The sequence below is a fragment of the Callithrix jacchus genome, chromosome 14, assembly GCF_049354715.1.
Source record: "Callithrix jacchus isolate 240 chromosome 14, calJac240_pri, whole genome shotgun sequence".
Taxonomy (NCBI): Eukaryota; Metazoa; Chordata; class Mammalia; order Primates; family Cebidae; genus Callithrix; species Callithrix jacchus.
In genome coordinates, this window is record NC_133515.1 from 37,764,809 (window position 1) to 38,013,454 (window position 248,646).

The window sequence follows — 248,646 nt, forward strand, 5'->3', positions numbered from 1 at the left end:
GGCTGGGGCCACCCACCTCCCACCTCCTTGTGTCCCTCACTCCCCTTTTTCATTTCATGCTGAGCCTCCACTACTCTGGGCTGCCCTCGGGAGGGGGTGGCAGCCGTAGTTTCCCACGGGCACCTCTGCCCATGAGCCACTGCTCTCACACCACCTCCTGCTGCTGTTCTCCAGGCGCTGCTGACCCCTGTGAGGCAGAGAAAAGGGATTCAGGTGGCTCATACCCCACACTGGCACCCTTCACAGGGTCCTTATTGGGGGCCAGCACTGTGGGAGTGAGGATGATGACAAGCCTGGGCTGTTCAGAAACACGTGTCCCAGGTCACCGCTCCATGTCACCACCTTGGGAGAGGTCTCCAGCTCATTGTGACCATGAGGAGTAACTGAATGCCTTCTGCAGTAATTTCAGACCCCGCTGCAAAGGAGAACTCCATGCTTAACCTGCCCTTGTCCAGGCTGGAGGCCAACCTGCTCACCTTCCTTTTCTTTCTGGACCCCCTGAAAAGGTAGCCCAGCTCTCTCATGGCTGCCCAGCAAAAACCCAGGCCACAGGGTGCCCCTCTGCTCACATCAGACCCCCAGCACCGAGGACCTTTTCCCCCAACCCATCTATAGTTCCTCACTGCCTCTGGGGACCAGCGCAGTGGGGACTCTGCTACCCCCACCCCAGCCTCTCCTCTTTGCCCTGCTCCCCCCTCTACACTGTGGCTTCATAAAGAGCTCAGAACTTTGGCCATGGCCAGCAGTTCACTTGAACCCCCCAACTGCCTCACTCCCTGACCATGGAGGAGACCTCCCCACCAGCCCAGAGCTAAGCCCTCATCCTGGGCTGCTGAGACCCAAAAGTACCAGGGCTGGAATCAGCTTGCAGCATAGCCAGGGTCGAGGTCGCTCCCTCCCAGAGGACTCCAGCATGGCCCAGCCCCTCTGCCTCTTTCCTGGTGGCGGCATAGAAACAGCACCCTCTGCTTCGGTCCTTGACAGGGTGGTAAGAAAAAGGCAGTTGATAAAAGTCCCTGCACAACCTTGCCATGGTCTTTGGCCCCACACTGCTCCAGCCTCAGAGAAGGAAAGCAAGCTTTCTGCCAATCCCAGTGGCCCATCACCATGACCGACAGCTGGTCCTTGGAGGTCATGACCTATGTGTGGGAAGACAGGCTCCAACCAGCCCATGCCACCCCGACCTGACAGAGGTGGCCTCTGCCTGCCACACCGCCAGTCCTGCCCTGCCCAGCTTCCTACTTGCATTGTCTGTGGTGGCGCCTGACATTCAGAGAGAGAAACTTGCCTAGGTCTGCATGGTTGAGTGTTGGGGATGCCCAGGCCACCTCTTGGTCCTGCTGGTGCACATTACTGTGGGCTTAAAACTGCCCCAAGTGTTTGGGTATGGAGGCTCATGCTTGTAATCCCAGCACTTTGAGAGACTGCGGCAGGATAACTGAACCCAGGTGTTTGAGACCAGTCTGGACAATGCAGCAAACCCCTTCTCTAGAAAAGAGAAAAAGAAAAATTAGTCAGGCATTGTGGCACACACCTGTAGTCCTAGCTACTGGGGAGGCTGACACAGGAGGATGGCTTGAGCCTAGCAGTTAGAGGCTGCAGTGATCCATAATGGAGCCACTGTACTCCAGCCTGGGTGACAGAGCAAGGCCCTGTGCACCTCTAAAATAACCACCCCCCCCAAGTCATGCCTTGTCCACATCCACACCCCCACTTCCCTACTCACTGTAAAGGCTTCGTGGCAGCCGCAGAGGACCCAGCACCTGAGCTGGACTTGGGGGCTAAAGATCACCAGCTGTGAGCACCCTCTGAGCCTCTCTCCACTTTCCCACTCTTTCTGGCAGGTCCAGGTGCTGCTGTACTTCCTGCAGCTGGAGGCCATCCCTGCCCCCGACAGTAAGAGACAGAGCATCCTGTTCTCAACCAAAGTCTTAAGGCCCCTGTCTATCTCCAGAAGGCAGACAGATGTCCCTGAAACCTCTGGATAATTGGACCACTGTAGACTGGGAACCACACCTTCCTGAGGTGTCCTTGGGCCAGCCCCAAGCATCAGGATATCTGCCAAGGGACAGTGAGACAAAGCAGAAGGACAGGTGGCCTGGGGACATCCTGGCCAGGTCTGGGAGCCCCAGACTGGCCCTAAACTGTGGTTTTCCACATGGCCACCCGAAGGCACCCCAAGCCAGTGTATCTCAGAGTCTGGGCCAGGCCCTGGGGGACAGAGTGAAGGGAGTGGTTTTAGGAACTTATATTTCTCCTGGATCTCTTCTTCTGGAGACGGGAATGTGACGGGATCCCCTCACTGTTGTATCTTGAATAAATGCTGCTGCTTCATCCTCTGGGGTCATGGCCCTGTCCCTTGTGTGGGAGGGGCCTCTTCCATTCCCTGACTCGGAAACCACACTCCATTTAGAAAAGAATTGAGAGGGTAAGTCAGCACTGGGTAGTTTTGACTCCATTCACGGCTTTCTTTTTTCTTCTTTCCAGAAGGACTTTTGTGCAGAAATGGATCTTTTCTTGCTGTTTGTCCTTATTGGAAGGCAGCTCCAGGAGACCTGTGCAATTTTGGGGGACTGGACCCCAGGGGAGGGAGTCCCAGGCTGTGCACTTTAGGATTCCTCCTCCAGGGAGAGCAACCTCATCCCGGATCCTGACGGCCCTCCTGGCTCACGCTCTCCTGTTTGGCTTCCACAGGCCGGGACTTCTCTGGCTTCCCTCTGCCCACACTCTCCCTGCCTCAAGTGTCCCCAGCACAGGTGGCTTCATTTTTCTCTCAACTCAAGGCACTTGCTCACCTTCTGTAAAAGTCCCCTCTTAGTGGTAGAAGCTTGCTGATGGCAGGCTTTAAAACTTTGATTCAAATAACCTTTTAATACTTGAATATTTTAAGTTGTATACATAGTTCCTAATTATTTTCCTAACAGATTCAGATACCTAATAAGATCCTAGAATGGCACCATTTTGTCTTCTCTAAGTGTCTGGCTCTGCTCTCTCAGGAGTGGGTTCTGAGGTCTCTGGACTACAGGATATTCAGAAGGTCAGGAAGAAGCCCGGCCTAGGGATGAGGGGCATGGGGACGGCCTCCTTCCTTGAGCAGGCAGAGGCACAGCACCACCTGCCGCCCCTTCTGCCAGCACCTGTGTGGGAGCCCAGGCATCCTTTGTAACCCTGCATGACCACAAGGCTGAAAGAAAACAGAAGCCTGGAGGCCACCACTTATTCTCAATAAATTAACCCATAAACAATTCCCTCACTTTTTCAGAAAAAGGAGGTTGGGGCAAGAAGAGAGGAGAAGGGAGATGAAACCCAAAGCTGAGTTTTCAGAAAATCCTGCAGGAGAAGAGGATGCAGCTGCCCAGAGGAGGGAAGCAGGATCACACTCAGGAAAGTGTGTGGGGTCCTGGATGACACCAACACCCAGTGCAGTTCTGTCCAGCGTCCTCTCCCAAGGTGGGGAAGGTGAGTGTTCCCTGGATGTCCATGGGCAGATCCTGCTGAGCACACAGCATGTTGGGGAGTCTGACACTGGAGCCATGCACCTCACACTCCTCTCTGCTTGTGGACCTGGTGAGGCAGGGAGCAGAAAACAAAGCCACATGATGTGTAGTGTTGATTTAGTTGTGCTTTTTTCTTGCTGGGAGGACACAGCCACTGTTTGCAAGAAGTGTCGCCCTTGTGGGTGGGAGGACAGAACAGGAGCCTCTGCCCTCTGTACCTTTCTGGGCCTGCTGGGCTCCCCTGTCCTGGCTGCCATCTCTGTCTGTCTCTGCAACCCTCCAGCCCTGCAAGGGAACACATGTAGCTTAGAAAAGCCAAATCCAGCCTTTGTCTTGGTCTCCTCTGTTCTCATGATGTGCATCTGCCACCTTGAAACTGGAAAGGGTTGGGAAATAAAGGGTTCTCCGGGACGGGGAATCGGCTCCTCCCCTGCAATGCAGGCAAAGGCCTGGATGCCAGTGTGATCTCCCACTGGTTATGGGAGGCATGGCTGCTAGACTTTCCAACCACAAGTGATGCTTTTCTGCATCAGACTCTGGGTTTGAAGCAGCCTGACTTTCTCTCTCGGCAAGTGGCTGGTGTCTTAGCAGCTGCAACGGAGCTCATCCACCTACACACCACCGTGAGGGAAAGAACTGCCGACACTTTCATTAAAGTTCTCTGAGATGACTTGCGTGCATGTTGATTTTATCATCAGAGCCACTGGGTAGAAGCCCTGAGCCGGTGGGGCTGAAAGCAGCAGGTGCAGGGATGGGCTGGGTGCCCGGGAGACCTCAGTGCTCAATCAGGCAAAGATGGCCATGCACAGGCCACAGAGAAGGCAGGCCTGGCAAGGGGGGAGGGTGTGGGTGAGCACAGGCAGGCGCCAGCTGGACAGCATTAGGACATTGGAGCAGTAGCAGTAACTCCACTGAGTTAGGCAGTCTGGTTGGGGCGGGCAACACTGTTGCTTTCCGGGAGCGAGACGATCGATCGCCTCTTAGGAGAGGCTGTTCTGCCCCTGCAGGTGGGTCCTGGACAGATCCTGCCAGGATGACGTGGCTGGTGCTCCATTGCTGTGCTGGTCCCTGGGACAGGGAGGACTCCTGCCACACACAGCCCAGGCCCAGGTTCTTACCTGCAGCCTCCGCTCTGGCATGAGCCCCTCAGCCTTAGGGCATTTCTGCTTGGTCTGGAGTTTGGTGTGGCTGCTGAGTCCAGCCTTTCCTTGTGTCTGTGTCCAAGCCAAGGCCAGGCCACTGTCATGGCCCAGGGAGCAGGACCATTCACTTCTGCCCCAAATCTGAGATCATTCCACCTCAAAGAGACTTCCTCATTTAATCCCTTTATTTGATAGCTGGGGAGACCAAGGTGCACAGAGCACCCCCAGCTCATTTGCGGTCTCAGAGCTGATCCATGAGCAGAGGCTGAGATCCTGGGATCTTGTCCCCCTGCCTCCCAGCAAGCTCCCTTCCTTTCTGCTGGATGAGATGGGACCGGACCTCGACCAGCAGCCCTGCCTGGGCATGACTGCTCATGCAAGCACTCAGGCCGAGATGTCCTGGCATCGTGTATTTTATTATTATTCTGAGACCGTCTCACTCTGTTACCCAGGCTGGAGTGCAGTGGCATGATCTTGGCTCAGTGCAACCTCTGCCTCCCGGGTTAAAGTGATTCTCCTGTCTCAGCCTTTCAAGTAACTGGGACTACAGGCTCACACCACCACGCCTGGCTAATTTTTGTATTCTTAGGCGAGGCGGGCTTTCCGCATGTTGACCAGGGTAGTGTTGAACTCTTCACCTCAGGTGATCTGCCTTCCTTGGCATCCCAAAGTGGTGGAATTACAGGTGTGAACTACCCCATAATTTAAATGTAGCACTTTGGGAGGCCGAGGCAGGCGGATAATGAAGTCAGGTTTGAGACCAGCCTGACCAAAATGGTGAAATTTAGTCTTTACTAAAAATACAAAAATTAGCAGGATGAGGTGGCACTTGCCTTTATACCCAGGTACTGTTTACACTGAGGCAGGAGAATTGCTTGAACCTGGGAGGCAGAGGTGCAGTGAGCCAAGTTTAGGCCACTGCACTTTAGCCAGAATGACTGCTCAACACTCCAGCTCAAATAAATAAGAAATAAATAAATGTAAGCCTGTAATCTATCACTTTGGGAGGCTCCGGTAGGTAGTTCACCTGAAGTCAGGAGTTCGAGATCTGCCTGGCCAATATGGGGAAACCCCGTCTCTACCAAAAATATAAATACTAGCTGGGTGTTGTGGCATGCGCCTGTAGTCTCAGCTTCCTGAGACAGGAGAATTACTTGAACCCAGGAGGCGGAGGTTGCAGTTAGCCAAGATCACACCACTGCACTTCAGCCTAGGTGACAGAGCCAGACTCTGTCTCAAAATAAATAAAATTAAAAAATTTTTAAAAATGTAGTAAGATTGCAGAGTCATGCAGTGGAAGCGTGCTAGTCCTATCCAGGTAGTGAAGGCAGACTTCATACACAAATCTCACAAGAACTTTTATACTCACCCCTGAAACAAAGCCCTGATTGCCTTACATGGACAAATGCATGGGCTGTCCCAAACAGCGCTGGAAAAATCAACAGAAAACAGGGAGTGACATGCTCAGCCCTTGAGGCCAAAATGCCCTTTTCAGAGCAGCTGCCAGAAGACAGTGAGCAGGATTGGGTTGGAGGTCACCTGTGGGTGAAGGGGAGCATGGTGTCAGATCTAGGCAGGGGTGTAGGAGCCTGGGCATTCTCACTGGAGCAGAAGAGAGCTGCTCCATGATGCTCAGCTGACAGGCAGAGCCTTGCAAATCCAAGTTCTCATGGTACAGAGAGGCCAGCCAAGGTGAGGACAAAGACAGGCATGCACAGGAATGGTTTCCTGGAGGAGAGGGCCCAGTTACATCTCTCAAATGGGACCAGATTGGTAGGAAGATCAGCTGCTTTGGGCAACCAAGGTTGCTTCCGGGTGAGCTCCCAAACTAGATGGTGCCAGGGGCCCTGGACCAGGCAGCTGGACTGGACATCTCATGGTCCTGTATTCCAGGAAACAGAATCTCAGCACTTGTCTGGCCAGTTCTCCAAAAGAACCATCCACATGCCATCTTTCCATTTCCCCCCTGTTCACAGACTGGGCAGGGCCTGACCAGAAACACTCCCTTAGGGTTTTCAGTCACTGCCAAAATCGGAGCCCAGCAGTGAGAAGGTGATGTTAACATGTGACTCTGGGCCAGGCGCTGCCTCATGCTGTAAACTCAGTGCTTTTGGGAATCTGAGCTGGGAGGATCACTTGACATCAGCAGTTCAAGACCAACCTGAGGAACATAGATCTCTACAAAAAAAAAAAAAATAAAAATTACCCAGCTCTGGTGACATGCACCCAGAGTCCCAGCTACTCAGGAGGCTGAGATGGCTGGAGCTCAGGAGTTCAAAGCTGTAGCTCTGATGTTGCCGCTGCACTCCAACATGAAAGACAGAGTGAGGCCATGTCTTGAAAAAGGAACGAACTCGCTAGGCATAAAAGAAACATACCTGAAAATGGCCGGGCACGTGGCTCACACCTGTAATCCCAGAACTTTGGGAGGCTGAGGTGAGTGGATCACCTGATGTCAGGAATTCAAGAGCAGCCTGGCCAACATGGTGAAACCCCATCTCTACTAAAAGTACAAAAATTAGCCAGGCATGGTGGCGGGCACCTGTAACCCCAGCTACTCAGGACTCTGAGGCAGGAGAATTGCTGGAACCTGGGAGACGGAGGTTGCAGTGAGCTGAGATCCCGCCATTGCACTGCAGCCTGGGTGAAAAGAGCAAGACTTCATCTAAAAAAGAAAAACACAACCAACATACCTGAAAATAATGAAAGCTGTTTATGACAAAGCCATGCCTAACCTACTACATAATGAGGAAACATTGAAAGCAATTCCTCTGTAAACAGGAACAACACAAGGATGCCCATTCTCACCACTGCTATTCAACATCACACAATCAGGCAAGAGGAAAAAATAAAAGGCATCCACATTAGAAAAGAGGACATCAAATTATCCTTATCTGATGAAGATATGATCTTGGATTTAGAAACATGTAAAGGTTCCACCAGAAAACCCCTAGAGTTGATCAATAAATAAATACAGTTATTGCAGGATACAGAATCAATGTACCAAAATCAGCAGCATTTTCATACACCAATAATGGTCTAGTTGGGAAGGAAATTAAGAAGGCAATCCCATTTACAGTAGCAACAAAATGAAAAAAGATATGCCACAGAATAAATTTGACAAGGAGTTTGAAGATTTCTACAAGAAAAACTACAAAACACTGATGAAAAACTTTAATAAGACAGAAAGAAATGGACAATCATCCCATGCTCATGGATGGAAGAAACTCGTAGCATTAAAATGACCGTACTGCCCAAAGCAGCCTAGAGATTCAATGCAACCCCTGCCAAAATACCAGTGTCATCACTCACAGAATCGGAAAATCATACAATTCATATGGAACCAAAAAAGAGCTCAAAGAGCCAAAGCCTTCCTCAGCAAATAGAAAAAAAACTAGAGGCATCATGTTTCACTACAAATTAGAATGACAAAATTTCGACAAGTGCGTGGTAACTAAAACAGCATGATGCTAGCAGGAAAATAGACACATACATCAATGGGACACATGACAGAGCCCAGAAAGACAGCCACATATTTACAGCCAATTGATCTTTGACACAGCTGACAGAAACACACACTGGGGAAAGGACACCCTCTTCAGTGAATGGTACTGGGAGGGCTGGATAGCCACATGCAGAAGAATGAAACTGGACCTTTTTTCTCTCACCGTATACAAACATCACCTCCAGATAGATCCGAGACTTGAATGCAAGATACGAAACTAGAAAAATATTAGAAGGAAACCTAGAGAAAATGCTTCTGGACCTTGTTTAGTGGAGCCGCCTAACTTTGGCAGGTGTACAGTCTGAGGAGGCAGCATGTGCATCACGGGGAGAGGCAGAAGATGGGTTAGAAAGGGTCCCAGCCTGGCTCGAGGTGGAAGTGGTGGGTACGGAAACCCGTGCGGCTGAGTGTGCTGTGGTGCCCTGGGCTGGCTGTGTTGGAGCAGAAGATGAGGCCAGGGCTGCAGCTGAAGCAGCTGGATGGGAATATGGATGAACCCACTTCAAGGTGCGGGTTCCCTGCTGCTGTCCATGAAGGACCACAGGTTTGGGCTGGGTGGTGGCTGCAGCGGTAACGGGAAGTTTCAATAGTGAGGTGGGACCACTGAACCTCTGTCTGGCCAGGGTGGTGGTGTGAGAGGCAGAAGATGGGTCAGGAAGGCTCCCAGCCAGGTCTGCAGCCCAGGTCAGCTTTCTTTTGGTGTGGGGGCTCGAGGTGGAAGTGGTGGGTAAGGAAGCCCCTGCAGCTGAGTGTGCTGTGGTGCCCTGGGCTGGCTGTGTTGGAGAAGAAGATGAGGCCTGGGCTGAGTCCCGGGAGTGTGCAGAGGTGCCAGGAATGGTGTCTGAGGAGGAGAACAGGGGGCCTGCTGACCTGCGCTTCCTCCCAGACACAGGAGGTCTAGAGGGGGACCCTGCAGCAGATGCTTGGAGGGCTAAGGGGTCCAGGCTGTCTTGGGACTTGTGTCTCTCCTGCTGTGCATCCATGCTGAGTGCTTTAGGGACAGCAGGCAGAGAAGATGTCCCTATTGCCAGTGAAGACAAAGCATGGGAAATCAGTGAGGCTCTGCACTCCCAGAGGGACTTTTCCTCACCCTGCAGTGCGCTGTTAAGGCACATGATTTCGGCCTTTTTCTCCAGGTCCAGGTCTTCAGCAGTGACCCAGAACCCCAGCTGTAAGGGAGTTGGCAGCATCAGAGGCTCCCCTCGCCTGCGTGGCAGCACAGGGAACTTTCGTCTATGAGGCCTAGAGGCCTGAGATGTTGGGGAGCCACTCCTGGGGGCCGGTTTCTCCCCAGGTGCTGAATCTTCTGCCTTTTCACACTGGGCCTGACCCTGAGAGACAGTCTGAGGGCTGACCTCACTCACTGTCTTTGAAGAAGTGAGGGGCAGCCGGCAGTGGGATGAGGCTGGCCCCTTCCTCCTCTTTAGCCACGGGAAGCCTCCCGTGGAGGTCTAGGAGCTGGTGATGGCATTGCGTTTGGGGAAGAAGCTCATCCCAGAGGGCTAGGATTTCTTGTCAGATGGCATTTCTGATCTCTGGGTATGAAGGTCTCTCTGCAGGGGCCCAGGCCTGGGTACGAAGGGCGAGAGGCCTCCAGTGTCCCGCAGGAGTCTAAATGCAGACCATGTATCCCTGGTGCCCTCAGGGCCCTCTTTCTGATCATCGGGCTTCTCTTGGACTCTGGGGTCCTTGTCCTGCTCAGGCATCCCTGCCCTACTCTCCATGAGGGCCCTCGACATGATCTCTGGATGGGAGTGTGGGGTAGAGCTGGGTGTTCTGGGCCACAAAAAGGCGATTACCTGCTCCAGGGCCTCTCTGAGAGTCCTTAAGATCTGTGCAATCACTGAGCTGCCGGATATTCTGGTATAGCAAGCACGCAGCCCTGGCTTGCTGCGGTACCTATGCCTCAAATTGAAGGCAGGATCACTGGACGGAACACAGGGTTTGTAAGATACAGAAATCCTTGGAGTTGTTTCAACACCAGGCTGATTCCAAGTGTCTGGGTACTTGTAGGAAGGCTTGCCACTCTGTCCAGGAGCAGGAGCAACCGAGAGATCCCACAAGCAAAGTGAAGTGAGGGATGCGAGCAGCAGGCTCAAGGCAACTGAGTCCTACTGGTGGGTCCTCGGCCCCGGGAAGGGACCAGGACAGGGATAAAGGGCACAGAGTGCCCAGTTAACCGTTCCTGGGAGCAGTGGGGTATTTTCAGATCCTTGAACTCTTGAGAGCTGGGCTCTGAGCGTCCTCTTGTCTGCTGCTGACGAAGGGAGCATTCTCCTGTTGCCAGGAAATGCATCATTCAAACCTGAGCAAGTGGGGCGCGTGCAAAGACAGGCGCGAGTACCAGATCTGCAATGGAAGAGAGACCTTAAAGGATTCCCGCGATAAGGTATGCGCACCAGGCACCTGCTGACAATGCGGAGTCGGTGGGGGGGGGGCGCAAAATATGCATGCGAGGCACCTGCGAGCAATGGCGGTGGGGGAGGGCGTGGGGTAGAAGGGGCGCCTGATAGGTACTGGAAGTAGAGGCGCGTGCACAAAGGATGCCAGACGTTAATGGTTTGGCCGGCAAGGTTTGCACACAAGGCACTGGATGGCAATGGAAGGGGCAGCGTGCGCAAAGAGTACTGTAGGGAGAGGCATGTGCACTAAGGACCTGGGACCTTAACAGATCGGCGCGGCAAGGTACGGGCACAAGGCAGCTACTGGTAACTGCAGGATTGGGAGCGGGGTAGGGAGCGGCGTGTGCACTAGGTACTGGAGGGAGAGGCGAACACAAAGGGCTCGGAATCTTAACGGATTGGCATGACAAGCCATGCGCACAAGGCCATGATTATCAGTCCATGGTCATTAATATCTCTAAGCTTTTGCTCATGCTCTCCTCTCCCTTCCTGGAAAACCTTCCCCACCTCAAGGGTTACTTCCTCCAAGAAGCATTTCTGGATCTCCCAGCTGCTGGCTCCTGCAGCACTCTGGGCAAACTTCTACCTTATTACCATGGCCACCATGCATCAAAATTATGACCCATTTCACCCACTTATTAATAAGCTTCAAGAAGCCAAAGATTTTCTCTTTCTAACCCTTATCTTACTGCCATCTAGCCCAAAGTTTGGTAATCGCGTGCAGTTCAGAAATGTTTGTCAGATAGAATGATCTATTCAGAAGTTTCTGGAAGTGTTATCCTTTCCACAGAGGGCCTGGTTTATTTAGTCTGTGGTCCTAGAAGGAATTGCCAAAACTGTCCTGAGGTCTCATTCCCAGAGAAAACCCGCAAGAACAACCTTCCCACCCCAACTTTACTCATGGCTGAAGGAAGGAGCAGGACCATATGTTCTCTAGGGTCCCTTAGAGCTCCAGGATCCTTAGGTTCCAGGGAATTCCCCGGCAGAATGGATTGTTGGGAGCAAAAGAGGCCAGTGTGGCCTCTCCTCAGCTGGTCTCTAGATGGACCCTGGCCTCTGGAAGGGCTGGACCAGGGAAAAGAATTTGCCACTTTAGGGTCTCACACCTTCCTCTCCTCCAGCACATTTCTCTCTCCCTTTGCCTCACCTTCGCTTTTTCTCCTTCCTCTCTGCCAGTCTCTCCCCTTCTCTTTCTTTCTTTCTTTCTTTCTTTTTTTTTTTTTTTGACACAGAGTTTCACTCTTGAGACCCAGGCTGGAGTGCAATGGCCTGATCTCAGCTCACCGCAACCTCCGCCTCCTGGGTTCAGGTAATTCTCCTGCCTCAGCCTCCTGAGTAGCTGGGATTACAGGCACGCGCCACCATGCCCAGCTAATTTTTTGTATTTTTAGTTGAGACGGGGTTTCACCATGTTGCCCAGGATGGTCTCAATCTCTTGACCTCGTGATCCACCCGCCTCGGTCTCCCAAAGTGCTGGGATTACAGCCTTGAGCCACCATGCCTGGCCCCCTTCTCTTTTTTTCTTATCTGCTCCTCTTCTCCTATGGGCCGACTGCACCTTCCCAGTATCGCTGCTTCCTTTTCACTCACTCACTCACTCCCTCGCTTTTGCGTCTCCCAGTCAGATTCACCATCCTTCTACAGTCCCCTGCATTTATACTGCTTCCCTCCCACATCCGAACATCTTGCTCGCTTTCTCCCTCTTCTCTATATCTGGCGAGTAAGAGCCTCCTCTGGACTCCAAGACAGGAGAGGCTTCCCCGTGTCTTGGCGCCGACCCGCGGTGGGTGTGTGAAGGCCAGGGTGGCGGTGACTCGGCGCCAGCGGCGGAAGGGAAGTAAGGTCCGGGGGAGAAGGAAGCAAGCCGAATGCTGGTCTGCAAGGATCCGGCTCCCTCACGCTCCCTGCCACCCGCCCAGGCGCAGGCAGGGCACAGGCGGCGGGTGGGCGGCTTGGAGGGGCTGCCAGAGAATCTGGCGCGCCGGGCTCTCTACCTCAAGGAACTCACGGCCGTCATGCAGAACCAGCAGAGCCTCGCCGGGCGCGGTGACTCACGCCTGTAATCCCAACACTTTGGGAGACCTAGGTGGGTGGATCACGAGGTTGAGAGATCGACACCATCCTGGCCAAAACGGTGAAACCCCGTCTCTACTAAAAATAAGAAAATTAGCTGATAGTGGTGGCACGCGCCTGTAGTCTCAGCTACCCGGGAGGCTGAGGCAGAACAATCGCTTGAACCTGGGAAGCAGAGGTTACAGTGAGCTGAGATCGTGCCACTGCACTCCAGCCTGGCAACAGAACGGGACTCTGTCAAAAGGAAAAAGGAAAAGAACCGGAAAGAACCAGAAGAGCCTTGTCTACACCCAGCGCCACAGCATCGACGAGCTGGAGCGGCGGCTGGACGGAGCTGAGCGTGGAGAATCGCTGCTTGTGGGAGCATCAGCAGCTGCTGCAAGCGTAGCCTCCGCCAGGATTCCTTACCTGGTGGTCTTCCGGCTGCCGGCCTCCTAGGCACCGCGGCAGCCAGTGCCGGGGACCAGGAACCTCTTCAGCACTACGGACAGCGCTCATTCGCCCAGTCACAGCCGGCGCCTCAGCCGGCATCGTTTCAGAACCACGGACAGCTCTTGGCGCAACCCCAGCGGGGCCCTGGCGGCATTGCTCACACACCCCAGGCGCTCCATCAGCACCTGGGCACACTTGGGGCCAAGGCCAACAATAAGAAGAAAGGTCCCCCGGATTGCCATGCTGCCCCCGGAGCCCCTCTTCAGCAAGAATCTCCCTCGCCGTCGCCAAAGACGTCCCGAGCAGCAGACCTGAGCGAGCGGGGAGGAGCAGATGGGCACTGCCATGGTGGGAGCAAGGGAAGCAAGCGGGTGCGAGAGGACAGAGAAATCGGGTGCGTAGGAATCTAAAGGATCTGGGTGATTTGGTGTGAAGGGGTGAGAAGATGTTTGGGGGCAGAAGCCTGACAGGGAGATTTGTGGGGAAAGAGGGGAAAATATCAGTGTTTGAGAAGGTTCGGGGAAATATTGGAGCAAAAAGGAGTAACCAGCTCATCGGTAGGGGGAAAGGAGGAAAGAAATTGGACATTAAAGCCATCGGGGATATTGAAACCTGGCAGTATTTAAAGGGGCTAGACTGGGAGGAAGTTGGAGTGAAAATCAAACTGAAGAAAGTAGAACCATTGAAATTTTTTTTAAGGTAGAAAAAATTTGGAAGAGTTTGAGTAGTAAAAGTATTTGAATGGAGAGTGGGATATGAAAAATCAGAAGCTTGGAGGCATGCGAAGAGCTCTAAAAGGGCTGCAGCCAAGAAAGGGTACTGGGTAGAGGGGAATTCAGAAAGTGGGGGACAAAGCTGAAAAGCAGGAGTGATATGGGAAGGCAGGGGGGCTGTCCAGCACAGATATCCTGGTTAAAGTACAAGGACATAGAATATACTAAATGCCTGTAAGCATGGCATGTTTAACAGCTACATAGGATAGGGCTGAACAAAGAGTTTTCAGCACAGTTATGATTTATTCTTTAACAAGAAAGGAAACTTTGAAAAGGAGCTTTTCCTTCCCACACCAACCATATGCAAACTCTAACAAAAGTAAATAAAGCAGTCTGGTTATTAGCCAATAGGGAAAAGTGAAAACTCAAATTTTATGGCCCATCTAAAGTGAGTACCAGTTACTCAGTTTACAGTGTTACCAAAATAAAGGCAAACCAGCATTGCCTGACTACCTGATTCTTTTGGAGAAGCTAGGATCCAGATATTTATGTAAATTTTACCAGTTTTATAAATAATTTTACCAATTTCTACTGGACTCCTACAAGGATTTTCATGTTGGGAGTGCCTTGTACTAAAACACCTCTGAAGACAGCACTGAAGGAAAGAGGCTAGAAATTAGAGTGAATCAGAAAAAACTGTAACAGTGGATAAGAATGCAAACTATAGGGAATAAAATACTTTCAGAGCACATGCTCAGCAAAGGACTAATGTCAAGAATATATATTTTTTAAACTCTCCAAATTTAATAGTTAAAAAGTCAACAATCCAATTAGAAAATGGGCAAAGGCATGAAAAGACATTTTATCAAAAAACAAATACAGAAGATACACAAGCACATGAAAAGATGTTCTATGTTTTTAGCCATTAGGAAAATGCAAATTAAAACCACAGTGAGATACTACTATAGATCTATCAGAATGGCTAAGATAGAAAAGAATGACTCCAGCCAAGATGGTCAACTAGAAGCAGCAGTTATCAGAGGCTCCCATCTAAAAGAACCAAAACAGCACGTGAATCCAGCACCGACAACCAAGTTATGCAGGTTCTGTCACCCGGACCGACTAGACAGATGGCATGACCCACAAAAAGGAAGGAAGAGCAGTCCAGGATGTAAAAAAAATCGCTTGCTGAGAGATCTTTTGTCTCAGTGCTGATTTTTCTTTGTGTCACTGAGCATCTGTTTCCAACAGCTGGTTTGTCCCACAAAATCTTACGTTGAAATTTGATCCCAGTGGTGGAGGTGGAATCTAGTGGGAGGCATTTGTGTCACTGAGGGTGGACCCCTCATGAATAGATTAATCCTCTCTCTGGGGATGGGTGAGATGAATGAGTTCTCATACTGTGGGTTCCCATGAGAGCTGATTCTTAAAAAGAACCTAGAGGTTCCTTCTCTTTCTTATTTCCTCTCTCACCAGGTGACTTCTTTATACATTGGCTCCTTTTTGCCTTCTGCCATGAGTGAAAGTGGCCTGAGGCTTTTGCCAGAAGCAGATGCCCAATCCTAAACTTTTCAGCCATCCAGAATTATGAGCCAAATAAACCTTTCTTCTTTATAAATTACCCAGCCTCAGGTATTCTTTAATAGCAACACAAAATCTACTAAGATATTTTCTTTACCTGCATGGCCCCAATAGGCATTAAGATTTTAATCCCTGGCTGATATAATACAGTTTAAGTTCTCTTGAATGATATAATAGGCTGAATTATGCCCCCCAAAATGCCTAAGTCCTTGTAAAACAAAAATAAAATTCTAAGACCTCCCAACCATCTGAATGGACTGCCTCCTCAGTCAAGCACTTTTAAAATTTAACCTGAAAGACTGGCTTGGGCCATTACAGGAAGTAGGGGTCAGACATGCCTCATTATACCTCTCTGGCATTAACATCAACACAAACCATAAGTCTGATAAGAAGTACTTATATCTATTCTCTCAATCCTTTATCTTAACCTAGACATTTTCTTTCTATTGATCCCAGGTCTTTATAAACTCAACCAGTTGGCAACCAGAAAATTAAAAAAATCTACCTATAACCTAGAAGCTCCCCACAGCCGCAGCTTCCATTTGTCCTGCCTTTCTGAACTGGACCAATGTATTTCTTAAAAGTATTGGATTGAAGTCTTATGTCTTCCTAACATGCATAAAACCAAGCTGCACCCAACCACCTTGGACACATGTTCTCAGGACTTCCTGAGGGCTGTGTCACAGGCCATGGTCATTCATATTTGGCAAAGAATAAATCTCTTCAAATATTTTACAGAATTTCCCTGTTTTTATTAACATCCTGATCCCTAGAACCTGCAAGTGGTATCTTATATAGCAAAAGGGACTTTGCTGGGGTGATTAAGTTAAGGATCTTGAGATGGGGGATTATCCTGGATTATCTGGATGGACTTGATGTAATCACAGGGGTTCTTACGAGACAAGGGAAGAAGGGACAGGATCAGAGAGAGATGTGGACAGAAGCAGAGGCTGAAATTATGCACTTTGTAGACAAATGTAGAGGCTGCAAGTCAAGGAATGCAGATGGCCTCTAGAAACTGGAAAAGGCAAGAAAACAGATCTCCCGTAGAATCTCCAAAAGCAATGCAGCTCTGCTGATACCTTGGTTTTAGCCTGTAATATCTATTTTAGATTTCTGACCTTCTGATCCAGAATTGTAAGATAATAAATCTGTGCTGTTTAAGCCACTCAGCATATAGTGATTTGTTACAACAGCAACAGGAAACTAGCAGACATAGCATTTAAGTTTATTTACTACCCTATTTCAATGAACCCCTTAATGCTAATTTCTTTCCTATTTGCTCCATTCTCTGTATAACCTATAGTCGCTCTACATCAAATTACTCATCATTCCCCAGGACTCCATGCTTTTCACATTGCCATGTTTTTGTGTCATTCTTTTTGCCTAAAATTATATATCTCTGTCTAAAGCATCTAGAAGAGAAAAGGGGAAGACTACTTTAATCTTAGTAACTACTAAAGATATTTCTACCATTTGTAGTGCAGACAAGCTGAAGTTGATGAACGACACCACAGATCATCCCACAAGTTTCCTACCTAAGAAAGTGCAACCTATTATAAGAGTCCCATTAAGATACCCTAATTCAGAAGGATTCAAGCTGGAAAAGAAGGCAGTTTGCTGTGGGTCAGGTGGGGAGTTCTTGACTTAATGTCTTTTTAGCATTGTAGAATAACACTGGGAAGCCAATGTGATGGGAGTTGCAAAGGCAGGTATGGACATGGCAAATGGAAAGGTGACAAATGATGGGACCTCCTAAAGATGCACCTTCTTTGTGCCTTTCTGTGAATCCTAGTTTTAGTATTTAGCATGCCATGCATTTGAAGTTAAAATCTAAAGCTAACTCAAGAAAAGAGTTGAGACTGTAATCAGCCAGCTTCAGCTTTGCTTGCAGCACTGGCAGTCCCAGAAAAGAGAGCAGCCATCTCCCAGTGGGACAGACAGAACTGCTCTAGCTGACAACAGCCACATTTGCACCTATTTAACCAAGGCAGTAAGCACCTCCCACCACAAGCCTATGCAGATGAGCTGCTCCCAGGCTTCTGGGCACTACTCAGTCTGATTCCTGACTGGGCTCACTGCCAAGTCTGCTGAACCACTGTTTTCCAAGATCTACAATGCCACCACTATGACTAATTAATATTGCCAAGGCTCCTGCCACAATTGGCCATGGCCTCTGGGAATGGTAGTGACAATAGATACACAGGCAGGACACAAACCGAGCTTTGGGGGTAGTTCCCAGCATTTTACCAAAACTGCCTCTTTTGCTGCAGGGGGATATTTTCCATTTCCGATCTGAAGTTTTCCATTCAAGATGCTCATCCTCTTTACCCCAGCCAGCCTCCTCTTTCATAGGTAGAAGCATCATCTTAGTTAGACTCTCCCTTCACCCTCTTCTCATAATTCCTCCTTATGCAGCCCTTAAGTATGGCCTACACAGCACAGCAGAGCTTTCCTCTTAAGCCCCCCAAAATGCCTAGGTCTTTCACGGCACCTCTTCCTATGGCACTGCACTGGCAGGACAGTGAGATTTCAGAATCCTGACATTCTTCTGCCACTGCTCATCTGCTTGATTTGCATTCAGGAGGAACCCTCTCTAATAGAGACAACTAGAGAGCATTTTAAGATGGTGGCTTCTAGCATTATTAATCCACCTAGTATGTCTCTGAGGGACTAGGAGGCAATCTTATAACTCCATGCTGGTTTTCCAACAATTTGGAAATGGGCCTTTAGCATGGGCCTTTTATCAGAGACATTAAAATTTTCAATTACTTCTAGGTACATACCTCCAGGATTTCTTCACTGCAATTACTTCTAGTCACATGTTTAACTTGTTGTTTTCAGAGACTGATGAAACCTAATTAATTCTTTTATAACTATATTGTTTAGGGAAAAGGTTAGAGGTGTAGGATGAAGAGAAACAAAGCTAACAGATGCTCAAAAATCAGCCCCAGCTCTAAAGAGATAAGGCAGCTTGGATTTTCTGATACTGTCCTTGAACTTTCCAATCAGGAAACAGGCACTGGGAGAGGGAAACCACATTTTCCTCTGTTTTTCAAAAAAATGTTACCCAACAGGTTTGTGCTATTTCTGATAACAAAGGCTGTGTGGACTGTGTCATCTAATTATATCCCTCTCAGATCTTTGTGATAGATTGAGTTTCATTCCCAGTTGATGAAATTGTTGTCTTTTTCCCCCTTATGTCTTCACAGGCATTTTAGTGGAAAGTTGAAAAATGCTGCATTTGGGCCTACTAGTCAGATTGCTTGCTAAATCAAAATTTCGAGATGTAACTTTCAAAAGTCTGTTTTGTTCTCCTTGTTTTTTCCCCTTAGTTTGTCTATTCAGAAAAGCCCATTTTATGGATTGTAGAACAGGGCTAAGCGGAGGTGGTTATTATGGAAAATGAAGAGCTGCATTCAGTCTTTAAAAAAAATCTGGATTTGAATGGAAAGCTCAGAAACCCTAAGCTTTTACATTTCTATACTTGCTGGAGTCCTGGTGCCAATTTTTCTTTCCTTTGGATGAGAGACAGGTAATTTGTAGTTTATTGTGCCTTTACAATTCAATGCCTGATGCCTCGTTAACAAACAAAACAACAAATTGCATCACTTGTCAGTTAATGACATCTTCTCTCCCATTGTATGGCGTTCTTGAATACTGATAAATTATTTCAAAATCTGAGTAATTTTCTTTTGAAATCTAGCTGTCACTCTATTTTCCTATCCCCCTTTCAGTCTTGATCTTTGAAAGAAAAATTTGCACTTGTTGCGACATTCTCGCCTGCTCCCTGCCCCACAGGCCCCCAACCATTCCCCAACCTCTCCCCAGTCATTCCTTGGCCTACTGAATTCTGGGCCATCATCAGTCCATGACAACTCATCTTGAAAGTCACCACTGAATTGCTAACAGGCAAATTCAATCTCCAAAATTTTTCTTACCTGGTTTCACCTTCCACTTCATATTTTTCATAGGAAAAATGAATGTGAACTAGTTTGAGTTTTCTCAACCTGAAATCACCCTTTCTTACTCCCTTTTCTGTTGAGTGAGGCCTATCTGTTTTTCAAAGCTCCATTCTTGAGACCCTTTCATTTCTTATAGAATATTACTCCATCAATAGCTTCTCTAGTATATTCGGATTTTCTCTATCTACTGACCACTTCCAAATTAACCTAGGAATGTGTTCGAGGATATCTCATAACACACAAACACACACACACACACACACACACACACACACACACACACACACACACTTTGTCCCTTGAGCCGGTATTCTCCTTCAACGCTTAGATTATTTTTTCTTGAATACCCAAATTGGTTGGCAAAACAGTTTCCACTTGCTATCTCCAAATTCTCACCTATCATTTTCTTTTGAAAGCTTCAAACAATTTTTGTGACATAATGGGATGAATATATGTTTGTATGGTTTTCTTTTCTTATCTGATCAATGAATGTCATGAATTATTTAAACAGAATGTTGATCAATCTTTGGAGGACTTTTTTTTAAAACTCAACCTGCTAATGTTTTATTTGACAGTTTGCATGTTACATAGATTTAGCCCTGCTTTCTTCTAGAAGTTTTCTAGGTTTAGCTCTTACATTTAGATTTTTGGTTTTCAATTTATTCTTCAGTTAAACTTAACAATTTATATTTACAATCTAGACAGGGGTTCTGAAAGTACTGCTCCCACACCAGCAGCATCAGTACCTCCACAAACTTGTTAGAAATGCAACTTCTCAGAGTGATGCTTTCACACTATTTCTGAGAATGTAAATTAGTTCAACCGTTGTTGAAGACAGTGTGACAATTCCTCAAAGACCTAGAACCAGAAATACCATTTGATCCAGCAATCCCATTGCTGGGCAGATGCCCAAAGGAATATAAATCATTCTATTATAAAGATACACACATGTGTATGTTCATTGCAGCACTATTCACAATGGCAGACATGGAATTAACCCAAATGCCCAACAAAGATAGACTGGATAAAGAAAATGTAGTTCATATACTCCATGGAATACTATGCATCCATAAAAAGAAATGAGATCAGGTTCTTTGCAGAAACATGGATAGAGCTGGAAGCCATTATCTTTAGCAAACTAATGCAGGAACAGAAAACCAAACACTGCATGTTCTCACTTATAAGTGTGAACTGAACAATGAGAACACATGGACACAAGGAGGGAACAATGCGTACTGAGGCTTTTTGGAGAGAGGCGGGTAGGGAAGGGAGAGCATCAGGATAAAAAGCTAATGCATATGGTGCTTAATACCTAGGTGATGGGTTGATAGGTACAGCAAACCACCATGGCACATGCTTACCTATGAAATAAACCTGCATGTCCTGCATATGTATCCCAGAACTTAAAATCAAATTTAAATTAATTTTTTAAAAAAAGGAATGCAACTTCTCAGGTTGTAATCTCAGATCACTGAGTCAGAAACTGTGGGAGTGAAGCACAGTGATAACAGCAGGAGGCAGCCAAATGCCCAAAGCCAAGCCTGAATAATTGAGAACCTGTCTTCTCATCTGGTACACTTTCCTCTGATTGCTTTACCTATTTTACATATGTCTACTCTTCCATAATTGTTTTTTTACATTGTCATGCCCATCTTTGAGTTGTGCCTTTGTTTTAACATTTTTTACATACTCACAAACCAATCAGCATGCACTCCCTATTCTGAGCCCATAAAAGCCCTGGACCCAGTCACACTGAGAGAGAAACCTCCTGATTTTGGGTGAGGGGCCACCCTCATGTTCCCTCTCTGCTGAAAGCTGTTTCATTGCTCAATAAAATTCTTCTCCACCCTCCTCACTCTTCAATTGCCACTGTGACCTCATTCTTCTTGGATGCAGGACAAGAACTTGGGACCCAGTGAATGTGGGTACACAGAAGGCTGTAATGACTGTGGCCCTCTGCCCTCACCCGTGGAGGGCAACTGTACCACATGACAGGAAGCATTGGTGGGGCTTAGCCAGCCCTGGAGCCATGAGCTGGAGTGGGGCAAGGGGCTGACAGAGCTGTTAACACACCATCGTCCATCATGTTGCAGATATGGGACTAAAAGAGCTAATTGTCATGTTGTTACACCCCCTCTGGGGCTTCAGGGTCGAGGGCACTCCTGCCTGGGAGCCACTGTGTTCCTTATCTGGACACCAGAGTCCACCATAGGAGTGGCTTGTGACATGCCTGGTCCAGCCACAAGCACCACACAGAGCCCACTTTTGTGCCAGTACTTGGAGAGGCCAGCTGGACCCTGCACTCTCTTGCTCACACACCATCTCCCACAAGGGTCTGAGTGTGGAGTTGCAGCAACTGTGGAATTTGTGCCAGAGTACAGGCTGGACTCAGCCAAGCAGGCTGAGTGGATGGGGTATCTCATCCCCTTGGGATGAGAGTGCAGTGAGCCTGGGCCCAAGCAAGGCCCAGGCAGGACTGTCACCAGCTGGAGGTCTCCAACTGAGAAAGTGATTGAGAAAAATCCTACATCATCAGTAATTTGTGTTTTAACAAAACTTCCAGGAGGTTCTGATACACAGTCAAAATTGAGAAACGTTTTACTAGAAATGCATCCTTTTTATTTGCAAACATATTCATCACCTACGAAAATTTCTTCCTGTCCTCTTTATTGTTATTATTGTGCTCAGAACACTTAATACAAAATTTACCATTTTAGCAAAATTTTGCAATATAGTATTGTAAACAAAATTATGCAAAAGTAGTTTTTTGTTTATGTAATAAGAACACAACATAAAATTTACCTTCTTAGCAAAAATATGCAATACTGTATTGTTAACTGTAGACATTATACTTTTTCAAGTAGATGTCTAGGACTTATTCACCTCATACAAGGAATACCTTGTATCCTTGGACTAATACCTCCTAACTTCCCCCTCCTCAGCCCCTGGGGACCACCATTCTGCTCTCTGCTTCTATGAGTTTGACAATTTTAGATTCATCAAATAAGTGATATCATGTAGTATTTGTTCTGGGTCTAGCTAATTTCACTTAGCATAATGTCCTCCAGGATCATCTGTGTTGTTGTAAATAACAGGATTTCCTTCTTTTTTAAGGCTGAATTATATCACTGTCTCAGTCTGTTTGAACTGTTATAACAAAATACCATATAGGCTGTGTGGCTTATAAACAATGGGAATTTAATTCATACAGTTGAGCAAATCTGATGTCTGCTAAGTGTCACCTTTTCATTGTAACCTCAGGAGCAGAAAAGTGATGAATTTCTCTGGGGTCTCTTTTATAGGAACACTAATCCTACTTATAAGGAGTCTGACCTCATGATTTGATGACTTCCAAAACTTCCCACCTTCTAATACCATCTCCTTGGGAGTTAGGATTTCAATATATGAATTTTGGGGCACACAAACATTCAGGCCATAGCATCACAGGATGTATGTGTATATATATATACGTATACATAGATATACACACACACACTACATTTTCTTTATCCATTCATCTGTTATTGGACATTTAGACTGCTTCCATATCTTGGCTATTTTAAATAATATGGGAATAAACATGGAATGGGGATTTTTTTTTTGAAATCCTGACTTCAGCTCCTTTGGATATATACCCAGAAGTGAGATTGCAGGATTATATAGTGATTCTATTTTTAATTTTGTGAGGAACCTCCATAGTGTTTTCCTTAGTAGCTATAACAATTTCCATTTTCATCAACAGTGTACAAAGATTTCCTTTCCTCCACATCCTCACCAACACTTGTTTTGTGTATGTGTATATAATAGCCATTCTAACAGATGTGAGGTGACATCTCATTATGTAAAACTCATATTTAAATATATGTTAAATAGATATCCATATGCAAGTTACCCTTGAACTCATCTGTATACAATTTACCCAATTTACATGTTTGAACTGTACAAGTTCATTTATACATAGATTTTCTTCCACCCATGCTACTCTTGAGCAAGACCAACACCTCTTCTTCCTTCTCCTCAACCTACTCAATGTAAAGTTGATGAGAATGAAGATGTTTATAATGATCCATTTCCCCTTAATGAATAGTAAATACATTCTCTCTTCGTTATAATTTTCTTAATATTTTATTTTCTCTAGCTTACTTTATTGCAAGAATACAATACATAGTACATATAATATACAAAATATGTTCTAATTGACTATGTTATTGGTAAGGCTTACAGTCAACAGTAGGCTATTGGTAGTTAAGTTTTAGGGGAGTTAAAAGTTATATGTGATTTTGAGACTGCATGGGGGGATGGCACTCCTAATCCCAGCCTTGTTCAAGAAGCATCTGTAATTTAATATTAGTTCCAGACAGAATTTTTTAGAAATAGGATGGTAATTTTATTTGTTTAACATGAAAAACATGCACACACTGTCATAGAATCCTAGAGGATTCCCATTAAACAGTAGAAGTAGCATAAGCACTGTGACCACTGTCGTTTAACACTGTTCTGAAAGGTGTAGAAAAAAAACAAGCCATGGAAATAATTAAGCTGGATAACTATTGAAAATGACAAAACAAAGTTATGATTTCCCTGTGCTCTTTGCCTAGAAAACCAAAGAAAATGTACTAATAAAAATTTACTAAGATAATGAGTTTAAAATGGCATATACAACATCAAAGATTTTGCATATGTTTAACAATGCAGAACATAAAATGACAAAGAGTTCACTGACATAAACCATTGAAATATGCAGGATTAAACTGAATTTGAAATATTCAGGACCAACTGAAATAAAGCTCCAAAAGAAAAACAGACAATTTAATAAAAAGATACCATGCTTCTGGATACAGACTACCCAGTCTCATAAACGTTGTCTCCAAATAGGCTTACACATTTGGTAAAATTAGTAATGGGGAAGTGTACAATACTGAGATTCTAAAGTTCTTGTGGCTAAATAGGCAATAATAGTTTATAAATTTTGAAAAATAAAACTGGAACAGGGGCTTATAAAACTAGATATTAACACATATACATTTTCAATAATTGAGAGTGGGGGCTTTGACTTTCAATTCTGATGGAGTAGCTTCCTACAGAGCAATGCTCCTGCCAAGAAAACAAGAAAAGCCAGATAAAATACAAAAAGCATCTGTTTAAGGCATTGGTGAGCTGCCAAGGCAAGGAAAAGATAATGAAGATAATGGAGTGACATCTTTAAGTGCTGAAAGAAAATAACTAGAATTCTACAGTGTTAAGAAAATAACAGTGTGGCGCAGAAGAACTGAATAAAGCAGATATGTTCATACAGAGACCCTTCCCCCCTTTTAAGCTTCCTTCACTAGAATTATGATCCCAAATGCCTCTGGATTAAACTTTATTTAGGACTCATACTTAGGGTGGAGTAAAAGGGGATGGACAGGAGAAGGCTTTAATATTGCTTCTGTGCCATAACCCTAGAAACCAAAATCTCTTTCCCCTGCCCCCAGTTTTTGTTCTTTCTCTTTTTAACCCCAATTGGGATACAGGGAAGACTACAGTCCCCAGGGTTGTGGCCATGTCCTGTGCAGAAACATCTCTGGAGGATCAGGGCAATTCTGCTGGCTTGTAGAGCTACTTCCTTAATTCTTGTCTCTATTTTTGCATATCCCCCTGGGATAAGTAACTTAAGAACTTCCATAGCTCAGTCTTTGGAATCACCTGCTAAGTATTTTTAAATGAATCAGAGGGCATGACTTATCTTTACCCAACTTCTGACATAAGAATTCACTCAGTATTCCACTTTCCATCTTAAATGGGGTTCAGAGACTCTGATTAGCCAAGGCAACAGATTATACAGTATGCATCAAAAGATGCTATATCCCTAATTATATAGTGTCAGGCATATGCAATGCCCCACATGGCTGCTTCTTTCAAAAAATGACCTTTCCATCTCTCCCCAGGCACCCTCCTCACTTCTAACTAAAGATGAATCAAGAGCAAGTTTCTCCCTCCTCTCTTCAGTCCACCTGCATGGGAAGTTACTTATTCTGTACAGTCAGGTTTGAAGACATATCACAGGCCAGGTTTTCTAGGGGTAACCTTTCCAAAGGAATTAATAATTAGCACTGTGGAAATAACTCTTTTTTTTATTCCCTGCCTGCATCCAGAATAACCAACTATTTGCCTCTCTTATCCTGTGTGGCAGTGGCACCAGAGCTGCTGCACTGGTCTGGGCAAATCAGGAGGCAAGCCTGTCCTCTCTTGTCCTCTGGCTTTCTGTCTCACTTATCCTGGTGGGTGAGGGTTGAATTCCAGAGATCAAATGGATGTTCTGCACATCTCTGCTCAGAAGTAAGAGCTGGTTTGGGAGAAATTTAGTGGGAAATAGCACATTTTGGGAGGTTTCTTGAGTGCTTTCAAAGGGTTTTGTCTATACACTATACCTTATATACAAATAAGGTATATAAGCAAACACTAAATTTTTTTTCCAAAGAGATTCACTTGTCTTGGGATTTCAAAAGCTCTCTCTTAATTACTTTCTTTTTAAGAAAACCATATTTAAAGAAGATATTTTTGGCTTGAAAAATGACAACAATGCCTCTTTAAGCTGCTTAGACATATGCATTTACTCTTTGAATCAACAATTTCAATTCTAAGAATCTATCCCAAATAGACTCTTGCAAAAAAAAATATAAAAACATGCATGCACGTGGCTATTCTTTAAGCATTTTTTAGATAGAAAAAGACTGGAAATGACACAAATATCTATCAATGGGTGATTGGTTGACTATTGAGAAGAAATTAAATATGGGGAAGATTGCTATAAAGGAATTAGAAGAGATAAGGAGCAAATGAGTTAGTGGGGAAACCCAGGGGTAGCAACATCAGGCAGCCCTTCCATCTCCAGGGCCAGAAGGACAAAAGAAAAATCTGTTATTAGCAGCTAGGGCTTTCCAGTGAGCCTGAAACCTTATAGCAGACATGGTCAGAGACATGGCCCAAAGCAGAAAAGAATGGAAACCTGCTTCTTTCCTCTGCGCCTCTGTCTCCTACACTCTCTTCTACACTAACTCTACCAACCAGGGAAGGCTGGTTTGCCAAGGTCATATTGAGAAAAGCTGGAAAAGGCAGAGGATACAAATGAGACCCCCAGATTCAGTTTCTACTGACTGCTTTTTTTCTTCCTCCCTTGAATATGAGTCTTATTTCTTCATATATCCCACAACGCTGTTTATTGAAAATTAGACTTTGATAATATAGCAACTCTGGGTCATGGTTTTCTTTCCTGACATTTGCTTTTGTTATTTTGTTTGGTTGTTAAGGAGCTTGCGTGGGCCAAATCTGTAAAACTGGCCCTCCCAATGGCTGCATGTCCCTGTTCCTTTTTTTTTTTTAAGTTATTGTTGTTTTTATGTTGGACTTAAGAGGGATCATTTTCTTTCTGTGTAGCATAGTGGTCAGCCAATGACTGCACAGAGGCCATACTCAAAACATTTAATCCAGTAAGGTTTCTGTTGATGGATTTATGTGTGGTCAGAGTACCACATACAAACTTCAGGCTGTTTTCAATTTTTCTCCAGACTTTTCTTTCCACCGGGCTTTTTTGCATGTCTTCTGTGTGTATGCAGCCTCAGTGTTGGCCAGTAGGATGTAGAGGGCTTGGGCCATCTTGGTTTCTGTCATGGATGTGTATAGCCTTAGCCAGTCTTATGTTTGTCCCAACAAAAACCTCAGATTAGAAGAATCATTGGTCCATTCCACTGCCCTCTGCTGAGACTGTCACTTTTACTGACATTGCTGCATGGGCATGGTACAGCTCTCCACATCAAGTGTGCCCGGTATGACCATGGTAGCAAAACTACTAGTTGTCACAGCCTGTCCCACTCTCATAAAACATCCATGTCAATCAGGCTGGCAGGAGCTTTGGAGTTGTCCCAGTAAAGAATGGCTCAAGCTCCTACTAACTTTCACAGTTCTACAGGTTTTTAAGAACAAATGTTTCTCCAATTGGTTATGCTTTTGGTAGAGCATAGACATATGAGCACAGATATAATTGTTATGTAATTTTTGTTTAGCTTCACAGTTGCTTTTGGAGAGAGGATTTGCTAACCTTCTTACTAAGCCATCCCCTGAAGTTCTGCTTCATTCATCTAATAAATATCTATTTTATATTTTCTTATAAAAGGTATTTTTCTGGGCATTGAGATTCCTTAATAAATAATACAGACCTAGTTCCTGTTCTTATGTTTTTACAAGGGTGATGACAAGTGACCATATAATCATTATTTAATTACAAATGTAGTGACTTCTACAATGGAAAAACACTTAGACTTCTGTTTTTGTTTCATGTCTTACTGAATTAGCCATAACTTCTAGAAAATTATTATCATAATATTGTAATAGCAATAATGTGTGTAATTTTCATGTTTCTGATTTTGATAGACATGCTTCTAATGTGTAACCACTAAGATAAATGTTTTTAGAAATCATGTTGAAGAATTACATATTTATTCCTAGTTTTCTAACATGTTTTCCCCTTAAAAAATTTACGTTGAGATCCTTTTGTGATTCATAAACACGATGACTCGGTTTTGATCCTTAGGTGTGAGATGCGCCTCCCTCAAATCTTGTTATGACATCTGTACATTACTTATCTGACATGAAAAAAAAAAAGAAATAAATCTGTGTTGAAAGTTATCAGATGGTTTTTTCAGCATCTTTTGAGATTTTTATATAAGTTTTCATATTAGATCCATTTGCATCACATTTTATGTATTGAGATATTCTAATAGCAAAGTACTTTGCATGATTAAAATTATCCTGATGGTAGTGATCATTTAAATTTACCTGAATTTCATTGACTTGTATTTTGTTTAGTATTTTATTGAAAGTGATTTGGGACACTATTTTAGTCCTATTATTTTTTAGTCTTTAATCATTTTTAATATTTTTCCATGATCTGCAATTGTTCATTGAAATGTGTGACAATTTAAACAAAAAGAAGGGAAATAAATTTGGTAATTTAGTGTTACATTAGTCACAGGGCAGGAATACTGCCTAGGTGCCAGACTCACAAAACCAAAATTTTTATTAATGCGTCTTGAAGGACTTTTTAAAAGAGTATCTGGTTGACAATCATAAGTCCTCTAGCCTTAAAAAAAAAAAACTAAAAATTTAATCTGACTGGCTTTTATTTAGTAACTTTGAATTTAGTTTAAATCACGATAATGACAACTCCTCAGAATGAGAAAGACGGAGAAGTCCCACTAGGCAGAGAACTGTGATTCCCATGGCATCCATAAATATATCTTTATTAAAGTACTTGTCCCATTGAATTAAAATTGTTTACCTATATGGAGATAATCCCCACTAGCCCATAGCATTTTATGTGATGATTTAATCAGCTCTCTGTCCCTACAACCTGGTGTAGCTCCCAGCACATACAGTTACTTCAAATCTTTAGGAAGAAATGTATGGGGCTATAGAGGACACCTCAAAATCTAAATGCCAGTTCTTACTCTTCCAATGTCCCAATAAAATGCCTAAAGAAGAGATACTATACAGGCATAAACATGCTTTAAAGATAAGGTTGAAGGAGCAAAGCATGCAAATGACAGGGACTTTCACTGATGGATGGACAGTCGTTACAATGTACGCTGTGCTTCTGCAATCATATCTTACCAAGAAGAAAGGCAGTCTGTTTTCCTAGAGATGACATCAGATTCACAGAGATTTATACAAAATGTGTTTTCTTGAGGGTCCACATCTAGCTACATGAGCTCAGGCAAGTCACATAATTTTTCTGGATCTCTGTCTTTCCAGCTGCAAATACAGGGGTAATAAGTCTGAGAGTCTCTTCTGTACCTCATATCTTTTGATTCCATGATGAATGAAAAACAAGCAGTGGTGTTCTGAAAGATTTATTATAAAATATAAAATCAAATTCTACCTTTTTATAATAATAGAAGTGAGTTGGAGATTGCCAAGCCACTGACCATCCCTATGAGCAGGAAATTTCTCCTAAAGGAAACAGAAACACAATATAGTCCCAAAATATCAAGACTTTATATCTGTCAGAAGTAGAAATGATTATTTGCTCTTGGTAATATGGGACAGTTATTCAGGTCAAATAAGTTAAATAGGTTTATCTTCCCAATATTTGAGACCTGGCACTTGCTTTTTTATTTCTTCTCTGAGAGTATTTGATTTGTTTAATGTTTAGCAGAAGGAAAAAGAAAGAGAGAGCATGTGTGTGTGTGTGCATGTTTGTTTGAAAATTGCAGTCACTTTTCTTCTAAAGCCACAGGCTATGATGTCAGGAAGTAAATGATAGAAGTTGTCAGCTCTCCTATCTATAACCTCATGCTTTGCAGTTTCCCTAGGGCTGCATGCACTCTTACAGCTTCTTAAACAGGAAGTAGACCTGGCAAAAAATGTAACTGCATTTTACAGTTCATATACCAGAGACTCAGCCAGAGAAGTTCTAAACAGAAGACTTCATAGAAATTCTGACACTGTTTTTTGCCAAAGAACAGTGTCTTTTTCAGAAATGTTGATTTGGGGATCATGGACATTCTCCTTAGCAAGTGTGTTGGAAGGAGGAAATTGGTGCCTTTGAACAGATAATCCTCCCACACAATAGCACTTGGTAAGGGACAATATGCAGCACAGGTAAGTGCTGTTAGAAGGCTGAATGGGAAAGAGGAAGAAGGCAGAGGAGGAGTAAATAAGAGGTTAAATAGAAAGACCAGAGCAACCCAGAGAGCCTGAGAGCACTGGGTGATGAGAAGACCTGCAGGAAGGGAATGGTGAGATAAGAATGTTACAATGAAAAATCCTGTTGTCCATATCTTTCTCTACTATAGACAGCTGGAGTTTTGTATAAACTGTGTGCTCTCATAAGAATCCAGAGCTGACTGCTCTGAGCAGTTCATGGTACATAACGTAGGACTTTGACAAATGCTGGCAAAGATCTTTAATTTCTTCCAAGGATTGGACTATACAGGAATTTGTTTTTTATTATATAGATCAATCATTAGAAACAGCTTAGATGATATTATTCATGCAGTTAACCTGAAATGAGTATGGTAATAGTTGCAGAAAACAAGCATTACCCTTATAAACTTGGAGATTAAATTAAATCCTTTTTGTTAAACTCATTTATTTAAAAAAATTATCGATTCTCCCAGTAGTAATGTGATTCTGTGAACTGCAATTTATGTTATTTAGGAACTTCAGAGTAAAATTATTCCAAGGCTTCTCTTGGATGAAGGGCTGTGAAATCTCATTTTGGATGTAGAATATTATAATTGCATAAATTACTCAGGGTTTATGATGTGCAGTTTTTAAGAAAAGCAAATAGTTTTTTGCATTTGAAAATTCAAGGAGTATGTGACTTCCTGAAGAGATGCTTCTTTTCAACTTCAAATCAGCTTTATTTCTTGGCTTTTTCATGAACTTCCCTTCCTGTGCTACAAGTATTTCCAAGGGAGATTGTGTCATGTGCTTTTAGATTCTGCCAAGAAAAGGTGTTTCATTACTCACAGTTGCATTTATATCATTTGGTTATAGCCTATGATAGAATATAGCTAAGGAGAGAGGTCAATACTGACTTCTTACTAATACTGTATCCATAATTGTTGTCTATGTAGTTGAACTGGCCTTTTAAAGAGATAAGCAACTAAATTTGCTGTGAAAATTTCTACATCTGTTCACTAATTTCTGGAATTCTGAAATGGGTAATGTCTCTCATAAGTATAAATTGTTTTAGTCTATGTTTCCTCAGTAGGTCAAATCTAACACAACAACTTGCATATAGTTTATTTTAGAAAACAATCACAAAGAATGAAAGTAGAGGGCAGGGAAGAGAGGAAAAATAATCCAAGGGTGTGTTCTTAAGGTTTTTTTTACCACTGTAGACAGCTGAAACATGAGCCACATGGAAACATCTGAGGAGCCAATGATAATTCACCTGAGAGTTATTCACTCAAGGGATGCAAAGGGAGAATACTTATCAAGCAAATTCTGTTTCCCATTGGTGAATGCTTCATGCAATATTAACTGCATCTTACTTCCAGGTTTCCAGAGATTAAAATAGCTGAACAAGTTTCAGCAGGCATCAGGAAGGCAGTGGTAGAGGCAGTGGTGAGAAGTGCTAAGAGGCAGAAATCAAGAGATTCCTGGTGGAGCTGAACAGAAGTGCTCTCAGGCTACATTCGCAGGCATTAGTTGCCATACCAAGGGCTAGAGTAAAAATGGCACCTATAAGCATATGAGGCAGAGCCTAAGAAGTCCAGAGGCAAAGCTTAAAAGACAAACATTTACATCTAATTTAGTATAAGAATGTCTCATTAGAGCATATCTGTGGAGGGTCAGTGATACACAGGATGGTGGGTATCTGAGGGAGGAGAAGGGCTTAGCTATGGCACATTAAGGAAGATCATACTGGAGGTAGGTTGAGGGTTTCAAATGACCATCTTGGCCTACTGTAGATTTTCAACTAAGGCTAAGACTGCCCGAAAAATTCACTGAAGAGTTGGCAGAATTATAGTGAATTCAGGGTCATCTAATTAACTTCCCATCTGTAGCTTAGGCCCTCTGTCAGCAGCCACTGACCTTTGCTTAAAGTTCTCTCACGTCAAAGCACTCACAGTCTTGAGTTAACCCAATCTAGATTGAGACATTCCTAACTACTAGAGATTATGGCAAAAACTTATCTTTCTGAGGTTCCTGCTTGCAAGTTTTGGATAGTTGAGGCCATGCAGAATTATTAAGATCTGAAGAGTTATCCTGGCTTCCTGAATCTTTAATCATTAGGTTAAACATCTCTAATTTGTATAGACACTTATTCCTCAGATGATAGTGTTTATAGGTCTTGCTCCTTTGAAATCTTCTACATTGAGGTGCCCCAAAATAAAGCGTTACACAACACATTGTAAACTGATGAAGACTGAAGGAGTATCATTTCCTCCCTCAGGCTAGACACAGTTCTGGTGATATAGGCTGGAGTAACATAACAAATATAGAGTAATATAGGCAAAGTAATAGGACAGAGCTTTCTCGGAAGCTGCTATGCACTGCTATGTGTAACTGAGTTCACTGATGACCAAAGCCCTTGACTCTTTTTTATATGAACTAAAGCTAAACCATATTTTAACCTGCCTTTGTACTTTTATTAGTTGGTTTGATTTTTTGGAGGGGTGGGGCAAGGGAAGAATCTTACATAAATCTTTATTAAATGTATCTTGTTAGATCAGTCAATTATTTTGACCTGATAAGGCCTTTCATAACCATAATTTGACATTCAACATGTTTGTTATTGTTTGTAGCTTCTTATCACTGTTAAGGAAAAGAAAAAAAGATTTATTAAGACAGGACTTGCTTTACTGTAAGTAGAAATGTCTGTCTGGTAATGGCCATTCAACCAGTTATTAAGCCTACCAAATGTACTAGCATGCAAGCCAGGGAGAATTGGAAAAGTTGTAGGTCTTTATTTTTGAACAGGAAAAGCCGGTTGATATGACTAGATTTTGTGTCCCTGCCCAAATCTCATCTTGAATTATAATCCCCATAACTCCCACAATCCTGCATGTGTTAAGGAAGAGACCAGAAGGAGTTAATTGGATCATGGGGACGGTTTCTCCCATGCTGTTCTTGTGATACTGAGTGAGTTCTCATGAAGTCTGTTGGTTTTATAAGCACTCAGTAGCTCTTCCCGCATTCATTCTTCTTCCTGCTGCCATGTGAAGGTGTCTTGCTTCCCCTTCACCTTCTGCCATGATTGTTTCCTAAGGCCTTCCCAGCCATGGTGAACTGTGAGTCAATTAAATCTTTTTCCTTTATAAATTACCCAGTCTCATGCAGTTCTTTAAAGCAGTGTGAAAACAGACTAATATACCAGTAATCCTCAGAAAATGCATCCCAGCAAGTAAGAGAAGACTCTAGCCCAACTCTGGCATTCATCAGTGTCTAAAGAAGAGTCCAGTTGATGTTGGCAAAGTGAAGACAGCACTTATGTATTTCTGAGAAGCAGCATTGTATAGTGGCAGGTATAGCCATGGTCATTAACTAGAAGTTATTTTGGTGGGAATCATCAGGAAAATCCAAAAGAGCTCACTGCTTAGATAAAGGGCTGTTAGGCACAAAGCAAGAAACATGCCCTCCTTTTCCTACCCCTACCACAAAGGATGGGATGGAAAGTACACTTTTCAAATTGCCACAGGACTCTAAGGAGTATTTTTGTATGACACATGAGTTTTGCCTTTAAGAGTGGACAACAACAAAAAAATTGTTTCCAAACTTCATTTGTCTTTTAGCATCCTTCTGCCAAGCTACTTCACTTTGCTTAGTTTGGGGCAGGGCCAGTGGAGCCAGGACTGAGCAGGAACCAGCACCTAAGTGCATACAACATACGCAGATATGAGCATATATTTTTGTCATTATCCTCACCCAACAGAAATAGCTCCCTAACTCCCTTTGTGAGCTCCCAACCCACATAATAAGTATCACTTTTTGTTCTAATTTACATTCTATTTCCTCACTAGAACCAGAGCTCTACCATGAACCCCAGTTCATTTTCCTGGGGCCATGATACCTTGCCTATTTCTTTTTCAATAATTTACCCTTAGGACACATGATAGACAGAATAATGGCCTCCCAATGATGTTCACATCCTAAGCTCTAGAATCAATTACATTATACAGCAAAGGTGAATTAAGATTGTGAATGGAATTAAGGTTGCTAATAAACTGCCTTCAAGGTAGAGAGATTATCCTGGGTTAATGAGAGAAGCCTTGTGTAATTTTAAGCGTTCTTGAAAGTGGAGGAGATAGGCAGAAGAAATCACAGAGATGTGGTGATGAAAGGACAGTCAGAGTAAGTTGTTATGAGAAGGACTCAATAGACCACTGCTGGCTTTGAAGATGAAGGAAGGGGTCATGGGCCGAGGAATTCAGGTAGCCTCTAAACACAGGAAAAAATAAGAAAACAGATTCTTCACTCGGGATTGCAGAAGGGAATGCATTTTTGTCTGATACCTTAATTCTAGTCCAGGGAAACCAATGTCAGAGATCTAACCTTCAGATAATAAGAAAATAAATTTGTGTGGTGTAAGCAGGTAAATTATTGGTAATTTGATTCAGCAACAATACAGAACTAATACAAAACTGTGTCATGTTTCTTTACCTTTCAAATAATTATCAGGATCTTGATTCAACCTGAAAACATGACTCTTCAAATGATGACCATTCTTTTTTAAAATAAAAAAAAATTAACAAAATTATATGTATTATCCTAGACAACATGATGTTTTAAAATATATACTCATGCTAATTAACATATGCATTACATTACATAACTTATTTTTTGTGTTGAGAACACAATATGTATTCTTAGTGATTTTCAAGAATAAAATACATTGTCATTAACTATAGTCACCAAGTTTTACAATAGATCTCTTAGCTTATTTCTCTCTCATTGAAATTTTCGATCCTTTCACCAACATCTTCCTAAATTGCTCCTCATCCACATCTTAGCAACCACCATTCTACTCTCTGCTTCTATGAGTTTAACTTTTTAGATTCTACATATAAGTGAGATCATATGGTATTTGTCTTTCTGTGCCTGGCTTATTTCATTTAGCATGATGACCTCTAGGTTCATCCATGTTGTTGCAAATGACAGACTTTTCTTCTTGTTTAAGGGTGAAGAGCATTTTATTATGTGCATATACAACATGTTCCTTATCCATTCATCAGTTGATAGACACTTAAGGTGATTACATATCTCGGAAACTGTGAATAGTGCTGCAATGAACATGAGAGTGCAGATATCTCTTCAACACACTGATTTCATATACTTTGAATATATACCCAGTAGTGAGATTAAAGCTAATTATTGATAGGTAAGGATTTACTACTGTCATTTTGCTTCTGTCTGATTGTTTTATAGATCCTTCTTTCTTTCTTCCTTTCTTGCTGTTTTTCTTTTTGATTAGGCGATTTTCTCTAGTTCTGTGCTTTGATTCCTTACTTTTTTATCTGTTGTAAATCTACTATAGGTTTTTGCTTTGCAGTTACCATGAGCCTTATAGTTATAACAGCCTATTGTAAACTGATAACAACTTGATTTTGATTATATTTAAAAACACTCAAACTTTTTATTTCACTTCCCCCCATTTTATGTTTTCAAAGTTACAATTTATACTTTTTTTTTCTTTTGAGATGGAGTTTCACTCTTGTTCCCCAGGCTGGAGTGCAATGGCGTGATCTTGGCTCACTGCAACCTCTGCCTCCCAGGTTCAAGTGATTCTTCTGCCTCACCCTCCAGAGTAGCTGGAATTACAGGCATGCACCACCATGCTTTGTTAATTTTTTGTATTTTTTTCTTTTTAAGTAGAGATGGATTTCTCCATGTTTGTCAGGCTGGTTTTGAACTCCTGACCTCAGGTGATCTGTCCGCCTTGGCCTCCCAAAGTGTTGGAATTACAGGCATGAACCACTGTGCCTGGCTATACTTTTTTATGTTGTACATAGCTTAACAAATTATTGTGGCTGTTCATATTTTAATAGTTTTTTTAACCTTTATACTAAAGAAATAAGTGATTTACACACAATAATTTCAGTATTAGAGTTTCTAAGTTTATGTACTTAATTTTGACAATGAGTTTTATATTTTCATATGTTTTCATGCTATTAATTGGTGCCTCTTTCTTTCAGCTTAGAGGAGTCCCTTTAACATTTCTTATAAGACTTATGGTGATGATGAGCTCTCTCAGCTCTTTTTGTCATTTCGCCTTCATTTCAGAAGGACAGAATTGCCTCGTACAATATTCTCAGTTTGCAGTATTTTTCCTTTAGCATTTTGAGTATGTGAGACTATTATTTCCTTGCCTGTCAAATTTCTGCTGTGGTCTTCTAGCTTTATTAAAGCTCTGCTTACATGTGACATGCTTATATTCCCTTGCACTCTCAGAAGCATGTCTTTGTCTTTCAATTTTCAGTTTGGTTATATGTTTTAGGATAGTACTGTTTGGATTGAATCTAATTTAGGATTTTGACTTTCCTGTACTTGGATATTTTTATTTTCTCCAATTTGGAAAACTTTCTGCTATTTTTTTAAAGTAAGTGTTCTACCCTTTCATCCCTTTCTTCTTCTTAAACTCCTATATCTCAAACATTTGCCCTTTTGATGCTATTCTGCAAATCCTGTAAGATCTCTTCATTCCCTTTTATTCTTTTCTATTTTTTCCTCTGATATTTTCAAATAACCTGTCTTCAGCTTCACAGATTTTATTCCTTCTGCCTTATCGATTCTATTGTTAATTCTCTCTGTTACATTTAAAAATGTTTATTCATTGTGTTTTTTAACTCCATAATTTGTTTTATTTTTTTAAATAATTTTATTCTCTCTGTTAAATTTATTATTTTAGTCATTTATTGTTTTTCTGATTTAATTAAATTGTTTCTCTCTATTTTCTTGAGGTTCACTGAACCTCCTTAACACAATTATTTTAAATTCTTTATCAGGTACTTTGTGCATCTCCATTTTATTGGGGTCAGCTACTGGAAATTATAGTATTCTTTTGGTGATGTTATATCTCATTGATTGTTCATGTTTCTTATTGCCTTATACTGATATCTATACATTTGAAAAAGTAGAGACTTATTCTAATATTTGCAGATGGGTTTTGTCTGGGAAAGCTCTTTATCAGTCAGCTCATACAGAGATTTTGGGCAGGGGCAGGCTCTCTGGTGAGATCTGTGGGGAGGCTTGCTGCTGGAGTCTTTGGGCAGGTTTGGCCCCAGGTGGATCCCTGGCACCTAAGTTCACAGGGGCTTACTAGGTGCTGAGATGGGCCCTGAGCCTAAGTCTGCAGTGGTCAGCCTGGTACTAGGATGGGCCTGATCCCTGTCTTCACTGGGATAGGCCTGGTGCCTGAGTCCACTGGAATGGGCCTAGAGCTGAGTCCCTAGGCACTAACCTGGGACTAGGGAAGATCTGGGACTTGAGCAAATGAAGATGGGTCTTTTTCCTGGGTCTTCAGGTATGGTCTTGAACCCTGTGTTGCTGGAACATGGGGCAATAAGGGCTAAATTGGAGAATGGAGCTGTAGGGACCAGCCTCAACAGGCCTGGAGTCTGTGTCTATAGGTGGCAGCCTTGTGCCTGAGGCCAGAGATATGCCTCTAGTGCTAGAAAAATAAATAAAAATAAATTTGCAACTGAACACGGTACAGTTAAAGTAAACCCAAAGGTAAAGAGAATACCTCAAAAGTAGTCAGAGAAAAAAGGAGAGTTTCCCAAAAGAGCAAGGTTTAGAATAACAACTGACTTTTCAACCACAGCAACAGAGAACATAAAACAAGTGATACTTTCAACTTGTTGAAAAAAAACAACTGCCAATCTAGGAAGCAAAAACATTCTTAAACAGTATTCTTATTCTCAAAAAATTCTTGAAAAATCAAGACAATTAGGAACATTTTCAGGCAAATAAAAATGGGTCCACTATTAGCAGACCCATGCTAAAGAAAATTCTAAAATGTATTCTTAAGACAAGAGGAAATAATCATATGGAAAGATTCAGGAGAAAAATAAAAAGTAATAACATTGGCTATAAGTTCCACAATGGCAGGGCTAGGGTCCATCCTGTTCCCTGCTGACCTTAGCCATTTAAAGTATGAATGAGATAATAAAATAAGCTTGACATAAAGATAAGCTTTCCAGTCATCAGAGCTGCTTGCAGGTGGAATAAGCTGTCCCAAAAAATGTGACATACAAGCAGAAACAAACCAACTGATTTTTTCCAGGCCTTGACTTTAATCTAGGAACTTCTGGATATTTAACAAAACTATCATTGACTGAGCCCCAGTGAGCTAAATATTTTTGCATGCATTATGTCACTAAATGTTAATAACTATACCATGAAGTAGGTTAAAGTATCTTTATTTTATAAATAATGAAATAAAGCTCAAAGAGTGTACAACTAGGGGAAAGAGGTGTACAATTGGGGAAAGAGATGCAATTAGTGTTCTATAAAGTTTGTGTACGAGGAGTCTTAAGCCGATGGTAAGGTCCATAACTATTATGCCCCTTGTATGTCTGAGTATCAAGCGACAGCCCCACAAACTTATGCATGCTATAGGTTGTTATAGACTCTCATCTATGAGTTCTTATAAATTACCATAGCTCTGCGGAACCATCCTATGAATAAAATTCACTGTTACTGTTGTGAGGCCTGTCACCTTCTTCCTAAGATGTGAACCTCATTTATCATAAGAACCCCCTTTGTGAATGCTTTTGTAAAACGTACATCTGTGTCTTATTAAACTATTAGGAACTTCTTGTTAAACATGTTTACTTCTGCTCCCTTCCCAACTCCTATAAAACTGACAACAAAGGAATGAAAAGTATAATTCAATGATTTTTAAAAAAGAAAAAAGTCAATCACAGTAAATTGTAAAGGTCTATAATATTTAGAAGATGAATTGAGGATAGATGAGTCTTAAATTACTAAAGAGATCAGAGAAAACTAAAACTCAAATGCCTCGTATTCGTTGTAGTGTGAGGAGGAGTATTGGCTTTTAGGAATGACACAGGGAAGCCAAAAAAAGAAAACAAGTCTAGAGGAGTTTATTGAAGAAGACTAAAATTATGGGTACAAGTCAGCAGTGGAAATAGAAAAATTTACCAAAAGTCAGTAAAACAAACAGCCACCTCACATCCTCACAGTACACTCACAAGACCATTCCTTTCACACTGGGACAAAGAAAACCCAGAGAAGTTAACTCTTTACAGAAATTGAAATCTCAGATTTCAGCTAAGAGTTGGAGTGCCATGCCAGAAATACAAGACCTAAATAAAGTCAGAATACCAAGTGATGAGGTCCCTTTTGGATCCCAGAAGTCTGAAATTCAAGCCTCTATGTCCACTGCCATCCCCTCTCTTCATGACAGGCAAGATATTGGAAGGTTCCTCCCTAGGAAACTGACTGGTGGAGTAAGACTTAAGCATATTAGTGTTAGATGGTTTTTCAAAGAGTCAACCCAATCTCTACAACTCTTTGCTGAAACTCACACAGCAACAAGCCTCTCTCATGCACAGCAAAAAACCAATCAGCTTTGTAATAACTTTATGCTTAAACTTGAATGTTGAGCCAATGATTGCCAAACTATTGAGAAAAATCCTTAAATCAATTTTTCCTTTCCCCTCTATTTATTAAAAAATGCCATCATGAAAGCAACATTTTTGTTATGAGTCATACCTTGTCTTGTAAAAGCCCATTTATGCCATTGGAGTAAATTTATTGTCACTCTGGTGTAAGATCTTTGTCCTTAGTTCTTAAAAAAAAAAAAGCGTTTCTGTTCCTTTCTGTGAGACCAATCTTCCTTTTCTTGCTCTCTTCTAATTTCCTCAGTGACAGATTTTTCACTTTGACATTTACTGAGCCTTGGAATTGCTTTATGGGGAATGACAGCCCCGATTCCCATTGTGCATTGTTTGTTTTTAGTTTAGTTATTTCATTGGGTGTTGTATTAGGTTTATATTTTTTCCCATTTTATTCTATTGTATCTCTTCACTATGCTGTAGATTTATATAGTGAGAATAACAAATATTTTAAAGCTTAAAAAATTAAACCTCTCACCTGTTTTTACATTTGGCCGTATTTTGTTGAACTTATTGGTGCTGTAGTCATCACAATGTCTTGTCAACTGTGACCTTCCATTAGGTTCAGGAAGACTTAACAATTTCATGTCATTAGTTTACTTGGGGATGTAATACAGTCGCTGAGATAGTGTGGTGCTTTCATAAGTCAGAAGTTTAGGTAATTTTAGAAGTTCAGTAAGGCATATAAATTTTTTACCTGTTCTATGCTTCATGGGAAAAACTTTCAACAAACTTCAGAAGCATTCTCATTTACTTTTTTTATCTGTTTCGCATATATAAAATGTTCATCTATAGAGAGTTCTTTCTTATGTGCATTTAAATGTGGTTATAAATTTTGGTTTTCTTATTAATTCAAAAAACAATATGTGCAGAAGGAGATGAAGCATGGCACAGAGCACTACAAATAGGGAAGATTTTTTTGTGCCCAGAGATAAGGAGCAAAGAGCCATCATACACTGAAAGCATGTTTCCTTGAGAATAATGAACCATATAACTGCTTTCATGTGACTTTCAAAATATAAATCTTCAGGATGAAAGGGCAGGTGATGATGAATTATTGAAACAGAAAATAGTTGAAGGGAAAGGGCAGCAACATAAATGTTATGCACATTTATGCAAATTCAACTTCTAAAGTGTGAAAGGGTTTTCTCTGTACTATAAAAGTGACTGAAATTAATGGGTGAGAAGCAGGGAGATTTTGTATGTCTGCTAAACTCTGCCTATAGAGTCCTTTTGAAAGGATGCCTACAGCACAAAAGACTGAGCCATCTTTCACAGGCTCCATGCTATTGTGGGATTAGGCTGACAGCCCACATAGCAAGAGTCAAAAGGCAGGTGTGTTTTGTGAAGACTTGAGTAGAATAAAAGAAAATAATGCCAGGCCCAGAAGAGAAACTTCACATGGATGGGAGTGGGTAAAAAATACTCAGAAAATATGATTCTAGTGAGCTGTGGGAAACTTTAGTAACCTTGAAAACACTCAGAACCCTACTGTAGTAAGTAAAATGCCTTTAGAATCCTAGGTGAGTCAGAAAGGACCCCAAAAAGCTATATTATATTAATATAGAAAATGTGTATGGTAAAGTTAAGAGCCTCCACAGAAAGGTCAATGAAATATTTTAAGTTCATCTTAAAGTATTTCATTTTGGCCCGGATTTACACTGACATAAAATCTCAGAGACTCATTCCAACTTTTCTGGGGCCAAGATGATTATCTCCTTCTGCAGATCTTTTAATATAGTTAACGTTTCCATTAGCTGAAGTGTGATATGAGCCTTTATAAGAGCCAGAAGCACACAGTAAGAGATACGGCAATTGACAGGGATATTCTAGAACACTTACTTTAAAAAAATTGCAGGCCGGGCGCGGTGCTTCACGCCTGTAATCCCAGCACTTTGGGAGGCCGAGGCGGGTGGATCACGAGGTCAAGAGATCGAGACCATCCTGGTCAACATGGTGAAACCCCGTCTCTACTAAAAATACAAAAAAAATTAGCTGGGCATGGTGGCGCGTGCCTGTAATCCCATCTACTCGGGAGATTAAGGCAGGAGAATTGCCTGAACCCAGGAGGCGGAGGTTGCCGTGAGCTGAGATCGCACCATTGCACTCCAGCCTGGGTAACAAGAGCGAAACTCTTTCTCCGAAAAAAAAAAAAAAAAAAAAAAAATTGAAAATACAAAAGGGAAGTCTACATGCAGGTAAGCATTCCAGTTTTTATTTTGCCTTCAGATGATGCCAGAATCCTTGGAAATAAATGGAAATGGGTGAGTGAAATTCTAATATTTTTCTGCTTGTTTACCCAGAGGGAGATTTTCAGGAAGGAAAAGATAGTTCAGCAGTTAGAGCTTATAAGACATATGTGCTCAAGAGAAAAAGCCATGACCCACATAAGAAAAATAAAGAGTATGTCTTAGACTGGGGAAAAAAGAGAAAGAGCTTACATCTTGAATGAGAGAAAGAGAAAACAAAGAAAAGAGACAGAGAGAAGGAAGTGATTTATAATGGATAGAAGCTTTTTAGCTGTCTAGTACAGTAAAATTTTGCCATCAAATATGACAGCAGGAAGCTCCCAACAAATTGATATTTTATGCCTTAATGATATTTCTACCCAACCTGAGTGGTCACATAGCCTCTCTCTGGCTCGAAATTTATTTAATCTATTCTGGAGTATTTTGCAATTTCTTCAGCCTTCAGTTGCATTGCTTAGTGATAGGCAATCATTTTGCATCGATCTTAATAATAGAACATCATAATCAAGACTCACCTACTTGTGCATACCGTTCTTTCTTAGGCCCTATAAAGCATTTGGTTGTTGCTTTGTAAGAAAATATGGAAATGCCGTTGTCCTTCCAACAATGAATATGTGCATTACTAATATCAAATGTATGCACTGAAATACTATTTTCATACCTTTCTGTGTACTTAATAACATTTCGTTTCAGTGATGAATCAGTGTGTTCAATTTGGGTATACTGCACATATCAATTCAATTTAATGCATAAAGCATCAACAATGAGCATAATTCTTTTGAAGTGGTAACAATATGAACAGCTATGAGCAAGCTCCCACATGCCCTGGCAACAACTATATCAAAATACTGATAACAATGGTATGATTCCATTGATTATAAGACATAGTCTTATTTTAGAGATGTTAGTACACAAATAAAAGTTTTAGAACCATTGCAGTATGGTAATGTGATATATAAGATAGATCGACAAACCCTATTTTATTATAACTTCATGTGTTCACACAGTCATGAGGAATTTGGGAAACTGGAAGAAAAATGGAAATGTCATGTTCTGCAGTTGCCAATCTCTATCAAATGAGAAAACAAAGTCAAACACAGAGTTGACTCTGAGTATGCGGATTTATTTCTGGTTCTCCACTGGGTTAGAAGAATTTTTGCTAGGTGCGGTGGCTCATGCCTGTAATCCCAGCACTTTGGGAAGCCAGGGTGCGTGGATCACCTGAGGTCAGGAGTTCAAGACCAGCCTGGTCCACATGGTGAAACCCCATCTCTACTAGAAATGCAGAGAAATTTGTTGCAATTCTCAGGATAAACCAGTAGATGGAGGAATTCTCCACAGTCAGGAGCACACTCAACAAGCAAGAAGCAACACAATCTAATTTAGACCAAGGGGTAGATGCTGTAGGGTTTAGCTATGGGAGTTTCCATACACATGCTTTACACTACCAAATGGCAGAAGAAGCAGGGCTGAATGCAGAGACACAAATACATGCTTTATATTCAATAAACAAACTTTTAGGCAACATGGAAGAAAAATGGAAATGTCGTGTTCTGCAGTTGCTAATCTTTACCAAATGGGGAAACAGAGTCAAACACACAGCCCAATCCAAGTGTCACAAGAAGTTTAATGCAAGACTACTAATGAAACCAAAAACACTGCCTTAGTTGTCTCTCACATGAACCTCCCAATAGTTGTTCCAGGAAGACATGACCTCATGTAAGTATGAATAATAATGAATTAATATCAGAGCTATGCATAAATACTATGAAATAGTAGTAAACAATGATAGGTGAAGAACACACATGAGAAAAACACCATGTTTCAAATAAAATTATAACCAAAAGCACAAAAATTACTAAGCAAATAATATGTTTCTAAAACAAGAACTCAAGAAGAGATAAAAGAACTTAAGGAAGAAATGGGCAGATAGTCAAATAAGACTAAAAAAATGAGGGCAGAGCTCAGGGGGAAAAGTAGAAGAGAAAAATAAAATGATCATAGAAAGAATGGCCAAATTGGAAGCAGCACAAAGAATGCAATGGAAAGTATAAAATTATAGGTTGAATTGTGTCTCCCCAACATAAACATGTTGAAGTTTTCAGTACCTCAGGATATGACATTATTTGAGCACAGGGTTTTTGGTTCATGCCTATAATCCCGGCACTTTGGGAGGCCGAGGTGGGTGGATCACCTGAGGCCAGCAGTTTGAGACCAGCCTGGCCAACATGATGAAACCCCTGTCTCTACTAAAAACACAAAAAATTAGCTGGATGTGGTGGTGGATGCCTGTAATTCCAGTTACTCCGGAGGCTGAGGCAGGAGAATTGCCTGAACCCAGGAGGCGGAGGTTGAAGTGAGCCAAGATCGTGCCACTGCACTACAGTCTAGGCAACAAGAGCAAAACTCTGTTTCAAAAAATAATTTAAAAAAAAAGATGGGGTCACACTGGAGTAGAGTGGATCTCAGTATGACTATATCCTTAAAATAAGAATGCCATATGAAGGGAACAGACATGCACACAAAGAGGATACCACCCAAACATGAAGGCAAAGGTTGGCGTGATGCATCTACAACCAAGGCACAACAAAGATCTTCAGCAAATCACCAGAAGCTAGAAGAAAGGCACATAACACGTTCTCCCTCAAAATATTCAGAAGGAACCAACCTTGCTTACATGTTAAAATTATACTTCTAGCCTCCAGAACTGTAAGACAATAAATTTCTGTTGTTTTAAGCCACCCAGTTTGTGGTACTTTATTGTGGCAGTCCTAGGAAATGAACACACTCAGAAAGAGACAAGAAAAGCAGGATCAGAAAAAAATCAGCAAAATGAAATATAAATGAACAAAATTTAAAATATTACAGAAGAAATTTTCCTTTCTACAATGTCAAAAATCAGTTGACTCTAAATATGTGGATTTATTTCTGTGTTCTCTATTCTGTCTCATTGGTCTATGTGTCTATTTTTGTGCCAGTACAATGCTGCTTTGGTTACTATAGGTTTGTAGATATTTTGAGGTCAAGTAGTGGCTTTGTTCTTTTTTCCTCCCCGTTCAGGATTGCTTTGGTTATTCGAGATCTTTTGTGGTTTCATACAAATTTTAGATATGTTCTTTGTATTTTGTGAAGAATGTCACTAGTATTTTGATAGAGATTTTTTTTTTTTTGAGACACAAAGGAAACTTTGTGTACTGTTTGTGGAAATAGGGACAGTATTTTTATAATTTTCTTTCCTTTTTTTTCTTTTTGGTTATGTTCTTTCCTGGATTTGATATTAGGGTGTTGTAGGATTCATAGAATGATTTAGGTTAATACTGAGTGTTAACTTGATTTGACTGGGGGTGCAAAGTATTGTTCCTGGGTGTGTCTGTGAGGGTATTGCCAAAAAAGATTAACATTTGAGTCAGTTGACTGGGAAAGACAGACCCACCCTTAATCTGGGTGGGCACAATCTAATTAGCTGCCAACACAGTCAGAATAAAAAGCAGGCAGAAGAACATGAAAAGTCTAGACTGGCTTAGCCTCATCTTTCTCCCATGTTGGATGCTTTGTGCCCTTGAAGACTGGACTTCAAATTCTTCAGGTTTGGGAGCATGGACTGACTTCCCTGCTCCTCAGCTTGCTGACATCCTATTGTGGTACCTTGTGATCATGTGACTTAATATCCTTAATAAACTCTCATATATATCTTATTATTTTTGTCCCTCTGCAGAACACTGGTTTTGGTCCAGGAGTGGTTCTAGAGGAACAGAATATTAAGGATAGAGTTCTTTAGTTGGTTTGGGTGTTTCTGGAGTTGGCTGCTTAATATGATTAGACCCCAAAATGCTAAAGACTAGTTCTAATAGTATGGAGGACCCTAATAGTCCTCAGCAAGAAGTGTTTAGAGAGTTATGCAAAATAAATACATTCGACATTCCTGATTCACAGTTATGACAGGCAAGAAGTTTAATGGATCTATACATAGTTTTGACTATATGTAGAGAACCAACAAAGATAATGAAGTTGGTTGGTTACTCCTCAGTTCACTAGACAAAGTGATGGAAGAAAATGATGAACTCAGGGATTCTAACTCCCAGCTTCAGAAGCAGATACTGAGCCTCAAATCTTCTAAGAATCCCCTGAGCAAGAGTCTTATCTTCTGCAGAGGAAGAGCTGAAATTGTGGGAAATCAGCCACAAGCTCTTATCGAATGAGTGGCTGACATGCAATGAAAATTGCATGCACAGCCTTGCCCAGATGTCTACTGTTAAAGTGAAGGCATTGATTGGAAAAGAATGGGATCCTGTAACTTGGAATGAGGACATGTGAGAGGACCCTCATGAAGCTGAGGATACTGAGCTTGTTAATTCTGATGAACCATTTTTGCCAGAAAAAACAGCTTCCCCATCCCCAACAGTGGCAGCATTCCTTCCCCTACCCACTCTGCCATCAGCCTTTCCATCTTTGTCTGAGGAGATAAACCCTGTTCTGCCTGAGGCAACAGTGATGCCCTCCCCTGAGGCAGTTGCCAGGCAAGATTATGTTGATTCTCCTCAGGGGCCTCCCCTAACATCCTTGTTTGCTTCTAGATCTATAACTAGACTAAAGTCCCAGTGGGCTTCTAGAGGTGAGGTTCAGAGTGTGACCCATGAGGAGGTACACTACGCTAAAAAAGAACTGCTAAAGTTTTCTAATTTATATAAGTGGAAATCTGGAGAACAGGCATGGGAATGGATATTAAGGGTGTAAAATAATGATGGAAGGAATAGAGTTCAATCTGGCTGAATTTATTGACTTGGGCTCACCTAAATATTGATTCTTCATTTAATATTGCAGCTCAGGGAGTTAAAAAATTTGCTAATAGTTTATTTTCTTGGTTAGCCAAAATATGAATTAAAATATGGCCCTCTGTGAGCAAGCCAGAAACCTGATTTCCCTTGGTTTAATGTAGAGGAAGAGATCCAAAGGCTCAGGGAGATTGGGATGCTGGAGTTGATTAGTCAGTCACTTTAGACCTACTCATCCCAGCTGGGCAGGCCCAGAAAATGTACCCTTGACAAATGCTTTGTGAAACAGATTTTTGAGGGCAGCACCTGCATCTTTGAAGAGCCCTCCAATTGCTCTTCTATGTATGTCATATCTAACAGTGGGAACTGCAATTACTCAACTACAAAATTTATATGCAGTGGGAATAATTGGATCCCAAGGTGGCAGGGGCCAAGTGGCAGCACTCAACCATCAAAGGCAAAATGAGCATAGCTACTATCAGGGACAACAGAGCCAAAGAAGCAATCAAAATAGTCTGACTTGTGTAGAGCTCTGGCACTGGATAATTAATCATGGTACTTCTAGAAGTGAAATTGATAAGAAGTCTAGTGCATTTCTACTTATATAAGCAGAAGACGTCCAGGTTGAGTGGACAAAAGGCTAATTTGAATTATAGAAACAGAGAATCACATCCCCTCAATAAATATCCAGACTTGAGCCAGTTTAAAGACCTAGACCTTGAATGAAGGGGGAAGCTGGGTCCCCTTGAGGAAGGACTCCACCACACTATTGACAACTTATCCTATTAGTCTTTCTCCTGTTCTTCCCCAGGGACACCTCTGGCTTTTTACCAAGGTAACTATGCATTGGGGAAAGGGAAGTGATCAGACATTTCAGGGACTGCTGGACACTGGCTCTGAGCTGACATTGATTCCAGGGGGCCCTATATGTCATTGTGGTCCTCCACTATGGTCTATAATCTCTATGGTCACTAATCTCATTAATGGTCTATCAATTTTGCTTATCTTTTTAAAGAACCAGATTTTTGTTTCATTTATCATTTGTGTTTTTTTGTTTTAATTTCATAGTGGCCTTGAATGATCTTTTGTATTTCTGTGGTATTAGTTTTAATATCTCCAGTTGTATTTCTACTTGAACTTATTTGGACCTTCTCTCTTCTTTTCTTGGTTAATCTCACTAATGATCCATCAATTTTGTTTATCTTTGCAAAGAACCAGCTTTTTGTTTCATTTATCATTTGTAGTTTTTAAAATTTCATTTAGTTCTGCTGTAATCTTTATTATTTCTTTCCTTCTGCTGGGCTTGGGTTTACTTCTTGTTTCTGTATTTTTTGAGGTGTGACATTAGGTTGTATATTTCAGACTTTTTGATGTAGGCATTTAAATATGAACTTTTCTTTTGACACCACTTTTGCTGTATCCCAGAGGTTTAGATAAATTGTATCACTATTGTCATTCACTTAAATTTTTTTAAATTTTCATTTTGATTTCATTGTCAACCCCAAAATCATTCAAAAGCTGATATTTAATTTCTGTTACAGTAGGTAGTCAGGCATAAGCAGGGCAAAAGAGGGCTTCCCCCACCCATCAGGAATGTCAGGCAATTATCAGGCGATGATCAGGCAGTTGTCACACTGCCTCTCTAAAATAATAGTTGTTCACAGCAATGCTAGGGAGAGGCCATTCTCCAATACATTAAAAACACCTGAAATTGATCATTAGCAGCTTTAGGAATTGGGTGAGTGGGCTTAAGCACATGCATTAAGAGGCAAAATGGCAGAGTATGATATTCCAGGGGCATTCCACCAAAAAAGTAAAGAAAGCCTCAGGTGAGCATGCATATAACTCCAGTAAACCCACTGTGCATGCTCACCTCCTAAGTAATAGTAGACCATCACGCCTGTGGGCAGCTCACCCTAAGGGAAGAATCAAGAGAAAAGGGGTGCAAAACACTGGATGGTGGTCAGCATATAAAATCCTAGGTTCAAGATCAAACTGGGCACTCGACTTCGAAGATGCCCACTTGGGCCTCTTCCAAATGTACTTTTGTTTCCTTCCTTTTGTTCCTGCTCTTAAGCTTTTTAATAAACTTTCACTCCAGCTCTGAAACTTGCCTTGGTCTGTTTTTCTGCCTTATGCTCCTCAGTCTAATTCTTTCTTCTGAGGAGGCAAGAATTGAGATTGCTGCAGACCCATACGAATTCACCACTAGTAACATATTTTGGTGCCAAGTGTCTTGGATAACTTCCAATACTTTTCTAGCGCTAAGAGATCTCTACACCTCACCTTCTTCAGCTAAAGGCATTCAACCCTGTATGCAGTTTTCTTCTCCTCTTCCTCTCTCCTTTTTACTAATCAGCCTCCAGAACAATTCCTCTTGACCACAAGTGACTCTGCCCACCCCATGGTGGGTTTCTCAGCTCATTCTGATGGGTGGCTCACAGAGGTGGGAAGGAAATTAGGGTCTGCAATGAGTAGATCTGAGGTACCAAAATGATACTCCTGGACAGGAGGCTCACAAGAGTAGTAGGACTAAGGCCTAAAGCTATGCAATGTCTTGGGTTTCCTCTGCTTTTTCAACTAAAATGAGCTGTTTCCCAAAAACCTCTATCTCCCATTCTTCTCTTTTCTCTGTGTGTGTTCTGAAATAGCCTTGCATACTTGCTGGATCATCCATCCCAGCGGCAAGACTTACTCTTTGCTTTCACTTTGCATGCCATGTGACTTCTTAAAAAAATACTCATTATTCTTGTGCCCACTGCTCTCTGCATAAATGCAGCAGTGAAGAGATGGGCTCCCTTATAGATATTCCCTAAAATTTATACTTGTTCTTACTCTAGCACTTCAAATGACCTCCAGCCCTTCCCCTGCCCATTGGCACATGGCTGGGAAAGACACTAATTGGAACTCTGACTTGCCAGCTTCTTATGTCTTAGCATATGCTTTTCATTCCTATTATGCCCCAGGACTGAGTTTTTTGATAGCTTTGAAAGCAGATTATCAGCCTGCATAGGGCCTCACTCTGGTCCTTTAAGGATTACACCTATTTGCTTCTTTTCTTCTTTGTTTCCTTTTCCTTTTTGTAAACACCCCTTTGGAAGGAGGGGAAATTCTTCCTTTTATTTTTTTTGAGTTCTTACCCCACACCCCAAGTCCCCCAGATGTTACTATTTATGTCTAGAGGGCAAATAAATATTGCCTTCTTGAATCCAAGGGCTACTGTTTTCACAAGGAGGTGAAGGCTTTCCATGAGTGTTGATCTTTCTCCCATATCCTCCTGTAGACTCTATTTTTTTAAATCACTTACATGCCCTTATCAGGCATCAAAACTTTCAAGGTCACATTCAAAGGGAGTGAAGAGGGAAGTGCAGCCCCCTTTTGGCAGTTAGCTAAAAAAAAACAAAAACAAAAACAAAAACAAACTGGCTTCTCATCTATTTAAAAGAACATGGGAAATGGGAAACTAAGGAAAGAGATAATCATCTTATTACTAAAATGCACTCACTAAATGAGTGAGAGTCAGTGTAGATCATAGAGATAAGAATCTAGGCTGGCCCAAGGCTGCAGACCCAAGAGACTCTTAGGACAGAAATGAAGGGTGGTCTCAGGTTAATAGATTACTATTGGAACACAGATGAAAGGTTAGGAAGGGTACTCAGTAAGACTGGTTATTTAGGAACCCCAAGGATTGACAAGGAACCCAATCTTCACTCCAGATTTTCTTTGTTCTCTAGTAATTGTGACGAGATGGGACCAAGGGTATACTGCAAAGCCGGTTCATTCCAGAACTCAAGGATGATATGAGATGCCCAATTCAGGATAATAAAGAGAAACAGAGGGGCATATCTTTATTCTTTTTCTTTTTTTCTCCTCTGCTCTTTCTTTGTAGATGAGTAATTACATCTCCATACCACAAGACATGCCTCTCAAATACATTCCCCCAAACTAAAGTTTAATTCCCCCAAACCTTAAAACAAAAAGCTAGGTTTCCTTTGTAATATTGTTTGGTTTAAAAATGAAATGGGACAGAAAATGAAATACCGCATGTTCTCACTCATAGGCAGGTGATGAACAATGAGAACACATGGACACAGGGAGGAGAGCAGTACATACTGGGGTCTATTGGGGGGAATAGGGGAGGGACAGTGGGAGGGGAGTTGGGGAGGGATAGCATGGGGAGAAATGCCAGATGTGGGTGAAGGGGAGGAAGGCAGCAAATCACACTGCCACATGTGTACCTATGCAACTATCTTGCATGTTCTGCACATGTACCCCAAAACCTAAAATGCAATTTAAAAAAAAAATGAAATGGGAGGAAATTACAAAAGCCAGCCTTGGAACCCAGTGTCCTTGTACAGGAGGTCCTCAGATTAGCCCTCTCAGTCTTTTATACCTGAGAACAGAATAAGGAGGACAAGGCTAAGCCTGTTGGTTGGAATTTTGGGGAAAATGGCATCCTCTCCCTCGAAAAGAAAAGATTCACACCTCTTTATTTTGCTTAATAAAGGGACCAATTATCATTCTCCCATCAGTCCCTGGTAATGTCTAAATACCCTACACCTCTTTGGGACAAGACTGTACTTTCCAAGTGAGCAATCTCTTGAAGGAAAATAACTTCTACAGTATGAAGATAAACTCCTTATCTGCTCTGCATTCACAGGACATGCACAGCAACATGTAGTAAAAAACCTTAACTTTTTAACAGAATGAAAATGACTTTGAACTAATTCAAAGGTTATAAAAGTAATGAGGAATTTTTGGTAAAGAAGGTTACAAAGAAAACATTTTCCATTTGAAAACAATCACAAAACAAGGATGTCCTCTCTGAACACTCCTATTCAACATAGTATTGGAAGTTCCAGCCAGAGCAATCAGGCAAAAGAAAGAAATAAAGAGTATTCAAATAGGAAGAGAGGAAGTCAACTTGTCTCTATTTGCAGATGATGTGATTCTATACTTAGAAAACCCCATCATCTCAGCCCAAACACTCCTTAAGCCGATAAGCAACTTCAGCAAAGTCTCAGGATACAAAATTAAAGTGCAAAAATCACCAGCATTCCTATATACCAACAATAGACAAGCAGAGAACCAAATCATGAGTCTCATCAAACTACCATTGACATTCTTCAAAGAATTTTTTAAAACTGCTTTAAATTCCATATGGAACCAAAAGAGAGCTCTTATAGCCAAGAAAATCCTAAGCAAAAATTAACAAAACTGGAGACATCACTCTACCTGATGTCAAACAAGGGTAAAGTAACCAAAATACCATGATACTGGTACCAAAATAGACAGATAGACCAATGGAACAGAACAGAGGCCTCAGAAATAATGCCACACATCTACAACTATCTGATCTTTGACAAACCTGACAAAAATAAGCAATGGGGAAAGGATTCCCTATTTAAAAAATGGTACTGGGAAAACTGGCTAGTTGTATGCAGAAAACTGAGACTGGTCCCCTTCCTTACACCTTAAACAAAAATTAACTCAAGATGGATTAAAGACAATGTAAAATCTAAAACCATGAAAACCCTAGAAGAAAACCTAGGCAATACCATTCAGGACATAGGCACAGGCAAAGATTTCATGATGAAAACACCAAAAGCAATTGCAACAGAAGCTACAATTGACAAATTGGATCTAATTAAAACAAAGAGCTTCTGCGCAACAGAAGAAACTATCAACAGAGTAAACAAGCAACATACAGAATGGGAGAAAATGTTTGCAATCTACCCATCTGACAAGGTGTAATATCCAGAGTCTACAAGAAACTTAAACAAATTTACAAGAGAAAACAACCTTACTAAAAAGTGGGCAAAAGATATGAACACACACTTCTCGAAAGAAGACATTTATGCAGCCAAAGAAAAATATGCAAAAAAGCTCAACAACACTGATCGTTAGAGAAATACAAATCAAAACCACAATGAGACACCATCTCATGGCAGTCAGAATGGCCATTATTAAAAAGTCAAGAAACAACAGATGCTGGTGAGTCTGTGGAGAAATAGGAATGCTTTTAAACTGTTGGTGAGAATGTAAATTAGTTCAACCATTGTGGAAGACAGTGTGGTGATTCCTCAAGAAAATAGAACCAGAAATACCATTTGATCCAGCACTCTCATTATTAAGTATACACCCAAAGGAATATAAATCATTCTACTATACAGAAATATGTGTGTTTATTGCAGCACTATTTACAATAGCAAAGACATGAAACCAACCCAAATGACCATCGATGACAGACCAGATAAAGAAAATGTGGTACATATATACCATAAAATACTATGCAGCCATAAAAAGAAATGAGATCATGTCCTTTGCAGTGACATGGATGAAGCTGAAAGTCATCATCTTCAGCAAACTAGCACAGGAACAGAAAACCAAATACTGCATGTTCTCACTCATAAGTGGGAGTTGAACAATGAGAACACATGGACACAGGGAGGGGAACAACACACACTGTGGCTTGTCAGGGAATGGGATCAATGGGTGGGAGAGGATTAGGACAAATACCTAATGTGTGTGGGGCTTAAAAGCTAGATGATGGTTTAATCGATACAGCAAACCATCATGGCACATGTGTACCTACTTGCACACTCCACACATGTATCCCAGAACTTAAAGTAAATTAAATTTAAAATTAAAAAGAAAAAATCTTGTATAAGAAATTCTTGTCCTAAAGTACAATGACTGGTTGTTTAAAAAGAGGAATGTTTAGGACAAGTCAGAAAGTCTGAGCATGTCATAGATTGTACAAATTTTGAGAAAAGACTCTTGGTGTGAATTTATGAAAGAAATGTTATACAATTTAAAAGCTATTAGGTCTACTAAATACTTTATTAAATGCCACTATGACTCTTAACTGTACAATTTGTCTTTTTTATGGCTAGGTAAGGCCTGGGGACATAGAGTTAGCCATGTCCCATAGCTATGCTGGAAAGTGTCAGACCTTATCTGTGTTTCTGTCCAGTGTCCGGTGCTCCATATCTAGTACATAATTAAAATCATGTATAACCAGGTTTTTCACCAAAAGTTGAAGTTGCTAAGAGTTAACAGTGTAATATGTATTTAAGAACACAGGAAACACAGTTTTACATGTTTTTCCCAATGTGTATTATGTTAGCTGTGGGCTTATGATATATGGCCTTTATTCTGTTGAAGTACATTCTTTCTATTCCTAATTTTTTGAGAATTTTTATCATAAAACGATGTTGGATTTTGTCAAATGCTTTTCTGTATCAGTGGAGCTGATCATATGGCTTTTGTCATTCATTTTGTTAATGTGATATATCATTTTTATTAACTTGCTATATTGAACCATCCTTGCATCCCAGGTATAAATCCCACTTGATCATGGTGTATAATCTCAATGTGCTATTGAATTCAGTTTGCTAGTATTTGAGCTGTGAGAATGGGAGATGGAGCAGTTCTGGTTCAAATACCATAGACTTTCACTGTTATTATTAAATTTTAGTAATTTTTTTGTAATATATATTTCTTCATTTGTCCTATAATGTAGGGCCACTTCCAGAGACTTTAAATGGTTGTTTTAAGACAATAATATTCACCTGTTTTGCTAGTGTGCCAGTTTGCAGAGCTCCTCAGATTACACTACAGAACACAAAGAAGTTTGAACTTAAGGGGGCTCTCAAAAACAGTGGAGATTGTAGTGAACAAAATTGGGAAAACATTGGAGTAAGAAATTGGTATTATATTATCAGATATTGGACAACTTGCAGGCAAGAAAGTCTTAGGATAAAATCAGAAAAAAGAGACCGTTGGGAGAAACTTTTCTGGGCTTAGAACACATCTCAAATATTGACCTCAGAAACCATCCTTTCAAAGGAGCTTGAGTTTTATTGGATTATTCTATAAAGCAATTTATGCCCCCAGGGCATTGATGAAAACAATAGAGCAATCAGCCAGCTAGTTGTAAAGTTATAGCTAGGTATGGTCAGGAAAAAAAGATGGTCAAAGAGAGCCCTGCTAAATCCCATTGTCCCAAGATGACTAGGCTACCCAAGGCTTTGTCTCCCAGAGAGCAAATTCAGCAGTTTAACGCTGAAGAAGGGAAACAGATCTCACTAAATAATCCAGCCAGTTATCAAGCAAATAAGCAAAGAACTTTAACAAGTGCTAGAAAGGAGAAACAAGCACCCAGAGTTGCTACAATATATTAGCTAAAGTGTCAGGTTTCTAAAAAGAAAATTTTAAAGATATGAAAAGAAACAGGAAAGTATGATTCACACATTAGGAAAAAAATAGGCAACAGAAACTGCCTGGGAGAGAGGTAAACATTAGATTTAAGAGACAAATCTTCAAAGTAGCCATCATAAATATGTTCAAAGAACTGAAGAAAACCATAATTAAGGAAGTAAAGAAAGATCTGATGATAATGTTGAATCAAGTAGAGAAAATTAATCGAGATAGAAATTATCGAAAACTATCAAATGGAAATTCTCTACTTAAAACATGCAATAACTAAAGTTAAAATTCACTGTTAGGAACATTGGCAACTCATTGTATAATATTTGCTAGAATTTTGCTGAGGATTGGGGGAGGGGGTCCATATAAATAGCAGGTATTGGTCTGTAGATTTCTCCTGAAGCCAAAGGAATGGCTTCAATGTCTGTTATTTATATGGACCCCCTAATCCTCAGCAAAATTCTAGTAAAACAAATGCAGTAAATATATATAAAGAATTATTTAACATAACGAGGTAGAATTTATCCAGGTATGCAAGCTTAGTTTAACATCTGAAAATCAATTAATATAATACGTCATTAAGGGACAAATAGAGTACAAACAAAAACTACAATTTCAATAGATGCAGAAAAAACATTTGATAAAATTTAACACTCTCTAGTGGTAAAAACACTCAGGAATGAGAGGAAACTTCTTCATCTTGATAAAGAGTATCTCAAAAAACCTACGAGTAAATCATGTTTAAGCATTGAAGAATAAATTTTTTCTTTCTAAAAATAAGAAAATCTATAGATGCAGAAATTAGATTAGTTAGCAGTAGATTTCTTAGGGCTATGGGGCATAGAAAGATAGAAAGGTGTCCTAAAGGGTACATGTTTTCTTTTTGAGCTGATAACAAATGTTCTAAAATTGTGGCAATGGTTGTACCTATCTGTGAATATACTAAAAACTCTTGAATTGTTTACTTAAAATGGTGAATTACATTGTATGAGAATTACAGCTCAACAAAATTGTTACCAAAAAAAGGAGGAAAAAACCAGACCTATCTTTTACAGCAATATATGTAAATAGAAACTCTCCACTAAAGAAAAAGAGCTGTCAAAGCCACAAAGCAAAATCTTGCTCTGTATAGAGAAATGTTTTATATAATGAACCTATCTAAGCAAAGCTGAAAGTTAAGGGACAGTGACGGTGTACCAGAAAATTGCAAACAAAAAGAAAACATGTCCACAGTGTTGATATTAGACAGTCTTAAATTTAGTCGAAAAGCAATAAATGAAACAATGAGAATCAGCATATGATAATAAAAGGTAAAATCCATGACAAAGATCCAGTAGCTATGAATATCCATGTAAAAATAGGAATATCAAAATTCATACATAAAAAATATTAGATATACGTTAGAAGTTGAAGACTTTAATTTGTCACCATCAGCCCAAAAGAAAGAAATATACATGTAGATATAGAAGATCTGATTGAATTTTATACTTGGACACACAATATTGTTATCTTCAATGGCAATAGAATACCCACAAATAGACAACAAAGAAAACATTTATAATTTCCAAAAAAAATTAAAATTTATTCCTTTTTAATGCAAGATATTTCAATGCTAGATAATAGCAAAATAAGAAGCAAAAGAAAACAACATTATGCTACTTGGAAACTTGAAAAGAGACACATAAGGAATTACTGGGTCAAAGAGTAAATCAAAATTGAAGTGGAGAAATAAATAGGAATTAACAATGAAATACTACATATCAAAACTTATGGGATATAACTAAAGCTGTCCTCAGTAAATTTCACAACTTAAATGTTTATATTACTAATTAAGAGAGTATAAAAACAAATGGCAAGGCATCCAAATCAAGAAATTAGCAAAATAAAGCTAAAATAATTCATAATTATAATGCAGTTACATATTTAATAAGTTTAATGAGGGGGAATAAGCAGGTATATTCAAAAGAAATAAAATGGGGCCAAGAGATGTAGAGAAAATAATTAGGAGATTATTTAATGTAACATTATTTAGATGAACCTGAAATTTCTATAAAGTAAGTAATTTTTGAAAACAAACATAAAAATTGACCCTGAAAAAGTTACAAAATTAAGTAGACAAGTTAGTGCAGAGGACTCAGAGCTGCAAAGGGATTCTTTTCTAGTATACTATTAGATAATAAAATCAAACCAAAAAAGGACACAAAAAATACAAATTACTAATGAATTGTCATGTAAAAATACAAAAGGAGTTCTTGGCAAATGGAATCCCATAGCACTTTAAAGCATGATATGCTGTGGCTCAGCAGCCTCACAAAGAATTCAGGGATAGTTTACCTGTGGCAATATAGGAATCTATTAAATTAATAGATTACAGGATAAAGGCAGAATAATTAGCTTTATAGGTGTTTGTTTTAGTTTAGGCTGCCATAAAAATACTATAAACTGGGTGGCTTTTAAGCAATAGAAATTGACTTTCTCACAGTTCTGGAAGCTAGAAGTCCAAGATCAAGATACTTCCATGGTCAGTTTCTGGGATCTCATGCTGGCTTATAGATGGCCACCTTCTTATTGTGTCCTCACATGGGGGAAAGGAAGCAAGTGACTTCTCTGGTGTTTCTTTTTGTTAAGCCATAGTCCCATAATGAGAATCCCACCCTTATGTCCTCATTTAAACCTTAATACCACCCAAAGACCTCATGAATTTTCAAATACTAACACACTGCAGATTAGTGCTTCAACATATGAATCTTAGAGAGAAATAATTCAGTCCATAGCAATGTTTAAAATGTAGTTCCTAAATTTAGCATATACTTTTTGTTAAATAGGAATAGTTAAATATCTCCTTAAGACAATCAAATAAATGTATCTCAAAACAAAAGTCAGCATCACATTTAATGAGGAAACTAAAATAATTCCAAATGTAGATAAGAATAGAAATAGAATTTTCAATATTACCACTATTCTTTTTTTAAACCAACTTAGAAGAAAGATAACTTACATATAAGAAAATGCTTATATTTTAAGTTCACAGTTTGATAACGTTTGACAAATGTGTATACCTGTGTAAACACAATGCCCCCAAAATTTTGATTACTTCAAAAAGTTTCTTTCTGCTTCTTTTTAGTTGGTCATACATTTTATTTAATTTTATAATTGCTCCCTATTATTTCACATAGTTTTGGAGATTTACCCTAAACAATTAGAAAATAAATAAGTATAAAATTGAGAAAGGAAGGGATAAAATAATTATTTATAGCTAAGATAATTGTAAATCTGGAAATCAACTGAAAACCAACAGAGAATGTTAAGATGGTTTGTAAAAATACAATATACCAAAGTCAGAAGTGACGCAGGAATTTTCTTGGTCACTTTAAGCTGGGACCTCCAGCCAGTGACACGCCCCTGCCCCCCACCCCTTTGCTTGCCCCTAGGCCTGCCACTGGAGGCACCTCACCTTCTCAGTCTGGAGTCAAATCTGGCTTGCATACCAGCTCAGCCCATAGCTGGGCCAGGTGCACCCCAGCCCACCTGTATTACAGCTTGTAAACACCTTCAGTGGTTCCCGAGTTCTTGCCCTGCATCCAAGAAAAATGAGGATATGCTGACAGTTGAAGGGTTAGGATAGGCAGAAAAGAATTTTATTGAGCAATAGAACAGCTCTCAGTGGGGAAGGGATGAGGAAGGCTCAAGGGGATGGTGGTCTCCTAACCCCACATTAGGGTAGTTTTTTATTTTTCAGTGTTACAGGGTCTGGGGCTTTTTATGGACTCAGAATGGGGAGTGCTGACTGGTTTGTGAGTATGCAAAAAAAGGCTTAAAGCAAAGACACCACTCAAAAGTGGGCATCACAGTGTAGGAAACCTATTAGGAAAGGGTAGGTATATGTAAAATAGGTGAAGGGTGGAGACCAATCAGAGGAAAGTACACTAAAAACAGGAAGACAGGTTCTCAATCTGGTCCAAGGATTTACCTTGTAGCTTGGCTTTCACCCTTCAAACTGTCTTCAGCTTGGCGATGGAGCTTCACCAGCGACCTGCTGGTTTCTGCCTAAGCATTTGACTGACTTCTGTCATTGTCAGTAGCCTTCCTATATTCAAATAACAACTAACTGAGAAACCTTGCAACATACATTTCTTAACCTTTTAGAGGATCTATAAAATGAGTGATTTTAAGTTTCCCTAATTCTACTTCAGATTTTAATTTTCTGTTCTGTACTATTTGCTTTTCAGCTTCCAAAATGTTGCATCTTGTCCATTCTTCCTATCCTTGTGGATTTATGCCCTTCTAAAATTGTTTACTCTAAGTTCATTTATGACATAGGATGAAATGTAAGGTGTATGTGTTCAATTTACTATCCTTACTTAGAAGTTTCCTAGGAAAGATTTCTAAGAGGATCTGACTTTACTTATTTATCAGTTATCATTTGAACAAAATTAAGTACCCCCCTACATTAGGGGCTAAAACAATAACCATTTATTTAGCTCATGAATCTGTAAGTCAGCAGTTTAGGCTAGACTCAGGTGAGTGGTTTTCTGGTTTTGATTGTGCTCACTTACATGTTTATTCTAGGATCACCTACATAGATCTGCTTCTGGGATTTGGCTGGCTGTTGGCTGAGGCATGCTTATACATGTAGCAGTGGCAGAGTTCCAGAAGAGTTCATGGAACACACAGATCTTCCAAGGCTTAGATTGGCAATGGACACATCACCACTTCCACTGCAGTCTGTTGGCCAAAGCAAGTCATAAGTCACATTAGATTCAAAAGGTGGGGAAATAGACTCCACCTCTAATAAGAGGATCTGCAACATTAAAATCCTATTATAAGGGGTGTGGATTCAGGGAAGGATAAGTAATTGGAAACAATTTTGCAATTAGTCTACCATAGCAGGCATGCAATATCAGCCTCTTTCAATTTCCCTCCTCTGCCCAATTAGAATGAGGATGTGCCTGAAGATGTAGCAGTTATATTATGACCATAAAGACAAAGCCTGACGATAAAGAGGAAAGAAGAATACTACATAAGTCTGGAACTCTTTTCCTTTAGACTTTTTGTTGTATGAGATCAACAAATCCCTATTTAAGTCATTATAGTAGATTTTACTGTTGTTTGCCATTAAATGAAATTAACAAATATTTCTTCAGTCCATGGGGCAAAATATATTTTCTTATTGTCCTCATGCTTCTCTGACCTGACTTTAAGAGCTCTAATATGTATACCTTTTAAATGTGTTTTTCACAGGGGTTTTGTCCTCAGACCACAGATATTCGTATACTCACAAGGATTTTGTCCTCAGCCCACAGGTGTGTGTGTGGTGTGTGTGTATTATATATATATATTTATATGAATATATATATAATCACCAGGATCACCTGGAATGGTTGCAGTGCACAGCCTGCATGGACACATGTGGCAGCCATATTCCCTACATGCTTCCCTTTGTTATTTAATCTACTGCGATGAGTTTTTACCAAATAATTTACTATTCTTACATCAACAGGCAAGTCTAGTTATCTATCCTGCATTCAGATACCTCTCCCAAGATGTAAATTTTGGACTTTTACACCGGGATGTACCATATATATGCAGTCTCAACGTATTTGAAAAGATCTCGTCTTTTCCTCTAAATGGAGCCCTCCTCTGTTTCCCTAGTGGGCTATGGGTGTTAATAATATCAACTGAATTAGAATACACCATTCTTCAATAGCTACCTCCAATAGCCTACTGAAGAAACTTAGAATTTCTCTGACTCTCTCACCTTCAAATACCTAGTCTTGGTAATTGTACCACCAAAGGTCTCCTAAATTTGTCTTGCCAGTTCTGTCTAGATGAACATTACTCTGTTTAGACCCTTATCATTTCTCATGTGAACTACCAAAAGAACTTGCTAATAGCACTTGCTGCTTCCATTTATATCTCAGTCAAACCCATTCTCCACACAGCTGCCAGTGTGATCTATTTAAAATGCAAATTACGCCATGTCATCCCCCTGCTGAAAAGCATTTAATGGCATTCCATTATCTATGCGATAAAGTTCAAGCTCCTTAATATGACACATAAGATCCTACATTATCTGTCTCCTGCAGACTCTTCCAGCTTAAACTTTATTGACACTCTGGTTTGAAATTAAGGTTCTATCCACACCCAAATATTTGCCATTATTCTCATCTAGCAACCTTTCCTGCCCTATATCTTCTGTTTCCTTTGTAATGACTTTTTAAGACACAGCTCAGAATTACCTTCTCTAGAACATTTCCCTAAGCCTTTCTTTATCAGTCAGCATTTTTGCAATCAACAAAAATAAAATGTGGCTTATGTAAGAAGAAAATTTATTTGATTAATGTTTGGTTTCTTATGGAGTTTCCAGTATTCTGAGAAAATCAGATTCAGGTCTATACAGTCAGAACCAATAGGTAAAAAACACAAAACTGGTCCATTAGGGCAACACTCCTGCATTGTAAGGGACCAGAGCTTGGAGATACCACAGTTTTTCACTATGTTTTACATCATTTACTGTTTCCCCCGGTGGTATAACCCAGTTACTGGATTTGCCTTGAAGTCCAGGACCTATAGATGTGTTTATAACTTCTCTAGGTTTGTAACAATCCCTACCTTAATCCATATGCTATGAATCAGAATGTTAAGCTAACCATTACTAACATACTCATAAAAATGTGAAGTAATAAGGCAAAAGGAAAGGAAAAATTATTTTATTTTTGAGTTTTAAAATCAGCTAATGTGTAACTTACTTGTAATCAAATGAACACATTGTAAGGGAACAGTTCAATGAGGTTTGACTAATATGTACCTCAAACAGGAAACCATAGAACATATCTATTATCCCAGAAAGTTCCCGAAGACTTTTTTATTTACAGTCAGCTCCCATGCCCTCACTCAGGCAATCATTGATCTGATATTTATCTGATTAATCTTGCCTATTCTAGAACTTGCCATAAATGGTATCAGAATGGCATCAGTTAATGTGTATTCTTTTTGTGCTTGACATCTTTGAGAGTCATTCTTGTTGTCTGTTTCACTAGCTCATATCTATTGCTGATTAGCATTCATACCTGTTGCTGATTAGCATAGCATAACTGCCTAATTTGTTTATCTACTCACTATTGAATATTTAGATCTTTTTTTTTCACTATATGAGGGATTATTTATTATCTAATTATCTTTATTTATTTTTTTTTTAATTGCATTTTAGGTTTGGGGGTACATGTGCAGAGCATGCAATACAGTTGCATAGGTACACACATGGCAGTGTGTTTTGTTTGCTTTCTCCCCTTCACCCACATTTGGCATTCCTCCCCAGGCTATCCCTCCTCACCTCCCCCTCCCACTGGCCCTCCCCTTTTCCCCCCAATAGACCCCAGTGTTTAGTACTCCCTTCTCTGTGTCCACATGTTCTCATTTTTCATCACCCACCTATGAGTGAGAATATGCGGTGCTTCATTTTCTGTTCTTGTGTCAGTTTGCTGAGAATGATGTTCTCCAGATTCATCCATGTCCCTATAAACGACACGAACTCATCATTTCTGATTGCTGCATAATATTCCATGGTGTATATGTGCCACATTTTCCCAATCCAGTCTATCATCGATGGGCATTTGGGTTGATTCCAGGTCTTTGCTATTGTAAACAGTGCTGCAATGAACATTCGTGTGCATGTGTCCTTGTAGTAGAACAATTTATAGTCCTTTGGGTATATACCCAGTAATGGGATTGCTGGGTCAAATGGGATTTCCATTTCTAAGGCCTTGAGGAATCGCCACACCGTCTTCCACAATGGTTGGACTAATTTACACTCCCACCAACAGTGTAAAAGTGTTCCTTTTTCTCCACATCCTCTCCAGCATCTGTTGTCTCCAGATTTTTTAATGATCGCCATTCTAACTGGCATGAGATGGTATCTCAATGTGGTTTTGATTTGCATCTCTCTGATGACCAGTGATGATGAGCATTTTTTCATATGATTGTTGGCCTCATATATGTCTTCTTTCGTAAAGTGTCTGTTCATATCCTTTGACCACTTTTGCATGGGCTTGTTTGTTTTTTTCCTGTAAATCTGTTTGAGTTCTTTGTAAATTCTGGATATCAGCCCTTTGTCAGATGGGTAAACTGCAAAAATTTTTTCCCATTCTGTTGGTTGCTGATTCACACTAGAGACTGTTTCTTTTGCTGTGCAGAAGCTGTGGAGTTTCATTAGGTCCCATTTGTCTATTTTGGCTTTTGTTGCCAATGCTTTTGGTGTTTTGTTCATGAAGTCCTTGCCTACTCCTATGTCCTGGATGGTTTTGCCTAGATTTCCTTCTAGGGTTTTTATGGTGCCGGGTCTTATGTTTAAGTCTTTAATCCATCTTTACTATTATGAATAAAACTTCTTTTTAATTACCTAAGAGTTGAATGCTAGGTTATATCGTAAGTATATATTCAACTTTATAAGAAACTGCCAGATTATTTTTCAAGGCTGTTGGACTATATGACACTCCTACCAACAATGTATGAGAGGTCCAGTTGCCCAGTAGCCTCATCAACACTTGGTAACTTGTTTTTAGCTCTAACCATTTTTGCCAGTAAGCAGTAGTATCTCCTTGTAGTTTTCATTTATATTGCATAACTAAATATATAGGACATCTTTTCATCCATTTAGTCATTTTTTAAATGTTTCCTTTTGTAAAACATCTTTTCACATCTTATCATTTTAAAATTTAATTTTAGAGAATTTCTAAGGGTAAATACATATTTTTCTCAGCCCGTGTGGTGATGGAATTACTCACCTTTTTTTTTTTTTAACCTTTTTGCCTAATGACATGAAAAACTCAAAACAGTCTGAAGGAATATTGGCTTACCAGGTTAGGTTTCCTTCCTTGGGTAGTAAGACCTCTAGATCCCAAAGTCATAGGGAGAGAAAAGAGAAAAGCTTTCTAAATGGCTCATTAGGTATAATAACAAGACATGCAGCTTCACTCCACTTCCTCTTCTTAGTTCCTGGAACCACATTTCCTGACTACAGGAGAACAAACACCACATAGAACAGCATATTATCTTCACTAAGTGTGGTCTTCAATGATATTCCCAGTCTTCAATAAACTGTTCCATCATTTGCTAAAGCCAACTAATTTTAGGACATGGGATACATGGTATTACTGTGAATACATGGGCATCAGTTTCTTTCTCATTGTAAAATAAATTTTCTTGTTAGAAATCATGTTATGTTGAATCTCACAGTGGTGAATAAGATGATTAATAAACTCAGACATGGTGTTGCTAGCAGAATATTGGCAGGCAGAAAAAAGAAAAACTTTGTAAGTGGCTCAACAATAAATGTTTATTCTAGAGGGGGATATCATTTTCCACCCTATGCTGAAAAGAGTCCAGTGCAATCAACCTACTGCCAGCTGGCTGTCTGATCCCCCCAGCCATGTCATTCTATTAAAGACTAAGCATTGGTCATTGCGGCTGGCATGCTAAGGACTCAGCTATGGTGATAGCTGGCTGGCTCACTGTTGGTGAAATAAAGCACTTATGCTGAGTCCAGGCTTAACCCTCATCCCTGCCAACATGTGTGCTTTGCTATTGAGCATACTGAATAAGGACTTGAGAGAACTGGAGAAAGAGGCTGACTGGCACCTTCAAGTCAATGATTTCATCCACCTGACTACTGATAATTTTCACCACAGTTGGGACCTTTTGTTGTGTATTCAATGTTGAACCCAATATGGGCAAATTCTGAAAATTTTATTCACATAGCTGATACCCAATTTTCCTTGCCACCAATCTCTAATCCTTTTCTTTTAATATCTCTGAAGAATTCAGCCGAGTGATTAGTCACTTCCCATGAATCACCATAGATGCATACTTCAGGTCACCTTTCTCTTCATGAATTAAATTCTACCTCCTGGGAGGTAGAATCCTGGGAGGACTGTCCTGCATGAATCTATTACAACAACATATCATTCAGGACATTTGTAAACGAGGCTTAAACTTTCTTATTCTCTACTAAGGAATCAAGAAATTCTCTGGAAGACTAGATTTGGGTGAGAAAGAGATTGCAGTGTGGTAGCTGCAGGCACACTAGTGATGTGATTAATCTCCTTGTGGAACCTACTTGGGCCTTCAGGATTTTATTGATCCCCTTTATGTCTATAACATTTCCACTTCTTTGTGGGATATTGTTGGATGTAAACAATCTTTTTTTAAAAAATTATACTTTAAGTTCTGGATTGCATGTGTTACATAGGTATACACGTGCCATACTGGTATGCTGCACCTATCAACTCATCACCTACATTAGGTATTAGGTATTTCTCCTAATGCTATCCCTCCCCTAGCCTCCTACTCCCTGACAGGCCCCAGTGTGTGATGTTCCCCTCCCTGTGTCCATGTGTTCTCATTGTTCAGCTCCCACTTATGAATGAAAACATGTGATGGTTGGTTTTCTGTTCTTGCGTTAGTTTGCTGAGAATGATGATTTCCAGTTTCATCCATGTCCCTGCAAAGGATATGAACTCATCCTTTTTTGTGGCTGCATAGTGTTCTGTAGTGTATATGTGCCACATTTTCTTTATCTGGTCTATCATTGATGGGCGTCTGGGTTGGTTCCAAGTCTTTGTTATTATGAAGAGTGCCACAATAAACATAGTTGTGCATGTGCTTTTATAGTAGAATGATTTATAATCCTTTGGGTATATACCCAGTAATGGGATGGCTGGGTCTAATGGGATGGCTGGGTCTAATGGTATTTTTAGTTATAGATCCTTGAAGAATCACCACACTGTCTTCTGTAATGACTGAACTAATTTATACTCCCACCAACAATGTAAAAGAGTTCCTATTTATCCACATCCTCTCCAGTATATGCTTTTTCCTGACTTTTTAATGATCACCATTCTAACTGGTGTGAGATGATATCTCGATGTGGTTTTGATTTGCATTTCTCTAATGACCAGTGATAATGAGCTTTTTCTCATGTGTTTGTTGGCTGCATAAATTTCTTTTGAGAAGTGTCTGTTTGTATCTTTGCCCACTTTTTGTTGGGGTTATTTGCTTTTTTTCTTGTAAATTTCTTTAAGTTCTTTGTAGATTCTGGATATTAGCCCTTTGTCAGAGGAATAGATTGCAAAAATTTTCTCCTATTCTGCAGGTTGCCTATTCACTCTGATGATAGTTTCTTTTGCTGTGCAGAATCTCTTTAGTTTGATTATATGCCATTTGTGTATTTTGGCTTTTGTTGCCATTGCTTTTGGTGTTTTAGTCAGACACGAACAATCTCATAACTTGATGAATCACATAAAATCCTGTACATTATGGGCAGCTCAGATTGTATGATCACCAAGTGTTTCATAGTTATGCATTCGGTCTCTACTAGGGCTCAGTAGCAATCATGATAGCTATTTCTGGACAGGAATATGGTTATATAGAGAGAAGGCAAACCACAATTCAATGGGAAACTCTGCTTTGATTTTTCAATTCTGGTTTGCCACAGATTTTATTTAACACACAGATCTTCTACAGAATATCTGCTAAGTCCTAAGCACAAAATATCCACCTGAATTAGTTGGAGAACCACTTCTTCCTCTGGCCCTGAGTCAAAGTTTTCAGGCTTTTTATTCCCTAGATAGGTAGGTTGGGACGTTACACACAACTATGTTGTTACCTTCAAAACCAGGAGACTTGCCAACAACATGCTTTTAAATCTGGGATTTGATGGGGACACAGAGAAAAGGTATAGCAAACTATCTTTGTTTTTGGAGAGAATGTTTCACTATGTCCTAGACCACTGAGTCCTGCTAACTTTCCTCTGGTGACTCAAGTCTGTATTTTTATGGAAAATACCTCCTGTCTTCTGATACGAATTTATCTCCTATGTTTACCTAGAGCACTATAATATCTTGCTGTGCTTCCTACAAGTATTTTTATAATTATGGTAGGATCCAGTTGATGTTCTGTGGTAATGTTGAGATGAAGAAGGTGTACCATAAAAAATAAACATCACCAAGGCATATAATTACCAGGTTTTCCAAGGTCAATGCTAAAGAAAAAATCTTGAAGGCAGCTAGAGAAAAAGGTCAGATCATGTACAAAGGGAACCCTATCAGTCTAACAGCAGGCTTCTCAGCAGAAATCTTATAAATCAAGAGAGACTGGGGCCCTATTTTCAGGATTTTTTGTTTATCTGTTCGTTTGTTGTTTTCCCCCTTATCACAGCTTATTATAAACGTGATGGTGGGACTATCATAGGTGAAAATTACAATATTTTTCTTTGAAATTTGGTATTTGATGCATTAAATAAATGCAGCTTTTTAAATTTTGCTATCTTCTGAGAATTTAAAAGAATTACTTATTGATGTCTACCAAAGAAGAGGAAAAATAGTTGGATATGATTTTTTTTTAGTTTGTAAGAATGCTGAATTGTAAAATCTTCTTTGTCTTCAATGTTCACTAAATAATGCCTTTAGTTCATTTAAGAAATTTCATCTGAAGAAATTTTTTTATATGTCTACTCTGATATTCCCTTTCTGGCAACTTGTCAGGTAGAATTTTGAAGCTGTCTGTCCTCTGAGGAGATATTTGTGATCACTTCAAGGTTTTGCAGCAGGTCCAGATACCTCCATGGCCTCACATAGATAAGCTTAGTTTATGCCTCGTGATATTCTGACACTCATAATACCTTGGCTAAAAACTGCTCTCCATCTCTACATTCAACACACCTGGCTAGTTGGAGAGATAGGTAACAGGCAAGATTTCTGCCTGTAGTCCTGGCAAAAGAGACTTCTAAACCCTCAGTGTTATTGTCTTCTTAGAGCGAGAGGAGAAAAAAATCCATGTCCACCCCCTCATAAATCCAGGGAGGAGAGTAACATCGTTCAGAAAATAGAATTTTCCTGAGGGTTTTGTTTACACAGCTGGTGTAATCAACCACCCAGCCTCTTTAACTGATCTGAGCTCACACTGGTACTACTTCTGCCCAGGAATTAATTGCTAGTTTTTCATTATTATTGAAATGTTCTGAAGTCATTGAGCTGCCAGGTCCTGTGAGCATCAGTAATGCCCTGTAATGGCAGGAAGTTTTGTTCAGAGTTATGACCTCCTTCCTCTCAGAACAATCATCCTGGGGTCTCAGATCATGGTATTCCAGCATAGGACACATCCTCCCATTTTCAGCGTTCTTAAAGAAAAGAAATTCCAAACAAGAATTTCATATACCACCAAACAAAGCTTCATAAATAAGAGAAAAACAAAATCTTTTCCAGACAAGCAAGTGCTAAGGGAATTCATTACCACTAGACCAACCTTACTTACTAGTTATCCTTAAAGGAGTTCTAAACATAGAAATGAAAGAACAAAGCTGCTACCACAAAAACATGCTAAGTGCATAACCCACAGACCCTAAAGAGAAACCATGCGATAGAAACTATAAAGCTAACATCTAACAGCTTCATGACAGAATCAAAACCTCACTTATCCATATTAACCTGAAATGTGAATGGTGTAAATGTTCCACATGAAACACAAAGTGGCAAGTTGGCTTAAAAAAACAAGGTCTATTGATCTACTATCTCCAAGAGACTCATCTCACATGTAATACCCATAGGCTGAAAGTAAAGGATTAGAAAAGGACCTAACATGCAAATGGAACACACAGAAAAAGCAGGGGTCACTATTCTTACATCAGATAAAGTAGACTTTAAACCAATAACAGTAACAAAGAACAAAGAAGGGCATTACATAATGATAAAGGGTACAATTCAACAACAGCACTTAGCTCTCTTAAATATACACACTCAACACTGGAGCACCCAGATTCATAAACAAGTACTTCTGGATCTATGAAAAGACTTAGCCACATGATAATTGCAGAGGACTTCAATACCTCATTGACAGCATTAGGCAGGTCATCAAGGCAGAAAACTCACAGATAAATTTTGGGCTTAAATTTGACACTTGACCAATTGGACCTAATAGACATCTCTACAAAATATTCCACCCATTAATCACAGAGTGTACATTCTTCTCATTTGCACATGGAACATACTCCACAACTGACCACATGCTTAGCCATAAGGTAAGTCTCAATAAACTTTAAACAGATCAAAGCCATACCAACAATACTAATGGACCACAGTGGAATAAATAGAAAAATAAATACTAAGAAGATCTGTGAAAACATTGAAATTAAAGAGTTGATCCTGAATGACATTTTGGTAGGCAGTGAAATTCAGAACAGAAAAAAATCTTTGAAATAAGTGGAAACAGAGACACCACATATCAAAATCTCTGGGATGCAGCAAAAACAGTATTAAAAGGATATGTTATAGTACTAAACACCTCTCAAAAAGTTTTAAAAAGTTCATATTAATAATGTGACACTACCCTTACAAAATCTAGGAAAACAAGAACAAACTAACCCTAAAGCTAGTAGAATAAAAGAAATAACAAAATTGATAGACCACTAGCTAGATTAATAAATGAAAAAAGAAGAACCACCAAATAAGCACAATCAGAAATGATGAAGGAGACATTACAGTCAATCTCATAGAAATATAAAAGTTCCTAAGAAACTATTATTAATACCTCTGTGCACACAAATTAGAAAATATAGAGAAAATAGATCAATTTCTGGAAATATACTATCTCCCAATATTAGGAAGAAATTGAAACTCTGAACAAATCAAAATCAAGATGTGAAATTGAATCAGTTATTTTAAAAAACTACCCACCAAAAAAAAAAAGCCTTGTACCAGATAGATTTCACAGCTGGATTCTACCAGATGTACAAAGAAAAGCTGATACCATTCCTACTGAAACTATTCCAAAAAAATCAAGGAGAAAGGACTCCCCCAATATTCATTCTATGAAGCCAGCAATACTCCAGTGCAAAAACCTGTTGAAAACACAATGAGAAAAGAAAACTACAGGCCAATATCCCTGATGAACATAAATGTAAAAATCCTCCACAAAATACTGACAAACTGAATCTGACAGCACATCCAAAAGTTAATACATCATAATCATTCCTGGAATGAAAGGTTGATTCAATAAATGCAAATTGAAACATTCATCACATAAATAGAATTTTTTAAAAAGTCATATGATCATCTCAATAGATGAGGAAAAAACTTTTGATAAAATCCAACATCACTTCATGACAAAAACCTTGGAGAAACTAGGCATTGAAGGAAAATACTTCAAAATAATCAGAGGCATCTATGACATACCCATAACCAATGTCATACTGAAGGGCAAAAAACTGGAAGCCTTCCTCTTGAGAATTGGAACAAGACAAGGATGCCCACTCTCACCACTCCTTCACCATAGTACTGGAAGTCCTAAGCAGAGCCATCAGGCAAAAGAAATACAAGGCATTCAAACAGGAAAAGAAGTAGTCAAACTATATCTCTTTATGGATGACACATCAAAAATCCTAAAACCTAGAAAACCCTAAGAACGCCACCAAAAGGCTCTTGCAACTGATAAACAACTTCAGTACAGTTTCAGGATACAAAATTAGTATACAAAATCAGTAGCATTTCTATACATCAATAACATTCAAGCTGAGAGCTAAATCAAAAATGCAGTCCCATTTGCAATAACTACAAAAAAAAATCTAGGAATGCATCCCACCAAGGAGGTGAAACATTTCTACAAGAAAAACAACAGAACACTGATTAAATAAATTATAGAGTAAACAAACCAATAGAAAAACATTCCATGCTCATGGATTGGATGAACCAATATTTTTGAAATGGCTATACTGCTTAAAGCAATCTATACAGATCCAATGCTACTCCTGCTGAGTTACCAACATCATTTTTTTTCACAGAATTAGGAAAAATTATTTAAAAATTCATATAGAACTGAAAAAGAGCCCAAATATGTCCAGTGATTCTAAGTAAAATGAATAAATCTGGAGGCATTACATTATCCAATTTCAAACTGCACTGTAAGGTTACAGTAACCAAAGCAGCATGGTACTAGTACAAAAACAGACACATAGACCAATAGAACAGGATAGATAGAACAGGAGGAAAGGACTCCATATTGAATAAATGGTACTGGGATAGCTGGCGAACCATATATAGAAGAATAAAACTGGATCCCTACCTTTCACCATAAGCAAAAATTAACACAAAATGGATTGAAAATTTAAGTGTAAGACCTCAAACTAAAAGAATCCTAGAAAAAACCTGAGAAGCAGCATTCTGACAGCCTTGGAAAAGAATTTATGACTAAGTCCTCAAAAACAACTACAACAAAACAAAAATTGGCAATTGTGACCTAATTCAACTAAAGAGCTTCTGCACAACAAAAGGAACTATCAGCAGCGTAAACAGACAACCTAAAAAATGGGAGAAAGTATTCATAAACTGTACATCTGACAAAGGTCTAAATCCAGAATCTGTAAGAAACATAAGTAATTAAACAAGCAAAAAACAAATAACAGCACAAAAAAATGGGCTACAGACACTTCCTAAGATAAAATGTGCAAGCGACCAACAAACATGAAAATCTCTCATCACCACTATCATAGGAGAAATGCAAATAAAAACCACAAAGAGATACCATCTCATATCAGTTGGATTGACCATGTTTTAAAAGTAAAAAAAATAGCATATGCTTATGAGACTGCAGTGAAAAGGGAATGCCTTATACATTTTTCATGGTAATGTAAATTGGTTCAGCCACTATGGAAGGTAGATTGGAGATTTTGCAAAGAAATTAAAACAATTACTTTTTGACTCAGAGATCTCATTATTGGGTGTATGTCCAAAATAAAATTGTTCTAACAAAAATATATGCACTCATATGATTATCACGGAACTATTCACCATAGCAAGGACATGGAATCAACTTAGGTGCCCATCAACAGTGGATTGGGAAAAGAAAATGTGGTACATACATACCATGGAATACTACATAGCCATAAAAAGAACAAAATCATGTCCTTTGCAGCAACATGGAGGCAGCTGGAGGCCTTTATCTTAAGCAAATTAACACAAGAACAAAAAACCAAATACTGCATGTTCTTACTTAAAAGTGGGAGCTAAACAGTGGATACTCATGGACATAAAGATGACAACGATAGACACTGGTCACTACTAGAAGGTGGAGGAAAGGGGCCAAGGGTTGAAAAACTATTGGGTACTATGCTCAGTACCTGGGAGATGGAATCCATCATACCCCAAACCTCAGCATCACACAATGTACCCAGGTAACAAACCTTCACATCTACTCCTTAAATCTGAAATAAAATTTCAAATTATAATAAACAAACAAAAAACAAATAAATAAAGCATAGCTCAAAATGACCAAAAAATGGTACCTGTTAACTAAATAGAGGTATAGATCTGAAAAATTAATGTAGCTCTCAAGCTAGATAGAGAATATGCTCCTGTCCCTTCCAGATTAGAGCAATGTGCTTCTGAGTGTGCTCTCCTTTTTGAGATACATCAATAAGTACTCTATATCTGTGATTCTCAAACTTTAAACATATATTAGACTCATCCAGAGAGCTCATTAAAGCACAGGCTGCTAGACAACACCCCCAGAGTGTCTGATTCAGTATTTTCGGGTTAAATGGAGATATGATAGGAATCACTACCCTTAAATATTTCAGACCATTGACAGTAGCATTAATTCCTTTGTTCTCCCAGGGACGTAGTATTACTTTTTCTTTATAATTTTGTCATGGATCAAGGAGCTGATATGGTACTTTGCCAGTTACTGAGTAAATTCCTTCCTGAGTAAATACGCAAGAACTAGACAAATAGATTCACACTGTAGTATAAATTCTGGACAAAACTTAAACATTTATCACTGACTTACATAATTATTGAAGCAGAGTGGCAAACCGGTTTCCCAGGAATCAACCAATTCATTCAAAATCACAGTTCAGGGCTGGGCGCGGTGGCTCAAGCATGTAATCCCAGCACTTTGGGAGGCTGAGGCGGGTGGATCATGAGGTCAAGAGATCATCAACATGGTGAAACTCCGCCTCTACTAAAAATACAAAAAATTAGCTGGGCATGGTGGCGCATGCCTGTGATCACAGCTACTCAGGAGGCTTAGGCAGGAGAATTGCCTGAACCCAGGAGGGGGAAGTTGCAGTGAGCCGAGATCATGCCATTGCACTCCAGCCTGGGTAACAAGAGCGAAACTCCATCTCAAAAAAAAAAAAAAAAAATCACAGTTCAGAAAATCTTAAAATATCTGTGTACTCTTTTCCAATGTACAGATACCCTGGTATCTTTAGAGAAGTACAGAGAAAAAATTTTGATGCACACTTGGGCCGTAGGTCCTTTAAGGAAGGAGACAGACAGTGTCATAACACAAACTTGTGTTATTACCTCAAGTATACTAGGCTTCCATTCAGATAAAGAACTCTGGATGTGTGAATCAACACCGGTCTGAGATTTTAATAAGTATATTTCACTTTTACCATGGCTCAAGTCAGACCTCTATTCGTCAGTTCTATAGGGTTAAAAAAAAGTATTTTTATGCAGGTACCTTAGATTGACCATCTAGTTTAGGTCTAATGGCTTTGTAATTAATTACACACTACCAGAGATATGTGTTGATTGGATTATTTGGTTATCAACCCCAGCCCTAGGGTCTATTATAATTATTTCAGTCTTGTTTTGATTGGCTGAGTGCTACTACTCAGCTTCTTTCTACTCAGGATCACACCATCTCCATTGAAATTATACAACCTGGAGAAGACTCAAGATGGCACTGTGAGAACAACCCAGGATTGAAGCTCTCGCTGGATGCACGGAGAGGGTGAGTCGGGGACGCATTTCCAGACGGATCTTAGTTGCCCACAGAACGGGGAAATTCCCAGGTATAAAAGAGACACGGGACTCCAGGCAGAGGTTTTGGCTGGTGTAGACAGCAGCCGGTGCGGCTGTGGCCCATGCCGGAGCACAGAGGCACTCCACAGCGCTCCATACAAAAGCGCACTGTTATGGGTGCCCTGTTAAACTGGCAAACTGAGACCTGAGAGGGCTGAACTTGAGACTGAATGGGACTTGGACAGTGAGCCAGCCCAGGAAATCCCAGGGACACAGCGTTTGGGGTACCACAGTGCAACAAACAAAATGGCAATTCCAAACGCTCCCGGTGAGGAGGTTCCCTTAAAGCGCAGCTCCGTGGGGGAGGGTCGTCTGCCATTACCAAGGCAATCAGCCCCTACTGAGGTACACGCCCATTGCTGAAGCAGCCTGCCGCTGCCGAGGCAACCCGGTACAACAGAGTGACTCCGCCACAGGGTGTAGCCCGTGGCAGCAGGGCAGAGACCGCAGCAGAAGGGCAGAGCCTGCAGCAACAGGCCGAACCTCACACCAGCAGGGCAGAGCCTCGGCAGGCAAATAGTGACTAGACTGCCTCCTAGCTGGGCAGGACAGCACAGCGGACACTCAAAAATAAAGCCCTAACCACTTCAGAAAGAGCAGTTGGGAAAAAATGGTTTTTTTTATGAGTTCTGTTGCCGCAGAATTAAACATAGCAGCCTAACAGCCCTGAATGAACAATAGAGCTCACAGCTCAGCAATTGAGCTCCTATAAAGTACAGACTGTCTCCTCAAGCAGCTCCCTGACCCCTCTATATCCAAAAGACTGACATTTGGCAGGCATCATTCTAGGACAAAGATAGCAGAAAAAGAAACTGGTAGCACCCCTCACTGTTCTGCAGCTGCTATAGGTGCACCCCAGACAAGCAGGGCCTGGAGTGGACCTCAGCAGTTGTACAGCGAAGGGGCTAGACTGGTAGAAGAAAAACCAAGAAACATAAATACTTCATCATCAACAACCTGGGTGTCCATTCAGAGACACAATCGAAAAGTCAGCAACTACACAGATGACAGGTGGATAAATCCACAAAGATGGGAAGAAACCAGTGCAAAAAGGAGGAAAATGCTCGAAACCAGAACACCTCGCCTTCTACAAAGGACCAAAACTCCTCACCAGCAAGGGAACAAAGCTGGACGGAGAATGACTGTGATGAAATGACAGAATTAGACTTCAGAAGGTGGATAATGAGAAACTTTTGTGAGCTAAAAGAACATGTTTTAAATCAATGCAAAGAAACTAAGAACCTTGAAAAAAGATATGAAAAAAGATTCGAGGAAATGATAACAAGAATGGATAACTTAGAGAGGAATACGAATGAATTAAAGGAGCTGAAAAACACAATACGAGAACTTCACGAAGCATGCACAAGTTTCAATAGCCGAATTGACCAAGCAGAAGAAAGAATATCAGAAGTCAAAGATCAACTCAATGAAATAAAACGAGAAACCAAGATCAGAGAAAAAAGCACAAAAAGGAATGAACAAAGTCTCCAAGAAATGTGGGACTATGTGAAGAGACCTAACCTACGTTTGATAGGTGTACCAGAATATGACAAAGAGAATGAATCCTAGCTGGAAAATACTCTTCAGAACATTATCCAGGAAAATTTCCCCCACATAGCAAGATAGGCCAACACTCAATTACAGGAAATACAGAGAACACCACAAAGATACTCCAAAAGAAGAGCAACCCCAAGGCACATAATCATCAGATTCAACAAGGTTGAAATAAAGGAGAAAATACTAAGGGCAGCCAGAGAGAAAGGTAGGGTCACCCACAAAGGGAAGCCCATCAGACTCACAGCAGATCTCTTGGCAGAAACTCTACAAGCCAGAAGAGAGTGGAGGCCAATATTCAACATCCTTAAAGAAAAGAATTTTCAACCCAGAATTTCATATCCAGCCAAACTGAGCTTCAGAAGTGGAGGAAAAATAAAATCCTTTGTGAACAAGCAAGTACTCAGAGATTTTGTCACCACCAGGCCTGCTTTACAAGAGCTCCTGAAAGAGGCACTACACATAGAAAGAAATAACCAGTACCAGCCATTCCAAAATCACACTAAACGCTAAAGAGCATCAACATAATGAAGAATCTACAACAACTAATGGGCAAAACAGCCAGCTAGCATCAAAATGGCAGTATCAAATTCACACATAACAATATTAACCTTAAATGTAAATGGACTAAATGAACCAATCAAAAGACACAGACTGGCAAATTGGATAAAAATCCAGGAAACCCATCTCACATGCAAGGATACACAAAGGCTCAAAATAAAGGGATGGAGGAAGATTTACCAAGCAAATAAAGAGCAAAAAAAAGCAGGAGTTGCAATTCTCATCTCTGATAAAATAGACTTTAAAGCAACAAAGATCAAAAGAGACAAAGAAGGCCATTACATAATGGTAAAAGGATCGATACAACAAGAAGAGCTAACGATCCTAAACATATATGGACCCAATACAGGAGCACCCAGATACATAAGGCAAGTTCTTAATGACTTACAAAGAGACTTAGACTCCCACACAATAATAGTGGGAGACTTTAACACTCCACTGTCAGTATTAGATAGATCAACCAGACAGAAAATCAACAAGGATATCCAGGGCTTGAACTCAGACCTGGAGCAAGCAAACCTGATAGACATTTACAGAACTCTCCACCCCAAATCCACAGAATATACATTCTTCTCAGCACCACATCACACCTACTCTAAAATTGACCACATAATTGGAAGTAAAGCACTGCTCAACAAATGCAAAACAACTGAAATCATAACAAACAGCCTCTCAGACCATAGTGCAATCAAGTTAGAACTCAGAATTCAGAAACCAACCCAGAACCGCACAGCGTCATGGAAACTGAACAACTGGCTCTTGAATGTTGACTGGATAAACAATGAAATGAAGACAGAAATAAAGAAGTTCTTCGAAACCAACGAGAACGAAGACACAGCATACCAGCATCTCTGGGACACATTTAAAGCAGTCTCTAGAGGAAAATATATAGCAATAAGTGCCCATGTGAGGAGAATGGAGAGATCCAAAATTGACACCTTATCGTCAAAATTGAAAGAGCTAGAGGAGCAAGATCAAAAAAACTCAAAACCCAGCAGAAGACAAGAAATAACTAAGATCAGAGCTGAGCTGAAGGAGATTGAGACACGAAAAACCCTTCAAAAAATCAATAAATCCAAGAGCTGGTTTTTTGAAAAGATCAACAAAATAGACAGACCACTAGCCAGATTGATTAAAAAGAAAAGAGAGAACAACCAAATAGATGCAATAAAAAATGATAAAGGGGAAATCACCACAGATGCCACAGAAATTCAAACCATCATCAGAGAATATTACAAACAACTCTATGCACATAAACTAGCAAACCTGGAAGAAATGGATAAATTCCTGGACTCCTGTGTCCTCCCAAGCCTAAACCAGGAGGCAACTGAAACTATGAATAGACCAATAACAAGGTCTGAAGTCGAGGCAGCAATTAAGAGCCTACCACACAAAAAAAGCCCAGGTCCAGACAGGTTCACAGCCGAATTCTACCAGACACACAAAGAGGAGCTGGTACCATTTCTTCTGAAACTATTCCAAATAATCCAAAAAGAGGGAATCCTTCCCAAATCATTGTATGAGACCAATATCATCCTAATACCAAAACCCGGCAGAGACCCAGCAAGAAAAGAAAACTTCAGGCCAATATCCGTGATGAACATAGATGCAGAAATCTTCAATAAAATATTGGCAAGCCGATTGCAACAGCAAATCAAAAAACTTTTTCATCATGATCAAGTAGGATTCATCCTGGGGATGCAAGGCTGGTTCAACATACGCAAGTCTATAAACGTAATTCACCACATAAACAGAACCAAAAACAAAAACCAGATGATTATCTCAATTGATGCAGAGAAGGCATTTGACAAAATTCAACAGCCATTTATGCTAAAAACCCTCAATAAACTCAGTATCAGTGGAACGTATCTCAAAGTAATAAAAGCTATTTATGACAAACCAACAGCCAATATCATACTGAATGGGCAAAAACTGGAAGCATTCACTTTGAAATCTGGCACTAGACAAGGATGCCCTCTCTCACCACTCCTATTCAATATAGGACTGGAAGTTCTAGGCACAGCAATCAGGCAAGAAAAAGAAATAAAGGGTATTCAAATAGGAAAGGTGGAAGCCAAATTGTCTCTGTTTGCAGACGACATGATAGTATACCTAGAAGACTCCATCTCCTCAGCCCAAAAACTCCTGAAACTGATAAGCAACTTCAGCAAAGTCTCAGGATATAAAATCAATGTGCAAAAATCACAAACCTTCCTCTACACCAATAACAGACTTAAAGAGAGCCAAATCAAGAATGAATTGCCATTCACAATTGCTACAAAAAGAATAAAATACCTTGGAATACAACTCACAAGGAATGTAAGGGACCTCTTCAAGGAAAACTACAAACCACTGCTCAACGAAATAAGAGAGGACACAAACAGATGGAGAAACATTCCATGTTCATGGTTAGGAAGAATTAATATCGTGAAAATGGCTATACTGCCCAAAGTAATTTACAGAATCAATGCTATCCCCATCAAGCTACCATTGACTTTCTTCACAGAACTGGAAAAACCCACCATGAACTTCATATGGAACCAAAAGAGAGCCCGCATAGCCAAGTCAATTCTAAGCAAAAAGAACACAGCCGGGGGCATCACACTACCGGATTTCAAACTATACTACAAGGCTACAGTGATCAAAACAGCATGGTACTGGTACCAAAACAGAGATATAGACCAATGGAACAGAACAGAGGCATCGGAGGCAACACAACATATCTACAACCAAACAATCTTTGATAAACCTGACAAAAACAAGCAATGGGGAAAGGATTCCCTGTTCAACAAATGGTGCTGGGAAAACTGGCTAGCCATGTGCAGAAAGCAGAAACTGGACCCCTTCCTGACACCTTACACCAAAATTAACTCCAGATGGATTAAAGACTTAAACATAAGACCTGGCACCATAAAAACCCTAGAAGGAAATCTAGGCAAAACCATCCAGGACATAGGAGTAGGCAAGGACTTCATGAACAAAACACCAAAAGCATTGGCAACAAAAGCCAAAATAGACAAATGGGACCTAATGAAACTCCACAGCTTCTGCACAGCAAAAGAAACAGTCTCTAGTGTGAATCAGCAACCAACAGAATGGGAAAAAATTTTTGCAGTTTACCCATCTGACAAAGGGCTGATATCCAGAATTTACAAAGAACTCAAACAGATTTACAGGAAAAAAACAAACAAGCCCATTCAAAAGTGGGCAAAGGATATGAACAGACACTTTACGAAAGAAGACATATATGAGGCCAACAATCATATGAAAAAATGCTCATCGTCACCGGTCATCAGAGAGATGCAAATCAAAACCACATTGAGATACCATCTCATGCCAGTTAGAATGGCGATCTTTAAAAAATCTGGAGACAACAGATGCTGGAGAGGATGTGGAGAAAAAGGAACACTTTTACACTGTTGGTGGGAGTGTAAATTAGTCCAACCATTGTGGAAGACGGTGTGGCGATTCCTCAAGGCCTTAGAAATAGAAATTCTATTTGACCCAGCAGTCCCATTACTGGGTATATATCCAAAGGACTATAAATCGTTCTACTATAAGGACACATGCACACGAATGTTCATTGCAGCACTGTTTACAATAGCAAAGACCTGGAATCAACCCAAATGCCCATCGATGATAGACTGGATTGGGAAAATGTGGCACATATACACCATGGAATATTATGCAGGAATCAGAAATGATGAGTTCATGTCGTTTGTAGGGACATGGATGAATCTGGAGAACATCATTCTCAGCAAACTGACACAAGAACAGAAAATGAAACACCGCATATTCTCACTCATAGGCGGGTGATGAAAAATGAGAACACATGGACACAGAGAGGGGAGTACTAAACACTGGGGTCTATTGGGGGGAAAAGGGGAGGGCCAGTGGGGGGAGGTGAGGAGGGATAGCCTGGGGAGAAATGCCAAATGTGGGTGAAGGGGAGAAAGCAAACAAAACACACTGCCATGTGTGTACCTATGCAACTGTATTGCATGCTCTGCACATGTACCCCAAAACCTAAAATGCAATAAAAAATAAAAAAAATCAAAAAAAAAGGAAATTATACAATCTACTTCAGTGACGGTATCTCCTACCCATATACTTATCAAAAGGAAATAGCTATTAAAGTTCTTTTTGAAAATGCTAGTGCTCCCTTCACCAATGTATTTCTCTATGCAACTGTGAAGTGAGTATTTTCTGAGACTCTTGTGTAAAAGATTGAGGGGGTGGTTCTAGTTAAGGGATAAATCTCACTCGTCCTACACAGCTGTCTTTATAAGTTATTGGATTTCTTTCTTTACATTTGTACCTTGTCAGCTCATTAGTGTCAGGTGCGGAGTCAAGAATCCTGTTATACAAGTTGTACCTCTATCCAAGACTCTCTAGAAGTGGGATCCAAGCATAAGTATTTTTCAAAATTCTCCAGATAATTCCAAATCGCAATTACAAAACTGATTTATGGAATCTCAGATGCATTTTATGTAGGTCATATTAAGTATGGATTTCAGAATTCAAATGAACAGTTCATACTAATTCCAAATGCTCAAGCAAGTACACTAAATTCAGACTATATGATAGTGAACCCATACTGATAAAATTCACCCAATATGAAATTAAATGTCTTCCTTTCTGTTCTAATGTCCTTATAATTATTGCCACCTATGCATATTTCCCAGGTACTTTTCATTGAGGTTTAATACACATAGAGAGTAAAATGCGAAATTCTTAAGTATATGGCACCATGAAATTTGCAAAGTGAACACATTCTTGTAACAATTACATTAACCAGAACATTAATGCCACATAGAAACTCCTTTGTGGCTCCTCATAGTTGTTACAACTTCTACAAAATTAACCACTATTTTTTAACTTTCATTGTTATAGCATAGGTTTACCTGTTTTTGAACTTGAATAGAAATCATGCAGTATACATTCTTTTATATCTGACTTCGTTTGATTAACAGTGTGTCTATGAGATTTAACCACATTGTTGCATAGTGTAGTAATTATTTTTTTCATGTTGAATAGGACTTCATTTTTTAAAAATTTGCGTTTTATTTACTAATTTTATTTTTATGCCATTTGATGCCAATTTTTGAATATTAAAATGTTGTTATTGTGAATATTCAACAGAAATACACACATATAATGATGTTACATTTAATGGCAAAAACCACAATTACTTTCACAACAACCTAATATATGTCTTTTGGTACCCACATATATGTGTGTATTATATGTATGCATTTCTGTTGCATTATCAGCCTTTAATTTTATTCATTCTGATGAATGCATTACAATATCTCATTGTGGCTTTAATTTGTAATTATCTGATTATAATTAGTACTTTTCATTTGTTTAACAAATATTTAGATGTCCGCTTTTATGAAGTTTCTGTTTAAGTATTTTGCCTGATTCTCTATGGAATTGCTTGTCTTTTTTACTTATTTTTGATTATGAGTTTGTATTTTTTGAAATGTATTTTGTCAAATATGTGTATAGGAAATACCTTTTTCCACTCTATTACTTGCTTTTTTTTACTTTTGTGTCTTTTGCCGAATATTCTTAATTTTAGCAAAGTTTTAATTATCAATTTTTAAATCTTAAAGTTAATATTGTTTTATCTTCTTTAAGAAATTTTTGTCAATTCCAATTTGATAAAGATCTTCTTCAATGTTATATTTTAGCAGTATTATTTTTAGGCTTTCTCATTTAGGCATGAAATTTATTTTTGTGCAGAGTACCATTTAAGTTATTTTTATATAAATAGGCAATTGGCCCAACACAATTTATTGAAATGACTATAATTTTCCCACTATGCTACTGTGGCTTTTTTTTTTTGTCACAGAGCAAATAAATATACATATGTGGATCTCTTTCTAGTCCCTCTGTTTCATTCTGTTGGTCTCTTTTTTATTTTTGTACCAATTACTCAATTACTGCATGCTTATACAGTAATAAGTTTCGATATCAGGTAATATATCATACAACTTTGTTGTTGAATATTCTTAGCTGTTCTTGATCGTCTGATTTCCATTTAAGTTTTCAAAACAACTATCATTTTTTGCAACAGCAAAAGACCTGCTGGGACTTTCATTGGAATTTCATTAACTCTTTGGATCAATATAGAGACAATAGGTATTTTTAAAATATTGAGTGTTACTATCCAAGTATGTGCCCTATATTTTTATTTATTAAGCTCACTTAAAATTTATTTGAGAATGTTTTCTATATTTCTGTGGAGAAGCTATGCATATTTTTATTAAAATTTTTCTTAGACTAAGTTATATTTATATAAATTTCTGTATTTTCTGATTTTTTTGTTGCAAGTGTTTAGAAATGCAACTGATTTTATACAGTGACCTTTTCCTCATTGGTGTCACTAAATTTACTTATAATAGTTTATAAATTATTTTATATGTTATATGTACATAATCTTGTTACACATAAAACCTGTCACTCTTATTTCTTTATTTTTAACCTCTATACCTTTCATGTGTTGCCTTATTGCACCATGCAATGCAATAAAGTATTGAATAGGAGTAGCAATAGTGGACGTTTTTGCCTCTTTTATGAAGTATGAGGGAAGAATGAGGGAATTCTGGGGAAGAATACTTTTAATATTTGTCTTTAACTTAAATATAAAGCATGAAACTATAAAAGCCCTGGAAGAAAACCTAGGCAATACCATTTAGTACATAGTCACAGGCAAAGATTTTATATAAAGATGCCAAAGGCAATTGCAACAAAAGCAAAAATTGACAGATCTAATTAAACTAAAAAACTTCTTCCCAGCAAAAGAAATGATCAACAGAGGCAACAGACAATCTACAGAGTGAAAGAAAATTCCATGCATTCAACAAAGTTCTAATATCCAGCATCAATAAGGAACCTAAACAAATTTACAAGAATAAAAACAAGCAACCCCATAAAAAAGCAGGCAAAGGACATGAACAGACACTTTTTAATAGAATACATATATGCGGCCAACAATCATATGAAAAAAGCACCACATTACTGATGATTAGAGAAATGCAAATCAAAATGACAATGAGATAACATCTAACACCAGTTAGAATGGCTATTAGTAATAAGTCAATATAAAACAGATGCTGGCAAGGTTGTTGAGAAAAAGGAATGCTTAAACACTGTTGGTAGGAGTATTAATTAATTCAGCCGTTGTAGAAGACAGTGTGGTGATTACTCAAAGACCTAAAAACAGAAATACCATTATACCCAGCAATCCCATTACTGAGTATATACCCAAAATAACGTAAATTATTCTATTATAAAGACACATGTATGCGTATGTTCGTTGCAGCACTATTCAAAATAGCAAAGACATGGAATCAAACTAAATGCCCTTCAATAATAGACTAGATAAAGAAAATGTGGTACATATACACCAGCAAATACTATGCAGTCATAAAAAAAGAATGAAATCATGTCCTTTCCAGGGACATCGATGGAGCTGGAGGCCATTATTCTTAGTAAATACAAGAACAGAAAACCAAATATCACATGTTCTCACTTACAAGTGGGAGCTAAATGATGGAACACAGAGGGAAACACACACTGGGGCCTTTTGGAGGGTAGATGGTGGGAGGAAGGAGAGGATCAAGAAAAACAACTAATGAGTATGAGGCTTCATACCTGGGTGATGAAATAATCTATACAACAACCCCCCATGACACAAGTTTACCTATGTAACAAACCTACACATGTACCCTTGAACTTAACTCAAAATAATACCTAAGACTATATAAGCTTAGCATATATAAAGACTATATATGTATAGTCTTTAGGTATTATTTTGAGTTAAATTGTGTCCACTTAAAAGACATATTGAATTCCTAAATCCCAGTAACTGAGTATTACCTTCTTTGGAAATAGAGCCTTTGTAGATATAATCAAGTTAAGATCAGGTCATCCTAGACTAGGATAGACCCTAATCTAGTGACTGACTATCTTATAAGAAGAGGGAAATTTGGACACAGAGACACAAATATACTCAGGGAGAATATCATGTGACAGCTAAGGCACAGATTGTCATGATGTAATTTAGCTTGTTTGATAAGTTACCGAGATAGATGTGTTAAAAAAATTTTGCCATGTTTATGAATTTGCCTATTTCTCCTTCCATTCCTATTGTTTGCTTTATATATTTTGAAGCTATGATATTTTGCATTGTATTGCTACATGTTTTTTGTATTGCTACATGTTTCCATTGGAGTGCATGTTGTCATTATAAAATGTTTCTTCTTATATTTAGAATTTCTTTTTGCCTTAAATGTTATCTGATTTTAGTAGAGCTACACTACTTTTTGTTCTGGTTTGTGTTTTCATATTATATCCTTATTTCACCATTTTACTTCATGCTCTCTGTGACCTTTTATTGTCTCTTGTAAGTAGTATAAAGTTGAACAGAAGGTGCGCAGCAAATCCTGGAACATCTTGCCATGCCAGATAGCAAGGTAGCTGTCAAAAGCTCTTGGAACAATGCCAAAAATAAATGTTGGGAGCCAGTTTGAAGGGGATCCCATTAGCCACAACTAGTACACCTTTTGCATCAGTAAGGATAATGATGCTAATGGATTGACAAATATCGAATAGGCTTAAATGCATGAATTCATAATAATACAACAACAAGCCCTTACTGGCCTGTTTTAGAGAATACAAAGAAGCCAATCAATTATTTGAAAAAAAAAATGAAAAGGAAAAAAGTCAGACATTTATGTTGCCTTTTCTCTATAAATCATACCTTAGGTAACTAAAGCATTAGTAAGAAAGTAATCTCTCTTTACAGAAGTCTTTCAAATAAAAGGAAGATAGAATGATACAACTAGACTACATCAACCTTTCTCAACCCTTAATGAATTAATAGATCTAGAAAATTGTTATCATTGGTCACTAACGCTAGTATTACTAACATTGGCTACTAAAAGATAAACCAAATGTTAAGTTTCTTCTGATGGAAGTAGACAGTGCCACTTACTAAGTATTCTTGATGGAAAATATCAGTCTGAATCTGATCAAATCTCCATATTTATCTACCAATGTATAGGAAATACAGAGGAAAAGGAACATATTAAATAATTCCTAAGTCTTCATTAGTGAAACCCAAGCCTTGGGAAACTCTATAGCGGCATCTTATGATTTTTCTAACAAAAAATTAACAATAATAAAAGAGATGAAGAGAAAGCATATAGATTAAATAAACTTTGACATATGTCATAGTCCCCAACTCAGAAATGTATATTGTAACTTATTGTATTAATTGAATTTAATTTTTGACTCTGGACACTCTTTCTGCCAGTAAACTTGGTCACACTCAGGATAGATTTCCTGTGCTCAGGGGGTTGATACTCATCTCTGAAGGGTTTGTATAAGCATCGCTGCAGTGTCAGCCAGGTGGGGGTGCTGACATCCCTATTATGATCTACCTTGGCTTTGTGTTTGCTATTTTCTGACAATGACGATAACTGATTCTTGGAATTGCAAGTAATATGTTTCAAGGCCCAAATGGGAGAGATGGTTGGAGGTATGGAGAATAAAAGAATATGCAAGTTAATATCTAAAATTAGTTAAGTGAAAAAGAAGTTCTCAATACAAGATTCAACATGTAACATATAAATGACCTTTTTCTTCCTAGATCTCACTCTAGAGGTATGTTGATTTTGCTGTTGATACTGGAAGACCACAGGATTGAGGAAAGCATATGCAGACTCTGAGAATGAAGATAGTGAGAAATACAGATTCCAGCAGAGATGTAGTCTTCCTAAAAAAGGAAGACATTTTCAGCCATTTTGTTCTAAAGCTGGCCTCGCTTCATGGAAAGTTATTATGAGTTTGAGAAGGTATAGAGGCTTTAGGGCAGATTCTTGACCTAAATACATTTCCTCACAATTTGCCATGATACCTGAAATTGGACCAGTAATAAAATTCCTTTGAATTTAACTATTTTATAGGAATTCTATGTTTAACGGCAGACATTCTGTGAGGGCTAGCACAAGATGCTGCTATTACTGATATAAATTAGGTTAAAACGGGAATAAGCACTTTGAACTGGGTCTCAATTGTGAACGAATGGTTTATTCCAAAAATGACAAGAGCTAGAAAGTCAAACAGTTATTAAAAAAAAAAAATAGCTGGTTATAAAAAAAAAACAACACCACCACAAAGGAAACAAAGAAAAAAAAAAAGCTGGTTATAAAAAACACCACCACCACCACAAAGGAAACCCTGCAGTAGAGAATAGACAAATGCTGGTTCGTCATCAAGAATGTCCATTATTCAATTGTGAAGGTTAATTTTCGGTGTCATCTTGACTAAATTAAGGAACACCTAAAGAATTGGTAAAGCATAACTTCTGGGTGCGTCTGTGAGGGCGTTTCCAGAGGAGACTGGCATGTGAGTCAATGGACTGAGTAGGGAAGATTCACCCTCTGTGTGGGCAGGCACCATCTAATCAGATAGGAGCCCAGATTGAATAAAAGAGGAGATAAAGGATTTTTTTCTCTCTCTCTGTGTCTCCTGGAGCAGGGATACTCTCCTCCTCCTGCCCTTGGACATCAGAACTTCAGGTTGTCAGCTTTGGCATTCCAGGACTTATACCAGTGGCCCTGGGTTCTAAGGCCTTTGGCCTCAGATTGGTAATTATATCATCAACTTGCCTGGTTCTAAGGCTTTCTAACTTCAACTGAACCACACTATGGGCATCCCTGGATCTCCAGCTTACAAATGACATATCATAGGACTGACCATTCATAATCATATGAGCCAATTCACTTAATAAATTCTCTATCTACCTATCTATCAATTATCTATCCATTATCCTATTGGTTCTGTCTTTCTGTATAACCCTGACTAATGCATCAACTTTAGGGTCACGAGCTTTCAATATTTGTCTTATTGGATTAGAATTCCACAGCTAAAAAAAGACTGGGTCTCCAGGTGGGAGCTACAATAGGCAGTGAAGGCATTTGAAGAGTTCCCAGCCTCTTCATGATGAAGAGAAAATATCTCTTTAAAGCCTGGATGTCACTGATTGGGGCATGGAGGTGAGGAGACATGAGTTAGCAGAGCACAGTATTGACACCAGCAAGAGGCATGCACACAGAAGCTGAACAAGTTGGTTTCACCCCCACCAGAAATCCTAGTTAACTAAGAGATAAGCCTTAGAAACTGCTTGGTCAAGCTTATAGAAATGCCTGGCAATAGTGATTTAAATGCTCCATTATCCCTGGATAAAGACACCTGTGGCTCCTTAACAGCAATACTAACAAGGGTGACTGTGTGGTTTATTGAGAATTTAGAGTGTCAGACTCAGCATCCACCCATCATTTACTTTATTGGTTCTATGTTCACATGAAAACTTTAAGGTCGGTACAGTTGGTGTATTTCCAATATTTTATGGACAAATAAAAAGAAGCCCAAAGCGCTAGAGGAACTTATCTGTGTTCTATAGTTAGTAAATGTGGGGCAGGACTAAAGACAGACATGTCCAAATTCAAACCTCACTTTCCCTATCATCATGCTGGAATTACCTTCCTAAATTCACAGACAAACATGATTCAGGACAAGAAAGTTTGTATGGGGGAAAGAGTTGAGGAGAAAATCATGGAATCAGAAATTCATGGACATTCTATGAGAACAAATATCAGAATATTTAAACACTTGTACATTTTGCAGATCTACCTATTAGAAGTACTGCCCCAACAGTGAAATGGGTCCATGAGAGAGAATAGCACCACAAGCATAAACTTTACCTGTCGAGCTATAGCCTGGTTTGCCTCCATCTCATGTGAAAATTTCAGTATGTAATAGCCCGCCTCATTACCATCCTGCCTGATCTTCGTTTTAACAGGAGTCAGTCTGACTCCCTTTGTTCTGCTTGTCTTTGCTGTAGCTGTTGCATGGGAAGGATCTGCTGTGGCCTTCCCGTGGTGTTCATTTAATCAGCCCAGACAGCTCTGCCTTCTGCCTCAGTGGAACTGCATCTCATTCTGTGTGCATTCAATCCAGGAGCCTGGAGCAAATCTGGTGGAGGCTTTGGTAGTTGGTTTTGAGATAGGCTACTTTCAATTTGTCATAATTAGGTATCAGGGAAAAATCTACAAACTTATCAAAATGAATCTTAAAATAATACCTTGTGGGCTTTGGGGTTGTAAGTATTATTATTTTTTTGTTCTTATGGGTATTTTAATGGTATCTTTATAGTCACAACTGTGAGAAATGTTGACTCCAGGATTCACTGAGGAAAGATCTGTAAGATGAAGAGGCCACATCTGTCTGCTATACTTTTGATATGATACAATTAAGGTAAAATATCACTTTCCAGAATAATTGATGATCATGAAAATGAGCTAGTGCTAACAGACTTGTATTATAAGTCTTTTCTTGAGAATGAATTGTGGCAACCTGCTCCATTTTCCCATAAAGGAAGAAAACTGTGATAATTTGGTATCCTTATAGCAAGGTATATTTGTTCCAGAGTTGGATAAGTTAGGAACAAGGGATACAGGGCAATAACCATTATAGAAAAAACATCTCAAAGATGTAGCCCATAGTCCAGAACATTTCTAAAGATTGTCTAGATGCTCTAGGACTGTCCTAGATATAGCAGGAGGATCCCAATCCATAAATTTTTTTTTACAAAAAGAAGTTGTTCTGCAATTAGCTATGGTGTGCTCCATATTGTCCCCCCCCCTTTTAATTTTCTGGTCTAGTTATCCAGTTTTCCAGTTTGAAGATTGCATTCATTAGTCTTCTCATTGTTGGACCATGTAGTGAAACATGGGTTGGTCCCACATGCAGCAATTGTACCACTTATCAAAGTCCAGCCTATAATCAAGCAACTATGAGAATATTTATTGGCTTCCATAAGGATGAAATCCTGTGCACTTCTGAGTCAGTGTGTGACTAAATTCTAGCTCCTTGCCCAAGATTTATCCTTATTTAATACTTCCCTCTGCATGAAGTTTAATGGGGACTTGGCAGGTCTTATGTGGAAAGCCCAACTCTCCAGCTGAGTGCACACCATGATGTATACATCGAGACGCTGAGTAAACTTGTCAACTGAGCATGGTACAAGTGTCAACATGCCACAAACTCACCTGGCCCAAAGAGACATCATTGATAGTAACTCATGTCTGGGCCACTTTGCACAAACTCATGCATGCTTTCTCTCATTTGAGTAGCTTCTCCACAGAGTCCTTCCAAAAAATTGAGTTTTGTGGACACAAATTTGGAGTAGTGAACTGCTCTAATCATTCCATTGGTAGACTTATTCAAGAACGAGTAACACTTTAATGAGACTTCGGTGATGGACAAAGCTTTTAGAAAGCTGAAGCAGCTTTTTACATCTGTAATGAGTTTGACTTGTCATAATCTTTAAAGGCTGTTTATGGTAGAGAAAAATATCTCTAGTGTAGTATGAAGAATTTTTTTTCCCCTGAATTGTTGGGCCTTCTATCCTGCGTCTTTTTCTACCATATTGGGATTGGACCCTCCTACTTGAATCTTTTTCTAGCATAAACTAATTCAGAGGCTTCAAACCTAAATGTTGTTATACTTGACTTGATTCCTTGTGAAGATTTGAGCCTCTAGGATGCCATCAGTGGTAGACACAGGAGCAGTTTTGTTTAAATAATGGGTCACCAAAAGTGCCTTTCATGGGAAGACGGCAATTATACTATGTCCTGTCAAGAAAGCTGGAGTTCTTCGGGGTTCTGGAGCCCACTCCACTTAAGAATTCTTTAACCTTAGGAGGAATCTGGTGTTTGTGAGAGTTGATCTAACTGAGCCCATCCAGGTTTCACCTTTTTTCCCTGCTCTATCTCGGGCATTCTTAACTGAGAAACTTAAAAAAAATTACCAGTGCCCCTTGAGATTCTGATTTAATTGGTCTGCCATGGGCCCTGGCACTGCCTTGTATAAAAATGTCCCAGGTGATTGTTTTCCATCAAGATACAAATTTATGTACAACAAAATTTATACTTTTCGTGTGCAGTTCTTTGAGTTTTAATGAAGATATATTCATGTAACTACCAGCACAATCAAGATATAATAAATTACTGCATCTCTCCAAAAAAATTCCCTCATGCCATTTTGTAGTCAGACCTTCCCACCATTCTCAGCTTCTGTTAACCTGTAAGCGTTATCAGTCCCTCGAATTTTACCTTTTCTAGAATGTCTTATAAATAAACTATGCGACCTTTGGCTTTTTCTTTCCACTGGCATAATGCATGTGAGATTCATTTATGTTATTTATATATCAGTAATTTGTTCCTGATATAGTTTGAATGTTTGTTCCTTCCAAATCCATGTTGAAATGTGATCACCAATATTAGAGGCAGAGTCTAGTAGGAGGTGTTTGGGTCATGGGAATGGAACCCTCATGAATGTCTCGGTGCCCTCCCTACAGTAATAAGTGAGTTCTTGCTCTTTTAATTACCACAACATCTGATTGTTAGAAAAGCCTGACACCTCCCTCCCCTCTCCCTCTTGCTCCCTGTCTCACATTGTGACATGCCTCTTTCTATCATGACTACAAGTTTCCTGAGGCCTCACCAGAAGCTAAGCAAATGTTGGTGCCATGCACCCTGCAGAGCCTCCAGAATTGTGAGCCAAATAAATCTCTTTTCTCCATAAATTACCCATTTTCAGATACTCCTTTATAGCAATGCAAAGCAGACTAATACAATTCCTTTTTATGGTTGAGTTTTTTTGTCTATTGTATGGCTGTACCATGGTTTGTTTGTTTATTCCACAACTGAGGGATATTTGTTTTTCTTTTCTCCCGGTTTCTAGCAATTACAAATAAAACCTCTATAAACATTCATACGTATATTTTTGTGTGAACATCCTCAGATATTTTTATGTTCACTAAGACTAAGAATGAATACTCTTATCAAATGCTCACTTCAGCTTGCAAATCTTCTTCTATTACACTCCTTCCAAGTTTTGCAACCTAGTTGATCAACTTTTTTCTTTGCTTCTCTTTTCTCTATGTCCTCCTTCTTTCTATTTTGATGCTTATTTTGATGGTACTTAAGTAAAACAACCAATTAGCTTGATTCCAGGATTGCTAGTAAGCCGTCCAGTTAGTTTGAATTTGGACTTCTATTCCAATGTAGAAGGAATAAGTCCCTTTCTTTTTCTCCATTTACCTTATAGTTCTTCAGAAAATGGAGTTATGAACCTAATTTGATTTTCTAAGATGATATCTGGGTTGCACTTCTCTCTTCTCTTTTCTCAAACTGTATGTTAGAGAGTAATGTCAAAATAACTTAGGAACCTGGGGTTCATCAGATCAAAGTGTACAATGTCAGATCCCAGTCATGTTTTCTTGGTTAGGGAGCTCCTGGAAAGCTTACGGCAATTTCAGAGCATCCCAAAGAAATCTCCCAAGCTGGGAATGATCTTAAAGTTCAGGTTATTGCTGGACTCTGAGATGTCTAGGGATGGGGTTCTCAAATGACAGATGAAAGAGAGAGAGAGAGAGAGAGAGAGAGAGAGAGAGAGAGAGAGAGAGAGAGAGAGAGAGAGAGAATTAATATGAATGGAAATACGTGTGTATTTGCAGGCTCTCCCTGGCTCTCTTTCCTCCCAAACTGACTACTAAACACATCCCACAAACATAAAAAGGTTGAACATCTCTGTAAATGTGAATCTTTTTCCACTTTATCTTACCCATCCTTCCTTGTGACTGACCACCATCCAATCAGCATCTGGTATACCATCATTAAACAGACATTGGTTGACCTTGTTCATTATAGTAACTGTGTCTAAAATCCTAAATTCAAAGGCAGTAATCACACCAACTGGCCCTCTAGGCCTGGGAAAGACCACTTTTAAAGACTGCCTGCCATTAGAAAGGCAATGACATGAAATAATAGTCCTACTTCCAATGTGCCACTTCATTATTGTTACTATTACTACATTATTATTATTAAATGAATGAAAGTAAAAGAGCAATAGCATAAATGACTTCAGTCTTGTTGGAAAACAAACAAAGAATAGAAACTGAGAAATTTAGTAAGCCAGTGACATATCCATATTATAGAAACAGTATAAACCACCAGTCTGATAGGACATCTGATTTGCTAAGTCCTGTGTGCTACCATCGTCCTCGCTGATTGTATCTTAAATATTGTCGGTCAACCTCATGAGCCAGAAACTGAAGCTGGTATTTTTTCTGGCTTGCTGGCCAAACTATTTTGGAGTAACCAAGTCAGTACACAGCATATGAAGTCAAACACTTTGATATGTGTCAAACACCTATTAGTTGGATCTGGGATTCAAATCCAAAGTGTTTGACTTCACTTTGTGAAGTAATATGTACTCCTCTCCATATTAGTTACCTTTTCAACTTAAATTTCTAAAATATGAGAAAAAGTCACCTGTCATTATACAGTTGAGATATATATCTCAACTCTTTGAATGTATATCCTATGGAATGGAGAAGTATTTATTTCATTGTGGGAAATACTTGAAAAAGAGAGGGGGGAACAAATATGGTTGCAGCAAATCAGTGGACAGAGTCCTTGGTGTTGGTCCCATTACGGAACAGGAAACTAAGTTTACAGAACTCTCCACCCCAAATCCACAGAATATACATTCTTCTCAGCACCACATCACACCTACTCTAAAATTGACCACATAATTGGAAGTAAAGCACTGCTCAACAAATGCAAAACAACTGAAATCATAACAAACAGCCTCTCAGACCATAGTGCAATCAAGTTAGAACTCAGAATTCAGAAACCGACCCAGAACCGCACAGCTTCATGGAAACTGAACAACTGGCTCTTGAATGTTGACTGGGGAAACTCAGTTTAGACAAAAGTAGAGGTTAACAAAAGCACCACAGACAGATCCTGTGACTTCAAGTGGCAACATCACTTATAACTATGTATCAAACTTTTATCTGGCACCACTTTAAGAGCTCTTAATTTTGATGGTCTTAACTTTACTGCTGATTTGATTTGAGTCAATGCCTCCTGCCAAAAAATATAGGTCCTTGTTGACCCCAGACTTAGGAATTATTGCATCACTGTGTTTCAAGTACTCATGAATTTCCATTAACAAAAGCAGCATCCTCTTTCAAAACCCAAGAGTCAAGACCTGGAGCCTATCAATATTCCCAGGGGAACTAATCTTTTCATTTATCAACCTAAACTCCAGGGTAGAGAAATGTAGCTTTGACAGTTCTTTCAACAAAGGGGATGGGAAGGATAAACGATGGCTGAGAAAAGGATTAGGAAGATACAATTATTTGGTGCCCTCATAACATGCCTCTGAATATTAAAGCTGACAAGCAGATTTTGAGTTTTTTATTAAAGCCATTAGTGAGGAAACATTCCCCATCTCACAATTTGTTCTGTTTTCAAGTTCCAGATAAAAATAGCACAATATTTTCTTTAATGTTTCTAGCTCCCTCAAAAGATACATTCAAAATACTTTTGAGTAGGATAAAAGGTTCTGTTGGAGAGTATCTCCAGACATACATATTTCTCTCATTTTTTTTTTGTTTAAATGTCACTTCCTCCATCTGACTCTTAATCTGAAAGAAATGCCCATCCTATATTCTACCATAATTTATCCCATATACTATTTTAGGCATTTGAACTTAGAGGTCTGTATTACGGTTGCCTACTTACTTGTCTATATCTCCTCAAAGACAGGCCATGACTATTGCACTTGCAGCGATATACTTGGTGCCTGTTCAAAGCTTCACACATAGTAGTTGTTCAAAACACGTGTGTTGAATAAATGATAAGTAATATTTTAAATTCTTCATGCATACACTTTTCAGGTTAGGAATTGAAGCTGTGTTTGTTTTGCCAATGAGCTGAGAAAACAGTTTTTGGCAGAAAACCATGAAATGGCTTTCTAGTCGAGCTACTGCCTCTTGCAAGACAGGAAGGCCTGGTATGAGACTGTTATAGCGATGGGTGAGAAATGATGAGGTCTGTGAACCACATGTCAGTGAGGGTAGAAAAGAAGAAATAGATTGAGATATTTAAAAGGTAGAATTGAAAGGATGTGACGATGCTTTAGTATCATTACTGGTTTTAGTTTACTGCTCATTCTAGAATCAGCTGTCCTGTTTACATTTCTTTTCCCTGAGCCAACTAAACACAGTGTCTTGACACATGATAAAACTCAATGAATATTGAAATGAATAAAGAAACATTGTTTTAAATTTACCAATCCAATTTCTACCCCACAGATAGGTCTTAAATCTATCTCTCCTCACACACCATCTCCCCTCAGTAATTCAGTTGAGACCCTCATCATCTCCCTCCTGGAATTTGACAGTGGTCTCCCAGGTAGTGGAAGCCATATGGTGTTTTTAAGACATCTCTCCTCACCTCTGGAAATAGCATGATAAAGTGGTAAGAGACAGACTTGGATTTAAATCCTGCATCAAAAATGCATTGGTCATGTGACCTCAGACAAATGGTTTAATCTCTCTCGACCTCAGCGTCCTCCTGGATAAAATGGAGGTATCGGTAAATGCCTCCACAGAGTTGTTGTAAGCATTTAAGGAGATTGTGCATATAAATAATTGGCGCATTGCCTGTGAAATAGATATTCCGTAGGTGTGGATATGCCTTTTTCCCACAGAATGAAAACCATCACATGTACAGATGGGTCAATAAAACCATCCTGTATACTTTGAAGAACAGTCATGTGTCTGATTCATCTTCCCCTTGCATTTGTCTGAGATGTGTCTCTACGTGCTGTAGGCTCCTGGTCTGGCTTTCACCTGAAAAAATGAATATAAAGTTTAGGCTCCACATCTTAGTCTATTTCGGCTACTGTAACAAAATACCTAGTACCAGAAAGTATAGACAAAATTCATAACCAACAGAAATTTATTTCTAACCATTCTGGAGGCTAGGAAGTCCAAGATCAAGACACCAGCAGGTCTGGTATCTGGTGAGGGCCCATTCTCTGGTTCATAGATAGTGCCTTCTCACTGTTTCCTTGTGTGGCAGAAGGGCAAACAATTCTTTTGGGCTGTTTTATAAGGGCACTAATACCCTTCATGAGGCTCAGTTCTTATGACCTAATCAGCTCCCTAAAGATCCTACTTTCTAATACTATCACCTTGGCAGGTAGGATTTCAACGTATGCATTTTCTGGGGACACAAACATTCAAACCACAGCATCCCATTGTAAGCTTACCTACCAACCTGGTCTTTAGCCATTCATTCCTTCATTTAATTATTTCTTCAATGAATAGATAAATATCTGTGGAGAACATGAGCAAGGCTGTGAGGGCACAGCTCCTTAACTTCACAGAGCTTGCAGTCTAGTGCAAGATACACATGAGTAAGCAGAAATTTGCAGTATCGCATACTAAATCTATTAGGGGAAATATAGGAAACTATGGAAGCAGGCAAAAGGGCAACTATCCAGGGTTGAAAGACTGAAGGGAGCCTCCCCTGAGCATTGTGATCAGACTGGAGGGACGAATAAGATGTTACCATTTGAAGAGGCAGGTGGGAGGAAGAGAGGAGAAAAGGGAACTCTATGTGCCAAAGTGCAGAGCTGAGAGAAATGATGTGTGCAAGGAGATAGAAGGACTTCCTAATAGTGGAGACTACAGGGCACTTCAAGAGGTAAGCAGATGTGGTGTCAGTATCCACATACACAGATGATGACCAGAGGGCAGAGAAGGAAATGGCAAGATGGGACTTTAGGGAGATCCTTATCGTACATAGGACTGACACCAATTAACCATTCGCTCACCACCCCACTCTTTCCCCCATCCTTTGTCTTCCCTCTCTTTCTTTTCCCCTTCACTGGGTCACTGAAAGAAATAGATTCTTGTCAGTTGCTTTAACCGTGGAGCTGTAAGTCCATCTATGAGGATCTCTATGCTATGCCTATACTCTCCTGCGACAATGGTTAAGTTTTGTGTGGAGTTATGGGAGGACTGCAGAGATCACCAGCTCATCCTCCTTGGCTGCCTTATGCCTGTGAAAGAAGAAAAGATCATTCAAAAACTTAGAAATCTTACATACACAGTTCATCCTAAACTGTGTTGGAAAGATTCTGCATTCAACAGTGAACATGGCTGGGCCTTGTAAACAGGTTAGAGGGTGCCAAGCTGCCACTGGAGATCTATCCCCTTGAATGCCCATCCCTCTGAGTGCTCAGTGCATGCCCGCATTCCTGCCTACAGTGGCCTGGGTTGGTACAATAGGCCCTCACTTTTTAGAAAAGTAAATTGAGACACAACACTTGCATATTAACCACAGTTTTGTTTTTCTTATTTTGCTTATTACTAGTTATCTGTGACTAAACCAAAATAGCATAACCTCTCCACATATAACATGTATTAAATGATACAAATTAAGGTTTTATTATTGATTTAACTGCAGTTGTCTTAATGATAAGTAAATAGTGGGAAGTGTAAGGGTATTTGTGGTTTCCCTCTAAGTCATATATATCACCTCATTAGTTCAACATGAATTTGTCTACCATAAATGGAGTGTTTACTCATATAAAATGCTCTGCCAGACACAGGAATGCATGTTCCATGGCTTTTGATTTCAAAGAATATATAGTCTGGAGGGAAAGATGAATGCATGCATAACTAATTTCCAAGTCATTCTGTGGTCACACCAACCTGCTTGTGGTTGGATTCCCAAATCACACCTCTGGGCCTTTCTGTCTCTCTTCTGTCAGCTCAGCACCATCTCTGTACCCTGCTTCCAGGCCTGCCCTAGTATTTCTGCAGCCCAAGGCAAGAGCATAAATGGAGGCACACCTACCACACATGCATACATTTAAAAGTTATAAATCAGGCCAACAAACTGTTATATAAAATGCATTCTATCTTCCTGTGTGACAAATATATCTTCATAATGACCTGAAGGTCAAACTCAGATTTAGAATTTTCAGGCTTCTTGGATTTTTCTGTACTGGAACTTGCTGGTATAGAATATGCTAGCCCACCCCACTTCTCTCTGCACCCTGGCTTTCTCCAATTCAACAAATGCTTTTGGGTTTAGATGCATGGACTGCTTAGTCTAAGCTCCACCCACACCCCCCAACATCACCCCACAGCTTGGGCCTAGGGCACATTCACTATCAGCACATTCTGGCCTTTAAGAGTCTGGACTTGGGGAAAAGGCCAGTGCAGGCCCAGAAGGGAGCTTGGGGATGTTTGGGTAGGGAACTCTGGGTGGTTGGAACTGGGCCTAGAAGTGGAAATATAGGGTGATACAGAGCTAGAGAAAGGCCACAGCAGGATCTTGAAAGCATGGGGCATCTTCTTGCCCCATCTGAGGACAGTACTGCCAACCCTATTCTTTGCTTGTGTGGTGAATTTGGGCTTATTCCTCAAGGTATAATACAACTATTTCCTCCTGGCTAAATTCCTATCTTTGTGACATCACTATACCTTACACATGCCTTTTGAATGAGGTTTCTGGAAAGCAGGGACCATTTCTTTTTTCATCACATTTTTTGTCCCCAGCTCCTACACAGGGCTTAACATTGGAAGAGCTCAATAAATTTCTGTTTAATGAATCCATGAATGTAATCCCAAATAGTGACGTGGAATTGTAATGAAAGATGTCAAATGACCAGGAGGCTCTGGGAGGTTTTCCAAAAGGAGGTGTTATTGCAGCTGAGCTTAGAATGATTGAATAAGATTCTGGGAAGGAATTCAGGGAAGGAAGTTCAAATCAGAAGGGAAGACATTTTTCATATACTCAACTCAAAATCTCAAAATAAAGTTTGTAGACCAAGCATTTCATTCAGATATCTACCTAACATACATGAAAGAAATAATCATTTATTGCTTTGCTTAAGACTTTAATTCTGTTTTGTTTAAGTATGTTTTCAAAACCTATGCATTTCAAAAGTAGTTCTGGCTCTTTTAAGATCAAGGATGGTCTGCCAGACTGATGAGGCGGGGAAGACGGCTGGAAGCCTGCTAAATCGTTAGAAAAGAGATTAATGTTATGTAAATGTAAGTAATTAATCAGCAGGCACCTAGAAGCCAAATACCTGATGTGAAGAGACGTTCTTTGAGAGGGGAAGATTGCTCTCCTCTGATTAAAAATGGACTATCAGACAGCATTCAGATTCATCTTTTGCTTCTAACTTTCCCCAAGCTGTCTGAAGTTGAATGTAATCTTCCCCCACTCCTCAACATAAAGAAACAAAAGAGGAGCTGCAAGGCTTGAGCTCAGAACTAGTTGAAGCTCATGGCTAAAGAAAGTAAGGAGAACAGAACACTAACTGAGGACTCCAAGGAGCTCAGGGTTTTGAACTGATGTCAGGCAATCATGTTATAATTGAAAGTATAGGATATTCAAAATTATGGAAAAAAAAAGGTTTTGCAAACATCTCTTACCTGTTGCCTGCCTCAGTACTCATCCTCTGGTCTTCTGAAATAAACCTTCCTACCTGATGGGCACCAGCCCAGGTGGTGTAGGAGGGCTGCCCCCATCTTCACCCTCATTACAGGGGTGTGAACATTCCCAGGCCTGAAATCTTAGAGCAGCTCATCCTCCCAGCCTCAAGAATTGAGTCAGAAATGGACTGAATGTAGCCTTCCTGGTGGCTTTACTTGGGAAATATATTATTTCTTGGGATTGCCAGCTGGTTAGTCCCATATGCTGGCAGCTACTATTGACATCTTTCCTGACATGAGCAGAGGGTCTTAAGAACTCCAACAGACAAGAAAGTAGATTCAAAAGATGGAGCAAGCACAACAGATCCTGACAACATTGTTTGTGATCCTGTTATGTTTGCCTGGGACCTGTTAATCCCCATACTTCACCCTAATTCCCCTCTATTTACTCAAACCAATTTTCATTTATGTTGCTTGCAATAGCAACAGTTCAGATTAACAGAACACAGAGATTTCTAGTGGTTATTCAGATTCCTAGAGTAGATTATTATTTCTTGTCCTGAAAATGGTATCTTCTATAGACTACCTTTATGTGTTTAATAAAATGTATCCAAACCTATTATGTTCCTGTAACTATGCAGGTCTTAGAGAATTAAAAAAATGAATAAAACTTAATTTGTGAACACAATTAGAGAAAAAAATCTGTCTAAGAGGATAAAGACTCTTAAAAATAAAATTTAGGTTGGCTGTATTCCATTAATAAATATCTATGCCTTAATTTTAATCACATAAATTGTAAAATATTTAAAGTAACTGTGGTTATTATTCAAAGCCAGAAGACAACATAGGCTTTATATAAAAAGACTTTCTTTTGTGACATATAAAATGACTGAATATGTTTTTGTTTTTGAGACAGAGTTTCGCTCTTGTTACCCAGGCTGGAGTGCAATGGCGCGATCTCGGCTCACCGCAACCTCCGCCTCCTGGGTTCAGGCAATTCTCCTGCCTCAGCCTCCTGAGTAGCTGGGATTACAGGCACGCGCCCCCATGCCCAGCTAATTTTTTGTATTTTTAGTAGAGATGGGGTTTCACCATGTTGACCAGGATGGTCTCGATCTGTTGACCTCGTGATCCACCTGCCTCGGCTTCCCAAAGTGCTGGGATTACAGGCTTGAGCCACCGTGCCCGGCCAACTGAATATGTTTTAAGCTTACAATAAAAATATAAAAACCACAATTATAAACTATTTATAAAATAAAAACATAGAACATTACATATAAACATGTATAAAAATGCAGCCAGAGCAGTTACCAAAGATAAATTTATTGCTATAAATACTTTCATTATTAAAATAATTACTATGGATTAAGAAATTAGAAAATAAATATAAAGATACAAGAAAAATGTAAATAATAAGATCAGAAGCTGATATACTTAAAAATGGAGGGAGAAAGCAGCATTGAGATATTCAAGACAAATTCTCTACATATAAGCAATAGAATATACAAACATGACGTCTCATCAAAAAGAAAAGTGAAAACATGAAAATCAAAATTAAAAGATTCAAAATTTATAAAAGATGATTTTGTATAACGTCACTCAATTTGAATATCTCAATGAAACTGATGAGTCTCTGGGACAAAATAATTACTCTGAATTGAATCAAGGATAAGTAGGAACTGAAACATACCAAATATGGTTTCTGGCAGAGGGCAGGCATTCAACAGCTTGAATGCATAAACAGAAAGGAATTGGAACAGGTGTCAAAGTACAACTTGTAGATAACTTTTCATGAGAAGTCAATTCAAACTTCCAAGGGCTTAACATCTCCCATACTATTCAAATTGTTTCAGAGTTTAGAAAATGGCAGTCATATGTACAATCTATGTTATGAAACCAGCATTATCTAAGAACAAAACCATAGATAGCAAAAAAGAAAATTACAAACAAATCTTACCTACGAGTATATATTAAATTATGTGAATAAGTTTTCATCTGTTTGTGATTATATCTCATAAAAGTGGATAATTGGATTTCCACAAATCTGGAGATTATGCTTGAATTGTCTTATTTTAAACGAAGACTTTAGAGTATAAGCAACATTTGCTCTGGGTGTTCCAAGAATGCATCTCAAAGACATGGGCAGTGATTTTCTATAAAAGCCAAGATGGATGAAGTGGGGCATATGTGAATGTCAGGAGAAAAACTCTGTGGAGAGTACAATGACAGGGAGAGAGAAGCAAGACGCATGTATGCGCGCGCGCGCACACACACACACGGAAACAAACAACACAATGGTGATGTCAAAAAATACTCCAAGTCAGAACTCATAGGGGAATTTTCCCAAACTGCTTCTCACATGGCCATTTCTATGTGAAATTATTTATTCATGTAGAAAAATTTATTTACTATGGTTAACATTTCTCCTTAGCAATGATAGGACAGTATCAGTAGACTGATTACTAAGAGAATAATTCAAATATAAAAATCATAATACTTAGAAATAAGCATAGTTAGAATTATATAGAACCTGTGTGAGTAAAATTGAAAACAAAAACAAAGAAACAAAAAGACTTAGAATTAAAAGTACAACATATACCTGAATGACAAAGATTTAATTTTATAAAATTAACAATGTTCACCAAATTATATCTATTATACTTCTTAGTCAAAATTCTAAAGGGAGATTTCAGGAATTTGACATATTTACTTAGACTTTTCTGAAGGAATCAAAGGGCAAGAATGTCCAATAACATTTTAGAAAAGAAAACTAATAAAATAATTTGTCTTACAAGATAATAAAAATTCTTTTGAAAATAATTATTTTTATGTATTTGAAAAACAGTTAATTTACCAATAATCTATGTGCACCCACTATAGGGAAGATCATCCAATCTTATTTTGATAGAAAAGAATAACAAATTATGCATTTTTATATTTATACCAACATGATTGCTCTAAGTGGTATGTTCCTTGCTTTATTAATAAAAAGAAAAAAAAACAAGACCAATCAATAAGTCTTGAAAATGTGTTTAACTTTTCACATCTTATATTGTATAACAGCTACACAGTCATTGTTATAGGATTTTTTGTTCTGATCTAATTTTTAAACCATAAAACAAAACACACATGCATATAAAATATGTATTTTTTTCCTAGAAACAAAGTACAAACTGAAACCATAGCCAGGATTTTGTTTATTTTCTTTCCGAGTCACCAAATTACCCAATTTGCCCCAGTAATTTAAGGAAGTATTGGCAGCTCCCTCTTGGCTGGTAAAAACTTGAAGAGAAGACAAATTTATCAGATAAATGTAAATTGTCAGATACTCTTTCCAGATGACCTCAAGGTTAGTTTTGCCTGCTGATAAGGGCTGCACTTTTTGTTCAACTGCATTAAAGAGTCCATTTAGAAAACTTCAAAACTCTATTTCTGCCCGAGGATGCTGTCCTACCGACTGCCCCTCTGGAGATGGCGCAAAAAAAATCTCCACTTCTTTTTAAGTGGAATGATCTACCCAAGCAAAGCAATAAAGTGTGTTCAGAAGTAACTAAACTCAGCATGTCCTGTAGTTACTGCTTGGTTCTGCGATTTCAAACCTATAATTAGATATGTTATTAGGTTTTGCCAAGCTTTAATGACCTCCATTCTGTTTATGACAATTGCTGGAGAGCCACCCCCTGGGGGAATTGTATGGGGCAAATGCTGATGACTTGATGAGGGCTGGCTTTACTTGTTTAGTCCTGAGACACAATTTCCTCATTTTCAGATTGTTAAACATTCCAGCATGCCATCATAACATATGTGCGCGTGCATGGTGTGTGTGTGGTGGATAGTGTAGGTGGAGTATGTATTGGCAGCATGGGGAGTCATCAGAATTAATCACTAAATGTGCAAGAACTGGATTGGAAGTCATAGGCCTTTGGGTTATGCCCTCCATGGCTATACTTTTGATCCTCAAGAGGTGATTAGTGAAAAGTTGTGTTTAGTTATGGTTATTCAATAAGTAGATAAGCATTTATCATGTGAGTAGTACAAAATGACAGTTCATAATCTACTTGGGAAGACAACATGACATGAACAAAACAGATAAGGATGAAGCAGGCAATGGAGAGCTCTTCAGGAAAGACTTCCCTGATCTCTCCAAGCAGAATCAAGCCCTTATCCAGGCCCCATTACTATACTTAGTGCGTTGCAATAATTATTTGTTTTCACACTTGCCTCATTCACTTATAAAATAAGGTCCTTGGGAACAGAAACTATTCTTATTATCATTCCATTCTTAGTGCTTTACATTGTCCTGACATGGGACGGGGGGTCAGAAAATGGGAGTGACCACGTGAATTAATGAACATTGTACAAGGTCACCTCTATGCTGAAGGAAAGATCCCAATGGTTGTTGGTAGAGAGAGTCAGTAAACGAAGCCTCCAAGGGTGGCCTGAGATGCATAAGGAAATATTTTATACCTACTCTAGATGCAAGCACACTGACTAAAGAATTGGTATAAACACAGGACACTTTCAGTTGCATCAGGTTATTAGAGGGGATCAGAAAAGGTCTCTGTCTTCCCCAAAAGAGTATTTCATTAATTGGCCCTAAACTTTTCTGGAGTAAGATACCTTTGAATCTGAAACACCTTTGAGAGACTTTAAGCATTAATAGCTTATAAATAATCACTATATCAGATGATATCACTTCTGGAGCACTTTTTTCCCTTAAATGGTGGAAGGAGGACTAGGATTGACACATGGGATTCTGCAGGAGGAAGCAGGTCTGGGCAGGATCCTCAGCACAACCAGAAGTGGCCTAAGAACATCACCTGGAAGTAGGTTTCTAGGAAAAAGAGTGGAAGCCAACAAGTGAGCAGAACCTCCAATACAAGCTCAATAATTTCATCATTTTGTTTTGAGCTAATCCTTTATGCTTTATGCACAGACACAAGAAAGTAGGTTGCTTTTTGCATTATTCCTACATTCTGTGTTTCCCTGTGTCAGTGGAAAAGTGACCTGGAAGTCACAGCAGAGGAGGGCAGAATCTCGAATTTTTGATCTAACTTGAATGAGCAGTGTTTGGGGGAGTAAAGGATGATTTGCAGCTCTCCGTAGCTACAGGGAATAATCAGTCTTAACTATATAACCAAGAGAATCAAGACACAAATTTGGAATTTTATTTTCAAAATTCTGAAAAAAAAGTTTATTTAAATATGAAGTTTGAATACCATTAATGGCTCTACTTAAGGTTGGAAAATAAGTCTCTGGACAAGATTGTGAGCCTCCGTAGGTTATGAGTCTAAGTGGCTGCTAGAGGAGAGGAGAATTCAGGCAAAATCATGATGCAAGGTGAGAAGAAGGCATAGAGAATGAGGTTCAAAACTTGGAAGCCCAGTGGAATCTGGGTGGTAAGCAGTGAATAACGAGAGGGAAAAATCATGAGAAAACCCAGACGACAGTGAGACTCTTCACGAGATGCCAAAGGGGGCAATAATTTGCCACCCCTTCAGATACATTTACATTAGCTTTCCCTGGTGTCAATAACCCACTCTGACTGAACTTGGTAGCCATTGATAACATATTGGCAAATTATATTTAAGTTTATATATACATAGGTCTAATTTCGTTGTGCAATCAAATAACCTTTTCTTCTCAGTTATGACTGTCAAGGAAACCAATGCCAGTGCTTATCAAAACACCGCAGAGTGGAGAGTTAATTACAGGTTTCAGCACATCTCTTCAAAAGTCTGCCTTTGTGATAAGATGACCCTTGAAAAAGTGAAGCAGGCCGGGCGCGGTGGCTCAAGCCTGTAATCCCAGCACTTTGTGAGGCCGAGGCAGTGGATCACGAGGTCAAGAGATCGAGACCATCCTGGTCAACATGGTGAAACCCCGTCTCTACTAAAAATACAAAACATTAGCTGGGCATGATGGCGCGTGCCTGTAATCCCAGCTACTCAGGAGGCTGAGGCAGGAGAATTGCCTGAACCCAGGAGGTGGAGGTTGCGGTGAGCCGAGATCGCGCCATTGCACTCCAGCCTGGGTAACAAGAGCGAAACTTCGTCTCAAAAAAAAAAAAAAAAAAGAAGAAGGAAAAGAAAAAAAGAAAAAGTTAAGCAAATAGGAAACTCTTTTTTTGGATAGGAAAAGCATATTTCATATTTCTATGAGAGTTTGAAATGCAAAATACACGTGATAGAACATTCTCCAGCTTCCCCTCAAGGCTTGCTCTCCCAGCCCATCTTTTCTTGTTTGCTCTCCTATGTTGATTACAGCTCCTCGTTGATATTCGTTTCTGGTTCTCTTTTTGATTAGGCGCTCCACATTTGGTGATTCTTCTCATTCCAATTGTTCCATAGTGTCTTCAGCCCATCTCCGCGTTATTTTATTCTAATCAATTTGGTCTCCCCTTTACAGTTTCATTGCCCTTCTCACAGTTTCTGAAAGTTCTTACACACAGTCTTTTCATTTTTCAGGCCCATTAAATTTTAAGCTTTTATTTGTTAAATCAATGCTCGTAACCATAAATGAATCTAAAGATTGCCTGATTGTATTGTTCACTGTCTCACCCTTTTCAGTGCTTAGTAATGAACAGGCATGGGTTTGCCCATGATTGCTAAAGCCCTGAGTGATTATTGGCTGGAGTGATCACGTGAAACCACCCTCAAACTTTGTGGAAGCATCCCAAAGTACTTTTTACATACAGATATTTATTTGATTCTTAGTGAAGAAGAAAACAACCTAATTTACTACTCATAAAAATGTTATACTCCATGTTTTATTTTACAATTAAGGAATGTATTACATGTCATTTTTCAGAGCAGACAATTCCTGGGTAAATCATATTAAACCATTTTAACTTTTTCCTTTTTCCTAATTTTGCCTTTTTCAGGCAATCAGTTTTTTGTTATGCATCACTTAGTTTCAGAATTGTAGTTCCCCTGACCTCTGGTTTCGTTGGTCTTGGAGGTAGTATCTGGCTTTAGGTTGCACCATGCAACTTACACAACTGCATTACAGAAAGGGTCAACAAAAGGACATGGTGCTGGCAAGGAGCATGCTTCCAAACATTTCCACAAAGGTTGCTGGAGAGAGGTTCTAACTTATATTTTGCTACTGAGAAAACGGAATTAATTGACACCATTATTCAGATCTGCATCAGTGATATTTTTTAAAAGGTATTACCTGCCAAAGTATTGCTTAAGTGAAGCAACCCATTCACCTAAAATATCAATTTTAATCACATATCCCACTAAAAATCATTAATCTCAAGCCACCTACCTCTACCTTTCCCAGCTCACTTTTGCTTGACTCTGATTGATTCTGAAAAGACTAAAAATCTTCAGTAATTCTAACATCTTTAATAGAAAGATTTTATGAAAGTATTTTAGAATTTATCTACTTTTCCTTTCTGACTCCCAAATCAACAACCCTTTGATTTTGTCCCAAATGTGTGTCAGTTGATTCCAAATAAAGCTGAAAACTCTTGGAAAAGTAAAAATGCAAACACCTTTTTTTCTTTAACCCAGAGAGGAATTAGAAACTGCTGACTACATCCATTTTAAACCAAATTTAAGAAATAACTTAGCTACCCCAGTGATTGTTGACAAGGGACCAGTTACTTCCCACTCCCATACTTTCCCTGCTTAGGCTGCTTAACCACTATGTTTTATGAATTAAAGAGGAAAAGAAAGAAGAGAGATTGAGCTCATCATTGGAAAGGAAGCCATGCGCAGATCTCTTTGGTATCTTTACTTTCTAATGACATGTATAGCAAGGTTAAGTTCCACTATGGAAATGATGAACTGTGGATGGAGATGGAGGTTAGGTAGAGTTCGTATGGTCCTGCTCTTGGTGTGTGCTTGGTTGGAGAACACTGTGGTGCCCTTAGCATGAACTGGATCCTGTGCTAACACCTCATTTGTAAGCAATGCTATAATGCCAAGGTTGCTGCTGTTTTTCTCAGTAATCTTTAAAAATTATATCTCAAAAGTCAGAGAATGAAAGGCAGATTGAGAACTTTTTCCCCCAAGATAAATGACAGAACATGTGTACTTGTGGAAGTGAAAAACATATCCATTTGCTTAATAAACAAATATGTTAGGTCTGTGTCAAAAGAAGACAGCTTAAGGTTCCCAGCTATGCTACCAATTTATGTTACCCTCACGGCTCATGTGGACGTTGGAGTTTGCAACCCCTGAATTATGACATTCTCTACATCGGTGGTTCTCAACAAAGGGGTACAGAGAAATATCACAGTCAACAAGGTGGCTTCTTAGAACTACACATCCTTCCACATGGATGATTCTATCTGATTACAATTATTGTCTATGAAATTCTGATGTAATTATCTAGTTGAGAACTCTTCATTCATATTCAACTCCTCGTTTTTATTCTGGTCTTTAGATGAGATTTATTGAAAGGCATCTTGACGTCTGTATTTCAATTCTTCTCCCCTGTTTCATCCCAAAGTAAGATCCCTGACAACCCTAGCATTCAGGTATCATACTGACCACCCATAGGGTATGTGTATAAATGGTGGGAAGCTGCCAAGAAGTACCCTCTGACTGTGAAGTTCTTGTTTCAAATGGTGTGTGGTAGTCAGAGTTGGGGTAAAAACTGCCTGACACCTTTGAAACTGTAGTAGGACGGTTAGCAAAAACTCAGGATATCTTTAGTTGGGTAGCTCACAAATTTGAGAACCTGGGGAGCTTATTAATATATTGGTGTCCAAGCCTTATCACTTTTTTTTTTTTTTTTTTGAGACAGAGTCTCACTCTATCACCAGGCCCGGCTCACTGCAACTTCCATTTTCGGGTTTCAAGCAATTCTCCTGCCTCAGCCTCCTGAGTAGCTGGGACTACAGGCACGCACCACCATGTCCAGCTAATTTTTTGTACTTTTAGTAGAGACAGGGTTTCACCATTTTGTCCAGGATGGTCTCGATCTCTTGACCTCGTGATCCGGCTACCTTGGCCTCCCAAAGTGCTGGGATTACAGGCGTGAGCCACCGCGCCCAGCCATCACATTGTTTTTAATTAATAATTCTGGGGTAGATGTTGAGAGAGTGAATATACAAATGGACAATGACCACACCTATGTAAAAATAGAACTCTGACCCACAACCTCTGTGGCAACCAATCCAGGAAACCAAACCACAGTCTCTATTGCAATCAGCCCCAAATGGCCAGGATTTGGTTAGCTTCCCTAATGTATGTCTTCCTTCCAACTTAGGACCGACTGAAGAAAGCCAAATATGTACCCCTAACCAATCCCATGGGATGCTCTGCTTTTAGTTCCACCATCTACGGTATGCCCCTGCCAACACCCTTCCAATCAGGGCACACTTGAACCCTTCTCTTTTGCTCACTATAAAGCTTTTACACTTCCCCGCCTGCCTTTGTGTTTCTGCCAAATGCAAGTGAATAGTGGCTGACTTCCTTGCTGCAAAAAGCTCTGAGTAAATAGCTATTGCTTGTTCCTATTTGCGTGGTCTTCACTTATTTTCAAAGGTTCCAAGAATCAATACATTTGGCAGCCTCCCCAGATAATGCTGTTGCACCACAGCATTGAAGAGTCACTGCTATGGACCACTCCTGTGTTTCCTGAATTTTTCAAGAATCACGTATGTGTGCATGTGTGTGTGGGGAGTAAGTACAGATTCTCTTATCTTACCTAAATGTCCAATTGAAATAGAATTTCTGGGAAGTGGCCTAGAATTTTTTTTCTTCAACTGTTTATTTCAAGCTCTGGGGTACATGTGCAGGATGTGCAGGTTTGTTACATAGGTAAATGTGTGCCACTGTGGTTTGCTGCACCTATCAACCCATTGCCTAGTTATTAAGCCCAGCAGAGGATTTTTTAAGAAAATAAGCCACCTCTTCCAGGTGTTTCTTCTTATTAAGGACATTTGGGAGACTCTGGTCTATGGTGCTATCCATAAGCTTGTGCCAAGGCGCAATATAAAGCACCTAGAACATTTGTTTTAAATAGAAATTTCTAAGTTCTACTCTAATGTTGTAAGCCTAGGCTCTCCTAGTGATTTCAATAGGTCGCATGTACTGGGAGGCTGTAATCTACTTATATGATTCTCAAATGGTAATGTTCATACATATCCCCTGGGAATCTTATAAGAAGGCAGATTTTGATTCAGAAAGTCTAGGTTGGGCTGAGACTCTACATTTCTAACAAAATAACACTTCTGCTGTTGGTCTGGTAACTAGGCTTGGAGTAGTTAACATTGGCTGAACCACATGAGAAAACAGCCTCAACTGTGAGACCCAGTGTGCAGCCAAGATTGGGAAGACTAGTTCTTCTGCACACTGCTCAGCCATGTGACTGGAACAGTGTTTTCACAAGAATGGCAGCACAAGCGATCTGAACAGAGCTCTGGTGAAATCAGCATGACATGTGCCTGACATCATATACTCCTCAGCATGGCTTTGTGGTTCTTGCAATTTCCTGTGGTCACAGAAATGCCTGGAAGTCCACTAAATGAGCTTTGCAGGATTTGCTCCGTAAGATTCCTGTTGAACTGCCTTGTCTTCAGCCATGGGGAGCTTTTTGCTGAGGTGTAGGTATAATGGTGGCCCTGAATATTTCACCTACCCAGCAGCTGGGAAATAGTTAGCTGAGCAAGATTGGTCTTCAATGATGAAGGGGATTTCCACAAGGTAGATCATTCTAACCTCAGAGATGAGTGTCATTGAATATTCCCAACTTAAGAAAGGAAAAAAAAAGGTGCACAATAAAACCTGGTGGTCAGCTCTGTTTATGTTTAATTTTTGTCCCTAGGCTTTCACGATCGATTACAGGGGCAAGGGAGATGACAGTGTTGTTGCTGATGAGAAGGCAAATCTGAATGGGTTATAATCACACTTCACCCTTCACCAGATGGCTTCCTCTGTTGCCAGGCATTTGATGAGCCATTTCATAAAGCTTGTTTTGGGAACGGGTTAATGACTGAAAGCCTGTGGATTTGAATGGACCAATGTTAAGGTGCTTAATAGATCCTTGGATGCTTGGCTCATTTTTACTTAGAGGATAAATAAGCTGGTATATAATACAATCTTAGAGAGCTTTTCCAGAATAAAACTACCTCACACCCAAGGATTATGTAGCTTTCAAATAAGCATGTATAATACCAGAAAGGAGCGAATTTGTGATAATAGGCTAGAGTCCAGGGACACAAATGTTTAAAAAATCATCTATCCAAAATGTGTTACATCATAATAGATCAACTGCAAATGTCTCATAGCTGATAAACACCCAATCTCCCTGTGCTCTGTAATTATCTAGAGCAAAACATCCTCTGTTTAGTGAATGGCCTTTGTTTTCTTTTTTATTTTATTTTATTTTTCTTTGAGACAGAGTCTTACTCTGTCATCCAGGCTAGAGTACAGTGACACAATCTCAGCTCACTATAACCTCTATCTCCCTGGTTCAAGCGATTCTCATGCCTCAGCCTCCTGAGTAGCTGGGACTACAGGTGCATGCCACCATGCACGGCTAATTTTCTTTTTTCTTTCCTTTATGCATTTTAGTAGATATAGGGTTTCACCATGCTGCCTAGGCTGGTCTCAAATTCCTGAGCTCAGATAATCTGCCTGCATCAGCCTCCCAAATGCTAGGATTGCAGACCTGAGCCACCTTGCTCGGTGGCCTTTGCTTTCAACCACATTGAAATAACGTATAAATGAAAGTATCTCTAAGAAACATTCAGACATCTGAAGGCTGAGCCATGTTAGAAGAGGTCAGGATAAGCCAGAGGCTGTTTGTAATTATCGATGTGCTGCCTAATTCTCAGGCAGAGGTTGGGAGATTAGCAGGAAGAAGGAAGCAGAATGTCCATGTGGAAAAAAAAATCTTTATCATCCACAAACCGGTGCATGTCTGGTTTCTGAGAAACAAGATCTCTCTCAAATATTGATATCCAGAGGCTGATCTTCTGGTCAAGAATCACTGGACATGAGCCATTTTAATATATATATAATATATATATTGTATATAATATATATATATATATTTGTAAAAAATATACCAGGTACATTTTAACAACAAACTTGATGTGTGTTCAAAGCTTTTCTTAACAGACAGCTCCAAAAATAAACTAAGTAGCAGATTACCTTATATCAATGTTTAGCAGATGGTGAGTGATACAGAACTCCAGACCAACCAAAGTTAAAAAAATTTAAAGTATTGCATTATAAGATAGTAGTAGACTAATATTGCTTCCTTTATCTTATCTCACCACTGTATTTTAATACCTCAGAAGATATAGAAAAAGAAAGAAAAACTAGCAAAACTACTGAATTCAGAGATAGAATAAACCTGCATGACACAGTCTGGAGAATTTCTAATGACTGCCTTGTTGAGAAACAGAACTTCAGACTGCCTGCCTTACCTCATCCCCACCACCTGCTCCAGTGGACACACCCTGAGAGTGCGTCACCTGCCACACAAAGAAGACTTTCTTCTGAGCAGTGCCCTGCCATCCCCAACACCTACCACACAGCAGCATATCTATTTCCATTCAGGCCCAACTTTAAAAAAAGGACTCAGATAATAAATCTGACTGTGGTACACTGTGTTCTGGGATATGTTCCATGAAGGTTCATGTACCACTTACATAAAATGATGAGTTGATACTCTTCTATCATCAGAGAACTTGTGAGAGAGAAAGCAGGGAAGGTCCATCTGAGTCCAGCAAAGTTCCTCTGGGGGACATCAGGTCAGGCCCCAGTATCTGGGCCAGGAGCAGTACTCATCAAAATTGCCTCTCAGTCCAGGTCGGAAGAGGGAAGAAGCTGCAGCACCCCGTGGCTAGAAACAGGGGAAATATATCCCCTACAATTCTGTAAATGATAGATCCTCAAGATTGCTCTTCCTTAAAGCATTAGTTAACTAAAAAATAATATAAAATAAGCAAACATGGGCTCTAAGGAAAAAAAAATCAGGTAAGAGAATGATTTGAAGACTCAGAAAGAGTGCATCTAAGAAAATTACTTGCTCTCGGAAACAATTTTTAAATAAAATGCATCTGTTTGATTTTTTCATTGACAAGGCGGAAATTCCCAGGGATGAGAGATTGAATGCTAAATTACACCTCTTTACACCATGTCAACTTGAACACTGTGGGAACCCAGAGGCTCCTGCTGGGCTCCTGTGAGTCAGATCTGTCTACCTGGGAGGCTGATGCAGTGACATGAAGGTCTGGCAACTGGGGTGGACAGAGCCATCAGGGAAATCAGCAGAGACAGTGGTGGGAAGCCAGAGTCAAGAAAAGAGGTGGGGGTGTTCACACAGGGAGGAATTTCCTTTCTTATCACCTCGTACTTGTCATGCTTTTGACATATTTTTATCGACCTTGAACTCCATAGAATATTAAACTTCCTGAACTTATTTGTGTAGGGGTTTCCTATGTGTAGATTATTTATGTTACTACTTTGGAATATAGAGTGGCATTTCCTGAAACCTGCTCGTCTTTTGCTCAAGCATGGATTTAAGAGCAAATAAGCGCACATACTCATTTCTAGTGTTGTGGGTGAGATAATAGTGTTACCATTTATTTATTATGTGTTAAGCATTGTCCTAGGCTTTTAAAATTAAGATACACATGTAATTCTTGCAACAACCCACAAGATGGGTGTGATAATCCCTACTTTGTGGATTGGGCAGCTGGCTTCCAGGAGGGTAAGGTAACTTGCTCAAGGCCACATGGAGAAGGTAGGATTTGAACTCAGATCCACTTTACTCTAAAGCCCTGTCTGCCATAGCCATACTCTCAAAACAGCATACTCACAGAGGTCACTACTTTTCTCCACAACTTCCCTATCTTATGGTTAAATTTGTCTCATAGGTATTGCAGTCTTTAGTTATTTCCTCTAATAGCTTCTTTCCCTTATTCCCTTGGGTCAGTTTGCAGTATCTAGTTGAGTCTGGACTCTGAAAGTCACTCTTTTGGTCACACATTCTGTTGGCTAAAGATTGTCAGCCAATTACTAACCAATTATCATCATCGACCTGTCAGTAAAAAGAGAGACAACCTGTTGTCAGTCAGGCAAAGAGAGGAAAAATCTTAAGTAATATAGTAATGAAAAACATTTCACCCCTACTTTTCAGTCTGCTACAAAAATGACTTTAAAAAAATTATTACCCAAACCACTGTTAGTCACCTTGATAAGTCACCTCAGCCACCAGATATGATTTCAAATGATTTTCTAAGCAAATCAAATTCACCTTCAAAGGGCAAAAGTCTGGCATAATTTAGATATGCAGAAGAATGCAATGTGGGTTCTGGAAGCAATTCAAAGTTAGACAGTCCAAAACCAAGTCTTGGCAATGATGGTGAGGCTGGAAGAAATGCAAAATCATTCAAAGTGACCACTTTCAAATACAACATTCTTCTGAATACAAAAATTCTGGTATCGTTGTTAAAAAATTAGTGTAATTTTCTTATTGTTTCATTGCCTGGAAACTATCAGTATGTTTCCAATAAATATTGTTTTATGCCTAAATTAGACAGAAGTTGAAACTACTGATTAATTTAAAATATTGGAGCCTGAAGTGTTCAAATAACAGATTTTAAAAGATGGACATTAAATACAAAACTTGACTGGCTTAAGATATGGAGGCATAGACGGTGGTCTACTCTGGCTCAAATACATTTATGCACTATAGAAAAAAATAGCTAAACTGTTAACTGCTTATTGGCATTCAGATCATATGCCTGCATGGAAGTTCAGGGGACTTGGCAGAAAATGTTTGATTATTAAAGGATATTGGCTACTGATACCTTCAACAACTCATACAGCTCTCAGTTGCCAATCAGAACAGATGTAGGCTGTGCAGCTGGGCCCTTAGGCCCTGATGGGCTCACGTCAGCCCCTTAATTGCCAATTGTGATGTCCTCAGGAGGTCCTGGGGAAGGGCCAGGGCAGTGGGGAAGGGTAGAGGGTAGTTCAGAGACTGGAAAAAGGCTTAAGGCTGTAGTTCTTTTAATATTTATAAACAGTTTTGGGCCTACAAGTGTACTGGTTAAATACCACTTCTGGCCTGCAGGAAGACCTTACAAGAGAGAAACAAGCTCTTGTCCAACTTGACCCATTTAATAGAAGCAGAAAGAGAGCAGCATGCAGCTAACCTTTCTCCTATGACCAGCAAATCCAGGACCTGTGAAGGTGGGAGTTAAATTCTGTGTGTGAGTAAAACCAAGGTGATGGTGGGAACAGGGCATCTATAAGATGGGGGGATGGGAGTGTCCTCAGAAGTGGGTAAAGCCTGACCCAGTCCCCTGTTTCCCATCCCACACATGAGGCTGTTGATGTGCCTTTATTTTTTGATACTCTATGTAAGATTGGGAATTTGGTTCTGCCATGCACCAGGATCCACTGCTTCATCCTGTGCCATGGCAATGCCAGGCTAAGATCTAATCCAGTAGACAGAGACCCCAGACCTGTTGCTAAGAGATGAAAACTGCAAAAGAGTGAGATCTGGAATTAAGGACCATGATTTTAAAAATTTGTTGCTTTGGTTACTAGCTATAAATTTTCCTAGGAATTGAATAGACTGGCAGCTTAGTAGGGTTTTAAGGAAGTTAAACTGACAAAGAAAATGCAGCTTAGAAAGAAGCAGCCCATAATACTTCACTCATAAAACAATTCCCAGGCTCCAAAATCATGTCAACAGGAAGGGCATTGCTAAAGCAGCTCCCTGATGAGGAAACATCCCTACATGTTTCTCAGTCATGGTCCTGGAGGTCAACAAGTAGGGAAAGTTCTCCCAGCAGGAGAGTCAGGGCAGCTAGACCAGCCAACCAAGTGCAGATGCAAAGGGTCTGCAATAGGCTGGGAGAGAACATCTCAAATATTTCATTTTCCTCCTTTATAGAAGACAGTTCCTGTTGTGGTTTTCCTGTTTTCCCTTCACTTTTGGTTATTCAGTCTGTTGGGGATGGTTATGTTTATTAATTAGCCATAAATTGACAGACTATAAGAAGCTGTATCTGGACATGCCCATCAGCCAGCATCCAGGTCGCAGGCTACATGAGGCTACTGGATGTGATTTTGGGAATTTTTCCTTTTAGGGGTGCTAGGGAATACATACTTGATTTCCCATGGGATAGTCGTGTTACGCTAGGAATTCTGGAATTGCGTGTATGGAAATAAAGATGGTGAGTGTAAGTCCCAGCAGCCATGAAGTGGAATGTAGGAGATTATGGTATTGCCTGGAAACATTCCTTCCCACTTCTAGTAAGAGCTTTGGCTCTTACCAGCCCTGGCCAATCATGAGCCCCCATTGCCCAGTGAAGTGATGTGTTCTGGCATGGGCACATAACTCATGCAGACACTGGTAGAAATCCATTTTCCCTGTATTGATCGTGGCTTGGTGATCACCACTAGCGACCATGGTTTCCACCCTGTGGAGAAGAGACGAGAACTAGACAAAGACAATACTAGTGGTACTGAATCCCCAGTGTCAAATCCCAAGGCCCTAATTCCTAGTTTCCACAATTTTTCAATATTTTTGTAAGCTACCTCTGCATCATTCTTTACACACACACACACACACACACACACACACTCTCTCTCTCTCCATATATACTTATATAGAATTTTATGTATAATTCTTTGCATAATTAATATATATGATTATATAAGTACAGTTGACCCTTGAACAACACAGGGGTTAAAGGCACCAACTTTCTGCACAGCCAAGAATCTATATATAATTTTGACTCCCCAAAAGTTAAATAATAGCCTACTGTTGTCTAACAACCTTATCAGTACATAGTCGATTAACACATATATTGTATATTATATGTATTACATACTGTATTGTTACAATAAAGGCAGCTAGAGATAATAAAACATTCAGAAGAAAACCCATAAGAAAGAGAAAATACATTTGCTATTTATTAACTGAAAGCAGCTCATCGGCATAAAGCTTTTCATCCTTGCCGTCTTTACCTTGAGTGGGCTGAGGAAAAAGAGGGAGAAGGGTTGGTCTTGCTGTCTGAGGGTTGGTAGAAGTAGAAGAAAATTCATGAGTAAGCAGACCTGCACAGTTCAAACCCATGTTGTTCAGGGGTCACGATGCACCTATATTATACATACAATCCAGTGTGTGTGTGTGTGTGTGTGTCTGTAAAATAACAGTGGTTCCCCCTTATCTGTGGTTTTGCTTTTCATGGTTTCAGTTACCCATGGTCAACTAAAGTTTGAAAATATTAAATGTAAAATTCCAGGAATAAACAATTCATAAGATTTAAATTGTGCACTATTCTGAGCAGTGCAATAAAACCTCTCACCATGGTGCTTTGTCTGGTCCAGACACGAATCACCCCTTTGTCCAGAGTATCTACACTGTATACACTACCTGCCCATTAGTCACTTGGTATCTGTTTTGGTTATCACATGGAAAAAACAGTGTATGTCGAGTTTGGTACTAAATGTGATTTCAGGCAATCAATGGGAGTCTTAGCTGTTTCCCCACAGATAAGGGGGGACTACTATTTAGGAAATTAGTTTCCTTCACTTGTAACCAAAAAGTACTATGTAATATAGCCTAGAATCTATAGTTATAGAATGATTCAAAATGATTCATAAACATGTACAGTTCCCCTGTAACATGTATTATTTAAATAAATATACCACTGCATTTAAAACAGTTTACACAGGGTGTCATGAGAGATTAAAAGCTGTTATAATGCATGTAACATTACTATATGAAAAATGTAGGCAATTGTTTTTTGAGACAGAGTCTCATTCCATCACCCAGGCTGGAGTGCAATGGCATGATCTTGGCTCACTGTACCTTCAACGCCCAGGTTCAAGTGGTTCTCCTGCTTCAGCCTCCCAAATAGCTGGGATTACAGGTACATAGCACCACACTCAATTAACTTTTGAATTTTTTGTAGACATGAGATTTCACCACATTGGCCAGCTGGTCTCGAATTCCTGACCTCAAGTCATTTGCCTACCTTGGCATCCTAAAGTGCTGGGATTACGGGCATGAGTCACTGCACGTGGCCAAAAATACACAAATATTTTAAAACTTATTTAGCAATGTATTCAAAGCACTTTCACATCTCATTTAATTTTCACCAAAAAAGGATTACAATACAAACCAGCTGGTGATAAAAGCAATGACATTAAGCACCACGCATGCATTGTCACTGAAAGATGACTCAGTATTGTAATAATTTGTTTCCCAGTTTACAAATAAGGGAACAGAGGTTCAGAGAGATTCAATAACTTTACCAAGTCTTCAGTTCCTGGATGGCAGGGCCATGTCTATAGTCTGTGTTTGGTGTTTCCTAAATGTGTGTGCTGTACCCTTGACCACACCATTTCCTCTTTAAATATTGGGATCTCATTTTACAAATAAGAAGCCAAGGCAATTAGCTAATGTATTGGACCCAGAATTTTAGAGAAGCAGGGAGATGTGGAAAGATGTGGAAAAGGGACTGAGATGGAATGCAGGGAAGTAGGAAGGATTTCATGTTGTCCAGGATAACATCAGCTGTACAGTGGTGCAGGCTTTCAGTTTACCAGGTCCTTCTGTGTTGTCTCAGCACCAAGGCATCTGAGAAGAGATGGCAAACAGCAAAAAGGATTCACTCTAGAGTTGAGGAGAAGTAAACCTAAAGACTAAACACAGCAAGCACGGTATTATGCAATCTTTGAAATGGTAGTTTCTCGGGCCCAAGTGGCAGGACAGGATAGCACAGCCATTGTGACATGGGGAAATCAAGGGCAGATGTCTCTTGTCATTAGTGGGAACACTGCATTAATTAGTGCCACTAAATGCTCAGGGGCCTGGAGGCCCACCCGTGTGGCCTGTGGGCTGCTATTGATTGTATTCTGGTGATGTCCTGGGCTGCAGAGCAAGGAAAGACTGCAGAGAGGCTGAGGGAGGGCAGCGTCCCCTTTCACTCACAGCAGGCACGGCAGCCCCTGGCAACCAGAAATGCAAGCTGCCAATTTTTCTTTGCGGTTTTCTTTACTAACACTGGCTCTGCTCCCTGTTCCTGCTCAAAGAGAATCTGGGCAGTAATATATTCATGTATTTACCACCTGATCCCACCCCAAGATCTGAGAAACCAGGGTCCTCAACATAAGGAGGCCTCCCCCTTTCTTCTGCATTGCATCCAGAGTGTTATTAAGGCTTTTGGCATCTCTGCTAAATCTTGCTTTTCCAAACAAGAACAAGACGCACTTGGGCTAATTATTTTTACCTAATGAAAAGTGTCTGCTTGAACTAGACTGATTTCCCCGAGGGGTTCTGGTCTTTCAAGGAAATGAAGTAAAATCTTGAAATTTTTTTATTTTCAGAGGCTAGAGCCATATTTATTTTGTGGTTGACACAAAAGGATTCTTTGTGACCTTTTGCTTGAGGACACACTTCTAGTTCCAACCTTGTTATTAGCCATACCCTTTGGAGAATGTGTAACACATAACTGGGAAGGGAGTAGAAACGCTAATTCAATAGGTTGACTTCATAAAACATGACCAAGTCAGAAATAGGAAGGAACATGAAGTGTCAGGCTCCTGACAGGGTTAGGGAGAGCAACAAGTGAGCTAGAGGGAAATTGCACTTTTTCAAGCTGGACTGGCCACTTTATGTCTTTTAGTATCCTCTGAGTATCAAGGTTGCATCCTAAAAAAAACAGTGGCTTTGATGAGTATGGGTAAACACATTTGGTTAAAAAAATCCAGTGGCCTCAACTTCCGGTTCAAAATGGCATTTGGGCAGCAGTTCCTCTATGGCTCTTTCAAACTTTGCAGTAAAAAATGCAGTAAGGAAATGTAAAGAAATACATAACACCAATGAAACTTAAAGTAACAGGCAGACTAGTGCCAGAATCTTGGTGGAAGTTTTACAAATTACAAGGCAAGTGCCACTAAATTCCTGTTGAAAACAAAGCAGAAACAAGAAACACTTCACTTAATTATACAGACACATCCTGACAATAGGAAAGCAGACTCTTTGTCCTGTGTTGTCCTCTGTCCCTAGTCTCTGTAACCCATAGGTATGGATTTTGAGGTGGCCTGAGCACTTTTGCCTTCTTGTCCCTTCCACCCTTTATTTTTCCATCATACTAAACTTTCATAGTCTGCAACTCCTAGAATATAAACAGAAATAGGAGGTGGGGCTGGGCTGGCTCAGATAATTCTGAGACATACAATCCTTTTGTCAAGAATCTGTAACACTCTGGCTCGTCTGTGTTCTTGATGTAGCCCCGTGGGTCTAGGGCCAGGAACCTAGGGAGTATGGCTTGAAGAAGACACCATTTTAGTCTAGAAAGGACTGCTGTAATGATATCAGATCACCTTTTATTGAAAATTTTAAATGTATTAATGTAGGGGATGTGACTTGTGTATTTTCTTTTGTGCATGTATTATATATTTCAGGTTTTAGCAGAAATTATCCTATCTTAATATAATGAAGTAAGTAGCTTTTAATCTTAGTATCTATTCAGAACATTTAATATATGGTATGGGAATTTCCTGTTCCTTAAAGGATTGAATGGATTTTCAAAATTACAGTTATTTGGCTCAGAGCATTTTTTGAATATGATTATCAAACTAAACATTTTTTTCTACCATTACAACTCAGTGCAATTTAAATTCCACTATTTATTGACCAGTTATTATCATCTATATTTTAAACATCCTGGCTCATCAGGATTTTAAAGTTTATGAGTGTAGAATTGATACACAGTATTTCCTGCCTTGCTGAATTGTTTGGGAACAGTTCTTGGATTAACATGGCTCTCAGCAGTGGACACACACCTCCAATAAATATCCAGTTGGTCTAAGTTGTTGTATAGAATCCTCTGGATCAAGACCTTATCCTTAAAAATATATGATGTCTTGAAATCCATTGGGCATAAACCTGGAAGCAGATTTCTGTCACTTTCAGTTCAGCAGGCAACCACAAAATTCTTTTCTTTTTATTGAAAATCAATTTCTGTGGTTTCCCATTTCTTCTTCATTCCTGGGTATTGGTTTTTCTGACACCACCTTGTCGGGACATTAACATGTGAAGTGACCTCTCATTTTACAATTCAGAGGCCCTGCAAAAGTCGAATGTAAGTTCTGAGGGAACCAGTGGAAAGGTGGTAGAGGCCATGCCCTCTGATGATGAAAACTCTCACCTGGTTATCTGCTTGCCTCCTCTTCCTGCTGTACACCAGGGTCCTCTGTGGGGGCTGAGAACACAATGTGGAATGCTGTTGGCCATCGGAGGGAGTAAAAACTGCTGCACCTCTTGTGGAGGAGTTAGAGTCAACCCATAAAGGCTGTGGGTCTGCACAGGGGTTACAAATGGGAAACAGGTAACAGACAGGTGTCCAACCTAGATAGGAAGATAAAGGAGCAGGTTGGGCAAAGCAGAACTCTCTCCATTTATAGAAGAACTCTCTCCATTTATGTGGTACCACTCTTCAGCTCCAGCCACTCCTCAACTCCTTTGTTGCTTCTTTCACATCTCCCAGCTTCTAAATATTCCAGTATCCCTGTCTTCGTGTCTCATATCTCTTTTTTCTATATATCCTCACTCATTAGGTGAGCTCACCCAGGCCCAGAGCTTCAAAGACATTTATACATCAATGATTCCCAAATTTTTCTCTCTCTCCATCCTTCCCTCTGAACTCAGCTCTTTTATACCCAACTTCTTAAGTTGAAATCTTTACTTTGATATCTAATATGCATCTCAAAAACATTATGTGCAAAATTAAACTTCATTTTCTTGCCCAAAATGTGTTCTTCTTCCAGTCTTCCCTATGTCAGTAGATGACAACTCTTTTAAGAACTGCTTAGCATAAAAAGCCTTGCAATTATCCTTCACTCTGCTCTTTCTCTTACTCATATAGCCAATCCATTGGTAAATCCAGTTGGCTCTTCCTTCAAATATATTCAGGATAAGATCACTTCTTATCACTTCCATGTGATGGCCCAAACCATCATTATCTCTCTCCTATATTGTTGCAGGAATCTTCCAGCTGGTATCCCTGCTTCTACCCTTACCTCTCTCCCAGTAGATTTATCAAACAGCAGCTGGAGGGACTAATTTAGAAAAAATTTGACCAAGTAATTCATCTGCCCTAAGCCTGCCAGTGTAACCACACAATAGGTTCACCTTGCCTGCTGCCTAGACAGAGCCAATTTATCAAGACAGAGGAATTGCAAAAGAGAAAGAATAATTCACACAGAGCTGGCTGTAGTGAGACCAAAGTTTTGTTATTACTCAAATCGGTCTCCCCAACAATTTGGGAATCAGAGTTTTTACAGATAATTTGGTGTGTAGGGGGCCAGTGAGTCAGGAGTTCTGATTGTTGGGTCAGAGATGAAATCAAAGGGAATTGAAGCTGTCATCTTGCCCTGAATCAGTTTCTGGGTGGGGGCAACAGGACCAGATGAGCCAATTAATTGATCTGGGTAGTGCCAGCCAATCCATTAAGTGCAGGGTATGCAAAATATCTCAAGGACTGATCTTGGGTTTTACAATAGTGATGTTGTCCCCGGAAGCAATCTGGGGAGGTTTAGAATCTTACAGCCTCCAGCTGCATAACTCCTAAACCATAATTTTTAATTATGTGGCTAATTTGTTAGTCCTACATAGACATTCTAGTCCCCAGGCAGGAAGGGTATTTGTTTTGAAAAGGGCTGTTACCATCTTTGTTTCAAAGCTAAATTGCAAACTAAGTTCCTCCCAAAGTTAGTTTGGCCTATGCCCAGGAATGAACAAGAACAGCCTGGAGATAGAAGCAAGATGGAGTCAGTTAGGTCAGATTTCTTTCACTGTAAGTATTCTCTCAGTTATAATTTTTGCAAAGATGGTTTCAACAGTGGCTGCTCATCTCACCTAGAGTAAAATCCAAGGTCCTTGCTAAGCCCCAGGGTCCAGCCTCTGGCTATGCCTGTGAGTTCCTTCCCTCCCTCCAACGCAGCTTCACTGGTCCCCCTCCATTCCTGGACACCCAACCAGGCTCCTCTCTCGGGTCTTGCACTTGCTTTTTCACTCATTTGGAAAGTTCTTCTACCAGATTCCACATGGCTGGCTTTTTTATTCCCTCAGATAACGCCATATTGTTCCCTTCTCATGGAGGGCTTCCCTAACTCCCCGCTGTGGAATAGCACCCTTTTCCTGGAATCTCCTTTTCTGAATAGCATTGATTACAACCTAATGTAAGGTTGTCACTAATTTACATATTATCTCCCTTCTGCTAGAATGGCAGCTTCACAAGAGTGAGGACTTTGTTCTGCTCCATTTTCAGCAACAACCTCATGAGAGGCTTCCAGGAAATGCTTGTTGAACAAAAAGTGGGGATCCACAACCAGCCCTGTGGTCTGGAACCACTCCTGTAATTAGGAGGGCAGGTTCCTGAGCCTGTATTCGTAGCTTGGGACAGTTGGCCCCACATACATTCTCTCTAACTCTTCCTTTATTTTTATTTATTTGTTTGTTTTTGAGGCAGAGTCTTGCTCTGTCACCCAGGATGGAGTGCAATGGCACGATCTCAGCTCACTGCAACCTCTGCCTCCTGGGTTCAAGCAAGTCTCCTGCCTCAACCTCCCAAGTAGCTGGGATTACAGGCATCCACCACTATGCCTCTCTAATTTTTTGTATTTTTAGTAGAGACAGGGTTGGCCAGTCTTGTCTCAAATTCCTGACCTCAGGTGATCCACCTGCCTCAGCCTTCCAAAGTGCTGGGATTACAGATGTGAGCCATTGCACACAGCCTCTCTGCCTTTATACATACCCACCCTCACCCACCAGTTCTTGGGGATGTCCTACTGAATGGATGCCTGCTCTGTAGTGCCCTCTGCAGCTTGCTCTGATGATCATGAGGGGAAGCCAAAATAGAGTTGCATGAATCTTGCAAGTCACTCATTCCAGGAAGTAAAGGGCATTTTTCTTTATTTCTCTGTAACTGAATTTAATCTGGTTGTCAGGACTGTGTTTGTGTTTCCCCAATGGTGGAAAACTTCATCTTGACAATTCGAAGTAGCTCAGATACTTCTAATTAAAGCAATTCAAGTTTTTAACCCCCTTTATTGTTGTCCTTCTCTTTGGGGCAAGGTTGGGGTGGGAGGCTCAGCTATCATGCTGCCAAGGAGGGACAATTTCTGCTCTGCAAGCCCTCCCTTCTTCTTATTGGCCTGTGTCCATTTTTCCATATGGCCTCTTTTATTGGTGTCTGTCTTCCTGGTTTGACCTCCAGCCATAGGTATCACATACATTGTAGTTTATCCTGAGTGGGACCTCTGGTACACAGCCCTCTCAGAACCTCTGTAGCATCTTTAAGAAGCTCAGGAACTTCAGGTTGGAATTAGAGTTACATCTGGTTTTTATGAGCCCTGTACTTTATGCAATTTGGGGGACTTCTTTCAAGAAAACAAAAGTACGAAGTTAGGAACAAACACAAATTTTTACTTAGAACGAGGAAATCATAACTTTTTTTTTCTGTCATTACTACTCAATGCAATTCAAGTTCTACTATTAGCCAGTTATTATCTTTATATTTCAAACATCCCAGCTCATCAAGATGTTAAAGTTTATGAGTACAGAATTGATACACAATGTGTTCTGCCTTGCTGATTTGTTTGAGTATGGTTCTTGGCTTAACACATCAAAAGCTGACATACAACAAACATTAGAATCTAGAAAAATAATTTGATTAATTAATTGTCTTAGGTAGCTTTGTTATTCTTTTGTCTAATATTTTTCAATGAAATGTGCAAAAATGAAATATTTCAATGAAATATTTTTATATGAAAACATTTTAGAAATATATATTTTTAAAAGACTAGAAGATAATGTCTTTGCTTTAGCACAATTGATAAAGCATATGTCTTCACACAGAGATATACTCCCTGTTGGTAGTATCAGTACAGGCTTGTGCCTTACCAAGAAAGTTATTGTTTCTCCTCCTCTACCAGTGTATTTCCAGTAGCTCTGAGCACCACGGGACATATTTATATTACGTGACCTTTGACACTTCATCCTCCTCCTCTCATGACTCCAGACAATTTGGCACAGTTTAAAGAAGTAGTATTATTCCTGGAGGCTCTTTCTATGCAGGATTGGTGATACGAGAAGCATCTGCAAGCCACATACATGTATCTCAACACATCCAACTGGAATGTATCCTCAACGCAGACTTTTTTTTATTAGCGTAGATTCCAAACACTTTATGGCCACTCCAATGCCAGCCCACATGAAGGGAAGATGGATAGAGGGGCAGGTGTAAAAGAAAGAAACAGTTGTCTTCACTAATTGCACCTGAGATTTGCTCTTTTTGAACGCACTGTTGGGCCCATCCCCAGGTTTTTTGAGAGGCACTGAACATCAGCCTCATTAGCTTTTCAGTAAATTCCCTCTGGTGAGCAGTGCTGATTGTGTGAAACTGCTCCCAAGCACATCTACCCCAACATCCGATGACATTGCCACTCTACCATTCAGGAGCAATGTTGGATGAGGCTCATATCTCCTGAGTTATGCTCTGACAAATGGACCACAAAGACACATCGTCTGTTCTCATGATGGTTCTCAAAATATGTCTTGAGTTCCCATCATGTGTGCAGCTTCTGAAACTTGGAGCAGGAACACTGAGAACTTTCTTGGGGATCTAGGAGGTAACCAAGTTCTCATTAATTCCCCTCTAGTTTCCCTTCCTGCTGATGGATTTTGGACTCTTACTTCATTTAAATGAGAAAAACTTTATGACATCATACTTTTCAAACTATTCGATGGGTTAAACTTTACACCATTGGTTCTCCAGGCTTTATCCTTGTTCCTTCTGAGCCGAGCCACTATTTTAGAATTCAAAATCAAAATTATTTATCTCCAATGGACTCAGCTCTTATGAATCAGTAGTGAACTGGCCTTAAAGACTGTGCCCTCAAACAAAGATTTACAAGTCTGTTTAAGAACCCCAAAGTCAAGAAAATAACTCTTAGTTGTCTATGTATTGGCTTCTTCGGGGTGTCATTAGAAAATAATGTTACCCTTGGTGCCTGAAAAGGAAGGCAAGATAGAATATGGAGCAGAGAAAAACAAACTATTAATATTTCAACATATATTTCGGATTTAAGAAATATTGATTTGGCTTTCAGGGACCAGAAAGACTAGCCCAAATAACTGGTCAAATGGGAGAGCTCTGCTATCAGTCAGAGTTCCCTGGACTATAAAAAGAAAGGGATTTAGTACAGGAAACTAGGCACGTCCAAGGTGCTGGAAGAGTTAGAGAAGCAGCCTCTAGGCTCGTCTCCAGAAATGAATTTTGGAACAAAACTGACTAAAATAATAGTGACTTCTGCTATAATTAGAATGTTGGTGGATGAGGAAACCACTGTACCCCTGTTGGCTCCAGGATCACACATCATTCCATGTCTAACTGGGGGTCAAGAAGCCGCCACCAGAGAAACTGGTTCCACAGCCATCACATGCTGGCTAGAGCCACATCCACAACGTAGATGCCCCACATTTTTCCACTTCCCTCCTTGCAGAACTTGGTTCTAAGTTCAGGTCTCACATAGTGCCTCTGGTTATATTGGTGCAAAGAAGTATGGGATATAGTGTTCAGCTTTCCAGCCTCTGTAATAGGGAAAGGCACACCAAGAGGAGGTTTTAAGAGATGTTCATTCCTTGATCTGCCTTCTGGAACTGTGAACATCAACCAACACCTAGGACCTAAGTTGCTACTCAATCTAGCTCCTGTTCCAGCAAGATGCTCCAGGCCACATGTAAGAGGAACAGCCACCACAGGCTTAGTGTCTGTGAACCTATATTCTGAGCTGCCTACCTTAACTACCAAATCCCACTGGGTAAGAAAATGTCTTCCGTGGCTTGATGGAATTTCCACAGATAGCCTACACAGCCCTAGGACTGTCCCTTCCCATGAGGGGTCCTGAAAGCAGGTGTCTTCTTCCACTTCCATCCAATTTGTCTCAACTTCTAGCATGTGACTTATTTACAATCAAACCCCAATGCTGGGAAAAATTTAGTTTTTCACTTCTTCAACAACAAGCTTGAAAAAAAGTCTCATTTTGGTGTACCTTCAAAAAATGCTGCTATTCTAGAAGGATCCTAATATCAGTGATCAAAAATGATTTTGTGAAGATCTAACAGGACAGATGTGGTTCACACTGTAAGAAATCTTATTTTTCTCAACAAAAAGTGCATCTTGACTACAAGATATTGTGTGGGGTCATGACCCCGTTAATTTCTATAAATGAAATTTCAATTCAGTTTATTATATTATACTAAATGATGTCAGACCAATATTAAATAAGTCTGTAGAAATAATCATTCTTCAATCATGGAGAAATTGAAAGCTGCATTTTATTCATGACTGAGCATAAATAACATGTTTAGACTTCATTGTTTTGTACAAAATGATGTATAAATTAACTCTTCCCCTAATTTTAGTTCTATTCAGGCATGCCATTTTAATTCCTCTTAATTTACTCATTCGTCCAGTTAGTACCAAGCGGTATAAAAGACACCAGTCTTCATCTCATAATAATTTTTGCAAAGGTCCCTTTGAATCCAAATGTATAGATAGTATTTTCCTTCCTTTCAATGGAACACTAAATTAAATGCAGTATGTTGCTCAAATGTGTGTTGGGAGAAATAGGCAAAGGTTATACTGATGCGTGTGGTTACCTGGTCTTTTCTAGGGCATGATCCTCTTTCTATCACCCTCCACCACCTGGTCCCAGCAATCAGTGAGAGGGCTGTGTTCCTCTGAGCAGTTTCACATCCTCCTCCTGCCTTTCACACTGGCCACACAGGGAACCCTTGTGACTGTGCCCAGGTACTGCAGGCTGCTGCCTCCTGCACACCTGCTATTGGCCAGATGGCTCTGCCCCCTGTCCCTGATGCCTGACCATGTCCTTGGGTGTGATGCACCTGAGAAACTGTAGCAGTGCCACTTGGAATGAGGGCATCCCAGTTAGCTATGGATCTGGACTTGCTCATTTCACCTCCTTTGGCCAGAGCACAGCCAAATGTTCAGTTGTCTACTGTGTTTCTCTCCCTTGGCTGGAACAAGGACATAAGCCTCTGCAGGCCCAGGGACCCACACCTTGCCTCACTGAAAATGGGAACCTCTCTGGGGAATATGCAAAGCCCTGCGAGGTCGCTATTCCAATTCAACCAAATTTTGTGCTTTCCACTTTCATTTGGAGAAACAGTTGCTTTCATAAAAATACAGGTATACTTCCTCAGAGATGCTGTAGATTCAGTTCCAGACCCTTGCCGTAATGTAAATAATCACAGTAAAATGAGTCACATAAATGTTTTTGTTTTCTGTACATATAAAAGTTATGCTTACACTAAACTCTAGTCTCTTAAATGTGCAATAGTATTCTATCTAGGAAAAAATGTATGCGCCATAAATTTTTTATTGCCACAGACAGAGAAAGAAGGATACTAAAAGAATCTGTTTTCCACCTCAAGAATTAAAGGTGGCAACTAGATATTTATCCACTTATTTACTTTGGAGACTCTGATCCCCTCTGATTTCCCACTGACTCCCTACCACCACCACACATAACAACAGCAACAATAACACACACACACACACACCCCACACTTATGGGAACAGAAAATTTTGAGACTTCATGTACCACCAACCTCAGAGCAGAGTTCTTGGTGATGGTGGGAGCTGCTGCCTCTGCAGCCTGAGGACAGAAAACTTCTAACCTGCTATTTAAAAGCAGTTCATTCCCTGCTTCCAGCAACCTCTGCTGGTGTTTACAGATGGCTCCACGATTACTCATCTCCCTTTTGGGGGCACTAATTTTGTTTGATTTTGTATTAAAGTTTAGTTTACTTTTTTTGTGAAAAATTGAGTTTAGTTTCCTTTTCTGAAGAACTCTCTCCACCCTTCTTACATCTGTCTTGAATCTTACATGTCATAGTCCTTCACAGCTTATCTGTTCAGCCCAGCAGAGTAACACATGTCTTCTAAAAAATGTACTATGGAATCTTCTAGACACTCAAGGAGGCACCTACCATCTATTTGACTTAATATGTATAATGCTATGCATGCATCTGAAGACCCATGTGTTCCTCCTGATTATTCGTTTTTCCAGAGGGAAACCACTATTCTGATTTTATTGACACGTATTTCTTAATTTTTCTTATTCTCCTTCTTCTACTTACTTTCAAATAATCTCAGTTAAATTTTGGGCGTTTTCCGTGGTCCTCCTTTACCCCAGTGGTATCTGGTCCCTCCATTACATAATGCCAGATAATGGAGGAGTGCGTATGGTCTTGATTTACAACTGAATACCTGGCTTCTAAGCCTCTCATCTGATCCTGAGAGCTGGCCAGCCTTCATCACGGAGGACTTTCAGATGTCTAGCCAGCCCACACCTGGTCACTGCATGTCTACTGCTGGTCATGAGCCTCTGCAGACCCGGGGGCTCCCCATCTTGTTTCACTGAAAATGGGAACCTCTCTTGGGAATGTGCAAAGCTCTAGGAGTTTACTATTCCAGTCCACCCAGAATTTGATAAATTGTGCTTTCCAGTTTCATCTGGAGAAACAGTTGCTTTGACATAAACGCAGGTATACTTCCTCAAAGACACTGTAGATTCAGTTTCAGACCGCTGCCATAATGCAGATTTCACAGTAAAGTGAGTCACATAAATGTTTTTGTTCTCTGGTACATGTAAAAGTTATGTTTACACTAAACTCTAGTCTCTTAAATGTGCAACAGCATTACAGCTTCAAAAACTGTATAATTAAATTTTTTATTGCTAGAAAATGCTAGCAATCATCTAAATCTTCAGTGAGCCATACTCTTTTTGCTAATGGAGGGTCTTGCTTGATGTTGATGGCTGCTGACTAATCAGAGAGGTGGTTGCTGAAGGTTGGGGTGACTGTAGCAATTTTCTAAAATAAGACAACAATGAAATTTTTTGCATCAGTGGACTCTTCCTTTTGCAAATGATTTATTGGTAGCATGTGATGCTGTTTGACAGCATTTTACCCACAATAGAACTTCTTTCAAAACTGGAATAAATTCTCTCATACTCTGCCAATGCTTTATCAACTAAGGGTTTATGTACTTTCTAAATCCTTTGCTCTCATTTCAACAGTGTGCACAGCACCTTCCCCAGTAATAGATTCTATCTCACGAAACCACTTTCTTTGCTCATCCAACAGAGGCAACTCCTTCCATTCAAGTTTTATCATGAGAATGCAGCAATTCAGTCACATCTTCAGGCCCCACTTCTAATTCTAGTTCTTTTGCTATTTCTTCCATAGCCGCAGTGACTTCCTCCACTGAAGTCTTGAACTCCTCCAAGTCATCCATGAGGGTTGAAATTGACTTCTTCTAAACTCCTATTAATGTTACTATTTTGACCTCCTCTTATGAATCACAGATATCTTTCATGGCACCAAGAATTATAAAATTCCTGACCGGATGTAAGGCTCACACCTGTGCCCAGCACTTTTAGAGTCACTTGAGGTCGGGAGTTCCAGGCCATCCTGGCCAACATGTGAAACCCCATATCTACTAAAAATACAGAAATCAGCTGGGCATGGTGGCTCATGCTTGTAGTCCAAGCTACTCGGGAGGCTGAGGCAGCAGAATCACATGAACCCGGGAGATGGAGGTTGCAGTGAACTGAGATTGCGCAACTGCACTCCAGCCTGGGTGACCAAGCAAGAGATTCCATCTCAAAAAAAAAAAAATTAATTGTTTTCAGAAGGTTTTCCATTTGCTTTGCTTAGATCCATCAGCTGAATGGTTACCTATGGCATCTATGGCCTTACAAAATGTATTTATTTATTTTTTTTCTTTTTGAGACAGAGTCTTGCTGTAGCCCAGGCTGGAGTGCAGTGGCTTGATCTTGGCTCACTGCAACCTCCGCCTCCTGGGTTCAAACAATTCTCCTGCCTCAGCCTCCTGAGTAGCTGGGACTATAGGAGCCTGCCCCCACATCTGGCTAATTTTTTGTAGTAGAGATGGGGTTTCACCATGTTAGCCAGGATGGTCTCAATCTCCTGACCTCATGATCCACCTGCCTCAGCCTCCCAAAGGACTCCCCTAAGAGTGTGTTTCTCCAGGTTCTTGGTCTCCTGCCCTCTCAAGAATGAGAGGGGGACCACAGAACAGTGCACAGTAAATGCCAGACACAAAAGTGTTTGTAGAAAGTGATTTTTTTAAAGAGAAACAGACAAAGAAGAGAGGAAGAAACAGCTAACTCTCACACTGAGTGAGGGAATCCAGAAAGATAGAATCCAGGAGAAGAAAGCAGCTTCCACACTGAGTGGAAGGGAATAGAGAGAGAGGCATTTGGACTTCTATATGTTTCAACCACCATCTTTGTGCATACATCTTTCACCATAGTAAAAATTCCTAAGTATAAAATTTCAAGATTAAACAGATGCACATTTCAAAGATTTTGGATTCATACTACCAAATTTCCCTTTGGAAAAACTGTGCCTGCATACACTATCAATGTTTGAGGGCACACATGGATCATCTGTTACTGGATACGTCTAGTGACTCTAGCCTATTAGTCACATTATTAAAGTTCTCCAGCATTAAGTTCCATCTACTTGGTTTACCACATTGATTGACGGTATGTCAAAATATCCTACTATTTTCTTTCCGCTTATGTTTATATTACTAATAGTGCATGCTATTTGCATAGAAAATATAACGGTTGGTATATTTTCATGTTATCAATATTAAATGGCCCTATGTATTCTATGTAATATGTTTTGGCTTGAATTTTTTTTATGTAGGTTTCCAGTAAATGTTGCTAAAGTAATGAATGTCACTGCCTAGAGGAGTTCCTGGCATGAGGTACATCTGAAATAAATCATGCCTGCCTTTCAGAATCCGTTGCCATTATGAGACTACTGGGCTGTCCCCTTTCATAATTGGTCCTTTGAAAACTGCCCTTATTTCAAACATGATTTTCTTTTTTTCTTTTTTTTTATTGCATTTTAGGTTTTGGGGTACATGTGAAGAACATGCAAGATAGTTGCATAGGTGTACACGTGGCAGTGTGATTTGCTGCCTTCCTCCCTTTCACCTATATCTGGCATTTCTCTCCGTGCTATCTCTCCCCAACTCCCCACCCCCTGCTGTCCCTCCTGTATTCCCTGCAACAGACCCCAGTGTGTAGTGCTCCCCTCCCTGTGTCCATGTGTTCTCATTGTTCAACACCCGCCTATGAGTGAGAACATGCGGTATTTCATTTTCTGTTCTTGTGTCAGTTTGCTGAGAATGATGGTCTCCAGTTTCATCCATGTCCCTACAAAGAACACGAACTCATCATTTTTGATGGCTGCATAATATTCCGTGGTGTATATGTGCCACATTTTCCCTGTCCAGTCTATCATCGATGGGCATTGGGTTGGTTCCAGGTCTTTGCTATTGTAAACAGTGCTGCAATGAACATTCGTGTGCATGTGTCCTTATAGTAGAATGATTTATAATCCTTTGGACATATACTCAGTAATGGGATTGCTGGGTCAAATGGAATTTCTATTTCTAGGTCCTTGAGGAATCACCACACTGTCTTCCACAATGGTTGAACTAATTTACACTCTCACCAGCAGTGTAAAAGTGTTCCTATTTCTCCACATCCTCTCCAGCATCTGTTGTCTCCAGATTTTTTAATGATCGCCATTCTAACTGGTGTGAGATGGTATCTCAATGTAGTTTTGATTTTCATTTCTCTAATGACCAGTGATGATGAGCATTTTTTCATATGTTTGTTGGCCTCGTGTATGTCTTCTTTTGTAAAGTGTCTGTTCATATCCTTTGCCCACTTTCGTATGAGCTTGATTTTCTAATTCTCATATAAGTGGCTCCTCTTCCCTTGTGTTCTTTTATTCTATTTATTATTAGTCTCTTTTATCTGACCAAAAGGTGAGGCAAGACTAACCTCCATCCTGCTTTCCCAGCCTGAGGCTTTGGTGGCTGCTTAGAAACCAGAAATAAAGGCCCTGTAGTGGCGAGTCTTCTAATGTATTGTGCATGAGAATGATGCAGGGAGCTTATTAAAGTTGAGTCCTGGGCCTTCCCATTATAGAATGTGATTCAGTCCTTTGACAGGCCCTTGAATCTGTTTTTGTTGTTGCTGTTGTTGTTTTTCTTGTTGTGTTTTCTTTTTTTTTTCAGACAGAGTTTCATTCTTGTTGCACAATCTTGACTCACCAGAACCTCCACCTCCTGGGTTCAAGCGATTGTCCTGCCTCAGCTTCCCAAATAGCTGGAATTACAAGCATGCACCATCATATTCAGTGAATTTTTATATTTTTAGTAGAGATGGGGTTTCTCCATATTGGTCAAGTTGGTCTTGAACTCAATGGGAATTCAAGAAACTCTCAAGTGAAACTCTCAGGTGATCTGTTCACTTTGGCTTTCCAAACTTCTAGGATTATAGGTGTGAGCCACTGTGCCCAGCCTTGAATCTGTATTTTTAAAATACTTCCTGAAATGCTTCATTTGACACAAGTGAGCTTCAGATGACACTTTGAGAAGTACTGTCCTTGGGACCTTTCTAACTTCTCCCACTATTTGGGCATTTCAGAGCTGCTAGAGCTCAGCAGTTCAGTGCTGGGCAGCCTTCCCCCTTCATTGATATGCCAGAGGCTTCTTGTAATGTGTTAATTTACAAGAGCAACTTTAATCCGCAAAATGAAAATTAATTTCAGAAACACTAATTAGGAGTTGTAGAATATGCCCTTAGACACCAACAGCCATAGGGACTCTTCCCCATTAGTAAGCCCCAGCCAAGGATGTTCCCCTTCATTGTGTCTAGATAGAGTATCGATTTTAAAGGCCAAATAGGAGCCCAGGGAATTTGATTCTGCAGCAGGAATTTCTAAAATGCAAGATACTAATAATGAACCCATAAGTTTGAGCTTTTTGAATTGCTCTAATGCCATGTGCCACCTTAGAGAGAAATGGTCAGTTCAATATTCAAAGCTGGTTGCGGGGAGGGAGAGATGAGGAAGAAGCAAAGAATCAAATCACAGAAGATCTCTCCTATTTAATATGCCTAGTACTTGGGCGGGGGCAGTGGGTGAAGTGAGCTGCACACCTGGAGAGAAAAGGAAAGAACCAGAATGCAAAGTAGCTGACCCTGTATGGCAAGTTTTGTGGATATTCTCTAATACCCCCACTCCACCCCAGGCGTCTTCTATGCCACACGGTGAACCCTTAATTAGTGTAACTGAGACACACGTCTTACTTTTGCAGACAGCATGCATCACAGTTACTCACAGACATGAGTTGAGAAAGACTACACAGTGCTTACATGTTTTAAAATTGGTTTTCCACATTGAAAAGTTGAAATAGTACATAAAAATTCAGGTTGTTGGCTTCCCTAAAAAATGGGAAGATCTACCAAACTAGATTCTATTTCCTTAGACCTTGTTAACTTGAGATCTCAGTGGGAGCTGAGGATCACCTGCCCCAAGAAAGGCTTCTTAGGTTGTTATAATCTCTACCACTCTATCAGTCCATTTGAGTTCCCCAACCACCACTTCACCTATCAGGCCCCTAAAGCTTGTGGTCTTATACGTGATATTTAAAAGCTGACTCCGGTGTCAGCTGATCTCTCCTTCACATCTCAGTGAAGGAAAGGTAATTTCTCATTCTCGTGGAGAGGGCTCTTTCTTCCAGCCACTGTCCATCTGAAAAACGTAGGGGGACAGAGGGTGTTGACAGGTAGCCCTTGGCCACCTAGCAGAGGTACCCATTGATCCCTTCTTCTACAGCTGCAATGGGTGACGGTTACATCTTATCCAATAATAATCTACAGCTAGGATGACCAACTCATCCTAGTTTGTCCAGGATGTTTCCTGATTTGGACATTGAAAACCTCATATCCTGGAAACTCCCCTTTTGCCAGGCCCAAGCAAGAGCAAGATGGGACAGTTAGTCAGCTTGTCTCCACCCGGGCAAAGGGGCTCTGGCATTGGACACTGTGGGCATCAGCCTCTGGGGAAGACTTTTGGGCTTGGAAATTTCAAGGGGTTGTGAGGAGAAGTTATAGGCAGCCTGCAATAAAAACTCATCTATGCTGACAGACAGGGGAGCAATTTAATATGTAAAGTGTCTTTCTGTTGGGATGGGAAAATTAAGCACATTAAACCCCTTCTCACCCTGCTCTGTATATCTAATACAGTTGGATAAGGATTTAATGATTGGGAGTGGCTGACCATCTAACCTGACCTGGGACTTCGTCTCCTGCCTCCTATCTGATCAGGCACTCATGGGGGCTGTCATCTGTCTACTTGGCCTCCTGGGTCCAAAGGAGGTGTCTCTTCCTATAATCATAAGGGTGATAAATAGAGATTTTTAATTAGTTTAAATTATCTAAGGTCAAGATTCCCTTCATAACACTTATGTCCATATTTTGACTCCAACATTTGCCTTTCAAACGTTTCCAGGGGCTATTTATGAAAGTGAGGATTGGCCTGTACCAGCTTCTGTGATGCAGAGACATAGTTAGTCATATTATAAATCCATGACTTTACCCATCTATGAGTTTCATTTTGTTCCTTTTCTTACATTTGTTGTCAATCTTAAAATTAATCTGTGCTTTTTATGTAAAATACTTTTAAAATCCAGACAAGTATAAAGAGTAAACAATGTATTATTTCCATACAAACTCATTTTTATTGACTTCATAAACATAATTTTTATCTTCTTTTTTCACTTAATGTAATTTCATAAGCAAGAATAATACGAAGAAATATTTAACAACTGGGAGGACATAAGCACAGGCCCAACTGGGATGAGATCCATGACAGGCTGGTGTGGGGTAGTGGGGATCCTGGGAGTCCCAGGCTCTGACAGGCCTACACCCTTCAGATTGTAGGGTATAGGTAGGTTTGAGAGGCAGGGGAGGTTCCAGGCAGCCAGAAGAGCAGAGGTGCACTCAGGTCCACAGGCTATTAACCATGACCAAGACCTTTAAAAATCTTTGTCAGCATGAAATATACATGGATATAGATACATTATAGGTATAGATATGCATGTGTGTGTAACACATGCATATGGTTTTAATTAAAAATCAAATGCTGCTAAATACCTATTAGAAGCTATTACTCTCAATTTTTCTTCAAATATTTTCTTCATATTACACACATACACACACATATATTCACATATATTACTTGCAATAACAGGAAGTTGATAAATACCTAAATATATACACACATGAACACATATATGCATATATATGCACACATATGTACACATCTAGATGTTATTTATTGACTTTTACTGCAGGCAGTTTTTTTGTTAGTTTATTTGCTTTTACCTCTTTCCTTTTTCCTACTCCCTCATCCTCCTGATATGATTACATGACAGTTTTGGTTCAATCTGTACTCAGTGGTTTTATCATTTTGACTACGCAAATATTGCTCACTGCTGAATGAAACTGAATGCTGTGATTACATTTTCTTTCTTAGAAAGGCAGTTCAGAGCCTAACAGGCTGCTTGGATCCCGTTCTGGCAGCTCAGGCCAGTCTTTCTGTGTTTCCCCTTCTGAATAATGGAGATATCAATGGCAAGATACCAACTTGCTAAGGTGGTGGTTACAATTAAATGAGTCAATATGTGCAAAGGGCTTAGAACATTAAGTGATATGACAGAAGTAGTCAATATAATATATTCAGAAAAACAAAATAACTATGATTATTACTATCTTTTTTTTTACCTTGGAGTTAACGTTGCCTTGTTAAAATTTTTGGTTTATTTCTTTTAATCTCTTAGTCTTCAGACATCCTTCAACAATTACATAACACCTCTTACTACACTGTTCTTCACAATAAAATCTATCAGGTTGCCAATCACAGTTGGGAAAATGATAAGGAATACTGGAAATCATGATAAATCAAAGGGGATATCTATCCAGAGTTCCTCTGTCCACCCAATGTTATTAAGACCGCGTCCCTTTTGTCTGCTGCACAGCTGACCGAAGGTATCTTGGCTTGATGCCCTCCTGTTAGAGACCCTTACTTCCTGAACTCTGCTTTTCTCTTACAAAACAGCCTCTTGTAATTTCTTGAGAGGATTTCAATAAAGGTAAATGTAGGTATATTTTTTGAAATTTTGCTGGCCAAAAAAACCCCATTATTGTACTCTTCTGTGTGATAGATAGTTTGCCTGGATATAGATCTCTAGGTTGAAGATCCTTTTCTCTCAGATTTTCAAAGGCATTTTTGTCTTCTAGCTGCCAGTGTTGTTGTTTGGAATATCTGCTACCTTTTTGTTTCAAGCCTTTGCCTCAGACATGATTTTCTCTCTGGAAACACTTAGGATCTTTATCTCCAGAGTTTTCTGAAATGTCATGATTTTGCTGGTGTGGGTCTCTCCCCCACATATCCCTCCCATGCATTGTGATGGGCACGAGGACCCATGAATCTGGAAGCAAATATCTTTTAGTTCTAGAAAATGCCCTTGCATTTTAACTCCTTGATCATTTCCTTTTCTACTAATTTACTTTTTCTTCCTTTTGGAAACCTATTAATTGGATGTTGGCCTTCCCAAACAGATTCCAGGATTTCCATATCTTTCTCACCTTTTTCTTCTGCTTTCCAGGGGGTATCCACAGTTTCATCTTTCAAACATTTTACTGAATGTTTTCTTAGCTATTCTATTTTAATTTCCAAGATGATAGTCTCACTCATTAGCAGCATAACATTTCACTTTATAAACAGAACATAATTTATATAAATCATCTCTTTATATTGTACATGTGGATGGCTTACAGATTATGATGCAATAAACATGCCTGTGTCATATCTCTGATTCAATTTTCCAAAACTGCATTTACTGAAACAAAAATAAGAATATTTCAAGATTCTTAATACATAGCATATTACCAAAATGCTTTCCCAAATTTTGCATGCATCTGTATCACCATGCAGGCCGTAGTATTATCATTTATTTTAATGTTTGCTTATATGATAGATGTAATTTCATCATTGATGTTGGTGTTTTGATTTATTTTATTGCTATGAAGGTTAAACTCTTTCTTGGATTTATTTGTGTGTTTTTGTCCTTTTTGCACCTATTTATTGCATTTTTATATTTTTAGTAGATTTGCTTGAAGTGTTAAATATTAGGCATGTTAATATTTTGTTGGAAACATTTGATGCAAATGTCTCATAGGTATATGCATTTTGTTTTTATATTATTTTATAATATTCACAAAATGTTATTTTTCATCATAGAATTTATCAATATTTTTCTCTGCTATGTAAATATAATCATCAAAACCAAAGAACAAAGATAAGGAAGAAAAAGTAATTGCCATGAAGATATAACAAAGATTTAAAAAGTAATATTCTTACTGTCAATAAGGAAAACTGTAGACCACCATTGGAAAACTTCAGCATAAGAAAACTTACAGAAAAGACAAGTAGTTAATAAGCATCTGAAGGTGCTTATTAGTCATCTAAGGAAAGTAAATTAAAATGTAACACCAATTTTTGCCCATGAAATTAAAAAAGATTTTAACAAAATAATGTTTGCTAAGAGTGAAGTGAGATTGGAATTCTCATGCTAATAAGCATGTAAATGGGTTTAATCTTCCTGAAATTAATTTTATAATATAATTCTAAAATCTTTAAAAAATCCCATAGCTTTTTGCATAGGAGTTACACTTTCCTAAGTCTGTTCCAAGTAGATAATCAGATGTGAGCACAGCAACCACAAAGATACGTACCACAGACTCATTTGTGACCAAATAAATTAAAACCTCATGAATTTCTAGCATCAGATGAATGGTTTAAAAATTCATGGCACATATGATATAATATTGTTCCATCATGAACATGATACTCACAGAAAACTTTAAATGTTATAAAAATACTTATAATGTTTAGTAAAAAGGAACATAAAGCTATATCATAGTTAGATTTCAACCATCTAACATGTAAATAGAATTATAGCATTAGTGGTGTGTGTGTGTGTGTGTGTGTGTGTGTGTGTGTAAGGAGACAGATATTTAGAGAAAGAAGAAGAAATAGTGACTACCACAAATTTATTGAATTATGAGTGATTTTTTCTTTCTTTTTTTACTTCTACTTTTCTAAAATGTGCATTTAAAACACCTTTAGAAAAAAATCAAATGTATGACTTCCTATTTTTCCTAACAAGTCTAGTAAAAGAGAAGTTACTGTGTCAAAATAATTGATTAGTATTAGATTTTCCTAAAGCTTCTAATCATTAAAAATTCATGGCACATGTGATATAATATATGATCAAAACTTCTTCTTTGATCTATCCAGAATACAACATCTTCTATCTCTTTTACATAGCAGTTATTAGCTATTACTCCTTTCTAGAGTCTCATCCTTTTAAAAGCAATTTTTTTCCTACTGTAGCTTCTGTGCTTATAAAGACACCTAACACAAGCTAATCATACAGCAAACATTTGTTGAATGAATTAAACATAACCTAGGTCTTCCATATCTTAGATGTGTTTTTCAGTCTCTCTGTCTTGGTTAAACTTCTGTATTTCCATTTGTCAATATTCTTAAGTTGTGACTTCAAAGAGATTAAATATGGTCTGATTAATATTTATATCTGGATAATATATCATGAATACCACCTGGGATTGCATTAATTTATTTGGCAGTCATGTCACACTGCAGGACAATATTGACCTCTATGAATGCTAAAACTGCTGTCTTTTATGGATGTTTCTGCCCACTCATGACTCTCCACACTTGGATTTGCTCAGTTATTTGTGGGGCTTTTGTGGATCAAGACCTTACAGAAACCTCATTAAATTAAATTTTTTAGATATAAATGTAAATGGTTTTGGATCATGATTTTGTCTTTTATGTATTCATGTCTCTTTTCAATTTCACATCATACACAAATTTAATTAGCAAGCCCTCTATGTCCTCATCTAAGCAATGGGCAGGTTTCTATAGCTATAAGAAAGGTACTTCTCAGCTGCAGTTGAGTCATAAATTACTAATCTCTACAGTCTACCCTATACTTTTCTGTTTTATTCATTACAATGTCACAGGAGTCATGCTATAAGTCTTGCTGTGGCTGACATGTACAATTACTACATAGCTATGGAGGATGCAATCCAGTTTATCCCAATGATCAGTCTCTGCCTCTTTAGGAATCACATATAATTGGAAAGTCACATTCTAATTCCATTTTAAGGAAGAGAACTATTTTCCTGGTTGCTCCACAATCTGCCTAGTAGCCCCAGTCCTGATCTTTCAGTGGAGGCAGGCATCTCCTCTGGGCATCTCCTGCCAATTCAGCTCTCAAAATGTTGGGTTCTCTGGGGGGTCTTTCTACAAGCTTGATTCCTTTCTTTTCCTTCATACCCCAAATCTAATTTAGTAGTAAGCCCCTTCAGATCACCTTCAAAATACATTACGAATCTGACCATTGAATACCGCTATGCTTTTATGACTCTGGTGCAAACCACCTCTTCCCCCGCCTGAAGAAACACAGTAGCCTCATAGGCAGTCTCCTAGATGTTCTCTTACCACTCCGCCACTCCAACCCCAAGTTCATCAGCCACACAGTGGCACTGAGATAAAATTTTATTTTCTGCATAAAATAAAAATCTAAAGTAATTACCATGTTCTTCTAAGCCCTACATGATTGTTCCTTGACTATTAATAAAAAATTATCTTCCTACACTCCTCCCTCTTGTCCCATGCTCTAGTTGGAGGGATCATCTCTCTGCTCCTCAGCTCTGCTAAGCATCTTTTCTTTCTCAGGATTTTGCACTTGTGTTTCTTTCTGCTTAGAGCACTTTGACTATGGAGGCAGGTATCGCTGAATGGTTTGGAGTTAGGCCTTCACTGTATTTGTTCCATTTTGGGAATTGTCTCTTTCAACCCATCCTTACTACAATGTTATCTGATATGTACTCTAAGTACCAAATATAGTATCTAGAAGAATATCTTATTCAGTACATTCTGATTCCTGATGTTATAGAATGAATTATATTTCTCTAAAATGTATAGGTTAAAGCCTAACTTCCAATGTAGCTGTATTTGGAGAAAGGGCCCTTGAGATAATTCATGTTAATGAGATCATGAAGATGGGGCATTAATTCAATGGGAATGGTGTCCTTTAAAAAAAAAAAAAGGAAGAGACATTAAAGAAAAGACCATATGAGGACATAGCAAGAAGGCAACTATTTGCAAGCCAAGGAGAGAGACTTCAGGAGAAACCAAAACTGACATCTTGACCTTGGGCTTCCAGCCTCTAGAACTGTGAGAAATAAACTTCTCTCATTTAAGTCACCCAGCCTGTAGCATTTTGTTATGACAGACCTGGAGGACTACTCCTGGCTAATATTTTTCTTTTTATTTTAAGGTTCTTAGGGTCTAAATGTGTGCATACATTCAGAATAAACAAATAGTATAAAAATTATTCATGGTTAAAAGACATATTAATAAGCATTAAACATTTCTCTGTGATATTTTCACCACTTTTCTAAACCTTTCAGCAGGTTGTAGATAGAAGGTTCCATCCATTAATCTGCCAGCTGTTGAAGAGCACCTGCTGTCTTAGTCCATTTTCTGTTGGTATAATAGAATACCACAGATGGGATAGCTTATAAAGAGAATAAGTTTATTTAGCTTACAATTCTGGAGGATGGGGAGTCCAAGAGCCTAGCACTGGCATCTGATGAGGGCCTTCTTGCTGTGTCATAACATGGCACAGGGCATCACATGGCAAGATGGCAAGAACAGGAAGGTCAGAGGGAGCCCACTTTTGCAACAAAGCTACTCTCTCAATAAGGAACCCACTTCTGTGATAGTGGCATTAATTTATTCATGAGGGAAGAGTCCTCATTAATCCATTAAACTATTCATGAGGTAGAGGGATTAAGTTTTCAACACATGAACTCTTGAAAGACATGTTCAAGCCATTGCACCTTTCTATAAATAAGACACATAGGGATGCTTCACCTGCTTGTCTGCACCATCTTACTGTAAACCTGTGGTCATCTCTCTATCAGCTGCCTCCCTCTATTTTTCTTGCTCAGTTTCTCCTTCCTTTTCTCTTTGTCTCTATCCCTAAGCTGACTGGGTATGGCAGGCAAAATAATGGTCTCCCAGAGATGTCTATATTCTAATCCCCAGAATCTGTGAAATGTTTCCTTACATTTAAAAGAAAAGAGCTCTATGGATGTGATTAAATCAAGTATCTTGAGATAAAGAGATTATTCTGGATTATCTGAATGGGTTCAATGTAACTACTAGGGTCCTCATAAAAGGGAGGAAGTAGGTTAAAAGACAGAAGGCACTGTGATAAATGAAGCACAGAAAGAGAGAGAAGATGCTATGCTGCTGCTTTGATGGTGGGGGAAGAGGCCAAGAACCAAGAAATGTATGTGGCCTCTAGAAACGTCAAGGAAACAGATTCTCCTCCAGGCCCTCCAGAAGGAGCCCAGTCCTGCCAACCCACTTTAAACTTCTAATCTTCTGAACTGTAAGATAATAAATTTGTGTTGTTTTAAGCCACTGTATTTGTGACAGTTTGTTACAGCAGCAATAAGAAGCTAATGCACTAGCTCTCTGGGAAGCAGAATAGAGTGTCTTAATTTGTTCTGCACCCTGCAGTTTGTGAAACAACATGCATACAAATAAGCTTTCTATTTTAAAAGGAGTTTTACTGCTAGTAATTAGAGAGAAATCAACCACATATGAAATTTTAATATCCTTGCTGGTATAAGGATGGACGCTATTGGCATTTATGTAGATAATTCTTAGCATGAATAAATAATGTTAAAGTTACTAGAAATAGCAGAATGCCCAAAGAGCACTGACACTAGTGCTATGTGTTTAGGTGACATAGGTGATAATCTATTTACTTTCTGCTCAATTCGTTTCAAGATTCCCTGATGAGAAAAAAGAAATAAAGTCTTCTGAAAAACTGCCAAACGTCAGATCTAAAATCTATGCCAAAGGCAAACTCTAAAATATGTTAATTCCTATGTAATAAAAAGACTTCCTGAAATTAAAAAAGTATACCTATTAATTTAATGATATAACATCTGAAATTTGCCTCAAAATTATCCATGGAAAGAAAAGGAGTACAGGAATATAGGTAGGTAATTCATAATTTTTCTTTCTGTTTTTACTGTAATGTAAGCAACATAAAGTTTATCTTATTTTTTTACTGATGTATCTCCAGAACATAAAATTGCCTAAGCAAGTAGGTACATGATAAACGTTTGTTTAATGCATAGCTGAATCCCCTAGTTGTTGATCTATTATAAAGAATCAGTATATTAGAGCAACTACTCTTGTTAAGGTGACTTGTAGGCCTAATCTTAGAGGCTACAACCCTATTGTTGCCAACTCCATCTTAAAAGTCAGATCCTCAAGCCAATGTGGCTGCTCAAGCCCTGCTGTAGGTTTGAGATGGCAGTGGGCCTACTGTAAACAGCTGGTAGTGCATTTTTAGGCTGTTGACTTTCATAATTCTGACCACTCAACTATGCCTCTGTTCCCCAATCTACACTGTTCCTTAAAGCTTTGGTGCCGGTGTCTTTTAGTTAGGATCCCAATAAGCCTATACACTGCCTCCCCACTTCTAATAACCTAGGCAGAGCTTGTCTACATTGATCATTGTGATCTCCTTTCCACAGCAAGTATCTGATTACTAGATAGGAAGGTCTTAACAGACATTTACATTAACTAGACCTGTGTTGGCCAACCCAGTCTTTTATGTTGTAGGACGCTGTATTATGTTCTGATTTTACCTGGCTGTTTTAATGGCTTATCCAGCCATCTACAGGTTGATCCATTGTTCTCTCGAAAGCAAAAAACAAAAACAAAAACCTCGCCTGTTAAGCATATTTGAAATTCTTGCTCATCTATTGCTGAGCGTCACAGATAGACTTTCGCCTGTGCCTAAGAGCAGAAGTTCCAAGTACTCTCACTATCCATGAATATGTCCTTAGTGAGGCTAGGCCTTGGTAGGTTACTTTTACCTGGAGCTTTTAGGAATGTCTTTGCTTCACTTCACCCAAGAGCACTTGTGCCCAGCAAAGAAGCTGCGCTCAACCTGTGTATCTGCTTTATTCCTTCTAGCTGTGCCCCCAAAGTAGACCATGATTCATTCTCTCCTACCTGGTTTTAAGGTAGATTTCCAGGATGACCTTACTGGCAAAGGGGAGTGGATTGATGTATTAGTCTGTCCTTGCATTGCTATAACTACCTGAGACTGGGTGATTAATAGAGAAAAGAGATTTAACTGGCTCACAGTTCTACAGGCTGCACAGGAAGCATGACTGGGAAGACCTCAGGAAATTTACAATCATGGCAGAAGGTGAAGAAGAAGCAGGCACATCTTACATGGCTGGAACAGAAGGAAGAGAGAGAAGGGAAAAGTTTTATACAATTTTAAACAACCAGATCTCATGAGAACCACTCACTATCATAAGAACAGCAAGGGGAAGTCCACTTCTGTGATTCAGTACCCTCCCACCAGGCCACTCCTACAATACTGGGAATTACAATTTGACATGAAATTTAGGTGGGGCACAGAGCCCAACCTATAACTCCACCCATAACCCCTCCCAAATTTCAAATCCTTCTCACATTTCAAAACACAATTACATCTTCCCAACAAGTTCTGAAAGTCTTAATTCATTCCAGCACTAACTCAAAAGTCAAAGTCCAAAGTCTCATCTGAAACAAAGTAAGGCAAGTACCTTCCACCTATGAGCCTGTAAAATAAAAAACAAGTTAGTCACTTCCAACATACAATGGGGGTATAGGCATTGGGTAAATGCTCCCATTTCAAAAGGGAGAAATTGGCCAAAGCAAAGGGGCTACAGGTTTCATGCAAGTCCAAAATCAAGCAAGTCAATCATTAAATCTCAAAGTTTCAAAATGATCTTCTTTGACTCCATGTCTCACATCCAGGCAACACTGATGCAAGGGATAGGCTCCCAAGGCTTTGGGTAGCCCTGCCCCTGTGACTGCAGTGTATGAAAGCAGCCATCACAGCTGCTTTCACAGACTGGGGTGAGTGCCTGCAACTTTTCCAGGTGCACAGTGCAAGCTATCACAAGATCTACCACCTGTATTCTGGAGGACAGTAGTCCTTTCCTCACAGCTCCACTAGGCAGGGTTCCAGTGGGGACTCTGTGTGGAAGCTCCAAACCCACATTTCCCCTCTGCACTGCCCTAGCAGAGGGTCTCCAAGAGGGCTCCACCCCTGCAGCATACTTCTTTGTGGACATCCAGGTGTTTTTGTACATCCTCTGAAACCTAGGCAGAGGCTAGTAAGCCTGATCTCTTGCCCTCTGTGTGCCCACAGACTTGCTCTCTGTTTACTCATGTGGAAACCAGCAAGGCTTACAGCTGGCATCCTCTGGAGCAGTGACCTGAAACATATCTGGTACCCTTTTAGCCATGGCTTCCACTGGAGTGACTGGGACACAAGGAGTGGAGTCCTGAGGTTGTACAGGGCAGCAGGGCCCTGAGCCCAGCCCAGGGAACCATTCTTCCCTCTGAGGTCTCTAAGCTTGTGATGGGAGTGGCTGCCTTACTCTGAAATGCCTATGAGATATTTTCCCCACTGTCTCGGCTATTAACTTTCAGCTCCTCTTTATTTATGTAAATTTCTTTAGCTGGCTTGAGTCTGTGTTTTTCTTTTCTACCCTAAAGATAGGTTTTTCTTTTCTACCACATAGTCAGGTTGCAAATTTTCCATACTTTTACATATGTAAGTTCCATTTTCAGATCATCTCTTTGTTCATGCACAGCATATAAACATATGCTGTTAGAAGTAGCCAGGCCACTTCTTGAACACTTTGCTGCCTAACAATTTTGTCCACCATATACCCTAAATCATCTCTCTCAAGTTTAGAGTTCCACAGATCCCTAAAGCAGGGGCACAGTGCTGCCAGTCTCTTTGCTAAAGCATAGCAGCAGTGACCTTTGCTCTGGTTCCCCATAGTTTCTCATCTCCATCTGATACCACACCAGCCTGGACTTCACTGTCCATATCATTATCAGCATTTTGATCACAACTAGTCAGTGAGTCCTAGGAAGTTTCAAACTTTCTCTTATCTTCCTGCCTTCTTCTGAGCTCTCCAAACTGTTTCAAACTCTGCCCATTACCAAGTTCCAAAGCTGCTTCCACATATTCAGGTATTTTTATAGCAATGTCCCACTACAGGTCTCAATTTTCTTGCATTACTATAAAGAATACCTGCGACTGGGTAATTTATAAAGAAAAGAAGTTTAATTGGCTCACAGTTCCACAGGCTGTACAGGAAGTATGGCTGGGGAGGCCTCAGGAAACTTACAATCATGGTAGAAGGGGAAAGGGAAGCAGGCATGTCTTACATGACTGGAGCAGGAGGAAGAGAGAGAGAGGAGGAAGTGCTATGCTTTCAAACAACTAGATCTTGTGAAAATTCATTCACTATCATGAGAATAGCAAGGAGGGAGTCTACCCCCATGATCAATCACCTCCCACCAGGCCCTTCAACCGATGTTGTGAATTACAATTTGATACGAGATTTGGGTGGAAACATAGAGAGAGAGAGAGAGAGAGAGAGAGAGAGAGAGAAAGCTAATGTGACAAAATGTTAACAAACGGTGAGCTGGTAAATCTGGAAGGGTTATGAATGTTTGTTGTTCATTCTCGCACTTTTTATGTAAGCTTAGATTACTTTTTTTCCCCTAAAATAATAAGTTAAAATCAAACAGAGACACCTAGGGAACTGCTTGAACATGCAAACCACCAGATCCTTTCTCAAAGGAGATCTGCTTTATAAACTATTGTCCATAATGTTCCTGATTCAGGTCATCTCTGCCAGAAACCCTCCATTTGTCCCTCTGGATCCACCCTGCATTCTTCTCTTCTTCTAAGAAGTGTCTGGGACACTCAAAAGCCTCTCTTGCATTCTGGCTTCTGGTTAGGCTCAGTCAATGAAGAATCTTGGAAGGAAATGAGAAGGAGGGAATAGAAGAAGATCAGGGTATTTTTTCCCCAGCCTCACCTTGCTGGATTGCCTGGGGCTGGCTGTAGCCTTTAACTGAAGGTCTCTTTCTTCTCAAGGTGGCCTTTTATATGCAGGACTCTCATTCTTGCTTAGAGTAACCTTTTCCTTCCCTTGTCCTTTGAGATTATAGGTGGTGATAGTTTTGTTGCTAGCCCCAGGTTACTTTAGTATCCATGGCAGTTCCCTAAGCTCTGCCCATATAGTTGTAAAGAGTCTCTTCTTAAACTTTCCTCAAGTGATCCTAATTTAATAATCAGTTTCCACTGAGACTCTGGCTGGTGTATGATCCCAGGTTCACATTCTGAAAACACTGTTACAGGATGAAACAATATTTATTAGGAAATGTTTGCATTTTGTTTAGGAAATTGACTTAGTGGGTTTTGATGTTATTGTTGGAAAAGGTTAAGCTCTTGAATTAGAATGAAAAGAAAGTGACAGTGAAACAAAGAATTAGATCATTCCACACCACAGTATAAAACATGGTGAAACCCCAATATAAAAATTAACTGGGCATGGTGGCATGCACCTGTAATCCCAGCTACTCAAGAGGCTGAGGCAGGAGAATTGCTTGAACCCAGGAGGCAGAGTTTGCAATGAGTGGAGATCACACCCGCACCACTGCACTCCAGCCTGGGCAACAGGGCAAGACTCCATCTCAAAAAATAATAATAAAAATAAAGTAATGGGAATTTGGGAGTTGCCTTTGATAGCTCCAGAAAAGGCAGGGAGGTCACCTGAGGAAATTTAGAGAAAAGGAGAAGTGCAATAGGAATTATCTAGAGAATAGCAGCCCAAGTAACATGGGATGACTACTGTTGAAAAAACACGTGCTTTGCATGAAGAGACCTTCTAAACGGGCTTTGTGTGAGCAACATGGCTGCTAATTCACCTGGGTGCAGGTGGGCTAAGTTTGAAAAGGGCATTAGCAAAGGGCAGTGGGATAGGAGCTGGTCTTATAGGTTTGGGTAGTTTTTTGTGGGGTGGGAGTATTGCAGAGTAAGTTCATTTACAGTGGTGGGGGGTAGGGGCAAGGAATGTACACGTTCAGTTACAATGGCAGGGTTGGGTGAGAGGTATTTGCATTATCATAAGAACAGTTAAGATGGCAGGGTTGGGTGAGAGGTATTTACACTATCATAAGAACAGTTAAGATGGCAGGGTTGGGTGAGGGGCTTGTAGGGAACTCCACTGGGCAATAAGGGACAATGGTGAACAAAGGCAGGGGGTGGAAGACTTCAGCCAAGACAAGCAGGACTTCAGACTTTCAGGCTCTAGGCTTGCATATGGAGACCTGACAATTACATTGCTTAAGGAAGAACAAGACAGTGAGAACTGTTTTTTCAATGAAACTGACTGATGAATTTCTAGGTTACAATCTGACATTCAGTTTTACCAATTTGTATAGAATTTATTCTCTATTAACTTGAATAAGGCTGTTTCTTAAAATAGACTTGAGTTAGTGGCACTTTGGTAAATGAATAAAAAAGGGATTGGTTCCACCTTTGAAGTTATAAGAGAAGGAGAGAGAATAGCAGCTGTTGGAGGTGAGATAGTGAATAAATGCCTATAATTCAATAAGAGTAGGAATTTAGAAGAAGAGCTGGCCATGAGTTCATGCACACCCTTGGAATTGGATTTAAGTTATTTTATTTGAATATTAAAAGGCGGATGAGTCCAGAAGGCTAGATGACTTGGATACATCTGAGTTACAGTGTCTTCATTATCTGTCTGTCTTTTCTTCTGTCAGTTTGGTACATTTCTACATTTATCCCCATTTAGTTCTCTGGATTAAATCTCTCTTTACATATACCTACCTAGAAATGGACTGGAACTACTATATTCCTTTTCAAGCCTAGAATTTTATTGTCCACCCTTAAGAGATTGCTGATTTGTTGTAACATTTCCATGATGAGTAAAAAACCTGGTCCTAGTCTCTATAATGACAATTTGTGTGGGCAATTAAAGCAGATTTCTATCTATTAGCTACAATTTATAATATGACTGAGATATGAGTCAAAACATAGGTTTTGCTAGGAAAGTGGCCATTGTTTTCAATTCTTCATAGTTTCTGATAAGAAGCCAGCCATGATCTATATCAACTTTCCACTGTATGTCATACATCATTCTCTGGTTGCTTTTGAAATTTCTTTTTTATCTTTCCATTTTATCTGTTTGACTATCATATGTCTTGCTGTGACTTTGCATTGACACTGATTGGGGTTTGTGGGAGCATTTTGGATCTCTAAACTGATGTCTTTCATAAGCTTCACTTGGTATTTCTTTAAATATTATTTCTGCTTAATTTTTCTTTGTTCTCTTTCCAGGACTCCAATTGCATATACGTTAAGCTGCTTAACAAATGGTTTCACAGTTCTCTGAGAGGCTTTGTTTATTTTAATTCCATCATTTTTTGTCTGTTCTTTAGACTAGATCATTTCTATTGATCTATATTCAAATTCACTGAGTCTTACTATTTTCAATCTATAATTAAGTCAATAAACGTTTTATTTTAATAATTTTTTCAGCTCTAGAATTCACGTTTTGTTCTTTAATATCATTTTTATTTCTCTACAGATATTCTCCATTAGTTTAGTCATTGTACATATGTTTTTCTTTAAGTCCTTGACTATATTTATAACAGCTGCATTAAAGTCCTTTGCTAATTGCAGCATCTAGACAGTATTGGGTTTGCTTTATATTTTTCTCCTTTTCCTCATCTCCTTTATTGTTGAGTATGACCATCAGTTTCATGTTTCTACATGTCTCATTTTTTCAATTAATTTCTTTTTTTCTAATTGCATTTTAGGTTTTGGGGTACATGTGCAGAAGATGCAAGATAGTTGCATAGGTACACACATGGCAGTGTGTTCTGCTGCCTTCCTCCCCTTCACCCACATTTGGCATTTCTCCCAGGCTATCTCTCCCCTGCTCCGCCCCTGCTGTCCCTCCCCTATTACCCCCAATAGACCCCACTGTGTAGTAATTCCTTCCCTGTGTCCATGTGTTCTCATTTTTTATCACCTGCCTATGAGTGAGAATATGTGATATTTCATTTTCTGTTCTTGTGTCAGTTTGCTGAGAATGATGTTCTCCAGATTCATCCATGTCTGTACAAAGGACACAAACTCATCATTTTTCATTGCTGCATAATATTCCATGGTGTAAATGTGCCACATTTTCCCAGTCTAGTCTATCATTGATGGGCATTTGGGTTGGTTCCAGGTCTTTGCTATTGTAAACAGTGCTGCAATGAACATTTGTGTGCGTGTGTCCTTATAGAAGAACAATTTATGGTCCTTTGGATACATACCCAGTAATGGGATTGCTGGGTCAAATGGAACTTCTATTACTAAGGCCTTGAGGGATCGCCACACTGTCTTCCACAATGGTTGAACTAATTTACACTCCCAACAGTGTAAAAGTGTTCCTATTTCTCCACATCCTCTCCAGCATCTGTTGTCTCCAGATTTTTTAATGATCGCCATTCTAACTGGCATGAGATGGTATCTCAGTGTGGTTTTGATTTGCATCTCTCTAACGACCAGTGATGATGAGCATTTTTTCATATGTTTGTTGACCTCATGTATGTCTTCTTTTGTAAAGTGTCTGTTCATATCCTTTGCCCATTTTTGAATGAGCTTGTTTGTTTTTTTCCTGTAAATCTGTTTGAGTTCTTTGTAAATTCTGGATATCAGTCCTTTGTCAGATGGGTAAACCGCAAAAAATTTTTCCCATTCTGTTGGTTGCCGATTCACTCTAGTGACTGTTTCTTTTGCCATGCAGAAGCTGTGGAGTTTCATTAGGTCCCATTTGTCTATTTTGGCTTTTGTTGCCAATGCTTTTGGTGTTTTGGTCATGAAGTCCTTGCCTACTCCTATGTCCTGGATAGTTTTGCCTAGATTTCCTTCTAGGGTTTTTATGGTGCCAGGTCTTATGTTTAAGTCTTTAATCCATCTGGAGTTAATTTTAGTGTAAGGTGTCAGGAAGGGGTCCAGTTTCTGCTTTCTGCACATGGCTAGCCAGTTTTTCCAACACCATTTATTAAACAGGGAATCCTTTCCCCATTGCTTGTTTGTGTCAGGTTTATCAAAGATTTTATGGTTGTAGATATGTTGTGTTGCCTCTGATGCCTCTGTTCTGTTCCATTGGTCTATATCTCTGTTTTGGTACCAGTACCATACTGTTTTGATTACTGTAGCCTTGTAGTATAGTTTGAAATCCAGTAGTGTGATGCCTCCTGCTGTATTCTTTTTGCTTAGAATTGACTTGGCTATGTGGGCTCTCTTTTGGTTCCATATGAAGTTCATGGTGGTTTTTTCCAGTTCTGTGAAGAAAGTCAATGGTAGCTTGATGGGGATAGCATTGATTCTGTAAATTACTTTGGGCAGTATAGCCATTTTCACGATATTAATTCTTCCTAACCATGAACATGCAATGTTTCTCCATCTGTTTGTGTCCTCTCTTATTTCGTTGAGCAGTGGTTTGTAGTTTTCCTTGAAGAGGTCCCTTACGTTCCTTGTAAGTTGTATTCCTAGGTATTTTATTCTTTTTGTAGAAATTGTGAATGGCAGTTTGTCCTTGATTTGACTCTCTTAAAGTCTGTTATTGGTGCATAGGAATGCTTGTGATTTTTGCACATTGATTTTATATCCTGAGACTTTGCTTAAGTTGCTTATCAGTTTCAGGAGTTTTTGGGCTGAGACGATGGGGTCTTCTAGGTATACTATCATGTCGTCTTCAAATAGAGACAATTTGGCTTCCACCTTTCCTATTTGAATACCCTTTATTTCTTTTTCTTGCCTGATTGCTGTGGCTAGGACTTCCAGTACTATATTGAATAGGAGTGGTGAAAGAGGGCATCCTTGTCTAGTGCTGGATTTCAAAGGGAATGCTTCCAGTTTTTGCCCATTCAGTATGATATTGGCTGTTGGTTTGTCATAAATAGCTTTTATTACTTTGAGATACGTTCCTTCAATACTAAGTTTATTGAGGGTTTTTAGCATAAAGGGTTGTTGAATTTTGTCACATGCCTTCTCTGCGTCAATTGAGTTAATGATGTGGTTTTTGTTTTTGGTTCTGTTTATGTGGTGAATTATGTTTATAGACTTGCATATGTTGAACCAGCCTTGCATCCCCGGGATGAACCCTACTTGATCATGATGGATAAGTTTTTTGATGTGCTGTTGCAATCGGTTTGTCAGTATTTTATTGAAGATTTTTGCATCTATGTTTGTCATGGATATTGGTCTGAAGTTTTCTTTTCTTGTTGAGTCTCTGTGGGTTTTGCTATCAGGATGATGTTGGTCTCATAAAATGATTTGGAAAGGATTCCCTCTTTTTGGATTATTTGGAATCGTTTCAGAAGAAATGTAGCAGCTCCTCTTTGTGTGTCTGGTAGAATTCGGCTGTGAACCCATCTGGACCTGGGCTTTTTTTGAGTGGTACGTTCTTAATTGCTACCTCGACTTCAGACCCTGTTATTGGTCTATTCATAGTTTTGGCTTCCTCCTGGTTTAGGCTTGGGAGGACACAGGTGTCCAGGAATTTATCCATTCCTTCCAGGTTTACTAGTTTATGTGCATAGAGTTGTTTGTAATATTCTCTGATGATAGTTTGAATTTCTGTGGAATCTGTGGTGATTTCCCCTTTATTGTTTATTATTGCATCTATTTGGTTGTTCTCTCTTTTCTTTTTAATCAATCTGGCTAGTGGTCTGTCTATTTTGTTGATCTTTACAAAAGACCAGCTCTTGGATTTATTGATTTTTTTGAAGGCTTTTCGTGTCTCTATCTCCTTCAGTTCTGCTCTGATCATAGTTATTTCTTGTCTTCTGCTAGGTTTGAGTGTTTTTGATCTTGCCCCTCTCGCTCTTTCAATTATGATGATAGGGTGTCAATTTTGGATCTCTCCACTCTTCTCATATGGGCACTTATTGCTATATATTTTCCTCTGGAGACTGCTTTAAATGTGTCCCAGAGATTCTGGTATGTTGTGTCTTTGTTCTCGTTGGTTTTGAATAATTTCTTTATTTCTGCCTTCATTTCATTGTTTATCCAGTCAACATTCAAGAGTCAGTTGTTCAGTTTCCATGAACCTGTGCGGTTCTGAGTTAGTTTCTGAATTCTGAGTTCTAGCTTGATTGCACTATGGTCTGAGAGACTGTTTGTTATTATGTCAGTTGTTTTGGATTTGCTGAGGAGTGCTTTACTTCCAATTATGTGGTCAATTTTAGAGTAGGTGTGATGTGGTGCTGAGAAGAATGTATATTCTGTGGATTTGGGGTGGAGAGTTCTGTAAATGTCTATCAGGTTTGCTTGTTCCAGGTCTGAGTTCAAGCCCTGGATATCCTTGTTAATTTTCTGTCTGGTTGATCTGTCTAATATTGACAGTGGAGTGTTAAGGTCTCCCACTATTATTGTGTGGGAGTCTAAGTCTTTTTGTAAGTCATTAAGAACTTGCCTTATATATCTGGGTGCTCCCGTATTGGGTCCATATATATATTTAGGATCGTTAGCTCTTCTTGTTGTATCAATCCTTTTACCATTATGTAATGACCTTCTTTGTCCCTTTTGATCTTTGTTGCTTTAAAGTCTATTTTATCAGAGACGAGAATTGCAACTCATGCTTTTTTATTTTTTGCTCTCCATTTGCTTGGTAAATCTTCCTCCGTCCCTTTATTTTGAGCCTTTGTGTATCCTTGTGTGTGAGATGGGTTTCCTGGAATACAGCACAGTGATGAGTTTTGGTTTTTTATCCAATTTGCCAGTCTGTGTCTTCTGATTGGTGCATTTATCCCATTTACATTTAGGGTTAATATTGTTATGTGTGAATTTGATGCTGCCATTTTGATGCTAGCTGGCTGTTTTGCCCATTCGTTGATGCAGATTCTTCATTTTGTTGATGCTCTTTAGCATTTGGTATGTTTCTGGAATGGCTGGTACTGGTTCTTCCTTTCTATGTGTAGTGCCTCTTTCAGGAGCTCTTGTAAAGCAGGTCTGGTGGTGACAAAATCTCTGAGTACTTGCTTGTTTGCAAAGGATTTTATTTTTCCTTCACTTATGAAGCTCAGTTTGGCTTTGTATGAAATTCTGAGTTGAAAGTTCTTTTCTTTAAGATGTTGAATATTGGCCCCCACTATCTTCAGGCTTGTAGCGTTTCTGCTGAGAGATCTGCTGTGAGTCTGATGGGCTTCCCTTTGTGGGTGACCCGACCTTTCTCTCTGGCTGCCCTTAGTATTTTCTCCTTCATTTCAACCCTAGGGAATCGGACAATTATGTGCCTTGGGGTTGCTCTTCTTGTGGAATATCTTTGAGGTGTTCTCTGTATTTCCTGGACTTGAATATTGGCCTGTCTTGCTGGGTTGGGGAAATTTTCCTGGATAATATCCTGAAGAGTATTTTCCAGCTTGGATTCATTCTCTTTGTCACATTCTGGTACACCTATCAAACATAGGTTAGGTCTCTTCACATAGTCCCACATTTCTTGGAGACTTTGTTTGTTCTTTTTTGCACTTTTTTCTCTAATCTTGGTTTCTCGTTTTATTTCATTGAGTTGATCTTTGACTTCTGATATTCTTTCTTCTGCTTGGTCAATTTGGCTGTTGAAACTTGTGCATGCTTCACAAATTTTCTTGTGTTTTTCAGCTCCTTCAATTCATTCATATTCCTCTCTTTGTTGTCCATTCTTGTTATCATTTCCTCAAATCTTTTTTCAAATCTTTTTTCAAGGTTCTTAGTTTCTTTGCATTGATTTAGAACATGTTCTTTTAGCTCACAGGAGTTTCTCTTTACCCACCTTCTGAAGTTTGATTCTGTCATTTCATCATACTCATTCTCTGTCCAGCTTTGTTCCCTTGCTGGTGAGGAGTTTTGGTCCTTTGTAGGAGGTGAGGTGTTTTGGTTTTGGGTGTTTTCCTCCTTTTTCCGCTGGTTTCCTCCCATCTTTGTGGATTTATCCACCTGTCATCTGAGTAGTTGCTGACTTTTCGATTGGGTCTCTGAGTGGGTGCCCAGATTGTTGATGATGAAGTATTTCTGTTACTTAGTTTTCCTTCTTACAATCTAGCCCCTCTGCTGTAGTACTGCTGAGGTCCACTCCAGGCCCTGCTTGTGTGGGGTACACCTGTAGCAGCTGCGGAACAGTGAGGGGTGCTACCAGTTTCTTCTTCTGCTATCTTTGTCCCAGAATGATGCCCGCCAAATGTCAGTCTGATCAGTCCTTTTTGAGGTGACTCTTTTGATATACAGGGGTCAGGGAGCTGCTTGAGGAGGCAGTCTGTACTTTATAGGAGCTCAAGTGCTGAGCTGTGAGCTCCATTGATCATTCAGGGCTGTTAGGACAGTACGTTTATGTCCGCTGCAGCAGAACTCATAAAACCCCTTTTTTCCCTCAGGTACTCTGTCTCTGGGAGTTAGAGCTTTCTTTATGAGTATCCGTTGCACCTTCCTGCCCAGCTAGGAGGCAGTCTAGACACTATTTGCCTGCTGAGGCTCCGCCCTGCTGCCTTGGGCTCTGCTCTGCTGCTGTGGGCTCCGCCCTGCTCCAGTGAGCTCTGCCCTGCTGTCGTGGGCTCCACCCTGTTGCCGTGGGCTCCGTGTTACTGTTGTGGGCTCTGCCCTGCTGTTGCAGGCTCTGCCCTGTTGGCGGAGTCTCTCTGTTATGGCGGGTTGCCTCGGCAATGGCAGGCTGTGTCAGTAATGGGAGTGTACCTCAGTAGGGGCAGTATGCCTCAGTAATGGTGGACGCCCCTCCCCCACCGAGTTGCACTGTCCTGGGTTCAGCTGTGCCCTCAGTGAAACTCTCAACCCTGAGCGTTTCGAATCGCCATTTTGTTTGTCCCTGTGGGGGTGGGACCCGCCGAGCCTGATCACCTGGCTCCCTGATTCAGAGTCCTCTTTTTTTTTTTAAGTTGAATGGTTGACTCTCTCCCAGGTGTTTCAGTCAACTGCTGATAGGGCACCGGGATCTGTGTGATTTCCCATGCAACGACCCACTGCGCCGGCTCAAACGTCTCTTCCTGGGAATCTCCTGGTCTGGCTCACTGTCCAAGTCCCGTTTAATCAGATGGATATGCTAATCTGCCCTCCCAAATCTCAGATTGCCAGTTTAACAGGGCACCCAGACCAGTGCATTCTGTGTGGAGTGCTGCTGCACTGCAGTGCTGGCCGAAACAGCCACGTGAGCTAAAACAGCTGTGCTGGTGTCCTGTGTCTCTCCTACACCTGGGAATTTCCCCATTCTGTGGGCAACAAAGATCCATCTGGAAATGCGGATTGAACTCACCCTCTGCATCTTCACTGAGAGGTGCAATCCTGATTTGCTCCTACCACACCATCTTGGCAGTCCCTACATGTCTCATTTTTAATTGAAAACTGTACATTATGAATACATAGAGTAGATGTTAAGACCTGTGAATTGTCAAGGTGATCAATTAAGACAACAGTGAAACTGAAAGCAACAATCAAGGCTTTATTCACTCACTGTGTTAGTGTAAGCAAGAGGGCAAAAAGAGAAGAGTAGTGCCAGCTCTCTCAATGCTCTATTTTCCCTCATGGAATGGCACCAGGTGAGAGTCAGATAGATCATCCAGCTAGGGAACAAAAGGTTCCTGCAATTTTCTGGACTTGGGGGATGGAGTGAGAGAAACAGGAAAAGATAAGTGTGAAAAAGACTGAGTCAGAGTGGTGAAAACTGTCCTTGAGGATAAGCTCTTGGCAGAGGTGCCTGCACAGTATCTAAGCTGAACCCCACCCCACCCCACACATGAGGCAGCTGCTAAACGGAGGTGCCTTGGCTGGAAATGCAGACATGCACAAGAGTGTGGCTAGCTGGGGTTGGGGGAGAGGGTGGCTGGGTCCTCAACTTCAGAGTCTTCGGTCTCTGAAGGAGTCTCAACTTCCTTCAGAAACTGCAATATACTAACTGTGCACCAAGTCTGGCAAGGGGAGAAAGGGCAACTTTTCCCCCTTGCCAGGCTGCCAGATAAAGCTTTTTAATTGTTTATGGTTATACAACTTTGACCTGAAGTCAAGTCCCTCATAGAGCTTTAGATTCTGTTTTATCAGCAAGGTCTTTAGGACTTATAACTTGTGCTGACCTATCTCATTCTGTGGCTTAGAATGCCTTAACTGTCTGGGAATACAGACTAGTAGGTTTCAGCCTCATTTTACCTAGCTTCTATTTAAGATGGAGTTGCTCTGGTTCACATGCCTCTGACATTAGCATGTCTATAAGAGTTCTACTTTTTCAGCATTCAATGTCCAGGTAAAATGGCCCCTCTGGGAAACCTTCTCTAACTCCTATGGAAGTAGGCACTTCCTTTTTTGTACATCTTCGGTTGTTTTTACTTTCAGAGACCAATATACCTCTACAATTGATGGTTTTAGGCCAAACCAAGTGTGCCAAGGGAAAGTGAAAGTAACTGTTGTTTTTTTTTCTACTCACTCTAGGATGAAAAAATGGTCTCTGTGTTTGTTTCTACCTCACAAAACGGAGTCCCAATTCAGGTAGTTATAATTTTGTGGGCAATTCATCTTCCCACATAGGAAACCCAGGTTTTAGTAAGATACTAGGGGTTGAGTGAAATCTTGATTTGAACTTAGAAAACTATAGTAATTTAGCTGTTTTCTATCACAATGCTAAGTTGCCTGAATATCTTTCCAGACATAAAAGAAGTCTTCACGACAATAAGGAGTAACAATATTAGAAGACCTTTCTCCTCAGATAATGAGGCTAATTCAGTGTGCACCAGGCCCTGTGCTCCAGGAATTCAGTCACCATATGTGGAAGAAGAGAGAGATTCTGCCTTGGCCCACTGCATTTGATGATGTCCTTGCCAGTTACGGATTGGCAAATGGAAAGTAAGTATCATCTGGAAGGGAGAAATAGTGGTACAAAAAGAGGAAGTTTCACAGCCAACGTCCCACAGCAAGTTAATGATCAAGCAATGGCACATTATTTATTTGTAGATATCATGTGATTTTTAGAACCAGTCAGAGGCTTTCTCTGTCCCCAGTTGCCTCTGTGGTGCCTAAAGTCCTACTGCCAAAGAGTAATTTTCATTGGATGTAAAGTCTGTCTGACTTCTAGGGTTCTCCACGGTCATGTAAGTATCATGGGAGAAGGTAGTAACTCCTTCCATGAGCTAACATGGCAGTTGCGAAAAGAAGGCTCTGTAAAAAAAGAATAAGGCTAGGCATCTGTTGAGAGGGTAAGGACATGACTCATGTCCACTGATCTTACTTTAATGTTTAACCTATAGAATGTTTAGCTTCAATATTTAGTTTGATAGCCAGATCCAGGCAGAGAAAATGCAAGAGGTAACCTAGGGTGGGAAGGAGAAGAGGCTAGATATGTAAAATAGCTGATCTGAAATTATCCATTAATTCAAATTAAGGTACATTAATTTCTCCAGAGGCTGCTGGAATGCTTTGTCTTGGTGGAATAAGCTAAATGGAGCTAAATGAAATAAGCTAAATGTAATTCATCACTAAAGTTACTGCCTCTCACTTTCATTTCTCATGCATGCCCAGCCATAAGTAAGCAGATTATGCAGCTTGCTATCCACAGGGATGGAGTGTGCTTGTTTTCATTCCTATTTAAATGCAGGGTTGAATACAAGCCTATTGGTGATATGATTGCCAAGATCCTCACTGGGAGATTCAATTCTTCAATACATTGGAAGATATCCAAGTTTTCCTGGCTGGTGAGCATAGATGGATGGAAATGGCATGACCAATTAAGGACACCATCAATCAGTCAATTAATAAACACTAATTGAACAAATATAGGACACTTGGCTAAGCATTATGGAGGACATAAACATGCTAAGAATTAGTCCCTATGCTGAAATTATTTAGGAAATACTGAAAGGCCACTTTCAACCCTGTTGACTTCCTTCACTGAGCCAATAGTAGCCAGCACCTGTATGTTCACTCTGAGTCCATGACAGGCATGAAGTTCATTCTTTCTCTTAGACGGCTCTGGGAATCATCTGCTGTGGCCAAGCTCCCCAAATTGGCACTTACGATAGCTGCATGCCACTACTGCTGCTGATGGTCTGCACATCCCACTGGCCCTCTGCCCCAGTTCTTAGGCTTTTGTTTTGTTTGTCCTTGTTTCTATTACTGCTGGACCTTAGCCTTGAACCCCAGCCCAGTCAGTGAAAGTCCTGATGCCCTCAGCCCTCTTGCCCTCTCTAAAGAAGGGTTTCTCAAACTTGGCACACTTGATGTTTGGGGCCAGGTAAGTCTTTGTGTGGGGCAATCCTGTGCATCTGGCATGTTAGACAGCATCCCTATCCTCTACTCAGTAGACACCAGTAGCAGCCCCCACTCCCACAGTTATGACAACTAAAAGTGCCTTTAGACATTGCCAAATGTCCTTTGGTGGTCAAAATTACCCCCAGTTGAGAACTCTTTCTCTAAATGCTCTTCTAACTCTCTCCATTGACTCAGAAAGACTTCCTTTGGCTGTGAGTCCATGATGCAATCACGAGCTTCTTACTTATTTTTCTTTCTCCTCCCATTGGTGTTGTAAAGGCACAGGGCTGGTCTTTCCTATCTCACTTCTAGGTCAACACTTGACACAGAAAAGGCACTTGAGGTTTATTTTTTAAATGCCTGAGAGCCCAAGTGCCTCCATCCAGGAATCAAGGAAGAGATTGGGATATTTAATTCTTCAATACACTGAAACATGTCCATGTTGCTCTGGCTGCATTGAGCATAGATGGATGTGAATGGCATGACCATTTAGCCTTGGGGATAGATGCTGGATAGAATCAGACTCAGGTTATCAGCACACTTGACTGTTGACAATTTACAGAGTTAGCTAGCAGGTCATACCTATTACACAAGTTGATCTGTCCATTCCACAGTTCTTACTAAGAAGTCTCAGTAACCCTTAAGATAAAGCCATGCTTTTCATAGCAAACATAAAATCACAGGATGGCTCCTAACATTATCAAGCAGCACACAATAAATTCACACTGAAAAGGTGACTGCTGTTTACTGGGATAATGGTGGAGAATTTGAAACATGAATTGGGCTTTAAAGAAAGGGGTAATTTGAAGAAGTGGAAGTGGGAGGATGAGGGAATGGTTAATTCAAAGTATTTAATGTGGGGAAAATAATATAAGCACTGCAGAGAGTTGAGGAAAAAACATGGTATATTCTAGAGGGCAAATGTTATAAGGAAACAACCAGGAGAAAAGGAACTAATGAAGAGATGAAGGTATGAAAATATATGAGGCATTTTTTCGTGCTAGCATGACAATCTGCCTATCTGGAGTGACTGCTATGTAAAAAAGTAAGTGACCCTTAGAAGAAGAGTCTCCTCTGGCAGAGAACCTGGAAAGAGAATATACTTGACAAGGTAATTATTCATTCAGCCAAATACATTGGCAATCTAATCCTAAAGTCATAGGGAGAAATAAACAACAAGAATATCTGTGAAGTTCTTGCCAAAGATTAATAAGGGGGCACAGTTCAATGTCAAGAGTGCAGTTTAGAGATCTGACAGCCACATAATGGCTTTGTGATCTTAAGTTCCTTAAACCTCAGCTTTAAAATGGGGAAAACAGTAACCTTGCATGTGTGGGGTGACAGTTGTATAAGATAATGTATGATCTTATATACAGTAGACCCTTACCAAATGAAAACTATCTTTTTTAATCTGCTAAATATTGAGGCATCACTGAACGTTGCAATGGACATCACAGTATACTTCTGGCGTATAGATGAAGAGACAAACAATAGGACATAAATAAAACCCATGAATAATAAATAGTACTAATATATGTAACTGACCTGAACTAAGTAGTATGTAAAGAGAATGCCACTATATATCTTTTTCACCACCCTCTGGTAAAATGGCTCTATTTAATCTTCCTTCTGTGGCACTGGATAAAATTTCAGGCAAATTCCAGAACTTTTCTATTAATTCAAAATTCTAAAACTTCAATAACATAAACCCAAACTTCAGTCTTTTATCCAATCTATAACTTACCCCCTTTCTAAGCTCTGCTGTGAATCATGTTTTGAGATCAGCAACAGGGAAAGGGACTGTGATATCTTCTTCATTATTTCTCCCTACCTTTATCTTCTACCTGTCTTACCCACTGACTCTGCCTTTGGCTTCTCCAAGGTTGCAGATTCCAACTGCAGTCCTCCTACTGCAGTTCCCTGTTATGGACAGTGCCTCTTTATTGGCCACCAATGACTGCTCTGTCAAGCCCTGACTTCCAGCAGCTCTTGTTCTAGGATATAATCCAGAGTCTTCACCTGTCTGTCCCACAGGAAACACATAGTGTTATCCACTGGAAATCAGGCTCACTCTCTATGCTGTCAGAGCAGACCTCTTTGGACCCTTTGAAAAGCTCTCATCATCTCCCTCTGGGGTGGGGTATGTCCAAGCACTCTGATTCCCTCTGGACCTCATGGTAAATCCTTAGCTTGTTCTTACATAGCCTGGAGGTGATAGAATGTATGAAGGCAGGTTAGTTTTGGGTCATTCTCTGTGCAAGTCCTGCAGAGATAGTCAAGTGCCTTGCTTTTAAATGAGGGAATACTTAATACCTATTATTCCCAGGTTTGAGATCTTAATTAAAAATCCAAAAAAGAAAAAGTTCCATTTTTACATCCTTTAATATATGTACTTAGTGATAAATGTTTAGGCACAAATAAAAACGGATAATGATGTAGTAGCATACAGAGAGACTATCTGTTGTCAATCACTGTACAAAGAGCAACCCAGCATTAACAATATTAACACAGTTAAACAAAATAGTATTAACTCACTAAATTCTCAGAACAGCACTGTGTCCTCTGACAGGTTAATGAATAACAAAAATGCAATGCGTGTGTGTCTATACACACACAAACACATACACATTATATATAAATGCAATGTTATTCAGCCACAAAAAGAAATGAAGTTCTGATACGTACTAAAATACAGTTGAACCTTGAAGACATCAGGCTGAGTGAAAAATCCAATCACAAAGAGACAAATACTGTATAAGTCTACTATGAAGTACCTAAAGTAGTCAAATCTAAAGAGACAGGCCGAGGCAGATGGATCACGAGGTCAAGAGATCAAGACCATCCTGGTCAACATGGTGAAACCCCGTCTCTACTAAAAATACAAAAAATTAGCTGCACATGGTGGTATGTGCCTGTAATCCCAGCTACTCAGGAGGCTGAGGCAGGAGAATTGCCTGAACCCAGGAGGTGGAGGTTGCGGTGAGCCAAGATCACGCCATTGCACTCCAGCCTGGGTAACAAAAGTGAAACTCCGTCTCAAAAAAAAAAAAAAAAAAAGAGGCAAAAAGTGAAATGGTGGTTGCTGGGGAGGGGCCAAAGGATAATAGGGAGTTATTGTTCAATGGGTATAGAGTTTCCGTTGGGGAGAGTGAAAAGATCTGGAGACGGATGGTGGTAATTGCTGCACAAAAATGTGAATGGACTTAACGTCACTGAAATGTAAAGCAGCAGGCTGCTTGTCTCACCAAACTCTAGAAGGACTCAGATCCAACTGTTAGGGTGAGGCTTGGGACTTAGAGCAGAAGAAATGAACTAAAATTAAGATATTTGCGTCCACCCCACTGACAGGCTTTCCCATATTCTGGGTTTTCCTGATGACTTTTCCACATAGAGTGACAACCCCACAGGTTGGCCTAGGACTGAGGAGTTTTCTGAGACATAGAACTTTCACTGCTAAACTTGAAGCAATTGATCACACTACATTTAACATGCACCTCTGTCCTCTGTATTTCTTTTGAGAGTAGAAAATGAAGGCTGATCAGATTCAGATTTATTTTCATGAGAAAGCTACTTCAGAGGTGGTGTTGGGTTCTCTCATCAGAAGATACATGGTGTTTCCTTGAGTCTTTTTTGAATGGCATTAGCAGCCACTGATGCTCAATACCTACACTCATTTTGCAAAATTGCTGCATTGTAATTCTATTATTTTGTCTTTATTTATTAGATAAAATACTTTTACAGAGAAACATCTCCATAAACTATTTGATTCTTTCTTTTTATTTACCACTTTTAAAAATAATAAGTTTGTTCCTCAGTGTTCTCTAATGTTGACCAATTAGATTTCCTTGATATGCTTACAAGCTCAGGATTTTAAAAATATCTAATGCATCTCAATTCATTGCATTTATTTTCCTTTTTGATGCTCAATTGTACCATCTTTGGCTATAAGGGCCTTTTAAAGTGGGCTTCTGAGTCCTTTTGACATGATGCCATTAGTCATTCATAGTTTTTCTTGCTGTCTGTAGGACAATTTGTTCTGGGCCGGGAATCAGCTATTTCTCTAAATAACTCTGGCTGCTTTTAATGGGAAATAGTATAAGACTATCATTTGGCTGCTAGGGATAGTTATTGCTACTAGGTCGGTCATTATTTCTAGACTTTTTCAGTAGACAAAGCTAAGGTTTATTTTTTTAAAAAAAGATAAAATACATGACAAATTTAAAATGATGCTTCAATTTAAATTCAGACTAGAGCTTTTATTTAATCTATTCTATTGTGCCCTTTTCCCCATGATGAGAATTCTGATGTCAACAACACCGAGGATGATATAATTTGAATTTCAAATAATTACTCATTTGTCTTATGTAACAATACATACTCTACAACTTAAAATAACAATATTAATTTCTACAAACAATATGATTACTGAAAACTATTTAAATATATTTTGGAGCAGTTTTGTCTTTGGAGTATAACCCACTACAGTTGTATAATCAAAATATTGCATTTTAAAATCATTTAGGATAGTTTTCTAATTAGTTTTTTAATACTTTATTCTTAAATATGAATAGACAGCTTAGGATCACCAGTTATTACTCTAAAGCCTTCAAAAAATTTTTAAATATGCCCAAAAAACTGACATCAAAAAGGATAGCCATATTTTTTAAAGCAATGGAAGAGTTTGAAAATGCAATTGAGAAAATATTTCAGAAAGTGATCAAAAACAAAAAGAAAAAGATTAGGAGAGATAGGTTAGCAGATCAATCCAGAAGACTCAATTAGTAGGAACTCCAGAGATGAAAGAGAATAAAAAAGAAAAATTATCAGACAACTGTTGTGAACTGAACGAGAGCCCGGGAATCTCGTCCAGCAAGAGGGTCCCAAACCTGGAAGAGAGCATGTGTGGAAAGAAAGGAGAAAGAAAAAGAGCGAGGTCTGGAGGACTACATGAGCTATGCCCATGCAGCAATTTTATTTTTGCAATAGGTTCCATTATATACTTTTCCGCTTAATGTTGTTTACATCAGATCAAAATACTTAAGTCACAAGGTAAGCAAGTTAAGCCCAGTAAGTAAGTTATGCCCAGTAAGTAAGTTACGCCCAGTAAATACTTTAACAAGTGTAAATACTTAAGTTAAGTCACAAGGTAAGTAAGTATACCCAGTAAGTAAGTTACACCCAGTAAACAATTGTAAATACTGAAGTTAATATTTTACAACAAATGTAGCAAGGATACAAAATGAACATGATGAAGCAATAAACCATAAGGAACCAAAAGTGGACACAATGCCTCCCAAGTCCTCATATAATTATTTTGAATAGCATAGTCCCTCTCTTGGTTCCTGCTTTCCCTCAGCTTGACTCCCCCAACAGGGGATCTGTCTCCAGGCTCAAGCTCACCGTATGGTGAGGCCCGTTTCCTAGGGGCCTCACACAGGAGCAATCCCTCAGACAACCTTCCAGAACTGAAAAACATGTTTCTAGGTTGAAAGAGCTTGTCAAAATGCCCAAAAGAATGAATGAATAAATGAATTAAAAAACTAATTAAGATACATGATAGTAAAATATTATTACTTTAGAGATAAAGGGAAGACTCTTAAAAACTCAGGGGAAAAATCTGTACATAATTAGGATCTGCAATGAGAATCATGTCAGACTATTCAAGAGTCACACTGGAAGCTAGAAGACTATGGAACAATGCCTTCCAAATCCAGAGGAAAACCTATTCCCAGCTATTATTCTACACTATCAAATTATAAACAGGTATAAGAGTAGAATAAGAATAGCATTAGCCATGACTCAAATGTTCATCCATCTATACTCTTTCTTAGAATGATATGGAAGATATATTTTAGCAAAATAAGGGATAAATGAAGAATAAGTAAGACAGAAATCCAGCAAACAGCAAATCCAACACAGGAAAGAGAAAAAGGAAGGTTCCAAATCAACCAAACTAAATTGGAGCAGTAGAATCAAGGGCTCAAGGAAGGAGGTACCAGGGGGAATTATATTTAACTGTAGATTATCAGATGTATTTAAGCACTTGAATCACAATATTGACAGATATTTGTCATATCTGTTGAACAGATTTACTTGAAGATTTGGAACATAGTTTAATAAATAAATGTAAAATGAGGCCAGTATTAATTCTAGAAAAAAAATTAAATATTGTACTCCAAAGGAGTTACAACTATGGCATACCTTTTGGCTCAGCAGCAAATATATGTATATCATAGTATAAATACTGACTTTGCTTTGAATAAACTTTTACCTTTGGAATAATTTTAGATTTATAGAACAGTTGTCAATGCAGTACAGAGAGTTCCTGTATACCCTTCACCCAGCTTCCCTGAATTTCAATATCTTCCATAACCATGTGACATTTCTTAATACAGTACTGTGTAACACTAGAGACCATTTTAATGTCACCAGTTTTTCTATTCCAGAATTTAGTGCATAAGTCCACATTGCATTTAGAAACACTGACTTGTAATGTAACCAAAAATTGCACTTTAACCACATTAGGGGGATTAAGAAGAAAATGAGGGGGCTGTCTAAAAGAGGCAAAATCTTTGTCTTCATAATAGGATACCATGGCAGAATTCATCGAAAACTCAAAAGTCAAAAAAATGGTCAGGTATTACAAAAGAAAGAGCTGAAATATTGAAAGTGTTGCCTCTGACATCTGAGAATAGGCCCTGAGCAGGGCTTGAGAGAAGGGATTGCTGTTATTTTGTCACAAATCATTTAGTACTCTGTCACCTTTAACTACATACAGGTATTATTTTTATAAAAGTAAATGTAAATTCAAGTATATAATAAGCCAAATAAACTAATATTCATAAAATTAGCAGATTAGAAAAGAGATTCCAATAGATCAAAAGGCAAAGCTTATGAACAAACCATTTTTTGAGAAAATAATGTAATGAAATATTTGTCTGAAAATAAATTCAATCTCTCTAATAATCCAATAAAGGCAAACTTTAAAATAGTAGGCTAAAATTTTACCAATCAAGTTATAAAAGTATAATAAAAATAATAATGTTCAATATTGACTTTTTTTGATAAGGCAAGCACTACACAGTGATATTGAAATTGGAAACATGTACTATGGTATTTTTTGGTAAAATAGTGAATAAAAATGTGTACCAAGAATCTAAAAAATTTTCATGCTTTTGACCTAGTTGAAATTACTTTTTGATTCTTACCTTTGGGAATATGTGTTAAGTAAATAAACCAAAATATACAGAGAAACATTTATTTGTAAAAAATTTTATCATTAAAAAGTGATATTTAAGAAGTACATCTACTAACATTAGAAAATGGTAATATTATATTAAGATTTAGAAAAAAATATAGGTTTGTATATATAGAGTGCTATCAACTATGTGAAAGAAATACTGTAAATAAAACATTCCAGGAAATTTATCAATATTGAAGTTAATGGTTATTATCATAAAGTGGTGAGATTGGGGTAATTTTGATTTTATCCTCCTTTACACATACTGAACTCTCTATATTATTTTATAATAGGAACCGTATTGCACTTACTACCCAGAAAAACCTTAACTGTTATTTAAAGGATGTGAGTTGCATGCACCTGACACAAGGCAGGAATTGCCATTCTGGAAATGTATCTTTGACTCCACTTTTGTTCTGCTGTCCCAGTTCCCATCCTATTCCCTTCCTAGCACTCTCTCTCTAACCTCTGGTGCATTGATTTCAAACTGTTTCTTTAATTTTTTAAATTCACCAAACCGTTATTTAGTACCTACTTGGTCTAATCCTTATAGGTGTCATGTACTAGGCAACTTGATGCAAAGCAGAAGCAAGCATGATCTCTTCAATCAAGCAGCTTTGAGTCTCACAGGAGACACAGATACAAAATTATTGCATGAGGTAATAAATACTACTAAGCTGAACCACATGAAATTGCCATTTTTGTAGGTCAGAAAGAGTCAACCACTGGCAATTTCTTATAAATGCTGTGAAGGGAGAGAGGTCGGGCAAGTGGCTTTATACCTTTCAGTCATATTAGCTTTGTAATAGAAAGTTTCTTGTAGTAGAATATCAAGCACTGGGATAGTTCTAAGTGACATGAAATGATATGATGCTAGTGAGAAGAGACTTTGATTTTCCTGGGCTGTTATTTGTGAGGGACAAACGACTGAGTTAAGTTGCTGAAAATTATAGTGAGCTTTCTTAGAGCCAGTTGAGAGAGTCATTTGCACGGAGATAATAGAAACCAGGAGAGCGGGTGTGCCTGGAAAGGGAGATGCCAAGAAAGAGAAGTGAATGCTTTATGTAGTGGGTGAAGAGAGCCAGACAGAGGAAGCCAGAAAGAGAAACAAAACAGTACAGATTATGCAGAATCAAATGAGAAAAGAGCTCCAAAGATGCAGTGTGCAGGAGTATTACAGAATGGATAGAGATGTGGACAATTAACAAAGACTATTGGATTTGTCCGTAGGAGGGCATCGGTAACCTGAGGGCATTTTTTCTAGAGTGGTCAGAGCAGAAACCCGATTGTGAAGGATAGGAGCAAGGCAGCATGCACAGTGGTTTTAACAACAGCCATGGGTCCTGGGGTCAAACGGTCCAGGTTTACTTTCTTGTTCCACAGCTAAGAAGATATGTGAGTTTAGGCATGTTACCATCTCCATGCTTCCCTATCCTCATGTACAAAATGAGGAAAATGACCATAGCCCCTTTTGTGATCGATCACTCTAATGGATACAAGTCTTCACAATTCCTCATATCCATATCTTTTGTCATGTAACCTTGCAGTACCCTTTCACTCTGACTCTGAGCTCAGCCTGTTGACTTTTTTTGACCAATAGAATGAGGTAGAAGTGACACCAAGCCAATTCTGACCAAGCCTTCTGTCCTTTTGGCTTGCTCTCTTGCCCCTCTGCCATCATCTGGAGAATGTACTCAGATAAGCCTGCTGAAAGAAGAGAGGCAAATTAGGGTAAAATTGAGTCTCCCAGGTAGTCTTAGCTGGGGCCAGCCTTGATCAGCTGACACTCAGTATATAAGTGAGCTAGTCACAATCAGCAGAGTCACCCAGCTGACTCCAGACACATGAGCAATAAATGTCTATTATTGAATGCACTGAGACGTTGTTGTTGCTTGTCAGGCAGCAATACTGTGTAAATAGATAACCAAAATACAGATTTGTTGCAGGATTAAGTGAGATAGCATATGTAGACTGCTTTAAACAGTACCTAACACATAGTGACTGCTTAAACATGTGCAACTCATCATATCATTTTCAGAGATATTGATTGATTTCCTGGGGCCACCCAGGGACAGCTGAAATACAAAGGTAGCCTATATAGACTAATCATTTGGTGTTTCTCCAAATTGATATTTTTTTCTATCTTTCTCATTGCTTACTTAGTGAGGGAGGAAGAAAACTGTATTCATCTGAATATTTTTTGGAGCCAAAACTGATTTACTTAGTAAGCCATTTTTACTAACTGAAACAGAGCTGATGTTCTAGAAAATAGAATGGCAAATTATCTGCCACATTTCAGAATTACACTTCTTCTTTAGTATTCTTTTGTGGTTTCCAAACAAGAAAATTTCTGGGGCAGTATATTAAAGAGTGTAAAACTCAGAACATAAAACAAACCTGTCATTTCCAGTAAATGACACTATACCATGCATTATTCAGTTTTGGAATTTCAGCTGAATGGGACTTCTGACTCTTAGCTGACTGACTACATGTTGAATCATAAAAATACTTGACAAAAATAGGATGCACTCACGAGGAAGTTTTCCTTCTTCTTCTCTTTATTATTATTCCCATGTAAAATCAAGGTCTGGCTCTGTAAAAGCAACATATTTTTGTTTCAGTTTATTGCACTGGAGGTTTAGTATTCCTTGGATAAAGCAAAACTCATGGACACCATTACAACTAGCCCACGCCTTGCTTGGCTTTTGGGATGTGGAGAAGCTGCATAATCAGATTGCCCTTGTGTAAATGTGTCTGCAATTGCTGGCATAAAGAATCAGGTGGAACAATTTGGCATCTGATATAAGCATTTTGTTTTATAGTTGTAAAAGATTACCTGGTCTAGAATAAAAAATGTAAAAAATAAGTTCTATCAAACCAAAGATTTAGAACCATCTAAATTCAGCCCCAGGTTTTTGCCCCTGCCTTTTCTTCCATGATTTATTGAAGCAAAGCACAATAGGCTATTAACTGTTCCCTGAGAAATAAACATCAACCACAAGAGCACACTAAAGTTCAGGACTTTACTCCCCAGGCAGGTTCGGGCTGATTATCCGACAAGTTTCCCTCCCTTTCAAGTGTCCTCAAAATGCTGAGAGTACTACTGACCAGGAGTCTTCTTAATCTTAGCTGACTTATGATTGCATGTTGAGTCATAAAAATGCTTGACAGAAATAGAATGCACTCTCCAGGAGGTTTTCCTCCTCCTCCTCTTCCTCTTATTCCTACTCCTCCTCCTCTCCTTCCTCCTACTCCACCTTCTCGCATGAAATCAAGGTCTGGCTCTGCAAAATCAATGAGTATTTTTTTCAGTTTACTGCAGTGAAGTTTTAGTCTTCCTTAGGTTAAACAAGAGCTCTGAATATTTTTACAATTAACCAACTTCTTGTTTGGTTTTGGGGCCAAGAAAATCATTTGTACTTGTCCAAGTGTAAGGAGTAGCATCTCATCAGTAAGTCCCTCATCCTATTTCACTGGGTTCAAATTCCAGCTGTACCATGTACTAGCTGTGTGATCTTGGGAAAAATTAAGCATCTGCTTTCTCATCAATAAAATGAGGATGATACTGCATAATACTTCATGGTTTTGAGAAAAATTCAAATCAGTAATTCATGTAATGGAGTAGTCAAATTTCTGCTAATAGTCAGTGCCCATTTTTTTTAGTGCCCATTTTTTTTATTCAACAAATAGTTATTCAACATACTATGTAACAGAAACCGTTGTAGGAATTTAACAAAACAAATAAAGAATGACATAGGTCTTACATTCTAGCAAGGGAGGCAGAGAAGCAACCATAAATCAATGAAATGGGTAAATTTCAGAGTATGTTCCACAATGATAAATGATGTGAAACAAAAGGAAAAGTAATGCGTGGTGAGAGGGACGGGAGAGGTGAGTGAAGTGTGGGGAAAGTTACAGTACTGAATAGAATAGGAAAACCTCATTAAGGTGGGATTGGAGCAAAAACTCAAGGGAGGTGAGGAAATGAGCTGAGCAGGTAACCAGTGGAAGAACATCTTGAGCTTGAGCCAAGACCAAGTGTGAGGGTGCAGAGGATTAGAAGGAGCCAGCAAAGAGTGGCAGAAGATGAAGTCAATGTGATAATAGTTTTCAATCAGGTGGGGCCCTGAAAGCTAGTCTAAGAGCTTTAGTTTTCACTCTGAGTGACATGTAGAAAGACTGAAGGACTTTGGGCAAAGGAGTGGCATAATCTGACTGACATTTTAAGGAACTCAGTCTGGCTCTCTGTTGAAAATAGATTGTAGGGGAGAAAAGCAAAAATCAAAAAGACCTGTTACTACTGTTGTACCTTAGGTAGTGGATGACAGCAGCTCATGTTGGAGTCTGGGGCTAGGAGTAGGGAGAATAAAAGAAGGACAGCCTTGGAGATGGTGAGAAGTGGTCAAATTTGAGATGTGCTTTAAAGGCAAACCTAATTAAATGCTGTGAGAAATTCTATATGGAATGTGAAAGAATCAAGGCATTAAGCCTGAGCAACTGAAAAGATAGAGTTGCCATCTACTAGAACAAGGAAGGTTGTATACAGGAAAAAGCAACAGTTCAGTCTTGTTACTTAAGAAACTCTAGCTACTTTTGTTATTATCACATTCTGCCTCATACTGTTATAAACATATGTACCTGGGGTGGCTGGCAAGATGGCCAAATAGAAACAGCTCTGGTCTGCATCTCCCGGCAAGGTCAATGCAGAAAGTGAGTGATTTCTGCATTTTCAACAGAGGTACCCAGCTTATCTCATTGGAACTGGTTAGACAGTGGGTGCATTCCATGGAGGGCAAGCCAAAGCAGGGTGGGGCATCAACTCAGCTGGGAAGTGCAAGAGGTTGGGGAATTCCCTTCCCTAGCCAAGGGAAGCCTTGAAGGACTGTCATGAGAAACAATGCAATCAGGCTAGATACTAAATTTTTCCCACAGTCTTCACAACCTGCAGACCAGGAGATTCCTTTGGGTGCTTACACCACCAGGTCACTGGGTTTCAGGCACAAAACTGGGCAGCCATTTGGGCAGACACTGAGCTAGCTGCAGTTTTTTTTCATACCCCAGTGGCACCTGGAATATCAGGGACACAGAACCATTCACTCCACTGGAAAGAAAGCTGAAGCCAGGGAGCCGAGTGGTCTAGCTCAGCATGTCCCACCCCCACGGAGCCCAGCAAACTAAGATCCACAGGCTTGAAATTCTTGCTCCAGCACAGCAGTCTGAAGTTGACCCGCAATGCTCAAGGTTGGTGCAGGGAGGGACATCCACCATTACTGAGGCTTGAGTAGGCAGTTTTCCCCTTACAGTGTAAACAAAGCCACAGCAAAGTTCAAACCACAGCTCAGCAGAGCTGCTGTAGTTAGACTGCCTCTCTAGATTCCTCATCTCTGGGCAGGGCATCTGTGAAAGAAAGGCAACAGCCCCAGACAGGGGCTTATAGATAAAACTCCCATGTCCCTGGGACAGAGCACCTGGGGGAAGGGGTGGCTGTGGGTGCAGCTTAAGCAGACTTAAACATTTCTGCCTGCCAGCTCTAAAGAGAGCAGCAGATCTCCCAGCACAGAGCTTGAGCTCTGCAAAGGAACAGATTGCCTCCTCAAGTGGGTCCCTAAGCCCCATGCCTCCTCACTGGGAGACACCTCCCAACAGGAGTCGACAGTTACCTTATACAGGAAAGCTTGGGCTGGCATCTGGCTGATGCCCCTCTGGGACAAAGCTTCCAGAACAAGGGACAGGCAACAATCTTTGCTGCTCTGTGCCGCCCCCACCACCCTGCTGGTGATACCCAGGCAAACAGGGTCCGGAGTGGACCTCCAGCAAACTCCAGCAGACCTGCAGCAGAGGGGCATGACTATTAGAAGGAAAAATAACAAACAGAAATGAATAGTATCAACATCAACAAAAAGGATGTCTACACAGAAATCCCATCTGAAGGTCACCAGCATCAGAGACCAAAGGTAGATAAATTCACAAAGATGAGGAAAAAACAGTGCAAAAAGGCAGAAAATTTCAAAAACGAAAACACCTCTTCTCCTCCAAAGGATCACAACTCCCCACCAGCAAGGGAACAAAATTGAATGTATAATGAGTTTGATGAATTGACAGAAGTAGACTCTTCAAAAGGTAGGTATTAATAAATTCCTCCAATCTAAAGGAGCATGTTCTAACCCAATGCAAGAAAGCTAAGAACCTTGAAAAGAGGTTGGAGGAATTGCTAACCAGAATAACCTGATTAGACAATAGGAACATAAATGACCTGATGGAGCTGACAAATACAGCACAAGAACTTCATGAAGTATACACAAGTATCAACAGCCAAATCAATCAAGTGGAAGAAAGGATATCAGAGATTGAAGATCAACTTAATAAAATAAAGCATGAAGACAGGATTAGAGAAAAAAGAATGAAAAGGAATGAACAAAGCCTCCAAGAAATATAGGACTATGTGAAAAGACCAAACCTATGTTTGATTGGTGTACCTGAAAGTGTTGGGGAGAATGGAACCAAGGTGGAAAACACTCTTCAGGATATTATCCAGGAGAACTTCCCAAGTCTGGCAAGACAGACCAACATTCAAATTCAGGAAATAAAGAGAACACCACAAAGATACTCCTCAAGAAGAACAACCACAAGATTCATAATCGTCAGATAATCGTCAGATTCATCAAGGTTGAAATGAGGTAAAAAATGTTAAAGGCAGCCAGAGAGAAAGGTCGGGTTACCCACAAAGAGAAGCCCATAAGACTAACAGAGAATCTCTTGTCAGAAACCCTACAAGCCAGTAAAGAGTAGGGGCTGATATTCAACATTGTTAAAGAAAAGAATTTTCAACCCAGAATTTCATATCCATCCAAACTAAGCTTCATAAGTAAAGGAGAAATAAAATCCTTTCCAGACAGGGAAATGCTGAGAGATTTTGTTACCACCAGTCCTGCCTTACAAGAGCTCCTGAAGGAAGCACTAAATATGGAAAGGAAAAATCAGTACCAGCCACTGCAAAAACAAACCAAATTGTAAAGACCACTGATGCTATGAAGAAACTACATCAACTAACTGGCAAAATAATTAGCTAGCATCATAATAAAAGGATCAGATTCACACATAACAATATTAACCCTAAATGTAAATTGTCTACATGCCCCAAAGACTGCCAAATTGGATAAAGAGTCAAAACCCATAGGCATACTATATTCAGGAGGCCCATCTCATGTGCAAAGACACACATAGGCTCAAAATAAAGGGATGGGGGAATATTTCCAAGCAAATGGAAAGCAAAAAAAAAAAGCAGGAGTTGCAATCCTAGTCTCTGATAAAACATAATTTAAACAAACAGAGATTTAAAAATAGACGAAAAAGGGCATTACACAATGGCAAAAAGATCAATGCAACAAAAGCAGCTAACTATCCTAAATACATATGCACCCCATAGAGGAGCACCCAGATACATAAAGCAAGTCCTTAGAGACCTACAAAGAATCATAGACTCCCACACAATAATAGTGGGAGACTTTAACAATCCACTGTCAATATTAGACAGATCAACATGAGAGAAAATTAACAAGGATATTCAGGACTTGAACTCAGCTCTGCACCAAGCAGACCTAATAGATATCTACAGAACTCTCCACCCCAAATCAACAGAATATAAATTCTTCTCAGCACCACATCACACTTATTCTAAAATTGACACATAATTGGAAGAAAAACACTCCAGCAAATCTAAAAGAATGGAAAGCATAACAGTCTCTCAGACTGCAGTGCAATCAAATTAGAACTCAGCATCAAGAAACTCACTCAAAACTATACAACTACATGGAAACTGAGCAGCCTGCTCTAGAATGACTACTGGGTAAATAATGAAGTTAAAACAGAAATAAATAAGTTATTTGAAACCAATGAGAACAAAGACACAATGTACCAGAATCTCTGGGACACAGCTAAAGCAGTGTTTAGAGGGAAATTTATACTACTAAACGCCCACAGGAGAAAGTGGGAAAGATCTAAAATCAACACCCTAACATCACAATTAAAAGAACTAGAGAAGCAAGAGCAAACAAATTCAAAACTTAGCATAAGACAAGAAATAACTAAGATCAGAGCAGAACTGAAAGAGATAGGGACATGAAAACCCTTCAAAAAATCAATGAATCCAGGAGTTGGTTTTTTGAAAAGATTAACAACATAGGTAGATTGCTAGCCAGACTAATAAAGAAAAAAAGAGAGAAGACTCAAATCGACACAATACAAAATGATAAAGGGGAAATCACCATTGATCTCACAGAAAGTATGGGCCATTTTCACACTATCGATTCTTCCTAACCATGAGCATGGAATGTTTTTCCATCTATCTGTGTCCTCTCTTATTTCCTTGAGCAGCAGTTTGTAGTTCTCCTTGAAGAGGTCCTTTACATCCTTTGTTAGTTGTATTCCTAGGTATTTTATTCTCTCTGTAGCAATTGTGAATGGGAGTTCACTTGATTTAGCTCTCTGTTTGTCTGTTTTTGGTTTATAGGAATGCTTGTAATTTTTGCACATTGATTTTGTATCCAGAGACTTTGCTGATGTTGCTTATCATCTTAAGGAGATTTTGGGCTGAGACAATGCGGTCTTGTAAATATACAGTCATGTCATCTGCAAATAGAGACAATTTGACTTCATTTCCTAATTAAATACGCTTTATGTCTTTTTCTTGCCTAATTGTTACGGCTAGAACTTCCAATACTATGTTGAATAGGAATGGTGGCCCTCTCTCACTATTCTTATTCAACATAGTATTGGAAGTTCTGGCCAGGGCACTCAGGCAAAGGAAAGAAATAAAAGGTATTCAAATAGGAAAAGAGGAAGTCAAATTGTCTCTGTTTGCAGATGACATGATTGTATCTTTAGAAAACCCTATTGTCTGAGCCCCAAATCTCCTTAAACTGATAAGCAACTTCAGTAGATTCTTAAGATACAAAATCAACGTGCAAAACTTACAGCATTTCTATACACCAATAATGACAGAGAGTCAAATCATGAGTAAACTCCCATTTGCAATTTCTACAAAGAGAACAAAACAGCTAGGAATACAACTTATAATGGATATGAAGGACCTCTTCAAGGAGAACTACAAACCACTGCTCAAGGAAATAAGAGAGACACAAAAAAAAATGGAAAAACATTCCACGCTCAAGAATCAATATCATGAAAATGGCCATACTGCCCAAAGTAATTTATAGATTCCATGCTATCCCCATCAAGCTATCATTGACTTTCTTCTCAGAATTAAAAAACAATAATTTAAGTTTCATAAGGAACCAAAAAAGAGCTGGTATTGCCAAGACACTCCTGAGCAAAAAGAACAAAGCTGGAGGCATCATGCTACCTGACTTCAAACTATACCACAAGGTATAGTAACAAAAACAGCATAGTACTGGTACTTAAACAGAGATATAGACTTATGGAACAGAACAGAGACCCTCAGAAATAACACCACACATCTACGACCATTTGATCTTTGGCAAACCTGACAAAAACAAGCAATGAGAAAAGGATTCCCTATTTAATAAATGGTGTTGAAAAAACGTGCTAGCCATATGCAGAAAGCTGAAACTGGACCCTTTCTTTATACCTTATACAAAAATTAACTCAAGATAGATTAAAGATTTAAACATAAGACCATAAAAAACCTAGAAGAAAACCTAGGCAATACCATTCAGGGCATAGGCGTGGGCAAAGACTTCATGAGTAAAACACCAAAAGCAATGGCAACAAAAGCCAAAACTGACAAATGGGATTTAATTAAACTATAGTGCTTCTGCACAGCAAAAGAAACTATCATCAGAGTGAACAGGCAACCTAAAGAATGGGAGAAAAATTTTGCAATCTATCCATCTGACAAAGGCTAATATCCAGAATCTACAAGGAACTTAAACAAATTTACAAGAAAAACAAACAACCCCATCAAAAAGTGAGTGAAGGATATGAACAGACACTTCTCAAAAGAAGACATTTATGTGGCCAACAAACACATGAAAAAAGCTCCTCTATCCTTCTTTCTCTTCCTCTTTCTTTCTCTCTTTCATTCTTTTTTTATTCTTTCTCTCTTTGTTTCTTTTTCTTTTTTTCTCTCTTTTTTCCAAAAAAAAAAAAAGCTCATCGTCACTGGTCATTAGAGAAATGCAAATCAAAACCACATTGAGATACCATCTCATGCCAGTTAGAATGGCAATCATTACAAAGTCAGGAAACAACAGATGCTGGAGAGGCTGTGGAGAAATGGGAATGCTGTTACACTGTTAGTGGGAGTTTAAATTAGTTTAACCATTGTGGAAGACAGTGTGGTGATTCCTCAAGGATCTAGAAATAGAAATACCATTTGACACATCAATCCCATTACTGGGTATGTACCCAAAGGATTATAAGTCATGCTACTATAAAGACACATGCACATGTATGTTTATTGCAGCACTATTCACAATAGCAAAGACTTAGAACCAATCCAAATACCCATCAATGTTAGACTGGATAAAGAAAATGTGGCACATATACACTATGGAATACCATGCAGCCATAAAAAAGGATGAGTCCTTTGCAGGGACGTGGATGAAGCGGGAAACCATCATTCTCAGCACTCTAACATAAGAACAGAAAACCAAACACCACATGTTCTCACTCATAAGTAGGAGTTGATCAATGAGAACACATGGACACATCACACACCTGAGCCTATTGGGTGATGGGGGATAGGGGTGGGATAGCATTAGGAGAAATACCTAATGTAGACGATGGGTTGATGAATGCAGCAAACCACCATGGCACATGTATATCTATGTAACCAACCTGCATGTTCTGCACACTTATGTGAAGAACTTAAAGTATAATTTAAAAAAAATGCCCAGCACTTTGGGAGGCCAAGGTGAGTGGATCACGAGGTCAAGAGATTGAGACCATCCTGGTCAACATGGTGAAACCCCGTCTCTACTAAAAATACAAAAAAAAAAAAAACTAGCTAGGCATGGTGGTGCATGCCTGTAATCCCAGCTACTCAGGAGGCTGAGGCAGAATTGCCTGAATCCAGGAGGTGGAGGTTGCAGTGAGCTGAGATCGCGCCATTGCACTCCAGCCTGGGTAACAAGAATGAAACTCTGTCTCCAAAAAAAAAAAAAAAAAATGCACATACTTGTCTTATCTCTATCCCCAGATGGCAAACTAGTTGACACTAGAAACCACATCATGCTCTTTTAAATGAACCATAGTGCTATCACAGTTAGCTGATATGCCTGCCATCCATATTTGCCACACATACTAGCTACATTCCTGGTAACTGCCAAGTAAACAAAACAACTGTTGTTCATCCTTTAAAACCTTATCTGGAAAAAAAGGAAAAAGTACAAAAAGGAAAATCATGGAAGGAAAAACTGAGGGTGACATCAGCAAGATGGCAGAATAAAAAATTCCTTCATATCACTCCCCCCACAAAAATACAACTGGCAACTGTTCAAAGACAAACATACCACACTGAATTCACTGAACTCAGGGGAGAAATGGAGAAACCCCCTGGGCCCACAGAACTGAGAGAAGCTGCCACAAATAGAAGAAATGGTCATTTCAGACTGTGCCACCCCTACCCCAAGCCAGCATAATACCATCCACAGAGAATTTCCCAAGACCCAGTTTCTGAGGTGAGAGTAGGGAGTTGCAGATAGACATTCAATCTCCCCTCTAATCTAGGAATCTTCACAGGAGGCCTACTCCATTCTGATACCACAAAAACCACTGGGGAGTTAGGAGAGAACCAAACTACTTGGTACGAATTGAGGACAAAGAGTGGGGCACTGATTGCAGCAACTGGCATGCAGATCTTGGTGATTACACATTCATCAGTGGGGCACCACACTGAAGAGGCTGGCCATCACCATAGTGCTGCAGGAGGCACAATCCACGAGAAAGCCCAGCTGCCTAGCCAGATTTCCCACAAAGCTCAGGTGTTTGCAAAAAGCCTTCCTTTCACCTGAAAAAAAAAAAACCAAAAAACTAAAAGATGAGGATTAAGTTCCAGTATGTGCTTAAGTCTTTCCCAGAGTGGGAAACAGTGGTAAGGCAGTGATTTAGTGCTGGGGCACCATTTAAGTTTCAGTGCCCACTGTAAGTTTTTCTCAGATTGGGAAATGACAGCAGGGCAACAAATTAGTTTCAATGCAGCATCTTAGTTCTGGTGCTCACTATACATAATCCCCAGAATGAGAAGCAACAACAGACCAATATACAAATTCTGAGCCAAGTAGTTAAGCCCCAGCATCACCAAAGAACATCTACAACAACTAGAAGAGGTGGCTGCTTACTCAAATATGCAGACATCAATGTAAAGGTACAAAGATTGTAAAAGCTCAAGAAAATATGAAAACACAAAAAGAAACCCACAAAACACTAGCAATAGATCCCAAAGAATTAAAGATCTAGAAAATGTCTGATGGAGAATTCAGAATAATCCTCTTAAGGATGTTCTGAAACACACACAAAAAATTGCATAAAAAACTAAATAAAAGACTGAACTGAAAACCCCATTAGAAAACTCCAACAGCAGATTTGATCAAACAGAGGAAGGAATTAGAAAACTTTAAGTCAGAATATATAAAATTACCCAATCAGAGGAGCAAAAAGAAAAAATAATAAAGAGTGAAGAAGGCCTATGAGAATTATGGGACAGCATCAAGTGAACAAATCTCTGCATAATAGGAATTCTTGAATGAGGTGAGAGAGAAAATGGCATAGAAAGCATAGCTAAAGAAATAATGGCTGAGAATTTCCTAAATCTGGAGAAAGACAACAGCATCCATGTATAGGAAGCTTAGATATCACCAATCCAATTCAATTCAGTGAAGGAATTCCTGAAGGCACATCAAAGTCAAATTAGCAAAAATCAAAGACAAAGAAATAATACTCAAAGCAGCAAGAGAAAAGAAACACGTTACATTCAACAGAGCCCAAATACAGCTTTTAGTAATAGTAGGGGACTTCAACACCCCACTTTCAACAACAAACAGATCATCCAGACAGAAAATCAACAAAGAAACATTGAAGTTAAACTACACTCTGGACCAAATGGACCTAACAGGAATTTACATACACTGCAGTCAACACATGCAGAATACACATTTTTCTCAACAGCACATGGAACATTCTCCATGATACATTATATGGCAGCTCACAAAACAATCTTAGCAAATGTTTAAAAATTGAAATCATAATGAGTATCTTTTCTGACCTTAATGGAATAAAATCAGAAACCAGTAACAGAAAGGATATCAGAAACTATAAAAATTCATGAAAATTAAACAATATGCTTCTGAACAGAGAATGAACAGATGAAGAAATTTAAAAGAAAATATGAAATTCCTGAGACAAATAAAAATGAAAACACAACATGTCAAAACCTGTAGGATACAGCAAAAGCAATAAATGCCTGCCTCAAAAAAGTAGAAAGACGTTAAGTAAACACCCTAATGATGTATCCCAAGAAACTAGAAAAGTAAGAACAAAGCAAACCTCAAATTAGTACATGAAAAGAAATAATAAATATCAGAGCATAAATAAATAAAATTGAAACAAGAAAAACAATATAAAAGATTAACAAAACAAAAATTTGGGTTTTTTAAGGATAAAATTTGTAAATCTTTATCTAGACTGAGAAAAAAAAAGAAGACAGAAATAAAAGCAGAGACAAAAAAAAGAAGACATTGAAACTGATACCACAGTCACACAAAGCATAATTAGAGACTACTATAAACAACGATACACTGACAAATTGAAAAATATAAAAGAAATTGATAAATGCCTGGACACATGCAACTTACCAAGATTGAACCATGAAGAAATAGACTAGCTTAACAGACCAAATAACAGGTAATAAGACTGAAGCAGTAATAAAAAGTCTCCATTCAGAGAAAAGCTTAAGACCTTATGACGTTACTGCTGAATTCTACCAAATGTTTAAAGAACTAATTAATACCAATTTTACTTAAAGTATTTTAAAAATTGAAGAGGACAGAAGACTTTCATATTCATTCTACAAGGCCAGAATTACCCTGATATCAAAGCCAGAGAAGGACACAATTAAAAAAGAAAACTACAGGCCAATATGACTGATGAACATAGATACAAAATCATCAACAAAATACTACCAAACCTAATTCGACAACACACTGAAACCGTTATTAATCATGATCAGATGGGATTCATCTCAGGGATAAAAGGATACATTAACATATGGAAATTAATAAATAGGACACATTACATTAACAGAATCAAGAACAAAAACCACATGATCATTTCAATAAATGCTGAAAAAGCATTTTATAAAATCCAATATCCCTTCATGATAAAAACTCTCAACAAACTGGGTATAGAAGGAGCATACCTCCAACAAAAAATATATGACCAAACCCACAGCTAACATACTGAATGGGGTAAAAGTGAAAGTGTTTTCTTTAAGATCTGGAAAAGGACAACAATATCCACCTTTACCATTTTTATTCAACATACTATTGGAAGTCCTAACCAGGGCATTTGGACTAAATGAGAAACAAAGGACATCCAAATGGAAAGAACAAAGTCAAATTATATTTGTTGGAAGTCAGCATGAGCCTATATTTAGAAAAGCCTAAGGAGGCCTGGTGTGGTGGCTCACACCTGTAATCCTAGCACTTTGGGAGGCCAAGGCAGGAGGATCACTTGAGGCTGGAAGTTTGAGACCAGCCTGACCAACACAGCAAAATCCTGTCTCTACTAAGAATTAAAAAAAAAAAAAAAAAAAGGCTGGGCATGGTGGCACATCCCTGTAATTGCAGCTACTGGGGAAGCTGAGGGAGGAGAAAGGCTTGAACCCAGGAGGCAGAGGTGGTAGTGAGCTGAGATTGCACCACTGCTCTCCAGCATGGGTAACAGAGTGAGACTCAGTTTCAAAACTAAAGTATATTAAGAGCCTAAGGACCCCCACCAAAAAAACGATTAGAACCAATAAATGAATTCAGTAATGTTTCAGGATGCAAAATCACCACAAAAAAAGTCAGTAGCATTTCTGTAAACCAACAGCGAACAACCAGAAAAAAATAAAGAAAACAACCCCATTTATCATAGCTACAAGAAAAAAACCTAGGAATAAATTTAACCAAATAAATAAAAGAATCCTACAATGAAACCTGTAAAACACTGATGACAATTGAAAAAGACACAAATTAAAAGATACTTCATGTCAAGGCTTAGAGAAATTAATTTAGTCAGATGTCATATTACCCAATGCATTACCTATCAAAATACTAATGACATTCTTCACAGAAATAGAAAAGCAATTCTAAATTCATGTGGAACCACAAAAGATCCAAAATAGCCAAAACAACTTTAGCAAAAAGTACAAAGATGGTGACATCATGATACCTGGCTTCAAAGCACACTGCTAAGCTATATTAACCAGAACATCAAGGTATTGGTATAAAAACGGACACAAAGACCAGTGGAATAGAATAGAAAACACATAAATAAATCTGTACATTTTCAGCCAATTTATTTTCAATAAAGGCACCAGGAACATATACTGGGGAAAGGTCAGTCTCTTCAATAAATGGTGCTTGGAAAACTGGAAATCCATCTGCAGAAGAATAAAATTAGATGCCTAACTCTCACCATATATATAGATCAAATAAAAATGGATTAAAGATTAAATTTAAGACTTAAAACTATGAGACTACTGGAAAAGACATTGGAACAATACTTCAGGATATGGTCTGGGCAAATATTTCAGGGTTAAGACCTCAAAAGCATAGGCAACCAAATCAAAAATAGACAAATGGGATTACAGCAAGCTAAAAAGCTTATTTATAGTAAAGGAAACAATAAACAGAGTGAAGAATCAACACACGAGATGGGAGGAAATATTTGAAAACTATCCATATGACATGGAATTAATAACCAGAATACACAAGAAACCCAACACAATACCAAAACCAAAATAATCTCATTAAAAATGGGCTTAAGATCTGAGTAGACATTTCTCAAAAGAAGACATACAAATGGCCAATGAGTATGTGTAAAAATGCTTAACATCACTAATTATCAGGGAAAAGCAAATGAAAATTACAATAAGACATTAACTCACCCCAGTTAAAGTGGATATTATCAAAAAGATAAGCAATGACAGATGATAGTGAGGATGTAGAGAAAGGGGAATGCTAGTACAATGTTTCTGGAAACGTAAATTAGTAGAGGCACTGTGAAAAACAGCAGGGAGGCTGTGATGGTTAATACTGTCAACTTGATTAGATTGAAGGATGCAAAGTATTGTGTCTGTGAGGGTGTTGCCAAAGGAGATTAAAATTTAAGTCAGTGGACTGGGAAAGGCAGACCCACCCTTAATCTAGGTGGGCACAATGCAATCAGCTATCAGTGCATCCAGAATAAAAGCAGACAGAAGAATATGGAAAGACTAGACTGGCTTAGTCTTCCAGCCTACATCTTTCTCCCATGCTGGATGCTTCCTGCCCTCAAACATCAGATTCCAAGTTTTTCAGTTTGGGAACTCTTGGGCCTTCAACTACAGACTGAAGGCTGCACTGTTGGCTTCCCTTCTTTTGAGGTTTTGGGACTCTGACAGGTTTCCTTGCTCCTCAGCTTGTAGACAGCCTACTGTGGGATCATACCTTTTGATCATGTGAGTCGATACTCCTTAATAAATAAATTCCCTTTTATGTATAAATTTATTCTATTAGTTCTACTCCTCTAGAGAACCCTGACTAATACAGAGGCTCTTCAACAAACTAAAAATCAATCTGTCATATAATCCAATAACCCCACTGTTGGGAATATAGCCAAAAGAAAGAAAATCAGTACACTGAAGAGACATTTGCATTTTCAAATTCATTTTCATTTCAAATTGTATTTTCATTTCTATTGTAGTGCTATTCACAATAGCAAAGATGCGGAATCAATCTAAGTGACTACCAATAAATAAATGGGTAAAGAAAAAACGAAAAGTGATATACTTACACACACACACACACACACACACAGACACACACCATGGAATATTATTCAGCCATAAAAAATAATGAAATTCTGACATTTGCAGCAACATGAATTAAATTAGAGGACATTATGTTAAGTGAAATAAGCCAGGCTCAGAAAGGCAAATATTGCATGTTTTATTTCTTATTCATATGGGGGAGCTAAAATAGTTGATCTCATGGAGGCAGAGAGTAGAATGATGGTTACCAGAGGCTAGAAAGGGTAGAGGAAAGTGAAGAGTGATGAAAGTTTGGTTAATAAATACAAATTAGAGGGAGTAAGTTCTAGTGTTTGAAAGCACTAGGGTGACTATAGCTAACAATTTACTGTGTATTTCACAATAGTTAGAAGAGAAGATGTGAAATGTTTCCAGCACAAAGAAATGATAAATGCTTTTGGTGATTAGTATTTTAAGTATTCAGATTTAATCATATTCTATGTGGGTATCATGTACCCCATAAATATGTACAATTATTAAGCATCAACTAAAAAAGAAAAAAGTGATGGATGGCCTAAATGGTATAGAGGACATAAATTTTCACAGATACATAAATCTTCACAGATACATAGCTCAAACAACTCTATAGGAAAAAAAATCTAATACTCTGATCAAAAGATGGGCAAAAGATCTAAATGGGCCTTTCTCAAAGGAAAACATACAAATGGCTAACAGGCACATGAAAAGCTGCTCAGCATCACTGATCATCAGAGAAGTGCAAATCAGAACTACAGTGAGATATTATCTCACCCTAGTTAAGATGGCTTTTGTCCAAAAGTCAGATAGGTGCTGGTGAGGATGTGGAGAAAGAAGAATCCTTGTACACTGTTGGTGGGAATATGAATTAGTACAACTACTATGGAAAATGGTTCGGAGGTTCCTCAAAAAACTAAAAATTGAGCTACCCTATGAATCAGAAATCACACTCTTCAGTATCTACCCAAAAGGAAAAAAAATCAGTTTACAGAAAAGATATCTGCACTTCCACATTTATTCTAGGACTATTCACAGTAGCCAAGATTTGAATGTAATCTAAGTGTGCATCAGCAGATGAATGGATAAAGAAAATGGGACCATATGATCCCACAAAGAAAATATAAAAATATAGTAGTATATACTATGGAGTACTATTCAGCTATAAAAGAAAATGAGATACTGTCATTTGCAGCAGCATGAATGAGACTGGAGGTCATATGTTAAGTGAAATAAACCAAGCACAAAAAGGCAAACCTTGCATGTTCTCACTTATTCGTGGGGGTTAAAAATTAAAGCTATAAACTCAAGAAGATAGAAAGTAGAAGGATGGTTACCAGAGGTTAGGAAGGATAGTGGGGCATGAGGAGGAAGTGGGATGGTTAAGCGGTACAAAAGAAAAAAAGGAAGAATAAATAGGATAGTTTTTGCTGGCACAGTAAAGTTGTCTTAGTCAAAAATAATTGTAACTCTTAAAATAACTGAGAGTATAACTGGATTGTTTGTAACACAAAGGATAAATTCTTGAGGTGATGAATACCCTACGTGATTATTATGCATTACATGCCTGAATCAAAATGTCTCATGTAAACCATAAATGTGTACACCTACTATGTATCTCCCAAAAGTTGAAAGTTTTTAAAATATTTATTTGCAAAAACGGATGGCAGGCCAGATTTGCCACACGGGCCGTAGCTTGCTGAGCCTTGATCAACATCATTATATCAAGTTCATTCTGAATTCTCTCTTAAAATGGTTGACTTCTCAACTGCCTTGCAACTCCTCTTACAGAAATTATCAATGACCTCGGGTTTGCTCATTTCAGTGGTCAATTCTCAGCCCCTATTTTAACTTGACCAACAGTAGCATTTGACACAGTTCCTTGCTCTCTTTTCCTTGAAATTCTTCCTTCTCTTGGCCTTCAGAACACCATGCTTAACTTGATGTCCTTCTACATCACTGGCTCCTCTTTATCTTCTTTCTTCTTGGTTCCTCATCTTCTCCCTGATTCTTAATATTGTAGAGCCCCAGGGCTCAGGCCACTTCTCTTTTATAGTTATACTAATTCCTTGGTGATCTCATTGAGTTTCATGACATTAAATATAATTTATAAAGTGGTGAATCTCAGATTTTGGTTTCCAGCCCAAACCTCTCTTCCATCTCCAGAATCTTATTTCTAATGGCTTATAAAACACCTCCAGTTGGAGTCTAACAAACATGTCAAACTCAAATTGTTCAGAACTACATTTCTGCTTTTTGTCCACAAACCTGATCCCCCTTCAGGCTTCTTCATCTTAATTAACCTTGAAGTCTTTCTTGTCTTCTCTCTTTCACTCATACCCTACATCTAATCCACTAACAAATTCTGCTGCCTTTATCTCCAAAACTATATTGACAAAATATGTTCTCATTTTCCCCACTGCTACTTTTCTGTCTATGCTCTGTGATTTCTTACCTAGATGATTGATGTAGCTTCCTACCTAATTTTCTTGATTCCATATTCCTTTCCTACAGTCAACCTTCAACACAGCAACTGGAGTAATCATTTGAAAATTCAAGCCAAGTGATAGCACTCCTCTGTCAAAACCCTATTCCACTCGGAGTAAATGTCACAATCTGTACAATGCCCAACACTATCTCCTGTGTCACATTTGAGACCCTCTACTCTCTGATCATCTCTTTTACTATTTTTCTCTAGACTTATTCTGCTCAGTGTGCCTTAAAAATACCAATTCTCCCTAACCCCACCAACATAGGTCCCTTGCCTCTGCTGTTTCTTCCACATAGAACGTTCTTGCTTATAAGGCTCTTTCACCTTTATAGGCTTTGCTCAAGTGTCATTTTCTTATTGAGATCTGTACTCACCACTCTATTTAGAATTGTAGCCTCTCACTCCCCAGAAGCTCACATTCTCCTTACCCTATTTTATTCTGTCTACAACACCTATCTCCCTCTAATGAATATCTCCCTGGCATGTCAAGTTCACATGGAGAGAGGTTCCATCTGCTTTCTCCACTGCTGTATCTTCAGCACCTAGAACAGTGCTTGTCCACCAGAATAAGCCCTCAATAAATATTTGAATGGTCATAGAATTAGGAATAGTCATGCTCCCTAAGTAAATAGTTTATTTTAGGGACAATGTGAATTTTGTAGCTGATCATATTTTCCTCTTTATTTTAGCAACTAGGAATCTTAAAATCAACTGTATGGAACATACATAGAAACTTACATGCATTTTACGGCTGTGGTAAAGAACTTCAGTTCTGGAGCTGGGGGTCCTTTGAGACCCAGTTCTACCAATTTACTAGATGTTGATTCAGAACAGTTTGCTTAACCTTTTTGTGCTTCAGTATTTTTTTCTTGTAAAATAGCTGTAGTAATAGTAGCATACTTCAAAGGGTTATTGTGGGGACAAGTGAAGATAGTAGATGTCAAGTGCTTAGAACAGAGTTCAGCATATTAAAAGAACCCCATAATAGTTTACTGGCAATATTAGAATTACCAACCATCTCAGTGTGTGTGGGACTAAGGAGTTTCCCCAGAAATGGAACTTTCAGAGCTAAAACCAGACAAGTCCCAGGTATATCATTTTATTTTTCTACACTAACATTTCCCTTTGCCTCTTTTTATTTCTTATTTTTATTTATTTTATCTTGCTCTACAAATTTTTGAAAGGTGCTTTATATTTTTTAAATAAAATACAGAATGAATAAATCATACATGTACTCACATATAATGTGTACATTATTTAACTTAATAAATATTAATAAGCCATATGCTTTATAAAGGGAAAATAAATGACTGAATGAAGGTATAGTCATTTCTTCTGTAACAGAGTTTATATTCACTTTTTCAATACTGTATGCAAAGCAAAGATAGAAAAATATGAGGCAGAGATGACAAAGCCTTTAGCACTCCATCTTAAGTAAGTTTAGTATTATACCACAACCACAAGATTATGTAAATGAAAAGTCTAACATTGTTAAGTGCCATACAAATGTTAGTTGATGTTATTATAACAATCTGGTCTTATGATACCCTGAGGCTTCTTGAATAACAGAGAAATGGTAATAAAATCAGGCTATATATTTTCAGAAATGCAATATAAACTTTGTCTGCAATTCTCCACAAGTTATTCTTCTTATTAGCTACTTCGATGATTGCCTTTGTTGTCATTTTTCCTTCTTCTATAAGCTTTGTGACTATCTGAAATATAAAAAAATTTCAACATTTTTTTAACAAGAAGTTATTAAAACCAGAATTTCAATGTAAGGAGCTTTACAGACTCTCTCTCCTGCAAACCATAACTGGTTGAAAATGATTCTTCAAATGTTTAAGTCTCTGAAAATTGTCCTAAGAGAATATGACAGAGAAACTTTTTTTTTTTTTCAAAAAAAATGAATATCTTGGTAAGAAGAGTGAGATTCTGTGGCATTTGGGCTATGACCTGCTCCCCTCTCTATCCTCCAGCTCAGCATAATGGAAGCTCTACCATGGGTGGATGAAAAAGAAACACACGGCTGTCTCTTCCACAACTCCTAGTTTAGGGCTACAGTATCATTCCAAGTGGAGCAGGCCATCAGCATTTCTCATCCCCACCCCCACCCCCAATCCCACTCCCAGAGTCCCTGTTGCAGAAGGTGTATTCCAGGCCAGGGTAGCTGAGAGATATGGGGATCCCTTCTTTAGCATAGAACTCATTTATAGGGTAGAAGCTCCACCATGAAGCAGGATGAGCATACTGAATCCAACTGCTCACACTGCAACTTGCTGACAGGGTGAAAGTTTTATGCTAGGAGAAGCAAACTAAGAAGAACAGAGGCTAAAGCACCCACCTAGTGCCTGATTCATAAAGCAGAGGTGTTACTCCAAAATAAATGAGTTCACTGCCTTGACCCTCTGCTCTGAAACAACGGTGCAGATGTTTTGTCCAGGGGTAGAACCAAGTAATAAGAACAGAAAGCTTCAAGCTGCCCTCAAGGGGCCTGAATTTATTTCGAACAGAGTGAGAAATTTCAAGCCCACAGATTCCGTTAAAAGCAGTGAGAAGAATACACTCAGCTATAGAGCAGCTTTACATTATTCCTAGGGAGAACCACGGAAAGCAATAATCAGAGTTGAAACAAGCTTCAAAGATTTGTCTTAAATAACTGCTGTTCCAAAGAGGCCTAAATTTAGATGGGAATGTTGAGCCATTTGTACTCCATAGCATTACTGAAAACAATTGAGCATACAGTCAGTAGTTAGTGGGGGCTATCAGTAGGTGTGATAGCAATAGACAGGCCACTTAACCAAGAAATCAGGAAAAGAAACTGTCAAAAGAACCATGTTAAAACCACTGTTACTCCAGGGAGACTGTGCTTACCCAACTCTGCAGTTGCTGAAAAATGACATCAAAGGCTGCAAAGAAAAGAAATAGGATGAAATAGCTCAGCTAAATCACTGAAGAGAAAAGCCAGCAAACACCACCACCAAGCCACCGTGTGTGTGAAAGAGGGAGAGAAAGGAGTAAATCAGTATTCAGAATTGCTAAAATATATTATCTAAATTTCAATTTTTTAACAAAAATAATGTACAGGAGAAAATAGGTAGAATAAACTGCCTTTGAGAGGGCCCAGATGTTGAAATTATAAAACAGACTTTCAAACAGATATTAAAAATATATTAAATGGACTAAAGGAAATAATACTTAAAGAAGCAAAGGAAAGAAGATGACAATGTCTCATCAAATAAAGAGTATCAACAAATAGATATAAATTATTTAAAAAATAGAAATTTTGGAATTAAAAAGTACAGTAACCAAAGCAAACAATGAATGAGAGTGCTCAACAGAGGATTTGGGTTGGCAGAAAAAAGAATGAGCAAACTTTAAGTTACATTAGTGGAGATTATTCAATTAGAAGAACAAAAAGAATGGAAGAAAGTTGAATGGAGTCCCAGAGAAATGTGGGACATTGCTAAGCACTTGAACACATGCATAATGGTAGTATCAGAGGAGAGGAGAAAAAAAAAAAAGATTCTTTCTTTGAAAGAATATTCAAAGAAATAATGGCTGAAAACTTCTCAAATTATGACACTGGGATTTAAAAAACATTAATCTACATATACGAGATACCCAAATAGAATAAATATGAAGAGATCCATACACAGACATATCAGAGTAAAAAAGCCACAGACAAAGAGAAAATCTTAAAAAATACCAACAGAAAAATTATTTGTCTTATATAAAGAAACCACAATAAGAAAACAGCTGACTTCTCATGAGAAACAGTGAAGGCCAGTTGCATGATATATCGGAAGTTCTAAAGGGGAAAAAAAAAATCTGTCAACAGAGAATACTATATCTGGCAAAAATATATTTAAGAAATGAAGATGAAATAAGGACAAGCACAAATAAATGAAAATGGAGATAATTTGTTGCTGTCAAACCCACCTTGTAAAAAGTGTTAAAATTTCTTCAGGCTGAAAGCAATTGAACCCAGATGGTAAGTATATACAAGAAGAAATACAGAATCCCCGTAATGGAAGTTTTGTAGGTAATTATACAAGATAGCATAATCACATATTTCTTCTCCTAGCTGATATTAAAAATGTTTGTATCAAACAATACATATATAACTATATTGTTGTCCTAGTAACACATAGAAATGTAATATATTTAACAGTAACCACAAAGGAGGTGAGTGGGATCAATTAAACCAGATGATAATGCAAATCTACAAGAATAAATGAAGAAAAACCAAAATGGTAAATAAGAAGGTTAATATCACAAACACTATAAATATATATTTATTCTCCTTTCCTTTGTCAGCTTCTTTAAAAGATATAAAATTATATAAAGCAATAATTATAAAAGTGGACTGTTGCATTTTGTAATATAAATAGAATATGTATAACAACAAAAGCATAAAGAGAGGAAAAGAGAATAACGCCCTATCAAATTAACATGTCTATAACTCACTGCAACTAAATTAGTATAGATCTGAAGCAGAGTTTCATAAGTTTAGATATATATTGCACACCCTGGAGCATCTGCAAAAAACACACTTCAAAAAATAGTTGAAAGTTATTAAGGAAATTAGAATATTAAATGAGAAAATATCCACTTAATGTAATAAAGCAGCAAAAAACAATTAAAATAATAAAAAGACATAAAACATTCAAAAATGTATAAGAAAAATAACAGATGTAAATTGAACTATATTAGTAGTAACATTAAATGTGAACAAAGTAAGCAATCTAATCAAAAGACAGAGCTTGTCAGATTATATTTAAGAAAAACAAAATTCAACTATATTCTGTATATATGTGATATATTTTAGATTCAATGTTACAAATACCCTGAAAATAATAGAATGAAAAAAATATACAGTATGTAAACAATGACCATAAGAAAACTAAAATGGCTATATTAATATTAGACAAAATAAACTTTGAAACAAAAAAGTCACTAGAGATTACAATGGACACTTTATAATGACAGAAGAGTCAATCTGTAACGATTACACACTTGTATGCACTTAACAACAGTATGCCAAAATACCTTAAGCAAAAACTGACAGAACTGAAAGGAGAAAGAGACAATTCTATAATGTCTAGAGACTTCCATACCTTACTATCAATAATAGATAGAACAACTAGCCAGAAGATGAATAACGAAATAGAGACTTTAAAAATACTATAAACCAGCTAGACGTCGTAGACATTATGTGTGTGTGTGTGTGTGTGTGTGTGTGTGTGTGTGTGTGTATTGAATATCTAACAGCAGGATACATATTATTTTCAACTGTTTATGAAACATTCTTCAGGATAGACTATATACTAGATGATAAAAGAAGCTTTATAAGTTTAAAAGTCTTGACATTACACAAAGTCTGTGCTCCAATCACAATGGAGTAAAATTAGAAATTAATAACAAAAAGAAATTTGAAATATTAACAAATATGAAGATATTTAAACAACATACTCCTAAATAAGCAATGAGTCAAAGAAAAAAAATCACGAGGGAAATTTTTAAACACTGGAGACAAATAAAAATAAAAACAGTATGCTAAAACCTATGGGATACAGCTAAACTAGTAGTTAAGAGAAACCTTATACTTCTAAGTGCCTATTTTTTTAAAAAAGATATGCAATTAATAAACTACTTTAAGATAGTTTGTTAAAAAGATCAAACTAAACTGAAAGCAAGCAGGATCAAGGAAATAATAAAGGTTAGAGTGGTAATTAATGAAGTAATAAAAAAAGAGAAAATAATTTAAAAAGTATTTCTTTGAAGAAAACATCAAAAATAAGTTTCAAATTACTAAAATCTGGAATGAAAGAAGACAAACCACTACCCAAATTCATAAATAAAAAGGATTATAAGGGTGTGCTATAAACAACTGTATTCCAATAAATTAGAAAACTTAGATGAAAAGGACGATTTCCTAGACAGACATAAACTACCAAACTGCTTTAGGAGTCATTAAGAAATTATTTTGGGCATATAGAGAGGATAAGTGGTCCTTGGTAAGTTTATTTTCCTTTAAAGCAGTTCCAAAAACCTTTCTCATCTAGCAGAATAATGGCTTGAAGGACCAGGCCATCAAGCTTTGATATGCAAATGTTGGCCATTAGAAACTGAGTCCACTCAATAAGGTGAGTCCTGCCTTCTTCTTGTCACCACATGTGCCTAGCATCATGGCCACCCGCACATATACTCAGGTGCATAGAACATCATGGTGCCTTTCATTTGCATATTAAAAGGCTAGTGTAGGAGTGCCAGTTTTTTCCCTCAGGCTACCTGAATTACATACCTGTTCAAACCAATCCCTTGTGCCCTATGCAAATTAGACACTGCCTCCTTCGGCCTCCTAATTTAATTGGCTGTTTTCCACACACGTGGGGTTTCCTCTCTGGGCTTAGAGCCCCACCCCCCCCCATCATCTGTCTCTGATGGGGGAGCTGCTTCTTTCTTTCTTGCCTATTAAACTCTCTCTGCTTCTTATAACCACTCTATGTGTGTCCCTGTCATTTTATTGAAACCGGTGTGAGACAGAGGACCCTAGTGTTCCTCCAGTCATTGGAGACATAGGGACATGGATGAATCTGGAAAACATCATCCTCAGCAAACTGACACAAGAACAGAAAATGAAACACCGCATATTCTCACTCATAGGTGGGTGATGAAAAATGAGAACACATGGACACAGAAAGGGGAGTACTAAACACTGGGGTCTATTGGGGGGAAAAGGGGAGGGCCAGTGGGAGGGGGAGGTGGGGAGGGATAGCCTGGGGAGAAATGCCAAATGTGGGTGAAGGGGAGAAGAAAAGCAAAGCACACTGCCATGTGTGTACCTACGCAACTGTCTTGCATGCTCTGCTCATGTATCCCAAAACCTATAATCCAATAAAAAATTAAAAAAAAAAAAAAAGAGATACAGAAATAAAAAAAAAAAAAAAAACTTACTCAAGAAAAAATAGAAAATCTAAATAGACCTATGGCAAGTAAGGAGATTGAATTATTAATTTAAAAACTTTAAAAATTTAAATTAGGAATAATAAAGAAATACACAAAATAATAATAAGGAAAAATACAAATGGCTTCACTGGTGAAACTACCAAATACTGTTTTTAAATAATTAATACAAATTCTTCACAACTCTTCCCCAAAATAGAAGTAACATCCCAACTCATTCAATAAAGTAATATCTTGTCACCATAACTAAACAAAGATATATGAAAACTATTGACCCATCTATGTTATCAACATATATGCAAAATAATTAATAAAATTACAGTAACCAAGTCTAACAATATATAAAACTAATTGTACACTAAGTGGGATTTACCTCAGGAATACAAACATGTTGTAACATTCAAAAATAAATTAATGCAATATACTATAATTAATAGAATTAAGGATAAACACCATATGGATCATCTCAATAGACTCAGAAAAATAATTTGATAAAATTCATCATTCTTTTATGAGGAAAATTTAACAAACCAGGAATTGAAAGGCATTTGATCAACTGGATAAAGAGCATCTATAAAAAACACACAGCCAGTATTAGACTTAATAGTGAACAACGAAATTATTTTCTCCAGATATCAGGAACAAGACAAGGATATCTGCTTTTACCACCACTTGATTCAACCTTATACTGGAGATTCTAGCCAGAGAAATTCGCTACCAAAAAAAAAGTAAAAGTGATACAGACTGGAAAAAGAGAAATAAAACTATCTTTATTTAACAGATGACATGGTTTTTGAATTTAGAAAAATCCTAAGAAATCTACTATAAAGCTATTAGAACTAGTTGATCAAACTTGCAAGATATAAATACGTAGTTCAATATACAAGCAACAGTAATACAAAAATGAAAGTAAGAAAGCAATTCTACTTACAAGAATACTTAGAAATAGGTTTAATAAAGAAAGTATAAAACTGAAAACTGTGAAACATTATTGAAAGAAATAAAAGAAAACCTGAGATAAAAAGGCATTCTATGTTCATGCATCAGAAGACTTAATTTTGTTAAGACAGCAATAATTTCCAAACTGATCTGCAGATTTCAATGCAATCCCTATGAAAATTCTGCATTCCTTTTTTTTGGAGAAATTGATAAGCTTATCCTAGAATGTCTATGGAAATGCAAGGCATCAAGAAAAGCCAAAACAATCTTGATAAAGAAGAACAAATGAGGAGAACTCACAGTTCCCGATTTTAATACTTAGTATAAGATAACAGAAATCAAGATGATGTAATACTGACATAAGGACATAGATTAATGAAATGGAATTGAGAGTCCAGAAATAAAGCCATATATATCTATAGGGGCAATTGATCTTCAACAAGCATGCAAAAAATTGTGATGGGGAAAGTATATTCTTTAAAATGAATGTGCTAGGACTACTGAATATCCACATACAAAAGAATGAATTTAGACCCCTACCTCACACCATATACAAATGTTAATTCCAAATGGATCAAAGACCTAAATGCAATAGCTAGACCTAGAAAATTCTTAGAAGAAAACTTAGGTATGAACCATTGTGAAGTTTGAACAGTCAATTGTTTCTCAGCTATCACACCTAAAGCACAAGAAGCCAAATTTAAAAAGTGAACTCTATCAAAATTAAAAACTGTTGTACTCTCTTAAGCACTTTTTAGGACACTCTCAATAAAAGGAAAATATAACATACAGAATGGGAGAAAATATTTGCAAATCATGTGTCTAATAAGAGTCTATCCAGAATATATAAAAATCTATTCAAAATATATAATGAACTCTTACAACTCAATCAAAAGACAAGTAAAACCAAACATGGGTGGGGAGAATGGTTTATATAAACTTTTCTTCAAAGACATGCAAAAAGCCAGTAAAAACATAATATAATATCTAAGTATACTAGTTCAAAATTACTAGTCATTAGGGAAATCAAAATCACAGTGATGTACCACTTCACACTCACTATCATGACAATAATCAAAAAGACAAAAAATAGCAAATGTTTTTGAAGATGTAGAGAGATTGGGACACCTATACATCACTGGCAGAAATGTAAAATGATACAGCTGCTTCGGAAAAAATTTGGTAGTTTCTCAAAAAGTTAAACACAGAGTTGCCACATGACCTGGCACTTCCACTCCTAGATATACACCCAAGAGAAATAAAAACAAGTGCTTACATAAAACCCTGTACACAAATGTTCATAACAGCATTATTCATAATAGTCAAAAAAATAGAAACAACCCAAATGTCCATCAGTTAATAAATGCATAAACAAAATATGGTATACCTATACAATGGGCTATTACTCAACTATAACAAGGATGAAGTATTTATAGGCTACAATATGGATGAGCCTTGAAAACATTATGCTGTGTTTTAAAAGCCTATCATGAAATGCAACAAATTATATGATTATATTTCTATGAAATTATCAGACTAGGCAAATTAATAGAAAGAAGGAGAATAAATGGTGTCTAGGAGCTGGAGAAAAGAAGAAATGGGAGTGACTGCTAAAGGGTAAAAGGGTTCTTTTTGGGGTAATGAAAATATTCTAAAAAAGATTGTAGTGATAGTTGCCCAAGTTTGTGAATATATTAAAAGCCTTTGAACTGTATACTTCAAATGAGTGAATTTTATGGTATGTGAATTACATATCAATAGGCTGTTTTAAAAGTTATTGGAAAATTATTTCAACTAAGAATGTATTAAAAAGTGTCACATATTTATTAAGCATCTGCTATGTGCTTGACACTGTTCAAGGCACAGTGAATATAGTCATAAACCAAATAGTCTTAGACTTAAATCATTTCCCTAATGGATCTGGCCTTCTAGCCAAAAGGACAGACACTACGCATACAAGGAGGATACATTTTTTAAATATTTCTGAAGATTTAGCAAGAATAAAATCCCTGCTCTCATGGAGTTTTACATCATGTGTTTTCATCCTCTCCCTAGATGTTGTTATGTAAATGGCCTGAATATGCATATAACTTACTCAGACTGAAAATTCCTATGCTATCCAAGTCATCCAAATTTGGGACTACTTATTCAAAGTATTCCTCTCACACATATAGTGACTGTCTCCAGCCATTCCTGCTGCTATAAAAAATATTTTAGACTATGTAATTGATAGACAATAAAAATTTATTTCTTACAGTTCTGGAGACTGGCAAGTCTAAGATCAAGGTCCTGGCAGATTTGGCATCTGGTGAGGCCTGCCATCTGCTTCCAAGATAGCACCTCTTGCTGCATCCTCACATACGGGAAGGGACATATGTCATGTCCTCACATGGTGGAAGGAGCAGAAGGACAAAGGGAACATAATCACTTCCTCAAGCCCTTTTAGAAGGGCACTAATCCTGTAAATGAGGGTGGAGCCTTATAGTATAGTGACCTCCCATAAGCCCATCTTCTTAATACTGTTACATTAGGATTTGACTTCCAACATGTAAATCTTGGAGGGACACATACCTTCAATACACAGCAGTGAATAAAGAAACACAGCAATTTTCACATCTGGTAGTAGGCTTTTCTGTATCTGTCACATATTCTGAGGTCTCAGAACTCAAGAGTCACTCAGTACCTTGGTTTTCCTGGAGATTTGCTGCTCATTCATCAGTTGAAAATGAAAGTACACCAGTCCTTTCTCTATGGATTGCCATAATTTTATCTAATCTGAAGCCTAGACATAATTCTCTGGCTTCAGGTGTTTTATTAATGGCTGTTTCATAATTATATATAACCAATTTCTCGTGGAACATTTAATTCTCCCCAGATTTTGGCCTAATTAAATTTTGTAAGGAGACCTCTTAACACAGTATCTTCATTTACCTTTGTATATCAAGGATAGGACCTTTCAGGTAGGTTTCCCAGAGCTGAGGAATGATTTGCCCAAAGTCAGTTTCAGTCAACAACAGTGTATATCAGAGAATTACTGGAAGCTTTGAAAATACATTTCTGAGTTATAGTATTCCTTTGTCATACAGGATCCTAACAGAAAACAGAAGGCAAACTCAAAGTAGGTAAACTGAGGTGTGTTAAAAGTGGCCGGGGGATAGTTTATTTACTAAAAGTAAGCAGAGTGTAAGGAAAACTGTCAGAAGAAGATAGTAACCTAAGGCTAATAAAAATGAGGAGCTAGTATTGACCATCTCCCTAAAAGGGAAAGGGGAGGAGGCAATCATTAGATTTTTTTCATTCAACAAATTCTTATTAAGTATATGTATGCTATGTGTCATGGGGAGTGTAGATACTAAAAGTAAGATGTGGCTGGGCGCGGTGGCTCACGCCTGTAATCCCAGCACTTTGGGAGGCTGAGGCGGGTGGATCACGAGGTCAAGAGATCGAGACCATCCTGGTCAACATGGTGAAACCCCATCTCTACTAAAAATACAAAAAATTAGCTGGGCATGGTGGTGCATGCCTGTAATCCCAGCTACTCAGGAGGCTGAGGCAGGAGAATTGCCTGAATCCAGGAAGCAGAGGTTGTGGTGAGCCAGGGGATCGCGCCATTGCACTCCAGCTTGGGTAACAAGAGCGAAACTCCATGTCAAAAAAAAAAGTAAGATATTTAGGTAGCAGGTATTTTATTTCTATTACCACCATTTATGTGATTGGTGCAGTGCTAAAGACATGTATTTTATCTCATTTAATATTAAACTGCCTTTGAGGAAGGTAATAACATTTTACAGATTAAAAAAATTGACTTTCAGAGTGGTTAAGTAACTTGCCTGAGTTTATAGAGTTTATATTAGGCAGAGCTAAAATGTATGCCCAGGTGTGCCCTGCTCTAAAGCTTTTAGCATCTGTGTGTTTATTCAATATAAACCAAGAATGTATGTAGAGATCTCTACCTTTGCCACATAAACCTGGCCTTCGAAAAGGAAGACCTTTTTGAAATCTTTGTAGTGAAAACAGATTAGTTGTACCTATTTATCAGGTGTGAAATTGGTTTTTAATCCTCTGCTCTAAGCACAAACACTCACAGTTGCAGCTACATTTTCCTGATTTCTCAACTTTTTATTTATATAAAGAAAGTTGAGCTGACACAAGCAAATGCAGCCATCTCTACATTTGTCCTTATGCTTTGGAAATGCACAGGAGAAGGCCCCCTGTGGTGATTAATTTTATGTGTCAACTTGAGTAGGTCACAAGATACCCAGATATTTGATTAAACATTATTTCTGGTTGTGTCTGTGAGGGGGTTTCTGGAAGGGATTATCATTTGAATTGGTGGACTGAATAAAGCTAATGGCTTCCCCCAGTGTGAGTGGGCAGTATCCAATCCATTGAAGGCCTGTAAAGAAAACAGAAAAGACAGAGGAAGCTTGGACTTGGTCTCCCTAGAATATCTTCTTGTGTATATATGTATATTTGCTCTTCCTAGTATATATACATATAATTTTATATATGTATATATACACATGTATATATGATGGATCCTGTTTTTCAGTCCTACTGATTTCCTGTGTGCATCAGGTACCCATCAAATTCTAGCAAATTCCTTAGCTACCAGGGATCCCATAAAGCCACACAATTCCATAATACTAAAATGCAACTATGAAAAAGAAAGAAGGCTTGGCCCATTTCATCTTCAGCTTTCACCTTAATTGAAATATCACCAATAAAACAGTGTCTCTTTACAATGAGTCTTCTCAGATATCAGAAAATTGTAAAGAACTGTTATTGCAAACATTTGCATAATTTCTTTCAGAAGTCACTAGGAAGATTTATGTGGCAAGACGGTATCTAAATAAACAGAAAAATGTCAGTAGTGTGCTTTCTTTAGGGAGAAGGCTTTATGGTTTTAAAAATGATGTGAAATCTAATTTGCAGCTTATAGCAGTCCTTTATGACAGGTTTGACTCTATTTAGCAAAAAAAAGTAAAAACAGAAGATAAACAAATTACCCAAAATTATACAGTTTGATATTGCAAGAGCTGGCATAGAGCCCACTGCTTCTGATTCCCTAGAACAATCATCTTTTCGTTACCTTACAAACCCCAAAAGTAAACAATGACCGATCTTTTCTCACATGAACTGATCAGGTGCTGATATTCTCTCATTATCATAGATAATACAGATTTAATTATAGATAGAGGACCAAGAAGACTAAGTAATGGGTTGGCGAATTTACCAATAGAAAATTTAAAAGTTGGAGAATTAAGATGTGAGATCTATGTTGTTAGCAGTTGCCTTTTTGAATGATGGTTTTGTAGACAAATTTTCAAAAATGTTCCAATATCTCCCCAATATCTTATATGCCTATTTTTAACATAGAGATCTCCCTCAAAGAACCTTGAGGACTCTACTCTTCTGAACCAATCCAGATTTTAGGTCTTTCCAAGTCTGGTATCCATCTGAATTTCTGAAATACTCTTTCACTGTTTTTTTGTGTTAAAGTTCTTTGCTTCCCAGATATCATGTCTTCTTTTCTTCATTTACTCCTGTCTTTTTCTTAAGTACATCTTCTTTTAGCTTTTAAGACAGGACACATGGGAATATATTTTTCAATCTTTTGAATACCTGAAATTGGTTGAATTTTTCACGCTAGATTGATAATATGGTAGGTATAGAATCCTACCCTGATTTTAACTGAGAATTGGAAAAGCATTTAATTCATTGTGCTAATATTCAAAATTGCTGAGTGAACATTTTCACTGGGGATCTTTGAAATTGCAATGGTGGCTTTTCTGTGGAGCCTTTTCTTTTTTTTACTAGAAAGTTTTTTCTTATCTCCTGACTGTGAATGGGTGTTGGTATATCCCTGGCTGCTGTCATTCTGGAAACAGTACTAGAGAAAGGGGCCAAGGTATGTTAGTAAAAGAAGCACATGCCTATTATTACCTAACTCTGTTTTCAGTACTGTGTCTCATTTAAGCTCTCTAAGGTGCCCAGAGTCCTTGAGGCACTCCTGTTCACTTTCCACAGAAAATAAACTTCCAAAACTGCAATGAACTATCACCTTACATACATTAGAATGGCCATTATTTAAAAACTCAGAAACGAACAAGTGTTAGCAAGGATGTGACAGAATTAGCACTCTGTGCACTGTTGGTTTCATTGTAAAATGGTGCCGCTCCCATGGAAAAGAATATGGAGGTGTCTCAAAAATTAAAAATAGAGCTACCATATGTTCTAGTCATGCAATTTCAGAGTATTTATTTAAACAATGTGAAAACATGATTTTTAAGGAGATTTTTGCACACCCATGTTTATTGCAGCATTATTTACAATAACCAAGAGGAAAAAGCAACCTAATTGTTAATCAGCAGAAGGATGGATAAAGAAAATGTGGTTTATACATACAATGAAATATTATTCAGCCTTAGAAAAAAAGGAAATTCTGCCACATGTTATGACATGGATGAACCTTGAAGATATTGTAAATAAAATAAGACAGTCAAAAGAAGACAGATATTCAATTCCACTTTCATGAGATATCTAGAGTTGTCAGACTGTGAGAATGTGTAATGGTGGTTGGGAGGGGCTGAAGACTGGGAGGAAAGAAGAGTTGTTCAATAAATACAAAGTTTCAGTGTTGTGAGATGAAAAAGTTTCAGAAATTTGTTGCACAGCAATGTGCATACAGTTGACACTTCTTTACACTTAAAAACGTTAAGTTGGTAAATTTTATGTGTTTTGAACACAATAAAAAGAGATACTTTAAATAAATAAATACATTTATTTGTATACGCAATACAAGTTAACATAAAGCAATAATAAAAACATGAAACCCTTGGTGGAAAATGGATAAATAACATCAAGTTGAAAAGTAAGTCCTAAAATGGTCAGAAACACATGGGAAAAATTTTACTTATGGGTAAATAAAATCAAATTAAAACCATTATAAAAAAAAAAACCCTGGAGAAACCTTAGATTTCTCTTTTCACCAGTCTTTACATGTGCAATTATTGCAGGTGAGTGTATGTGTGTGTGTGGGGGGGTATACCTTGTTTTACTGTGCTACACTTTATTATATATTACAGATAATGCATTTTTTAACATATGGAAGATTTGTGGTTGAAGCCACTCTATCAGCACCATTTCTTTTCTTTTCTTTTTCTTTTTCTTTTTTTTTTTTTTTTTGAGATGGAGTCTCACTCTGTCACCAGGCTGCAGTACAGTGGTGTGATCTTGGCTCACTGCAACCTCTGCCTCCCAAGTTCAAGAGATTCTCCTGCCTCAGCCTCCCGAGTAGCTGAGATTACAAGTGGGCACCACCATATCCACTAATTTTTGTATTTCTAGTAGAGGTGGGGTTTCACCATGTTCGTCAGGCTTGTCTTGAGCTCCTGACCTCACAGACCATTTTTTAAACAGCATGTGTTCACTTTGTACCTCTGTGTCATATTTTGGGAATTTGTACAATATTTCAAACTCTTTTCTTATTAACATATCTATTATGATGATCTATGACCAGTGATTTTTGATATTACTATTGTATTTTTTCTGGGGAACCATAAACCATACTAATGTAAGACAGCAAACTTAATAAATGTTATTTGTGTTCTGACTGCTCCACCAGCTGGTTTCCTCATTTCTCTCCCTCTCCTTGGGCCTCCCTATTCTCAAAGACACAACAATATTGATATTACGTCAATTAATAACCCTACAATGGTCTCTAAGTGTTAAGTAGAAAGGAGAGCCATACATCTCTCAAATTAAATGAAAAGCTAGAACTCATTAAGCTTAGTGACAAAGGCATGTGGAAAGCTGAGACAGGCCAAAAGCTAGGCTTCTTGTGCCAACCAACCAAGTTTTGGATGCAAAGGAAAAGTTCCTGAAGGAAATTAAAAGTGCTACTCCAGGTGAACACATGAAAGATAAGAAAGCGAAACAGCTTTATTGCTGACATGGAAAAATTTCTATTGGTCTGGTTAGAAGCCCAAACCAGCCACAACTTTCCCTTAAGCCCAAGCCTAATTCAGAACAAAATCCTAACTCTCTTCAATTTTATGAAAACTGAGAGAGGTGGAGAAGCTGCAAAAGGAATGTTGGTAGCTAGTAGAGATTGTTTATAAGGTTTAAGCAAAGAAGCCATCTCCATAATTTAAAGGTGCAAGGTGAAGCAGCAAGTGCTGAGGTAGAACCTGCACCATGTTATCCAGAAAAAAACTTTAGCTTGGATAATTGGTGAAGGTGGGTAAACTAAACAATAGATTTTCAATGTACATGAAGTAGCCTTCTATTGGAAAAAGATGCCATCTAGGACTTTCATAGCTAGAGAGGAGAAGTCAACACTGACTTCAAAGCTTCAAAGTGAAGACTGACTCTCTTATTAGGTGCAAATGCAGCTGGTGACTTTAAGTCAAAGCCAATGATCATTTACCATTTGGAAAATTCTAGAACCCTTAAAAATTATGCTAAGTCGACTCTGCCTGTACTCTGTCAATAAAACAACAAAGCCTGGATGACAGCACATTCATTTATAGCATGGTTTACTGAATATTTTGAGCCCACTCTTGAGACCTACTGCTCAAAAAAATATATTATTTTAAGAACATTACTGTTCATTGACAATGTATCTTGTCACTCAAGGGCTCACACAGAGATGTACAAAGGGATTAATATTGTTTTCATGCCTGCTAAGAAAACATCCATGCTGCAGCCATGGAGCAAGAAGTAATTTTGACTTTCAAATCTTGTTATTTAAGAGATACATTTTGTAGGCAATAGCTTATATTGATAGTGATTCCTCTGATGGATCTGATCAAAGCAAATTGAAAACCTTTTGGAAATTATTCACCATTGAAGATGCCATTCATGATTCATAGGAGGAAGTCATCAAAGGTACGTTAACAGGAGTTTGGAAGAAATTGATTGCAAGTCTCGTGGATGACTGTGGGGAGTCAAGACTTCAGTGAAAGAAGTAACTGTAGATGTGATGGAAATAGCAAGAGGACACAATTAGAAGTGGAGCCTGAAGATGTGACTGAATTGCTGCAATTTTATGGTAAAAGTTTAACAGACAAGAAGTTGCTTCTTATGAATGATCACAGACAGTGATTTCTTGAGATGAAATTTATTCCTGGTGAAGATACTTTGAACATTGTTGAAACGATGACAAAATATTTAGAATATTACATAACTTAGTTGACAAAGAAAGGTAGGGTTTAGAGGATGGACTCCAATTGTGAAAGAAGTTCTAATGTGGTAAAATGCTATCAAATAGCATTGCATACTGCAGAAAAATCTTTCATGAAGTCAACTGATGTGGCAAACTTCATTATTTGCTTTATTTTGCCTTCATTGTTGTCTTATTTTAAGAAATTGCCACAGCCATCCAATTTTCAGTGACCACCACCCTAATCAGCCAGCAAAGCAACTGTCAGCATCCAGGCAAGATCTTTCACCAGCAAAAAGATTATGACTCACTGTTCAGGCACAGTGGCTCACACCTGTAATCCAAGCTGGGTGAATCACCTGAGATCAGGAGCTTGAGACCACCCTGGCCAACATGGTGAAACCCTGTCTGTACTAAAAATACAAAAAAAAATAGCCAGGCATCATGGCACATGCCTGTAATCCCAGCTACTCAGGAGGTTGAGGCAGGACAATCACTTGAACCCAGGAGACAGAGGTTGCAGTGAGCTGAGATTGTGCCATTGCACTTCAGCCTAGGTGACAGTGAGACTTCTCAAAAAAAAAAAAGAAAAAAAGAATATAATTCACTGAAGAATCAGATGATTGTTAGCATTTTTAGCAATAAATTATTTCTAATTAAGATATGTATATTGTTTCTTTAGATATAATACTATTGTACACTTAATAGACTACAATGTTTTTACAAGTATTACATACTTTTTACATGCATACATGATTATTTAATACAATAATTACTTTTTACAAGTATGTAAAAAGTATGTAATACTTCTAAAAGTATTGTAGTCTATTAAGTAGTCTAAAAGTGTAAACATACTTTTACATGTGCTGGGAAACCAAAAAATTCACATGACTTGCTTCATTATAATATTCTCTTCATTGAGGTGACCGGAACTGAAACTACAATAACTGTGAGGTATGCATGTACATAATTTCACCATATATGTACCTGTACGTGTATGTATGTGTGTATATTAGATGCATAATTGAAATATCTCCTTCCAGAATTTCTCCCACACATTTGATTTTCTTTACTGCCTATTTTATATATAATATTCATTTCTTCTTTTAATTTTCCAAATAGTCTGAATATTTGTGAAATAATGGGCAAAGAAGATAAATAGTGTTGATGCTCATATTTTCGTGGTCATTTACTTAAAGCAGTCTCACTGTACTGCAGTGTGTGTGTGTGTGTGTGTGTGTGTGTGTGTATGTGTGTGGTAGATATTTACATAAGCCTTTTCCACCCTGGATTTACATATATATCTATATATAGTTTACATACATAATATGTAGTTTTATTTGTGATATATACACAACACAAAGCAATGGGACTCTCACGTTACATAGATCATAAAAATTGTAAAATGCATGAAAGTCTTAAATATTTAGCAAATACTTCTTTCTTAATATAAAATAAATAAAACTGCCTGGGTATCAACAAAAATACCTATTAGAAAATCAACTCAATCTTTCCAACATAAAATGGATCAATTTCAGACAACCTTATTGCTTGTAAGTGTGGTGTTACTTTTCCACTTGTCTTAGGCAAACAAAATAACGGTAAATTTTAAACGTAAAGTTAGTTCCCTCTGAATATGTCACAAAGGGCTTCCATTTAGATATAACTGGATTTCTCATAGTTATTTTGATCTTAATCTCATTAAAAAGAAATTCTTTCTCTACTGACACTTTCTGAGAATAGTGATTTGGTAAGATGACATGGTTCTGCGAAGCCATGGCAACAGATCAGCAACACTCTCACTCAGGACTAAACATCTAGGATTCAAAACCTAGTGGGAAGATACTGGACTGAGAATCACTAAACTCATTTTAGTGCTCATTTAGCGCATGTAGTGGTTACTTTAGTTCCATTGGCTGCTCAGGCCTCAGATTTTTTCACAGTAACAAAGGTCACTCGCCACAGTTTCAGCAATAAAAAAGTAAAGGTTCTAAGAATCACTGGGTCAAGAAACATCACTTTCACTTTAGTTTATTTTAGTGATAAATGATTTGTCTTAGCCATTTACCACTGAGCTTTAGCTCTCCAGGAAATTAATTCAGAAGTCAACTGTGCCCCCACCTTTGTCCCTTATCCCTCCCAACCACAACCACAACATCTGGTGACATATTTCAGAATGCTCATGGTTATTCACTGGAGGAAATGTTTTAACAGTGATAAACAGTCTTCTCACATTTGTTCTGCTTAGTAGTTTAGGATTATAGTGCTTTAGCCTGAGATCATTTTAGAATAAAAATCTGGATATTTCTGAAACATTTAGCCTTATGAGCCTTATCACTAGTTGTAAATATTAAAATATCAGGTCCTCAGCGGACACAGGACATGGCAGAAGATGCTTCTATGGAGAAAATGACATTGCTAATTCAAAACTATTAACAGGGAGTGATTGTAGTGGGAAAGCTGTGAGGTTGAAGCATTAATCAGTTCATGATCATGTACTTGTGTCTAAGTCAGCTCCCCTCTGTGTTCTCTCATATTACCCCAGAGTCTTCCTTCAAAGCAGTTATAATGATTCATTTTTATGAATTTATTAATGTGATCATTTGTTTAATGTCTCTCTTCATTTAACTTTGTCTAACTTCCTTGAAGCAGGTTTCATGCCTGTTTGGCTCACCATTTGTTTCTATTGCCTAGAATAATGCTAGAAATATAGTAGGTGCTCAGTAAATATTTGTTGAATAAACAAAGATTCTGCAAACAGGGAGAACCGAAAGTAGTTTCTCTTCTTCCTAATTTCAAAGTCTAAGCTATTTTCTTGTCTTGAGCTAAAGGGCTGCTCAGATCAACATGTACTGAGTATAAGAATTTAGACACTTTTGGGAATTTCAGCAAAAAGAATTGTGTATGTCTTTCTCCTCACAGAAAGGACACTGTCAAGAGAAGAGCATCACAAGCTGGAGATGAGGATCAGAAAGCAAAGGATCTTGGAAATAACTTGGTACTCAGAGACCTGGAGTAGGGAGAGAGATTTGACCTTGTCCTCACATTACCATACTGGTCACACAACTCATAAAAGACTAAGAAGGATCTGCATGGGTGGAATCTTCTTGCCTCACAGGCCTCAAGAATACACAGCGACCCGGGAGCAGGGAAGCTTCCTCAGCAGAGAGCTGACAGTCAGTCTGCTTCTACAGAGCAGGCCTTCCAGAAGCTGCAGAATTCTTGTGGTGTAGGGTATTCTAGTGGCTATCCCTGAGTCCTGGTGTGCCAACCCTCCTAATGGGACAGAGGAGCCAAAGAGAGGAAAAACGGTGGGGTGGGGGAAGAGATATTCAGTGGAGTTTTCACATTACACCATGACAATACAACCACATCATAAAACATGGGTGGCAAACTTTTTCCATAAAGGGTCTGATAATAGTATTTTAGCTTTGAGAGCCATATAGTCTCTGCTGCAGCCACTCAATTCTGCAGTTTTATTGTGAAAGCAGCTATATAAAATATGAAAAAGGGCTTATTCTAATATATTTTATTTAAAAAATACAGTGGGTTGTATTTTGGCAATAGACCATGGGCTGCTGACCACTGCCCTAGAATAAGACAAAGCCTAGTCCTGCCCTATTGACTTCTAAAATCAGTCTTTGACAAGATCCACAGAAAAAGTGGATTTTGAAGGCTGAGTCTCAGCTAGTAATGAAAGCTTGAAAACACCTTAGAAAATCCAGAGATTTGCCCCTAAAAAGCATGAAACCAAACCACACAAATTCAAAATGATCCATCAATCAAACTGACAGCTAGAACAAAAATAACATTCTTCATAAGAACAGCACTGAGAGACTCTACAATGTATTATTTATAATATCCAGTGTTATAAATTATAAACAAAAAATTACTAGACATAAGAAAATGTCATCCAGAGTCAAGAGGATAAAAGCCAATAGAAAGAGTCTCAAAAGTGAGCCTCAGGTTGGACTTATCAGACATTTAAATGTCTACTTAAAATATCTTGAAGGACTTAGAGAAAAATACTGTCTTGATGAGTGAATAGACAAGGAATCTCAGAAGAGAAATAGAATTTATTTTTCAGCAAAGAACCAAATCAAAATTCTAGAACTGAAAAGTACAATAAATAACATTTAAAAATCACTCACTGGGCTTAATAGCAGATTAGAAAAATTATAAGAAAAGGTCAGTGAACCTGAAGACCAATCTAAATGATCAAATCAGAGCAAAAAAGAAGACTAAAGACAAATGTCCAGAGTCTCAGGGACCTCTAGAACAATATCAAACTATAGTAACTAGCGTTGGCCTCCCAGAAACAGATAGAGTGAGCATGGGACAAAAATCATAATAATAATAATTGTAGACATATTGACAAAATATTTTTCAAACTCGATGAAAAACGTTGACTTCAATACAGCAAGCTTAGTGAACTCCAGAGTATAAATGCAAAGAAAGCAATATCAAGATATATTATAGTCAAATGACTTACAAAAAAAAAAAAGATGATAAGTAAACTTTGAAAGGAAACAGAGATCATCTACTGGGGATCAAAACTAAAACTTTCTACAAACTTATCACAAAAAATAACAGAGGCCAAAAGACAAAAGAATGCTATGTTTAAAGTTCTTAAGTAGCCTACCCAGAATTCCATGTCTAGTAAACATACTCTTCAAAGGCAAGTGTAAACATAAAGATAATTTTAAAAGAGATAAAAATGAAGAGTCTATTCTATGCAAAATGCTAAAGAGTATTTATCAGACTTAAGGAAAATAATACCAGATAGAAACTCAGACTTAAAGGAAGAAATGAGGAGCACCAGAAACAGGAAGTGAGTAAATATAAATATATCTAATTTTTTCTCTTTCATAATTTTTGTATAGGACAACTGGTGTTTAAAGCAAAACAAGACAAAACAAAAAGACCAACATTGTAAGGTAGGTGGGGTTTAAAATAAATGAAGAAAAAAATATGATGATAGCACAAAGGATGGAATGAATATGAATGAATAATATTATACCATTGTAATGTGGTTACATTTCGAAAGGGGAAGCAGAAAGTAAGAAGTGTCCATGAAGTGTGAAGTCAGGTTCTACAATATTAACTCTAAGTAAACTTTGATAAAGTAGGGATACATGTTGTTACTCCTAAAGCAACCCCTAAAAATAATTTTAAAAAAGAGTTGTAGCAAGAAGCAAATAGAAGAAATAAAGTGTATATTAAACTTTTTCAATTAACTCAAAGTAAGGCAGAAAGGGGAAACCGAAGATCGAAGAAGATATGCAAGTAAAATAAGGATAACTGGAAGACATGAGTAAAAACCTGGTTAAAAAAATAAGAGAGTACTTAAGGAAATTGAAATAAAACACTAAAAAGAACTTCTGAAGGTAGAAAACCTAATTTCAAATTACCTAATTTTGTGGATGAATTAAAAGGGAATCTGCTCTGTTGAGACCTAAATCAGTGGCCTGCAAGAACAAACGCAAGGAACAGCCCCAAACGCAGTATAAAATATAAATAACAACAACACAAAGAGATGGCAACCATGAGAAAGAAATGATAGACATAGGTCCAGGAGCTTTGACGTACCAATAATAATATTAATAGTTTCAGAAAATGAAAACAAAAACATTGGGAAAGAGACAATAATTAAAGAGAAAACAGTAGAAAATCTCTTAAGAATGCCTGAGTCTGCAAACTGAAAGGGCCCACTAAGCCCCAGGAAATAGTAAGAGAAAAAAGGCCCACACATAGGCATATACTGGTAAAATTCTCAAACATTAAGTATCGGGTGAAAATCTTACAGGCTTCCAGGCAGGAAAAAAAAAAAGTTATTTCTCATGGAAAAAAATCCCATTGACATTGAACTTCTCATCTTCAACACTAGAAACTAGAAAATAGTCAACTAGTATTCAGAGTAAACAAGTTTAATCCGAGAATCTTCAACCACCCAAGGTATCATGAATCTTTTGGAGACAAGGAAGACATCTAAGACCTGTCATGGGAAACAAAGAAGAGAGACTATGTCTACTCATATACTTCATCTCTGGAAAATATTTGAGAAAAAGATCCAATCAAATAGAAAATGAAAAGTACAAAGACCTGAAGATAGAGTAAGAGACACAGAAGAAGAAACAATAATGGACCATAAGTTCCTCTCCACCCTCTCCTCTAATTCCGTATCTCTACAACATATTTTAGACCATTAATGAATGTTCTTCCAGAACAAACAAATATCATAATTTTCTCATTAAAAAACAAAACACCTTAATTGGCTGCTAAATATGGAATTACTATATATTTTTAAGATGTCATAAAATTATCTTCAAAAAAAGCTGCTAGACAAAGATGCTTTTTAAAAAGTGAGTTCAACACACTTAGATTTTGAAATGCTGGACTATGCTGAAAGTGTTTTCTCTTGCATGAACTATTAATACAAAGTTTTTTCATTAAAATATAATCTGTTCAGGCAAGATCACAAAGTCCAAGGATCATAAAATCAGTTTGCCACGAAAATAATTCCAGAGCATAGAAAAATAATGGATAGTTTCCCAACTGTTTTTATACAACTTTGACACAAAAGTATGACTAAAATAGAATTTTAAAAAGTAATCCCAAATATAGATTATCAAATACAAAATTAATTGCAGCAAGTCAAATGCAGCAAAATTTTTAAGAGTATTTATTCCAGTAATGCAAAGATGACATCAAATTTTAAAATATATTCATATAATTTTGGCAGATCAATAAGCCAAAGAAATACAATATTCCGGGGAGGACCCAAGATGGCGCTGTGAGAACAACCCAGGATTGGAGTTCTCGTTGTGTCTGCGGAGAGGTGAGTCTGAGCTGCATTTCCAGACTGATCTTTGTTGCTCACGGAACGGGGAAATTCCCAAGTGAAGAGGAGACGCGGGACGCCAGGCAGATATTCCGCCTGGCGAAGCTGGCAGCCGGGGTGGCGGCGGCCGGCCCTTCCCAGCGCTCCCCACAGGGCTCACTTGTCCGGGTGCCCTGTTGAACCAGCAACTGGAGACGTGAGAGGGCTGGACTTGAGACTGAGCTAGACTTGAACAGTGGGCCAGCCCAGGGGATTGCAGGAACAGAGCGTTAGGATTGGCCCAGTGGGACGAACAAAACCGCGATTTCAAACAAGCCCCATGCAGACGGCCCGAGACGCTCTGAGGGGGAGGGGCGGCCACCATTACCGAGGTAACCCGCCGCAACTGAGATACACGACCATTGCTGACGCAGCCAGCCATTGCCGAGGCAACCCGTCCCTACTGAGATACACGCCCACTGCTGACGCAGCCAGCCGTTGCCGAGGCAACCCGTCCCTACTGAGATACACGCCCACTGCTGACACAGCCTGCCGTCACCGAGGCAACCCACTACAACAGAGAGACTCCACCGCAGGGCGTGGCAGAGAACAGCAGAACAGCAGAGCCAGGGCGAGCCTCACAACAGCAGGGCGGAGCCTCGGCAGGCAAACAGTGGCTAGTCTGCATCCTAGCTGGGCAGGACCTCAACGGACATCCAAAAATAAAGCCCAAACCCCTCAACACAGAGCATTTGAGAAAAAAAAGGGTTTTTTTAATGAGCTCTGTTGCAGCAGAATCAAACATAGCAGCCTAACAGCCCTGAAAGAACAACACAGCTCACACCTCAGCAATTAAACCCCTATAAAGTAAAAACTGTCTCCTCAAGCAGCTCCCTGACCCCTCTATATCCAAAAGACTGACATTAGGCAGGCACCATCCTGGGACAAAGATAGCAGAAAAAGAAACTGGTAGCATTCCTCGCTGTGCCACAGCTGCTAGAGGTGCACCCCAGACAAGCAGGGTCTGGAGCGGACCTCAGCACTCGTACAGCGAAGGGGCTAGACTGGTAGAAGGAAAACCAAGCAACAGAAATACTTCATCATCAACATTCAGGGTGTCCACTCAGAGACCCAATCGAAAAGTCAGCAACTACGCAGACGACCAGCGGACAAATCCGCAAAGATGGGAAGAAACCAGCGCAAAAAGGAGGAAAACACCCGAAACCAGAACACCTCGCCTCCTAGAAAGGACCAAAACTCCTCACCAGCAAGGGAACAAAGCTGGACGGAGAATGACTGTGACGAAATGACGGAATTAGACTTCAGAAGATGGATAATGAGAAACTTTGGTGAGCTAAAAGATTATGTATTAAATCAATGCAAAGAAACTAAGAACCTTGAAAAAAGATTTGAAAAAAGATTTGAGGAAATGATAACAAGAATGGATAACTTAGAGAGGAATATGAATGAATTAAAGGAGCTGAGAAACACAATACGAGAACTTCGCGAAGCATGCACAAGTTTCAATAGCCGAATTGACCAAGCAGAAGAAAGAATATCTGAAGTCGAAGACCAACTCCATGAAATAAAACGAGAAACCAAGATTAGAGAAAAAAACGCAAAAAGGAATGAACAAAGTCTCCAAGAAATGTGGGACTATGTGAAAAGACCTAACCTACGTTTGATAGGTGTACCAGAAGAGGACGAAGAGAATGAATCCAAGCTGGAAAATACTCTTCAGGACATCATCCAGGAAAATTTCCCCCACCTAGCAAGACAGGCCAACACTCAATTGCAGGAAATTCAGAGAACACCACAAAGATATTCCGCAAGAAGAGCAACCCCAAGGCACATAATAGTCAGATTCAATAGGGTTGAAATAAAGGAGAGAATACTAAGGGCAGCCAGAGAGAAAGGTCGGGTCACCCACAAAGGGAAGCCCATCAGACTCACAGCAGATCTCTCGGCAGAAACACTACAAGCCAGAAGAGAGTGGGGGCCAATATTCAACATTCTTAAAGAAAAGAACTTTCAACCCAGAATTTCATATCCAGCCAAACTGAGCTTCAGAAGTGAAGGAAAAATAAAATCCTTTGCGAACAAGCAAGTACTCAGATATTTTGTCACCACCAGGCCTGCTTTACAAGCTCCTAAAAGAGGCACTACACATAGAAAGGATCAACCAGTACCAGCCATTCCAAAATCACACTGAATGCTAAAGAGCATCAACATAATGAAGAATCTACAACAACTAACAGGCAAAACAGCCACTTAGCATCAAAATGGCAGTATCAAATTCACACATAACAATATTAACCCTAAATGTAAATGGACTAAATGCACCAATCAAAAGACACAGACTGGCAAATTGGATAAAAAGCCAAAACTCATCAGTGTGCTGTATCCAGGAAACCCATCTCACATGCAAGGATACATAAAGGCCCAAAATAAAGGGATGGAGGAAGATTTACCAAGCCAACGGAAAGCAAAAAAAAGCAGGAGTTGCAATTCTCATCTCCGATAAAATAGACTTTAAAGCAACAAAGATCAAAAGAGACAAAGAAGGCCATTACATAATGGTAAAAGGATCGATACAACAAGAAGAGCTAACGATCCTAAACATATATGGACCCAATGCAGGAGCACCCAGATACATAAGGCAAGTTCTTAAGGACTTACAAAAGGATGTAGACTCCCACACAATAATAGTGGGAGACTTTAACACTCCACTGTCAATACTAGACAGATCTACCAGACGAAAAATCAACAAGGATATCCAGGGCTTGAACTCAGACCTGGAGCAAGCAAACCTGATAGACATTTACAGAACTCTCCACCCCAAATCCACAGAATACACATTCTTCTCAGCACCACATCACACCTACTCTAAAATTGACCACATAATTGGAAGTAAAGCACTGCTCAACAAATGCAAAACAACTGAAATCATAACAAACAGCCTCTCAGACCATAGTGCAATCAAGTTAGAAGTCAGAATTCAGAAACAGACCCAGAACCACACAGCTTCATGGAAACTGAACAACTGGCTCTTGAATGTTGACTGGGTAAACAACAAAATGAAGGCAGAAATAAAGAAGTTCTTGGAAACCAATGAGAACGAAGACACAACATGCCAGAACCTCTGGGACACATTTAAAGGAGTCTCTAGAGGAAAGTATATAGCAATAAGTGCCCATATGAGGAGAATGGAGAGATCCAAAATTGACACCCTATCGTCAAAATTGAAAGAGCTAGAGGACCAAGACCAAAAAAACTCAAAACCCAGCAGAAGACAAGAAATAACTAAGATCAGAGCTGAGCTGAAGGAGATTGAGACACGAAAAACCCTTCAAAAAATCAATAAATCCAAGAGCTGGTTTTTTGAAAAGATCAACAAAATAGACAGACCTCTAGCCAGATTGATTAAAAATAAAAGAGAGAACAACCAAATAGATGCAATAAAAAATGATAAAGGGGAAATCACCACAGATTCCACAGAAATTCAAACCATCATCAGAGAATATTACAAACAACTCTATGCGCATAAACTAGTAAACCTGGAAGAAATGGACAAATTCCTGGATTCCTGTGTCCTCCCAAGCCTAAACCAGGGGGAAGCTGAAACTATGAATAGACCAATAACAAGGTCTGAAGTTGAGGCAGCAATTAAGAGCCTACCACACAAAAAAAGCCCAGGTCCAGACGGGTTCACAGCCGAATTCTACCAGACACACAAGGAAGAGCTGGCACCATTTCTTCTAAAACTATTTCAAACAATCCAAAAAGAGGGAATCCTTCCCAAATCATTTTATGAGACCAACATCATTCTGATACCAAAACCCGGCAGAGACCCAACAAGAAAAGAAAACTTCAGGCCAATATCCATGATGAACATAGATGCAAAAATCTTCAATAAAATATTGGCAAGCAGATTGCAACAGCAAATCAAAAAACTTATTCATCATGATCAAGTAGGATTCATCCCGGGGATGCAAGGCTGGTTCAACATACACAAGTCTATAAATGTAATTCACCACATAAACAGAACCAAAAACAAAAACCACATGATTATCTCAATTGACGCAGAGAAGGCATTTGACAAAATTCAACAGCCCTTTATGCTAAAAACCCTCAATAAACTCGGTATGGGTGGAACGTATCTCAAAGTAATAAAAGCTATTTATGACAAACCAACAGCCAATATCATACTGAATGGGCAAAAACTGGAAGCATTCCCTTTGAAATCTGGCACTAGACAAGGATGCCCTCTCTCACCACTCCTATTCAATATAGTACTGGAAGTTCTAGCCAGAGCAATCAGGCAAGAAAAAGAAATAAAGGGTATTCAAATAGGAAAGGTAGAAGCCAAATTGTCTCTATTTGCAGACGACATGATAGTATACCTAGAAGACCCCATCGCCTCAGCCCAAAAACTCCTGAAACTGATAAGCAACTTCAGCAAAGTCTCAGGATATAAAATCAATGTGCAAAAATCACAAGCATTCGTCTACACCAATAACAGACTTAAAGAAAGCCAAATCAAGAGCGAACTGCCATTCGCAATTGCTACAAAAAGAATAAAATACCTTGGAATACAACTCACAAGGAACGTAAGAGACCTCTTCAAGGAGAACTACAAACCACTGCTCAACGAAATCAGAGAGGACACAAACAGATGGAGAAACATTCCATGTTCATGGTTAGGAAGAATTAATATGGTGAAAATGGCTATACTGCCCAAAGTAATTTACAGAATCAACGCTATCCCCATCAAGCTACCATTGACTTTCTTCACAGAACTGGAAAAACCCACCATGAACTTCATATGGAACCAAAAGAGAGCCCGCATAGCCAAGTCAATTCTAAGCAAAAAGAACACAGCGGGGGGCATCACACTACCGGATTTCAAACTATACTACAAGGCTACAGTAATCAAAACAGCATGGTACTGGTACCAAAACAGAGATATAGACCAATGGAACAAAACAGAGGCACCGGAGGCAACACAACATACATACAACTATACAATCTTTGATAAACCTGACAAAAACAAGCAATGGGGCAAGGATTCCATGTTTAACAAATGGTGTTGGGAAAACTGGCTAGCCATGTGCAGAAAGCAGAAACTGGACCCCTTCCTGACACCTTACACTAAAATTAACTCCAGATGGATTAAAGACTTAAACATAAGACCTGGCACCATAAAAACCCTAGAAGGAAATCTAGGCAAAACTATCCAGGACATAGGAGTAGGCAAGGACTTCATGAACAAAACACCAAGAGCATTGGCAACAAAAGCCAAAATAGACAAATGGGACCTAATGAAACTCCACAGCTTCTGCACGGCAAAAGAAACAGTCACTAGAGTGGATCGGCAACCAACAGAATGGGAAAGAATTTTCGCAGTCTACCCATCTGACAAAGGGCTGATATCCAGAATTTACAAAGAACTCAAGAAGATTTACAGGAAAAAAACAAACAAGCCCATTCAAAAGTGGGCAAAGGATATGAACAGATACTTTACGAAAGAAGACATATATGAGGCCAACAATCATATGAAAAAATGCTCATCGTCACTGGTCATCAGAGAGATGCAAATCAAAACCACATTGAGATACCATCTCACGCCAGTTAGAATGGCGATCATTAAAAAATCTGGAGACAACAGATGCTGGAGAGGATGTGGAGAAAAAGGAACACTTTTACACTGTTGGTGGGAGTGTAAATCAGTTCAACCATTGTGGAAGACAGTGTGGCGATTCCTCACGGCCTTAGAAATAGAAATTCCATTTGACCCAGCAATCCCATTACTGGGTATATATCCAAAGGACTATAAATCATTCTACTATAAGGACACATGTACACGAATGTTCATTGCAGCACTGTTTACAATAGCAAAGACCTGGAATCAACCCAAATGCCCATTGATAATAGACTGGATTGGAAAAATGTGGCACATATACACCATGGAATATTATGCAGCAATCAGAAATGATGAGTTCGTGTCGTTTGTAGGGACATGGATGAATCTGGAAAACATCATCCTCAGCAAACTGACACAAGAACAGAAAATGAAACACCGCATATTCTCACTCATAGGTGGGTGATGAAAAATGAGAACACATGGACACAGAAAGGGGAGTACTAAACACTGGGGTCTATTGGGGGGAAAAGGGGAGGGCCAGTGGGAGGGGGAGGTGGGGAGGGATAGCCTGGGGAGAAAAGCCAAATGTGGGTGAAGGGGAGAAGAAAAGCAAAGCACACTGCCATGTGTGTACCTACGCAACTGTCTTGCATGCTCTGCTCATGTACCCCAAAACCTATAATCCAATAAAAAATTAAAAAAAAAAAAAAGAAAGAAGGAGCACAAAAGGCCAACTATTTGTTCCTCTTGAGTGTGGGGAATGATTTATCCTCATGAGAGGACCTAAAGCCAACCCACAGCAGGCCACATAGAACCTTCTAGAATCCCACTTGGGAAAGGCCATGGATGCTCTGGTGCCTTGTCCATTCTACCAACTCCTGCCACAAAGGGCAGGGAGAGCCCCAAGGTCAGCCCAGGAACAGAGCAAGCCCTCAAGACTTGCTCCTGCTGTTGTAACCTAAAGAATTGTAACTGTCTTACTACACAGGCATCCTCAGCCTGAACAATGCCTCCCTCACTGTCTAACCTGCAATTTCTTTTCTTTTTTTTTTTTTTAATTGCATTTTAGGTTTTGGGGTACATGTGCAGAACATGCAAGATAGTTGCATAGGTACACACATGGCAGTGTGTTTTGCTGCCTTCCTCCCCTTCACCTGCATTTGGCATTTCTCCCCAGGCTATCCCTTTCCAGCTCCCCCCACCGCTGTCCCTCCCCTGTTCCCCCCAGTAGACCCCAGTGTGTAGTTTTCCCTTCCCTGTGTCCATGTGTTCTCATTGTTCCTCACCTGCCTATGAGTGAGAATATGCGGTATTTCATTTTCTGTTCTTGTGTCAGTTTGCTGAGAATGATGTTCTCCAGATTCATCCATGTCCCTACAAAGGACCCGAAATCATCATTTTTTATTGCTGCATAATATTCCATGGTGTATATGTGCCATATTTTCCCAGTCCAGTCTATCATCGATGGGCATTTGGGTTGATTCTGGGTCTTTGCTATTGTAAACAGTGCTGCAATGAACATTCGTGTACATGTGTCCTTATAGTAGAACGATTTATAGTCCTTTGGATATATACCCAGTAATGGGATTGCTGGGTCAAATGGAATTTCTATTTCTAAGGCCTTGAGGAATCACCACACTGTCTTCCACAATGGTTGAACTAATTTACACTCCCACCAGCAGTGTAAAAGTGTTCCTATTTCTCCACATCCTCTCCAGCATATGTTGTCTCCAGATTTTTTAATGATCGCCATTCTAACTGGCATGAGATGGTATCTCAATGTGGTTTTGATTTGCACCTCTCTAATGACCAGTGATGATGAGCATTTTTTCATATGTTTGTTGGCCTCATGTATGTCTTCTTTTGTAAAGTGTCTGTTCATATCCTTTGCCCATTTTTGAATGGGCTTGTTTGTTTTTTTCCTGTAAATCTGTTTGAGTTCTTCGTAAATTCTGGATATCAGCCCTTTGTCAGATGGGTAAACTGCAAAGATTTTTTCCCATTCTGTTGGTTGCTGATTCACACTAGAGACTGTTTCTTTTGATGTGCAGAAGCTGTGGAGTTTGATTAGGTCCCATTTGTCTATTTTGGCTGTTGTTGCCAATGCTTTTGGTGTTTTGGTCATGAAGTCCTTGACTACTCCTATGTCCTGAATGGTTTTGCCTAGATTTTCTTCTAGGGTTTTTATGGTGCCAGGCCTTATGTTTAAGTCTTTAATCCATCTGGAGTTAATTTTAGTGTAAGGTGTCAGGAAGGGGTCCAGTTTCTGCTTTCTGCACATGGCTAGCCAGTTTTCCCAACACCATTTATTAAACAGGGAATCCTTTCCCCATTGCTTGTTTTTGTCAGGTTTATCAAAGATTGTATGGTTGTAGATATGTTGTGTTGCCTCCGATGCCTCTGTTCTGTTCCATTGGTCTATATCTCTATTTTGGTACCAGTACCATACTGTTTTGATTACTGTAGCCTTGTAGTATGGTTTGAAGTCCGGTAGTGTGATGCCTCCTGCTGTGTTCTTTTTGCTTAGAATTGACTTGGCTATGCGGGCTCTCTTTTGGTTCCATATGAAGTTCATAATGGTTTTTTCCAGTTCTGTGAAGAAAGTCAATGGTAGCTTGATGGGGATAGTGTTGATTCTGTAAATTACTTTGGGCAGTATAGCCATTTTCATGATATTAATTCTTCCTAACCATGAACATGGAATGTTTCTCCATCTGTTTGTGTCCTCTCTTATTTCGTTGAGCAGTGGTTTGTAGTTTTCCTTGAAGAGATCCCTTACGTTCCTTGTGAGTTGTATTTCTACGTATTTTATTCTTTCTGTAGCAATTGTGAATGGCAGTTCGTTCTTGATATGGCTCTCTTTAAGTCTGTTATTGGGGTATAGTAATGCTTGTAATTTTTGCACATTGATTTTATATCCTGAGACTTTGCTGAAGTTGCTTATCAGTTTCAGGAGTTTTTGAGCTGAGGTGATGGGGTCTTCTAGGTATACTATCATGTCGTCTGCAAATAGAGACAATTTGGCTTCCACCTTTCCTATGTGAATACCCTTTATTTCTTTTTCTTGCCTGATTGCTCTGGCTAGAACTTTCAGTACTATATTTAATAGGAGTGGTGAAAGAGGGCATCCTTGTCTAGTGCCTGATTTCAAAGGGAATGCTTCCAGTTTTTGCCCATTCAGTATGATATTGGCTGTTGGTTTGTCATAAATAGCTTTTATTACTTTGAGATACGTTCCTTCAATACCGAGTTTATTCAGAGTTTTTAGCATAAAGGGCTGTTAAATTTTGTCAAATGCCTTCTCTGCATCAATTGAGATAATCATGTGGTTTTTGTTTTTGGTTCTGTTTATGTGGTGAATTACATTTATAGACTTGTGTATGTTGAACCAGCCTTGCATCCGTGGGATGAATCTGACTTGATCATGATGGATAAGTTTTTTGATGTGCTGTTGCAATCAGTTTGCCAATATTTTATTGAAGATTTTTGCATCTATGTTCATCATGGATATTGGCCTGAAGTTTTCTCTTATTGTTGCCTCTCTGCCGGGTTTTGGTATCAGGATGATGTTGGTCTCATAAAATGATTTGGGAAGGATTCCCTCTTTTTGGATTATTTGGAATAGTTTCAGAAGGAATGGTATCAGCTCCTCTTTGTGTGTCTGGTAGAATAGTTTCAGAAGGAATGGTATCAGCTGCTCTTTGTGTGTCTGGTTGTGAACCCATCTGGACCTGGGCTTTTTTTGTGTGGTAGGTTCTTAATTGCTGCCTCAACTTCAGACCTCTTTATTGGTCTATTCTTGGTTTTGGCTTCCTCCTGGTTTAGGCTTGGGAGGACACAGGAGTCCAGGAATTTATCCATTTCTTCCTGGTTTACTAGTTTATGTGCATACAGTTGTTTGTAATATTCTCTGATGATGGTTTGTATATCTGTGGAATCTGTGGTGATTTCCCCTTCATCGTTTTTTATTGCATCTATTTGGTTGTTCTCTTTTCTTTTTTATCAGTCTGGCTAGTGGTCTGTCTATTTTGTTGATCTTTTCAAAAAACCACTTCTTGGATTTATTGATTTTTTAAGGGTTTTTCGTGTCTCTATCTCCTTCAGTTCTGCTCTGATCTTAGTTACTTCTTGTCTTCTGAGAGGTTTTGAGTTTTTTTGATCTTGCTCCTCTAGCTCTTTCAATTTTGATGATAGGGTGTCAATTTAGAATCTCTTCACTCTTCTCATGTGGGCACTTATTGCTATATATTTTCTCTGGAGACTGCTTTAAATGTGTCCCAGATATGCTGGTATGTTGTGTCTTCATTCTCATTGGTTTCAAAGAACTTCTTTATTTCTGCCTTCATTTTATTGTTTATCCAATCAACATTCAAGAGCCAGTTGTTCAGTTTCCATGAAGCTGTGCGGTTCTTAGTTAGTTTCTGAATTCTGAGTTCTAACTTGATTGCACTATGGTCTGAGAGACTGTTTGTCATAAATTCAGTTGTTTTGCATTTGCTGAGGAGTGCTTTACTTCCAATTATGTGGTCAATTTTAGAGTAGGTGTGATGTGGTGCTGAGAAGAATGTATATTCTCTAGATTTCGTTAAGAACTTGCCTTATATATCTGGGTGCTCCTGTATTGGGTCCATATATATTTAGGATCGTTACCTCTTCTTGTTGTATCAATCCTTTTACCGTTATGTAATGACCTTCTTTGTCTCTTTTGATCTTTGTTGCTTTAAAGTCTATTTTATCAGAGATGAGAATTGCAACTCCTGCTTCTTTTCCTCTCCATTTGCTTGGTAATCTTCCTCCATCCCTTTATTTTGAGCCTTTGTGTATCCCTGCGTGTGAGATGGGTTTCCTGGATATAGCACACAGATGGGTTTGGTTTTTTTATCCAATTTGCCAGTCTGTGCTTTTTGATTGGTGCATTTAGCCCATTTACATTTAGGGTTAATATTGTTATGTGTGAATTTGATACTGCCATTTTGATGCTAGCTGGCTGTTTTGCCCATTAGTTGATGCAGATTCTTCATTATGTTAATGCTCTTTAGCATTTCGTGTGATTTTGGAATGGCTGGTACTGGTTGTTCCTTTCTATGTGTAGTGCCTCTTTCAGGAGCTCTTGTAGAGCAGGCCTGGTGGTGACAAAATCTCTGAGTACTTGCTTGTTCGCAAAGGATTTTATTTTTCCTTCACTTCTGAAGCTCAGTTTGGCTGGATATGAAATTCTGGGTTGAAAGTTCTTTTCTTTAAGGATGTTGAATATTGGCCTCCACTCTCTTCTGGCTTGTAGAGTTTCTGCTGAGAGATCTGCTGTGAGCCTGATAGGCTTCCCTTTGTTGGTGACCTGACCTTTCTCTCTGGCTGCCCTTAGTATTTTCTCCTTCATTTCAACCCTGGGCAATCTGACGATTATGTGCCTTGGGGTTGCTCTTCTTGCAGAATATCTTTGTGGTGTTCTCTGTATTTCCTGGACTTGAATATTGGCCTGCCTTGCTAGGTGGGGAAAATTTTCCTGGATAATATCCTGAAGAGTATTTTCCAGCTTGGATTCATTCTCTTCGTCACATTCTGGTACACCTATCAAACGTAGGTTAGGTCTCTTCACATAGTCCCACATTTCTTGGAGACTTTGTTCATTCCTTTTTGTGCTTTTTTCTCTAATCTTGGTTTCTCATTTTATTTCATTGAGTTGATCTTTGACTTCTGATATTCTTTCTTCTGCTCAGTCAACTCGGCTGTTGAAACTTGTGCATGCTTCACGAAGTTCTCCTGTTGTGTTTTTCAGCTCCTTCAATTCATTCATATTTCTCTCTAAGTTGTCCATTCTTGTTATCATTTCCTCAAATCTGTTTTCAAATCTTTTTTCAAGGTTCTTAGTTTCTTTGCATTGATTTAGAACATGTTCTTTTAGCTCATGGAAGTTTATCATTATCCACCTTCTGAAGTCTGATTCCAACATTTTGTCACACTCATTCTCCAACCATCTTTGTTCCCTTGCTGGTCAGGAGTTTTGGTCCTTTGTAGGAGGCAAGGTGTTTTCCTCTTTTTGCACTTGTTTCTTCCCATGTTTGTGGATTTATCCACCTGTCATCTGAGTAGTTGCTGACTTTTCGATTGTGTCTCTTAGTGGATGCCCAGATTGTTGATGATGAAGTATTTCTGTTACTTAGTTTTTCTTCCAACAGCCTAGCCCCTATGCTGTATGACTGCTGAGGTCCACTCCAGGCCCTGCTTGTGTGGGGTACACCTGTAGCAGCTGCGGAACAGTGAGGGATGCTACCAGTTTCTTCTGCTGCTATCTTTGTCCCAGAATGATGCCTGCCAAATATCAGTCTGATCAGTGCTTTTTGAGGTGACTCTTTGGATATACGGGGGTCAGGGAGCTGCTTGAGGAGATGGTCTGTACTTTATAGGAGCTCAAGTGCTGATCTGTGAGCTCCATTGTTCATTCAGGGCTGTTTGGCAGGTGCATTTAAGTCTGCTGCAGCAGAACTTATAAAACCCTTTTTTTCCCTCAGATGCTCTGTCTCGGGGATTTAGGGCTTTCTTTATGAGTATCCGTTGCACTGTCCTGCCCAGCTAGGATGCAGTCTAGTCACTATTTGCCTGCCGAGGCTCTGGCCTGCTGCCGTGGGCTTCAACCTGCTGTTGTGGGCTCCACCCTGTTGCTGTGGGCTCCTCCCTGTTGCTGTGGGCTCTGCCCTGCTGTCGTGGACTCTGCCCTGTTGGCGGAGTCTCTCTGTTATGGCGGGTTGCCTCAGCAACGGCAGGCTGTGTCAGCAATGGGAGTCTACCTCAGTAAGGGTGGAATGCCTCACCTCTCACTTTCCAGACATCCCTGTAGCTCATGTCTGTCCAGCCTACTTTCCTTCTGACAACACACTGTTTTTTGGCAAATGGAGGGAACTCAATTATAATCACTGGCAGTGACGCTTTGCTTTTGATATTCCTACGCAATTATATTCTTCCTCCGAGAGTCACTTTCTATGTCCACTGATTACCACCATGGCTTCTTTTTCTTTATCTCCACAATACAGCTCTGTGATAATTTTATATCTAAAGAGGATATAGACCATTCATTAAGCCTTTGTCAAGTCATTTCCTTAATTATTTACAAAACATTATCCTCAAACCAGAACTGAAAACTTTCAAATGGCCAAACAAGATTAACACATTGCTATTGGGAGGATTACTTGGATCCTAGAGATTTCTCTACTTCTTCCTATTATTGTCATAGTCTTTTAATTTCTTCTCCTCACGAAGAAGCAGCTTAATGTAGAAAAAGCTTTCAAGTAAAATACAAGTCTCATGTCCAAAGGGCTGATTTTAGAACTTATGGGGGTTGGTGAATGATGAGAAAGAAGAAGGCTATGAGAAAGAATAGAAATTACTTCTGTGATGACTCCTGTGTGAGCCCTGAGGAGAAAATGGCTGCAGACAGGAAGGCGCTATTTCACTGAAAGACTCAGATATTGGGAAGCAAAGAGGTCACACAAGAGGGAGTTGAATAATGCCCCCAATTTCTTCTTACTCTTATGATCAGAGTCTTGATGGTGTCAGCTCATCAGTGAGCGTCTGGGACAGAGAACTTCATAGGCCTCATTGATAAGGCTAGAGAAGAGTAAAGGAAATAGCAAGTGCTCTGTGTAGCTGGAAGGATTTGTTAATAAGCAGTGATGAGAGAGTCTCTGGAAATTGGGATATTTCAGGGTCTAGAGGCCTTTTTAAGAATGGATGGGGCCAGGAACCAGTGTTATCAGATTATTGTAGTTAATATGACCCTAAATAAAGTGCAGTCTCTGTGAGCAGAGTTTATACACAGGAGGATCTAGCCCAAGTTTTTTGATGAGTTCTGACATGGTGTCCATTTGCATAATACAACAACCACTATTCATAGAATAAATCCAAGAGGGCAGCTGCTTCATGGCTACTTGACCACTGGCAGAGTCATGTCTTAAAATATGTGCCAGTGTTCAAAGATGAGGCTGGTCCCACTTCCTTTTTTCCTCAAGGAAGGAAAAAAGTGAAGCTAGTTAACTTTCTGGGGGAAAACACTGTGCTTGATATGGAAGACACAGAGTTGGACTTTCACAAATTTGTGAATAGCTTTAAGTGGGAGAATTGTTAAATGAAGAGAAGTCCTAGAAGCCAGTATCAAAAGAAACCAAATTTATGACATTTTAAATAGGGTCTTCCCTGGAGCTAGAAAAAAACTTATGATGGCAAGTAATTTGGATCAATTCAAATGCCCTTTGAATCCCCTGGGATGCACTTCTGTGACAGGCAAGAGGGAAAGCAGTGATGCCTGGAGGAGAAGCAAATGGGACACCAGATGGATGTGTTTGGGAACTCGGTGACTCCCAGTTCATGCAGAAGATTTTGAAATTGGGTTAGAATGTGCTGCTGAGATGGTGGCCACCATGGTCTGAATGTTTGTGTACCTCCAGAATTCATATGATGAAACCTAATTACCAATGTATTGGTTTTAGAATGTGGGGCTGTTAGGAGGTGATTAGGTCATGAGGACAGAACTCTCACAAATGGCATTTAGTGCTTTTATAAAAGAGGTCTCAGAAAACTGCCATATTCCTTCCACCATGCAAGGACATGGCAAAACGTTGCCATCTAAGAACCAGGAAGTAGGCCCTCGCCAGACATTAAGTCAGCTCATGCCTTGATTTGGACTTCTCAGCCTCCAGAACTGGGAGAAACAAATTTCAGTTTGTGGGCTTCCCAGATTATGGTATTCTTCTGTAGCATCCCAAACAGACTAAGACAGTGCCATAATGGCAGGTCCCTGAGGCAAGGAAGAAAACAAAATCACTAAATCAGTGTTTCTTCCATTAGAGGTCATTGGAGCCTTGAAGGCACTGACTGCTAAAAAGCAGGTGGAGATTTAACACTGCATCACAGTCCAGGCAACAGTACCCCCAGTTGGACAAATACCAAAAGTAATATTACAAAAATTAGTGAAGGGCCGGTAGATTTGAAAACTGGTGAATATGGCCTATTTGGAACCTGTAACAACAGACACTATAAAGAGTGACATGCCACTGTGGATACTCAAACTGCTTTAAAGTCTCCAGGCCTCTTTAGATTCTCACTGTCACAGTTAATCAGGGGAAGCAAATGAACAGAAGAAAAAGCACAAGACACAGAAACCTTGCTTCAGGCTTTAGTGGTAGAAGTCAAAGCAAATATGGCCCAGCAATTTGAGATCATGTTGAGGTCATTAATGCTTTCAGGGGATAGACAAGGCGAGGCCTATCTCTATTAGCAGAGAACCACTCCCAACACACACACACACACACACACACACACACACATGCATGCACACACACACACATGCACATTATTCTGCAGGGAAGAGGATGGGAATAATTTGTCAGCTCCAATGGTCAGGATAAACCATCCTCTGACTGAAAAAAAAATTATAGGGAATATCAACTCTTCAGGTTTTTAGCTAAGCAAAGACAATATTTTATGCTCATAAAATCCAGTTTAATATTTTCCTTATTTGGCACATGGAAAAATACAATTCTCAGCCCTTGTGATATTAGGTGGAGCTATATCACTAGCTTTTACAAGTGAAACATGAGCAGAAGTGATGTGTGTCATCTCCATCCTGCAGCATGAAAGCTTCTGCCTGATTCTCATGTCTTCTTCACCTTCTATTGCAAACTCAGAGGTCTCAAGATGAGAAGGAAGAGCCTTAAGCCTGAAGCAGCAGCATCTCAGAAAAAAGACTCAGAGTCACCCAAGCCCACATTAGGCTTTGCGTGAGCAAAAAAACAAGAGGTTTTGTTGTTATTGTTAATCCACTAAGTTTTAGAAATGTTTTTAAATCTAGCATAGCCTAGTATTTTCTGACTAATACAGAAAATGGTGTCAGGAGTTGGCTACCACCACTGTAAAAACTAATATATGTGGCATTGGCTTGGCAGATGGGTAGCAAAGGTAAGAAAATGGATATTCAAGGCTAAGAAAATGTTAATTCATGTTATAAAGTTGTAAAATATGACTTCCCTAGTGAAAAAAGAAGGAATTTAGTAATCTGTGTTATTTGTTATTTGACTGCATTTGGTGAGGAATTGCAAAAAGAGTTGGAATCAGAAAATGAATTAAGCAGAAATGAAGAACAGACAGCTGAAAAATTCATAGCTTTGAAGGACTGAAAGAGCCAATTTCTTTTCTTCCCCAAATAGGAAGAGATAACAATGTTTAAAAAAAATCTTTGGTGGCAAAAGCCTATTAAAAGTCAATCCTGCATCAGAGATGAAGTTAAAATATGAAGCCTTTCAGTAGACACTCAAGACCTTCTCCATTAAGACAGTTTGGGGGATGCTAAAGCAAAAAAAAAGAAGAGATATGAGAAGCATATTGTGATGGTTAATATTAAGAGTCAACTTGCTTGGATTGAAAGATGCAAAGTATTGTTTCTGGATGTGTCTGGGAGGGTGTTGCCAAAGGAGATTAACATTTGAGTCAGTGAACTGGGAGACACAGACTCACCTTCAATCTAGGTGGGCACAATTTAGTCAACTGAGCAGATAGAATAAAGCAGGCAGAAGAAGATGGGAAAGACTGACAGGCTGCACTGTCAACTTCCCTACTTTTGAGGTTCCTAGCTCTTCAGCTTACAGATATCTTATTTTGGGACTTCACCTTGTGATTGTGTGAGTCAATACACCTTAATAAACTCCCCTTCATATATACGTCTATCCTATTAGTTCCGTCCCTCTAGGGAACCCTGACTAATACACACATCTTGTAAAGAACTATGGGTATGAATACAGATATAAGACACTGAGAAGAATCAAACAGATGTGGTTTTGAAACAGTTGAACTGTTGAAGAAATCAAGAATTAGGAAAAAAAGAAAATTGTGACTGTTTAAGACTTTTAAATGACACCTGGGTCCCTCATTTTACAGAGGTAGCATCTGTGCAGTAATCAAGGAGAAATACTGCTCAATGCTCCATATTGATGTGGCCATGGAGAAAAATGGAGGAAAAGGGGCAAAGCTCCAAAAAGGTAAGAAATAAGAACCAAAGCCAAAGTGGATGAAGAAGCAAGATCAGGATCTACTCAAGGAATCCTCCTTACCCCTAGATCAGTGTCCTCAGCCTTGGTATAATTAAACTTTGGACCCAGTAATTTTTTGTTGAGAGAGGGGGGCTGTCCTATGCATTGCAGAATGTTTAATAGCATCCCTGACCTCTACCCACTAGATGCCAGCAGATTCTCTTCCCCAATTGTGACAAACAGAAATGTCTAGAGACACTGCCAAATGTCCCCTAGGGGATAAAATTGTCCCTGGTTGGGAACCACTGCTTTAGGGAAAGGCATCTCATAAAGTCTACCCAGGAGGATTTCAGAATTGCCATGGACTAGTGACTGCTATGTATTTCCTGTCCTTCTCCTTTCTAAATGAGAATGTTTATTGTGATTTCTCCTTTCTTGTTTTACAATTGCATATTGGGTGTAGAATGGGAGCATAGATACTTGTCTATTTTTAGTTCATATGAGAATCTGTTACTACCTAGAAACATTAAAATATGCATGCTATGCCATATTCTGAATCATCTAATTTATCCAGAAATCCTGGACTTTTAATCTGATAGTGTAACTGGCTAAGATACTGAATTGACTGTATTCTGTGTGTGGAAGAGAGAATGAAATGGGTCTCTGGTCCCGGAAAATGGATTGTGGCTGAGACAATGCCATTCAAAATTCTGTTTCACATTCCTCCTTTCTGGGCATATCACAATCACCCTTGCTAGGCTCCCTGCAGCTCAGGGGGACTATGTGACTAGTTATGACCAAGGAAATGTAATTAGAATGCTTCTTACAGAAGGAAGAAGTAAACCTCCATTAGTTAAACCACTGGTGTGTGGGGGTTGTTTGTTACTGCAGCGTGGCATAGGCAGCTGAGATGTCACCCCATTGTGAAGCCTGCCCTGACTCTCCAGCTCAGGGTCAGGTTCCCTTTATGTGCTGTATGATTCCCCTAATATTATATTTATCATGCTATATTGTACTTGCCTTTTTATATGTCTCTCTTGTAGGGAACAAGAATCATACTTATTTACTGTATGTGTAGCACAGAATCTGGCATTTGAACATTTGTTGAGTGAACAGATAGTGATTACTAATCTTATATTGTTGAGGTTGAAATTCACTGAACAGTTTATAGAAAGGTGGAGCCAGCTGTTGTGAATGTTGATATCCCATGGAAATAGTAGGAGGGAAAAATCCTTGGTTGGGCAAACACTACCCCATTAAAGGCTGTGGCTAGCAGATATTCAATTATGTTCTCCATTAATCATAGCAGTCTTCCTACTAGAATGTGGAGAAAAGCAGAAAACGAAATAACTCCCAAATCTTTTTCATCCCTAGCACTGCTCTAGAAAATTCCATAAGCTGAGTTCAGACAAATTTAACTTTGATGACTTTTCAGTTTCTGAGACATGAAGGAGAGATTGAAAGAAAGTGCAGTGGAAGCAACACAATTTTCTCCACAGAATGTGATAAGGGGTGTGTTCGAGGCAAACTGAGTACCATGAAGCTAAATGACTCAAGAGCACTCAAGAGAAATCTATTGACAATTAATGACCTGAAGAATCATATTTAAGAACTGATGTTTAACTGGATGATTACCAAAACCCACAGTCCATATGTTTTCCCCATTGTGGCTATAAGAAAAATGTCTGGAAATATTTGAATATGTGTGGTGTGTCATACTCTTAATTATCTGATTACTATTGATGATTACATAGCACCCCAAGTGAAAGACATGTTGGATTACTTGACATATCAGCATGTCAAGAAAGTCGGCAGTTCACTGTTTTATTATTTCAGAATAGTTATACCAGATGCCAGTGATTCTTGAACAGATAAAGAAAAAGTATTTATCTGCCTGGAAAGCTTTTATCCATTTTGAAAGGTGCCTCAAAAGGTTTCCAGAGCCCTTGTTAATTTTAATGCTTTAATAGAGGAGGTGGCAGGTGAAAAAACTACTTGAAGATGCTCACATACATAAAGAGACATTAGAGAGGCAAGAGTCCTAAATCACCTGGTTGCGTCTTCTTTGAAATTATCCTTGGCCAATGCCAGCCTTATTGAAACTCTATAAAATATATTAAGTGTATAGTATTGTAGGTAAGAATGAGCACTCGGTCAGAAAATATATATGCTATTACCTTTTGACCATGTCACAACATTTATTGAGGGTTAAAGAACTATGCAAAGTTCTATGGAAGAATTAAAGAATGTTTTAGAATTATAACTCTAAGAAAATTTGTAAAACAACATTTTAATATCATTAAGTTTTAAAAAAAATCTGAAACCAGAGTATCAAGCCCAAGCTGGGGAAATTGTTAGAAAATAAAGTCAGATGGATGCAGCAAACCACCATGGCATGTGTATATCTTTGTAACAAACCTGTACACTCTTCACATGTACCCGAGAACTTAAAGTATAATAATAATAGTAATGATTTTAAAGAAGAAAAGAAAGTCAGAAATGCTTTCTCTTTGGAGGTTGGTAGGAAGAGGAATATGAGACGGCTTTGAAAGCTTTACTGATCTGCTTGGTTCAGACTCCAGTGAAGACATTAGCTGACCCTCACAAGCTTCTCCTGTTGTTTTGTTTTTTAAACTACTGCCAGTAAAACTATAGTAGAAAGATGAAAGGAGTAAAAAGCCCATGATTTTGCCAGAAAACCTTATCAAATAGCATGTTTTGATACTTTGTCTATAAAGATAGAATTTTGGCTCTGACATGGTGATCAATTTCCTTCACAGATATTTGTTGACAAAATATCCCATATCTATGTGCTTACTAGTGCCAACTTGTCACCTCAGAGAGCCAGGTAGAAGCCAAGATCATTAGAGTCGGAGGAGATCAAGATCACAAAACATTAAGCTTCTCTGGGCTCATCTCCCACTAGACATGGAGACTGGCAATAAATCAGAGGTTGTTCAGCTGGTACACATTGTAACAGGGAAACTGGGGGCAGTGGAGGGGGTATGGAGGAATTTCTATATTTTCTGATCACTTATTCTGGAAACCTAAAAATAAAGTCTATTCATTAAAAATATATTGAAATTATTCCATACCTGTTAATAAATAGGTACAGTCCGTATTCCTTAGCTGCCTCTCACCCCAGCCAATCACCGGCCCCCTCCTCTTCAGGCTTTGCCATTTCTTAAGTGCTTAGTAAAAGACTGAGAAACTGAGCAGACATTTCAGTAGTCTCATTGGGCTGAAAATACCCAAAAAATGGAGTTAGGTGATCATGAGGAAGGAAGGATCCTCATCAATGTCCAAGTTTGTCACTTGGGGCTCCCAAAGCACATTACCCTAGGAGTAATGATGAGCTGAAAACAGACCAGGCTTCATAAACACTAACTTTTGCTTCCATAGGCTCACACCCTGATTGGATTAAAGTCATTCTAACCACATGCCAGAAGCAGAAATAACCCTCTCTGAGGGAATAAAACATCTTCCTGTGCCTCAAATTATCCTAGAATTTTTCAGACACCTTTTCTGTCATAAGATGGAAATAAATTAAGCATGCATGAAGAATATGATGGATGAAATCAGGAGTAAAATAGATAATAGAAACAAACCCATAAGATATTCAGATATTGGGCCAGGCACAGTGGCTCATGCCTGTAATCTTAGCACTTTGGGAGGCCGAGGCGGGTGGATCACCTGAAGTCAGGAATTCTAGACCAGTCTGGCCAACATGGTGAAACCTGTCTCTAATAAAAATACAAAAAATTTGCTGGGCATGGTGGTGCACACCTGTAATCCCAGCTACTCAGGAAGCTGAAGCAAAAGAATTGCTTGAAGCCAGAAGGCAGAAGTTGCAATGAGCAGAGATCATGCCATTGCACTCTAGCCTTGAGAACAAGAGCGAAACTCCATCTAAAAAAATAAAAGATATTCAGATATTGGAATTATCAAGCATGGACATTTAAAAAATTATAATGTGTTTAAGGAAATAAGTAACAATCAAAAATTTCAGCACAGAGCTGGAAACTTTATAAGAAATAAATAAATGAAGATTCTGGAACTAAAACAAAAAATATGCACTGCAAATACTAACCAAAAAAAGGTAGAGTAGCAATAGCAACATCAGACAGAGTAGTCTTGAAAGCAGGAGATACAACTGGAGATGAAGAGGTACATTCTATAATGATAAAAGGATGAATTCAACTTACATAAAATTCATGATTTTATATATATATATATATAAACACCTATACTTTTGCTAGAAAACACCTGTCAAATAGCATAATTTGACACTTTCTATAAGGATAGAATTTTGGCTCTGACATGGGTGGTCAATTTTATATATATATGTATATATAATATATTTTATATATATAAATATATACACACACAATCTGTATAAACATACATATGTGTATATATACACACACGTGCGTGCACACACAATCTGTATAAACATAAGTGTGTCCAAATGTACAAAGCAAAACCTGACAGAAATAAAACTGTCTTTATTCCTTTCAACAATTATATACGTGGGAATTCCAGAAGGAACCTAAAACTAAGCCATGAAAATTAAAAAGTGAATTTGCCAAAGTCTCAAATATAAGGTCAAACTACAAAGACTGATTATGTATCTCTATACAGCAACAATTAGAAAGTAAAATTTGAAAAATTACACTACAGCAAAATTATCAAACGTCTAGTAATAATGTATGTAATGAAAGATGTGCAAGACCTCCATATTGAAAACTACAAAGCTTAATGGAGAAACATTAAGAAAATCTAAATAAGCAGAGAATTTTGGATTGGAATGTTCAATATTGTAGAGATTTCAATATTTTTTAAACTATAGACTCAAAACAATCCCAATTTAATTTGAAGCAGAGTTTTGTGGTTTTGGTCGTGCTTTATGTTTGTCCTTTTTAAAATGAAAAATTGATTAGCTAATTGCAAAATATGTGTGGAAATGCAAAAGGATAAGAAAAGCCAAGGCAATCTTGAAAAAAATTAAGGATTTATATTCCAAGAATATAAGACAGGTTATTATAGAGCTAAAGTGGTATTGGGGCAAAAATATACAAATAGGTCAATGTACAGAGCATATAACCCAAAAGTAGACCTTCATGCACAGAGGTACCTGATTTATGGAAAAGTTGCACTGAAGACACTAGAAAAAGACATTCTTTTAAGTAAACTGATCTAGGACAATTAAATATCTATGAGGATGAAGATGACTCTTAACCCTCAACTTCAAACTATTCATATTTATCAATTTCAAGTAGATTATAGATCTGGAAGTAAAAGTTAAAATAATCAAGTTAATGGAAGATAACATGAGAACATCTTTCTATCCCTGGGGCAGCAAAGATTTCTCAAACAAAGCACAATCAAAAAAATAATAATAAGTTAAGATTTATTAAAATAAGGAATTTTAGACTGTTGAAAGACAAAGGCAAACGAGAGTACAGAAAGATTTGTGGTGATTTAACTGACAAAGAATTCATTTTTGTTATATATAAGAAATAAATCAATAAAAGAGACCATTTTTTAAAATTGGACAAATAACTGGAACAGACACAACTAATATGATATGAAAAGATGCTCAACTGCATGTTCTCATTCATCAGGGAAATGCGAATTAAAACCACAATAGGATCTATTACAGGTATCTCACCTACCAGAATAGCATAAACTTAAAAGACTGACAATACAATTTGTTGGCAAGAAACCGAACAGCAATAAAATTCACGTGCTGCTGTGGGAGTGTAATTAGCACGAGCAATTACATGTTGGTAAATATCAACTGAAGCTGAGCATATGTAAACCCTGTGACATGGCAATTGTTCCCCCAGGCATATATCCAATGAAAATACATAAACATGTTAAAAAGACAGAGTAACATTATTTTTATTGCCAAAAAACAAAACAAATCAAGCATCCATCAATAAATGAATAAATGAATATTTTCAAAAACTGGAATGCTATATGGCAATGAAAACAAGCAAACTCTTGTCACAAACAACATAAATTAATCTCACAATTGTACTGTAGGGTAAAAGAGTCCAGTCAGATAAGATTTCATTAATTTAAAGTTCAAAAACAGGCAAATTGAATCTATAGTTATAGAAGCTAAGACAAGGTTAACATTATACCTCAGCAGCAATGAACACGTCTAGCAAACTGATTTTGGCTCTTCAACACAATTTCCTACTAAAAAGAATGAGAGTTTCCTCCGGAGATAATCTTGAGTAATCCACTCACTTAAATTGACTTTCCTTCTTTCCCTGTTTTCCTCTTGCCAGACTCTGCTCTTGGCATCACTTCCCAACATAAATTATGTGCAAGCGAGATCCTCTCTCTAGGCTTTGGAGGAAATCTAGGCTAAAACAATCACATTTTGCAGCTACCACAGTAACAACTGATTCAGGCAAGGATTATCAATGGATGCTAAATGGTTTAGGTGTAAAATTATTGGAGAACAAGATATTCAAAATGTTCTCAAAAAGATATGTTCTCAAAATGTCAACAACAGATTACTTATTAATAACCAAGAAAATCTTTTCACAGTGGAGATCTTTTGAGGACATTGCCCTGAAATGATTAACAAATATGAAAGCAACTGACATTAAACACCTGATACAATGCAGTGGAATATATGCAGAATCCCCTTTGTAATGTTCTTTTTTTCATTTCTTTTCCTTTTTTCAAGACAAAGTCTTACTCTATCACCCATGCTGGAGTGCAGTGGTGCAATCTTGGCTCACTGCAACCTCTGACTCCCGGGTTCAAGCAATTCTCCTGCCTCAGCCTCCCAAGTAGCTGGGATTACAGGTGCCCACCACCATGCCAGCTAATTTTTGTATTTTTAGTAGAGACAAGGTTTCACTTTGTTGGCCAGACTGGTCTCAAACTCCTGACCTCAGTGATCCACCATCCTCAGCCTTCCAAAGTGCTGGGATTACCAGGTATGAGCCACTGCACCCAGCTGATGAAATATTTCTTAATGCAATAATGATATAACAATCAGACACTTCTGGATTGTAAGACATTCTACAAAACTACTGGCATAGGCATTTCTTTTTTCTTTTTTTTTTTTTTTTTGAGACCGTCTCACTCCATCATCCAGGCTGGAGTGCAGTGCTGTTATCTCAACTCATCGCAATCTTTGCCTCCCAGGTTCAAGCAATTCTCATGCTTCAGCTGGGATTACAGGCATGCCACTACACTCAGCTAAATTTTGTATTTTTAGTAGAGGCAGAGTTTTGCCATGTTGGCCAGGCTGGTCTCAAACTCCTGGCCTCAAGTGATCCACCCGCCTCAGCCTCCCGAAATGCTGGGATTACAGGTGTGAGCCACTGCACCTGGCAACTTTTCAAAAAATACCAAGTTAGTATTTTTTGAAAAGTCCATGCCAGTAGTCTTATAGAATGTCTTACAATCTGGAAGTGTCTGATTGTTACATCACAATTCCAGTAAGAAACATTTTATCAACTGTGGCTCACACCTATAATCACAACATTTTGGGAGGAGAATACCTTGAGCCCAAGCACTGGAAACCAGCCTGGGCAACATAGTGAGACCTTGTCTCTACAAAAAATAAAGAAAATAGCTGGGCATGGTGACATGCACCTACAGTCCCAGCTACTTGGGTGGCTGAGGTGGGAAGATCTCTTGAGCCTGGGAAGTTAAGGCTGCAGTGAGCTGTGATTGTCCCATTGCACTCCAGCCTGGGAGACAGAGCAAAATCTGTCTCAAAAAAAAAAAAAAAAAAAAAAGTGCCAAATTAACTGAAAGGTTTTTTTTGAATAATAATAAAGGAAGAGGAGTATTCAAGATTAGATAAAATAAAGTAACGTGACAATCAAATGAATACAGCGTATGGTCCATGATTGGATCTGCATCAGAAAAAAAAAGCTAAAAAAGACATTTTAAGATGATTGGAAAGTTTAAAAGTACACCATAAATTAGTTAATACATATTAGATTGTTGTATTAGTGTTAAACTCCTTGAATATGACAGTGTTATTTTCATTGTATAAGAGAAGGTCTTTGACTTTAGGATGATGGATCTTAAATTTTGACTTTAGGATGATGGATCTTAAATATTTTTTGTTTTTTAGAGCTAGAGTCTTACTTTGTCTCAAGGCTGGAATGCAGTGGTGTGGTCATCACTCACTGCAGCCTCGACCTGCTGTGTTCAAGTGATCCTCCCACCTCAGACTCCTGAGTAGCTGTGGGCTACAGCATTTGCTGTCACACCCACACTGGATTTTTTTTTTTTTTTTTTTTTTTTTGAGACAGTGTCTCACTCTGTCACCAGGCTGAAGTGCAGTGGTGCAATCTCAGCACACTGCAACCTCCACCTCCTGGGTACAAGCAATTCTCCCTCAGCCTCCCGAGTAGCTGGGATACAGATGCATGCCACCACACATGGCTAATTTTTGTATTTTTAGTAGAGACAAGGTTTCACCATGTTGGCCAGAATGATCTCGATCTCTTGACCTTGTGATCACCCACCTTGGCCTCCCAAAATGCTGGGATTACAGCAGTGAGCCACTGCGCCCAGCTAGATCTTAAACTTAAACGTGCATCACAATCACCTGGGGGGTTTATTAAAATACAAATTGTGCCTCTCTCCTATACTAGCACCTTCTCCTTCCACTCTGTTTCTGATTCAGTAGGTCTAGGCTGGGGCTCCAGAATTTGCATGAGCTGGATCAGGTATCCTCACATTAGGGTAGAGGAGCATGTGGGGTGATGCAAAGGGGAATCCCTCAGCCACCAACTGGCTGGAGAACCATCCCAAGGCAGGGCTATTGACGGGGTGATTATTTTTCTTTTATTGCCCTTTTCCATGTGTAATTTTAAAAATTATTATGAATTACTTTGAAAATAAATGAAGTGGATACAATTTTAAGATTAAATTTTTTCCAGTTCATGTTATGGAGCTGCATCTGAACCAGGCAGACCTAATTACCATCCTTCCAAGTCGAAAACTGGGTGCCCAGCATGAGCAGATGTATAGCAGAGCTTCTTCAGTTCCAGAGTGGGAACTGATGCTATCTGACAAGTTTCAATGTCTTTCCAGATCCTAGTGTGCTGCCTCCAGTGCTGAGGGTTAAATGAGTTTAACAGCAATGCCCTATAAATCGCTGCATTTGCAAAACTAGAGAAGACGGCAAAGCCCCAGAACACGTGTGTTGAATTAACCAGCCCCAAGCTTCTATTACTGAATATTTAATTTATTTTTATTATTTGCTATTATACATAAAGCTGCAGTCAGCCTGCCTAAGCAAAAATCCCTGGTTTTTATTGAGAATAAAAACCTAGAAATAAAGACACTGGTTTAAAGTGTTAAGTATTGTTTTAAGGATAATGTCAAATTATCCTCTAGAGAATTTATGTCAATTTATGCCTTTGCCAGCAAGGATTTGATACCAAAGCCCTAGTAATAACATTCATCCGCCTAGGGTTCCTTATATACATCTGTCATTCAGTAACATGGGATCCAATAGGTGATTGGTCCAGGATTTGAGGATGTTGGTTTCCAGCCATTTATTTCTTTGTATCAGGACACAAGACATAAAGAAATAAGACCACAAATCAAGTGTTTACAATTTATCAACGTAAGTTGTTATACTTGGTATTATACAGTTGTCTCTTATTTTTTAAATCTCTGTTACTGTAGGTGTGTATTTATATACATAGTTTAGTTTATTTGGGTTTTTTCTTTATTTCTTAAAATTTTAATCAGAAGTTTTATTTCAAAAATTCTGTATATAATAAATGATATTATTAAACAGAACCATCTTTGGAGTAAATTTAAATTTTTTATGTTTTTGGAAGAAAAGAACAATTATTGAGTTAAGAAATTCTGTTTCTAAAAGAACCCTAATTGAACCAATTTATTTATTTAATATTCTGTGTTTTAGAAAGAAGTGACAGCATATGAAAATATTAGTTAATACTGAGTTCTTTCTGTCAAATGTAATGTATATGAAACACAGACACATTTAAATATATATGTTCATAGCTCTAATCTAGGGAAGACATCACACTGGAGCTATAAATCCTGGGAAATAGAAGTGAAAAAAAAACCATAATTAACATATTTATTAATATTTTATCTACCCTGTATACATCAGCTAGAATCTTAGTCTTTAAGAGGCATGTCTATTTTTTTTTAATTTTATCCCTCCTTTCCCTTCCACTTTTCAAAGAAACATTCAGACTCTTGTGCTTACTCTGTATCTTCCTCAACTTTTCATATATACTCTTCTTTCTCAGATAGATACACTAAAATGCGTTTATCTCCACACATGCTGATATCAGTTTCCATCTCAAAAACTCACAGTACCCTCATCCCATACAGATGTCAGTGGACCTAGAGCATCTGCTCCCTCTTGTGCTCCACCCCCACCCCGATCCTAATAACAGCTTCTTTTCTTGAAATTACCACTTAAATCTCAATCAGTTCAGCTAAAATAAAATAATTTGTTTAAGGCTGTTTGTGGGACCTTTCTTCTCTAAAACTAACACAGACAATCCCTAGGTCATTTACTCCCTAAAAGCATGCTGATGCCTCTCTGGCCCTCTAATAAACAAAGCTTTTCATAGGAGATCGTCAGACAGACGATCTCTGTCCCTACTCTGTCCCTACTCTGGCTGAGCAGACCACACTACTGTCCACAGCACCTCCAAAAGAGAAGGGTGTCACTGCTCAGTACGTAAACACCTGGCAGAACAAAGGTCTGTGGGGAAAATGGCTGGAGTGAGATAAATGTTGCTTGCTGAGAGGAATAACATTCACATACAGTTATAATCTCAGTCAATGCTCATATTATACGTTAGAAGTGCTGACCAAAGGTCAAACAGGGTGCCTACACATAAAGCAGGTAGAGCATTTCTGGCATGTATAAACACTGTTTAAGTGCCAGCTGTCCTTCTCTTCTTCCCCTGGCTTTTTGTTATTACTATTAATTTTTATTCCTGTTTTGTGTTGGGAAGATTTACAGTTTGATGATTTCTGTTCTGTTGCTGCCATCCCACCTCATACCATCTTCCTGAAATCAACATTTTTATACAAATCAATCCAGTTTAATACAAATATATTGATCATCCACTTGAGTAAAGTACTGTATGGAAGAAGACACTAGAAAATGAATAGTTGAATAACATGATTCCTGCCCTAAGGGAACTATAATCTAGTTTGAAAGTGACATAATGCACACCAGACAGTTTATCTTATGAAAGGATGGATAAGGAAGGGAGCCAGTGACTGATAGTAACTCACCAACTCTGCAGATGGAAAAAGGGAATGCCTCCACATCTGGCTTATGAGGACCTGAACATGGCTGCCATCACTCTCCCTGCCAATGTTGTCTTTCATCATCCAAGTGGCTTCAGCACTTCAGGACATATAGACACAAGTGGACCATGAGAGCTCTGTTGGAGGGTTGGGCTGAGAGAATGACAGAACCAGGCAGGGCTTCCTCTAGCAGGCTGGGCATTGACAGGATATCAGCATGGGGACCCAGAGGGAGGACCAAGGCAGAGGAGCCTGGTAGGATGTGGCACTCAAAACATCTCATGTACCCCATACATATATACACCTACTATGTACCCACGAACATTAAAAATCATAACAAATAAATAAAATAAAATTGAGGGGAAATTTTTTTAAATCTGAGAATGGGAGTGGCCATCTGCCCCGTGGTGGACCAGGGTGACTCCCTACTATCCAAAAGGCCTAGAGGCAAGGAAATGATAGGCAGGGAGGCTTTCTGGAGATATCCCAGCAGAACTCTGATAACCTGCCAGCTTCTTGATTCAAGTAAGTGAGAAGAGGGGAAGGAACTAATCCTAACACTAATCTCTCCACTTTTTTAATGACCTGGGGAATCCCTTACTGCTCACTGTCCAGACGTGCGCCCTGGTGACCCAATAAGGAAGATAGCAACTATATCTTAATTATGCATAATTCTGCAATGAACATGGAAATACAGCTATCTCTTCAACATACTGATTTCATTTATTTGGATAAATATTCAGAGATGGAATTACTGGATCATATGGTAGTTCTATTTTTAGTTTTTTGAGAAAACTCCATACTGTTTTTCATAAATGCTGTACTATTTATATTCTCACCAACAGTGCACAAGGATTCCCTTTTAATCACAATTGTCAAAATATGGAATCAACCTAAGTGTCCATCAATGAATGAATTAAAAAATTTATACATGTATGTACATATATGGTGTGTGTGTCCATGTACACGTATGGTGTGTGTGCATGTGTATGTATGTATGTGTGTATATACACAAAATTGAATGAAATGTTATTCGGTTTTTAAGAAGAAAGAAATCCTTCCAGGTTCATCCATGTTGTCATCTGCAACAATATGGATGAAACTGGAAGACATTGCATTAAGTGAAATAAGCCAAGCACAGAAAGAAAAGTATCACGTTGTATTAGTCCATTTTCATGCTACTGAAAAAGACATACCTGAGACTGGGCAGTGTACAAAAGAAAGAGGTTTAACTGGACTTGCAGTTCCACATAGCTGGGGAAACCTAACAATCATGGCAGAAGGCAAGAAGGAGCAAGTCCCATCTTATGTGGATGGCAGCAGGCAAAGAGGGAATGAGGAAGACTCAAAAGCAGAAACCCCTGATAAAAACATGAAATCTATTGGGACTTATTCACTGCCATGAGAACAGTATGGGGGAAACTGCCCCCATGATTCAATTATCTCCCACCAAGTCCCTCCCATGACTTGTGGGAATTATGGGATTATAATTCAAAATGAGATTTGGGTGGGGACACAGAACCAAACCATATCACACATGATTTCAGTTATATGTAGAATCTAAAAAAGTTGAATTCACAGAAATATAGAGTAGAATGGTGGTTACCAGGGGCTGGGCATGGAGAGATGTGGTCAAAGGCTACCAAGTTTCAGTTAAATAAGAGTCATAAGTTCTGAAGATCTATTGTACAATATGGTAACTATAGTTAATAGTAATGTACTGTACACTTGAAAATTGCTGAGAGAGGAGACCTTAAATTTAAAAAATTATAAATATGTGAGGCAATTAATATGTTAATTAGCTTGGTTTAATTACTGCACAATGTATGCATGTATCAAAACATCATCACATTGTACCTTATAAGTATATACAATAAAAAATAAAATGGAAAGAAAATAGCAACCTAAGAGAGAGCTCCTGAAAGAGCTCAAAGAATAGCTGAGCAAAACATAACAATAAGATGTGTCCTTTAGGAGACTCACAGTGCAGAAAAAGTAAAACATGATCTTCAGAAACTAAACAAGAACTTTCAGCTAAAATATTCAGTAGCTGTATTGAAAGGCCCAAAGGAATGGCTTAGAAGATCAAATGCAATAAATATTTTTGAGTACAAAGCAGGAACATAAAAAAAGATAGAAACCATGAGAAATTTTTTAACACTTATAGAATTGCTTTCAATATTTTTTATGGCAACCTATGTTTCAAAAAATACATTTTACATTGAAACCCTGTACACAAAGGGAAGTCATGAAAATAAAAGGTTTATAAAATGATCATTACACTTACTGTATGTGTTATGTATTCTGACATTTTCTAGTTTGTGCTATTTTACTTTTTTAAGTGGTAGTCACCACCAAGAGGTCAGGAATAGTTTTTTGTTTTTGTTTGTTTGTTTGTTTAAGACGGATCCTCATCCTGTTGCCTAGGCTGGAGTGCAGTAGCGTGATCTCAGCTCACTGCAACCTTCACCTCCCAGATTCAAATTATTCTCCTCCCTCAGCCTCCCAAGTAGCTGGTGCCTGCCACCATGCCCAGCTAATAATTTTTGTATTTTTAGTAGAAATGGGGTTTCATCATGTTGGTCAGGCTGGTCTCGAAATCCTGACCTCGTGATCCGCCCATCTAGGCCTCTCAAAGTGCTGGGATTACGGCGTGAGCCACTGTGCCCAGCCAGGAATAGTTTTTGAAACATCCAGAGAATGTATGCAGGAGACATAGCATCCCAACAATAAAATTCCCAAAGGAGAAAAAAAGCACCGATGAAGAAGAGGTAATCATCAAAAAATACTAAAGGAATATTTCTTTGAGATGAAGAAAGGACTCACCTAGTTTCATGCTGGATTTAAAATAAAAGACATATTTCCAAAACTTGCTTGAAGATAAGACTGATTCAAGGGACTTGTTAAAAACACAGATTGCTGAGCCCCCAGCCAAGACCTACTAAATAACCATTTTGAAAGGAACATAATAATGTTTATTTAATAATCACCTCACGAGCTTCATATCATCTGAGAATTTGGAAAACATTAAACCTATTATAAGTTCCTTAAACTTTAATGTGCCTATAAATCAATGAAATGCAGATTCTGGTTGAGTAGTTCTGGATCTGTTCAAGAATTTGCATTTCCAACTAGTTCCTGGTAATCCCAGTGCTGCTGGTTCAGGGACTAGAACTGAAATTATTTCTGGCTATAGTTAAAGATGAGATGCTTCTAACTTTCTTTTTTATACAAAACACTAATTCTAAAACCTGATCTAGAGAGAACAGTAAAGAAAAAAATCTATACACTAATTTCACATAGAGAAATAGATGCAAAAATACAAAATAAAGCATTAGCAAGTTGAATTTAGCAATATATCAAAGGAATGGCATAGCCTCCGACCAAGCAGAATTTATGCTAGGAATGCAAAGGTGGATTAATATTAATCCATTATGTCAACAAGTTAGTGGAAAAAGTTATACAATCATCAACAAATTCTGAAAAAGGCACTTAAAAATAAAAGAAATAGCAAGACATTTCTATTAATGCTTCAAAGCAAAAAATAAAGTAGAAAGAAACTATGTAAACATAAAGAATATTTAGTAAATTTAACAAGAAATATTATTCTAAATGGTAAAAAATAAAACTAAAGCAACATTAATTTAAATTTAGGACCTATACAGAAATACCTGGTATCTTTGTTTCTTGAGACAGAGTTCTGCTCTTGTTGTATGTTTGTAGAGACAGGGATTCACCATGTTGGCCACGCTGGTCTCAAACTCCTGACCTCAGGTGAACCACCTGCCTCAGCCTCCCAAAGTGTGGGGATTACACGTGTGAGCCACCATGCCCAGCCCTTGGTATCATTTTCAATTTAACATTGTCTTGGTAGGTAAAGGAAATTTAGTGAGACAAGAAAGTGCTAATTATGTGCTTGAAAACTAAGGAAACTCAAAAAACACTAGAATAAATTTAAAAGTTAGTAAAATGGCTAGGCTATACAGTATATACATATATACATAAACATACACAGACATATACACAGAAATCAATAGCTTTGGTCTAACAAAGAAAGGGAAAAAAGTATTTCATCTACAATAGAAACAGAACCCACAAAATACATGGAAATAAAGTTAAAAGACTGAAACTATTTTAGTCAACACTATAAAATCATTTTTGAAAAACATAAACTAAGACCTGAAGAAATAGGCATATCATGTTCCTGGAAGAAAAAATTTAATATCAAAAATTGAAATTTTGTCAAAATTAACAAGTAAATTTCAGATAATTTCAATTAGAATACTAAAACTAAGGTAGTTTCGTCCCCTAAAATCTTCCGGAAATGAAGCCAGTTGACTGGCTTGGGGTTTTTAATTGAATAAAAAATATTCAAGTTTAAATGTGATTCCCAGAAATAGACAACAAAGCATGAAATAAACACTCAGGTGAACTTGTCTTATTAAATACCAGAATCTTGATTCCTGTAATAGTCAGGATGAGTTATTGCATGGCGAGTAACAAATTAATCCAAAACTCTGGTGCCTTAACACAACAAAAGTTTGTTTCTTGCTCATGCTACATGTCTGTAATGATTTGACAGGGGTCTGTGCCACACAGTCACTTGGCAATTCAAAGTGAAAGAGACTTTCCATCTTGTAGCTGGATCATTTGGAACAAGAGACTTGGCAGTGGAAAGAGAATACCTGAACTAGTCTCTCTCGCTCTCTCTCTCTTGCTCTCCCCCCCACCTCCTCATACACACACACACACACACACACACACATTTTTATGCTTCAGACTAGAAGTGACACATATCATTTCCACTCACAACGTATGGGACTGAATTAGTCACATGGCTCTGCCTGATTGCAAGGAATAGGAAAAGTAAGAAATTATGTGACATATATAGCATTGCCATAGGAATAGAAAAATAAATCAGTAGGATAACGGGAGAATATAAATATTAAATCACATATGTTTGAAAACTTAGTCTTTGACATGAATAACAGTTTAATTCACTAAGAAAATGAATGCAGCTGTCAAAACCAGTTAACCACATGAAAGAAAGTGAAAGCAAATATTTTAATTTCCTTTTAATCATATACAATAACAATCTCCAGGTGAATTAATGATCTATATGCAAAAATTAAAAAAAATAAGAAACCACCAAGAAAATCTAGGACACTGTGTGAAAAAAAAGTCATACTGGAAAAGCTAATTGCTGTTAGCTATTAAAACAAATATGACTACATAAAAATTGTGTAAGTTTTTGTGACAAACACATCAATTCATGAAAGAAATAACAGCATTAGAAACAAATATTTGTAATATTTATGACAGGCAAAGTATTTATATCTGGAAATATACGCAGAACACTTTGGGAATAAAATGACTAGAAAGCAATCCAACAGAAAAATGGCAAGAGATGGGAATAAACAATCTATAGACCAGAAAATCCAAGTAATCGAAACAAACCAAAAAACTTAAAGAAGTTCAAATTTTCTAGCAGTCAGAAAAATGGTCACTCTACCATAACAGTGTTATAATATTTTATAGCCAACAGACTAATAACACTAACAAGCCCAGTAACTGGAGTAGATGTGAGGAAAGAATAATCTAATTGCTAGTAAAATACACGATTGCCTTTCTGAAAGGAAAACTTGCAACATTTAAATACAAATAGAGCCCTGCCACACTGCCACTGCCACTGGCATGAGCACACACAGGAACACTACAACCCTGCTCCCCCTGGTATCCCACCACAGCCTATACACACACACCCAGCTACACTGCTGTGGCTGCTGGCACATGCAAGTAAGCATGGATCCCACTGCCATTGCCCCATTGAAGCGCTTTAGCCAGCACCACTCATCAGAGTGTTATGGCCAATGTACTGAGAACACCGCAGCGCCTCCAGGGCAGAAGGTTCTTAACCGTAAGTGACCAGAGAACAAAGCCAGAAAACTTCTACCAGCTGGGAGCAGTGGCTCAAGCCCGTAATCCCAGCACTTTGGGAGGCCGAGGTGGGTGGATCACTTGAGGCCAGAAGTTCGAGACCAGCTTGGCCAACATGGTGAAACCCTGTCTCTAAAAAAAGAAAAAAAAGAATTAGAGAATGCAGTCCAAGGGTGCTAAGATGAGCCTTAGTTTCCTAAAATCTTCCAGAAATGAATCCTGAACCCACCTTACACCAAAATCAAACCTCCAAGGGCATCAAAGAAGAGAAAAGCAAAATAACTCATCCAAAGGATAACAACGTCAAAGACTGAAGAAACATCAGCTCACACAGATGAGAAAGAACCAGCACAAGAAGTTGGACAAATAAAAAAGCCAGAGTGCCTTCTTACCTCCAAACAATAGCACTAGTTTCCCAGAAATTATTCTTAACCAGGCTGAAATGACAGAAATATAATTCAGAATATGGATAGGAACCTAGATCGTGGAGATTCAGGAGAAAGTTGAAACCCTATCCAATGAATCTAAGGAGTATATTAAGACAACACGAAGGATTAAATGTCCATTTTAAGAAAGAACCAAACTGATCTGATAGAGCTGAAAATCTTACTTCAAGAATTTCACAATACAATCACAAGTATTAACAGCAGAATTGACTATGCTGAGGAAAAAAATTAAGAGCTTGAACATTGATTCTCCAAAATAACTGTCAGACAAAATTAAAGAAAAAAGAATATGGAAAAATGGACAAAATCCCCCAAGAAATATGGGATTATGTAAAGAGACCAAATCTACAATTCGTTGGCATCCTCTAAAGAGAGAGAGAAAGCAAACAACCTGGAAAACATTGAGTTCATAAAACTTTCCTTAACCTTGCCAGAGAGGCCAACGTTCAAATTCAGAGAATGCAGAGAACCGCTGTGAGATATTGTACAAGATGACCATCCCCAAGGCACATAGTCATCAGATTCCACAGGGTTGAGTAGAGCGGCAGATAGGAGGCAGGACCAAACTCCCACTTGGATAGACACAGCAGTGTGTGGAGACGCACACCATGAACTTTCGCTCCAAGAACTACTGCAAGAACATACCAGAAAAGCTAAGAGAATCCACAGACCCCTTTAAAAAAGGCAGCTTGCCGCTGCAGGCCCCATGAAACAGCTGAAAAACTGTGAGTGCCCTAAGTTTGTAAGGGGAAACATTCACCCCGAAACACACGTCCTCACTGGAAAAACTGAAAGTCCAGATCACAGCAGGAGTATTTGACCTTACCTGGAGCTGAAACAGATTTAGAGAGCTGATCAATGCAATACCACCTCACTCCCGCAAGAATGTCCATAATCAAAAAATAATAGATGTTGGGCCAGGCGCAGTGGCTCACACATGTAATTCCAACACGTTGGGAGGCCAAGGCAGCTGGATCACCTGAGGTCAGGAGTTCAAGACCAGCCTGGCCATCATGGTGAAATCTCGTTTCCTCTAAAAATGCAAAAATTAGCCAGGTCTGGTGGCATGCACCTGTAGTCCCAGCCACCAGGGAGGCTGAGACAGGAGAATTGCTTGAACTCAGGAGGCGGAGGTTGCGGTGAGCTGAGATCATGCCAGTCACTCCAGCCTGGGCAGCAGAGTAAACCTCTGTCTCAAAAAATCCTAGTACTACTACTAGTAATAGATGTTGGCATGGATGGGAGATAAAGAGAACACTTTTACACTGCTGGTGGGAACATAAACTAGTACAACCATATGGAAAAGAGTGTGAACATTTTTTAAATAACTAAAAATAGATTTACCATTTGATCCAGCAATCCCATTACTGGGTATCTACCCAGAGGAAAATAAGTCATGATATAAAAAAATTGTTGCAATTGCAAAATGTGAAACCAGCCCAAATGCCCATCAATCCATGAGTGGATAAAGAAACTGTTTTATATATATATATATATATATATATATATATATATATATATATACACACACACACACGTGTATATATATATATACATATATACATATATGTGTGTTACATATATATATGATGGAATACTACTCAGCCATAAGAAGGAATGAATTAATGGCATTTGCAGTAACCTGGATATGATTGAAGACCGTTATTCTAAGTGAAGTAACTCAGGAGTGGAAAATCAACATCTATTAGAGGCCCATCTCACATGCAATGACACCTATAGGCTCAAAGTAAAGGGATGGAGAAAGATCTACCAAGCAAAGGAAAACAGAAAAAAAGCAAGGATTGCTATCCTGGTTTCAGACAAAAGTCTTTAAAGCAACAACAGTCAAAAAAGACAAAGAAGGGCATTACATAATGGTAAAGGGAGTTCAATTGAACAAGAAGACCTATCATTCATATATATATATATATATAAAACCTCATATATATATAACCTCCTATATCCTATATATATAAAATTTCACATATATATATGAACAAGAAGATCTAACTATTGTTTATATGTATATATATATATACACACACATATATATGCATCACAAGAGCACTCAAATTCATAAAGCAAGTTCTTAGAAACCTATGACAGATTTAGTTAGTCACACAATAATGGTGAGAGACATCAACACCCCACTGTCCGTATTAGACAAATCATCGAGGCTGAAAACTAACAAAGGTATTTGGGACCTGAACTCAACACTTGATCAACTGGAACTAACAGAACTCTCCATCCCCAAAACAACAGAATTTACATTTTTCTTAACTGTACATGGCACATACTCTAAAACTGATCACACAATAATCAGTAAAACAATCCTCAGCAAATTAAATCCTCAGCCATACTCTTGAACCACAGCTAGACAAAAATAGAAATCAGTGCTTTAAAAATTGCTCAAAACCAAACAATTACATGAAAATTAAACAACTTGCTCCTGAATGACTTTTGGGTACAATGAAAATGACAATGTACAATTGTCATGTGGTATGACAATGAAATGATAATGTAATTTGGAATAATGACAAGAAATTCTTTAAAAACAAAAAGAATAAAGATACAACATACCAGAATCTCTAGGCACAGCTAAGCCGTGTTAAAAGGGAAGTTCATAGCACTAAACACCCACATGAAAAAGAAAGACCTCAAATTACCAAGCTAACATCACACCTAGAAATACTAGCAAACCAACCCCCAAACTAGCCGAAGGCAAGAAATAACCAAAAGCAGAGCTGAATTAAAGGAAATTGAGACATGAAAAACCATACAAAAGATTGAATCCAGGAGTTGGTTCTTCAAAAGAATAAGTAATATGGGTAGACTACTATCTAGACTAACAAGAAAAAAGGGGGGTGGGAGATTAAAAAAACACACACAATCAGAAATGACAAAGGAAATGTTACCACTAACCCCGCAGAAATAAAATTCAAAAAAATATCTCTTCAGACACTACTGTGAACAACTCTATGCATACAAGCTAGAAAATCTAGAAAAAATGAGTAAATTCCTGGAAACACATAACCTCCCAAGATTGGACCAAGAAGAAATTGAATCCCTAAACAGACTAATGAGTTCTGCAATTGAATCAGCAATAAAAAGCCTATCAATCAGAAAAAGCCTAGGACCAGATGGATTCACAGCCGAATTCTGCCAGATGTATAAAGCAGAGCTGGTACCATTCCTCCTGAAACTATTCCCAAAAAATTGAGGATGGGGGACTTCCTAACTCATTCTATGAGGCCAGCACCATTCAGATACGAAAACCTGGCAGAGACACAACAAAAAAAGAGAATTTCAGACTAATATCCTGAATGAACACTGATGCAAAAATCCTCAACAAAATACTAGCAAAAAACTAATCCACCAAGATCAAGTAGGCTTTATTCCTGGGATGCAAAGTTGGTTCAACATATGCAAATCAATAAATGTGATTCATCACATAAAGAAAACTAAAAACAAAAACATGATCGTCTCAATAGATGAAGAAAAGCCTTTTGATAAAATTCAACATCCCTTCATGTTAAACCCCTCAGCAAACTAGGTATTGAAGGAAAAGACCTCAAAACAATAAGAGGCATCTATGACAAACCCATAGCCAATATTCTACTGAATGGGGAAAACTGGAAGCATTCCCCTAAAGAACCAGAACAAGACAAAGATGCCCATTGTCACCACTCTTAGTCAACATAGCACTGAATGTCCTAGCCCGAGCTATCGGGCAAGAGAAATAAATAGGAGACATTCACACAGGAAAAGAGGTAGTCAAACTATCTCTGTTTGCAGGTGATACCTATAAAACCCTATAGTCTCTGCTCAGAAGCTCTTAGATCTGATAAACAATTCAATTCAGCAAAGTATCAGGATACAAAATCAATGTACAAAAGCAGTAGCATTTCTATATACTAACCACATCAAAGCTGAGCACCAAATCAAGAATTCAATCTCTTCAACAATAGCCACAAAAAGAATAAAATACCTGGGTATGCAACTAACCAGGGAGATGAAATATCTTTACAAGAATCTCTACAACAAAACACTGCTCAAAGAAATCAGAGATGACACAAACAAATGAAATGGCATTCCATGCTGATAGATACGAAGAATCAGTGTTGCTAAAATGGTCAACTACTCAAAGAAATTTACAGATTCAATGTTATTCCGATCAAACAATCAATAACATTCTTTGCAAAATTAGAAAAACAATTTTAAAATTCCTGTGCAACCAAAAAATAGCCTGAATAGCCAAAGCAATTCTAAGCAAAATGAACAAAGCTAGAGACATCACATATCTGACTTCAAACTATATTACAAGGTTACAGTAACCAAAACAGCATACCACTGGTACAAAAACAGACACATAGACCATTGGAACAGAATAGAGAGCCCAGAAATAATGTCATACACCTATAATTAACTGATCTTTGACACAGTCAACAAAAACGAGTGATGGAGAAAGGACTTCCTATTCAATAAATGGTGCTGGGATAACTGGCTAGCCATATGCAGAATACTGAAACTGGACCACTTCCTCATGCCATATACAAAAATTAACTCAAGATGTACTAAAGACTTAAATGTAAAACTATAAAAACCCTGGAAGATAACCTAGGAAATATTCTGCACATAGGCCCTGGCAAAGATTTCACAATAAAGATGCCGAAAGCAATTGGAACACAAACAAAAATTGACAAATAGGACCTAATTAAACTAAAGAGCTTCTGCACTTCAAAAGAAACTATCAACAGAGCAAATGGACAACTTACAGAATGAGAAAATATACTTGCAAACTATGCATCTAACAAAGGTCTAATACCCAAAATCTATAGAAAACTTAAATTAACAAGCAAAAAAACAAACAACCACATTAAAAAGTAAGCAAAGGACATGAACAGGCATTTTTCAAAAGAAGACATACCCATGGCCAACAACCATATGAAAAAGTGTTCAACATCAATCATCATTAGAGAAAAGCATATCAAAAATTCAATGAGATACCATCTCATGTTAATCAGAATGGCTATTGTTAAAAAGTCAAAAAGTAAAAGATGCTGGTAAGATTTCAGAGAAAAAGGAACACGTATGCACTGCTGGTGGGAATGCAAATTAGATCACTCATTGTAGAAAGCAGTATGGCAATTTCTCAAATAACTTAAAAGAGAATTACCATTTGACCCAGCAATCCCATTATAGGGTGTATACCCAAAGGGATATAAACTGTTCTACCATAAAGACGCATGCACTGATATGTTTATTGAAGCAACTAGTCACAGTAGCAAAGACGTGGAATCAACCTAAATACCTATGAATGGCACACTGCATAAAGAAATGTGTATATATACCCTATATGTAAATGGAATACTCTGCAGCCATTAAAAAAAAGAACAAGATCATGTCCTTTGCAGCAACATGGGTGGAGCTGGAGGCCATTATTCTAAGCTAACTGAAGCAGTAACAGAAAACAAAATACTGCATATTCTCACTTATAAGTGAGAGTTAAATGCTGAGGACATACGGACACATAGAAAGGACAACAGACACTGGGGTCTACTTGTGGATGGTGGGTGGGAGGAGGGTGAGAATAAAAAAAGTAACAAAATAATCTATACACCAAATCCCTGTGATGCACAGCTACTCCTGAACCCAAAATGAAAGATTTTTAAAATGCATGCTGGTGTCTGTGTATGTACATATGCATGGGCAAATTACAAACAATTCATGTTTTTGCTTTAAAAAATAATATATAAAGTTGGTATAGGCTCTTAGTCACTTCTACAAAATATAGTAAATAATTCAAAGAAATAAAACTTACAAACATTTAAAAAATAAATAAATAAAAATAGAAACACATAGCATATATATGCATATGCATAGGAATATCAATATAATACACTTCCCAGCAATTCCACTTTGAATCTACTCCCATAGAAAGAAAAAACCAGGATTAGAGAATGTTTATTGTTACACTGCCTTTGGTGGCAAAAACTGGAAACAAAGTTTATTTTCATGAATAGCGAATTGAATGTATAAATTAGGATGTATCCATAACATAGGAACAATGTTTAGCCATTTAAAAAATGAGTTAAATCTACACCCGTTGACTCTGAAATAGTTGGGCGAAGTTTAGAGTGAGAAAAACAAAATGCAGACAACAATGAAAATCCTATATTTGCATTTCATGTGTGCATAGTACTTACGTTTGTATTTCTGTCTAGAGAGTATTAAAGAGTCTGGACAAATAAGGAAGGATTTATACTACATTGTTAACAGGATTTACTTTAAGATGGGTGGTTCTGTGTTGAGTGTCAAGGAAGATGTTCCGTGAAAAGAGGACCCAAGGAGGGAAA

General features: G+C 38.9%; 1 long non-coding RNA gene, 1 other non-coding gene and 1 pseudogene across 3 annotated transcripts in view; 2 read left to right on the forward strand and 1 right to left on the reverse strand.

Annotated features, from left to right (window-relative positions):
- The window catches only part of LOC144579155 (putative POM121-like protein 1), a 12,447-nt pseudogene extending 1,918 nt beyond the window's left edge, over positions 1-10,529 (reverse strand). The window contains exons 1-3 of the transcript XR_013526081.1: positions 3,716-10,529; positions 1,727-3,564; positions 1-1,488 (exon numbers count right to left, since the gene is read on the reverse strand). The exon at positions 1-1,488 is cut by the window's left edge and continues 1,918 nt beyond it. The product of XR_013526081.1 is annotated as a putative POM121-like protein 1 (transcript). The remainder of the gene's footprint in view (positions 1,489-1,726; positions 3,565-3,715) is intronic.
- Positions 10,530-12,645: 2,116 nt separating this feature from the next.
- Positions 12,646-161,612, forward strand: LOC144579157 (uncharacterized). The gene is made up of 3 exons (XR_013526082.1): positions 12,646-13,445; positions 155,503-155,559; positions 155,717-161,612. It is a non-coding gene; the product is annotated as an uncharacterized LOC144579157 (long non-coding RNA).
- On the forward strand, positions 27,834-27,937 carry LOC118147629 (small nucleolar RNA U13). The gene has a single exon (XR_004734072.1). It is a non-coding gene; the product is annotated as a small nucleolar RNA U13 (small nucleolar RNA).
- Positions 161,613-248,646: the final 87,034 nt, after the last annotated feature.